The sequence below is a fragment of the Macaca fascicularis genome, chromosome 5 (assembly GCF_037993035.2).
Source record: "Macaca fascicularis isolate 582-1 chromosome 5, T2T-MFA8v1.1".
NCBI lineage: Eukaryota > Metazoa > Chordata > Mammalia > Primates > Cercopithecidae > Macaca > Macaca fascicularis.
The window spans coordinates 149,851,089-150,097,066 of record NC_088379.1 but is presented as its reverse complement, the minus strand read 5'-3'; the positions used below and the strand labels follow the sequence as shown (position 1 = coordinate 150,097,066).

Sequence of the window (245,978 nt, the reverse complement as noted above, 5' to 3'; positions counted from 1 at the left end):
CCACCTGCTCCACCCTACCTCGTTCGGATTACTTGCTACCTGCTCTGCCCTGACTCCCGCCAAAGCACTCACCCTGTCATTCTCTTTAAATTAGCCAGTCGGAATTAGTTTAGCCTGTGCCGTCTAACCCTAGCCAACAGCAGCCACCACCACGTTGGTCAGTGATACGAACCCCTTCCCCTCCCTTGTCCAACTGTGCGCTCACCATTGTTCCATCTGTAAGGGCACACCATTCTATATAGAAGTAACTTGCCTTGCTGAGAATTAAAAAGAAAATTTTATATTCCAGTGCTATTTCCTTTGCAGCACCGAAACTTTATATATAATAGTCCCCTGCACTTCTTGTGCACCAGGCTCCTACTTTCTATGACATTTTTTCCTAGGTTTATGTCCCAAGCACCAGTTCCTATCATCTCACTTCACATGCTTTCTGCTTTTTTTTTTTTTTATACGTAGTAACACACAAATCAAATACCTATTCTTAATTTCTTTCACAATAGATTTTTGTTTTGTTTTGTTTTGTTTTTTGAGACTGACTCTTGCTCTGTCGCCCAGGCTGGAGTGCAGTGGTGTGATCTCAGCTCACTGCAACTTCTACCTCCTGGGTTCAAGCAATTCTCTTGCCTCAGCCTCCCAAGTAGCTGGTATTACAGGCGTGCGCCACCACTCCTGGCTAATTTTTGTGGTTTTAGTAGAGACAGGGTTTCACCATGTTGCCCAGGCTAGTCTTGAACTCCTGGGCTCAAGCAGTCCACCCACCTAGGCCTCCCAAAGTGATTACAAGCGTGCACCACTGCGCCAGGCCCCTCAATAGATCTTGATGGCTCATTAAAACTCGTGCTTAGAGCAGTAGCTTTATAGGCTAGTGGTCAGTCTTCAAACAGGTGAGGGAAATACCTTCATTCCATTCTCAGGAGTGGCAGTAGACGTGCCTTTCCTGGAATGTGTTTATTGCAAAGAAAGAGAAAGAAAACATTAAAACAAGAAGTTCATGTCCTGCTACATTTTCTCATTTTACTAGTGTTTTATCTTTTCTTGTACTTTATTGTCTACTTCTTCATCTTAGATTATCTATGGATAAGATTTTTATAAATATGGATAATTAGGGGACTGAATGCACTATTTATAAAGTTACAAGTATTTATCCTAGAAGATAATACCAGATAAGCTTATTATATTACCAAATAATGAGTTTAAACATGTTGACTGTTCTTGCTAATTGAGGAAAATGAAACAAACACTTACTGAATTGTTTGGAAACATGGTAGATTTTGGCACAAGAAAATGTTACTCACTTTATACAACTGAGCCTCTACAACTGAGCCTCGTAGTAGACCCAAAAGCAAATACGGGAGTCTCCCTTTATTTGAGGTTTTGCTTTCTGCAGTTTAAGTTCCCCATGGTACAGTACAATAAGATATTTTCAAAGAAAGAAAGGGAAAGACCACATCACATAACTTTTATTACAGTATTTTGTTATAATTATTCTCTTTTATTTGCCGAGTTTATAAATTAAACTTTATCATAAGTATGCATTAATATGTATAGAAAAAAACAATAGAATGTATTGGTTTCAGTACTGTCCACAGTTTCAGTCATCCACTGGGGTCTTGGAATGTATTTCCCCCCAGTAGGGGGAGACTACTATAATAAAATGCATTTTTTTAAATTTTAAGTTTATTTGAAATACTTATACTATTTATTTATATATTTATATATTTATTTATTTATTTATGTTTTTTGAGACAGAGTCTCACTCTGTGCCCCAGGCTGGAGTGCAGTGGTGCGATATCAACTCACTGTAACCTCTGCCTCCCGGGTTCAAGTAATTCTCATGACTTAGCCTCCCCCAAGTAGATGGGATTACAGGCGCCTGCCACCACACCTGGCTAATTTTTGTATTTTTAGTAGAGATGAGGTTTCCCATGTTGACCAGGCTGGTCTTGAACTTCTGATATCAGGTAATCTGCCCGCCTTGGCCTCCCAAAGTGCTAGGATTACAGGTGTGAGCCCCACCACACCTGGCCCATTTTAATTTATTTTTTATGGCAACTCTATTGAGGTATAATTCTTATCTCACAAAATTCGCCTTTTTAAAGTGCACAATTTCACAATTTTAGCATATTCATAGAGATGCACAACTTTTACCCTGATCTAATTTTAAAATACTTTCACCTGTCCTCAAAAATCTTACCTATTAACAGCTACTCCCCATTCCTCCCACTCCTCAACTCCCTGTACTTTCTGTCTGTATGGATTTGCCTTTTCTGGACATTTCATATAAAGGGAATCATACATGTGGCTTTTTGTGCCAGGCTTGTTTCATTTAGCATATTTTCAAGGTTCACCATTTTGTTGTTGTATTTGTACTTTCATTTTAGTTGTATTATACAGATATACCATATTTGTTTATTAATCCATCAGTTGATGGACATTTGGGTTATCTCTACTTTTCAGCTATTATGAATAATGTTGCTATGAACATTAGTATACAAGTTTTTATCTGGACACATGTTTTTAATGATCTTAAATGTATACCTTGAAGTATAATTGTTCGATCATATGATAATTCTATATTTAAGATTTTAGGAAACTGGCAAACTTGTTTTCCAAAGTGACTGTAGCATTTTACAATCCCTCTAGCAAGTGTGAGGGTTCCAATTTCTCCACATCCTCACCAAAACTTGCTATTGTCTGTCTTTTTTATTATAACCAGCCTAGTATGTGTGAAGTGGCATCTCATCATGGTTTTGATTTGTATTTCCATGATAGGTAATAAAAATCTTTTCATGTGCTTATTCGGTATTTTTACATCCTTTTTGGAGAAATGGCTATTCAAATCTACTGCTTATTTTTAATAGGGTTGTCTTTTTATTCAGTTGTAGCAGTTCTTTATATATTCTCAGTAAAATCCCTTACTAGATATATGATTTATAAATATTTTCTCCCAAGAATTATCTATTTTTTTTTTTTTTGGAGAGTCTTGCTCTGTCACCCAGGCTGGACTGCAGTGGCACAATCTCGGCTCACTGGAACCTCCGCCTCCCAGGTTCGAGTGATTCTACTGCCTCAGTCTCCCGAGTAGCTGGGATCACAGGTGCCTGCCACCACGCTCAGCTAATTTTTTGTATTTTATTAGAGACAGGGTTTCACCCTGTTGTCCAGCTGGTCTTGAACTCCTGAGATCAGGCAATCTGCCCACCTCAGCCTCCCAAAGTGCTGGGATTACAGGTGTGAGCCACCATGCCCGGCTACTGTAGCTTTGTAATAATTTTAAGATTGAGAAGCATGATTACTATAATTTTGTTCTTTCTCAAGGTTATTTTGACTATTCTGGGTCTCTTTCATTTCCATATAAATTAGATTTATATGGAATTTCTGCCAAGCTGGGATTTTGGTAGGAATTATGTTGAATTTGTAGGTCAATTTTTGTAGTATTGCCATCTTAACAATATTATGTCTTCTGGCTGGGCGCGGTGGCTCACACCTGTAATCCCAGCACTTTGGGAGGCCGAGGTGGCCGGATCACCAGGTCAGGAGTTCTAGACCAACCTGACCAACATGGTGAAACCACATCTCTATTAAAAATACAAAAATTATCTGAGCATGGTGGTGCATGCCTGTAATCCCAGCTGCTCAGGAGGCTAAGGCAGGAGAATCGCTTGAACCCAGGAGGTAGAGGTTTCAGTGAGCTGAGATCGTGCCACTGCCCTCCAGCCTGGGTGACAGAGCTAAACTCTGTCTTGAAAAAAAAAAAATTAAGTTCTGATCCATGAGCATTAATATCTTTCTATGTGTTTATATCTCCTTTAATTTCTTTCAACAATGCTTTATACTTTTCAGCATACAATTTTCAAACTTCTTTTGTGAATTATTTTCTAAGATTTTATTCTTTTTGATGCTATTGTAAACAGAATTTTTTAAATGTCATTTTTTGATTGTTTATTGCTAGTGTGTAGAAATACAATTGGTTTTGGATTGATCATGTATCTTGCAACCTTACTAAACTCATGTATTGATCCTTACAGTGTTTTGTGGATTCTATTTTATTTTTTCCAGTGTGAAAATGCACCTTTGGTATGTATGTCAAATATGTACTTCTTTCACTTTTAGGGAACTCTTTCTTGGCTGGACGTGGTGCCTCCTGTCTGTAATCCCAGCACTTTGGGAGGCCGAGGCAGGTGGATCATGAGGGCAGGAGTTCCAGACCAGCCTGACCAACATGGTGAAACCCCATCTCGACTAAAAAGACAAAAAATTAGCCAGACATGGTGGAGCACATCTGTAATTCCAGCTACTCGGGAGGCTGAGGAAGAAGAATCGTTTGAACCCAGGAGGCAGAGATTGCAGTGAGCCAAGATCGCGCCACACTCCAGCCTGGGTGACAGAGTGGGACTCCATCTCAAAAAACAAACAAACAAAAAAACTGTTTCTCTCCAGCTGGGTTTGGTGGCTCAATCCTATAACCCCAGCACTTTGGGAAGCCAAGGCAGATTGATCACTTGAGGTCAGGAGTTCAACACAAGCCTGGCCAACGTGGTGAAACTCTGTCTCTACTAAAAATACAAAAATTAGCCAGGTGTGGCAGCATGCGCCTGTAGTCTCAGCTTCTCAGGAGGCTGAGGCATGAGAATCGCTTGAACCTGGATGGCAGAGGTGGCAGTGAGCCAAGATCACGCCACTGCACTCCAGCCTGGGCGACAGAGTGAGACTTCATCTCACGAGAAAAAAAAAAAAGCAGGGAAACTAGACTTATTTTGTGGCCCAAACTGAAAAGTCTGTAAACATAAAAATACTCATTGTATTTGTTTTCAAATTTCTGCTTCTGGCCAAGATGGAGTAATAGAGATCTTATTTACTTTTCCTCCTGAAATGACAAAGAAAAAAGTCAAGAAAACATATGAAAGAATAATTTTCAGGACACTGGACATTAGACAACAAAGGACAGCAATCACAGAGGTGGGAAACAGATGAAGTAAGCCTATAATCACCTCAGCTTATTGCCTTGAGAGAGTTTTCAGACCATGGCACAGGGAGGGGAAATTCAAGTGAAATACAGGGACTCCCTGAGTTGAGTAGATGGCGCTAAGAGTCCCAGAGAGCAAGGCAACTCCAATTCACTGGACACAGTACAATAGAGAAGAGGGCTGCATAGAGAAATAACTGTGATGATTTGTGGAGAATTCTTGTAACCAATGCATGCATGGGAGGAAACCACCCAAGGCCAGGGAAACAACCTCCTGAGACTATTAGAGAAAACAATGCCCAGTATAGAGACAGCGTAAGGAGAGTGATGGTTCCTCCTAGCCACACTGGAAAAATCTCATAATTCATGAGACATTGGTTAGAATACTCAGAAAGGTCTAGCCTCAGTAGTGGATATAAATTAACCCTAAGCTAAATGCTGCTCTGGTCCCACCTAACAAATCCTAAAAGCAAGAGCCCCACCAAACTGAATACTCAACCAAAGAAGAAATACAAATGACATACAAGTACATAAAAGGAGGCTCCACATCATTAGTCATTAAGGAAATACAAAGTAAAACTGCAATGAAATGCCACTGCATACTCATTAGAGTGGTTAATATTTAAAAAGTCTGTCACGCCTGTAATCCCAGCACTTTGGGAGGCTGAGGTGGGTGGATCATGAGGTCAGGAGATCGAGACCATCCTGGCTAACATGGTGAAACTCCATCTCTACTAAAAATATAAAGAAAAAAGAAAAAAAAAATTAGCCGGGCATGACGGCGGGTGCCTGTAGTCCCAGCTACTCTGGAGGCTGAGGCAGGTGAATGGCATAAACCTGGGAGGCGGAGCTTGAGGTGAGCTGAGATCACGCCACTGCACTCCAGCCTGGGCCACAGAGTAAGATTCCATCTCAAAATATATAAATAAATAAATAAATAAATAAATAAATAGGCTGACCATACCAAGTGTTGGAGAAGATGTGAAGGAATTAGAACTCTCATGTACTGTTGCTGTAACCAATGAATATAAAATGGTACAACTCACTTGGAACAGTTGGTAGTTTTTTTGTTGTTGTTGTTAGAAAGTTAAATGTTCACTTACCATGTGACATATGACCTAGTCATTACACTTCTAGGTAATTTGCCTGAGAAAAGTGAAGAGTGCATTGTAGCTTTATTTTTATAGCCCAAACCTGGAAACAAGACAAATATACAACAGCTGAATGGATAAACAATGTGTGGTATGTTCATACAGTGGAATGCTACTCAGCCAAAAAAAAAAAAAGAAAAAGAAAAAAACTACTGATACATGAAATGAACAGATCAGTTCAGAATAATTGTGCTGAGTGAAATAAGTCAGACAAAAAAGAGCCCATATAGTATAATTCAATTTATATAAAAACTCTAGAAAATATAAACTAATCTACAGTAACAAAGAACAGATCAATAGTTATCTGGAAACTTGAGGAGTGTGAGTGTGTGTTTGTGTGTGTGTGTTTGTATGTGTGTGTGCATGTGTGTGTGTGATATACAGGGATTACAAAAAAGGATAAGGAAACTTTGAGGGGTGATGGATATGTTCATTAGTTTGATTGTGGTGATAGTTTCATGGGCATATCATTATATCAAGATATGAAAATTGTACACTTTAAATATATACAGTTTATTGTGTCAATTGTATCTCAAAGTTGTTAAAAATTATTTTACTCAGGTTTTACAGTGCTTTTAAGAGTAATACGTTCAGGGCCAGGAGCAGTGACTCACACACACCTGTAATCCCACCAATTTGGGAGGCAGAGGCCACCAATGCCCAGCTAATTTTTTGTGCCACCATGCCCAGCTAATTTTTTTTTTGAAACGGAGTCTTGCTCTGTTGCCCAGGCTGGAGTGCAGTGGCACAATCTTGGCTCACCACATCCTCTGCCTCCTGGGTTCAAGCGATTCTCCTGCCTCAGCCTCCTGAGTAGCTGGAACTATAGGCACGTGCCACCATGCCTGGCTAGTTTTTGTATTTTTAGTAGAGACGAGGTTTCACTGTGTTGGCCAGGCTGGTCTCGAGCTCCTGACCTTGTAATCCACCTGCCTCAGCCTCCCAAAGTGCTCGGATTACAGGAATGAGCCACTGTGCCCGGGTTTTTTGTTTTTTTGTTTTGAGACAGAGTCTTGCTGTGTTGCCCAGGCTAGAGTACAGTGGTGCGATCTCAGCTCACTGCAACCCCTGCCTTCCAGATTCAAGTGATTATCCTACTTCAGCCTCCCGAGTAGCTGGGATTACAGGCGCCCACCTCCACACTGGGCTCATTTTTGTATTTTTAGTGGAGACAAGGTTTCACCATGTTGGCCAGGGTGGTCTCGAACTCCTGACCTCCAGTGGTCTGCCCGCCTTGGCCTCCCAAAGTGCTGGGATTACAGGTGTGAGCCACTGTGCCCAGCCTTAATTTTTGTACTTTTAGTAGAGACAGGGTTTCGCCACATTGGCCAGGCTGCTCTCAAACTCCTGACCTCAAGTGATCCACCTGACCTCAGGGTCTGAGACCTCATCCAAGGTGATCTACCCACCTTGGCCTCCCAAACTGCTGGGATTACAGGTGTGAACTACCACATCCAGCCTGAAGTAGGATATTAAAAACTCTGTTTTTAAACTTTTTTATTATAGAAAATTCCAAACATGTACAAAGTAAAAGGAATAGTATAATGAACTCACATGTGCTCATTACCTAAGTTGTACAATTATTAATTCATGACAGATCTTTGATTAATTAATCACCATCTTCTACCTTCAATTTCAGTAATCTGTGGTTTTATACAGTTTTCTGGATGATTGTGATATGACACACACACACAGAAACAGACACATTGTATTTAAAGGCTGAATAGTACTGTATTCTAATTGTATTGACACATTAGAATGTGTTTGACCAGGGGTGGCATCGCAACTGTGGGAGCTCCCGGGGCAAAGATCAACCAGCCCCTCACCGAGCTGAAGAAGAAGTTGTTCAAAGGCCGGCGGGTGCTGAATCGGGAGCGGCGTCTGAGGCACCGCGTGGTCGGGGCTGTGATAGACCAAGGGCTGATCACGCGGCACCATCTCAAGAAGCGGGCGTCCAGTGCACATGCCAACATTACTCTGTCAGGGAAGAAGCCAGAAAACTCCTCCAGCAGATCCGGCTTGCCCAGAAAGAGAAGGCGGCCATGGAAGTGGAAGCCCCTTCAAAGCCAGCCAGGACTAGTGAACCACAGCTTAAAAGGCAAAAGAAGACAAAAGCTCCCCAGGATGTAGAAATGAAGGACCTTGAAGATGAGAGCTAAGCCTCTTCCACTAGAAGACTCTCAACTGGAGCCAACCTTCAGACTCAGTGGTTGTTTCAGATGACTTTGACAAAAGCAATGCCCCTTTTCACTCTCTAGATTTCCTCCTACCTAATGGCCTACTGACCTCCCCTAGAGGGATGTCTTTGGGGGGGAAGAAGGTACAGAAGAAAGATTGGAGAAGGGCCTCTCTAGCAGTCAACTCCATTTGTAATAAAGCCCTAGCACTCTAAAAAAAAAATTAATAATAATAATCATAATCATGTGTTTGACCAATTCTCTATTTAGATTATCTTCAATTTGTTTGGTTAGGAAGACAGTATTAAGTATTACTTAACATATAATCTTGGTCCACTGTTCTATATCAAATATTTAGGCCTCAACCTACAGGGTGAGGTTCCATAACCTGTGGTTATTTATGTATTTTCATTTGAAATACTTTATTCTTTGAGCATTTCATTGGGAATACTTGAAATCATTTAATGAATGTTTATTGAATGTTTAATCTGAATATGCAAAAGCAAATATACTATTAGACACTTGAAAAAGAAAAAAAGAATCTTACATTCTACAAGCCTACAGAGAGTTTACAATCCTATTGGGGAGCTAAAGTAAATACCTTGTAATGGGACTTCGTGAGTTTGCTTCTGTCAGGGTGGAATCAAGAGGTAGTGGTAGAAGGAGAGGTAAATGGTTGGAAGTATGTGGAGGTTTTATTTGCAGAGATGATGGACTATGACTTAGCTACTAGCTACTTGTGTAAGAGGCTCAGTCTACTGTGAGGTTTATTAACTCATCCAGCTTGGGCATAGCAATATATGGAAGTCATAGCTCTAATAAGAAACTAAATCATAGTTTCACTTCTTTAGTCATACAAGTTATAGGGTCTCAGGACTGCAGTCCTAGCTCTGGGGTTTGAAACTTATTCAGTCCTAGCTCTGGGGTTTGAAAGTACAGATGGGGGCTCTTTTTTCTTTATTAGGATTGAGTAAGGATCTCATGGCATACACCAACTTCGGTACTACAGAGCAGTCAAGCTACAAAGCGCTGGTACAGTTAAGTAACATGGCCAACACGAGATGCTCCTTCATGCGGAGGCTGAATGGTGGCTAGAAAGGACTCAGATATCTGAGCATTTTCAGCCAAGCCCCTTGCAAGGTCCTTCTCTCGGTTAGCTCACTTGGCTAATAGATGGCACCAGGGTCCTGGCCCCTTTACCCTTCCTTGTACTTCCTTCCTTCTTTCCTTTTTTTTTCTTTTGTAATTTTTTGAATTGATCTTGATGACAATTAAGCCATAGTGGAATTTTAAAAATTACTTTAAAAACTAAGAAAAGTGGTCTTCTTTTCTTTCAAGCCTTGATCTTCAAACATTCTCCTGCAGTAAGAAGTATCTGCTTCCCGTTTTGGGAAACGATGTCTCTCCTCTGCCATTCTTTTGATCCTTTTGCTGTAGCAAGGAAAAGGTAAACTAACTCATGCAACGTTAAAGTATTTTCTGCTATGCAGGAATGTATAGTATTGAAGACTTAGAAGGCTTGTGAAGGACTTTGCTAATGTTGATATTCTAAGTTACCAGAGAAGGTGGGAAATGGGTATAGAATCATAGGTTTTTTAGGTAAAGTCTTTTATTACCACCAGCCAGTTCCTCCTTGTGAATAGCTTGCAAATGAAACGGAAAAGCTATAGCATACGTTTTCTTCTATCATTTCATTCGATTATTAAATTACAGATAAGATTATTTTTCTGAATGATCATTCCTCCAAAATATAAATTGGAAATGTAGTCCCATTACACCAGTTTTTTTCCTGATTTGCCTGAGCATTTAACTAAATTATTTCATTTGCAAAAAGTTGGTTTTTATTACCTTAACTATAACTCCTTATTGTTTCTCATCTATTCCACAGAGCCTGGAAAACGATTAAGCAACAACAAGAGTTAGCTACCAAAATAAATGATATATCATTAAATCATTTAGCAAATATTGTGTTTTTTGAGTATCTACTATTTAAACCTAATGCTTCATGTTAGAGTTGCTTGAGGGGGATGGTTTTAAGAGAAAAATGAGTTTACTTTTAGAAATGTGTTTTAGGTGGAAATACCCTGCATGGACTAGAGATAAGATATTAAAGCTTGGAAAAGAGAACAGGGCTAAAAAAGTTAAAGCTTGAGATCTGGGGCACCCCCACATTTAGGAGATGGGGAGTGGGGGAGAAAAGGAATCAGCAAAGGAGATATAATCAAGACAAGATATTTAAATATCTTGACTACACAAGATATATCATCTTCACAAAAAGTGAAGGAGAGTAACAAAATGAAAAGGTGGTCAACACCATCAAATGTAGCAGCTGAAGGGGAATGTGGGTTGGTGAGGCAGAAAGTCATTAGTTGAAATAACACCATTATTTTGATGTTAAAAATTTCATATTTTGAAGCCCTTTAACATTTGGAATCTTGCAATTAAGTCTTTGGCAATTCCCTAATTTCTCAGAAGAAAGAATTATGGGCCGGGTGTGGTGGCTCACGCCTGTAATCTCAGCACTTTTGGAGGCTGGGGCAGGAGGATTGCTTGGCTCAGGAGTTTGAGACCAGCTGGGGCAACATGGCAAAAACCCATCTCTACTAAAAACACACAAAAAATTAGCTGGGAGTGGTGGTGCACGCCTGTAGTCCCAGCTACTCGGGAGGCTAAGATAGGAAGATCACCTGAGCCCGGGGACGTTGAGGCTACGGTGAGCTGTGATGGCGCCATTGCACTCCCGCCTGGACAACTAACTCTGTCTCAAAAGAAAAAAAAAAAAAAGAATTATATTCTGCTCAACTCAGAAACTCTTATAAGTAAATTTAATTTGTCCCAAATATTATCACTTATTTACTATTGGAGGGGGAAATATGCTAGAATACATAGACTAAGTAGTTATAACAACAGTGGCAATGGTCAGTAAAATAAGTTTATTTCTCATGAACAGTCTGGAGAGGAGTGGTTCAAGGATCACAGGCTATGAAGTATTCAGGAGCTCCAGTCCTCCATCTCATTGCTCTGTTATCTTAGGGTGTTGTCTTTGCATGATCAAAGCTGGCTAACTAGTTTCAACCATGTTTTTTTTTTTTTTTTTCTGAGATGGAGTCTCACTCTGTTGCCCAGGCTGGAGTGCAGTTGCGCGATCTCGACTCATTGCAACCTCCACCTCCTAGGTCCACGATTCTCTTGCCTCAGCCTCCAGAGTAGCTGGGATTATAGGCACCCGCCATCAAGCCTGGCTAATTTTGTATTTTTAGTAGAGATGGGGTTTCACCATGTTAGCCAGGCTGGTCTTGAACTCCTGACCTCAGCTGATCCGCCTGCCTCGGCCTCCCAAAGTGCTGGGATTACAGACGTGAGCCACTCTGCCTTCAACCATGTTTTCAGAGCACCTCATGGGAAGTAGGACAGAGAGTAGAAGGCAGGAGAATCCATCTTTAAGGAGAGGAGCTGGAAGTTAAATAATTCTGCCTACATCCCATTGACCTAAACACAATCACAGGGTCACATTTAGTTCCAAGGTAGTTGGGAGATACAGCCCAAAGTTGGGTGCCCATGGGCCCAGCAAAAACTCAGGGGAAATCAAATGGGAAGTGGAGAATGGCAATTAGTAGCCTCTGGCAGATAAGATCCAGAAGAAACAAGTCTTTTTTCATAAAATACATTTTTTGAGTAGGATTCCATTACTTGAATTTTTGTAGAAAATGAAACAATGCTATGTGGCAATAAAAACATTCTTTGGTTACTCTATTTTTGTCAGAGATTTCATAGATTTAAAAAAATCCTATTACTTACTATTTTGACTCTTTGGTAAAATAACCCACCTTTTCATCTTTAGAATTCAGAGAACTGGTAAAACCACTGATATCAAACCAGTGATTATTTTCATGAATTGTCAAAATGCATTCATTCTCTATGTAGTAAAGACAAATAATGAAGAATTATATCTGTATTATTTATCTATTGCCATGTAACAAATTACGACAAAATTTAGGAGCTTAAAACAAACTCTCTCACCCAGTTTCTGAGGTCAAGAATTTCAGAGCTTATCTGGGTAGTTCTGGCCAGGGTTTCTCCTGAGGTTGTAGTCAAGATTTTGGCCAAGGCTGGAGTTGTCTGAAAGCCTGACTGGGCTGGAGGATTCGCTTCAAAGCTGACTCACATGACTGCTGGAGGAAGGAAGGTTTCAGTTTCTTACCAAGGGAACCTCTCTGTCAGTCTGACACATAAGCAGCCAGGTTCCACCAGCATGAGTGACCCATGAGACAGGGAGTATGAGAGGGCAGTCAAAATGCCAAAAGTGTCTCTTATAACCTAATCTCAGAAGTGACGTACTATTACTTTTGCTCTGTTCTATTGGTCACTCAGACCAATCCTGTTACAAGGTGGAGGTGATTATGAGTGTGAATACCAGGAAGTGGGAATCACAGGGTGGGGGTCCGGGGTGGGGCATCTTAGAGGCTGCCTACTACAACACCTAACCTTAGGTTGGAAGAAACAAAACTCCATAAAATCTATCGATCTATGAAGTTTAAAAACAATTTTAAAAATTCTGTCTAGTACAATTATTAGCCCTAAAGTTTGTCAGAGTAAACAAACTTAAGGCATTGACTTTGCACAAGGAAAAAAAGTTGGTTGACTCCTTTGCGTAAGTTTAATTTTATAATTTCATTAGGTCTCAAAAGCATTGAATCTTTCAGGTATTGTTTGATTAAAATGATGTCTGCTTAGAGTTCTTCACACAGGCAGAAATGGCTTCCTTAGAATAAACATTCTGTCAGCTCTGGTTTGGTTTATTGAAAAGGTTCAGAAGTTAATGTCAACAAGTAAAGATCCTTCTTTGAAAGTAAGTGAGTTTCTCTAAGTTTTGGTCCAGTTTAAAGATGTGGGATCCTCTAATGTTGCTTTAACACTGAGCTATATTTGAGAAGTTGGCATACAGAGGGTCTATCTTGGATTAGGTCTCAAAATACCTAAAGGATTTCCTTAAACAGGCCCAGGGTCAGAGATAACAGGTGCATCACTTCTAATTTTGGAACCAGACGCAGCCAGCTTAGAGTGAGGCTGTTCTACATTCATTCAGCAGGATTTTAGATACTACTTTGAGTTTCTCTTTGAGTTTCAAAGGCAAGCTTTTAAACTCAAAAACAAGGGTGATCCATGTTTTAAGTAGTGGCAATACTCAGAATTTGTTTTTGTTTTTTTTTTTTAAGCAGAATGAGAAGTATATGCAATGTAAATGTATTTTAAAAACAAAAGCAACAGGTTTGGACTTGAAACTATATTTTTCTTTTCCTTTTTTTTTTCTTTTTTTTTTTTTGAGACGGAGTTTTGCTCTTGTTGCCCAGGCTGGAGTGCAATGTTGCCATCTCAGCTCACCGCAACCTCTGCCTCCCAGGTTCAAGCGATTCTCCTGCCTCAGCCTACCGAGTAGCTGGGATTACAGGCATGCGCCACCACGCCCGGCTAATTTTGTATTTTTAGTAGCGACGGGGTTTCTCCATGTTGGTCAGGCTGGTCTCGAACTCTTGACCTCAAGTGATCGGCCCGCCTCCGCCTCTGAAGTGCTGGGATTACAGGCGTGAGCCACCACGCCCGGCTGAAACTATATTTTTCTAAACGTGATTTCAAAGTGTTTCTTTGCTACAACAAGTAAATTTGAGGCAGGGACATTTTTTTCATTTGGGTAACCATGACGTTTGTATTCTCTAAAAGAAGCATCATTTGAGATAGAATAAACATTAAGAAATCAATTACGCTCCTAGGAGAGTGAATATGAGACTGATTGCTTGCACTGAAAATACTGAAAAGTGTCTAAAGTAGTTTTTAAAAAACTTATGTCGTTGGACCCTCACCACCTGGCCTGCCTTGCCCCCATTCCAACGTATTTGACTACATGTCTAAACCTACAGTAAGGCTCCCTTTTCTTCTCCCTCTCCTCCACCATAGCCTAAAGACTGAATTAGTGTTATGATTAACCATGTATTTAAATAAGGACACCGCATGTTGTATTTTAGCAAAAAAAAATTCTGGTGCAACAGAAGCATGCTGGATAAATTCTGGGTTCTAAAGCATAATTTGACTTTGTCAATTCTCTGTCATTCATCATCGGAGGGTGGCAGGTTGAGCTGAAGCCTCGAGCACTGGTGGAAGCCATGGCCAGTCCAGTTAGCATGTTATCAAGCAATTACAAGACGAATTTTTTAAGAAGGAAAAAAAAAAAAAAAACAAAAAAACCCTAACGTCTTCCGACAGTGACATGCCTCTGAGATGGGGTGCTCAGCTACAGCGACAGGGTAAACAAAAATGTCTTTGGCAAAGCCTTCATCTTGCCGTAGTACGTGAGCTGTACTTCTAATTTCTAATAGGAATCAGCAGTCCACGGTTGATTTATGGGCAGAGTGTGTCGTCCCGCACCGTGCCAGTTCCCGGAGCCTCCGCCAATTAGCTCTATTTTCTGCTTAAGCCGTTAAAGCCACCTCCATGGAAACGCCAGGAGGGCAGGCCGGGGGGAAGGGAGCAGATAGGTGCGCCCTCTGGAAAGAAATACACAAAGGGCCGACACTGCGCCGCCGTGTCCCTGGCAACTCCACGCCAGCCCAGCGCGCGCGTTTCCCGCCGCGCAGCGGCAGGGTTGGCGGGCGGCGCGCGCTGCTCGCCCCACGTCGGCTGGCAGAGCCCCTCGGCCTGCTCGCGGACGCGGCGCCAGAGCAGCGCGAAGTCCGCTTGGGGCGGTGGCGGCGGCGCCCGCGCTGTAGGGACTTGTAGTCCGCGCGCCTCCCGGGTGCCTCCCCCGGGTAGGCCGGCCCGCGCGTCCCCGCCTGCCGCAAGCCGACTTCCTGCGGCTGCCAAGACTACACCTCCCGCCGTCCTCTCCGCTGTCGGGCCGAAAGCGAAAACAAATTCTGGGCTGCGAGGTGCTGTTCTCTCCCGGGCGCCCCCACCCGCTCCCCGCCCCTCCGGCGTCCTCCAGCGAGGTGGGGAAACGAAAGGCCGCGTCTTTCTTTTTTGGTTTCCTCGGCTCCCGGCGTGGGGAGTGCGCGGGGGACGCAGGCCTCGCTTCACCTGAGCCGGCCCAGCGTGCGCGCCAGGGGCGGGGGTTTTCTCGCTTCACACCGGTACGGACGAGGAAACTTGTGGGGGCGGCGACCCCCGGCCTGGGTCCTGAGTCAGCCAGCGAGGCCGTCGGGAAGTGACTGCTCACTCTCGGGGTTTTCCTTAATCCCGCTCCTCCCGTTTGTTGTGGGCGCGTGTTCGCTCTGAGGAGGCGGCCGCGTGCGGACAGCCATGCATTAGGCAGGGCTCCCCTATGCGCCCGGAGAGCGCGGAACGCTGCCTCGGGCCGCCGCCGCCTGCCGCCGCTCGCGGAGCCCGAGCCCCAGCCCGAGCCGCCGCCTGCCCCAGGCCGGGGCGTCGAGCTGCCGGCGGCCTGGCCATGTGGGGCTAGCCCTTGCCGCGCCTGGCCTGTAGCAGGACCAGCAACATGGAGGCGGCCGTCGGCGTCCCCGACGGCGGGGACCAGGGTGGCGCGGGGCCCCGCGAGGACGCGACGCCCATGGACGCCTATCTGCGGAAACTGGGCTTGTATCGGAAACTGGTCGCCAAGGACGGGTCGTGCCTGTTCCGGGCAGTGGCGGAGCAGGTAATTGCGGGGGGGGGGGGGTGGTGCGAGGGGAGGCGGGGACGGCCCGGCGGGTCTGGGTGGGGAGGCAGCTGCGGGCTGTCCGGGCCGCCCACGGCCGGGGCTGCGCGTGCCCTCGCTGTCGTCACAGCGCCCCATTGTAACGCCGGAGTGGGACGCTGCTTTGCGTCTGAAAGGTGCAAATTGAAACTTCAAAGCTCGCAAATTAACGGGGTGTCTCTCTCCTGATGAAGAGGTAATGGATTGAGGACAACTTGTGAGGCCTGCTCGGAGCTTGTACAGTTGATTTATTGCTGGGGACCTGGCGACATGATATTTTTCACTTCTGTTCCGCATTCACCTTCCATCCCTTCGTTTAAGAAGCACCACGCTCACCCCACTCCAGTAAAACAAGTGTTTACTAGAAGTGGTGGATCAAACTTTACTTGTGGAATATATTTTGGTTTGCTGCTGGACTTTGAAATGTGGGGTAGGCAAGCTTGCCCATGTCACTTGAATGAAATGGGCAAAATGCCGTTTGAGAAAACCAACCTTTTACAAATACAGAATATTTTGAAGGATTTGTCTTTGAGTAGGTTCCACCCTTTATTATGGTCTGCTGGGCTGTGTAGGTATACTAAACAGAACTGACTTTTTTTTAAAAAAAAAGCCTGTTTTGATGTTGGTAGTAGAAAGGGTACGTGTAACTGGAGCTTTTCAAAACCACTTTCTAACACAGTTGCTCAGGAAGATTTTTCTGATTTTTTTTTTTGAGCGAGCTTATTCCATGTTATGTAACACTGTGTTGTAGGTGTACTGTCACCAAAACCCATCCTGTATTGAAAAATAGCTGCCGAAGTAGCTGGATAAAAGTTTCTGCTCTGGTGTGTCTTTCAGACCTTTCACATGTGCTTTCGTTTGACCTAGGACCTGCTCCCCACACCCCATCGCACACCGCTCCCTACCCCCCTGTGGGGTTTTTATGATGTTTCTGTTTTCTTTTCCCTCACCTCTTTTGAATGCTAAATAACTTTTAAAATTTCTATTTGTGAGTAAATCTTTTACTTAACATCTGGAGGCCAGTCTGTTTTCTTGTTTTTAAACATTAAAAGGCAAGCCATTTATTTGCCATAGGGAGTAAAATCTTTCTTTAAAACAAATTGATTTAACGGACACAAACTGTTGCTTTATGTTGTGGACATTGTCATTGAAACATTCTTCCAGAAGCTCCCCAAACCAGGCTCTGTCCGTTAGACTTTTCTCTATTTCAATGTTGCTGTGAGGTATGTTAACACCCACCCACTCCCTCCAGTCCTTATTAGTAGTAGGTAAATAGTCTGCCCCATTTGTGAATTTTCTGAGTCTGTATCTGTCTTGCTTCCTTGAACTCCTCAGCACCTCCAGAAGCTAGGGAAGAGGTGGAAGTGAATTCAGCCCATATTTATTACGTACTGTTAGACCTAGCAAGAGTTTGGTAAGCGAGGAGGTAGAAGTAAATGGCGGTAAGGGAAGCTTGGAATTTACTTGGATTTGAGTTATCTGAGTCCTAGTTTATATTGAAGCAGAAAGGTGTGCCTGATTTCCGTAGTGCATACCATAGATACTTGGTGGCCTTGATTATACAGAAACCTCTCTGTTATTGTAGTGGGATCTCTGTTTTTAACTGGAAAGGGGGCAAGAGCTAGTTTACACTAAGAACTCTTTGTTACATCAGGTAACACATTTTATTGTATTTTGTAATGGGGCTTAGGTTAGGCATAAGGGACTACCCTTCCCAGTTATGTGACTCCGTTTTAGTCTGATGAGCTTAGCTCAAGACCTTGAACTTTGGGAGAAGTTCAGTAGACTACAGGTATAGCCATCATCGCCAAAGGCAAAGTGTGTGTGTGTGGGAAAGAGGAAGTAATACCAACGTCAGGCTTCCCTTTTAAAATAAGTACCAAGGATTTATATTTTTGCCAACAATTTCTCCTATAAAATCACAAATATTCATCATTTCTAAGAAGGAATCAGAGTAAATAATCTAAGTGGCAGTTTTTAAAGAGGGGAGGAGACTTGAGTTAGGATTTTGGTCTTTCTCTCCGAATTATCTGATTTAGATAGGCCATTTCCTTTTTACACTTGTGGATTTGGGCCTGCCGGAGGCCTGACCTGAATCAGCTCCACAGCCATGGAGCTAAAAATAGGACACTCTTAGAGGACTTGCTAAAACAGTGTCTCAGCCTTTCCCAGTATTTATCACTGTCTTGTCCCAAGTAAAAATGGGAAAGCCTTCTCGTTTGCTTTCATGTATATATTAATTTGCAGAGGTATTTGTCATACTACTTTAATTCTTCCGGAGTGTTCTCAACCTTGCACAGTAATTTACATTTTAAAAAGTTGTCATTTAACCTTGCTTTTCTTGCAGTGCTTGACTTTGTAAATTACCAGCACTCTCACACTTTATAGAAGTTGCTGAGAGTTTTGCTTCTGAGCAAGGGGTTCCGATAGATTGTATGTGCCATAATCTTTATTAAAAGAGGAGAAAAACCAATAGATATGCCTACCATTGTTTTTGATTGAAAATAAGCTTTACTAACTTACATTTGCCACCTGTTGCTAGGTAAATGGCTTTAAGACTACCTCCACTTTGCTAATGGCAGAGGAAAGCCCTATCAGATGACACTGTGGTTTATTTATACTAATAATACCTTGATTCATAATAGTGTCTAACATGGCTTCTGTGAAAGAAGTGTTGCTAAATGTCATTTGTTGAATTGGCAAAAAAAATTCTTTTTTTTTTTTTTTTGAGACAGTCTTGCTCTGTCGCCCAGGCTGGAGTGCAGTGGCACGATCTCGGCTCACTGCAAGCTCTGCCTCCCGGGTTCACGCCATTCTCCTGCCTCAGCCTCCTGAGTAGCTGGGACTACAGGCGCCTGCCACTGTGCCCGGCTAATTTTTTGTGTTTTTTTAGTAGAGATGGGGTTTCACCGTGTTAGCCAGGATGGTCTCGATCTCCTGACCTTGCGATCCACCCGCCTCGGCCTCCCAAAGTGCTGGAATTACAGGCGTGAGCCACCATGCCCGGCTGGCAAAAAAATTCTTATGGTGGTTATTTTTATATATAGATAGTTCTTTTGGTCACGGACTCTTAGAATGTATACGAATACAGTTTAATCGTGTCCGACAACAGCAGTGAAGGTAGAATCGGTTAAACTGAAAACCAGTTATTACAATGAAAACAAACTAATTGCTAACCTCAATAGGTATCTCAGTGTAATAGGACATACTAGGCGTCCAGGCAGTTGTGCCGGTTCTGTGGGTATAAATGAGCCTGGTTGTTACCAGGAGAGCTGTAGAATGCACAGCTGGAGCCTCCCTTTTCCCAAATTCTCTACTCACGCTAAACGTAAAGGGAGAACCACTTAATTGGATCTGTAACTTTTTTGTCTTTTTTTTCTTGAGACAGAGCCTCACTCTGTCACTCAGGCTGGAGTGCCGTGGCGCGATCTCGGCTCACTGCAACCTCTGCCTCCTGGTTTCAAGCGATTCTCCTGCCTCAGCCTCCCAAGTAGCTGGGACTACAGGCATGCACCACTGCGCCTGGCTAATTTTTTTATTTTTTATTTTTTTAGTAGAGGTGAGGTTTCACTATGTTGGCCAGGCTAGTCTCGAACTCCTGACCTCAGGTGATCCACCCTCCTTCACCTCCCAATGTGCTAGGATTACAGGCGTGAGCCACCGTGCCCGGCCAGGATCTGTAACTCTTAAAGCTACTTTCTATTAATATAAATTAAGAGATCTTGATGGTAGTTTGAAATGTGTTATTTTAAGTGTGTGTGTGTGTGTTTTTTTTTTTTTTTTTTTTTTTTTAAATATAACCCTTTAGGGTACAGGAGTATTTTTGAGATACCTAGTAATAGAAAAGAATTTTAATCTCCTTTAAGCATGTTAAAGAATTGGGAGCTAGGCCTGGGCGCGGTGACTCATGCCTTTAATCCCAGCACTTTGAGAGGCTGAGGCGGGTAGATCACCTGAGGTCAGGAGTTTGAGACCACCCTGGCCAACATGGTGAAACCCTGTTTCTACTAAAAATACAAAAATTAGCCGGACATGGCAGCACCTATAATCCAGCTACTCGGGAGGCTGAGGCAGAACAATCGCCTGAACCTGTGAGGCAGAGGTTGAGGTGAGCCGAGATTGCACCACTGTACTCCCGACTCCAGCCCGGGCGGACAGAGAAAGACTCTCTCTGGGGGGAAGAAAAAAATTCGGAGCTGGCTAGAAGGAAGCATTGGATAAGAAATAGTTGTTTCAGGCTGGGTGCGGTGGCTCATGCCTGTGATCCCAGCACATTGAGAGGTTGAGGTGGGCGGATCGCGAGATCAGGAGTTTGAGACCAGCCTGGCCAAGATGGTGAAACGCTGTCTCTACTAAAAATACAAAAATTAGCCAAGTTCCATGGTGGGTGCCTGTAATCCCAGCTACTCAGGAGGCTGAGGTAGGAGAATTGCTTGAACCCAGGAGGCGGAGGTTGCAGTGAGCCAAGATTGTTCCACTGCACTCTAGCCTGGGCAACAGAGCAGGACTCCGTCTCAAAAAAAAAAAAAAAAAATTATTTCAGTTCACAGCTTTAGAATATTGGTAAAAGACCACATGCCAGTAAGTTATCTTTTTGTTGAACTGGTTGTTTAATAGAAGAAAATGAAAACTACAGAGTGAGAGGATCTGGATCATACTTTGTAGGTTGGTACTTTACAATTTGGGCATAAAAACAAATCCCAAACCTCTTGGGATGACATCACACAACATTTTTGCACCCCTTGTGCTGCCTACTTGGATGTTCTTTCTTGTCTTGTAAGCTTGATCACCAGGGAAAGAATGAGTGCCTTAATTTTTCTGAAACTATAGTGGACTTAAATTTTTACATAGAGCCTGTAAGTGGATTCAGAATTAATGGGAAAAATAAATCGGCCTTTTACAGGCTGAAAGCTTCAAAATACATTCCTACTGAAGTTGACAGTTTGTCTTTTTCAATACGTGTAGGATGACGTTGAGCGTGGCATAGCATGGATTTTGTTAGCTCTTCTTTGTGAAGAGTAAAGTTATTGTGGAGGGATGGCCAAGGGAAGAGAGTGTCCTAAATTTGCAAAAATGTCCTAAAGGAGAAAGGCTAATAAATTCTTTTCAAAATTTGGCTTAAGAAGTAGTATTGTTTGTATATGTCATGTTTTTGCTGTGCTTGGTTAGAAGAAGAGGTAAGAATGAATAGATACCGAAATTTTAGAAAGGGAAATGGAGGAAGACTGATAATCTATTGGTTGTCAGATTATTTTGGGTGTAAAAGAAGACATTAGGTTGTAACTTTTAACTGAATGCTTAATAGTGTGTTTGTTGCCTTTTGTTTTTAGGTATTGCACTCTCAGTCTCGCCATGTTGAAGTCAGAATGGCCTGTATTCATTATCTTCGAGAGAACAGAGAGAAATTTGAAGCGGTAACTTGTAATTTCAAACATGTAATGGTGTCTTGACTTGGATTTACATTTTGGCTTTTAGAAGTTTCTAGTAGAAATTTCACAGGCTGGATCTTAATGCAGTTTATGAAAATAACACTTATAAAAAAACTTCTCTATTGAACTTTATCTAGTTATTCAGTTACGTTATTTTCCAGGCTATTACATGTTTTGCATTTATTTGGACGTTTAGAAAGCTACAATGATGGATAAGACGCTGAGCTCTGGGGGATGAAAAGATGACCTGGACAAGGCCTTTGCATACTAAGAGTGGGCTTTGTCTGACATGGTCAGGGAATTGGGGGTGTTGTGATTAATAGTGGTTTCTGTGATTGGCAACTCCCTATAAATTAAAAAAAAAAAAAAAAAAAAATTCAGGCCAGGCATGGTGGCTCACGCCTGTAATCCCAGTACTTTGGGAGGTGAGGAGTTCAAGACCCGCTTGGCCAACATGGCAAAACCCTGTGTCTACTAAAAATACAAAAGAAATTAGCTGGGTGTGGTGGCACATGCCGGTAGTCCCAGCTACTCTTGAGGCTGAGGCACAAGGATTGCTTGAACCCAGGAGGCAGAGGTTGCAGTGAGCCGAGTTGTGCTGCTCCACCACAGCCTGGGTGACAGAGTGAGACTCTCTCAAAAAAAAAAAAAAATAAAAATAAAAAAAAATTCAGACTTGCAGTGTAAAAAATACCCTGCGTATAAGTAATGCTGAGCGCTTAATTTTATCAGAAGGCATTTATAGGTTTTTAATTTTCAGAGTTCAGTGTGAACTCACATATCAGAACTCTATAATTATGTAAGTAGTGATTAATAGTTAATAAAATGTTGTGTAACAGCTTAATACAATTTTCTCGGTAGTATGTGAAATAAGATGCCACAGTGACCTGTTTTCATTTTACATTCAAAGTCTTATAGGATTTATTACTTACTGGTTTGAAGACCTAGAATTATGTAACCTGACAACTTTGGATGTTGTTTCCCCCAGTTGACTGGTAGAGAACATTGATATAATACTTTGCAAATAATAGGCTTGAAACCTTGTTTTATTAAAAAAAACTGGTAATACAGAGGCTAGATAAGAGAGTACAAAGATTACAAAGGTGTGGTAGAGAAGGGAAGTGGGGAGGTGGAGTGGTCTTTAAATTAATTCTTACTAATCATTGGCCCCAGAGGGTAAAACTGTTGATAATAATGGACATTGCTAACATTGGTTGAGGTGCTTACTATGTGCCAGGCATTAACATTAAGTGCTTTGCATATATTTTTTTAGTCCATATAATCTTTTTTTTTTTGAATGGAGTCTCACTCTGTTGCCCAAGCTGGAGTGCAGTGGCGCGATCTCGGCTCACTGCAAGCTCCGCCTCCCAGGTTCATGCCATTCTCCTGCCTCAGCTTCTAGAGTAGCTGGGACTACAGGTGCCCGCCACCACCACGGCAGACTAATTTTTTGTGTTTTTAGTAGAGACGGGCTTTCACCATGTTAGCCAGGATGGTCTCAATCTTCTGACCTCGTGATCCACCCACCCTGGCCTCCCAAAGTGCTGGGATTATGGGCATGAGCCACCGCGCCTGGCCTTAGTCCATATAATCTTATATGAGGTATGATCATAGGTTGAAAGTTCCATGGGGAAAAGTTTCACTTTCCTTATATGAACCTTCAAGCAGTTTCATTTGTCCAGAATTGGAAAGAGATATTGTAGAAAGGATTATGCCTTGTTATGACATTGTTCAGCCACATCATAGATGGACACTTTCTGTTTAGAAAGAAGACTCTCAGATAGGATGCAGGCTTGTGTCAGAATTCTGCAGTCTCTTGTAACTTTAAATGGTTCTGTGTTTTTTTTTTTTCTTAGACCTATAATCATCTAATATAGAACAGTAGCCCTTGATTGGTGGGCTCTTTAATATATATGGCTCTTTTATTATAAATATGTTTTGAAATTTAAGATATTTTTGGCAATTTGACATTATATAATCTGTAAAAGAATCTCAATCTTAAAATCCAAGGGTGCTTAAAAGATTTTTATAGACTAGGGAGTATACTTTAATGTCTTTAAGTATATCACTTTGCTAAATCAACTGGGACTGTAATTTAAATGCAATTGAATTTGGTGGTTCAACGAATGACTTTTAGAGATTTCTCAAATGAGTGTGATTGCTATGAAAGAAACATAAAAAAGGTTGGGTTATTACACAGCTTGAATAAACCCTATTTTTATGTCAAAGTAACAATGAAGCAATGAAGCAAGCTGTATTAGAAAAATCCTGTTGATGCTTCAAAATATTTTTAGCCTTATTAGTTCTCATCGCTCTTTCTAGTGTCACTGAACTGAGAGACAATGAGTACTCTTATCTGTATTGTTAAGCTATACTATTTCTTAGCTAGTAAGTCAGTCTTTGTTTTATTCCCTTCCACACACTGGCCACTACCAAGTTAAAGTACTGCTTTCATTATATAATTCCTCAGTTCAGAATGTCACCTGCAGTGGCCTTGAATGGCCTTTCCCATCTAGCCTGTAAGTCCTTCCTGGGCTCAAGGCCCTCTGTAAATATGCCCCCATTTGGGTTCTTCTCCCCCTCAGTTCCACAACATGTTGTCCTGCTCCAGCTGGCCAGATTGCTTGTCTTCCCAACACAGTGTTCCTCTTCCTCCTCATGCCACATTGGCCCTCTCTGTAGAGTATCAGCTGCCTGTTGCCATCCAGATCCTGTCCAGTATTCATCTTGAGTCACTTTTCTTTCAGGAAACCTTTCCTGACATAATTTCCTTTTTTACATTCTTTTGTATGTTTATGGTCTTTAGTGATTGCTATATGTTTTCGTAATTAGATTATGTACATATTTTTAAATAATACTGAGGTATTTTAGGTTTATGTACAAACAGTAATTCACAGTGAATGTTGTTTACACAGTGAAGCGGTTAACTTTTGACATATATCTTAGATGACATTTCTAATAGATTTATTTTTTGCAGTTTATAGAAGGATCATTTGAAGAATATTTAAAGCGTTTGGAAAATCCACAGGTATGTTACGATCTTCTAGTATGTTTCTATTTTTATATATCCAAATAATGTATTTAAAATTCATTAAAATGGAAGATTACTATTACAGTGTATAGAGGAGTATAAAAGGCTGAAATAATACTGGGGTGATGATTTTCAGAATGCTACGTTGGTGTGTATGTAACCTTGGACAGGGTGAAGTTTGATTTCTCTTTTTTTTTTTTTTTGAGATGGATTCTCGCTCTGTTGCCAGGCTGGAGTGCATGGCACGATCTTGGCCCACTGCAGCGTGGGTTCAAGCGATTCTCCTCCCAAGTATCTGGGGCTGCAGGTGCGCACCACCATGCCCAGCTAATTGTTTTAGTTTTAGTATGGATGGGGTTTCACCCATCTATACTATTGGCCAGGATGGTCTCGATCTCTTGACGTCGTGATCTGCCTGCCTCGGCCTCTCAAAGTGCTGGGATTACAGGTGTGAGCCACCACACCCGGCCTGCAGAGTTTTTCTTTCTAGGCAACTGTGAAGGTAGAGTTCTTTCTTTCTTTTTTTTTTTTTTAATTATACTTTAAGTTCTAGGGTACATGTGCACAACATGCAGATTTGTTACATATGTGTACATGTGCACAACATGCAGATTTGTTACATATGTATGCATGTGCCATGTTGGTGTGCTGCACCCATTAACTCGTTATTTACATTAGGTATATCTCCTAATGCTGTCCTTCCCCCCTTCCCCCACCCCATGACAGGCCCCAGTGTGTGATGTTCCCCTTCCTGTGTCCAAGTGTTCTCATTGTTCAGTTCCCACCTATGAGTGAGAACATGCAGTGTTTGGTTTTTTGTCCTTGCAATAGTTTCCTGAGAATGATGGTTTCTAGCTTCATCCATGTCCTTACAAAGGACGTGAACTCATCCTTTTTTATGGCTGGCTGCATAGTATTCCATGGTGTATATGTGCTACATTTTCTTAATCCAGTCTATCATTGATGGATATTTGGGTTGGTTCCAGGTCTTTGCTATTGTGAATAGTGAGAAGGTAGAATTCTTTCATGCAGGTTCCTATTTCCATGATCATCTCGTGAAGAGGGAAGAGACTGTTGAGACAGAAAAGGATAGTGTTTACCTACCAACTCCTGCTGCTATACTTTTTCAGTCACGATGTTAAAAGAATTTTCTGTTTACAAAACTAACATTCTTACTATAAAAATCCAGATATCTTGGAATGCCATTTAGAATGTTAACGTAAAAATAACATTGGCAAAGAAAAAAGCTAAGAAGAGTTAAGGAGTAAAGGGAATGAAATATAGGAACCAAGGGTGTTTGATCGATGACTGGTGTATCCATTTGGTTGCCAAACACTAATTTGAGTGCTTGTTATGGGCCAAGAATTCCTAGTCACCCTAGGGATGCAGAGGTAATGTAGATGACAAAAAAGTTTCCCTCTCATAGGAAAGAAGGTCAACACAAGCTAGAAAAGTAGATTTGTCACAAGAGTTATATAGCTGTGATGCTGTAGGCATTCAAAGTGTTATTTCTAGCTGGGTAGACAAAGCAACACTTTGAGAGTGAGTTTGTATTTGAAGTCTGAATAGATTCTAAATAGGAAATGCCTGGGCCGAAGGGCATTCCAGGCAGTGAAAACTGTGAGCAAGGCAGATTCAGAAAACAGTTCAGATTGTGTGGAGCATTGAGCATGTGTAGGTAAGAAGCAGTGAGAAAGGAGTTGGAAGGCAGGTTGGGGCCAAACTGTGGGAGAGCCTTCAGTGTTAGGGTCAGTGGTTTGGAGCTTATGCTTTAGACCCGTGTTTCTCAAAGTGTGATCTGTAGTTTATCTGTATCAAAATCACTTGATGTGCATGTGAAAATGCAGATTCCCTGGCCCCTATTCCAGACCTGAATCAGGGCCTCTGGGCCTGGGGCCTAGGCATCAGGCATTGGGAAGCCATATAAGGTTTTGGGGGAAGTCAGAGTAGTGGTTGCCCTATCTAAAATTGTAATTCTCAGCTTCCAACACATTCCCTGTATCCCTCTCTGCTTTATTTTTCTCTGTGGTGCTTATACCATTTAATGTATATTTCGTTTGTCATCTTCCTACTTGAATTAAGCTCCATGAACACAGATATGTTTTGTTCACTGCTATGTTCCTGAACTGAGGGATTTTGTTGACTGAAGGGTTGGATGGCATTTTGATGACTGAATGGATAGATGAAAGAATATTGTGTAAAAATAGTTTGAGGTGGATGGGATCACAGGCAGAAAGACCCATTTTAAAATAGTTTAAAAAGTATTTAATATGGAAAAATGCGCACATTGTATTAAGTGTAAAAAGGAACAAGTATTACTCTGGTTTTGGAGACAAATACCATTGAAGGCTTTTTCTCTAAATCCAGTCCTGAATATATTTTTATGTAATTCTGAAACTGAATTTTGCCCATATACTGTGATCACATATTCATTTTCCTGAGGTTTGCGTTTTTCTTCGTTTATAAGCCTCTTTGAAGGCAGGCATTGTGTGTATGTTTTTATTGCTTTGGAATTCCCATAGTTACCTTTCAGTTTGGGGTACCTAATTCATGATCAGTTTGTGTGTGCAGAATGAGTGTTAAGTCCACGTCACATTATATGTAACAGATAGGGAGAATAAACACCAGAATATTAACAGTTGTTATCTCCAGGTGGCGAGTATTATACGTGATTTTTTAATTTTTTTCTTCCTTTAGAAAAAATATAAAATGACAAAGGCCATTTATTACTTTGTATCAGGAAAACCACACAGTGTTGTTTCACAACAATTTCTGTGCAGCAGGTCAGGCTGTTGGGACTATGAGGATTTGAGCTAGGCGAAGCATAATGGGAATGAAGAGAAGGGGACAGAGGGAGGAAATGAGGCAGTGAACTGAACAGAGACGGATTTGATTTGGGGTCATGGGAAAGGAAGGTGTTAATGTTGGTCTGGTTTAGAACACGTGGGACAGGTTGTACCTCTTCCTCACGGTGGAGACTGGCCAGGTTTCTTTCTGATAAACACAAGACTTCTTATGATCTCCCCAGTCTGATCAAACCTCTTCTTGAGATGTCTTAGGTATCTTCTGAACAGTTGTTTCTTTTTTGTTACTAGCAACAAATATTTGTAAATCTTCATTCTTATTTTTTTGCTCTCCTGGGCTGGGCACAGTGGTTTGTGCCTCTAATCCCAACACTATAGGAGGCAGAGGTGGGCGGATCACTTGAGGTCAGAAGTTCATGATAGAGAAACCCCATCTCTACCAAAAATACAAAAAAATTAGCTGGGTGTGGTGGCGTGCACCTGTGGTCCCAGCTACTTGGGAGGCCAAGGCAGGAGAATTGGCTCGAACCTGGGACGCAGAGGTTGCAGTGAGCTGAGATTGTGCCACTGCATTCCAGCCTGGGCACCAGGGTGAGACTCCATCTCAAAAAATAAATAAATTTTTTTGCTTTCCTGATACATGGCTGTATAAAATGAATACAGAAACCATTTGGCAAATAGTTGATGGATAAACTCAGTTGCTTCATCCAGTTCTCAGAGAAAGCATCTTTATCCTCTTAAAATGATAAAGAACGGTGGAGCATTTTGAAAGGTACCTCAGACTTGTGCGAGAATATGTTTTTGTCCGCTTTGAGGTCAAATTGACATACAATGAAATTCATCACTTTTAAATGTACGATTTGATGAGATTTGACAAGTCTTATGTAACCACTTATGTAACCACCACCACAAACATCATAAAGGACATTTCCATCACTCCAAAAAGCTTCCTTTTGCCTTTTTGCAGTTAGTTCCCTTCCCCCTATCCCCTGGGTCCTGGCAAGCACTGATTTGCTTTCTAAGTTTTGCCATTTCTAGATGCATATAAATGGAATGATAGAGTTTGTAGTCTTATGTATTTGGCTTCTTTAACTTAGCCTGTTGGAAACACTGAAATTCATTCATGCATTTAGCAGTAGTTCCTTTTCATTGAAGAATAATAGTCTGTGTATGTATCCGTCACAAGCTATGTATACATTTACCAGTTGATTGATATTTAAGTTCTTTACAGTTTTGGGTTGTTAAAATTGAAGCTGCTAGGCCAGACGCGGTGGCTCACGCCTGTAATCCCAGCACTTTGGGAGGCCGAGGTGGGTGGATTACGAGGTCAGAAGATGGAGACCATCCTGGCTAACACGGTGAAACCCCGTCTACTAAAAAAATACACACACACACATACACACACAAAATTAGCCGGGCGTGGTGGCAGACGCCTGTGGTCCCCTCTACTCAGGAGGCTGAGGCAGGAGAATGGCATGAACCCAGGAGGCGGAGCTTGCAGTGAGCCGAGATCGCGCCACTACACTCCAGCCTACGTGACAGAACAAGACTCTGTCTCAAAAAAGAAAAATTGAAGCTGCTGTGAACAATTGCTTATAAATCTTTGTGTAGACATGTGTTTTCTTTTTTCTTGGATTAATACCTTAGAGCAAAATTGCTGGGTCATCTGGTAAATATATTTTTAAGAGAAACTGCCAAACTTTTTGAAGTGACTGTACCATTTTGCTTTCTCTTTAGCAATATTATGAGAATTTCAGTTTCTCCACATATTTGCCAGCACTCCTTGTGATTTTGAATTTCTCTAATGATGTTGAGCATCTTTTCATGTGCTTGTCATCCATCTAATTTTGTTGGTGAAATGTCTGTTCATAGGTTTTTGCCCCGTTTTAATTGCTGCTGTTCTTACTGAATTTTACTAGTTCTTTATACTGGATATAAGTCCTGTATTGGATGTATATTTTACAAATACATTCTTCTAGTTTGTATTTTGGCTTTCCATTTTTCTTTTTCTTTTTTTTTAAAATTATTTATTTATTTATTTATTTTTTTTTGAGGCAGAGTTTTGCTCTGTTGCCCAAGCTGGGGTGAAGTGGCACGATCTCAGCTCACTGAAACCTCTGCCTCCGTGAGTTCAAGCAAGTCCCCTGCCTCAGCCTCCTGAATAGTTGGGATTACAAGCTTGGCTTTTCATTTACTTAACAATGTCTTTTGAGGAGCAAGAGCTTAATACTGATGACTATTTAAGAACATATAAGTTATGTAATTTTGATATAGTATGGTTAATTAGTTAAAGCATATTTTGAAGGAATTCCTTTTACAAGAAAGATGTATGTCACACATCAAAAATGCTGATTAAGCAAAATTACAGTTTTAAGGTGGAAGACAGTGGTAGTAGAGTATCGATTTTTTTTTTTTTTTTTTAAATAATACACTGCTTGGGGAAGATTTTAGGATATCCATTGTTTACCTAACCAGACTACAAAATAACTTATTCTGAAGATTACTTACTAAAAAGTACATTATTCTCATGTAGCATTTTGTTGAGACTGATAGAATTTTTCATTTTTTATTTTTATTTTTTTTAGAGATGGAGTTTCGCTCGTAACACCCAGGCTGGAGTGCAGTGGTATGATCTTGGCTCACTGCAACCTCCGCCTCCTGGGTTCAAGCAATTCTCCTGTCTCAGCTGCCTGAGTAGCTGGGATTACAGGCATCTGCCACCACACCCGGCTAATGTTTTTTTTTTTTTAATAGAGATGGGGTTTCACCATGTTGGCCAGGGTGGTCCTGAACTCCTGTCCTCAGGTAATCCACCCTCCTCGGCCTCCCAAAGTGCTGGGATTACAGGCATGAGCCACTGTGCCTGGAAGAATTTTTCATGTTTTTAAGTGATGTAATGCTTCTTGTATAAAAATTAGAAACATAGCTTGGGTGTTTGATCTAAACAGACTCATAGCAGTGAACCGTTTCCTCTATACCAAAGGGTATCACTTCTAGCAGTTTGTGAGAAGCCATGATTGTTAGGCTGAGGCCTATTTTAAGAGATCTATTTTAATATATGGCACCTATTCCATTTTGAAAATCAGAGCTAACTTTTAAGAACTATTGAAAAGTCTCTGGGGGAAAAGATTGTGCTGGTCTAAGATCAAAACATTCTTTAAAATATTTTCCTTATTTGAGTTTTTCTTTTCTTCCAAGGATTAAGTGGCAACATTCATTTACCAAAGCTCATTGTTTTTGGTGACTTAATGTATTAAGTCTTTACTGACTTCTACTAGGAAAATATTGTTATGATAAAAGTTTTAAAATATAGATGTATATAGAATGAAATCTATATACATGAAAAATGAAAATTCTTCATTTTTCCTCATGTTAACTTCCCTGTCTCTATTGTCGGTTTAGGATGTATCCTCCCCATCCGCTTTCTATGCGTGCACAAGTACCAATATACGTGTCATTTTGTTTGTTTTTTACAAATAGGATTATTTTACCATGATTTACTTTTAAAATTAAACTCCGCCCAGGCTGGAGTGCAGTGGCCGGATCTCAGCTCACTGCAAGCTCCGCTTCCCAGGTTCACGCCATTCTTCTGCCTCAGCCTCCCGAGTAGCTGGGACTACAGGCGCCCACCACCTCGCCCAGCTAGTTTTTTGTATTTTTTTAGTAGAGACGGGGTTTCACCGTATTATTAGCCAGGATGGTCTCGATCTCCGGTCAGGCTGGTCTTGAACTCCCGACCTCAAGTGATCCTCCCTCCTTGGCCTCCCAAAGTGCTGCGATCACAGGTGTGAGTCGCTGCACCTGGCCGCCTCTATTCAGTATTTCATTTCCCAAGCTTATACCATGTGCCAGGCTCTGTCCTGGGGGCTAGGCTGGAGGATAACTCTTGCCTTCAGTAAGTTATCAACTTGAGCCAGGTGTGGTGGCTTATGCCTGTAATTCCAGCACTTTGGGAGGCAGAGGTGGGCGGATCACCTGAGGTCGGGAGTCGAGACCAGCCTGACCAACATGGAGAAACCCCATCTCTACTAAAAATACAAAATGAACCAGGCGTGGTGGCACATGCCTGTAATCCCAGCTACTTTGGAGGCTGAGGCAGGAGAATCACTTGAACCCTGGAGGTGGAGGTTGTGATGAGTTGAGATCACGCCACTGCACTCCAGCATGGGCAACGAGTGAAACTCCATCTCAAAAAAAAAAAAAAAGTTCTCAACTTACAGATGCTATGCTGTGGTCTTACCACACCAATAGGAACTGTCATTTCACCCTGTTAGTAAGTTTTTGTGTGTGTGTGTATGTGAGAGACTTGGACTGCATTTTACCATATATTGTCATCTGCTTTATACAAATGTTTTTATAATATTCACAATACTACTACTAATAATGAGCTTTAAGAACTCATTACATATGCTGTATAAAGGTGTGTATAGAAGTATAAAGTGTAATCTAAAAAGTGTGAGACACTTACATGCCACCTTTTTTTCTTCAATACAGGAATGGGTAGGACAAGTGGAAATAAGTGCCCTTTCTCTTATGTACAGGTAAACACTAATAACATAAGTAAAAGAAAATGTAACCAGTGGGAAATTATATTCCATTATATTAAAAATGTTAAAATAGCAAAGCTGTTTTATACTTAGGTTATGAAGCATCTTTTCTAAGTTTTTTTTAATCACATCAATTAGATTTTGACATTTAGATATGTCAGTGTTTAGAAATTTTAAATCTCAAAATACTTTGGAAAAGGGTACAGAAATTTTTCCCGTCTATGTTCTGTAAAATATCACTTATCAACCTTATAGAGAAATGATTTTCTCCTTTCTCAGGGTCAGTGGCGTTGAATGGCCACTAGAGCTGTACTAAAACACCATGTTACAAATTGAGTATTCCTTATCTGAATTGGTCGAGTCCAGAAGTTTTTGGATTTCGATTTTTTTTTGTTTTGTTTTGGAATACTTACATTACACTTACCCAGTTGAGCATCCCTAATTTGAAAATCTGAAATCCAGAATGCTCCATTGAGCATTTCCTTTGAGTGTCATGTTGGTGCTCAAAAACTTTTAGGTTTTGGAACATTTGGGATTTTCGCTTTTTAGATTTGGGATGCTCAGCCTGTATTCAATTTTGCTACTTTTACCCAGTAGAGGAGCAGGTAAATACTTTGTTTTTTCTTTTCAGAATGTAGCTTAAATTTTGTCTTCAAAATTTCTTTGATTTTTGAAGTCTCCCTTAAGAATTATATCTGAAATTTAAAATATATACAAATTATATTCAAAATTTTACATGTTAAAAAAGTTACTTTTGCATAGATATTTTACAACTTAGTTATCTCATTATTGTCTTTTGTATCTCCAGTGGTTGGGACAGTGCCTGGCACATATTAGGCCCTTGAGGAATGAATAAATGAATGATTAAATTCAAATTAATCAAGTATAGTCCATTATAAATAATTTCTAATTGTTGTTTTCAGGAAAGATTTTATAATTTATCGGGAACCAAATGTTTCTCCTTCACAAGTAACTGAAAATAATTTTCCTGAAAAGGTAAGAATTTTTCAAAGTGTTATAAAGTATTTAAGTAAAACCCACTTAGTTGCTACCATGACCTCATAAGCTATAATTTTAAATGATTTTTTGAAATATTTCCATATTAAGGTTATGGTATTCTGATTTCTTAAAAGTTCCTATTGTCACTTAGTCATGTTATTTTGTATTTTTTTGCTCCCACAAATTACTGTATTTAATTTTATAACATTTCAGTAGAAACACTGAAAAGAAATATGAGACATTAATATATATGATGAATTAGAGTGTTATTAGTTTTTTGTCAATGTAAACATTAAGTACTAAAATAACTTGTGAAAATAGGTTCTGCCATTACATCCAGGAATACTTTAGTAATCATATATATTTCCCTATTGTAAATTTTACTCACAAGGGTGTCATTGCATTATCTGTCATAAAGCAGAAGCAACTGAAAAATTTTGTGAAGCCTAGAAAGAAAGATCAACTGACTTATTATAAGAGAATTTTTGTCTTAAGTAGCTATTTTGGAGTCATGAAGGCCAAATTGAAGTGACTTGTGTTCCACCATTCTAGTGGTGTTAAGTTAGAGGGGAATTGAGTAAAATACTACTGTTAGAAGGGTTTTGGGGTTTCTGGGACGTTTTAAGGGATCTGGCTTTTTCAAAACAAATTTTGAAATACATTGTTATATTCTAAACAAAATCAATGCACATTTTTCTTTGTATATCTGATGATTTAGAAAATCACTTATACAAAGAAATTTATCTTTGATTTTACTTGTTAGAAAATTTTGCTTGTTAGAGGTTAGCATTAATAAGGTTTTCAAATATTTTCTTACAGTATCTTAATTTTCTTCTTTAAGTAGTTGAAAGCATGTTTTCATATATTTAGTTTTTTGTGATCCTGTAAACATTTCCAGAAATCATTTTGAGTTTTTTGATTTAATGCTTATATAACATTTCAACATATGGATGTACTGTAGCTTGACAATATTGAAGCTTTAGGTTACTCCTAAAATACTCACTATCTGTTTGGAAATGATCTAGTAATTCAGAGGCATTGGAGACGTACATTGCTATGTAAATGTCATATATATGAGGGGCTGAAATATTTCTTTTATTTTTCCCTTTCAGGTATTACTGTGTTTTTCAAATGGAAATCATTATGATATTGTGTATCCCATAAAGTATAAAGAAAGCTCTGCTATGTGTCAGTGTAAGTATCACCTTGTGTTTATATGGGAAATTATATTCCTAAATGTATAAAGTCTTAATATAAACAAATCAGAACAAATAATTCTATTGTGATATGAAAGTTATGTCCTAGAACCTTAAATTACCAAGAGTATTAATATTGTAATAAAAACGTGTTGCAATAGGAGGAAAGGTAGCTGGGCATGGTGGCCCATGCCTGTTTTCCCAACTACTTGGGAGGCTGAGGTGGGAGGATCACTTGAGCTCAGGAAGGCAAGGCTGCAGTGAGCTATGATTGTGCCACTACACTCCAGCTTGGGCAACAGAGTGAGACCTTGTTTCAAACTCAAACAAAACAAAACAAAACAGAGAGAAATTGGAGGAAAGGGAGCTTGTGGCTAGAGTTTGACTTGTAAATACCGACTTTTTTTTCCTGCGATAATTTCAGTAGTAAAGATTTATATACATTTTAAAAACTGTTAGTGTATAGCTTGAAAATCCAAATGACTGAGCAAATCAAACATTTGATTGTATTTGGCTCCAGGGCAGCATTTTGAACCTTGGCACTATTGATATTTTGGGCCGGATAATCCTCTGTTGTAGGGCTGTCTTGTGAACTTTAGGATGTTAAGTAGCATTCTTGGCTTTTACCTAGTGGATGGCAGTAACACACTCTCTCTCCCTTTGTGACAACTAATAATATCTCCAGATTTTGCCAAATGTTTCTTGGGCATATGAATTCCCCTTGTCCTTCTTCTCTTTGAGAATTCCTGCTATAGAAGAGCAGTGACCCTTCCTATCAGTTTATTTTATATCATCTATATTGGCAAAGCACAGATCAGTCATACAAAGCAGTGGTACTGGGCTTGTGACAGAGTTTTCCTCTGCTATTAAGCTAGTGGTAACCAGTAAAGATATGTGCAATACACTTTAAAAAAATTAATCCATTGTAAGATATGAAAGTGTAGCCTCTGTACCCTGGACTGTGTCTTTTCTCTCTCCTAGCTAGTCACAATCTGGACATTAAACAGCTCTGGGAAAGATAGCTCCTAGAGCTTGTCTTTCCTGTGCTTCTAAGTGCCTGTGGTTTGGGTGATATGAGGGCTGTAACTCCTGTTACTAGAATCTGGAAGAAAGATGGTCTATGAGAGGAAGGCTCTGTGGGAACTCATTTAGAGGTGGACAACTCAGTGTTTTTTTAGTTGTTGTTGCTATTTTTTTTTTTTTTTTTTTGAGATGGAGTCTTGCTCTGTCGCCTAGTGCAGTGGCGCAGTCTCTGCTCACTGCAACTTCCGCCTCCTGGGTTTAAGCTGTTCTCCTGCCTCAGCTTCCCGAGTAGCTTGGATTACAGGTGCACGCCACCGCATCTGGCTAATTTTTGTATTTTTAGTAGAGATGGGGTTTCACCATCTTGACCAGGCTGGTTTTGAACTCCTGACCTCAACTGATGCGCCCGCCTTAGCCTCCCAGAGTGCTGGGATTACAGGCGTGAGCCCTACCACACCTGGCCTTTTGCTGTTTTTTTAAGACAGGGTCTCGCTCTGTCACCCAGACTGGAGTGTAGTGGCATAATCTCAGTTCACTGCAACCATTGGCTTCTGGGTTCAAGCGATTCTCCTGCCTCAGCCTCTTGAGTAGCTGGAATTACAGATGTGCACCACGACACCTGGCTAATTTGTGTATTTTTAGTAGAGACAGGGTTTCACTGTGTTGGCCAGGCTGGTCTCGAACTCCTGACCTCCAGTGATCTGCCCGCCTTGGCCTCCCAAAGTGTTGGGATTACAGGTGTGAGCCTCCGCACCTGGCCCCATTGTTGGTGAATTCTTAGTACATTTGTTTTCTTAAAGCTCATCGTAATAAAACCAAATGAGAGTCCTAAAATCCATGTATTTTTGAATTTTTGTTAAAATATATTTCCCTATATTTGAGACTGGAGTTTTAAAATTTTACTTTATTTAAAGCAATGAAGTTGTCTAAATATGCTTCTTTCTTTCAGTGGCTGCTGAGAATATATTTTGTAACAGCTTTTTTTTTTAGTTGCTTATGTAAAATTAAAATCTGGAGCTAGGTTATGTAGTCAAACATCCTCTTTTTCTATGGAAACCTGAGAAGTGCTTGTTTAAGGGTACAATTAGTGGGAAAGCTTAGACTAGCATCCAAGTCTTCTGAGTTGTCAGCTAGTATGTACTATACTATATTCCTCTTTTTAGCAATCTTAAAGCTTCTTAATGTTTTTCATCCAAGTCTCTTGGCATGTTGTATGACATCCTTAAGTCTCAGTTTCCTTATCTGTACAATCAGAATAATGCTTCACTGTGCTGGGATTAAACGTAAGGATATATAGAGGCACACAGTGTGTGGAATGTAGTAGTAATAATTGCTTAGTATGTGTGTTTTGGCTTTTCCTATTGTCCTACTTGTTTCACAGTTGTACCTGTTTGTGATGGATGGTGTTAGTTTTTAAAATGGCACTGTCTTTTGCGATTATTTTAAACTACTTAACTGCACTTAACAGAAATTTTAGTTGTATCCTAGGTAACTTTCTGATTAAATTATGTTATTGACCATAAGGTTTAGCAGGTATCTAGTCAGGATTTTAAAAGCCTGAGCAATAGAAAGTTACAATGTTACAGTCTGGTCCTGTTTTTAAAAAACTGCCTGTAGTTAATGTTGGAAAATCTGTCTGTCATTAATTGCAGCTCTCCTTTATGAATTGCTGTATGAGAAGGTATTTAAAACTGATGTTAGTAAAATTGTGATGGGACTAGACACGTTGGAAGTAGCTGATGAAGACAACAGTGAAATATCAGATTCAGAGGATGACAGTTGCAAGTAAGAATGAAATCCTAAAATATTTTTCTAGTGCCATACAAGGAAACATTTAAGTAAATGTCTTTACATTTCAGTAAATGTCTTTGCATAAGATATATTGAGGTGTTAATGGTATTCATAAAGTATAGCAGTCTGCTGAAGTTTCTTTATCCCTGCCACTATTTTTACCTAATTTCTATTATGGGACTGTTTGGATGTTTATATTAGGATCTTATATTAGGATGTTTACTCTTTTATAAGAACCAACCCTATTATATTCTTATTGAAACTAAAAGTATATATTGTTGTATGAGAGTATGAAAGGATTGTACTTGGTATGTTACACTCTGTGACACTAGAGATATAAATGGAACTTAAGCCTTAGGCTGTCTAATTCTTTATTATAAAAATAACTTAAAATATATGTATATCTCTTGATTTGTAATTCCAAGTATTTATTGAAGTAAAATTTTCTGATCCTGATTGAAAATTTGGCCACCATTTCTTTCTAACTTGAATCAGTGTCTGCCATTGTAAATTTAATTCTAGAATGGACTGACTTTACATAGATAGAAATTTTGCTCTATGTTTCTCTCTGAGCACCATGTCATTGACCATGGGGGACATTGGAAGAGAGAATGACTAGCTTGTTACAACTTGATACCTGTGATTGGGGTTGGGGGACTTCTAGCACATCCAACACGTGTCCTTTGGTTGCTGCTGGTGGTAATGGTATTAGAAACAACTGGGTCTTGTATGGCAGTTGGCAGGTGAAGTATAGAGTAGGGGCTAGTAAGCTGGAGAAGTTTACCAGACATGGTAGAGTAGGTGTATAAGATGTGTTCACTATTGTGTTTAGTTTTTCTTTTTATACCGCACTCTTGTCCTTGGAATGTGGATTACCTTTACATTGCATTATTAAAAATTTTTTTTTTTTTGAGATGGAGTTTTGCTCTGGTAGCCCAGGCTGGAGTGCAATAGTGTGATCTCAGCTGACTGCAACCTCCACCTCCTGGGTTCAAGCGATTCTCCTGCCTCAGCCTCCTGAGTAGCTGGGATTACAGGCATGCGCCACCAACCTGGCTAATTTTGTATTTTTAGTAGAAATGGGGTTTCCTCTGTGTTAGTCAGGCCGGTCTCGAACTCACAAACTCAGATGATCTGACCGCCTCGGCCTCCAAAAGTGCTGGGATTACAGGCCTGAGGCACTGTGGCCTCTTTTTTATAAAACCATCAGATCTTGTGAGAACTCACGATCATGAGAGCAGCGTAGGGGAAACCACCCACATGTTTCAGTTATCTCCACCTGGTCTTGCCCTTGATACGTGGGGAGTATTACAATTCAGAATGAGATTTTGGCTGGGGGCACAAAGCTAAACTGTATCAGCCTACATCTCAACACTCATTTTTGCCTACTTATTTTTTTTTTCCTTATAGCAGTTATCAGCATGTAACATACTCATTACTTACTAGTTTTTATCTGTTGTCATCAGATTGTACATTTCATGTAGGCAGAGTTTTTATTCTCTTAAATGCTAGACCCCAGCACCTAATAATACAGTCATCCCTTGATGTATACCAGGGGATTCGGGACTCTTGAGTATACCACAGTCTGCACATATTCAAGTCCTGCTACGGGCCCTGTGAATCTGTTTATATGAAAAGCTGGCCCTCTGTGTACTTGGGTGTCACATCCCAAGAATACTGTATTTTCGATCTGCTTTTGGTTGGAAAAAAAGCTGTGTGTAAGTGGACCTGCACAGTTCAAACCTGTATTGTTCAAGAGCCAGCAGTGTACAGTGCATGGCACATAGTAGACACTCAAGTTAGTTATTGAGTATATGTGTAGGTATGTATGCGACAGTGAATTTAAAGGGCTGATGATGGTGCTTTCATTGTGCTGAACATTATTTGATGTAGAGTATTTTTTTTTTTTTTTTTTGAGATGGAGTTTCGCTCTTGTTGCCCAGGCTGGAGTGCAGTGGTGTGAACTTGGCTCACTGCAACCTCCGCCCCCCAGGTTCAAGCGATTCTCCTGCCTCAGTCTCCCGAGTAGCTAGGATTATAGGCATGCGCCACCATGCCCAGCTAATTTTGTATTTTTAGTAGAAACAGGGTTTCTCCATGTTGGTCAGGTTGGTCTTGAACTCTCCAACTCAGGTGATCTGCCCGCTTCTGCCTCCCAAAGTGCTGGGATTGCAGGCGTGAGCCACCGCGCCCGGCTGATGGAGAGTGTTTTTAATAAAAGGGTTGTCGAATCTGCCTATAGATACTTTTGTTGTAAATCGATTTTTTTTTTTTTTTTTAAAAACGGGTATATTGAAAGAAAGAAACTGGTATATTGAATTTACAGAACAATGTAAAAAGTTGCTTTCAATATACACGTGAGTAAATTCAATTATTCTACCCACCCAGATTTCACAGTTTATTTCTGTTCTCTTACTGATTACTGAGCCAGTTAGAATTACTGTTGTCTTTGACTTCTATCTTATATATATATACATTTACATACATATACTCTTTTATATATAGATATATTTATACCAAAACTTGTATGAGCTCACTGGAATATAGCTCTGACTTTTTGGAGCATAATTCTGACTTTGAAGACTTTTAGATGAAGTTAGAAGGTAATTACATGCAAATACCTTTTTTCTGCCCCTAATTATGGTTATCTTTCTTTGTAGGAGTAAAACTGCTGCTGCTGCTGATGTGAATGGATTTAAACCTTTGTCAGACAATGAGGTATTTTTTTTTAAAGTGGTTTTAAAACTAGCTCTTTAATATAAGAAAGCATATACATTAAAATCTTAATTTTTTTTTCTTTTTTCTGGTACATTTCAGTCAAGTCAGGATCATCTAAGAAATTGATTTGGTGGCTTCCTAGTTTTTTGAAGTTTCTTTTCTTCATTTGACTTTAGTTTTACATGTATCTCAAACAAAAATGTTTTAAAAGCACTTGTGTTGATTGGACTTCTTGACTTTGTTTGTTTAGCAGCTGAAGAACAATGGGAACTCTACTAGCCTGCCTTTGTCTAGAAAGGTTCTTAAGTCACTCAATCCTTCAGTCTATAGAAATGTGGAATATGAAATTTGGCTGAAGTCTAAACAAGGTGAGTTAAAAATCTGCATTTTCCATAAATTTGCTTTGTAGCACTTGAAAATAAGTCAACTTTATATTATACTGACCTTTTTTTTTTTTTTAACAGCTCAGCAAAAACGTGATTATTCCATTGCTGCTGGCTTACAATATGAAGTTGGAGACAAATGTCAAGTAAGTGACTCATGTAAAATAAGAGATTTTACTTGAAACCTTGCTTTTTCTAATATGAACCGAGAAAACAACTTTGGGATTTCAGAATATATTTATTATGTATATACATTTTAGTAGTTTACAAGTATTTAGCTTTTTGACTCATTTGAATACATTGTTAAAATTGTATGTATCTGAAACTGGCATTCCATCACATGATCTTTAAAAACAATTCAGCCTTTGGTATTAACTTGGTTCAAAGAAGTAATGATAATAACATATCAGATATTGAGGTTTTTTTGTTAAAATTGACTGAAATTGATTCAAAATTGACTATAGGTCATTTAGTTTTGTTTATGAAAATCATCTTGGATGATGTTGGTACATACATAATGTTTACTGTTGGACTGAGGAAGGAAAGTGAACCACAGAGAAGTTTTTGCCAATTAATTTGAATATGCAGCTGCCCTGGGTTTGAGTAGCTGATGGTTAAAAGGAGAAAGTTGGATTAAAATCAGTGTTTCTTAATCTAGTAGTTAACCCCCTCACTTCCTCCCCTGCCCCCCCTACCCCCACTGAACATTCAGCAGTGTCGAGAAATTTTTTACTGTCACAACTGGGAGGGTGCTACTGACATCTAGTGGGTAGAGGCCAAAGCTGTAGCCAAATAGTCTACAGTGCACAGAACAGCCTCCCTCATCTCCCTCTAACAAAGAATACCTAGTCCAAAGTGTCAGTAATGCTTAGGCAGAAGAAACCCTAGGTAAGATAATTTACAAGGTCTCTTCTTGTTTTTTGTTCCTTGTTTATGGAAAAATATTGCTATTTCAAAAACAAAAACAAAACCACATACACAAAAAATGTTATGTGGAAGTTAATTCTCATCAGAAATTATTTCCATCAAAAAGTGTTGCCTTTTAAAAAACAACTTTAAAACAGCCATTGGCAAACATTTATTTTTGACTTACAGAGGAAACATTTACTTTATGATAAATTGGCTTTTGTGAAGTCATCTGATTAGCCAGGATTTTATCTTAAGAACCTTTAATAGTTCTCATTCTGGGGTATTTAAAGGTGAGGAAAAAGAGAACATGATTCATTCAGGTACTGCCTTATGGGATTGTCATAAATCTGCTCTAATTGTAGAAGGAAATTGTGGAAGCTTTTACTACATTGATTGGGAAAACTTGAAAGAGAACAAACGAGATTAAATCCAGGGTTTAAAGGTCTCTCTCCTCACCCTTCTCAACAGAGAAGAGAAGATGGCTTATGCTGTATCATTAAAGTCATGTTATTTTAAGTCAAGCATATTTCCTTTGAGGTTGAAATTGCTTTTGGTAAAGGAGGTGCTTTTGATAAAGTAAATGGAAAAGCACATGCTTTTTTTTTTTCCTTTTTAAAGTATTTTATTTCCATCTGTACTACTTGACCATTTTATTTGGATAACATGGTCATTGGATAATTTGGATAAAATTTTAAGAAACTGAGATGACTCTAAGGTGACTTTTGTTTACTCGAGTGTGTAAGATGTAGTTTAAACTTTTGATTAGAACTAAGTTCAGAAAATTTTTTTATTGTGAAACTTTTGAAGGAAAAATGTCTTGTCATTGATGAAGAATGAAATATCAGCTTGAGGACTTTGGTTTACTACTAAAAGTGGGAGTTTGCTTAAAGCATTGTCCTGTATGTTGTACTTGGCAGGTACACAATTCAGTGTGGGCAATATAACAATAGGAAGAAAACTTAGGCTTTTTTCCTCTTTTATCAAGGATTTACAGTTGCGTAATATTAATTGCAAGAGAACAGTTAATGGATCTATTTTTAGGGATAAAAATCACAGTTACACGTTTTTAATATAGGAAAAATGGGAAGATAATAATTGTAATAATAGTTGCTCTCACTTGTAGAGTGGTTGCTGTGTGCAAATTATGTGTATCCTCTTACGTGTATCCTGTGCACCCTCATTCCATCTCCATGAGTTCTGTGACGTAGGTACTATTATTAGCTCCATTTTGCATTATGAGGAAACTGAAAGGAGAGAAAAATAACTTGCCCATGGTCATGTTGCTGGCGAGTGGAAAAGCCATACCTGGAAGCCTGGGGTATGTGGGACCATAGCCCTGCCTTCAGAACCAGGGCATGTTGCCTCTTTTGTTTAGAGCCTTAACATATTGTGCTCCTACTTTTTGAACAATTTAGAAAATCAGTTTAGAAAAGAATTTAGAGGGACAAAGAAGAAAAGGTTTTCTTTCTTTTAGGTAGGAGATATGGAGGTCTGGGAGGTTAAGGAGATGGATTTTATTGTAGACCTCTTTGGACTTACTTTGTTTTTTTTTTGTTTTTTTTGAGACGGAGTCTTGCTCTGTCACCCAGGCTGGAGTGCAGTGGCCGGATCTCAGCTCACTGCAAGCTCCGCCTCCCGGGTTTACGCCATTCTCCTGCCTCAGCCTCCCGAGTAGCTGGGACTACAGGCGCCCGCCACCGCGCCCGGCTAGTTTTTTGTATTTTTAGTAGAGACGGGGTTTCACCGTGTTAGCCAGGATGGTCTCGATCTCCTGACCTCGTGATCCGCCCGCCTCGGCCTCCCAAAGTGCTGGGATTACAGGCTTGAGCCACCGCGCCCGGCTACTTTGTTTTTACTGATAAACTTTATTTTCTGTTTAATTAAAGACAAAATTTTAAAATCTGGGTGTGGTGGCTCACGCTTGTAATCTCAGCACTTTGGGAGGCCGAGGCAGGTGGATCACTTGAGGTCAGGAGTTCGAGACCAGGTGGGCCAACACGGTGAAACACTGTCTCTACTAAAAATACAAACAAAACAAAACAAAATAAATGTAGCCGAGTGTGGTGGCACGCACCTGTGATCCCAGCTACTCGGGAGGCTGAGATAGGAGAATCCCAGGCTTGAACCGGGGAGGTGGAGGTTGCAGTGAGCCAAGGTTGCGCCTCTGCACTTCAGCCTGGGTGACAGAGCGAGACCTTGTCTCAAACAAACAAAACAAACGAAAAAACACAAGAAGTCACAAAAAACTGATTAATGCAAAGGAAGCAGGTGACTGATTTTTTTTTTCCTTTTCATTTTTGGAATGTTTAACAGGTGAGGTTGGATCACAATGGAAAATTTTTGAATGCAGATGTTCAAGGAGTTCATTCTGAGAATGGACCAGTTTTGGTTGAAGAACTGGGAAAGAAGTATGTACTACTCTTCAGCTAAGGCGTTTACTGCCTCTTCCATTTAGCCTAATCATGAGCATTTTAAAATGGCTTTCTGTATTTGCAAATTCAATGAAAGATATTGCCCATGTATAGAAAGTGTATTTGGGCCAGGGGCGGTGGCTCATGCCTGTAATCCCAGCACTTTGGGAGGCCAAGATGGGCGGATCACAAGATCAGGAGATCGAGACCATCCTGGCCAACATGGTGAGACCCCGTGTCTACTAAAAATATAAAAATTAGCTGGGTGTGGCAGCGTATGCCTGTAAATCCCAGCTACTTGAGAGGCTGAGGGAGGAGAATCGCTTGAACCAGGGAGGTTGCAGTGAGCTGAGATCGTGCCACTGCTCCTCAGCCTGGTAACAGAGCTAGACTTCATCTTAAAAAAAAAAAAAAAAGAAAGTACATTTGTTCTGACCTCTAGAAAAGCACTAAATGTGCAAATTTAGTATTTTGCACATTGTCAAACTTTGAATGAAGATTGTTTTGTTGCTTACTATTTAAAATGTACCATTGTGTGCACAAAGGCAGTTCAAGAAATTGACTAGATCGTAATATGGGAGCTTTGGAGGGATTCATTTTAAATTCATTCAGTACTGCATTGTGTGTAGTTAGTGTCCAGTCAGTTTGTCAGATGGAGTAGCAAAATATTATTGGCTTACCTTATACAGTGTTATTTTAGAGCACCTTTGTTTCAGTTGCTGCTGGGCTTTATTAGAGAAAAAGGTAGTAAGTCACACCTTAAACTTTACTGTGGAAAAATTTGAACATATACAAATTAAGAATAGATCCCCAATATAACCAACAGCACAGTTTTTGAATCCCAGTATAACTCAACACCCATTTTTAGCAACTCACAGCATTTTAACCAATTTTTTAATTTTTTTTGAGACATAGTCTTGCCTGTCACCCAGGCTGGAGTGCAGTGGCGCAATTTAGGCTCACTGCAACCTCCGCTTCCCGGGTTCAAGTGATTCTCGTGCGTCAGCCTCCCAAGTAGCTGAGATTACAGGCATGTGCCACTATGTCCGGCTAATCTTTTGTATCTTTAGTAGAGACAGGGTTTGACCATGTTGGCCAGGCTGGTCTTGAACCCCTGACCTTGTGATCCGCCCACCTCAGCCTCCCAAAGTGCTGGGATTACAGGCATGAGCTGCCTCACCCGGCCTAGGCAATATTTTCTAATCTATTTTCCCTAATATGTTTTTAAAAAATGAAAATGAAATTGGCATATTTTGAAGGCAATCCAAGCATCACACCATTTCTCCAGTGATGTTTATATGTTTCTCTAACAGAATAAAGACTTCCTTCCCTGCCTTAACTGCAGTACCATTATCCTATCTAAAAGAATAAGTCATTCTGTATTTAACTTTTGCTGAGATTGTGATTTAGCCCTCTTTTTTTTAAATTAGAAAATATGCTTTTGATTAATATCATTTTATTTGATTAGAATTACATCTGGATTGGTAAATGCTGTTTGTACCTTAATTCTAATTTATTTTAATGTAAGAAATAAAACTAGAAATTCTTATATAAGCTGAAAATAAATACGCAGAATATTTAAGTATTCTTACTAGGGTATTTTAAGCTATCACAAGTCTTTTCCCCTTTGAAGGCACACATCAAAGAACCTCAAGGCACCTCCCCCAGAAAGCTGGAACACAGTGTCAGGGAAGAAGATGAAAAAACCTTCCACTTCTGGACAAAATTTCCATTCTGGTAGGAGCACATCAGGCTGTCATTCCTTTGGGTTTGGGATGATGGTACTTGGGATTGTTTATAATATGAATATTATGATGTACTTTTGGGTTCTTATCACAGATATGGATTACAGAGGGCCAAAGAATCCAAGCAAGCCAATAAAAGCCCCATCAGCACTACCTCCTCGACTGCAGCATCCTTCAGGAGTAAGACAACATGCGTTCTCTAGTCATTCTTCAGGGTCACAGTCTCAGAAATTCTCCAGTGAGCACAAAAATCTTAGCCGGACACCTTCACAGATCATAAGGTAACCTTCTTGAATGCAAGAGAAGTATAGAAATCAAGTAAGAGGCATTTGTTGCATTTGCCGCATTATGTGCATTTAAATAATTATAACTTTGTGTTCATATAATTGTCCCTAGATTAGTATTAAGAGCATTTTGGATAAAACATCATGTGAGGGTCTCAATTCTTTATAATTTTCTTCAAACAAGGCAAGGAAGTATATATAGAGAGACCTTTATTTTTTAGTATTTTTTCAAATGGTTTGGGAGATCTTATTCTAGCCCAATCCTATTCTGGCACTTAATTTTCTGGTGGCTTGTAATATGGTAAAGACTGGATTCCAGATTGCATTTCTATTTCCTTGGGAGGTGAGGAACTTAAAGCAGCCCAAAATTGTTGGTTTACTTTGATAAGTTTTGATTGTGGTAATGTCTCTTAATACTGAATGGGGCTACAATTTTAGGTCTGTGAAATTGTAAATATCAACATTCTAAGTATCCAGAGACAGATGAACTTTGAGGATCACAATTTTCCTATGCTATGTGGATTTTAATTTTTCCCTAGTCTACACTTTCTGTTGAGTAACTTTATAACCCTTTGCAAGAGCTTTATTTGAGAAGCTGTGTCTTATGTTGAAGCTGTCTTTATCATGCAAATATGACTGTGTTTCCTGTGGAGTCTTCATAGGTGACTATGACAAGTACTTTTCCCATCAAAGCACCTTCTCAATTACCCGAAGAGCTGTAGCATCAGCTTATGTGTTTGCTAACCCTCTGGTCTTTAGTTCCTTTATATCTGGCATTTGGATGTTACGTTCTTTGTGAATGCACTTAACATTTTGTCACTGAAGATATATAGGCTGGTGTGAAGGTCATGAGTTATCTCAGTTGATTGTTCACAGTCAGTTACAGGTCAAACTCCGTGTTCTACTCTTTCACCCTTTGTCGCTACCGTAGTTGACTTGTCTTAAAAAGAAAGGAAATAAATATGTTTTATGTAGCATCTTCAAGACAGAATTGTAGGTTCTTAAGCTGACATTTATCAATACTATAAGCTGACATTTATCAATACTATTTTAGTTTCTTGGTGCTGTTGTAGCAAAATACCATAAACTGGTCATCTTGAAACAACAGAAATTTATTTTTTCACACTTCTGGTTGCTAAAAGTCTGAAATCAAGTTGTTGCCAGGGCCATGGTCTCTCCGAAGGCTCTAGGGGAGAATCTGTTCCATGCTTGCCTCCTACTTCTGGAGTTGACTGCAGTCCTTGAGGTTCCTTGGCTTGTAAGTGCATCACTCCATTCTCTGCTTCCATCATCGCATGGTGTTCTCCCCATGTGTCTCTGTCTATCTTTTCTCATAAGGACATTAGTCATACTGGGTTTAGGTCCTACCCTATTCAGTATGATCTCATCTTTACTTGATTACATCTGAGAAGACCCTATTTCTAAAAAGGTCATGTGCATAGGTACTAGAGATTAGGAACATGAACATACCTTTCTGAGAAGCACAGTTCAATCCATAACAAATACTAATGATTCTAATCTGTTACATTACCTCTCCCAAACAGACAGAATTTATGCCACTAATCAACTAGTTTATGGCTGAATTTTGTTGTTTGGACATTGACCAAACTCCAGTAGCCCCTGGTGGTAGCTTACTCAATGCACAAAGAGTATCTAAGATATTAACTTACTTTGAATGTTAACTTTGGAAACCTAGAAATAGAAAGTAACTATAGAAAGATTATAGGCAGAAATTAATTGTTTAATAACATTCTCATTTTTTGATAGAAAAAGCAGTGTTCTTTTTCCTTGAACACAAGGGTACTCTTTAGTGATTTAAAGATTAAAAAAGGAAATACACATAGACTACAAAATGGCTAATTTAAATAAACTTGTTTATTATGAACTGAATTTATAATCTGGTGTGTTTCTGGTGTTGACTCTGATCGCCTGTGAATTGGTACAGTGCTCAGACAGATGTCTTGTACCAATAATACTTTTAATCAAGTTTTTTTTTTTTTTTTTTTTGAGACAGAGTTTTGCTCTTACTGCCCAGGCTTGAGTGCAATGGCGCAATCTTGGCTCACTGCATCCTCCATCTCCCGGGTTCAAGCGATTCCCATGCCTTAGCCTCCCGAGTAGCTGGGATTACAGGCGTGCACCACCACGCCTGGCTGCTTTTGTATTTTTATTAGAGACGGGGTTTCACCATGTTGGTCAGGCTGGTCTTGAACTCCTGACCTTAGGTGATCAGCCCGCCTCTGCCTCGCAAAGTCCTGGGATTACAGGCATGAGCCATGGCACCCAGCCTCTAATCAACAGTATTTTTAATACTATGAAATAGAGAAGCATATCTTACTAGGATCCCTTTATATGTGTTAGCTATATGTGTTACTTGGTATATAAAAATACTTGATGGTATGTGACAAGGCAGTGATAATTAATACCATAGACATGAAACTTTAGAGATTTTTTGACATTGTGACTAATTACATTAGAACCTAGTGGTATTTGCAGTTTGTTGTTAGGTTAGTATGCCTTCTCCATTGTGTGTGAGAACGAATTTTACTAACGTATTAAAACAAGTTTAAAAACTTTATTGAATATTTAAAGTAAGAACATTAAAAAACTTAGTCAGATTTTAGAATTTTATAGCTAACAATCCAATAGATTTAAGCCCAGTACAGTTCATCTTCACTGTATTTCTAATTTGTAACACATCACTTTTGAATTTCTTCTAGTTATAGAGCAAAAGAGAACTGTAGTGCTGGATATGAGACCTTCATGGCCTCTTACTTTTTCCAGTTTTTCCTCATTGATAATTGTCTCTTCCTGTGGAGAAAACACAAAATATAACCAAAAACCAAGCAAGATTGCCATATATGCTTTCATTAATGTGGCTATCCAGGAAATACTGTGGCTGAATATCTGTCTTCAAGCTAGATGAAAATAGACTGTGGTAGCTTCTCTCTGAGGATGAGATGAAGATCATACAGTAGTGGTCATTTTTTTGGGGTGATAGGAGATGGTGACAAGGTAGTGCTAATTTGGCAGAGACTCCTGACAGTTGCTGAGTCCTCTTCAAAATTTTTTACCACTGGGATTTGGGAAGGATTAGTCTAAAATAGAGTCCAGATTTTCTATCCCTCCCTTTTTTCATCAGTACCATTGGGGTTGACATCTGTCCTGTTGTAATTGGAGTGTGATTGTAAGTGGGACTGTGTAAGGACGTGAAATGGCTATTTCAGCGGTAAAAAAAAAAATCAGATGACATCATAGTGCTCTACTCTGTTGAGGAGGATAATATTTCTTTGTACTGTGACAAAGTATTTTTCTTACAGGTTTTAGATTTTCATGTTCCGTTTTTGAAGAACTGTTAGACATGTTAGAAATAGTATTCATACTGTCTTTAATAGTTATAAGCCATATAATACATTAGGGTTGGATTATAGGGTACTAAACTCTATTCATGAATTTCTTGTCATCCTTTTTTGACCAAAATTATGTTGAAATGACAGCAGTCTTACCTGTGCAATTGGTATCCAGCCTGACATGTTTTAGTTTTTCTTTTTCAGCTCTCTGTCTCCCTTGGTGGTGTCATAAACAAGTGGGAAGATGGTCCTGCTGTCTTATTGGACCTTTGGACCATTCCCCTTTATTTAGAACAGAAAGTGAGAATGCTTTTGAGACCTAAACTAATAATTTTCCCTTTGAGAATTAATTCTTAATGAAAATATTGGAATATGGTATAACAAGTATATACAGTTCTCACATTTCTTCCTTGATGAAAAGAAAAAAACCTCACTCATTTTTGTATCATTTGGAAATAAGTTTTTTTTTCTTTTCCCCTCTACCTCCCATTGTTAAGTTTGTCTTCTTGACTCTCTGTAAGGGCATGCTACAGAAGCTTCCATTTGCTAAACATTTATTAACTAGGCTGCCAAATGTTCTAAAATGTCAGTGTAGCTAAATTAGTAAAATGTTTATATTGCAAAATAGATCATTTTATTTTAGGTACTCAGTATAGTTTGTCTTTTTTTTTTTTTTCTGACAAGAATGTTTTATTTGACAGAAAACCTGATCGTGAAAGAGTTGAGGATTTTGATCACACAAGTCGAGAATGTAACTATTTCGGCCTTTCCCCAGAAGAGCGCAGAGAGAAGCAAGCTATAGAAGAATCCCGTTTACTCTATGAGATTCAGAACAGAGATGAACAGGCTTTCCCAGCCCTTTCGGTATGTATGAAAAGACAGTTTAAAAGTTATTGTATAGAAGTTTCTCTTAATACAGTTTTTAGATTAAGCCATAGTTCCCAAGGGTAAACTAATAATTTTTAAACTTTAAATACTTTAAAGATCACATTTTTTTCACATTTTTCCTATTTTTCCTTTTCACATGTTTAGTAATATCTCTAGACCTAGAGATATTACTATAAGGTTGATAGAGTTGAGGCAAGTAAACTGGTTTGTTCACTTGTAGTGTTTAGCGTTTTCTTTTGAACTAAAACGTGTTTAATTTGTTAGCAAAAGTACTATGTAGTAGAGGTTCATGATTTAGTTAATCCATTACAAGATATATGTGTAAAATCAGGAAGCCTTTTTGAGAGCTGTCTTTCAGGGTGTTTGCTGTTGGAGGTGGTAACACATGTCATCCTGAGGCTTTGTCCTTTCTCCATGTGTCAGGCTGTGATGGATGCTTCTCTGATAAAAGAAGTGTTCTCTACCTTCAGGTTTCTTAATTCTTTTTGGGAAGTCAGAAGGGAAAACTGTTCTCATGTAGAATGAAGTATGTGCTCTCTGAGGTGGGTTTGTTGGCAGCAAAGAGGAGGGGTACCTAATTCATTCTCATATCTGGGAGCCTGTGCCTGTGGTCTTTTACATCTTGGTAAGTAGTACCCAAATGACCTATGATCCAGAATGGTGGTTGGACACATTTTCTTTTTAGAGTAGATTAAATAAATAGTGGACTGTTACGGGAGGTTACCCAGTATACCAGTATAAAACATTAAAGCATCACACACTGAGGTCTGTCTTCTGGTCTCTGTGGACTTCCTTAGGAGACTTGAGGAGGAACTCAATTGAAAACAGGTGATCTGGAATAGCAGTTTAATCTGGCACAGGCATTGGAGTTTAGGAATTATTGGAAGAAGTGCCCGAATCCATTTAGGAATAATTGAAGTGCCCAAATCCGTACATAAATAAGCATCGTTTATGTGCTGCGTACATTTATCTCTCATGTCATATGTGTTATTATATAAATAACAACTACAAATTGTTTAAGCTTGCATTCATACCTTTTAGTGAATTGTAAAAGTACAACTACTGTAATGTGGGTACAGATTGTGAAATTTCTTTCTTGTTAAGAATGAGGTCTTTCGTACTCATCATTTTTAGACTAAGGAGTTTAATACTGATTGCTTTTGATAGTGGCTCAAATTTGTTTTCTAGAAAACTGTTAGAGAAGACTGAGATCCTCCTCTTAGCTGTGTGGAACATTTATTTAGAATGCTAAAACAGGAACCTAGAACCTTCAATGATAATTTAGCTTAAAAACCTGACTTATTTCAGTCCCTGATCTCATGCAGAGTTTAAGTGTTTTGCTGACCGTCAGTAAACACTTCATTGATAAGAATCCTTGTGCACTGTATTTGCTAATTTGCACTTAGGTTCTCCCCAACTCCCCACCGAAAAATATGGCACTACAATGACTTTTTTGGAAGGTTGGCACAGAAGATGTTGTTTTTGTAAAGAAAAGTTGTAGGGTAAAGGTTTGGTCAGGGTGGCTTCCTGAAATAGGGATATGAAGATTAAGTCTACTAATCTAGGCTGAAATCTGATTGCTTAATCCTTTCGACTTTGTGATAAGACTATTAATCTAGGGTGTATAATTAATTATGGACCCTAGATTCTATCTTCTTTAGTTTCAGTTCAAAAATACAAGGCTGTGAATTTTGAGATTTTTAGAAGTATGAAGAATAAGATTAAATACAGAATTTGTTCATATATTTGTGGGTAAATCTTTAACACAGAATGCTGGGTTTTGTTCATTTTAAAGAGCTCATCAGTCAGTCAATCAGCTTCTCAGAGTAGCAACCCATGTGTCCAGAGAAAATCATCACATGTAAGTGATAGAAAAGGAAGCAGGCGGAGAATGGATACAGAAGAACGAAAAGACAAAGGTAAGTTATCTCTTCATTCGAAAGCAGATGCTAGAGATCTCTTTAGATGACTGGCTTAGTGCCATATATTTGGGAAGGAACACTTTTTAAGTTGTTAAGTAGTTTATCTAATGTCACATATTTTGAATGTTGTAGAGAAGCATTGACTCAAGCTAAAGCATGTTAAATGCTATTCTAAAAACCACGTTTTCACTGGCTAAACATGGTTCAAATAATACTTTTGGCTTCTTCTATCTTCGTATTTTGTTGTTCTGTGTTCAGACATGACTGGTGGCTTATGCTGTCTTTTTTAATCTTGATCTGCTGCAGACTCTATTCATGGACATAGTCAGTTGGATAAAAAGCCTGAACCAAGCACATTGGAGGTAAAAGTTTTAAACACTACTTGCATCTTTTCTTTTTCCTTAATACTATGATAGTACAGCAGGAAGAAGTGGAAGAAGGTGAAAATCAAAATTTTATAGCTGTGTATTAGGAAAGTAGAAAAGCAGGAAAAAGATAATGGGGATTGAGAAGTCACTCACAAATTATGTCTTCAAGGTACATTAGGGTGCCCTGCCTGAATTGTTAGAAAGTAGCTTTTATTCGCTGTCCCTCTAGAGTGATATTTTTAAAGGAGAAGAGTATACTGTTTGAAGCCTTGCCCCCAATGAAAACTGCCCAGTAGTTTGATATAATAAAGATGTTCAGGCAAAGTTAGCCTACTTGTTGAAGATAAGATATAATTGGAAAAAATACTCAGTGGTGAGAGGGTTCTATCAGATACAGGTAGGGTGAATTATAAAAGGAAACCATCAATTATTCCAGAATGTGGGTCTCTGAAATACAAAACTTTTTTTTTTTCTTCCAAAGAATATTACCAATGATAAATATGCAACAGTTTCGTCACCATCAAAGTCAAAGAAGTTAGAGTGCCCTTCTCCTGCAGAACAAGTAAGTATATTGTTGCATTTAATATTGAATGCTCTACTCTCTGGGTTTCTTTACTCTGTATATAGGATCATTTAACAACAGAAAACATCAATATGGGAAATGGAGAATTTTTTTAGCATCACGGTTTGGCCGTGGTTATGATTTTTAAATGTATTCTGATGTTAGTCTAGAATGTTCTCTATGGAATGTTATAGAAATAACCACCATTTTCTGGACATTGAGACCATTCTTTTGAATTGATTTTGAGTATATTTATATTTGTTACCGTTATATTTGATACTTTGTATTTACTTTGGTAGATTTGCTTGAAAATTAGATTTTTGAAGGGAAACTATGAATTTCTGCTTTATTTCAAAATTTAAAAGATTTGTCTGCATCAGTTATTTCACAGATGGGAGGGAATGTACTGATTGAAAAGATTTGAAAAATATGCATTAAAAAAATACCAATTTACAAATTTCATGATGAACCTGTGTTCTAGCAGACATTTTAGTTCTTGATCCTAATACAAGAGTAGAGAAAGTTAAATGTTAAATGCCAGGAAGCATATAGTTGTATGAGGAGTTTTTCTAAATAATCATGAATTTCAAGATTTCAATGATTTTGCTCACTTGCCTTAAAAGTATTGTGTTGTATTTAACTCTGCTAGTGGATAGGTGCAGTGGCTCACGCCTGAAATTCCATCACTTTGGAATGCCGAGGCGGGTAGAGCCCAACTCTTGAGCCCAAGAGTTTTGAGACTAGCCTGGGCAACATGGTGAAACCCTGTCTGTATTAAAAAATGCAGTCCTTGTTGGTAGGCAACCCTTGGTTAGGATCAAATTTGTTTGCATATTATCTTTAGCTGCTGTGTGTTTCTCTTACATTTCTAAGACTATAAAGGGCTGTTTGTACTTCATTTGTATAAAAGGCAGGCAACTCAATATGTATCTGGTGGTTAAAATTAATGTTAAAGTAAAATGACCTCTTGTCTTTTTCTGTCTTCCCCTACTCACTCCCTTCTTGAAGAAGCCAGCAGAGCATGTGTCTTTGTCAAATCCAGCTCCCCTTCTAGTTTCTCCAGAGGTACATCTAACTCCTGCGGTGCCTTCTTTACCAGCCACTGTGCCAGCCTGGCCAAGTGAACCTACAACTTTTGGACCAACAGGTTAGAGAAGGGTTTAGAAAATCTAGCTACCCAAAACACCTTTCTAGTCAGAGACTTCAAACTCTTGAGTGAAAGTTTGACCTCCGAGCAGGGTTAGGTATGTGGAGCCTCACAGAGCTTTCTGTGATACTCTGCTTTGCTCTGCTTCCAATGTGGAAAGACCATGTTCATTTGGTGTTGTATTCATCTGACATATGCCCTCATAATCTCAGGAGCATGATGTTTGAGCTGGTTGCTTTGGTTGCTCAGCACTAATTAGCACCACAGTTTGATGCTTCCTTCGTGGGCCAGCTCTTTATGGCCCCGTAATGAACCCCTTGACCAGCCCCATGTCTTACACATGCCTGCAAGAGCTACTGTTAGAAGACATTGACTCAAAGCTTGTGTCCTGGGCATATTTCCTTCTTTGTGTCCAGGAGGGCCCTTGGTTGATATTAAAAGGTACTACTTTAGATTGGCTATATCAGTTATATAGCATTCTTTATAGGTTAATGTAAGCATATTTGTAAAGATTTTCATATTTTGTCATTTTTGATTCCTTTTCTTCTTGTTTGTAGGTGTCCCTGCTCCAATTCCCGTTTTGTCAGTGACACAGACTTTGACCACTGGACCTGATTCTGCTGTATCCCAAGCTCATTTAACACCCTCTCCAGTTCCTGTGTCAATACAGGCAGTTAACCAGCCCTTGATGCCTTTGCCTCAGACATTGAGCCTTTATCAAGACCCACTCTATCCTGGGTTTCCTTGTAATGAAAAGGGAGATCGAGCCATTGTACCACCTTATTCACTGTGTCAGACTGGGGAGGACCTGCCTAAAGGTGAGCTCCTTCTCCAAGTTCAAATTGACTTTATCAAGTCCAAACAAGCTTAGTAAGAAATGAAGAGAGGTAAGTAGAGGTCAGAGGTCTGGTTTCTTAGTAAGCTCAAGGATGGGAAGGAAGGCAGCAGAGGTTTAGGTATTAGTCATTCATTCTTGTTTCAGCTTGATTTATTAGAAAAATGTATTAGAATTTTTTTTTTTGTTTTGAGACGGAGTCTCTCTCTGTCGCCCAAGCTAGAGTGCAGTGATGCGATCTCAGCTCATTGCAACCTCTGCCCCCTGGATTCAAGCGATGCTCCCATTTCAGCCTCCTGAGTAGCTGGGACTACAGGCACCCGCCACCATGCCTGGCTAATTTTTTTGTATTTTTTAGTAGAGACAGGGTTTCACTATGTTAGCCAGGATGGTCTCGATCTCCTGACCTTGTGATCCACCCACCTCGGCCTCTCAAAGTGCTGGGATTACAGGCGTGAGCCACCGCACCTGGCCCAGAAAAAATTTTTTTTAATGTTTCTGGCATACTTGTTAATGCTAGTGTGCTTAGTAATGATACCTCCTTCTGTGTTTTTTACATAAATGGACTTGAAACCATTCTGAATTAAGATCATAATAATTTCACTAATTAGATACCTAAACATGGGTCTGCATTTCAGAACTAACACTTGCATCCATGAAAAAGTTACAGAGGAAAGCAAATATAGTATGTAGTGGCTGTTAAAGTACTATATTTAATGTGTCTTATTTTTGTTTAAAAATTCTTTTAAAATTTACTTTCCCCCTTTATTTTTAAGGAATTTGCCCCTCCCTCATTTTTGGTTTGCAAAATTTTATATCTGTAAATCTGAATAATGCAATGTCTACTATATGCTGTTTACCTGGATTTATGTGAATGTTTTTGTTTTATTAGTTAGTAGTTTGATGTTTGTGTCTATGGGTAACTGGCTCATGGTAAATGAATACTTGGAATACTATTATCCTACTAATGATGCTACTAATAAGTTAGGTTTTATGTTGATTTTACCATTCTCGACATTTTCATTTCCTAATTTTTAAACCCCCAGAAAAGTTGAGAAAAAAAGCACCTGAATGTCCTTTACCCAGATTCAGTTTTAATAAGATAAAAATTTCAGTCAAAGCCATTTTGGGATTTACATGCTAACAGACAAAGCTAACAGACAATTGAATCTGGAATTAACCTTTGGTAACAGCCTGTTTTTATGTTATGTTATATTACGGTTTTTATCTATGTTTTGTTTCACAGGCTAGAGAAAACAACTAGAGTAGGTAAAATTGTCTTTAGAACTATATGTTTAATGAGGATGATAAATAAAAGCTCTGCAGATACATACTTTTAACAAATGATTACTTTATTTTTAGATAAGAATATTCTTCGATTTTTCTTCAATCTTGGTGTGAAGGTATTTACATTTTATCATCTTAAAGTCAGTTTATTCATTAATACTGTTTTAAATTATTACTAGTGTTAACTCTTATCCTGTCAGTAACCTAAAATTTGCTAAATCTCATTATTTTAAAAACCAGCATTTTCTGTACTATATTGTTTGTTTTTAGTGCTAGTAGAGGCTCCAGTTTTACTTTTTGTCTTGACTGGGATGGCTTAACCTGTGAGTATATTCAAGACATAGCTGCATCTTTTGGCAGCCTAATGGAAATGCCCTCGCTTGGGAATTAATTAGATGCAAATCTGGGCTTGAAGTTCTGCTCCATCACTCTTTAGCTGAATTTCCATGGGCAAGCCATGTAGCGTATCTGGGCCTAACTTTTTCATTTATAGAATGGGGGTAATATTCTTCACCTGCCTCCATTATTGAAAAGATCAAAGGAAGTAACGTGTACATCCTCCTATATAAGATAGTGTGGTTGTTGACTAGAAGAGCAGAGGTATCCTTTGGGAAATGGTCAGTCTAGAAATAGCTTTTCTTAGGTTGGAGAACTCTGTCCCTGTTAACGTTAGGTTTTCTCCTGTCCTACATTAGTTTCTGTGGGTTTTAGACAGTCAAACTATGAAATGAAGTGCCCTACCTTAGCCTGCTGACCACTTTCATAAAAAGAAACTTGATTATTTTACCATCTGCTGCATTAATTGGTTAATTTTATATTTAATGTTGATTTTAATTGGTTAGCCAATTAGCTAACCAGTTATACTTTCTTCATATTTTGGTTTTTAGCTGAAATCTTGCAGAGGAAGGATTTGGAATATTTAATTTTCAACATTATCCCTCCCTGATTAGAGGTCTAACTTAATCCTTACATTTGGAGTACTCTTGGGGGCTCCTAGAATTGTGGAGTCCTAACATTGGAGATCATCTACTCTCATACTGGCATTTTCCCAGTAAAACAAATTCAGATGTTAACTGGCCTGCATGGGGTGGCACAATGAGTTAGTGGTAGAGCCAGAATGTGAATGCAGGTCTAGCTAAACAGTCAGTGATAGAAATACTATCTCCTATCAACTTAGGAGGACTTCAGATTGGTTTTAGGACAGGAGCAAGCAATGGAGTCTTAAAGCAGTGAATTTTGTAATTCATTTTCATGTTGGTTATTACAGTGATTTAGTATTTGGACTATAGATTATATGGTCTTTGTAGGCATGAGAAACTTACCTTGAGCCTAGTACTTGTAGATTGATATGCACCCAAACCTCTCTTTTTTCGCCTCTTTTGTTTAACTGTTTTGTGTCTTTTTAGGCATACAGTTGTCCTATGTGGGCCCCACATTCTTACCTGTACCCGCTGCACCAGGCCTACCTGGCAGCCTGCAGGATGTACCCAAAGGTCCCTGTCCCTGTTTATCCTCATAATCCCTGGTTCCAAGAGGCTCCTGCTGCTCAAAATGAAAGTGACTGTACCTGTACTGATGCCCACTTTCCTATGCAGACTGAGGCCAGTGTTAATGGTCAAATGCCACAGCCAGAGATTGGACCGCCGACATTTTCTTCACCTCTGGTTATCCCTCCATCTCAGGTGTCCGAAAGTCATGGACAATTGTCTTACCAGGCTGATCTTGAATCTGAGACCCCTGGGCAGCTTCTGCATGCTGATTATGAAGAGTCACTAAGTGGCAAGAATATGTTCCCCCAACCATCTTTTGGACCCAATCCATTCTTAGGCCCAGTTCCTATTGCACCTCCTTTCTTTCCTCATGTTTGGTATGGGTACCCTTTTCAGGGATTCATAGAAAATCCAGTAATGAGGCAGAATATTGTCCTGCCCTCTGATGAGAAAGGAGAATTGGATCTGTCTCTGGAAAATCTGGATCTGTCTAAAGATTGTGGTTCAGTTTCAACAGTAGATGAGTTTCCAGAAGCCAGGGGTGAACATGTACATTCTCTCCCTGAAGCAAGTGTGAGCAGTAAGCCGGAAGAAGGCCGGACAGAGCAATCATCCCAGACACGAAAGGCAGATATGGCATTGGCTTCCGTCCCTCCTGTAGCAGAGGGAAAGGCTCATTCTCCCACTCAGATTCTAAACAGAGAGAGAGAAACTGTGCCTGTTGAACTTGAACCTAAAAGGACCATTCAAAGTCTGAAAGAAAAAACAGAAAAAGTAAAAGATCCTAAGACTGCTGCTGATGTGGTCAGCCCTGGGGCCAACTCTGTGGATAGCAGAGTGCAAAGACCAAAAGAAGAGAGTTCAGAAGATGAAAACGAAGTGTCTAATATTTTGAGAAGTGGTAGATCTAAGCAGTTCTATAATCAAACTTATGGAAGCAGGAAGTACAAAAGTGATTGGGGCTATTCTGGTAGGGGCGGATATCAACATGTGAGAGGTGAGGAGTCCTGGAAAGGACAGCCAAGCAGAAGTCGGGATGAAGGTTATCAGTACCATCGAAATGTCAGAGGACGACCATTTAGGGGAGATAGGAGGAGATCAGGGATGGGAGATGGCCATAGGGGACAGCACACTTGATGGTTGTTGCTGAAATATTTTCTAACAGAAACTCTTAGGTGGAATGTTTCTGAAGGCTTTAAAAAAATACAATAAAGTAAAAACCCCAATTGGAACTCTTTCCCCTCCCCAGCCCCCTTACCTTCACTCCCATACTGGACAAGACATTTTGGACATGACTTCAAGGGGACAGGTTAATTCCTGGCATTGCCAGTTATCTTCATTCAGAATCTGTTTTATTTATCAAGCGACTGTCCCCGTAAAAAGTAGAAGATAAGTTTGTTAAAGTATTTTTTATAAACAGCTTAATATAAAACATTATAGATTTAGTGTTTGGCTTTTTCCTTATAAGTTTATAAGTTTGATTTCAAATGTTGGAAATGTGTGCTTTATAGTGTTTACTAAAGTGACAAGAAAATATACCATTTGACACACTATAGATTCCAAACATAACGTTGCACCAAATAGAAATGTATATTTTATTATGCAATGCCTTAGTCATAAACTGGGCTCAAACAATTCTCAGCCTAAAACACTGTTGTCTTTTAAAATGCTTCCAACCCAAAGGCCTTTCATCTCAATATCTGTCAAACTTGAATAATGTCTTCTCTTTAATATTCACATAAGGCAGCCTATTAACTGTGTCTTAGCAATGTTGTATATAGTTCTTTTAATATTCATAAGGTATATTTTTGAATTTTGGTATTTGTTGAGATTGCATAGAAGAATAGTAGGAAATCCAATGAAATGGCTGTTTCCACCAAGAATTCTTAGCACTGGTGTAAATATCATGGTGCCTACTCGAAAGAAATGTAGATGCTATGCATTTTGAAAATAATCTGCATCAGTTAGAACTGCAGAAGTTTTTTTAATGCCACTTTAACACTAATGCACTGACAGATTCTAAATATTTTGTGAGAAGAAATGTTAAAAATTTTTAGCTTGACAGGTTTCTAGAGTTACTGTGTATTTTTGTTTTTTGTTTTTGTTTTTTCCCCCTTGAACCATTGGTTGTGTATCACTTTCACTTTACACTTGCATGTTCTACTTGTCAGGGCTGGAACTATTGTATAGAAGATAATATGATTGTGACTTTCTAGTTCTTTTCTAGAGGATGCTGCTAGAAAATGGTTTTGCTTTGCATTTTATAGCTTGTTACCCTTAGGTAGGTAACAAATTCCATCCTGCTTTCTTCCAGTCTTTGCAGTATTCACTAGAGGTTCCCTTTGCATGTTGCACTCTTCTCATTTGGAGATTGGACTCTCTGAATTAACACAGTATTCATTCATCTGTGTTATTTGTAAAAATAACTGTAGCTTGTATTTCTTATTTGTACATACCAATGTGAAAATCCACTTTTATTATGTTGAGATTATCTTCTGATCAGGAAGTTTGAGTGCTATGCAAATAACACAGTAGTAATTTCTCTTTGCATGCCATGTGTAATATACCTAGCCAAAACCAGATGCGGTGACTTTCTTTTTTTGTAAAGCAAATTACTTAAGAAAATACACTTCACTTGAATTTGACGAACTGAAACAGATGAGTTTTCTGGGTTCTCTGATAACCTATGGGAATGTTTGGATGCCAGCTGGGCTCAGTGAATCGCCACTGTACTGTAATAATGGTTATTTACCTCTGTGCTGTTTTAATTACCTAACGTCTGTGTAACTGCTGATTTGAGTAGTGATTAGCATTTAGATAATGTAACAGGATTTTAGAGAGCACTTTGAAAGATAACATTTTATTATGATGGTGCTAGGTAAAAAATTGTAAAGACTGGGATGGTTGTGTGGAAAAAATTTTTTGAGAGAACCTATTGAAAGGAATTTGTTGTCACCTTCTAAACTAGAATAGTTGTTGAAGGTACCGCTTAAGCCATTTTTTTTTTCTTAACATCAGTGGCTCAGTTAAGGAATGAGAAGATAGAGGGTCCTCTACTTTCAGCTCATGCTTTTTTATGTAGGACTAGCTTACCTGATTTTAATGAAAATCACATATTGATATAAACACCAGATTTGAAAGTTCAATGTGTTTGATCTCAGGAGTCCAAAATAAGTTGTTGCTTCTGGTGTCCTGCATTTTATTGACTGGGGTTTGATCTCAGCTTCTGAAAATGTTTAAAAATTGGAAATACTATTCATGTCTTCATTGTCACTTTGTCTTACCTCAATTGAGTAACAGAAGATAGTTCCTGAAGGAAACACTGATTTGCTTTCTGTTTCTCATATCTCACCTCTTGGATATGATGGAAAAAGTGCTTGAAAGAGAATTTTAGCAGATGGTACTTTTCTCAGTGACCTCTGGAATAAAAGAACTGACTTTTGATAGTTTTAAAATTAATCTTTGCATGAAGGTTGGTTTTCTTTTTTTCCTTTAAGTTTGTTTTTAAATGTGTTAATTAGTCCAGGGGATTTTGCCTTATGCTGAGGTCAAACTAAGGCTAAGCAAGCTTTTGTCCTTCATTTTAACTGTTTATGTCATACTGTATGTTGACATATTTCTTTATAAGAGAATAGAGGCAAAAGTATAGAACTGAGGATCATTTGTATTTTTGAGTTGGAAAATTATGAAACTTCACCATATTATGGTCATACATATTTTGAAGAACAGACTGACCAAAGCTCACCTGTTTTTTGTGTTAGGTGCTTTGGCTGAACTTGATTCCAGCCCCCTTTTCCTTTTGGTATTGTGTATGTCTCTTCAAGTTCATTTGCTCTCAAATAAATCTTCAACTCTTGCCCCATGTCCTCCTTGGCAGCAGGATGCTGGCATCTGTGTAGTCCTCATACTGTTTACTGATAACCCACAAATTCATTTTCATGGCAGGGCTAAGCTCAGACCCTGCCTTGACCTGGCAAGAGGAGGTTTTCCCAGACCACAATGCCGATATCTTATTTAATGCAGACTGTATTCTTGCAGTGTGTTGTTTTTTTTGTGACTCAAGGTTGAATTAAAATGCCTGTGAACTGCAAACTTGCTTATGATTGACTTGGTGCAATAAAGTTCCTTTCTAACCATTTCTGGTTTAGAAAACATTCAGCCATCCTAGAAACTAGCAATATTTATTTTTGCCTCTTTTGTTTTACCTTCCTTTTTAGATGAGGTAATGTTTTGTCTTTTACTTAAGGGTACTCAGCAAGGTCCACTCTAGTGTAGCTGAAGAGAATGCATATTTGGCTACACTGTTTCTGTTTACTGTATTTTGCTCCCTACTTTATGTCTAAATGCTATTGTTTTTGTTTAAAATCCTAATAATGTCTCATTTTCCAATATGTTATTTTCAAATAACTAAGGTTTTGCTACTAGTGTCAGCCATTTACTCTCCCACTAATTGGGATTATTTTTTAAAAGACATCTTTCTCCCTGAAATAGAAGTTTTAGAAAATCTTAGAAGAGGGGTGGGTGCATGTCTTAATGCTGGGAAGCGGCAACTTTGGGGTTGAACTTACTTGAATGGATTAAAAATTGCATTGTGTTACAGAGCTAGAAAATTTTATGTATGAAAAACGATAATAGCCTTACACTGAGTACAAATAATACTTTAAGAGCATGTGAAGATGTGATCATTTGTGATGTTACTTGTAAAAAAAAGTATATATACATATCTTTTGAAGTGTTAAAAGGAAACTAGTACTTTATATTCTTTATCATATTACTTTTTGTAAGTGTTGAATATATTCCTGTTTATTTTTCTATGTTCTGTTTTGTAGCCTTAAGAAGTGTTTCAAACATATCTGAATGTATAAAATAAGAGTAAATGCCCTACATGGTGTGATGCTGCATTATATATAAAACTGTGTGCATATATTAAATTTTGTCTCTTGATTCTGCTTGTTATTCTTTGGTTCCAGGGTTAACCAGGTGTAATATAGCATGTAAATCTTAAGAATTTCTGTAAACTCCTTAAAATAAATGATTTCCGTGACATTTTTCCAGCTAGAAGACAATTCTCCTACATGCAACTAAAAGCCATGTAGAATTTATAATCTATGGGTACTGTAATTTTCCCTACTTTATATAATGAAACTGAGGCCAAGTTATTTGCTTAGGGTTATGCAACTAGTAAGTGGTAGGACTTGTATTTGAGTCTAGTTTTAAGTGATTTTATAGCTAGTGCTACCATTTTTTTCTGCAATGACTAAATGGGAATGTGCAGAATATCTAAGAATATGGATTAAATTGTTTTTTAATGGTTTTTACATTTAGCATTCAGTGATATTTATGTTGGCTAAAGGTGAAGCAAATTGAATGTTTTGAAAACAGTGTACTTACTTTGTATAAAGTATACTTTATACTCTGAAAACTCAATTTCTTAAAGCCTTTTTTTCTTTATAAAAGTTACCAAAGAATATTATCAAGTCAATACTTGTTTACATACAACATGAACTTTCTGTTAATCTGGCTTCCTGAGGAGGCCGAACCTGAAACAAGAGCCTCTTTCAGTTTAAGTATTTGACAGAAAAGTGAGTGATCTAGGAACAGGGTCAGCAAGCTGGGAAGGAGGATGAGCCATTTTAAAGATGATGAGAGTCGGCATGTGGAACTTTTATTTGAGACTGCTTTAGGAGCTGAGTAAAATAGAGAACCTTGTGGGAAAGGGAGGAAGGAGAAAAAGGGGAAACATTTTCTTGGCAGTATGCCGTGGGTTTATCCATGGAGTCAATAGAGAAGCCAGTGTGAGAGCTGGTTAGTAAGAGGTGTGTTTGTGGCTGGATTGGGGGGCTCTTGCAGAACTGGTCACACCAGAAGTGAATGGGAGTGACCCAAATTAAGTCAGTGGTCTCCAAAGTGTCTGATACAAAGGGCCAGCTTTTCACTTTGAATAATTAAACTTTCACTTATCTTTCAAAGACTTATGTCTGGGACTAGGGCATAGTATGAGAATGTAAAGAACTATGAAAAAGGAAGTTTAAACACAGCTTCCCTTCATAAACTTTTGCACCCTAACTTAATCTGTGAGTTCTTCATGAAACGTAGACCCCCAGAATACTTTAATAGGGTTGAGTTTTCTAAGAAAAGCTACATACAGACATTGGTATAAACATTAGTTTTTGAAACTGATTTTTCTGTAATGAATTCATTAGAGAAACTGGGGCTTTAGAATACATAATATTCCTGTAATTATATTTTATTTTTCACATTTAGTAAAAAACATTATAAAGATGTTAATGGTAGGCCAGGTGCTGTGGCCCACATCTGTAATCCCAGCACTTTGGGAGGCCGAGGCGGGTGGATCACGAAGTCAGGAGCTCAAGACCAGCCTGACCAACATGGTGAAACTCCGTCTCTACTAAAAATACGAAAATTAGCTGGGCGTGGTGGCACGTGCCTGTAATCCCAGCTGAGGCAGGAGAATCACTTGAACCTGGGAGGCGGAAGTTGCAGTGAGCCGAAATCATGCCACTGCACTCCAGCCTAGGCGATAGTGAGGCGCCGTCTCAAAAAAAAAAAAAAAAGATGTAAATATAGATGAGTGTGGTTCTTAAGGCCTCCTACCCCTATGAATATTCTTAACTGGCAGGTTAACTGATTGATAACAAAATTCTATGTAGTAAGCCAATTTCTTTTTTAAAAAATGAGAACCTTGGCTTTGGACTAACAACCTTCAGATGAAATAAACTGCAATTTACCTATCTAGGGATATACTTGTTACTTGTTGCATCCCTCCAAACTAGTAGTAAAAGCATTTAAGTATTTTATAGTTTTATAAGATACTTTTATAAATGGAGACAAGAAACCAGAAGCACAGACGTAAAGTGACCATTGACGTGGGAGACCTATACACATGCAAGGTTGGGAGCTGGAACAAACATTTTCATTAAAGCCAGTCATCCCAGCGAAAAGGAGTGAAATTAAAAATTCCCAGACAAAACTATCTTGGCCTGGGATCCAGTTTCTTAAAGGCAAAAAACAAAACCACCACTGAAAGAAAATGTTACCACATTCATTTAGGTTTGAGGTCCTGAAAGTCACAAACTAGGAAAACTGAAAATTGGTTCCAGGGTGTTAACACACTTGGCTCCGCTGGCAGAAGGCGAATGGAGAGCCTCTGAAGGGAAAGACCTCAGCCAGGGAGGTTTCTTGATGGCAAACAGGAAACCAGTGACTTAACCAGGTTTAAACAAATAGGGATTTCTCAAGAAATGTGGAGAAGTGGCTGCTGGCAGTTGTGCAGTGTTTTGATGTCAGGAGTAACATTTTTGTAGCTTGTTTTGCATTTCCCTTATATGTATCACCTTATGGGCATAAAATGCTTGCTCCATATACTACACCCTCAAGAAGCAGTACCAGATAATCATTTCCCTTTATTAGGAAAACAAGAGGTTTTCTTCAGATACTGTCTAGAAAACCCTCAAGAGGTTTCAATTTACTGGTTAGAACTCTTGCAGTTAGGTCATACGGCTTAACTGCAAGAGACTAGGAAAGTATGGAAGAAGATTTTCTATGTCTTAGACCAATTATGACCAACCACGTGGGACTGGGCATACTGTCTCCCTAACAAATTGGCAGAAGTGGTAGTGGTGGTGGTGAGTACAGGGCTGAGGAGAAACGGTATTTGCTACACAAAATCTCAGAATTTTCAGATACAGCCTCACTGAACATCTCACAAACTGAAACACTACAAAGGAAACCATCTTCCGAGAGCAACAGCACAGTATGCACCCAACTTTAGACCTGCAAGTATTAATTGGACAGAGTAGAAAGGTTTTAAAAAATTAAGATAAAGGGGTGAACAATTAAAGTAGAAGCTCTGGAACAACTACTGTCTTGATATTTCTGCTTCTCTAACTGGCCTTGCTTTATCTCTTCAATTCCTACTTTCAGCATGTAAAAAACTAACTTCAATCTGGAAGGCACAGAAAGCTCATCACAATCAGCCTGTATCCATCATTTCCTTCCATTAATCTCTTAAATGCCCATGTTCCTTTCTGCCTCTCACCAGACATGTATTTTGCTTTTCGTGGATTATCTCACTTCTCCTTTTAACTCAGTAAGATGGGTGCTATTACTGTTTCCTGGGACCTAATAACTTTCTGTAGTCCTTTCTGACATTCCAACCCAGAATGATTACTTTCTCTCTGAACCACTCACTGAGTGCTCACAACAGACTAGGCACTGGGGTTAAGGACTTGACATACCTGTATCCAAATATATTGATGAACATGAAGGAAATTATAGAACACAGCAGTTTTGTAGTCTTTCTACTTTCTCTGAGACATGCAGGTTCATTCCTTCAATACAGTAGACCACTACATGCCAGACACCATGCTATATATACTGAGTGTTAAGACAGATACAAGACTGGACTTAAAAATGCTTGTAGTCTAAAATTATTAGGTTAACCTAAATTACAAAAATTAGTTGTAGCATCAATACACTGCCTTTAAGACTACACGAAGTGAACACAGAAAATATGGATTATCCAGTGACGATTTAAAAACTTCAATGGCCGGGCGCAGCGGCTCATGCCTGTAACCCCAGCACGTTGGGAGGCCAAGGTGGGTGGATTACCTGAGGTTCAGTTCGAGACCAGCATGGCCAACATGGTGAAACTCCGTCTCTACTAAAAATACAAAAATAGCTGGGCGTGGTGGCGGGTGCCTGTAATCCCAGCTACTGGGGAGGCTGAGGCAGGAGAACTGCTTGAACCTGGGAGGCGGAGGTTGCAATGAGTGCAGGTCGCATCATTGCACTCCAGCCTGGGTGACAGAGCGAGACTCCACCTCAAAAAAAAAAAGCCCAAAAGACAAAAAAAAATTTCAATGATTTTTAATCCATGCAAAATGTAAAATTCAAAGGGTATTATATATGTGTATATATAAATGTCTTTTTCTATTTGATCAAATTGTCCTTGTCAAAAGCAATCTGAGTATTCCTTTGTATATTTCAATATTCTGTATATTTTCACAAAAATGGTAGTATATAAACTGTTCCAATTTTTTGTTTTTTAGGTATTTGAGACTTTTTCCAATTAGGACATATCAAGTCGTCTCATTCTTTTTGCTAACGTCTGCATTGATGCTCTATGTAATACTGATTTTATAAATATTTTTCTTGTGTTAGCAATTGTAGGCCTTTCTATTGCTATGTAAAATTTTAAGATCCATATTTTAAATTTCATTTACATGAAAATACTTTTAATATATATTCTGTCATTAGCAGTAAGTAGAATTGTGCTCTTCTTATATCACAAGTACTTTCTTTAAGACAATCCAGGATCAGTAAATAACAATAGCTTTTGCTTATTTTATTCAATATATTTGAAATAATAATTCACAAATTTAACCTATCCTTAAAAATAGGCATTACTTATTTTAGTATAATCCCATTTGTGTACAAAACAAACCCTTTACATATACACACTTAGGTAAGTGCACAGAAAAAAGCATGAAAGAATATACATTATTAAATTCAAACGCTGGTTAACCTTTGTGAGGGTAATAAAGGGAGATCATTTTTTTATTCCATTCTGTATATCTGAATTTTTTACAACATGTATTTATGGGTTACTGAAATTATTTTTTAAAAGGCATAATGGGGTCCAGTTAAACCATACTTTCTAGCCATTATTTGCATTTTAATCAAGACTTCCATTATTTCAAGTAGCTCTTAAAGTCTGTCAAATACTTTCTAATTTCCCCTCAATTTTGCTTGCCCCAGTCATTTATTTAGTAAACACTCTTCCTCACTCGTAATTCCAGTTTAGTCAGAAGTACAACTTAAAGTGGCTCCAGGCTCCAGGCTATCTTGTTCAAAATTCAGAAACTCAAGAAATTTAGATGGGCTTTTGGAACTAAAAAATAGTTTAGATAATGTGCTCTATATCCAAACTCAGAAATGAATATATGTGGTACCAAGGGATACTTTGTATTGCTATCTGGGGACTTTTGCATTAATGTTGCCTTTTGGGACATGGTTCATAATCCTTGGCTACCCACCAGAAAAATCTGTGGAACTTAAAAAAAATACACAGATGCTTAGGCACCATCTTTAAAGATTTCGAGTCTGTAGTTGTAAGGGAAGCAAATATTCTTTAGAAATGCTTTTTCCTAAATCTCGATCAGTGGTTATATAAATATGTGTGTACAAAAATGACATTACCTAGAGAATGACTGAATACAGAACCTTATGGAATGCAAAAACAAAAATTCAGAGTAAAGTTAGGGGTTTTTGGGGGGGAAGGGAACTGAACTGGTTTTTGCTAAACGTGTTTAAAAGCACCAAAAAAGATTAAAAACAATTAAAAAATATCTATTTTTCCAACAGTGGTGTTTTGTAGTAATCTTCCTTGGAAACCACATACTGATAGTGCAAAGACTGAAAACAAATAATAAACATAATCCTGATGTTTATTTATCAAATGTCAATCAGTGGAATCTTTGACCAGCTTTTAAAACAAGGGCAGTTTCTTCACACTGGCATACTTGGCAAACCAGGTAAGTACAGAAACCCTTTTCAAGATTTAAAAAATGGAGCAACACTGGTCAGCATTTGGTACATGAATATAATACACCTACTGAAAATCTTCCCATACATCATGAAAACTTGGAGGTAATTTGTAGTCTGAAATGTCTTCATTTTAGAATATTATGCACAAAAGGGCCTCATCAGGAACAGAAAAGTTAGAACCCAACTGGCTTTTTATGTTATATTAAGTAAATTATACTTCAAGTTCCAGAGTATTTGGGGCATAAAATCCTGATTCAAGTTTTACATGACAAAATTTCTAGCAAATATTCCTTTTAATAAGTGGCTTATCAATATCCTCAGAGTCAGTCTAATCATCCAGGAAAAAGTAGTTTCCACTCTTCTTTTGTTCTACATCCTAAAAAAGAAAACAGAAGCAACAAAAATCAGCAACACCATTCTACTATAGGTAAAGGTACACTTTCACTGATAGTATTACTTAGCAGTGTTTACAACATAAGGGCCTGTACAACCTGTTCTGCACACACCATCTGTTTCTGGATATTCCTGGGTCCACTGCTCAATGGAAAGATAACTACTTCTGCCCCATCCCTAATGCTAGAATGACTCACTTGCACCAACTCAAGCGAAGTCCCTTTATGTAAGATGCCTTACATATATAAAATTTTGCTATGTATTATTTCTGGGAAAACTAACTCCGTTTTCATCAATGCAACTCTAATGTCCAGATCCAAAATGTAGCATACTGTCAGTCTGAGATCTGCGTATTACATAAAATATATATATATATAATTTTTTCCAATACTGGCCAGTAACAATCTCACCCACCTACTTGTTGAGCTGTTCTCTTATTAGGATTAAGGTATGACTATCTTAAAGTGAGTAGGCATACAGAAATGATTAACTCATGGTGACTGAACCACAAGTCTATCTAAGAAAATGACAATACAAAGTGTCCTTAATGCTTCAGAAGAAATTCTTCTTTTCTACCCAATATGCTTTTCAAAACTGAGACAACTCTTCAATTTTATGTGAGAACTTACCATTTCTCTATCCTGGCCAAGAAGTAATATCAATCATTTAAAAACAAAATATATAATAAAGGGTAAGGGCATCCAGACATACTGTTAGGTGCTTAAGAATACAATGACGTGCAAGATAACTTTGCCTCTGGCATTCCAAGAGCTCACGGTTTAGCAGCAAAGCTAGGACTTACAAATATGAAAATAAATGCCACAGCAGAACTATATATAACATACTTCTAAAGCTTTTAAGCATTAAGGATGGATATAGAGTGATAAAATGTAAACACTTTGAGGCACTGCAGATATTAAACACAGAAATGATGGCCAGCATGGTGGCTCACGCCTGTAATCCCAGCACTTTGGGAGGCCAAGGCAGGTGGATCACGAGGTCAGAAGTTCAAGACCAGCATGGCCAAGATGGTGAAACTCTGTCTCTATTAAAAAAATACAAAAAATTAGTCAGGTGTGGTGGCGGGCACCTGTAATCCTAGCTACTCAGGAGGCTGAGGCAGAGAATTGCTTGAACTCAGGAGGCAGAGGTTGTAGTGAGCCGAGATCACTGCACTCCAGCCTGGGTGACAGTGAGACTGTGTCTCAAAAAACCAAACAAAAAATAAACAAAAAACCCAAACTAAAACCAAAACCAAAAAAACAACCCAGAAATGCTTTCAGAATTCATTTACTTTCTGTTTCTGAGTGATGAAGATTTTTGCCTTTTAATAAACAAATACTGTATTTCACAGAGGAAATCAACTGTATGGTGCACAACTGTGTACTACAAAGACAAAAAACATTGTCAATTAAGTCGACACAATGTTTTCCTCATCACAGGAGCTTGTTTAGACTTTTAAAATATACTTTCTTTTTTTTGGGGGGTATTGGGGGGACAGGGACAGAGACTCACTCTGTTGTCCAGGCTGGAGTACAGTGGCACTATCTTGGCTCACTGCAACCTCTACCTCCTGGGTTCAAGTGATTCTCCTGCCTCAGCCTCTTGAGTAGCCGGGATTACAGGCACGTGCCACCATGCCTAGCTAATTTTTTGTATTTTTAGTAGAGACGGGTTTTCACCGTTAAGTTAGCCAGGATGGTCTTGATCTCCTGACCTCGTGATCCGCCCACCTTGGCCTCCCAAAGTTCTGGGATTACAGGCATGAGCCACTGCACTCGGCCTAAAATATACCTTTTAATCATGCATTGAAAAATATAACAGAAATTGGTTAAGGTATTCTTACAAAATTCTTTGTTACAATGGTGAATTAGTGTAATCTTCCCCAAGACATCTTAAATGGTAACAATATAGGTAGTACAACTGTGATACAACTTAGAGACAACGGGAACAGCTCTGGCTTCACGCAGCAATGACAGCTACATTACAACTGCTGCCTACTGCAGACTAAAGTATGCCATCGGGTCTTAAAATGTAAAAAACATAGGAATTTTAAAATAAAATATGGTGTTTTTCTGTTTTTGTTTTTAATTTTTATTTTTTTAGATAGAGTCTCACTCTTTTGCCCAGGCTGGAGTACAGTGGGACGATGTCAGCTCACTATAACCTCCACCTCCCAGGTTCAAGCAATTCTCCTGCCTCAGCCTCCCAAGTAGCTGGGATTACAGACGCCTGCCACCAGACTCGGCTAATTTTTGCATTTTTAGTAGAGATGTGGTTGCACCATGTTGGCCAGGTTGGTCTCAAACTCCTGACCTCAAATGAGCTGCCTGCCTTGGCCTCCCAAAGTGCTCGAATACAGGCATGAGTCACAGTGCCCAGCCATATGTTACTGATTTTTAAATAGCCTTTCAGTCGTTTATACTGAGATCAAAGTGATCCATGATTTAAGATAATTTTTCTACATACCTTAATTGAATTAAGTTTGTTTATTCGTGGCCTATAGTTGTTTGGATCTCTTCTGAAAGTAATTTCAAGCTGAGACAAAAATTTATTCATGCCAGCCAAAAGGGTTTGAGGACTAGAAGGAAAAAAAAAAAATCAATATTGATTAAATTTTACTTTAGAAATATAACCACCTTTTGGGATGAAGGGTATTAATAATTACTATTCCCTCAAATTCCCCAATCATAAATCATCTGGATAACAGTGTAACACCATACTACAAATCCTATGTTCAGAAATAGCTTTGCTTGGACTATATAGTTTTCTTGGCTATAATATTTTTGTGCAAAACAACAAAAAAATTAACCTGGATTTCTAATCTGGTGAAAGAAACATTTAAGACAAAAGTACTACTTTAGAAAAACAGAAGATCATTAATAAGTAGATTACAGAATCTCAAATTGCACATTTTTAGGGGAGATGAGAATCTTAAAAAGTTATATTTATATGAAAAATTTGTTACTGGAGGGAATACATCCTCCTAATAGTAGTTTTCAGTGATAACTCCTTTCTAAATTTCTATGCTTCATTGTTTTTACCCAAGCTAGTTCTTAAATCATGCCAAATCACTACATGTGAAACATTTTAAAATTTTGTAAATAGGTGAGATATCATTAGATGAACAAATAAACATCATATATACTAAGAAATTTCCTTAGCTTTTCAAGAAATATGTAATTCTCAATTTATCTATATATAAAAAAAGGAATTCAGGGAAGAAGCCCAGCAAAATACTTTTATTTCTTAGATGAATTATTAAAATGGCAACTTCATTCCTTGTTCTCCAATACCAGAAAACATGCTGAAACCACATGAAACTGCTGGTTTTGTAGGTGAAAACTGAACACCAGTAATTTCATTTAGTTCAATCTAATAATATAGGCTTTAGCACCAAAGGTAAAATGAATTCCTCATAACCTGATCTGAATGTTAGGCTTCTCTATATTGCAAGTGCTCCTAATCAGGTTAACAAGGAAAAATGAGAAAAGGAAAAAGGTAAAACCATTTATTTTAACTCTGCTATAGATCAACACTAGATATTTGGGATCCACTGTGAGCTCAATCACTATCAGTATAAGTTGGACAAATCATGTATCCTCTTTGAATCTTGTTTTCTTTTTCTATCATGTATGAAAGCAATAGTTTTCAATCTTTTTTGGGAAATTCAAATAATAAAGCAAACAAAAGTTAAGCTGAAAGAAAAGGTGAGGGACCCACAGCTTTTTATCTTCCTGGTGAAGGATTCCACACTGCAGCCTAAAAACTAGTCTTTCACATGGTCCCATCCAGTCCCCAATACCAATGATCTCAGGAGTCATAGAATCAAGTCTAAAATTTCTAGCTTTCATTTTTTAAAAATTAAAGTGAGTGACTTTACTATTTACTGGAAAATTTAAAATGAATTACTTTGAACATATTAAAAAGTAATTTTACCTGTTTGCAACTGTGTTCTTAGATGGAACACCATCAAAAACGATGACACGGTCCGCTAGATAGGTGGCCATGATGAAGTCATGTTCCACAACAAAGGCTGTTTTTTTTGCATGGAGTATGAAACTAAAACACAATGATTTTGAAATCTTACAGCTTTATATCATAAAACATTCCACTGTTCTATTAAGCACACTTGTAGGACAGTACACATAATCAAAATACTTCTATGAGCAAGATATTTACCGTTTGACAACTCGAGCTGCCATCAGTCTTTGCTCAGAGTCCAAATATGCAGATGGTTCATCAATTAAATAGACATCAGCAGGTTTGCCCAAACAAAGGGCTAAAGCTACTCGCTGTAGTTCACCACCAGATAATGTCTGCACCTAGTTGGAGGAGTTTAAGCAAACCACGTAAAGGCATCCAAAATTCAAAATAATAATAAAATTTTAAAAATTATGTTAAAGTACCTCTTGATCGATGATGTTTTCAATTTGCAGAGGCTTCATCACATCTGTCACAAATTGTGGATGAGTATAAGCATCTCTTATCTTTTCATGTAGTAACTGGCGAACACTTCCCTGTTTTTAATAGAAAAAAGTATTTAAATGATAAAATTTCACTATAGAACTCTATGAATCTTGACAAAGTTAAGCTTCAGAATAAAAATGTATCAATATTTTACTAACAGATATCAATGTGTATCCACCATCTATGACATGTTTTGAGATTTTCTATTCAAAACCCATCATGTACAACAAGTAAAAAGGGAGTTTGTTTTTCTTTTGAGACAGGGTCTTGCTCCATTGCCCAGGTGTGCAATGGCATGATCAGGGCTCATTGCAGCCTCAACCTCCCAGGCTCAAGTGATCCTCCCACTTCAGCCTCTAGAGGAGTTGGAACTACAGGCATGTGCCACCATGCTGAAGCAATTTTTTAAGTTTTTGTGGAGGCGGGATCTATGTTGGCCAGGCTGGTCTTAAACTCTTGGGCTCAAGTGACTCTCCTGCCTCAGCCTCCCCAAGTGCTGGGATTACATGCGTGAGCTACCATGCCCAGCCTGCAACAATATTTTTTTTTTTTTCCCCACTCCACAGCCCCTGCAATAATAATCTTAAAATTAGAAAGTAATAAGCAAATAATGAATGTTTCAGGGGAAAAAACATTCGAGTAGAAATTCCAAAGGTCAAAATGGGTATCAAGCAACCTTAGGCAGTCAGCAAGAGAGAACACAAAATGTATGATAATGTGTTAGGAATGAAGGGATGAATCCTAAGATGGCTTTTCCTTGCTGTTTCAGGATAAGGCTGAATTTTAGAATTTAAAGCTAAGTTTATAGAGTATCAATGATAAAACTTTTATGATAAGCTAAGCCAAGTAGACAAAACATAAATTGAATGGTGAGGTACTGAGGAGTTCATTACAACACCTGCAGAAATCAAAGGAGGTTAACTTTAACATAATGGTTTCAAGGTTTATCCATACTGTGGCATTTGTTAATATTTCATTTCTTTTTATGGCTGAATAACTTAAAGACATTTGCTCATTTTTAATTGTAAGATTTCTTTATGTATGCTGTATACAAGTCCTTTATTGGATATATGATGTGCAAATGTTTCTCCCATCTTGTGGGTAGCCTTTTCATGTTCTTGCTGGTGTCACTTTGAAGCACAAAATACATTAGGTTTTTAATGATTTATTTAGCAAAATGATGACATCTTTTTATGTTTTTATTTTTTTGAGACAGAGTCTCGCTCTGTCGCCCAGGCTGGAGCGCAGTGGCGCAATCTCCGCTCACTGCAAGCTCCACCTCCCGGGTTCACGCCATTCTCCTGCCTCAGCCTTCTGAGTAGCTGGGACTACAGGCGCCTGCCACCACGCTCGGCTAATTTTTTGTATTTTTAGTAGAGACCGGGTTTCACCATGTTAGCCAGGATGGTCTCCATTTCCTGACCTTGTGATCCGCTGGCCTAGGCCTCCCAAAGTGTTGAGATTACAGGCGTGAGTCACTGCGCCTGGCCAAATGTGACAAACATCTTTAAAACACTTTCTTAGCAGTGGATATGAATCAAGGATTGGACTCTTAGTACCTTTGTTAGAAACTACCAATAAAACTGTATAGAATCTAATTTGGAGAAAAATTTTAATACAGTAAAAGATGAAAGCTATAGGCATTATATACAAATTTTCTTTAGTAACCATATAAAAAATAATAACTCACAGTTGATTTGGGACTAATTTTCTGTGGCTTATAACTGACATTTAGAACTGGTACTTCTCCTGTAAAATAATGAAATACATAAGACACTAAAAACTGCCCAGATCTTTAAAGTTTACTGTGTAGAACAGTGTAAAAAGACTCAACAATTACAACTGTACCTCCTTCATCAGGTTTAAGTCTTCCAGCAAGCATTCTGATAAATGTCGTTTTACCCGTTCCTGGCAACACAACATATGACAATTTGATATGAAAGATGCTTGACATTTAAAGTAAAACACTATGTCCTATTTAGTTTTAACTGAGAAATTTCTTTTAAAGATATACACTGACATTATTGAATTCTGAAGTTTATATAGAAAAATACTTAGTCTTTCATGGTTCACCTCTGAAGTGTCATTCTAAGCTAATTAAGAGGAATAAAGACTAGTCAAAGCTTATAATGACAATTTTAATAAATGGTATATCTATAAAGTTTAAATCCTGTAATAGTTTGAAAAGATTTACTTAGCTAAATTATCAGGGCACACACTTTATTAAGATAGTATAGACTATTTTATGAAAGATAACTGTAATCTTAAAGTTTACTTATATAAAATATTTAAATTAATTGCAACCCAATTCAAAATTCCCATTATCTAAAGACTGATACATTGTAACAATCTTATATAAAATTTATCTTCTATAGTTTTCTAAGCTGTAAGATTACAATTCAAATAGTTCTTAAATCATGAAGACAGTATCACATATTTAGTAGTCAAATTCATCTTATACCTATACTTATGACAATTTATTATGAAATATTTGCTGGTAATACAATTATTTACAAAGGTAGATTGCTCTGAATTTAAAATAAAGTTCCACACTGAAGTGTATGAGGAAAAAATTTTTAAAGCTGGGTTGTTTCTGAATTACCATTTATCCTTTCCTTCTTAGTCAATTTGTAAGAATAATAACTGCCTTATTAATTTACATGTAAAAAACCAGCTGACAAAGAACACCTTATTTTCACTGGAGGTTATAAAACAAAATAAGAAATATTAACCTGATTGAATTACAGTGCAATTGAATTACACAATGCCAAAAAAATGTGAAAGTACACTAAGAAAATTATGGGTTTAAATAAAACTCTATATTCTAGCCCTATAACATACGATTCAAATTTTTCCACAAAATAGTTAAAACTAATTTACTAAACAGGAAGATTTTTACTTATCACAAAATGAAAACTTACCATTTTCCCCCAGCATCACCATAATTTCAGAATCTGTAAACTCTCCAGCTACAATTGCTAGCTCAAACTCTCCCATTTTTTTCTTCATTCCTGGATATTTATACATACACATCTTTTTAACTTCTTCTTCATTTGCTGTCTCAGCCACTTTAAAAACAAGCGATGCATCTCTGAATCTCAAGTTTTCTGTTGGAACATAGCCATCCAAAAAAATGTTTATGCCTGTTGGGAAGAAAATTGTCAACAGGGAGAAATCATTAGAGTCAAAATCCTAAGCTCTCTTGGGAGCAATCTATAAATTATATACTCTAAATTTCTGTGGATTTTTGCTAACATGTTGGTCTGCATATAAAGAATTAACTTTTTTAAAAAACCATATTTAATGTAAGTTGAAATAATTCATGAATATATAGGCATGTCCCCCCCAACCACATGAAATACATCTTCTCATTATCCTGTAATTATTTTTTCCACCAGGTTTTATGCAAAAGAGAGCACATGATGTCCTTTTTGCATTATCTTTAAAGTGAAAATAACAAATATGTAAAAGTATTTTCAGATTGATATAATATTGATATAAAAGTTTGGGGGATAAATTTTTGAATATACAATTTGTTATCAGTATTCAATTTCACATGAGAGATAAGCACATATTTTGAGGTTATAATTTATTGCATTAAAAAAATATAATCCTGCAGGTTCATATGAAATTGAATATGAGCTAACTTCAGTTAACATTTTTTTAATGGTTTCACTGTACAAAGATAACCACCATTCTCTAAACAGATTTTAATAACTTAATCCAACATTGTATACAAGAACCCTCTGTAATAAAATTTTAAGATCTACAATGGCAGACAAACTGAAATGAAAAGTATATTTGAGAAACAATGAATAATCCATATTTCAGTGTTTCCCATATTTAAGTGAAGAGAAAGCTGAAGCTTTTTGGAAGGTCTTGATGTTATTCATTTTATTTGGAACTGAGAGACACATCATGCAGCCTGTATCCTCATCCTAGAACACAGGTGTTCAACACATCTTTGCTGACAGACCAAATGAACAGATTACATTTATTTTGCCAAAATCTGCACGTTTTTTGATCTTAAACTATCTAAAACATATAAATGTGAAGTTAAAAAATTAAATTAAAAAATTACATAAAAACATAAACTCAATGGAACCTTAGCAGCCACTTAGTCCACATACTTAACTTATTTTGGAAAATAAAGGCTCAAAGAACTAAGTGACTACGTTTAAAAAACACACAGCAAGCCAGTCTTTATAGTCCTACTTCAATGTTTGTCTTGTCAATTTAAAAATGAGTTCAAACTATAATCACCTTTACAGTTTATAGAAAGCTTTTAAGTAATGATGCACTGATTTCAATCTATTAAAGGAACACAGAAAAACCAAAGTTTCTTAAGTTGTTTTAACAGATCAAGCACATTAAAAACCTTACTGGGTATCATTTACTGAATGGCATAGCCTGTAGACATGACATTTATAACTGGAGTTGTGAAGAATGACTGCCAAGTACCCATATCATTATCAACTTGATTCAAAGACTACCATATGGTATAGAGTAAGGTACTCAATACGTATTTGTCAATTGACAAGAATAAAACATTAATAAATTGGTTCTGATGTCATCCCTTAGGACTACTGGCAAAAAAACTAGGTAACTTTGCAAATTTTTCTTTAAAGCATGCAACTATCTCAAATGTATAAGTAGGTAAGTTACAACAATTTCTTCCCCACATCTTAATATCTATGTACTTTTTATAAATTATAAAAACTCCCATCATCTTTTTATGAAAAGGATTATAATGCAATATAAATTTACTTTTCCAAAAGAGCTTTTAGGTGTAAAAAAGATTATTCCAAGATTGAAAAAAAAAAAAAAAAAAACAACCAAAAAACCTGCCACCACTTAGGGAACTACAGGCTACATGGATTTTTCTACTTCTAGGAGATGGTATTTTTTTCCTGCGTAAACAGCCCTTTTGTGTTCTGAATTGTCAGTTTAAGACAGGTGGAGAGAAAAACAAAAAACAGACAAAAACAAAAAAACACAAGGAAGCAGCAAAAGGAAAATGGGGAAGAAAAAAAGGAAAAGGTATGGAAGGCAGAGAGTACATTGGTACTTGTTTCAGGAGCCACTTAGTGGTAGGCTAGTTTCTATTTTTAATTAAATTGCAGAGGTAAGGAGGAGACATGGAAGGGAGAGGCCAGGGAATCTGATTTTCTTGGAAGTACAAAGACTAAATAAAAATTTAAATATACTTACTAAACTATCTTATTAGGCTTTTGGATAGCCTTAGTTCCAAAAACATAGTATACATATTACAGATAAATTTAAAACATGAAAACAAGATGAATACTGAAAGCATTTTAAGAGTTTCATTACTGGTATTGGCCTGTCAAAGTTAATTTGAAAATGACAAATACTACAGTAATACCGCAGAAGCCAAAATGCAGAAGACTTTTACTGTAGCCTCCCAACCCCCCACAAATGTAACATTGCATTTCTACCCATTCCCAGGAGAAAATTCTCCAAAATGAAAAGAATATATTTTGTATAACAATTGATATATATAACCTTAAACACTCTGCTCAGTGATTAAATTCCAAGGAACTAGAGTTTTGGATGATTATCAGAGGAATGTAAAACTACTTAATATCAATAATGTAGTTTATAAGCATTAGAGTAGAAGAGAATATAGCATATGTGAAAAAAGTTTTTCAAGTTACCTTCTCTTACACTAAAAGGCATAGTGACAACTCCATAGGCGCTTGGTACACCATATAAACAGCAGATGAAGTCGGACAGATAGTCCAATACACTTAGATCATGTTCCACCACAATGATATATCTGAAAATCAAACCAGATTTTTATTTTTACATTTAACATAACATATATAATTAAACTCTTATGTAACTATTTTTAATAGTTGTAAATTTCAGAAAAATAGATGCATCTAATAAAATTTAAGCATAAAGACATATGAGGCAAAAGCCATAAAATATTTTCTTTAGTATCATAATCAATGCTCATATTTAAAAATGTTTTCCTGAACTAAAAGGAAAAAACCAGCCAATTTAAAAGTTTATTGATATATGAATTAAACGCATTCTGCTAATAAGAAACACATTTAGAAATAAGTGTTACAAAGTAGAAACAATTATAATAGATTTAATTCAGGTGTAGCCTAAACTGTTTGAGTATTATGCTACTCAATTTATGTAAAGCCCTGTACCTGTCCTGTCCCATGCTAGTTGTAGAAGGTGATGGATGCATACACAAAGGCAGGACAGAATCCTTAACCTAAGACGTTTCGATTAAGCTGGGGAAGACAAGGAATAGGTATGAAATGGTAACAAAAAAGATTACATGGCAAAATATGCTCCACAGATAATAAAATCAGTGAGCATCAGAAAGAAAATAGGTTAGTGGGTACTGGAGCACTTTATGAATGAGAATAGGATATGTGAAGTTTAAGTGGCTATATTTGAATGAAGTGATACAGTATTGGCTGGAAAAGAAGCTATTAGGCAAGTAATAGTCATGAAGGTTTTATGTAGCACTTTATTCCCATTTCCATGTTGAATATAGTTCAACATGTCAAAAAAAAAATGTCCTGCAGACATCTCAAACGTCAAATTAATGTATCAGCTTCCTACACAAAAATTCTCCATATTTGTATTAATGTAATTATCATCCCCTAAAAAATGACATTTTATTCCCACTGATATTTTGTTTAAACTGTTAAAGTCTGTGAATTCCTTCTCAACAATGTCTTGTGTTTCAATTTCATCCTTTTTCTTCTTTGCCTAAATTCTAGTTCAGGTCCTCATATTTCTTTCATATCTCATTTTCTTTAGGTCCCCTGATGTGGGTCTCGATTCCAAATGAAATTAATCACTTTCATTAATTAGACGTTTTCAACATTTTCTAAAACTTTAGCTACTATTACTTAGCTTATACACAGGAAACACTGAAGAATGCATCTTTTTTCTCAAATAAACCACTTCTCTGGTGTCTAAGAAAGTATTCCTTTTCTAAGCAGTCTCCTGCCTAGATCTTTACCTGCTGAAATCCCGCTTAACCCTTTAAGGTCCATCTCAAATCCAACTTGCTATGGAAATACTTTTCTTAATATGCAAACGAGCTTTCCCCCTCACTCTTGCTGGTAACAAGTATTTGGACTGATACTTGGACTTCTATTATTTTTTAATTACCCCTATAACTTGCTCATAAACATCTTAAAGGAGACTCTTAATACTTTTAGCACCTCTGTGATCTTTAGTCTTACACAATGTACTAGCAGACACCTAAAAAAGTTGTTGATTGACAAAATGAAGAATATGAGCTAAATTAATTGGAAATGAGGAAGATGGTAGTAGGTTCTGAAATAGGACTGTGCAGAACTTTCTACAATTATGAAAATGTTCTATCTCTATGTTGTCCCATATAGTGGCTACTAGCCATAAGTTTAATGTTGCTAGTTTGGTGAAATAAAATTTTAATTTCAATTAAAATTTAAATAAGGATGTTTGTCTAGAGGCTACAGCACAATTCTAGACTAAGGGAACGAAATGAGAAAACATTTCAGGAATAATCTGGCAAGGAAAAAAAGTAAGAATGGAAAATAAGAGCAGGTCTAAGATGAAAAGGGAAAATTAAGAGGAAATGTTTTCTACCACAATGGTGGTAGTTATCAATAAAAATGGCAAATCAGGCGAGCTGGTGATACTCATCTTGCATCAGTGTCTTTGTTGGCACTAATCCATTACATGGAATACTTCTCTACTCTTAAAATCCTGTTTCCTTAAAGAGCCAGTGTGAGGGAGCACTGTATTATGTAGTGGCTTTTACTTTGCTTTGAAAAGAAGAAAAAAATAGGTCAAACTTCCTGTCCCCAGCCCCAACCTTCAAATGGAGGTTATGGAGACAGAAGTCCAAAATACAAAAATGATTTAGGTCAGCCATTCTGTTTTCTGAGAAGTTGGGAAGAAACACAAATTTGTAGCATAGTAAGGAATCTAGGCTGTAAAAGATGTATACCCTACAGTTAATTTGGGGCCACCTTAGTCTTCAATGTTACTGATAATGTTCTGAGGTCAAACTCTATAAAACTTCTTAATCTCTATCCTTTTGTCCAATGCATCCTCTATTTTTCATTGTTTATCCAAGGATATGTTCTCCAAAATCTTTTTAGTATTAAAGACTCAATGTATGCCTTGACACAGTGAATTTCAGAATGGAGATATACTTCCCATGACTCTTTATCATCAATCTATCACTACATAGAGATCTTAACCTTATACCTGTAAATAAAACCAGCCCATTTGTGAAATGTCTTAAAATTTTCTCTACGTTGTCATGCCAATCTGTCTTAACATGTTATCCCTATTACAATTAAGGTTACTGTCCTCTCATAATATAGGAAAGTCTTGGGTAGTACTACTTTTCCTTACTACTTTTTTTTTTTTTCCCCTGAGGTCCATCTACACTATTTATTTCACTTTCCTATTGCAACTATACAAAACAGTTACTGATATTTTAATTTTAAATTTATTCATTATAAGTGGATATAAGTACCTGATGCCTTGTTTTCTAGTGATGTGTCTAACCAGTTACTCCTTGAAACACTGGCTGTAAACCAGTATTTTCTTTCAATTTTCCTCTTATTGTTAGGACGTTATTTGATATCTTTAAAGTTTTATGTGAAGGTAGATATTATCTATGACTTTCATTTTAGTATAAAAAGGGGCTATAAAAATACTTTTTATAAAAAGTGACTTGAGAACTAGTGACCTGACTTTGTGTATTCCTTTCAAGACTATGGTACATGTGTATGCTTCTCTTTACCACAGTGTGTATTTTTCTTTGTGAAGTCCTTGAATACTGGGACTGTATTTTTACACTTGCATTCCCCAAAGAGCCCATCATAATGCCCAGGCTCTTAATGCCTGTGTATGAAGTAAAGATCATGGCTTCTACTTGGCTCACATAAGATTGTCTCTTTATCACTGATATTCTAAGTTTCACTTCAAAGTATGTACATGGATTATTTAGTATCTGTAGAACTTGTGCTCCTTGAATCTAAGGAGCTGAATTTTTCATCAATTCTGAACAGTTCTCAGCCATAATCCTTTCATGACTTTATTTTTCAGACTTTTAAGATATATGTAAATAGTTTCCTCATTACATTCTCCAGGTTTCTGAACCTTCCTTCCATGTTTTAATTTTATTCTCTCTCTGCTATATTCTGGTAACTTCCTCAGATCAGGTTTCTAATGCACTTTTCTGCTGTCCCTAACCTGTCTAATATGTTCAGTGAATCTGTAATGTCACCATGCTTTTAATTTTTAAATTTGTTTGGGTTTCTGAACATCTACTTATTGCTTTTTTGGTAGCATTATATCCTTAGGGTTTTGAATTCTTTTATTTAAAGATTTTATTTTGAACATTATTTAATAGCCTCCCTTAAAATTTCACCTAGAGTTCTTGAATCCTGCTGCCATATAATATCTGCTGGCTAATTTGCAGACTGTTTCCTCCTCTAATTTATAAATTTTATAATTTGCAATTTGAGTTCGTCCTCGTGAGGCATTACCTATAGGAATCCTGTGCAACCAGGGTTGAAAGCATATTGGTTTGTTGCTTCTGCTATGTACCATAAAAAAGTTCCAGACCCCTTAAAAATACTACTTTCTCACTTTGAAGGGTTCACAGATTCCACTGGTTATATAAATTCCAATTCCACAGCCAGGCGAGCTGCTGGCCCATGAAGAGAGATTTGAAAGACAGCGATCCCTTCACTTCCAGGGAGTTCAGTGAATGACAGATATTTGCTTTCTTGACGCTTCCGTGCAATGATAAAAAAGTTGTTTCCAATTTGCCCTTTTAGGGAGAAAGCAGTCCTTTGAGAGTCCTGGCACTTTATGTGTGAAAATCCAATACTAGACCTTGCTTCTTGCCCATGAGTGGATGTTAAAACCCAAGACCTATTACAGAAACCATCAACATCTGGTCCTATCACTCCTCTATAGTTCTAATGCTTCAGTTTTTGACCATTTGGGATTTCTCTCACTTTCTTGCAAGATGAGCCATGTATTTAAAAGGATGTTTATTAAATTGTTGAGTCAGAAGAGGCAGTATAACATAGAAAATGCTATACAGAAAAAACCCCTGGGGTCTGGTCACAGCTTTGTCATACAGTGAATTTGTAACCTAGAACAAACAACTAGATTTTTGACGTTATTCTTCATTTGCAAAATAGGAATACCATCTGAAGATTCCTATGAGATAACCATGAGGATCAAATGATGTAATGAATTTGAAAACTCTACAAACCACAAAAGCACCCTATAAACACAGGGTATTTTGAATACTAACAGAAATTATGACAAATTTTCTTTTCTTTTGCCCAGTAAGATTCCGAACAACCAGAATTACTCTAGTGATTCTTACAAATTCTAAGCCTGTGTGTGTGTGTGTATGTGTGAAAATGAGAGAGAGAGAGAGAGAGAGAGAGAAAGATAGCTGGGAAAAGCTAAGGGTCTGCTTCCCATAAAGCTACGGAATTTGCAAATAATTTCAGAATATTCCTAGGCTCCCTGGAAGCAGGGGTGTTAATAAATGAATCTTGCACTGAGAACCTCTGTTCTAGATAAAGGTTAATTTAGGTGGTAGCTATAAACAAAGAAGATTAAAAAATATGTACATGACATTGACAGACCCAGTGTTTAATCTTCACAAATCTGTAAAAATCTCTAAACAAAACAACACAGTAATATGCCAGATCTCTACTTACCTATCTGGATTTATTAGAGATCGTATAGTAATAGCAGCCTTTAAACGCTGCTTGACATCTAGGTAACTAGAAGGCTCATCAAACATGAAGCTATGAAAAATAAAAATAAAAGCAAATATAATAAGTCTGAAAGACAAGACATTCTACCTTGCATATTATTTTAAAGCACTGTAGTATCAAGAGCTTCTGATTTAACCACAACAAAAATCTCCAATAGTAATTAAGAGTCTACTTGTAATGGTAAAAATTCCTGTATTCTGTTCAGAAGTAGAAAGAAAAAATTACAGAAAGCATGATTATACACCAAGTTTGGAGAGGGTCTACCAGTTTAGGCTAATTTACAAATTGGTAACTTCTCATAAAAAGTATTCTGATATAGTCTCAAGTAGTTTGGAGAGCTTTTCTCTTAAGTCAGCTGCATGTAAGCACAGTTTTTTGGAGGGTATTGCAAGAATTTATAGAATACTTCGTGGAGAAGTTAGCCTTCACCAGACAACAGGGCAGAAATGTGGAAAAAGGAGCAATAAATATCTGGGAGGAAAGACATTAAACGTAGGAAGGAAATGTTCCTCTCTTCTCTCGCACATGGCATGCCACAGTGATCTACGCTGATTTAAAAAACCTCGTGTTTTGCTTCCGATATTAAAAAGCTTGCTAGCCTGGCTGGAGGGCTTAAGTCTTAAAATCTTTTCACATAAAAAGAGGACTTAGGCCGGGCGCAGTGGCTCACACCTGTAATATAAGTACTTTGGGAGGCCGAGGCAGGCGGATCATGAGGTCAGGAGATTGAGACCATCCTGGCTAACATGGTGAAACCCCATCTCTACTAAAAATAAAAAAAAAAAAAAAAAAAAAAAAATTAGCCAGGCATGGTGGTGGGCGCCTGTGGTCACAGCTACTCAGAAGGCTGAGGCAGGAGAATGGCGTGAACCCGGGAGGTGGAGCTTGCAGTGAGCCAACATCGCACCACCGCACTCCAGCCTGGGCAACAGAGTGAGACTCCGTCTCAAAAAAAGAGGGCTTAGATGATGAATAACTGACTTTATATAAAAATTTCTGGCACCTATCAGTTATAAACTATCTAAATAAATAAAGATTTTCCCCTGTGAATATAACAGGGAAAATGGGTAGTGGATACACAATTGCTTCAACATCCTACCTTGAAATTAGGGCCTTAGATACTATTTCTATTAATTTCTCTCAAAACCATTCCTCTATTAGCAGCATTACAACTGAAAACTCTACAATATGGATGAAGATAAACAAAAATTGTAAAGTAACCTACATATCAGCTTTCTGTATGCAAACGACAGCACAAGCAAATCTCTGCAACTCTCCTCCTGAAAGATCTTCAACATTTCGTTCTTTTAGGTGGGTTAAATCTACAAAGAACATAGAGGCATTGTGCTCAATGTATTTCACCTCTTCCAGGTAAAACGTATACTGCATGTCATCGTTTGAAGTTTGAATGCTATTTCAGTTGAAAATTGTTTAAAGTAAATATAACAATTACTGGAGATTTTCCCACTTATTTCAGGAATCCACATAAAGATGTCTACTTTCATCACTTAAGTTTGGGGCCTACTGAAATATATACACAAAATGGCTGGGCGCAGTGGCTCACGCCTGTAATCCTAGCACTTTGGGAGGCTGAGGCGGGTGGATCACCTGAGGTTGGGAGTTCAAGACCAGCCTGACCAACATGGAGAAACCCTGTCTCTACTAAAAATACAAAAAATTAGCTGGGCGTGGTGGCGTGTGCCTGTAATCCCAGCTACTTGGGAGGCTGAGGCAGGAGAATCGCTTGAACTTGGGAGGTGGAGGTTGTGGTGAGCCAAGATTGTACCACTGCACGCCAGCCTGGGTAACGAGAGTGAAACCCCATCTCAAAAACAAACAAACAAACAAACTAACAAAAAACATATATATATATGTGTGTGTGTGTGTATATATATATATATATATACACACACACTCACACACAAAATAAACACTTACCAAGCTGCTGACATACAACTGCCTGTGTCTTTGTTTCATCTTTTCGGTCCAAAATAGATCCCACTGTCCCCTGCCACAATATACCAAAAATAGTTACTATTTTCTTTCAATATTAAAAAAGAATCACAAAGTAAAACACATTTATTTTGATATGTCTTTTATACTTCTATCAATATCCATTAAATTCCCTCTATCAAAAACCGACCTTTGCAGCCTTAGGAATCTGGTCTACATATTGAGGTTTGATGATGGCTTTTAGGTCATCTTCTAGAATCTTGGTAAAGTAATTCTGTAACTCAGATCCACGGAAATAAGTCAAAATCTCTTGCCAGTCAGGAGGATCCTAAAAAAAAAAAAATACAGAATACGTGAATTTAATAATACAAAGACAAAGAGGATGAAAGATACAGGAAATAGAACATATTTGCAAATAGAATACTTGTGGCTTTTAACTTAAGATTGGAGGCAAACATAATTAATACAAGTCTCCTTTCCCTATAAGAGCAAAGAAAGAAAACAGAACAGATACTATGTCATTCAAAACCAGATTGCCAACACCCAGGACATAGAAAGGCATCTAATAAGAGGTTAAGCTGGAAGGAATGTTTCCTGCTCATATTTTCAAAACAAGTGAAAATGTTTTCAAGTATCCAAGAAATCTTTCTGGATACTTAACCAAGGATTCAGAAACGAAATGTAAAATACACTTATGATTTATTCGAACAATTAATAGGGTGGCATCCACACTCTGGTGAAGCTCCATTTTATAATATCTACAAATAAAAATATCTAACTTAAGAACATTACACAGTGGCTCCTAAATTTCTTTATGTACTAAAGTTGGAAATTTACCATTCATAAGTCAAAAGCCTAATCAAACTATTCACTGCAACAAAAACTAATTGAGCTATTTTTACATTATTGGGACAAATTAAATAGAAACGTGTAATATAGCAGAATCAAGCAGAATTCTGCGTCAGATCAAGGCTTAACAACTCAGAATTTTCAGTTAAGTAACATTAACAGATTTTTAGTTAAAAAGTACAAAAGAGCTTTATTTATAAATTTCGCAGCATTAATTCCACAAATAATCCTGAAAATAAGAATATTTAAAAAATACACATATCACTTCCCCCACAAAATCTCATAAAACTGACTCATGATATTAATTTTTACAAGGTGATAATACGTACATCGTACTTTCCAAGGTTTGGCTTTTGTTTTCCTGCTAAAATTTTTAAAGCAGTTGACTTTCCAATACCATTAGTACCAACTAATCCCAAAACTTCACCTGGACGAGGGATAGGCAACCTGTTACAAGTATACAAAAATAATAAAACAACTCAGACTTACATAGAAAAAGCCACATAACATCAGAATGATATATTTTAATGCACTTGCACTTCACATACATCCATTAATAAGTTAAGAAACATATACCAGATATTATTGGCTATTAGAAAAAAAACAGCCAAGATTAACTTACGCTGTTAATTGTTAGAAATGCATCCATAAACAACATTATTTCAAGTTTTATTTATTCAGTTTTCAAAGTTCATCCTAAAGTAAATTTCTTCTTTACATGTAAGGCTCAGTTTTAATGTTTAACAAAATGCTTTGGTAAAAATTACATAGCAGGTGCACCCTCACAATGTCTTTCTTTTCTGGCCTGCCATTTACTTACTAAGGAGAGAAGTGCCACATCAACCAGAAATATTCCACTTCATTCTCCCTGCTGCAGTACGCTCCTTAAAGCTGGCAGGTTGAGAAACACTTTTTTATTAGTAAAATCTAGACTCCTAGATTCAAAGTATTAGTGTTCAGCAGATAAAAATCCCAAACTAAGGATTTGTGACTTGTATTATTATTTTGTCCAAATTCAAAGTGATATTCTCTGTAGCTCATCAAATTAATGGATAAACAAAATCAAAGGCAAGTTCCTTTAAAAGTTATTCTGGGTATAAGGGTACTAGGAACAACAGTGACTCTCAGTCCCAGTTGTATATGAGAGTCACCTGGGACTTTTTCAATAAACTAAGGTCCAGACCTGACAATGTAATTAAACTGGGCTGAAAGCTGGACATTAGTAGCTTTAGAAAGTCCCATGGATAATTGCAATGTTAGCCAGAATGAACCATAGACATATACAGTATGATTCTGCATGATGTTATAATATTGTATTTTCCTTTAGTGACTAGTTAATAGCATTTCTCCCAACTTCTGCATTTCTCTTAAAATCCCAAATGTATTTTATGCTTAACTCGACAGAAGAGGAATCTTGATGTGAAAATATACCTGTGAAGTTTGAAGGCATTGGCACAATATCGATGTGTGGTTTCTTTTTCCAGGTTGCTTGGTAGATTGACAATTGATAAGGCGCCAAAGGGGCATTTCTGTTATTTAAAGAATTAATTTTTGTATTAATTTGTAGACATATACACATAACTAAAATGGATTAAGAATATTTTTATAAGCAATCTTCTAAACATGAGGACTTTCATAAATATGTGAAATATTGTTACATTTCCTTTTACTATTTACTTAAAAATAAAAGGTTCCTTGAACATTAGAATCGTATAAATTGTCTCTCAGTATATGTGGGGAAAATTGTTCCAGGACTGCCGAGTACACCAAAATTGGCACATACTCAAGTCCTGCAGTCAGCCCTGCAGAACCTGAGTAAAAGAAAAAGTCAGCCCTTTCTAAAATGGTTTTGCATCCTGCAAATACTCTATTTCCAATTGGCATTTGGTTGGGGGGAAAAAATCCATATGTATGTAGATCTGTATAGTTTGAACCTGTGATTTCACGGGTCAATTGTAACTTGATATTCCCTTTAGTGATGGGCATAATCCTATACATTTATTTTATTTTATTTTATTTTTTTGAGACGGAGTCTCGCTCTGTCGCCCAGGCTGGAGTGCAGTGGCCGGATCTCAGCTCACTGCAAGCTCCGCCTCCCGGGTTCGGGCCATTCTCCTGTCTCAGCCTCCTGAGTAGCTGGGACTACAGGCGCCCGCCACCTCGCCCGGCTAGTTTTTTGTATTTTTTAGTAGAGACGGGGTTTCACCGTGTTAGCCAGGATGGTCTCGATCTCCTGACCTAGTGATCCGCCCGTCTCGGCCTCCCAAAGTGCTGGGATTACAGGCTTGAGCCACCGCGCCCGGCCAATCCTATACATTTAAAGAGTGCTTAATACTTATTGAAAAACCTTGTAGAACTTGAGGCTTTTCGTTTGGTTTTGTTAAAACATATTAGATAAGGGGAGGCTAAGAGGCAAGTCAACAAAAAAGTCACTGAATATATGACTTCATATTCTTTCCAAAACAGATGTTCTCCCTCTGTTTCCTTCAATTATTACTGCCCTTGTATGCTTCCTATTATACCTTGTAAAGTCGTTTGAGGTCACGGATCTTATCCTTTTTTGGGCTATTTCCATCCCACCAATAGCTAGCACATTTGTACAGACCAGGGATTAATGTCTTTCCATTATGATTTTTATCTATCCTATATGAAAAACATACTTGAATTCTTGAAGTCAATTCACATTAAAAAACAAAACACAACACGACAAAACAAAACACATAGGCTTATTCAAATAACATTTGACTGTAAGGTGACTGTCCAAGGAACAAGAATGACAAAAACAGGAAAGTCATTTAAAAATGGTAACGTGGGTAGAAAAATTTCTCATAAGTACAGGCAACTACAGGGGTACATGCAAAGATTATAACCTCGTATTATTAAAGATCTGCTCAGCAGACATGTTCAATGAGCTCAGGGGACCAATTCAACGTTTCTGTGTTTAGAGATTCCAGGGAATTTCCATTTTATATGTTACAAAAACAGAGAATTACTCTTGTTTTCTAATAAAGAAATAAATAAAGAAAAAATAATAAAGAAATAAAGAGGCCCTCTAACCAAAACTATTAAGTTTTTACAAATTATATTTTTCTACCAGTGGAGTTACCTCTATTATCCTCTTCTCGTAAATATACATAGAATGCTTATATGCTGCAAGTGATTTAAACTTATTTAATTCTACAAGGAAAAAAATATCCACTGTTTATATATGAGGTGCATTATAATATCTTAGTGTTCAGGAATTATACATTACTTCCCCACTCTCAGAGAATCATCTCATTAGTATGTTTTGAGCCACTCAAGAGTACATCCAAATTTTAAATTTTAAATTAATCTAATTTTCTTACAGCAGCGAAGAAAGAGAATAGATACTCTAGTGCTCAAAACCAGATTCCCAGCACCCAGGGTACAGGCAGGTATCCAAGAAGAGATTAGTAAATATTTGCTGGAAGGAATGCTTCCTGTTTATATTTTCAAAGCAAGTGAAAATGTTACAGGTATCCACAAAATCTTTCTGGATACTTAAACAAGGATTCAGAAACCAATGTGAAATATACACGATTTACTTGAACAACAGCATGGTATCTGAACTCTGGTGAAGCTCCTTTTCATAATATCTACAAACAGAAAGATCTAAATTAAGTATGTTACACATTAGCTCCCAAATTTCTTTTATGAACTAAAGTTGGAAATTTACCATTCAAGAGTCAAAAGCCCAATCAAACTATTCAAGGCAACAAAAACTATTAATAATTGAGCTATTTTAAGTATTACACTATTGGGAAAATTCAATAGAAGCATGTGTAATACAATAGAAGAAACACTTAAGAATTAGGCTAAATTTTAAAGTTTTTGGCTGTATGCATTTCTGTTTCAAAGGTGTGAATTTAAAATTCAATACGGACTTAGAAGAAACATGTAATGTGATGGTAATGTCCTTATAAAGAGGTGAAAAAGAGAGAAATTTTGGCTGGAAATGGCTTTATAGAGTACAGCAAGAGTAACTTTTAAAAGGGGTGCTTTAATTAATTTAAAAAAGCTACAATGTCACTGATATAAGAATAACACTTTCCTAAACTTATATTCTCTATTCATTTGCTTTATACTTTGCCTCACTTAAAGGAGTTATAGCATAGTACCCAGAATTTTCAGATTTCAGTTTTAGGTTACACATTTGATCCAGTAAATAAAATATTACTTACCTTAATACAGATACCACAACCAATACAAAGAGTTTCAGAAATCCATGCTATTTTGCTCTGGGGTGTAACCTCTATGCATAATTTTCCTGGTAAAGGAAAAGATATAATTAAGCCATTTTCCTTTATCTTCTAATTTTCCAAATACTGTTATTTAGGCAATGCTGGTTCTAAATTTCCATACAGAAGCAGATTTTCAAAAACAAAGGCCACGCAAAGAAATACATTTGAGATAATGCCTTAAATCAGTGCTTTGTGGGGACAGATTTGTAATCACTTATATGAATATCCTTGTTTGATAACAGGGAGATGACTTTAAAATATATTTATTTTACTTAATTTACTACTGGGGAAGAAAATATGCTAGTAAAAATATGAATATCCTGAAATATTTTTAAGCTGATTAACCTAAATTTTAAATTCAAAAAACAAAATATGCCTTGAAAATGGTAAGGCAGACCATGAAAAGAATGAACTACTGTAGCCAGATCAGTAAAACTCCAAAAAGGTATGCAGTCATCCAATATACAGCTAAAATTAAACATGATATTAGGGATAATGGAATTTCTGAATAGCAAAGGAGACAATAACAGATGACAACTAAAGTTTCTAAGTTTCAGTAATTTTAAGATTCAGTAATTCTAGGCCTCATTCGTACATTTACAATTACTTAAGATAGCCCTTAAGGATGACCAATAATTTTTCAACTGAATTGCTGGAAATTTATCTAACCTTCAAAGTATAGCTAAACCTTATGAATAGTCATTCTTATTAAGCTCTTTGTTCATTTTTTAAATATGAAAATACTGTCAAAGTTTATTGTAACCCATCTTCCATTAAATTACAATTACTATATATAATATTAAAGTAATTACAAGATTTTGTAGATTTCAAGATCAGTAAGCTGAACTCTGCTTTGAGTTCACATCCAATACACTTTTAAATACTGATGTATTATTCTACAATTTGGTCTTTCTTTTAAAAATAGGATCCTTTAGTCACAAAGCAATAAAAGAAATTTAGAACAAACTAGTTTTCTTGTCTTCACAGTTTATGAAACTAATGGTGAACACAAAGTATATGCTAATGCCCGTAAAGAACTATCAAACCAGTTGATTTCTTTCACGGTTTTCTTTTATACTTAAATGATCCACAGAACAGCTTACCCATTCGAACTACAGGACAACTCTTTTTGCATTCCTGTCGGCATTTCTTAGGTTTACATTTGTCATGGTTGACAATAGCAATTCTCGTTAATTTGTCTGCCATAACTGTGCAAAAGAATATCCAGCTCTTCTATGAAAGAAAAAATAACAAATTCGATGCAATTAGTTAAGGGAACTAATTTGCATACATGAAAGACAGGAAAACATAAATGATCATTATATGGAGATGAAATGATTATCTGCAAAAAAATATAAATTTTGACAGTAAAAATTATAAAATAATCTATAATCTAGTAAGGTTGGGAAAATCAAATTTTACATATATACTTTAATCAGATTTACATAAGAAAAAATGCCATTTACAATAGCGACAAAAAGAAAATCTCTAAGAATATACTCAACAAGATATATACACAAGAAAACTTTAAAACAACACTGAATGACATACATGACCTGAACAAATAACATGCTATCTCAGTTTTTATAATAAAGAATAGTTAATATCACAGATTTACACCCTTCCTGAATTTATATATTTAATTCAATCTCATGTGAAAAAACAAACAAAAGAACCCCATACATGTGGTGGTGTGTGCCTGTGGTCCCAGCTATTCTGGAGGTTGAGGTGGGAGGATTACCTGAGCCTAGGAGGTGGAGGTTACAGTGAGCTGAGATCATGCCACTGTACTCCCGCCTGGATGAGACAGTGAGATCCTGTCTCAAAAAAACCAAAAAAAAAAAAAACCAAAAAAAAAACAAAAACCCAACCCAGACAAAGCAAATCTAAAGCTCTAATGGAAAAAGAAGTATTAATAGCCAGGAAAACTGAAAAAGGGGAAGCAGGATGGGGGAAATCCCACAAGCTCTTCTCCCAAACTAAGCATTACTTCACGTTGTATATATCTGACTATAATGACACTGACAGAAATGGCAAATAATTATAATAGCAATGAAATTAAAAGGAGACCAAGTAACTATATGTATATACTATGCTCACTTTTACAGCTTTTAGAAGTCTTGATTTTCCAATTTAATCAATTACATAGCATTAACATCAAAGTGAACTTAAAAATCTTTTACAATGTTGGGCTTAGTGGTGCAGAAATTAATTTCCTTAGAATGGTGATTAAAGTAAAAAATTACAAAAAGTCCCTTAATACTGAAGTTTATTCCAATATGTAATGAACGAATCTGAAACCAAGACTATCCATTTAGAAAGACATCATGTCTTTTTCTTACTGTGATAATCAATCTTGATTTTTTTTCTTTTTTTGATAGACTGCTTCCCTTTGTAGACATCTCAAGTCTTTTCACACCCATCAATATCATTAGGCTTGGACGGGGATAAGAGATCTTGCTCCTCAATGCTGTCCTAGACTATTATCTCTCCCTCCTCCCTAAAAAGTTTTATGTCTCAATTATCTAATTGCTTTAGTTAGTAGTGACCACCAGATCACTCCCTTTCATTCTTTGAAGATTTCAGCCCCTCTGTCAACTTTCACACACTCTTTTACAACACTTGACATAGTTCTTGGTGATTTCAATATGCTCACAGATGACCCTCCTGTCCTCTCATTTATTAACCCCTCTCCTCAAATAGCTTGTCTTCTACCCTGCCACGGCCATTCATTTTTTTCTGGTTACATCGTAGACCTTATTATTACCGGTAATTGCAATCCTTCTATAACCTCAACTTCAAAAACTCCATTCTCCAACCGCCACTCTTTATTTTTCAGTTCACCCTCTACTACACAACAATCCATCAACCCTGATTCCTCCATTCTCCAAACCTTTCATTATCTCTTGATTCTATCATATTTCCACTGTCCCTCAGCTCTTGGTGTTTTTATTTTCCTTCTTACCCAGCTAAAATACCCTTAATCACAATCTTGGTTAAATTAGACTCTTCACCTGCACACACAGAGCTGAAAATGGGTAGGGAAAAAAAACACAAAGCCTGCTGACTAGTCTCCCTTTAAATTCATCATCTCAAATGGACCCTTATGCCAACCAGCAATCACACCATATGTATTTCCCTAGCTAAGACCATTTGTACACTAGAAGACAGTCCATAAGAATGTCCCAACAATTCTCCCTTCTGTCTTTAACTTCAGCAATTATTCTCTCCACTGGCTAATTCTTATCAGCATTCAAGCATTCTATTATCTGACCCCATGGTCTCCCATTGTTTTATCTCTCCTTCTTCAAGACTATTTCAAAGAGTTGCTTATACTCAATGTCTCAAATTTCTTGCTACATGCTCTCTGGAATCCATTCTAGGCTCTAGAGCCCATCATTTCATCAAAACAACTTGTTGAGCCATCATTGTTCTTCACATGGCTAAAACAAATGTTTGCCAGACCTTAATTCACCTGACCAATCAATTGCATTTGACACAAATAAACACTTTTCCTACTAGATAAAAACCCTTTAACTTGGTTTTAGGATACAACACTAATCCGGTTTTCCTACTACTTTCCTGGTCACTCATCTTCATCTCCCAGGCTTCTAAATGCTGAGAGAGCTCTAAGACTTGGTCATTTTTTTCCACATACACTCATTCCCCAAGGTGTTCTATTCTGGTCTCACAGGTTTAAATTCCATTTATATATTGCAAATTTCCAAATTTCTATCTTTAGTCAGGATACCTCTCTTGAACCCTTCCTGCCCGCTTAACATCTCTGGAAGGCTTAAGAGGAATCTCCCAAATAAGCTCCTGAAATCCTCACCAAAATTTCAGCAGTCTTGCCCATTTTGTTAGATGGCAACTCCTGTCTTCCATTTGCTCAGGCCCAAATCCTTGAAGTCATATTTCTTTTCCACCTAATAATAGCAAATCCCGTTGAAGCTATAAAACATTCAGAATCTGATCTCTTCTCCCGAGTTTGGTGTAAGCTATCATTATCATCTCTTACCAGCATTACTCAAATAGCTTCCTAACAGATCTCTTTGCTTTTACCCTCATCTCTTTCTACTCTAATCCTCAACAGTTCATTCTCAACACAGGAACCAGAGTAAGCCTTTTAAAGAGTAAGCTAGATTATGTCACTCCTCTAATTAAAATCCTGCAATGGCTTCATTCTCAATCTGAGTAAATGCCAAAGTCCTGAAAATAATCAATGAAGCACTGATCAGCCTCTGTTAACTTTCTGATCTCATCTCCAACTACTCTAGCTCTTGTAGTATGGCTCCAGCTACCTTGGCTCTTTGTTGCTCCTAGCACATGACAGGCATGTTCTTACTTCAGGATCTTGGCACTTTCTGCCTGTAATGCTATTACCCCTAGAGAGTTACATGGCTTACTCCTTCCAATCTTTACTATTTCTCAGTAAGTCTTCTCTAACACTACCAAAAAATACACTCAACTGCTTCTTCATCCTTCTTTCTTGCTTTTTCTCCCCAGCTCAACTATATGACACACTATATATTCCATATATATCTGGTGTATATGCACACATCTATTGTGCATGTGTGCATGTATATTCTGTCCCTCTACAAACACACACATTTTTCCCCTCCCCAAGTAGAATGTACTCCATCCATCATGAGGGTAGGACTTTTTGTTCATTCCAGTGGCTGAACCTGTGCCTAGCACACAGGAGATCAAACATTTCTGCTAAATGAATGAGAATATGAATTTAAATATAGTAAATAATTTTCCTATAGGTTATAACTTTAGAAATCTTGCAAGTTACCAATATTTTATAGTGACAGTTGTCCACTAAACTACATACTGGAAAAAAAAAAAACCAAACCATTCAAAAGGAGACTAAACGTTCATGTAATAAACACAGGGTTATTCCAATAAACAGGTTGACTCTATTCCTCCAAAAACTGGTCCAGGTCTTGTAAAGATTAGAAGAGGAAGAAATTAGATGACTTGAATTGTCACAAAAAAGCTCTTATTGGGGAAATGACAACTTCCTAGGAAATGAAGATTCTTTAGTAATCTATTAAAACTGGACACCATGCATTCTAATTTAAATACTGAATGCCTTTCTACAAATTACTCAGTGAAAGAGCATAATGAATTTGCCTCCAGGGGATAAATCTTTCATCACGAAATTGCTTAAACTTTATTTCGTTAAACTACTAAAATATTTTTCAAACTATTTTAAAAAACGAAAGACTGTAAAAGACAATTTAAAAAAAAAACATGGGGATCTTGCTATGGTGTCCAGGCTGAATGGACTGATCACAGGACACTACAGACTGGGACTCCTTGGCTCAAGGGATCGTCCTGCTTTAGCCTCCTGAATAGCTGGGACTACAGGTGCATGCCACCACCCTGGCTTGATTTTTACAGAAGAATAAAAACATACCAGAAGTGGTTAATAAACTGATTTATTAAAAAATAGTGATAAATTGTAATGCATTTAAGAAAAATGAACATGGATTCTTTGTAGAACTGTTAATTAACTGTGTAAACACTTTTAATTCAATTTCTGTATCAGTTTCAATAACTGGGGCAAGGGGATTCTCTACTTCTTTTTCAATAGAAAAGTAAGGCACAGTAAAGCTTGGAGAAGAAGATTACAGTTAACAGGCTCCTGTAAACAAAGAAGTATTTGAGGATATTTCAGATTCGAAGATAAAAGTGTTCAAAATTGACACTAGAACAATGACCCTCAGTGTCATTCTTCTAGCTGAGAGGAAAAAAGGAAGTGAGGCATACTTGGAAACATTTACAGTCTAAAGCCAAAGTAATTTTAATACTGTGTAAAAGCATTTCAAAGATTGCTGTTAACTAATGATGTTTAGTATCACATGAAATAGTCTAACCCATGCTTATGGTAGTTTATTAGTCTTATAAAACACGTGTAAGTTAGGAGAGGTACACGGCTCTGATTTCAAAGAGTTTTAAGTTTAAGACATTTAGAAGGAACTCTAACTTAATATTGTTTTCTCCCCCTCCCTCCCAATTGTTAAATGCTTTTCCAAACAAACAAACACAAAAACTCCCTTTTTTAAAATAGGGGAGAACTAAGGTTTTACAAAGCTCACAAACTCCAAACAGCTTTTGGTTCAAATACAGCTTTTGGTTCAAATACAGGTTCTGAGCCTTTGGTTACACTAACAAAGCATTATTGTCAGGTGGCTGGTATACAATGAATATTCTCAGAATATGGGACAAACTACTGCAACATAAATGCCACTATCATAAATGACTAGTTAGCAGTCCTGTTGGGAAAGAGTAAAAAAAGATAAAACATGTTATTTGGACAGTTCTTCCTCTTAGAGAATTGTACCATCAAAAAAGGGAAAATAAGCTGATGTAGTTAATGGGAGGTGGGAATTCGGCTTTGGCTGTCATTCATTCACATTACGTATTAAACGTCTACAATGTAAGAACCCCTGAAGAGATAATAAAGGTATTCTGAGTAAAGACATCAACCTTGATCTCAATGAGTATTAGATACAATAAAGGGAAAAATGGATAAGGGGAGAAAGTGCCGAGTAGTATAAAAGCGTACCAAAAAAACTATAGGATTTCTACTGGGAAACTACTTGGGACAACCCCAGTCATAGCTGCGTACACGCTGTTCTGAGAAAAGCAGAGCGACATGTGGGCATCATTTCTATAAAGCCTGGGAGTGGAGAGGGAGTATTCGACTTCATGGCGGCAAGATGCCATGACTCATTCCACTCACCAAAACGTGGAAGCCACGACTTCCCACAACCAAATATGCACATGTGACAATATATCCATTTTAGGGTGCTGGAGGAGTGTGGGGGTAATAGAGGGTGCTGTGGGTACAGAGGGTGCTCTAAGTTCTAAAGGTGACTTCCTCTCCAGCAGGGTTAGCTCCACGGCGGGAGTGGGGTAAAGGGGGAGTGGAGACTACGGCATCTAGGTCCATTCTCTAAGTCCCTGGCGGGCGTGGCAGGCAACAGCGGCGACAGCCGGGTCGGCTGGACGGGAAGACTGAGGCACCCCCAAGGTCTCGGCGTCGCCCGCGCTCCGGCACTTCCAGCTGTCCCGCAGGAACCGCTGCCACGCGCTGCTGCTGTCTCCGCCACCTAAGGCCTAACCAAAGGCTCTCGGAGAACGTCCCTACAGTCTTTGTAACCTGACAGATGGTAGCTAACAGTCAAACCTCTCTGGGCTATTCACTTACCTGGAGACAACGATCCCCTTCCGGAGGGGAGCACAGAGGCCAAATCTGCTCTTGCCTTCACTTCTCAGCCACACAGCGTGTTCTCACGGCCACCGGCCAAAATGGCGGTGCCCAGCCGCCGCTCGCGCAAGCCATAGGACGTAGTGCGCGCGCGCGACATAGAACGTGAGGCGGAACCCTGGAGGTAGGTAGGGAGAGATGACGTCATTGTGCTGCGACCTTGTTCAACGCCGCTGGCAAAGCCAGGCTGTCCGAGGAGGCCGAGTGGGAGTGTCACAGAGCGGCTGGGGGTCCTGAGAACCTAGTTTCGGCAAGGACCCGGGTCTGGAAACTGTGAGTGTGTGAGCTTTTCTCCGACGTCAAGCGTGGTCCTAGCGTACACAGATGCATTCGCCTCCCCGGTTTCAATCTTTTTTTATGTTCACGCTTTCCTCAAGGCCCGTGGGTCAGGAGTGGAGCCTTAGTTATTCTAGCACGCTAGAGGTGTCAATAGGACCAACAGAGTATGGTCCCGACACGGCTTGCTATTGCGCGCTCTCCTAGGCCTCAACTCCCTCTCATCTGTGTGGTCAGTTCAAGGCCAGGAATCCAATCTTTTCCGAGCTCCGTATTTTATCCACTTGGTGGCGTCCAGTCCCAAGTCGGGCAGTTGAAATCTGCCCTAAAGATGGGCTTTCTTTCTTTCTTTTTTTAGATGAGAGGATATTCAGTTAGTAATGATCATTGCAGGTTAGATAGTCTCGCCCTAGATCTCACCTAACTTGCAGGCAAGTGACAAATAACTAGTTCATGACTGAACCTATTCATCTATTTATTCATTCAGTAAATTACTTATTGAGCATTTAAGCCTCAGGCCTTGCCAACGTTTACAGTCCGTTGTCTCTGCCGTTATTTAGTATCAAATGCTTGTTTGCCGATTAGAGAACAACTTCGGATACGATGGGAGGTGTCAGAACTATTGCACCTATTTTGAATAGCGTATATAACAATGTTCAGTAGCAGTGACTGCGCTACCAAAGCAGTTTTACATATTGTTCACGATCCAATATTGAAGTGTTTTTTCACGTATGAGTAGACTTACTAAAATTAACAAAAGATGTGAAAGATGAGGTCATCCTTTTTAGAATGGGCCACTTATTCACTTCAAAATCTTGAAGCCATTTTCTTGACCTTATCTTCTGTGGTAAGAGCATATGTAAGTGAACTTTTAACATTTTTTCTTTTTCTTTTTCTTTTTTTTGGGGGGGGGGGGACAGAGTCTTGCTCTGTTACCCAGGCTGGAGTGCAGTGGCACGATCTCGGCTCACTGCAACCTCCGCCTCCCGGCTCAGGTGATCCTCCTGCCTCAGCCCCTCTGGGACTACAGGTGTGTGCCGCCACACCAGGCTGATATTTTGGAATTTTTTTAGAGACAAGGTTTCACCATGTTGCCCAGGCTGGTCTCGAACTCCTGGGCTCAAGCAATCCACCTGCCTTGGCCTCCAACCTGCTGGGATTACAGGTGTTAGCCACCGGGCTGGGCGTTAAATAAAACTTTGACAGTTAGAGGGCAGGTATGACTGTTCTCTGCATCACTCAATGAATATTTAAAATGAGGATCTTAGGGGGGCGGTGGGATCACATCTGTAGTCCCAGCTACTTGGGAGGCTGAGATGGGAGGATCGCTTGAAGCAAGGTGTTCAAGACCAGCCTGGGTAGCATAGCTAGATCCTGTCTCTAAAAAAAAGAAATTAAGTAAATAAAATGAGGATCAATATTTATATATTCCTAGAATAAGAGTATTTCAGTCTGACTTTTCTAGGGCTAAAAGTCATTTGAATTTTCAGTCATAGAAGTATAGAACTGCATAGCATTGTAGAGTTAAAAATCATCAAGTGAACCTCTTTGATAGGAGAGGAAATAAAACCCAGACCTACTCAAAGTCTAGGCTAATTAAAGGAGATACTGAAGCCAAAACTTTGATTCTGTGCTCTTTTGACTACTATAACTCACTGCTTTGCATATCTGGTCATATGAAACAAAACCTGAATTCCTAAGATTTTTATTTATTTAAAAATAGAGGTGGGATCTTGCCATGTTGCCCAGGCTGGTCTTTAACTCCTGGGCTCACATGATCCTCCTGTCTCAGCCTCCCAAAGTGTTGGAATTACAGGTGTGAGCCACCATGCCCAGCCCCTGAGATTTAAATTACAGTAATTTAATTATATTAACTGCATTCTTCAGAATAAATGATTAATATCAGGGTATATGAGTTCCATTAAGTTTTTATTGATAAAAACCTTTATGTAGAAAGATGCTCAATTCCTGATATAATATGTGCATTCTTTTTTTCTGCATAGAATATTTTAAAAATGACCACACCAAACAAGACACCTCCTGGTGCTGACCCTAAGCAGTTGGAAAGGACTGGAACAGTACGGGAAATTGGGTCACAAGCTGTTTGGTCACTCTCATCTTGCAAACCAGGTAAAAACAAACAAAAAAGCTGTTGGAAATAGTCACTTGCAGTTTCCTTGTACAATCATCTCCCCTTATCCCAGGGGATACATTCCAGGACTCCTAGTGGATGCCTAAAACCATGGATAGTACTGAACCCTTTCTATATTAATACTGTGTTTTTTCCTATACATAAATATCTGTGATAAAGAGTAATTTTTAAATTAGGCACAGTAAGAGATTAACAGTAATAACTAATAACAAAATAGAACAGTTATAACAATAGAAGTAATAAAGTAATAAAAGTTTTGTGAAAGTGGTCTCTTGCTCTCAAAATATTGTATTGTATTGTACCCTTCCTCCTGTGATGAGGTGAGAAGTAAAATGTCTATGTGATGGGAGCGAGCAAGGTGAATAATATAGGTGTTGTGATGTAGCGTTAGGCTACTATTAACCTTCTGACAATACTTCAGAAGGAGGAGCATTTGCTTCTGATGATTCTGGATCATCAAGCCATGATGATATTGATGATTGGATGTCAGGAGCAGATGATGTTGATGACTAATGGTCAAGTAGTATATACAGTGTGGATATGCTGGACAAAGTGGTAGATATGCTGGACAAAGGGGTGGATATGCTGGACAAAGTCATGATTTATGTCTTAGGTGGGATGGAGCAGGATGGTGAGAAATTGCTTCACACTACTTAGTGCACAGTTTAAAACTTACCAATTATTTATTTCTGGAATTTTCCTTTTAATGTTTTGAACCATGATTGACCAAGGGTAACTGAAACTGCGGAAAGTGAAACTGCAGATAAAGATACTACAGTACACTAGTCTGATTTTAATATTCCTTTTGTTTAGATGCTTTATTTTAATTCTGATGCACTGGATTTTGTTTTTTTTTCTTTACTAATCCCTTGTTAGATTTAACTACATATGTCATAAGGTCTCCTCTTTTCCTCCTCTCTCTCTGCTATGATTCAGTTGTTATTTAGTGTTTTTTTTTTTTTTTGGCATTTCTCTCAATTGGATAAGTGAGTGATAACATATGTCAGAATACTTTCCTTTTAGTCTTCATTGGGATAGAATTCTTGGGTGGCTGTCCTTTTCTCTCAAAAACTTATGAATGCTATTTCACTATCTTCTTTTGGCATGTTGTGGGTAGAAAGGCCTATGCCTACCTCTGTTTTTTTTTTCCTAAGTAACTTGTTTTTTTCTGGAAGCATCTAAGGTTTTTCTCTTTATTGTTGAGTTCATGGCATTTGCCAGAATATCTTTTCTCACCGTTGTAACCCATAATTTGATAGGCAGTTTTCATCTGCAGACTCAAGCTTGGAGAAATTTCTTTAGCTTGAGGAACTTTATAATGTTATTAGTTTAGTAGTCATCTTTCTTTCAGAAACTTTTTTTACACATTATGACTGCTGTATCCATCCTCTCAACCAAGCCTCTTCTGTTTCCCCTCAAGATTCCCTTTTCTCGCTTTTTATGAGTACTTTATTGAGGTATAATTTACATACTCTAAAACTTGTCCTTTTTAGGTGTACAGTTCTATGAATTTTACAGACATGTACAGTCATATAAGCAGCATTATAATCAAATATATAACATTGCCATCATCCCACAAAATTCCCTCATGTCTTTTTATGGTCAGTCTTCTGGGCCTTTCCAAGCCCCTGACACCTCTAATCTGTTTTGGGTCCCTTTGGTTTCACCTTTCCCAGAATGCCAGTATAAATGTAATCATATTGTATGTAGCTTATTGGTTTAGCATCTTTCATTTAATATAATTCACTTGTGAGTTTTGCTGTTGCACATATCTGTAGTTTGTTCCTTTTTATTGTTGATTACTGTTCCACCATATGGGTGTACCCGTTTGTTCATCCATTCACCAGATTTGTAGTAGCTAGCTTTCAGAATGGTCCCCAGTTATTCTTGCCTTCTGTTATTCATGCCCTTCTGTGGGCCTCTTCCAGATTGTATCAGGATTGGTCTCTGGGACCAGTAGAATAAGGCAAAACTGATGGTATATGACTTTTGAGACTAGGTTGTAGAAGACATTGTGTCTATTATTTCTTCAATTATTTCTTTTGTCCTATTCCTTCTCTATTAGAATCTGGGAATCTAATTATACGTATGCTAGACCATTTGGTATTATCCCACAGCTTTTGGGTACTCCATTGGCCTGTTTTCAAATCTGCTGCATTTGTCTTTGGCTTTGTTGAATATACTGATAATTCTGCCTAAGAAATTTTTCATCTGTGATATTATATTTTTTATTTGTAGCTCTTCCATTTGACTCTTAGAGTTTTCATCTCTGTTGAAATTCCTGTCTGTTAACACAGTTCATCTACCTTTCTAGGTTTTTTTTTTTAAACATCTTAGTTATAGTTATCATTATTTAAGATTCTTGTCTGATAGTTCCAACAACTGGGTCATCTCTGGGTCTGTTTCTATTTATGATAATTCTGTTTTTCTTTTTGTTTGTCTTTTTTTTATGTGCAGATTAGTAGATACTGAGATAAATAGTATTTACACCTTGAAATGGATGCCTTTTTTCTATCATTTGTCCTTTATTGTGGTATTTGCATTAGTTAGGAATTGAGCTGAGTTTGAGTTTTGTTTTGCTATGGTTACCTTCAGTGTCTCACAGGCTTCAAATTCCTCTAAAGATGCCCTGTGCTTATTGTGGGACCATTGTGCCAGAGACATTTTCTTATTTTTCTGTGTAATAGTTCCACTCCAGTTTTCCTGTGCTCTGGCGCACACTTGTGCTACAGAGGGTGCCTCTCGCCATGCTCTTGCCCTACGTACAGCTGTAGAATACTGTGTTTTGTTACTCAGTTCAGGGTATGAGAGGCAGGGTAGTTCTCTGTTTTCCTAGTGCAGCAGCAGTCTTAGGTAGGCCGTATGTGCCTGGCCTCAGCAATTTGGCCCCTCCTATTCATGACAGCCTTGTATCTGTGGTTGGTCTTTTGTGGAAGAGAGTTTTCTGCCTCACTTTGAGAAAGAACTGTTGTTTGCCCCTCTCTCAGGTGTAGAGGGTTTTTTCTTTTACTTATCTTTCAGCAAGGATGGATGTTTATTTGTGTCCTGGAGCCAACAGGTTTGATTCTCCTCCTACAGCAGCTTAAGTCCTTTGTTCTGTGGGAGAGAAGGGTTTGGAAGGAGGATAGAACTTTTTGCTTTCCTTCAGTGGTGGTCAGTCGCCTCCTCTGTACCTGCACCACTGACTTAGGCTCTTTAGTCTCTTGCCCTCTCCCAATCTTTATGTGTAAAGTGAGCACCCTTGCAAAAGAGTCTGAGAGTCAGTGTGAATTTGCCTTGTGTTTGGGGCTATCAGTGTTGCTGTATTGTTATGCTGGCCTGCATTTGGTCTTTGTCAAATGATGAAAGTTATACCTGATTTCTTCTTATGTGTTTATTTGGTCTCTGTTCCTTCCTCCTATGCTCTACCACAGTTGGGACAATCTGTAATCTTTTTTCTCCTGGGAATGGGGGCTGCCCCATTCTTGGATTTCAGGCTGTCTTATAGGAGTTTGTAGTTTATCCAGCTTTTTCTTGTTGTTTGGAGGGAACTGATTTTTTTAAATTTAAATTTTAAGCTTAAGTTCTGGGGTACACGTATAGGATGTACGGATTTGTGACATAGGTAAATGTGTGCCATGGTGATTTGCTGCATCTATCAACTTATCACCTAGGTATTAAGCCCAGCATGCATTAGCTATTTTTCCTAATGCTCTCCCTCCCCCAACTCCATCCCGACAGGCTGTAGTGTGTGATGTTCCCCTCCCTGTGTCCATGTGTTCTCATTGTTTAGCTCCCACTTATAAGGGAGAACATGTGATGTTTGGTTTTCTATTCCTGTGTTAGTTTGCTGAGGATAATGGCTTCCAGCTCCATCCATGTCCCTGCAAAGGACATTATCTCATTCCTTTTTGTGGCTGGATAGTACTCCACGTGTTTACACTGTTGGTGGGAATGTAAATTGGTTCAGCCATTGTGGAAGACAGTGTGGCGAGTCCTCAAAGATGTAGAACCAGAAATACCATTAGACTCAGCAATCCCATTACTGGGTATATACCCAAAAGAATATAAATTATTCTATTACAAAGGTACATGCACATGTATGTTCATTGCAGTACTATTCACAATAGCAAAGATGTGGAATCAACCCAAATGCCCAAAAGACTGAATAAAGAAAATGTGGTACATATACACTATGGAATACTGTAGGGTGATTTTCCCCTCCCCGCATTTTTTAAAAGCTTTTCCAGCTTCCTTTTAGGTTGCTTTGGAATTCCTTAATATCCATTATCATATCAAATATTCCTATAAATATGCTTAAATTGAACATCTTTCACTGTTTGATCTAATAGTATAACTAGACTGGGGCCATATTGTGTCAGTAATGAGATACGAATCAGTGCTAGTTGAACTCCTTTGGTAAAGTTTACCTTCTTTGGTAAACTAGCACTGATTCATACCTCATTACTAACACAATATGGCACCAGTCACTGGTTTGAAGAGAGCAATACATGTCACCAGTTCCCTGAAGATGCCCCACTGCTTTGACATCTTGGAGGTGCAGAAGAGATAGTTACTGCTACTACAGGAGTGGCAGGATCACTTAAAAATGTGTTGAGTATGAAATTCATGAAGTTTATTAGTACAATGTCATATGTCTTACTTCACGTGACTTTGAGCTTTGAGTCCATCAGTGAAATATCATTATATGATTAGCACTTCACATATTAAGAATGACTACTCTTTATAAACAGGAAGCTGCATGAGAAAGTGGTTACTCGATCTTTGCTTCTCTAGGGTCAGATATTTTTCAGTTTAAGTCAGCAGATGGTGCTGAGATTTGTAACTCAAATTTGTTAGAGATTGAAAGACAAAAAAGACACAATCCCTTACTGTCAAGGACTTCACAATTTAGTGGAGGAAGTATAGCTTTAAACTATTACTATACAATGTAATAATTAATAACTTTGATTTAGTGCTTACTAAGTGATAGGTTCTGTTCTAAGAACTTTACATGCATAAAATAACCAATTATCTCAGTAAAGTTTTCAAAAGTTATATGAAGTTGTACTATTTCTTTTTTTTTTTTTTTTTGAGATGGAGTCTCGCTCTGTCACCCAGGCTGGAGTACAGTGGCATGATGTCGGTTCACTGCAAGCTCCGCCTCCCGGGTTCATGCCATTCTCCTGCCTCAGCATCCCAAGTAGCTGGGACTACAGGTGCCCGCCACCCTGCTGTCGCTAATTTTTTGTATTTTTAATAGAGACGGGGTTTCACTGTGTTAGCCAGGATGATCTCCTGACCTTGTGATCCACCCACCTCGGCCTCCCAAAGTGCTGGGATTATAGGCATGAGCCACCGCACCCAGTGAAGTTGTACTATTTATTTACCATTTTCCAAATGAGGAAACTCGAGTACAGAAAGATTAAGTAGTTTGACAAAGATCACATGATAAGCAGGAAATTCTGGAATTCAAGACAGACTCCACTACACAATACTGCTTTTCACTAAGTATGGGCTCAGTGTAGAAGTAGCCCAAATAAGAAAGTGATTTACTTTGCTTGAAAGGATCATGGAAGTCTTCATGGAGATGATGCTTATTCTGTATGATGAAGCAAGAATAGGATTTTACTAAGGAGATAAAAGCAAGGGAAATGGGACAGTTAGCCTTCCATATCTGTAGGTTCTAATTTCATGGATTCAACTAACTGAAGATTGAAAATAGTTGGAAAAAACCCACAAAAAATAACAATACAACAACAAAAATAACACAAATAGAAAAACAACACAGTACAACTTTTTACATATTTACATTATATTAGGTATTATAAGTAATCTAGAGATGATTTAAAGTATACAAGAGGAGCCATTTTAAATGAGGGACTTGTGCATCAATGGATTTTGTTAACCACAGAAGTCCTGGTACCAATCCTTGTTGGATGCCAAGAAATGATAATATGTGCAGAGGTATACAGCTTAAACAAAACATGGCTTATTCAATGAATTTCTTTTATTAAATGAGACTAGAACATAGGGGAATGGCATATGTGAAGCTATATAGTTAGGTAGATGCCTGATTATAGAGGGCTTTATTAAACAGTTCATACTTTACTGTATAGATAATATGAGCAGTTGAAAAGGTAAGTAATGGAGTAAAACAATCAGTGTTCGTTCATATTTGAGAAGTGTGGAGGATAGATTGAAGTGAGGCAAGATTAGAGGTATAAAGGAAATCAGGAGACATGCAGTAAAAGCAGATAGGAAGTGATATAAAGGAGAATTTTAAGAAATTTTCAAAATGTTAATATCAGCCTTTGGGAGGTACAAATTTACTTGCCTGCTACAGGATGGTAGGTGGCACATGGCTTTGCAGAAATCTTTTTGTATCTTTGGAAATAATGGTTCAATATTTCATTCTGATTAAAGTTGGAATGTGTTTAGTAGATTCAGCTTAGTTGAACACACACCACAAAACAATCTTACAATTCAGCACAGTTGTTAAGTCTCTGCCTAAGAGACTGGAAAACCAAAAGAACAAATTTGTGTTATGACTGCTACCACATAATAGGGTCTTTTAAAATAATTTAATCATTTCATAAGCACCAAATTCATCCAATGTTGAAAAACAAATTTAGGGGAAAAATAGGTACATCTGCTATGCTTAACTATATTTGATACAAATAAGGGATTCAGTATGGCTGTATTTTATGAACATCTTACAGGACTTATATGCTATTTGTTCCCTGGTTTTTATGAAGAGAGTGAGTTAATTTTGAGAAGGATAATGGGATATTGTAAGTTCCGTTTTTCTTAAAAACTCACTAAATTTTTACTGAAGTTCATGCTATAACTGACAATTATGGGCCTTCAAGTTAAAGGATTTCTGAGTTGAATAGTGATATTTGGTTTGCGGAAAATAAGACAACAGTATAATAGAAAATAACTTAAGTGGGAGGCTACATTAGATTGTGGGATTATGGGAGGCCTCTTTTATAAGTGAAATTTGCACAGAGACATGAATGTTAAGAAGAATTTATTGTGCAAAGATTTCAGAGAAGAACTTTCTTGACACCAGGAAGTTAGTTCAAAGGCTCTAAGTTAGTTGATTTGGCATTTTAGAGGTTCAGAAAGAAGGCTATAGGGGTTGGAGAGTAGTGAGTAAGGAGGAGAAATGGTAGATTAGATTGGAAATGTAATTAGATATGGGCCAGATTATATGAACTCTTGTAGGCCCTGAAAAAGAGTATTGATATTAAGTACAAAGGGAAACCACTAGAGGTGTTAAGCAGAAGAGGAAGATGATCTGATACAGAATTTTTAAAAAGTCAGTGTGTCCACTATGGATAATGTTGGTAGTGGCATAATGGTGGAGACCAATGGAGGAAATGATATTACAGTAATTTATGTTACAGATGATGTTTATTTGGACTAGACTTAAATGGAAAGAAATGATGGCTTTGGGATATATTTTTAGAGGTGGAATAGTTATGATTCATTGGAGGAAACCTTCAGAGTGACCTTTCTGGCAGAACAACTCATACTGTTTCCTGAGTTGAAAAAGAAGGAGGGAGAGGAGAGAGTAAATAGATATTGGGTCAAAAAATAAATAATTTGATTTATATATGTTAATTTTGAGATGCCTAATTATTTTTCTAGTTGAAGTGTTTAGTAAGCAATTGACTGTAGAAGCTGGGAACTCTGCTTGAAGTTCTGGGTTGGAGATATAAATTTGAAGGTCATCAGTGTGCCGTATTCTGAGGGAACTGGACTAACTCACCGAGGGAGAGAATTTAGAGGAAAGAATAAAGCTTTGGGACACTTCAAGATAAAGAGATCTGGCAGAATAGTGGAAGAGGTGTCAACAAGGGATACTAAGAAGTGGCTAGCGAACTAGGAGGAAAACCAGGAGAGTGGGAAATCATGGATAGAAGTCAAGAGGAAACAAGTGTTTCAGGAAGTTAGTTAATTCTTCATCTCTCTTTTATTTTTGTTCTTTGAGATGGAGTCTCCCTCTGTCGCCCATGCTGGAGTGCAGTGGTGCGATCTCTGCTCACTGCAACCTCCACCTCCAAGGTTCAAGTGATTTTCCTGCCTTAGCCTCCCAGGTAGCTAAAATTACAGGTGTGTACCACCACACCCAGCTAATTTTTTATATTTTTGGTGGAGACAGGGTTTCACCATGTTGGCCAGGCTGGTCTCAAACTCTTGACCTCAAGTGATCTGCCCGCCTCAGCCTCCCAAAATGCTGGGATTATAGGCATGAACCATTGCACCTGGCCTCATCTCTTTATTGTGGCTCTAATACTTCATATTATAATTTATCTGCCTAAATCTATCAGTGCTGTCCATTAGAACTTAGTGCACCATGCAATGAGGTAACCATTAGCTACATGAAACTATTGAACACGTCAAATGTTACTACTGTTACTGAGGAACCAAATTTTTAATTTTACTTAGTTTAAATGTATATAGCCACAGTGTAGGTCTAGTGCAGGATATAGATGAACTTCTCTACAGAGACCATTTGTTATCTATCTTTAGGTCTTCAAAGTTAAGACATTTGTCTCAGTTAAAATAGCCCCCTAGCAGAGGAGGTTGAGGCTGCAGTGAGCTGTGATCGTACTACTGTACTCCAGCCAGGGCAACAGAGCGAGACCCTGTCTCAGAAAAAAAAAAAAAGAAAAAGAAAAAAAAGCCCCTTAGCGAATGTGAAAGTAGTTGTGTCAATAGATATGCTTGAAAGGAAAGTGACTGTTTGATTCATAAAGGCAGTCTAAGCTGGGCTGCTCAAATATATCTCTAGTGGTGTTGTATTAGTGCTCTCACTGCACTAATGCTGCTTAACAAACAACCCTAGTCTCTCAGTGGCATGATCAACCGAATTTACTTTGTGCTTTGGTGATGGCTTGGCTTTAGGCTGTCAGTCAGGTTCAGATCTGCTCCATTTGTCCAGGCATATTCTCTTAGTGGAGTGCAGAGCATTCAGAAGACCAGGCCAGACTTTGCAAGCACATTTACAACCTCTGCTTGTGTCACAGTGTATTGACTGAAGTAAGTCATAATTTAGCCCCAATATTGACTGGAGTGCAGAATCATATCCCTCCCATGAAGAGTGGGGAGAGAAGCATTAATATTTACCAAACAATAACGGTAACCATAGATGAATACTGATTTTCTTTTCTTTAGGGCAATTGTTCTCACCAGGGGATGCTTTTACCCTCCAGGGTACAAAGTCTGGAGATATTTTTGATTGTTGTGATAACTGGGGACATAAGGGTGGGGGGAGTTGGGGAGTTGGGGGAGTGTTTCTATTGACATCTAGTGGGTAGAGCCCAGGGATACAGCTAAATACCTTTCAATGCACAGGACACCCCCTGTACCAAACAAAGAATTATTTAGTCCAAAATATCAGTAGTGCCATGATTGAGAAACCTTGCCTTTGAAGAGTAATTCTAACATTTTAGCAGGCATCAGAATCACCTAGAGGATTTATTAAGACATAAACTCTCAAAAGGGCTGAGCTCTCAAAGTTTCTGATGTATATCTAGAATTCCTTACAAGTTCCCAGGTGATAATGATGCTGTTGGTCTAGGAACGACACTGTACGAACCACTGCATTAGAGAACCAGTACATCATATAACAGTTTTTTTTTCTGTGTAATATTGTTATTTGTGTGGATTTTCCTGATACCTGTTAAAGTAGTTATCATTGATATGTCTTTGTTTTAGTTCTTTTGTTTAAATTAAAACAATTCAGGGCCAGACACAATGACTCATGCCTGTAATCCCAACACTTTGGGAGACTGAGGCGGGTGGATCACTTGAGGTCAGGAGTTTGAGACCAGCCTGGCCAACATGGTGAAACCCCATCTGCACTAAAAATACAAAAATTAGCAGGGTGTGTTGGCCGGTGCCTGTAATCCCAGCTACTCTGGGGGAGGCTGAGCAAGTCTTCACTCTTGCGACCTTCATATTTTAGACTTTTATTTTTTGAAGCTCTGCCCCCTTGCAAAGGTGAGCTTCAGCTACCTGCAACAGTCACTTCTGGGAATTGCTTGAACCCAGGAGGTGGAGGTTGCAGTGAGCCGAGATCATGCCACTGCACTGCAGTCTGGGTGACAGAGCTAGACTCCATCTTAAAAAAAAAAAAGGAAAAAAAAAAAAAGAATTCAGATGCAATACTGAGTGGGAAGCTTTGGAAAAGAGGTTGAGACATGGCATTGGCACATAAGCAGATGTTTGTAAGAGGTTCTGTTTGTAAGGCATATCGAGGAAGCAAAAGTTGGTGATCACACTTAGTATTTTAGGCATAAAGATTTAGACTAATCAGTACTTGAAGATATTAGACCTGCTTAGTTGTACTATGATACTTTCTAAGCAGTAACTTAGAGACAAATTTTAAATGATCAGTTTTGAATTATAGGACATCGCTTATCCTGAATAAATTATTCAGATTTTTGTTTAATGTTTTTAGCATTTAAAGAACAAATATTGTTTTATGAACCTCTTTGAGCACATGCATAATAAAGTTGTGAAATGAAGGAGAAAAAAAACCTGGCTGAGGTAGCTAAAATAAAATCAGTGGAAAAAAAAACCAATTTTAATCAATAGAACATTAAACTGTGGAGCTTTTAAGGAAGAATTGTGATTTAGTTGTCCTTTATTAGGGAACTAATAAACCAGTACTAAAAAGAAAAAGAGAGTTAAGATCTGTAACTCTTTATATTGGAGGTAAAAGTTTTTTTTTTTTTTTTTGGTCGGGTTCTTGCACTGTTGCCCAGGCTAGAGTGCAGTTGTACAGTCATGGCTCACTACAGCCTTGAACTCCAGGACTCAAGTGATCCCCCTGCCTCAGTCACATGAGTGTCATCACACCTGACTAAGTTTTTTATTTTTTGTATAGACAGTGTCTCACTATGTTGCACAGGCTGGCAAAACAGCTTTTTATCTTGTAACTTGCATGACTCAGTATTCTGGATTAGCTTTAGCAATATTGTATAAAGAACAAAGCATGATTTGAAGCATCACTGTCCAATAGAACATGTAATGTGAAATATATATACAAGTTTCATGTGGAATTTTATAGTAGCTACGTTTAAAAGGGCTAAAAAATAGGTGAAATTAATTGTAATAATATTTTTTAATCTAGTATAACTGAAATATTATTACTAATGACATATTTTACATTTTGTCCTAATCTTCAAATCAGCGTGTTATTTTACGCTTATAGCACATCTCAATTTGGATTTGTTATATTTCAAATAGCCACATGTGGCTAGTGGCTACCATATTGGACAGTGCATATTTAAGAGTTATGGAACAAGTAATAGCCCAATTTTTACATTTTATCGATGTACATGGCCCAGGACGGCTTTGAATGTGGACCAAATTAGTAAACTCTCTTAAAATATTATGAATTCTTTTTTTTTTTTTTTAGCTCATCTGCTATTGTTAGTGTTAGTGTATTTTATGTGTGGCCCAAGAGAGTTCTTCTTCCAGTGTGGCCCAGGGAAGCCAAAAGATTAAACACCCCTGGTCTGTGTGATCTGGCTCCTTTCATATGTCTGGCTCATTTCCTGCTTCACACCAGTATATAGCCTTAGCTCTCAAAGGACCCGCTGTTTTCCATATATGCTATTTTTCTTGATTCGTGACATTACATGCTTATCTCTTTGCTGAATGCCCTTGAATCTTACCATTCTACCTCTTTATCTAGCTAACTAGTACTTTGAAATTCAATGCAAAACTCATTTTCTCTGGATAAACTTCTTTTATCCACTAGTATGCGCAATAAAGGCAGCAGATGCAAAGTTAAGATACGCATCCATTCATGTTTGGATTATGTGGAACAGACATAGTGTTAATATCCGTAATAGTGACTGAGTGTGGTGGCACATGCCTGTGGTCCCAGCTACCCGGATGACTGAGGTGGGAGGATTGCGTAAACCCAGCAGGTCATGGCTGCAGTGAGTTTTGGTGGTGCTACTGCATTCCAGCCTGTGTGTCAGAGCAAGACCCTGTCTCAAAAAGAAAAAAGAAAAGATCTGTAATAGTAAAAAGTGTTGTGAATAATTAAAAGACCAAAGTTTATTGAAGATATGAATAAGCATGAAAATACAAATATTAATAAATGTGAAATACAATTTTTTTATCTATCAGGTGAGTAAATATTTAAAAGATTAACTGCATTTTTGCATGGTTGCAGAGCAGTGCTTTCCAACAGAAATGTAACACAAACCACGTATGTAATTTAAAATTATCTAGCAACCACATTAAAAAAATTTTATAAAAGTGCAGTTATTCTATTTTTCTCAATATGTTCAAAATATCACTTCAACATATAATCAATGTAAAAACATTAAATATATATTTAAAGTTTTTATCATACAAAGTCATCAAAATCTAGTGTATTAATTTCAGAACATACCAACTTTTACTAGCCATTCAGAGGGAATTCTTTTACATTTTTGGTGAGGAAATATTTTGGAGGACAATTTGGCAATATTTATCAAATTAAATATTCAAATGACCCAGGATTCTATTCCTAGAAATCTGTTCTCTAGAAATAACATATATTTAAAGAATATAGACAGATAGGTATTTTTTACAGTATTATTTGTAATAGCAAAACATTGGAAACAGCTTAAATGTTCTGCAGAGGTGTGGTGAGATAATTATGATATTTCCAGACAGTGGTGGACTATACAACCTTAAAAAATATGGAAGCTGTTTATGTCGAGTTATGTGAGCTAATAAATATTAGATTATTTAACATATATAAAATGTTTAGAATGTGCATGGCACATAGTTAATGTGATGTCAGTGTTTGTTATTATTATGAATTTATTGATATGAAATAAATATTCATATGGAAAAAAATCTCCAGATATGTTAAGTAAAATTAAAAAACACCAACATACAGAGCTATTTATTATATGCTATCATTTGTGTAAATAAAGGGGAATAAAAAGAATACATATATGATTGCTTGTATATGCATATAGTATCTGTGGAAGGGCATGCAATAAACTGAGAACATTAATTATATTTGGAGAGGAGAATGAGGTGGTAGATAGTGACTTTTCACTGTGTCCTGTTCCTTTTGTATTTGTTCCATAATGAATATATTACTTAGTGTAAAATTGAAATGTAAATTAAACTTATTTCTCTTATTGAAGAGTATGCATTTTACCATTAAATCAGGTTCATTTCTAGAATTAGTATGAATTATTGTGGTTTTAATCAGGAAAAATCACAGGATTGTACAACTTCATTTATCTAGAATGGCTGGAGAATATGGGATTCTGGGTAAATTTAATTTTGAGTAATCAGAATTTTAATCAGAAGCATTTGGTTTCAAAATATATATGCCTTTTGAAAATATTTCTAAGTCATCCTTTTTCTTGTCTCAGTAAGTATGGCATATTGAACTTAACAGAATGTGTTGATTTTTTGAGGATTTTGTGCTTAGTCATTCTTACTATCAGCTTGCAAAAGCATAAGAAACTGAGTTTGAATACATATATTCTTTAAAATATATCCAACTGTACGTGGTGACTGACGCCTGTAATCCCAGCACTTTGGGAAGCTAAGGCGGGCGGATCACCTGAAGTTGGGGCTTCGAGACCAACCTGACCAACATGGAGAAGCACCTTCTCTACTAAAAATATGAAATTAGTTGGCCATGGTGGCACATGCCTGTAATCCCAGCTACTTGGCAGCCTGAGGCAGGAGAATCACTTGAACCTGGGAGGTGGAGGTTGTGATGAGCCGAGATTGTGCCATTGCATTCCAGCCTGGGCAACAAGAGTGAAACTCCATCTCAGAAAAAAAAAAATAATATCTCCTAGAAAATGTTTTGTAAAAAGGTGACAACAAAATAACTCGATCCTAATATAGGCTTTGTATGTGCAAGTGATATTTCTCTCAGAGTTGAGCTCTGAATAAAAGGGTAGAAGAATTGTGGTTAATTTAAATTTCACAGCTGGGTGCTATGGCTTATGCCTGTAATCCCTGCACTTTGGGAGGCCAAGGCAGGAGGATCACTTGAGGCTGGGGGTTCAAGGCCAACCTGGGCAACACAGCAAGACCCTGTCTACAAAAGAAATAAAATAAAAAATAAATTTAATATTTCTGACCGTTCTGTTTATCAAAATTTCTGGACAAATACATATGTTAATTTTATATTTTTCATGTATAGTTCTTGCTTTTTCACGGGCATTTATTGACACTTTTGATGTTTTTAGGATTTGGAGTGGATCAGTTACGAGACGACAATCTAGAAACTTACTGGCAATCAGATGGTTCCCAGCCTCATTTAGTGAACATCCAGTTCAGGTAATACATTTTCAAATTTTTCATCTAGTGTAGGTTATAGACAAAGAAATCTATTTTATTTACATAAAAACTAAAGATAGAAATTACAATGAAATACACTTTTTAAACTCTGAAGTCTTAGAGATTATTTTTCTGTTCGGTTAGATCATTAGCATTTCAAATTTACTCTGTCTTATTTTTTATGAATTTTCTTATGGTATGTTGCATAGTTCCTTTTATGTAGATGTTTCTCAAATATACTTTTCAATATAATTTATTTTTTGAAGGTACTTCCAGTAAAATATGTTTTGCTTGTGGCCCAATACAGTGCCTTGATGTATCATATTAAGTAAACCCTGAGTGGTGATTGTAAGTTTTTTAACTGTGGAATATTCATACAACTTCTCAAATTTTTACTTTTATTTGGAAAAAAAAAATTTAACTTAGAACCTTTCAGGACATTTTCCTTTTTGAAAATGCTTTTTGAGGGGAAAGGAAAACAGCCACATGTTTGTCAATGCTTTGAATGTATTTATTATCAAATGTTTAAAATTTTATTTTATTTTATTTTATTTTATTTTTTATTTATTTATTTATTTTTTTTGAGACGGAGTCTGGCTCTGTCACCCAGGCTGGAGTGCAGTGGCGCGATCTCGGCTCACTGCAAGCTCTGCCTCGCGGGTTTACGCCATTCTCCTGCCTCAGCCTCCCGAGTAGCTGGGACTACAGGCGCCCGCCACCTCGCCCGGCTAGTTTTTTGTATTTTTTAGTAGAGACGGGGTTTCACCGTGTTATCCAGGATGGTCTCAATCTCCTGACCTCGTGATCCGCCCGTCTCGGCCTCCCAAAGTGCTGGGATTACAGGCTTGAGCCACCGCGCCCGGCCTAAAATTTTAAATAGAGACAGTTGACCACTATGTTGGCCAGGCTGGTCTCAAACTCCTGGCCTCAAGCATTTCTCCCACCTCAGCCTCCCAAAATGCTGGTGTTCCAGGCCTGAACCACTGGGCCTGGCTGAATTTATTGACATAGTTGGAAACCAGTTAACTCGGCTATCTTGTTCCATTTATACCATCTTTTTTGTTTTGTTTTTTTTTTTGAGATGGAGTTTGGAGTTTTGCTTTTGTTGCCCGGGCTGGAGTGCAATGCAGTGATCTCAGCTCAACGCAACCTCCGCCTCCCAGGTTCAAGTGATTCTCCTGCCTCAGCCTTCCAAGTAGCTGGGATTACAGGCATGTGCCACCATGCCCAGCTAATTTTGTATTTTTAGTAGAGACGGGGTTTCTCCATGTGGGTCAGGCTGGTCTCGAACTCCTGACCTTGTGATCCACCCGCCTTGGCTTCCCAAAGTTCTGGGATTACAGGCATGAGCCACTGCACCCGCCTTATACCATGTATTTTAACGTTCTATAGCATTGTATTTTTAGTTGTTTGTTTTTATTGTCCTAGAGTACAAATCAGCAAATTTCCAGCAAGCCAGATAGTGAATATTTTAGGCTTTGTGGGCCATCTCATCTGTTTTGCAGCTACAGTGCTCAGTTCCAGTATTATAGCACAAAGGCGGCCCTACACAGTGCATAAATGACATAATTTAGCTGTTCTCATTAAATTTTATCTTACAAAAGCAGACGTTAGGCAGGATTTATTCATTTTCCTTCTGACTTCTGTTTTAGGTTAAGGGAGTACATGTGCAGGTTTGTTACATGGGTAAATTGCCTTTTGCTGGGGTTTGGTGTACAAATTATCTCGTCATGCGGGTATTAAGCATAGTACCTGATCGTTTTTCAGTCCTCTTCTTCCTTTCCTTTACCTCAAGTAGGCACCCATGTCTATTGTTCCCTATTTTGTCTCTATATGTATTCAATGTGTTTTTTTTTTTTTTTTTTCTTGAGACGGAGTCTCACTCTGGTTCCCAGGTGGAGTGCAGTGGCACGATCTCTGCTCACTGCAACCTCCACCTCCCAGGTTCAAGCGATTCTCCTGCCTCAGCTTCCCAAGTAGCTGGGATTACAGGTGCCCGCCATCACGCCCGGCTAATTTTTGTATTTTTAGTAGAGACAAGGTTTCACCATGTTGGCCAGGCTGGTCTCAAACTCCTGACCTCAGGTGATCCACCTGCCTCGGCCTCCCAAAGTGCTGGGATTATAGGTGTGAGCCACCGCACCCAGCCATGTATTCAATGTTTAGTTCCCACTTATAAGTGAGGACATGCACTATTTGGTTTTCTGTTTCTGTGTTGTCTTAGGATGCCAGCCTCCAGCTGCATCTATGCTGCTGCAAAGGACATGATTTCATTCTTCTTTATGATTGTGTGATGTTCCATGGTGTATATGTACCATATTTTCTTTATCTAGTCCACTGTTGATGGGCATCTAGATTGAATTCTATGTCTTTGCTATTGTGAATAGTGCTGCAGTGAACATGTGTGTGTATTTGTCTTATGGTGAAATGATTTAAATCCCTTTGGGTATATAACCAGTAATAGGATTGCTTGGTTGAATAGTAGTTAATGTTTTAAATTCTTTGAGAAATCTTCAAGCTGCTTTCCACAATGGCTGAACTAATTTACATTCCCACTAGCAGTGTATAAGCATTGCCTTTTTTTCACAACTTCACCAGCATCTGTTATTTTTTTGACTTTTTAATAATAAACATTCCGACTGGTGTGTGAAATGGTATCTCATTGTCGTTTTGATTTGTATTTCTCTAGTGATTAGTGAGGATGACCATCTTTTCATATGCTTGTTGGCTGTATGTCTACTTTTGAGGAATGTCTGTTCATGTCCTTTGCCCATTTTTTAATAGAGTTGCTTTTTTCTTGTAAATTTAAGTTCCTTATAGATTCTGGATATTAGACTTTTGTCAGATGCATAATTTGCAAATATTTTTTCCCATCCTATAGGTTATCTGTTTACTCTGTTAATAGTTTCTTTTGCTGTGCTGAAGCTCTTTAGTTTAATTAGGTCCCACTTGTCAATTTCCATTTTTGTTTTAATTGCTTTTGGAGTTTTTGTCATGAAATCTTTATTAGGTCCTATGTTCTAGGTATTTCTAGGTATTTCCTAGGTTTTCTACCTGGGACTTTATAGTTTTTGGTTTTACATTTAGGTCTTTTATAAATCTTGATTATTGTATATGGTGAAAGGGAGGGGTCTAATTTCAATCTTCTGCATATGGCTAGCCAGTTATCCCTGTGCAGTTTATTGAATAGGGAGTTCCTTCCCCATTGCTTGTTATTGCCAACTTTGTTGAAGATCAGATGTAGATATGCAGCTTTATTTCTGGGTTCTCTAATCTGTTCCATTGGTCTCTGTGTCTGTTTTTGTACCAGTACCATGATGCTCTTTTGGCTACTGTTATTTTGAAGTATAGTTTGAAGTTGGGTAATGTGATGTCTCCAGCTTTGTTCTTTTTGCTTGGTATTGCTTTGGCTATTGAGGCTCTTTTTTGGTTCTATATGAATATTAGAATAGTTCTCTAATTCTGTGAAAACTGTCAGTAGTTTGATTGGAATAGCATTGAATCTGTAAATTGCTTTGGGCAGTTATGACCATTTGTTTTTTAAACAATATTGATTCTTCCTATCCATGAGCATGGGATGTTTTTCCATTAGTTTGTGTCATATCTGATTTCCTTCAGCAGTGTTTTGTAATTCTTGTAGAGATCTTTTGCTTCCTTAGTTAGCTGTATTCTCAGGTATTTTATTCTTGTTTGTGGCTGTTTTGAGTGGAATTGTGTTCTTGATTTGGCACTTAGCTTGGGTGTTACTGGTGTATAGAAATGCTATTGATTTTTGTATATTGATTTTGTATCCTGAAACTTTGCTGAAGTTGTTCATCAGATCTAGGAGTCTTTGGGCAGAGACTATGGGGTTTTCTAGGTAGAGAATTACGTTGTCTGCAAACAGAGATGGTTTGACTTCCTCTCTTCCTATTTGAATGCCTTTTAATTTTTCTCTTGCCTGATTGCTGTGGCTAGGACCTCTAGAAATATGTTGAATAGAAGTGGTGAGAGTGGGCATCCTTGTCTTGTTCTGGTTCTTAAGGGGAATGCTTCTTCCTGTTTTTGCTCAGTATGATGTTGGCTGTGGGTTTGTCATAGATGGCGCTTATTATTTTGAATTATGATCCTTCAATGCCTAGTTTATTGAGGATTTTTAACATGAAGCGATGTTGAATTTTATTGAAAGCCTTTTCTGCATCTCTTGAGATGATGATGTGGTTTTTGTTTTTCGTTCTGTTTATGTGATGAACGACATTTGTTGATTTGCATATGTGGAGCCTGTCTTACATCCCAGGAATAAAGCCTCCTTGATTGTGGTGGATTAGCATTTTTTTGATGCACTGCTGGATTGAGTTTGTTAGTATGTTATTGAGGATTTTTGTGTCGATGTTCATCGAGAATATTGGCCTGAGGTTTCTTCTTTTACTGGGTCTTTGCCAGGTTTTGGTATCAGAGTGATGCTGGCCTTAGAATGAGTTAGGGAGGAGTCCTACCTTCTCAGTTTTTTGCAATCATTTCAGTAGGATTAATACCAACTTTTTCTGTACTCTGGGGTTCTCTGAATTTCCTGAATTTGAATGTTAACCTCTTTAGTGAGGTTGGGGAAATTTTCATGGACAATAACCTCAAATATATTTTCCAATTTGCTTGTTGTTTCTCTCTCTCTTTCGGGGACCCTATTGAGTTGTAGGTTTGGTCTCTTTACATAATCTCCTATTTCTCCGAGGTTTTGCTCATTTTTAAAAAAATTCTTTTTAATTTTTGTCTAACTGAATTGGTTTGAAGAACCCGTCTTTGTGCTCTAAGGTTCTTTCCTCAGCTTGGTCCATTCTGCTGTTAACACTTATGAATGTATTATGAAATCTTTGTAGTGAGTTTTTCAGCTCTATCAGATTAGTTTGATTCTTTCTTAAAATAGCTATTTTGTGTTTCAGCTCTTGATTCATTTTACTGGATTCCTTAGATTCCTTGGATTGGGTTTCAACTTCCATCTGCATCTTGATGTTCTTCATTGCCATCTAGATTCTGAATTCTGAATTCCAAATGTCTGTCATTTCTGTCATTTCAATCTGGGAACCATTGCTGGGCTACTAGTGTGCTCATTTAGAGGTGAGAAGACACTCTGTCTTTTAGACTTGCCACAATTCTTGCTCTGTTTTTTTCTCATCTGTATGGGAAAATGTTCCTTTAATCTTTGAAGTTGCGGTCTGTTAGATGAGCTTCTTTGCTTTTATCTTCTTTGATGTCATGGAGGATTTGACTGTGGTGCAAGTTGGGTTTAGTTGACTGGCTTCATTTCTGGATGATTTCAGGATACCAAGGCTCAGCTCAGCACTTGTGGGTTGAATGCTGTAATCCAGAGGGCCTTTGACTAGACCCAAAACCTTGTTCTCTGGCCCTTCAATTTAAGCAACTGCTGCACTGGAGGGGCCACGGTGTTCCCAGTCTGCTGGCAACAACACTACAATGAGGGGTGCAGTCAAAGCAGTCAGGGGAAGTCTGTGGGCAGATGTATGCTGGCAGCAGCCCATCTGCAAAAGCTTTCTGATGGTTAGGTGGGGTCTGTTGGTGAAAAAACTGTGTCAGTGGCCGCCGGGAAGCACCCCAGTAGGTCTTCTGAGGCTGTGCTGCAATCAGACATGGCCAAGCAGGGACCCTGGGAGAGACTGGCAGACAAGGTGTTGCTCAGATCAGACTGGCCCCATTCCATGGGTAAGATAGCCCTATCTTGTCCAGGTCCAACAGTCAACAAAGGCCAAAGCCACCTAGAGGTACATGGCAATCCTTAGGGGACAGGCATCCCTGGCTGTGCTCCACTGCAGCCATTCCCATGCCCAACCCTCTGGGCTCCACACAGGCTGGGGTCCTGTGCCTGCTAACTCTCCCAAGCAGCACTCCCTGCTAGTTCAGATGCCCGTGAGGGTTATGCGGCCTCCTGCAGCTAGAATTCTGGGGATACGTGGTGAGAGTGGACTACTCCATGCCTATTTAATTAATTCCTTCCCCAGGAGCTGCTCAGGGCCAGAAATGAGTCCTGGTGCTCAGCAACCCCATTCAGGGTTCCTAGCTTACTGCCCTTTCAGCCCAGGGTCTGCTTGGTCCTCCCTGTGTCCACTCTCAGTGCCTTCCTTCTGACAGTCTGCTCAGAGTATGCCTGTCTTCTTGATGGTCTGGTCTCTTGGTGAATGAAACTCTTCCTGGCCGCGTCTAGTTGCCCACCTTGGCTCTGATCAACCCTGAGGTTCTTTTTAAATAAAAGTTTTATTTCTTAAGATGGTTGCTAAAATTAAAATGACAGTTAAGTACTAGTCTCTTTATAGTAAATAATAAATGTATTATAAAGTTATAGTTCTATATTTAATCCACTTCTCCTCCTTCCTTTTGAAGAGTGTAAACTCAAGATGGGAAAGGAGGACAAAGCCAGAAGTGTGAAAGATATTTAAGTAGTTTTAGTTGACAATGAGTTTAGTTTCAGTTAACAGCGTGATGTGATTGCTAAAAAAGCTAGTATGATTTTGGGATGCAATAAAGTAACCATAGAATGTATGAAGACCTCCTGGTGTATTGTATTCCGTGTCAGCTTCCCCTGCTAACACTGATAAAGAAGGTCTAGGATGTGCTCAGAAGAGAGTAGACAGAATAGGGGATTGAAGCCAAACCATAATAAAAAAAAAATTTGGAACATATGGTCTGCCGAAAACTTTAGGGGACATGGTAGCTTTCTTTCCATAGTTTGAAGGATTTATATTTTGTGGAGGAATTAGATTTTTTTGTATGTGTCACCTCATAAGAAAAAACTTCATCCAAAAGGTGAGAGCTGCACGAAGACCAGTTATGGCTTAGTATAAAGAAAACTTTTAAAAATTGGAACTGATCAAAGATAATTTGCTTGATAGTAATAGTTGTTACCTGTCAGAAAAGTTTTGAACCTGGGTATTTATTGGAATAAGTGATGGTTAGATACGTGATCCTCTAAGCTCATGTTTAGTCCTAATGGTTCTGATTAGGTCTAATTAAAATACATTATGCTTCACTTACTGAATGTGTTTAGCATACTTTTTTTGTGAAATAGCTTTAAATGTTAGAATATGAACATAATTTAAAGTTTGAAGTATTTCCAAATTCAAGAATAGACACACTAGCAATTAAGTATCACAGGGCCTATACATGGAAAATCTAATTTGGAACATTTTCATAGTTCTTGATTTTTCTTTGGAGGAATCTCCTGTTCTGTCAGCCGTGCAGAAATTGCAAAGAAATAATCTTCATAAAAATGTGAATAGAATATATTAAAAACTGTTACCTATTACATAAATAAATGAAGGGAAAAAGGCCTCTGCCCTCCTCAAAAAGAGAGGTAATTTTTCTTGGCAGTTAGGAGAAAAAAGTCTTAAGGGGGAAGGAAAAAATATAATAAGAAAATGAAATGTTCTTTGAGTGTGTAATTTTGTGCTTAAATGGAAAATAGAGAAGCTTTTTGCTCTTATGAAAGATAAAGTGAATTATTTTCTATTTGTAAAGAGCTAATTCTCTTGGGAAGAATTTCAAAATTTGTTAATAATTTTTTAAGGAAAATTGGGGAGTAATTTAGTTTAATGTGGATTATATGGATTAATGTACTTGTTTGCTGATTTAAAATACTGTTTGCTGATAAATACTGAAATATTAAGCTGAGTAAGAACAAAGCAAAATTTGTGCTTTTGTTTGATCTGCCTTCATCAAAATTCCTACAAATTTTATTAAATGTAATCTTGATATTTTTGTCATGGTAATAACAATTATACATTTTTAAATTACATTAAAATGATTTCTGTGTCACAAAGAAATTTATTGAAATAGAAAAGGATAGAAGAATGCTGAGAAAAATATTGAAAAGTTATGCTGGTTTGCTTCATTTTCAAGAGAAATTTTGATAGTTTACTAATGAAAGATAAATTATAAATTTTTTAAAAACCTGTATTTCCTAAAACCTGGGTTGAAATGAAAACATTGATAGCAATAAACTCCATTATCATTTAAAGCACTTTGAACAGAAAGTACTTTATAAATTTAATAAAATCCTATATATACTTAAATACCAATGTATGTATGGGTGTAAATTGCTTAAGCCAAATCATACAAATTAGTTTATTTACCCCCCTCCCCAAATTACACTGTTGATAAATTTTAAACTTTATAATTTTGTGAAATTTATACTTTTGCTTGATCATCTCTTTGGATTAATTTTAGGTTTTTAAAAAGTATCAGGTAACAGGTGAACAACAGGACCTATTGCCTGGTAGCACTAGAGTTTCAGCAGCTTAGGTATCTTTGTAAAAAAGCATTTGTGCAATTATAGAATACTTTATTGCATTTTCCCCTTATTTTTAAAAGTAGAACAAATGAAAAAATTAAAGTGCTGATGTCATTTAAAAAATAATAGGTTGGGTGCAGTGGCTCACGCCTGTAATCCCAACACTTTGGGAGGCTGAGGTAGGAGGATTGTTTAAAGCCAGAAGTTCAAAACTAGCCTAGGAGATAAAGCAAGATTCTGTTTCTACAAAAAATTTAAAAAATTACCTGGGTGTGGTGGTACATACCTGTAGTTTCAGCTACTCAGGAAGCTGTCATGGATTGCTTGAGCCAGGAGTTTGAAGCTGCAGTGAGCTTTTGTCATACCACTGTACTCCAGTCTGGGTGACAGAGCGAGACCCTGTCTCCTAAAAAAAAAAAAAAAAAAAAAACATAATAGATGCTAGGCTTAATCACAGTATATTAATACTTGTGAATACATTATAAATCATTAGACTCAACTAGATATTCATTGGACTTTCCTAGTCACCTACATATTGAATTATGAACACCAAAAGGAAATGTTAAATATTTATTGTCAAAGATTGTGACTGAACCATCTGGTGTAATTTAGGATTGTGATTTAGGATTGGGTAGATTTTTTTAGCGCTTGAGAACTAACTTTTTTACCTTTATTATATAAATTCAGTATTCAGCTTTCTTCCATTTGATCTTCATCCATGTTTTCATGAACTTTATTGAAAAAAATTGTATTACAAACAAGTTTGAAAGAGGTTCAATTTGGAGTTTATATTTTGTTAAACAAACTATTTGGTTCCTTAGATGTTTTTTTCTTCACATAGAAAATAAGCAACTCTTGATTTATGTAGCAGTTTCTCAGGTAGTTGAGCATGTAGGTTTTAGAAATAATTTATATGTATTACTGATCTGTTAAGGTGAACATATATTGTAACATATATAAAGTAACATTATTTTATATCTCATTGTCTTTTTAAATTAGAACAAGCTCTTTCTCTGCTCTGGATGAGGACTTGGTGGGGAGCATATAGCACATTTTTTGGTAACATACCCAGTTTTCTGTTTATTTCAAATGGCAAAATATATTTTAGAAATAGACGTGTTCAGTTCTAGTGAATACTGAAAGCCTCAGTCTTGCTTTAAAGTTTCTTTTAAGGTTTATTCCTCTCCCTAAACTTGGGCCTGTTGCAAGTTGGGTGTAGTTTGCTTCACTTACCCTGCCTAGTTTTTTTTTTTGGTTTTTTTTGGTCCTTTCACATTTCTGAATTTGTTAGATCTGCTAGTATGGGAACGAAGAAGAGGTCAGAAAAGAAGGAAAGTCTGTAATTGCCAGTTCTGTCTTGGTGATATAGCATTGGTGTTCTCTGTACCTGGCTATATATTTAAAGCTATTATCTTATGGATGCTTTTGCGGGTTCAGAGAATCAGCCACCACATTCACTTAATGCTATGGATGATTCATCTGCAGTTCTCTTATTGAGGGTATATTAATCATCTTCTTTTTCACATAGTAGTACCTCCAGCTTCCTGATGAGGATTATTCATCCTTTCTAGAAAGAAACTAAGGTAACCTTTCAGGTTATCAGGTTATGAAGTTCCCTTTTCCCAGTTTCCTGAGACATTTTTGGATTTTCTCAAATGCCTTTTCTGTATCTATTCATACGGATCATATGGTTTTTCTTTATTCCGTTGAGATGGTAAATAATCAAATTCAATATTTAATTATTTATTTAGTATTTATTCTGTTGAGATGGTAAGTAATAATAAAGATTTTTTTATTTGTAGTAAAATATTTAATATAAATTTACCGTTATAGCCTTTTTATTTTATTTTTTGAGACAGAGTTTTGCTCTTGTTGCCCAGTCTGGAGTGCAATGGCATGATCTTGGCTCACTGCAACCTCCGCCTCCTGGGTTCAAGCGATTCTCCTGCCTTAGCCTCCCAAGTAGCTGGGATTATAGGCATGCGCCACCACGTCCGGCTAATTTTGTATTTTTAGTACAGACGGGGTTTCTCCCTGTTGATCAGCTGGTCTCGAAATCCTGACCTCAGGTGCTCTACCCTCTTCAGCCTCCCAAAGTGTTGGGATTATAGGCGTGAGCCACTGTGCCTGGCCAGCCATTTTTAAATGTACAGTTCAGTGTCCTTAAGTACATTTCAGTGTTGTGCAACCAATACCACCTCCATCTTCAGAACTTTTCATCATCCTGTGTGGAACCCATTAAATCATAACCATCCAATTTCCTCTTCTCTCCAGCCCATGATAATCAGTGTTTTATTTTTTGCCTCTATGTATTTCACTGTTCTAGGGACCTGATATAAATGGAATTATACAATATTTGTCCTTTGGTGTCTAACTTATCTCACTTAGCCTAATGTTTTCAAGGTTCATTCATGTTGCAGCATGTGTCAGAATTTTATTCCTTTTTAAGAATGAATAATATTCCATTGTATGACTGTGCCACATTTTGTTTATCCATTCATTTGTCAGAAGACATTGGGTTGTTTCTACCTTTTGGCTGTTGTAAATAATACTGTTATGAACATTGGTGTGCAAATATCTGTTCAAGTACCAGATTTCATTTCTTTTAGATATATATCCGGAAGTGGAATTGCTGGATCATATGGTAATTCTGTGTTTAAGTTTTTGAGGCACCTCTATACTGTTTTTCACAGCAGCTGTACCATTTTACCTTCCTGCTGGTAATGCACAAAAGTTCCAGTTTCTCCACATCCATGCCAACATTTGATGATAGTCATCCTAATGAGTCTATCTCATTATAGTTTTGATTTTCATTTCCCTCATGATTTGTGATATCAAGCATTTTTTCATGTGCTTCCTGGTTATTTGTGTATCTTCTTTAGAGAAATGACTACTTAAGTCGCTTCCCTCTTTTTACATTGGGTTGTCTTTTTGTTGTTAAGCTGTAAGACTTCTTTATATGTCCTGCTGCAGTTGCTCAGCTTTGCCATTGTAGTGTTAGCTCCCATAGACAATGTGTATATGACGGAATATCACTTGGTTTCAATAAAATTTTGTTTATAAAAATAGGTGGTGGTCCACATTTGGCCTGCAAGCTGTAGCTTACCAAGCCCTGCTTTAGAGCAGCAGTTCTCAAACTTTTTAGTCTCAGTACTGCTTTAAACTCTTACTGAGTGCTCCAGAAATCTTTATATATATATCTCATTATTTACTATTTTAGAAATTATAGATTAGAAACTTTAAATTGTTTAGTTATTCACTAAAAATAAACAATAATTAACCTATTATGTGTTAACAACATAAATAACAATTTTATGAAAAATAACTGTCTCTTCCCAAATAAACAACAGCAACAAAAAATAGAAGAGTGTCATTGTTTACATTTTTTCGTGAACGTTTTTGGTTCACAAAAAAACAGTTGGAGTCTCATTTCTGCTTGTTCATTAAATCTGTTACAACATCCCATGTCAGATAGCCTCTGGAAAACTCTACTACATATTGATAAGAGAATGATTCTGAAAAAGGCAAATTGCATCTTAATAATATTAAGAAAATAGTTCTGACCTTGCTGATCCTCTGAAAGAGTCTTGAGGTCCTCCGCAGGTCCCTAGACTACTCTTTAAGATCATTTCTCTTGGGCAAGATTAGCCTCATTACTAAGACTTGACTCGTGTGGGATTGCAAACGAATGTCTTAGGTATTTAAAGAAGACTTTCCACTTTGGTTATTGGGAGCTTTAATGATTCACAGTCCTCTGTGCCCACTGGAAATTGTTTAGCTTACTGCTTTCCAGTAATTGTTCTTTCCCCAGTGCTTGTTCTTTGCCTATCCTTGTGAAGTTTTGCTGTATGCATGTTCATATTGTGTTCAGGCATAAAATGAAGGGGACCCCATGTATATTTCTGGAGTTTTCCTTTGTGTAGCTCCTTCGTCATCAATTCAGTAGACTGCCAGATTCTCTTTGGCTTCTCCCTCTTCACATTGCAGTCCCGAAATTGCCTGCAGCCAAAAACCTACTTGTTTGTAGGTCTCACCTCTTGTGTTTCCTTTCTCTCAGGACCTAGAGGCCTGTGTTGCCTGTTGCTCAGCATCTGTGGATGCTTCAGATATGTTCTCCAGTATTCTAATTGTCTGTGGTGGGAAGGCAAATCATGTAGCAGTTAACCTTCATGAGCAGACATCTCAGACTTTCTTGTTTTATTTTATTTTACTTTTTCTTAAGACCGTATCTGCTGAAAATTGTGCATTTGGTCTCATATATCCTTTCAAAACATGGTCTTTGTTTTGTAGTCTTCAGTGAAAACTTTCATTTTAGCATCCTGTTAACATTGATACAGAGGACATTTTTCACTTCTTTTTTTGAGGTGGAGTCTTGCTTTGTCACCAGGCTGGAGTGCAGTAGCGCAATCTTGACTCACTGCAACCTCCACCTGCTGGGTTCAAGCGATTCTCTTGCCTCAGCCTCCCCAGTAGCTGGTACTACAGGCACACACCACCGTGCCCAGCTAAGTTTTGTATTTTTAGTGGAGACAGGATTTCACCATGTTGGCCAGGATGGTCTCAATCTCTTGGCCTCATGATCTACCTGCCTCTGCCTCCCAAAGTGGTGGGATTACAGGCGTGCGCCACTGCGCCTGGCCTGCATTTGTAACTTTTATACCAGGAACATATATGGAAGAATATAGTTATTTATAAATATTTGCTTCTGATTTAAACAACTATGTGGACTCTGTTTATTTTGTCTCAACCTCCTGGTAATGTATCTAGCATGTTAAGAAGAATGATTTTAAAAACATGTTTTGTAACTATTTTGTTTTTTTACATTTAACTTTAAATGTAAAGCTATCATCTATCAAATACATTTAGCTTTAAGTTTTGTACCTTAGGGTTTATTAGTTACTCTTATATAATGTTGTCACATAGACCTGGATTAAGTTCTGGCTCTGTGTTTTACTAGATGTGTAAACAAGGACCGCTTGCTTAACCTGATGTGAACCTCAGTTTCTTCATTACAGACACAGTAATGCTGTATTAATTAGAAATCAGAACTTTTAGTAACAGAGCTTTTGATAATGGTGTTTTCTACAAGGTGGAAATTTATTTCTTCTACCTCTTTGTGTAAGAGGAGCCTGGCAGTCCAGAAGTGGTATGGCAGCCTCACAGTGTGTTTGTGGACCCAGTTCCCTTCTCTTTTTACATTCCTTCATTCTTAGCTTGTAGATTTTATCCTCAAGGTTGTCTTATGGTTCAAGATGCCTACTGGAATTCCACCTATCATGTCCATATCCCAGGCAGCAGGAAGGAGTAGATGCGAAAGGTAAAAGGGGCATGTTTTTCTTTTAAAGAAACCTTCTTTAGTACACACCATCATTTTGTTTAAATCTTATTGGCCATAACTTAGTCATATGGCTATACCTAACTTTAAGGGAAGTTGGATCTTTTAGCCAGATACTATGAAGAAAGAGGGGATAAAGGGATTTTAGGTTAGGCATCTAGGAATATCTGTCACTAATGTCTTCCATCGGAATTTCATGGGTTCCAAACCCGATGAGAAATTATTCAGTAGGTGCTCGTATCTGTGGTAGCAGGAGGAGGCCAAAATACCAACTTTATAAAATGGACAGAACTGATGTTTGAGAAATATAACTGCATTATATCTTCAGTCAAGTGTGTTTCCTATTATTGAACCCTAGAATTAAACAGTCTTACCTATCCAGTTTTACCACTGGACTAGGTAGCATGTGCCTTTATTAAATTGGTGGCCTGAAAGAACAAAGCAAATGTTTGGTTCCTGCTAGAAGCTCTTTCTCAGGAGAAAGGGTGTAGTGAATGAGGGGATAGAGAGCGTCCAGGAGTGTTACTTATGTCATCAGAAATAGGGAAGTATTGCCCTCTTCCTTCTCCGCTCTTGTAATATCTTATGCTACAAATATAGCATGATGCCTGGCATATAGTGAACATTCACTATGGAGTGATTATTATTATACTGATGGTTTTGAGCAGTTTGAGCTACTGCCACTATGTGTAATAGTCTGTACGTTTAATGGTATCACATACATTGCTATTTGAAAAATAGCATGGTTTTCCATGAAATACTATTTTTAAAATTCATCATGAGATAAAATTGATCAATGGTTTTAAAATTTTTTACTCTACCTTTTAATTGTTTTAAACTTTTGGTGAGGTCACAGTTTCCTATGCAAATTTAGTGAAACTATTTATATAGCAAATCATACATACGATTTCTGTGGGTATGTGAACCTTACGATAATAACTCATGGCTTAGATAAAATTTAAAGAACTACAGATACCTACCTATTCCTGTAAACTTGTATCAATGACTATTGAATGAACCAAGCACAATTAATTAAAAGGAAGTTTTGGTTAAAATCATGTGAGGTAGACAGATACATTTTTTAATTTCAACTGTGCCCTCCTACTAGCTTTTTGACCTTAAGCCAGTTACTAACCTGAGTGTTATGGGTTTTTTTTTTTTTTTTTTTTTTAATCAGAAAAACAGAGATAATAATAGTTCCTATTTGACAACATTGAGAAATAAATGAGACAGTATGTATAGAGCATTACTTCTGGGTCAGACACAAAATATTCACTTGCTCTTTGCTGTTACTGTTTTTCTTATCACTAGTATTTTTAGTATTCTTTGCTTTTCGAACCTTGCCCTGATCATCTTGAAGGCAGTGAATAAGTGTACCTGAATTTCACAATTTAGAAATGTAATTATTCTGAGCAAAAAACTTGATCCTTTAGATCTGCCTTTCTTTTCTTCCTTAAAAAAAAAGTTCTTAAGAGCCATCTTCGTGATCTTTGATCTCTTCATAAGAAGAGAGATCATTTACTTCCTGCTTATGGCTCATCAAGGAAAAAGGTCTTCAAAAATTTCCTTTCTTTCTTTGCTTCCTCTCCTGTCTCCTTCCGGGCTCAGCAGAGAGAAAGATGTCAGTTTGATACCTTTGGCCTCTTTTAAAAACCTAGTAATGGTATTTATCCTGTCAGCAGTTCCTGGGTATTTAGTGTTTTACCTCTTGATCTGAGGAAAAGTCTTTAACTTTCCGTATTGCTTTCTAAAGAATAGCTTAGGCTGCAGAAGTTTGGTCTCCTCACTAAGAGCTACAGAGCCCCTGCTGTTTTTATAGGCTGACTTTTGACACAGACTACTTCTGTTCAAGGAGCTCATTGTTACTAAGTTAGTGCCAGTTTATACTAGAACTTAACTTTTAAAGCACATGTAAATAGATTTCTTAATGGGTTTTTGGGTAGGTTTTTAAGATCACCTAGATATATATATATATTTTTTTCCTGGTGGCCAAATAGCACATGCTCATTTTGAAAAATTGTTCAGAAAATATAAAAATCATAAAGAAGAAAATAAAGATCTCCTATGGTCCCATCCCACGAAAGCAGTCAATTTTACTATTTTTGGGTAATTCCACCGAGGTCTTTTTCTATACACAAATATAGATTTACATGCCTTTAAAAAATTGTTGTTTTCCCCCAAATGTGATTCTTTTGCATATGTTGTTTTATAATCTTCTTTTTTCTAGTGTAACTATATATGTACATGATTTTTTTAAATAGTTGTATAGCAGTTCATTGAGTGGATATAATGTAATTTATTTAACCAAAACCTTATTGCCATGGATATTTAGGCTGTTTTTAATTTGTTAGTGATTTAATCACAGGACAAGATTTTTCTGCATCCATTTTTTCTCCAAGGCCAGCCTTCATTAGACATCAGTTTTTGAGTGTTTGTGTTACTGTATTTTAATGCATTCTCAGAAGTTTGAATTAGTGGGTCAAAGGTTGTGTTTCTACTAACTGGCGATGAAAGCACCCTTTTCTAATCAAATTTGAGTGTTATCAGTCATTTAAATATTTTCCAATATGATGATAAAACTTATATCTCTGTGTGTTTTAATTTCTCTTTCTTTGATTATTAGATGTTGAACACATTTTCATGGTTTTTTTGGCCACTTGCATTTTTTCTGAGGTTCATTTTCTATTATATATTTTTTCTTTCCCTAGGATATGTATGTTTTAAAATCAATAGCAAAAGAAAGAAAGAAAAAAATCAACAGCAAAATTATGTTTCTTGCATTAAAACTAGGTTGTTCTATTTTTTTAAAAAGTAGTTTTCTCTTTGCTGGACTCAGTTCCTCACTTAGCTAGTTATTTTCAAGTATTAATATAGGAAATGAAGTACATACCTAGCAAAGGAAACCAAACTTATGAGAATAATTTCTTTGTCTAAAATACAAATGAAGTGGATGGAAATCCTTAATGCTTGTTTGCATGATAAAGTACCTAATTTGGCTTAACTGATCCTTCTTTGCTTGCATCTGGCTCTTGACCATGTTCTACATAGGAGATGTCTGTATAATAAACATATTATCTGGACCTATATTTAACATATTATCTGGACCTATATTTTTACATTTTTCATTTTTATTGTTGAAATTAAAGGATATGAAAATGTTGATTCAAATACTCCTTTTAGCAAACTATGATTTTTGAAGTCAGAAGATAAGATGCATTGGAAATCTTTTCATATGATGAAGTGCATGTTATTTTTACTTTATTGCTTTTAGAAGAAAAACAACAGTGAAGACATTATGTATTTATGCAGACTACAAATCTGATGAAAGCTATACTCCAAGCAAGATCTCAGTCAGAGTAGGAAATAATTTTCACAACCTTCAAGAAATTCGGGTATGTCTTTCAAATTTTTAAAAATATGTCATCCTTTAACTTTTACTTATTAGAAGATAGTCACAGTTGACATTACATTAGATATGTTAAAATGTTAATATATAAAAGGAAAATATTGGAGAAAACATGTTTGAGTGTAAAATTTATTTTCTTCTGAATTCTGATTGTTCTCTTTATTTTTTCCACGATATTTTATTATTGAAATTATCAGACCTACGGAAAATCTCAAAGAATTGTGCAGTGAACCCCAATATAGTCATCTCCTAATTTCTTCAGTTGTTAATATTTTGCTATATTTGCTTTATTACAATATGTCCATCTAATTTTTTTGTGCGTTTAAAAATAATTTGTGTGTATTTGCCCATTTCACCCCAATTACCAGTGTGATATATTGGTAGATTTATCAACATTTGCTTAATTTTCTTTTTTTAAGATAAAATTTATGCACAATTTTGCATAATCTTAAGTATATTGTTTGGTGAGTTTTGACAAACACATACATTTATGTAATCCCAACTCCTGTTAAAATATAGAACATTTCCACCATTCCAGATAATTCCCTCATATCTGTTCCCAGTCAGTCTTCATCTCTATCTTACCCTCAGAAAGAACTATTATACTGATTTTATAGATTGATTGATTTTTTTATCATAGATCCATGTTGCCTGTTTTACAATGTCATATGAACAGAGTCATACAGGATATAACTTTTATGTAAGGCTTCTTTCACTCAGCCTAGGGTTTTTGAGATTCGTCCATGTAGTTGCAAGTGTCACTACTTCATTCTTTTTTACTTCTGAGTTGTATTTCACTGTTTGAGTATACCACAATATATTTATCCTACGTGAAGTTATTAGGACAGTGCTTTAGTCCTGAAGTATTTCAGAAGTATTTTCAATAACTTTGAACTACGTAATTATCAAGCTCTGGCTGTTGACATTTTTGGGTCAGAAAATCATTAAGCCTAAATAATCATTAAAATCTGGTGGTTCTGAGAGATTTGGGAAGCACTTGTGATCTTTGAAAGGTCTCCAGTTAAGTTAATTTGTGGTCTTGGTTCTTATTTGACTTAATGTTTATATTAAGACTGTGTCTCTAAATTTATGTTTCTTATCGGAGTTAGTAATAAAATACTTAATACAAATGACATGTACTGCATATGTATTGACAGATAAGAACAGGTGAGGATATTGTCCAAGATATTTTTGTTGTTGTTTTGTCCTTTGAGATATTCATTGTTTTTTTAAAAAAATTATTAAATAAAAATTGTATGTATCATGTACAGTATGATGGTTTGAAATATGTATACTTTGTAGAATGGCTAAATAAAGCTAGTTAACATATGCATTACTTTCACATACCACTTTTTTGTGGTGAGAACTCTCAAAATCTACTCTCAGCAATCTTCAAGAATATAACACTTTGTTTATTAGTGTAGTCACTATGTTATATACTGGATCTCTTGATTTTATTCTTCCTATCTAACTGAAATTTTGTACCCTTTGACCAACATCTTCCCAATCCCTCTTTCCATTATAGCCCCTAGAAACTATCATTCTCCTGCTTCTGAGTTCAACTTTTTAATATTCCATATATAAATAAGGTCATGTGGTATCTATCTTTCTGTTCCTGGCTTGTTTCATTTAACAGTAGTGTTCTCCAGTTCCATCCATGCTGCTGCAAATGACAGGATTTCCTTCTCTTTAGGGCTGTACAATATTCCATTGGGTATATATACCCCACAGTTTATTTACCCATTCATTCATTCATTGATGAATGCTTAGGTTGATTCTGTATCCTAGCTATTGTGAATAAAGCTCCAGTGAACATGGGAGTGCCATCTTGCTGACATCTGAACTCAAGTTGTTTGTTACTTTGAGCTAACTTTTTGGTCTTGTTATGGACAATTATCTTAACTTACTTTTTTTTTTTTTTTTTTTTTTTTTGAGACAGAGTCTCACTCTGTTGTCCAGGCTGGAGTGCAGTGGTGTGATCTCGGCTCACTGCAACCTCTGCCTCCCAGGTTCAAACAATCCCCATGCCTCAGCCTCTTGAGTAGCTGGGATTACAGGAATGTGCCACCATGCCCAGCTAATTTTTTCTATTTTTAGTAGAGACGGAGTTTCGCTGTGTTGGCCAGGCTGGTCTAGAACTCTGGCCTCAAGTGATTTGCCTCTCTCGGCCTCCCAAAGTGCTAGGATTACAGGCATGAGCCACATGCCCAGCCCTTACTTTTAAGAAACCTTTCTTGAAAACTAATTTCAGCTTTTGAAAATTTGAAAAATTGTTGTAAATTAGATAGTTTTCTTTTAATTTAAAAGCATTTCTTCTTTTGTCTTCTTTTGTCTGACAGGCCATGCTGGTTGATCTGTACTTCCTGTGCTTGAATAGATTAACAAATAAATCAGCTTGTAGTTTTCTTAAGTTCTTCTGTTCACCCAGTGCTTTTTAAATTCAGAATATTTAAAATTTTTTAAAAATCATAATCAATTTTTTTTTCCTTTTTTTGACAGAGTCTTACTCTGTCACCCAGGCTGGAGTGCAATGGCCTGATCTCAGCTCACTGCAGCCTCTGCCTCCCGGGTTCAAGTGATTCTCCTACCTCAGCCTCCTTTGTATTTTTAGTAGAGACGGGGTTTTGCCATCTTGGCTGGGCTGGTCTCGAACTCCTGACTTCAAGTGATCCACTCACCTCAGCCTTCCAAAGTGCTGAAACTACAGGTTTGAGCCACCGCACCTGGCCTCTTATTTTTGGACCAACTGACAGCCCTTCTTTTAGTCACATATCTGATACATTTAGTGTTTGGTTCTCTGATGACTTGACATATTAAATTGTACTTTATTAAAAATTTCACATTATCAAATGATTGGATCACTCATATTGATAAACCTTTTGTAAGTAGAGTTGGCTTCTTTTGATTTATAACTAAAGATTTATCATATAGCTCCTCAGGCAGTTGTGATAAGTGAAACACTAGCAATAAAATGTTTTGATTTGATATACATGGTATATATTTGAAACATCCACTAGATGTCACTGTTGTCCTTTATTCTCTAGTTTCATAGCCTATTTGTAGTAAGTTCAAGACCTCAAGTAATCTTAGTTGTACTAGTTTTTCCTAGAGAATATATATGCAAGAACTCTTTGATGCATTTTTGGGAAGTGTACATATTCATGTGAAATTTCTAGGTATTTGTATTAAAGATGTTTTGTATTCTATTGTAAATTTTACTAACATTAAATAAGGATTTTGAGAAGTTAACAGGAGAAACTTTAAGTGATATTTGGACCTTGTAAAATACTTTTAATCTAGTCTTTGCTTCTATTATGTCATCTAAGTGCTGAAACATTAGCCATATAGAAAAAGAGCTCTTATAGGTAGTCTCTTAATTTTTTCTGAGTGTTTATATTTCTGTTTAGTGACCACATAGCCTCATGAGACCAGTAATACAAAATATTACCAGGTGATAATGTGAGTTGTTTTCCTGGAAAACTTATTGAACATACTACTTTTCTGCAATAGTTCTCACTAAGGAACCATAATTTTTGGATGTTTCTTTAAATTATTAGTGCCTAGCTTTTGCAGCTCATGATATGAATACTTTTATCTTTTAATTATACATCTTTGTATGAGATTTATACTGTTTACCTTTTTTTCTTTCTAAGTTAAATAAGAGCCTGATGGCACTTTGCTTTTTAAGGAAAGATGAAGCAGATCATGGTTTTATTTTTTCTGTTATTCTAGCACAATATCTAAATATATATAAAAAATCTTTGCTGCTTCTAACTCAGATACTAAAACAAGTAATTAAAATAGTGTGAATTTTTTATGAGGTTTTTAGAGTCATCATTTAATTAGTTATAGTACTGATTTAACTGAGTGGAAAATCCACCTAAATCTTTTTATATTTTTCCATGGATGCTTGCCCACTGGAGGGTGTAGTGTAGTGTGTATTGAAATGTTTTAATAGATTTTCCTTTTTTTTTTTTACTAGAAATTATGAATTTGTTTACTTGAAATGCTTATTTCTTTGTAATTGTTGATTTGAAGTAGTAACTGAAAAAATAGTCTAAGATGAGAAAAGCTGATAGCTACTTTATTTAGCAATAAATTCTTTTCTATCCTATTTTCCTTCATTTTAGTTATGAAGCATGTATTGTATCTAGATCTTTGTTACTTCTATTGATAACTCTCTACAAAGGCATCAGACCCTTCCTTTAATACCCTAGAATGTGTATTTTAACCACTATACCAGAGGACTTAAAATGAACTTTCTGCTAAGTAGTCACAAGATACTAAAACTGAATTTGGCCAAACAGAATATGTTTAATGACAAAATTGAAATTATTTATGCTTCTCATTGTACTTTCTTGTATTCAAAATATCCCATTCCACATAAATTGAAAACCAACAATTTAAGAACATTTTATAAGATGTTTGCAATTTATTGCTTCTACACAAGAGACTGTTTTTGTATAGAAGTGATAATTTAGCATTTCTGAGTCTACATTGTCTTTCTTTGCAGAATGCCTCATCTCAGTTGGGTTACTTTTGTGTATGAATTCATGTTATTCAAGAGAAATTTTCAGATCAAGATGGTAGTTTTTAAATTCTTAAATCTTTTGCATTTTAGCATTATGTTTTGATATAATGTTGTTCTTTTCTTTTGCTCTCAGAAGGGAAAATAATGTGTGAGATAATTTTTTTTTTAATCATTTAGAGCAACAGACCAAAGAACATTATATTTTAAATGTGACCATTATAGCATTTTAGAAAATATCTCTAGCTGAAATTCAAGGATACTTAAAGTCCTTTTCAATTTGCTAACTAGTTATTGTTGTTTTTAAAAATTATTGTAGAATATTTTGTACTTAAATATGAAACTAAAGTGTTTTTTTAGACTTACTGTGACAGTTCTCAAATTATTTCTATATTGTTATATGAGAAACAACTTGTTAAGGTTAAGTAGATACTTTCAGCATATGTGAAAGTTGTCCTTTGGTTTATTGCTTCTAAAATTTGTGGCCATGAAAGGATAAAATATTGATAGAGCACAAGATCGAGTACTTAAGTGAATTTTAAGCCCTGTTTTTGTCTTCACATAATAAAGCTGTTACCAAGTGATTTTTTTTTTAAAGAGGCTTGAAATAAGTCTTCAGTGTTAAAGAGAGCTGTAATGTTTTCCCATGGTTTCATGTGGCCTTTCGCTCTCTACTTGTGTCCTTATTTCAGTAGCACAACCATGTGAGTCCATATATGGTACTTTGACAGAAGTGGTTCATATGTCAGTTCTTCTGATAAAATAATATTTCCTATTATAATTTGAATTCCACTAATGTATGTGATAGAGTAAGAAGATGCAACAAAAGCTCTGGCTCTATTCGTTGATCCCAAAATCTACTTATATTTACTTTCTTATGAGGGGCCTATTTTAAACAATTTAACATAAAGCGGAATGACTTAGGCAGTATCTATAAATATCAATTGGTTTGATAAGACAGAAAGTGTAATTTATCAAGTCTTTGGAAAAATAGTTTTTGTTGAATTTAGATAGTTTAAAAGATTTTTTTAAAAAAAATTAGTTTCATAACTAACTTTAGTTCATCTTTGAAGTCATTGTAGAATGTTTTGGTGTGATACACATAATTTTTAGGCCAAAAAATGTTATCTTCTAACGTTCTCTGGAAACAATGTATAGAATTTTTGAAAATGTTTATTTGTTGTATGCATGACTTATTTCTAAAGTGGAGCTGAGGTAACTATGCATTTGGGGCATATTTCCTTTTGGAACTAAAATATGTTATACAGAAAAGTATCATCTGTATTTTTAAGAAGAAGTATCATCTATATTTTTAAGAAACTTTATTGTATCTTGTTTTTGTTTGACCACAAACTTATACTATAGATTATTTAAGAGATGTAGTCTGGCATTTCATACAAAACAGATTCATGCTTTATTCTGTGAATAATGCTGTGGGGCCTGCCAGATGCCAGGTAATATGTTAGATACTGGGGATACAATAAAGTCAGAGTTTCTGCCTTTGAGCACTTCATAGTCTCATGGAAGAGATACGCAAAAAATTCTCAGTTGCCATATAGTATAGTAAGTACCTGGAGGTGGCTATGGGAACACAATGGAATATTGTGTTTAAAAACACAATATTGTTTTGTGGTTTTAAGAGCCCAATGTTTTAAAAAGCTGAAGAGGTTGATGGTTCAACTGACTGTTTCGGATAAATACAAAGCCTATTCAGGTGCAAAATCAAGTGGAGGCATTCTAGCAGGGTCATGATGTACATAAAGGTATGGAAGCACAGTAGCATGGTATAGTGACAGAAGTGCAAGTAATTCAGTCTGCCTGGAAGCTGGATAGGTCTGAGGGAGTGATAAGAAAGACTGAAGAAGTATTTATTCATTCAACACATTTATTGTGATGTAACATGGCTCCCATACATAAGTTTACATTCTTGTAGGGAAATAAATATAGTATATAATTGTTTCAGTGAAAATGTATAGTCGTATTGTACATAATGTCAGACATTAAATGAGGAAACTTTGACACAGCTTAATCATGGGAATGCTGGAGCTGGAGCACCTAAAGACCAGGTAGGTATAATATTAGCCAGGTAAAAAGTATGAGGATTTAATTAAGGCTACAGCAGTTGGGTTCCAGAGGAAGGGATATATTTGAAATAAATTAAAAGGACTTGTGACTGATTGCTACCTGGGATGTATTCAGAATATTGGGTAGAATTCGAGTAAGTAGAAAGGGGCATCTAGAATTCTTAGCTTAGGCAACTGGTTGAAAGTTGGCATTTACTAGAAATGGCTTACAGAGAGGGAACATTCTGAGGGGGAGGGGCAGAGAGAAAGGGGCTTCGATAATAAGATTAATTTTGGTCACTGATTTCTGGTATCTCTTCAAATGGAGGGATTTTCAGTAGGTAGTCCATGGATAGTAGGGTATGGTATATGGATCTGAACCTAAGGAAAGAAGTCTGGGTTAGAGGTATAGATTTGGGAATCATCAGTGTGTAAATCGAAGTTTAGATATAAAATAAAAGTTCTAGGACTGGGACCATGAAGATGCCAATATTCAATAATTGAATAGGAAAAGATTATCCAGTGACGAAAGCTGAGAGGAACTCCCAGAAAGATGAGAAGAAAATTAAGAGAATATGTTGTCACAGAAGCGGAAAGAAGTCAGGAGTATCTAGGCAGATAGGGACTGAAACATTTCCTGTATTTCATGTTTTAATAGGCAGTTTGCTTAATGTAATTTACTTAATGCAATTCTGAACTAAGGTAGTTCTTGAAACTTGTTTAAGCACTCTTTGGAGTAATTGTTTCTAAATTTATCGATTGGGAACCAATGAAATGATTTAATAGCAGGAATTCCATCTTTTCTAATTATAATATTTGTGCCAAATAAGATGATTCTGAGGAGGATTCTTGTTTTATTTCATAATGTGTTGATTTGGAAGGTTTTGTGCTGCTAATGCATACTTAAAGTAAACTTAGAAGTTGATGAATTTTCTTTCAAGAACATTGTCCTGTAAAGGTCACTTTTTTCAAGTGATCTTTTACAGCAGTTATAGAAGACCTACACTGTTTCTTTTAGGCAAAATGGCAATGGTAATAGCTTAGGGCAAAGAAGACAAAAAACCTACAAAATCTAAATTCCCTGTATTTAACCATATGACAGAATATAATTCAATAGAAATATGCATTTTACTTATGAAAATGAAAATGACATGGTTTTAGAAATGTAGATTATCAACCCCTCTTATAAGGAAAACATACTGGGAATATAGCCTGCTGATCAGAGCAGGGTGGGCACCTGGCTGAGAACCTAGCATAGTGTCTGAAACAGTAGGTATTTCATTAAAGTGTTGTTAAATAACCATACTGTTACAGGGCCCCGCCACTTACCCAAACTTGTTAACTTTTAGGTCGGGGGTTTCCGCACTATAGTCTCTCCAGTGGTCACCAGAAGGATGTTACAAGAAAAGGGGTCCCAATCCAGACCCCAAGAAGGAGTTCTTATATCTTGTGCAAGAAGGAATTCAGGGCACATCCATAAAGTGAAAGCAAGTTTATTAAAAAAGTAGAGGAATGAAAGAATGGCTACTACATAGAGCAGCCCCGAGGGCTGCTGGTTGCCCATCTTTATGGTTATTTCTTGATGGTATGCTGAACAAGGGGTGGATTATTCATGCCTCCCCTTTTTAGACCATATAGGGTAACTTCCTGACTTTGCCCTGGCATTTGTAAACTGTCATGGTGATGATGGGAGTGTAGCAGTGAGGACGACCAGAGGTCACTCTTGTGACCATCTTGGTTTTGGTGGGTTTAGGCCAGCTTCTTTACTGCAGCCTGTTTTATTAGCAGGGTCTTTATGACCTGTATCTTATGCTGACCTTGTATCTCATCTGGTGACTTAGCATGCCTTAACCGTCTGGGAATGCAGCCCAGTAAGTCTCAGCTTCATTATACCCAGCTCCTCTTCAAGATGGAGTTGCTCTGGTTTCACACGCCTCTGACATTACCAGCAGTTCATAGGCTTGCTGTTGACCCATGCTTGTGTAGTTTGCTTCAAAAAGATTATCTGGGCAAATCAGATTCCCTGTCTTAGACATTTTAAAAACTTTTTTAATTGCAAAACCATACCATAAAATTTACCACCTAAACCATTTTTTATGCACAGTTAGTTCGGTAGTGTTACATATATGGTATTCACGTGGTTGTGAATACACATTTCCAGAACTTTTTTGTCTTTCAAAACCAAAAATCATTGTCATTAAGTAACAACTCCCAGTTTCCCCCTTCTCCAGGCCCTAGTGAGCACTATTCTAGTTTTTGTTTCTATGAATTTGACTGCTTTAGATACCTCATATAAGTGAAATCATACAATATTTGTCCTTTTTTGACTAGCTTACTTCACTTAGCATAATGTACTCAAGCTTCATGTTGTATCATGTGACAGGATTTCCTTTATTTATTTTTAAATTTAATTTATTTTTTATTTTTTGAGACAGAGTCTAGCTCTGTCACCCAGGCTGGAGTGCAGTGACATGGTCTCGACTCACTACAGCCTCTGCCTCCTAAGTTCAAGTGATTCTCATGCCTCAGCCTCCTGAGTAGCTGGGACTACAGGCACATACCACCATGCCTGGCTAACTTTTGTATTTTTAGTGTAGACAGGGTTTCACCATTTGGGGCAGGCTCGTCTCGAACTCCTGACCTCAGGTGATCCACCCACCTCGGCCTCTCAGAGTGCTGGGATTACAGGCGTGAGCCACCTCAGCAGCCTCCTTTTTTTTTAAAGACCAAAAAATATTCAGCAGGTACAAAATGTGTGTACTTCATTTTGCTTATCTATTCATCTCTCAGCGGTCACTTGGGTTGTTCCCACCTCTTGCCTAGTGTGAATAGTAGTGCTGTGAACAGTGGGTGTTCACGTATCTTAAGATCCTTTATTCATCTCTTTTGGGTATATATGCAGATGTTGGATTTCTAGATCACAAGGTAGTTCTATTTTTAATTTTTTTGCCTTAGAAATTTAACTCAGAAGAAACAGAGGCAAAGTTAGCATTGGCAAGATCTGATACTGAGAGACAGTGATATGGAAAAGGGTGGGTAAGGTGAAGGGCCATGAGCAAACTGAAGTTATAAAGTAAAAGAGTACACCTATAAGATATGAGAAGACACAGAATGGTGTAGAATGAATAAAATAGATGCAAGAGTAGAGACATAATAAGGAGAAAGAACAATAAACTTGAGCAAGTGTCTGGTGTCTCTGATAGTCTTCATTTACTGACCTCTTTCATACTTGACCACTTTTCCTTGAGTTCCATGTACAAACATGTGCACACACAGACATGCGCGTGTGCGCGCGCGCGCGCACACACACACACACACACACACACACACACACACACACAATTCAGTATGTCCCCTCATCCTGTGGTAAGTTTTTTTTTTTTTTTGAGACAGAGTCTCGCTCCGTTGCTCAGGCTGGAGTGCAGTGGCGCAATCTCGCTCACTGCAAGCTCCGCCTTCCAGGTTCACACCATTCTCCTGCCTTAGCCTCCGGAGTAGCTGGGACTATAGGCACCCGCCCCCATGCCTGGCTAATTTTTTGTGTATATTTTTTAGTAGAGATGGGGTTTCACCGTGTTGGCCAGGATGGTCTCGATCTCCTGACCTTGTGATCCGCCTGCCTCGGCCTCCCAAATGCTGGGATTACAGGTGTGAGCCACCACGCCGGGTGTGGTAAGTTTTGAGTAAATATTTCTGGCAACTAACATGTTGCTGATTAAAACAGTAGTAATCGGGCTGGGCATGGTGACTCAGGCCTGTAATACCAGCACTTTGGGAGGCCGAGGCAGGCGGATCACAAAGTCAAGAGATTGAGACCATCCTGGCCAACATGGTGAAATCCCGTCTCTACTAAAATTAGAAAAATTAGCTGGAAGTGTTGGCAAGTGCCTGTAATCCCAGCTACCCAGGAGACTGAGGTAGGAGAATTGCTTGAACCTGGGAGGCAGAGGTTGCAGTGAGCCGAGATTGTGCCACTGCAGTCCAGCCTGGTGACAGAGTGAGACTTCACCTCCAAAAAAAAGGGAAAAAAAAAAAAGAAAACACACGGTAGTAATCAGTTGAAAGAGCTGCAGTAAATCTTGCTGAAACTACCTGCTAAAGTATTTTATCATAATTTAAAAGTATATCTTAATAGAGGTGAGCTACTCAGGAACCTCATTTTTTTTTTCCAGCCTCATGTTTTACGTGTGGTAAATGAAGAATCAGTGAATCTCAAGACTCAGGATAAAGGAATGAGAATATTGAAGCAGAAACTGCAAATAAAAGAGAATGGATACTTTTTTGTGTCCATTTCTCCTTCATAAAGGAATGAAGAGAATTCTTCATACAAGGATTTGTAGATATTTGGGAATCTTTCCTTTTGTATTTGAAATTACAGTTGATGGTACCAAACAGAAACCGTAGCTTAGCAATCTCACCACTTTTTTAGAATCAGTTGCCTACTTTGTAATTAGATAATTAATTAAGAATGATAATTGGCTAATTGGATGGCCTACAACTAGTCTTGATTTCTGATAATTAAGTAGGACAGAGGCAGTATGTAGAGGAAGCTTTCAAAGAACTTACAATGAGAAAAGATCTAGATTTAGACTAAGTGATACCATAAGTATGAGGCAATAGTAGGGAATTGTTCAGATGATACGTTAGCTATCTATTTTAATCTTTATTGAGCATAAAGTGTTTAGATTTAATCTTGTTCCAAGTTAACATGTTTCCTGAGTAGCTATGTGAATTTTCTGTTACTTAATTTTGATAATGAAAAGATTAAATTTTTGTTCTGGTTCTTATGTATCTCCTAAGTTCCCATTCTTTGCCACCAGATAAACAAAACATAATGGCAGGTCCCTCATATTGAAAATATATAATCTTCTCTACATCTTCTTCCTCATCAGTCAGGATAAGGTTTCTTAGGGTTTGCCTGGCACACTTAGCTAAAATAATAATAGTATTTATAGTACACTGGCAACTGCTGTTTTTCCTACTTCTTCCCTGAGACTGTATATATGCTGCTAAAGAAATGAGATTTTTATAATAAATGAGTGTCCCAATTTTTTTTTTTTTTCCCGAAATGGAGTCTCGCTCTGTCACCCGGGCTGGAGTGCAGTGGTGCGGTCTTGGCTCACTTGTACCTTTGCCTCCCAGGTTCAAGCGATTCTCCTGTCTCAGCCTCCCGAGTAGCTGGGATTACAGGCATGCACCACCACGCCCAGCTAATATTTTGTATTTTTAGTAGAGATGGGTTTTCACCGTGTTAGCCAGGATGATCTTGATCTCCTGACCTTGTGATCCGCCCATCTCGGCCTCCCAAAGTGCTGGGATTACAGGCATGAGCCACTGCGCCTAGCCCCCAGTATTTTTTCTTAATAGGAAAACCTCTCTAATTTTATAATAGAAATCAATATAGTTGTTTATAAATGAAACTTAGAGCCAGTAACAACTAAAATACTATTTTATTGTATTAGTATATCTATTTTATCTGTGAGAACAACTGAAATTAGAAAATATGTGGATTCTACCTCTGTAAACTGGTTAGGCTAGTGTTATTTTAGTAATTTTTAAATTTAGCTTTTTAAAATTGACAGAAAATTATGTATATTTATGGTGCTTATAATGATGTCTTGATATTTGTATATGTTGTGGACTGACTAAATCAAGCTAATTAACATAGGTAATACCTCACATATATGTCATTTTTTTGTGGTGTGAACGCTTAAATCTGTCTTAGCAATTTTCAAGTATACAATATATTGTTATTAATTGTACTCAGTGATGCACAGTAGATGACTTGAACTTATTTCTTATGCCTCACTGAAATTTTATGTCCTTTGACCAACATCTTCCAACTGTCCCCATTACTCATAGCCCCGGGTAACCATCATCCTACTCTCTACTTCTGTGAGTTCACCTTTAGATTCCGTGTATAAGTGAGAACGTGCAGTTCTTTTTCACTCCAATTTTTTTTAAAAACATTACTTAAAATCTTGTTTTCTATAACATACAGTTTTTCAATTTTGTTGGAGTTAACTAAGTAATCAGACTATGTGAAATCCTCTGAGGTTGACTAAAAGGTACTCTGTGATTATTTAATAGTGTCCTTAGACTAAATTAAATTTTTCAGGAAAATTATAATATCCTTCAAAGTCCTGTTGGCTCCTTCTCTCATTTCACTTAATTATGCTGAATCTGGCCAATCCATATATATAATTTACATAGAATGTCTCTTTACAATAACCGTATGCAATAATAACTATGTGGCTGTTGGCCTGTTCCTCTAACTGCATGAATTTTTCATGAATTCTTTGAGATTCATGAAAAAAATGAATAGTTCTTTAAAAATTACTGCATCCATTTTCATTGCTAAGAACTACACAGGCCTACCTCATTTTGTTGCTTTTCACCTTATTGTACTTTACAGATACTGCATTTTATTACAGATTGAAGCTTTGTGGCAATCCTATGTCAAGGAAGTCTGTTGGCACCATTTTTTCAGTAGTGTGTGCTCAATTCCTGTTTCTATCACATTTTGGTAATTCTCACAATATTTCAAACCTTTTCATTATTATTATAACTTTTGTGGTGATCTGTGATCAGTGATTCTTAATGATACTATTGTAATTGTTTTGGGACCCCATGAACCATGCTCATATAATATAGCAAACTTAATTGATAAATATTGTGTTCTGACTACTCCACCAACTGGCTGCTTCCTTATCTCTTTCTGTCTAATTGTGCTTTCCTATTCCCTGAGACACAGCAATATCGAAATTAGGCCAATTAATAACCTAATTAATTGGCATAATTCAATTAGGCCTCTAACTAATGATGATGGTCTCTAACTATTTAAGTGAGTTTCACATCTCTCACTGTAACTCAACAGCCAGAAAGAATTAAGCTTAATGAAGAAAACATTTTGAAAGTCAAGATAATATGCTAAAAACTAGGCCTCTTACTCCAAACAGTGAAGTTGTGAATACAAGAGAAAAGTTCTGAAGGAAATTAAACATGCTACTCTAGTGAACACATGAATCATAAGAAAGCATTACAGCCTTATTACTGATATGGAGAAAGTTTGAGTAGCCTAGATAGAAGATTAAACCAGCCACAACATTCCCTTAAGCCAAAGCCTAATTCACAGTAAGGCCCAAATTCTCTTCAATGTTAGGAAGGCTGAGAGAGGTGAAGAAGCTACAGAAGAAAAGTATGAAACTAGCCGAGGTTGGTTCATGAGGTTTCAGGAAAGAAGCTGTCTCCGTAACATAAAAGAGCCAGGTGAAGCAGCAAGTGCTGATGGAGGAGCTGTAGCAAGTTACCCGGCAGACCTGTTTAAAATAGTTGATGAGGGTAGATACACAGAGCAACACATTTTCAATGTAGACAAAAAGCCTTCTACTGCAAGGTACCAACTAAGACTTTCATAGCTGGAGAGGAGAAGTCAATGCCTGGATTGAAAGCTTCACAGTACAGGCTGGCTCTTTTGTTAGGGGCTGATGCAGCTAGTGAGTTTAAGTTGAAGGCAGCCCTCACTATTCTAAAAATCCTAGGGCTCTTAAGAATTACGCTAAATTTATTCTGCCCGTGTGCTCTAAATGGAAGAACAAAGCCTGAATGACAGCGCATCTGTTTAGAGCATGGTTTCCTGAATATTTTAATCCCATTGTAAAGACCTACTGCTCAGAGAAAAAGATTTATTTCAAAATACTACACTCGCTGACAATGCATATAGTCACCCAAGAGCTTTGATGGAGATGTACAAGGAGGTAATACAACATGTATTATGCAGCCCATGGAGCAAGGAATAATTTTGACTTCCAAGTCTTATTATGTAAGAAATACATTTCTTAAGGCATTAGCTGCCATAAATAGTGGCAAATGATCTGATGGATCTAGGCAAAGCAAATTGAAAATCTTCTGGAAACAACTTACCATTCTAGATGTTACTGAGAATATTTGTGATTTACGTGAAAAGGTCAAAATATGAACATTAACAGGAGTTTGGAAGAAGTTGATTCCAGTCCTCATGGATAACTTCGAGGGTCTAAAGGCTTCATTGGAGGGAGTAACTGCAGATGTAGTGGAAACAGCAAGAGAACTACAATTAGAAAGGGAGCCTGAAGGTCAGGTGTGGTGGCTCACGCCTGTACTCCTAGCATTTTGGGAGGCTGGGGTGGGAGAATCTCTTGATCCCAGGAGCTCAAGACCAGCCTGGGCAATATAACAAGACCCCCATCTCTACAAAAGAAATTCAAAAAAATTAATTGAGTGTGGTGGTGCACATCTGTAGTGCCAGCTACCTGGGAGGCTGAGGTGGGAGGATTGCTTAAGCCCGGGTGACGGCGGTTCCAGTGAGCCATAATCATGCCATTGCACTTCAGCATGGGCTACAGAGAGAGACCCTATCTCAAAAAAACAAAAATGGAGCCTGAAGATGTGACCAAATTGCAGCAATCTCATTATAAAACTTGAACAGGTGAAGAGCTGCTTCTGATGAATGAGCTAAGAAAGAAGTTTTTAGTGTGTGAAGGTGCTGTGAGCATTCTTGAAATGACAACAAAGAATTTAGAATATTGCATCATCTTAGTTGATAAAGCAGTAGTAGCACAGTTTGAGAAGACTGACTCCAATTTTTAAAGAAATTCTGTCAGCGAAATGCTGTTAAATGGCATTGCATGCTATAGAGAATATTTTTCATGAAAGGAATATTGAATAAATGAGGTAAACTTCAGTGTTGTCTTATTTTAAGAAATTGCTTCAGCCACCTCAGACTTTAGTAACTACCACTTTAATCTGTCAGTAGCCATCACCATTAAGTGAGATCCTCTACCTCCAAAAAAATTATAACTTGCTGAAGAATCAAGGGATTGTTAGCAATTTTTAGCAGTAAAATTTTTTTTGTGAGGATATGTACATTATTCTTTAGACATAATGTTAATGCACACTTAATAGACTACAGTAGAGTATAAGCATAATATATGCACTGAGAAACCAAAACATTGTATGACTGACTCACTTTATTGTGATACTCACTTTATTGCTGTGGTCTGGAACCAAACCCACAATATATCTGGGATATGCCTGTACTTATTTTAGACATAATTGCTAAAACTTCAAAACTTTATCTCAAAGTTTTATTTTCCTATTAATAAATTAGAGCAAAGAGGTATTACACACAAAACTTGCATAAGAAATAACTGAGAGGCTGATAGTTTCAATTATTCCTATATCTTTGGACTATTCCTCCAGTGGTTGAATTTCCTTTTTTTTTTTTTTTTTTTTTAAATTGGAGCTGCTTGAAAAACATGTTCTTTAGCAATTTTGAATATTATTCTTTGGCAGCATTGTTTTATAAAATTGTTTTCATAGAATTTCTTCTTAGTATCCATGACCTATATTGAGGGAGGTTGGGGAGAAATATGTCAGCTCTGTCAACTACCAATAGATGGTATTAGTAGTTGCTTCTATAGTTAGAAATTGACACATGAGATTAAGTAGACTTAATGATGACCCTTTGGAAATGAATCTGTAAGTAGAAGAATCTCTATACTGTGTCAGAACCAGTAATGATACCCACTTCGTGTTGACTGTCAGGAAGCTTAGAACCAAATTTGTGACCCATGTGGTAACAATTGTGTATATTTCTATACACTAATCTTGGCCTTAGTCATTTATTTTGTCATTTTATGGCATATTTCTTTTCAGGGCCCACAAATGTTTGATGGCTTTCATTAGCACAAGGACATTATCTGTCTTGATCACCTGTGTGGCTGAGTACCTACCACATAGGTGCTCAGTTAATATTTGTGCAATTTATTTCTGCAGTGGCCTTTGATATTTATTTTAAAGATAGTGGAGGGGCATCTCTGTTAGCTTTACTGAGGAAAAGAGTCCAAGGCAGATTACTTCTAAAATTGATTCTGCTCTAGCAGCCTACTTTCTGATATCAGCATGTGATCTTAGAGAAGATAATAATGACCAAAGGGAATGTAATATAGCTTTGGGGAATGTAGGGCAATCCTAATTTGCCTGTTATCATAGCCCAAAGGTATGAGCTCTGGCTAAGTATGATAAGGAAGGTACTTTAGGGAATAAAGAGAGACTGAGGAATGAGAAGAAATCTCTTTCTGCCTTCACTGTTCTACCTTAGTATTTAGGTAGCCACTACACATTTAAGGTAATATAAGGGTAAAAGTTGAGTCAGAGTTGTCAGCCAGTTTGTAAAATCTAGTTGAACAATAGCTTTATCAATTTAAAAATTTTATCATTTCTCTGAGGAAATTTAATGAAAGGCATTGAGAAGTGTTCCTGACTTTAAGAAACTTATTTTGAATGAAGAGTTGCCTTGTGTTGAGAGGGAATTGTCTAAAGCAGATATGGAATTCAAATTTGAAACTTTTCTGTTAATCAGGTTCAGGATTATCAGTAGCATGGAATTATCATGACTCACTGAACTCCATTTAACCTGAAGTTATAGTCATTTGAAACTTGGTGATAGTCCCCCAGAGTCATCTTGTACTTGCCATTGAACACAGAGTTCTCTAACCTTGGCTTACAGACGGAAAAACCCAGTCTGTTTCATAACCTGCAATCTGGGTTTTAAATATTGTTTTTAGAGTAGGACAGAAGGGTGAGACATAAGCCAAATGAAGGAACATGTTTCTAGATTGTCTTTGCCACATGCTGCTTTAATCATGGGGTTTGGAGCCTGTCAGATCAGAGTTGGAATCTTGGTATTATCATTTCTTTCAGAGAGAGTACAGTTTCTCTGTTTTTTCTGAGTCTCTGTTTATTTACTTTAAAAAATGAAAATTACAATGCCTGTCTTGTTTGGGTGGTTGTGAAAATTAGATAAGCTGTGTAAAAACATCTACCATGAACCTAATATATATAGATTTGTAGTCAATATAAGTCTATGCCCTTCCGTAGTACTTTTCTCCGTTAGCTTTGTAATGGCTGCTTGCTTTATCCTTACTCGTACATGACTGTACACGGTTGGAAAGTGCTAGATAAATGTGTCTTATGTATATTAAGACATGCTCAAGTTATAGAGGATGGATAGGTAGTCTTGGATTCAATTCCTTACTATCAGATCTAAGCATGAAGTGTTTTTTTAATGTTGATATTTGGCATTTCAGTGTTAGCGTTTTCTCTGTTGCAACTGGACAGAGAGAACAACCTATGTAGGTTATTTAGGTTTTTTTAAAAAATTATTTTGATGAAATTTCCCTTGGCATTGGAGTAGATATACAGATTTAATCCTTTGAAACTACAGCATCAGTGGCATTATTTTTTGTGGCATATGTAAAGCAAGAGTTTAGCAATTTTAAGCTTCCTAGTATTTAGCTAATAACTTCACATACTGGAGCACATCTTTATCCATTTTGTCTAAATATTAGATATTTTCTAAGGTAATAATTTTACTAACATGGATACTTCCTTTGATTTTGTTCTCCGTTCTTGAAATTTTTTGTGCTTATGGAATTTATTTTGATATATTTTAAAAAGTAAACAAAGCTGACTTTATAATATGGATAACTTTGAATTTTACTTCTTAGCCCTTATACTTTCTCTGCAGGATGTATTTTTAAAAAGAAATACAATATTTACAGGAACAAATTTATAAAGTAGGGGGTATAAATGGGCATTTTAAAAGTTATTTATGTACGTCTTAACTGCCATGACTTTTAGCCAAGCCAATATTTTCAAGAAAGCGCTGTCTATCTTAATTACACAAATATTTTTGCAAACTTTTCCATTAAGCAGTGAATGAAGCCCTGAAAGTCACTGTAGCTAATGTGAAGGCAGAGGATTTGAGAGTATTAATGGATATTTAGGAGTGCTCAGGGTGTGCTCCTGTAACAGGCATTTGCTTTTAGGGCAATTTGGCCCAACAATTGAACAAATTAGTTATGTTTGAAAATTTATAAAGCAAAAGCATAGATAATCATAATATAATTTTTGCTAGAACATATGTTAAGTTGGCTCATTAGGTCAGATAGTTTTTTTTTTTTAATTACAATATGAAAAAGTTATTCAACTTATGTTAAAATTCTTCTTTGCAAATAAATTGATACCTTGATAGCCATGGCATTAAGATAGCTTTTTACTTCTTTGTGGGCTGGCATAATGGACAGACAGTACTTTAGCCTTGGAAATCAGGAGTATTGATGCATGACAGTTTAGATGAGTATGTGTGTATGTGAGCAGGTACTTGTGGGTGCAAGCATGTGTGTAGAAGATCATATATGCATTCATATATGTGAGAGTGCATTTGGGTTAGAAGTGATATGAAAAAAACTGGAGTATTGTATCTTTGTAATCTTTTACTTTCTTAGTAATCTTTTACTCCTTCATTAATCTCCTTCAAGTTGTTGAATTAACAACTACAAAAGAATTAACACTTGGATATTCTTTTGTAGAATGGCTTTGGAACTTGTCAGTATTCTGTGATCCAGTTTTATAAGATGACATGGGGAGATGACCAAGGAATTTTCTCATATTTTTTTTAGGCCAAGTAATGTTGAAGGACCACAGTTTGGCTAAGTAGACAGATCTGGTTTCAGATCTTAGTTTTGCCACTTACTAGCTGTGTGAATCTTGGAGACATATTTGGCTCTTTTGAAGCCTCAGTTTCATAAAATAGGTAAACATACATAGAATAGGTGAACAATGTCTGTCTTATTGGATTCCTGAAAGAATTAAGTAGGATAAAGTTTGCAAAGTACTTATTCACATTACCTGGTTACATAGTAAACACTGAGTTAATGCAAATTCTCTTTTTGGGTGTGTTTTTTAAAAGATAAATAATATTTTACAACTTTAAGCCTTTTTTGAATATTTGAAGTAAAATGCAAATTTATTTTTACATTGGCGTTTGGAGAGTATTAGTGCTTTCTGCATCTTGGGAGAAATCTTATACTTTTATTTAGTTATATAAACATATAAGCATATAAATAATCAGCATAATAACTGATTATTGTTTTTATAAAAACTCCAAAATGTTTATGGTGAACTTCTATAAAATGAAAATTACTCTGTGTAACTTATGTAGCATAATTTACAAATCAGTTCAATTTGGGGAAAATGTAATTTATATTAAATAATATACCACCAATTTTGGGGAAATTATATTACTATAGTGTAATATAATTATAGTGTGTTATTAAGATAAAGTAAAAAGCCCATTAGATAGCCAGTATTGTCATGTTTCTGAGGTTAATTGACTGCGTTCAGTTATAGGTTATGAACAGTACCCACTTGAATGATCCACCAAACTATCAGGCAGAAAGACTGATAGTTCACAAGACTAATTGACCCTGTCAGTATAATAGAACACTTACAAATAAAATTCTCTTTGCAAACAACATTGCGAATGAAAACCCCAGAAGAAACTGTTATGTCCTGTAACTGTCCTGGAATGCTATGATTCAGTTAGCAGACTGTGGGTGGAGGTGGGTCATGGTGGGTGGGAGTTGGGTTGAAGAAAATGCAAAAGATAGGAAGGAGAATTTTGGAGGGAAATTAATCAGGCAGAATGTTAGAGAGAAACACACATGTTTTGAAATGATTTTAACCTCCTTGAATCTCTAAAAAGTACTGTCTTTAAATTTTTCATTTTTTTACACTTTTTGTTCTGTATCGCAAGCCCTTTTGTTAGATTTGATAGTCATTGTTGCAGTGAGCTCTTTTCTGAACGGTAAGAATGTATTTTTTGTCAAACACATTGCTATAATGAGTATGATGTGTACCTGCCATTCTGCAGTCTTTCTTCATTTACGTGTATTATCAATATAAGGCAAATACTGTCAAGGGCAACTTTATATCCTTGAATCTTTTTTTTTTTTTTTTAATATAGGTTTGTATTTGTGCTGATGCAGGAGGAAAGGGGAAAATGTTGGGAAGAAACATAGAGAGAAAGAATATTTATTTTCTAACAAATTTTGACAATTTGTTTTTCTCTTTTTTTTTTGGTAATGATCAAAATTATGTATTAAAGAACTTCCCAAAGCAATATGTCAACTTTTATTAAAGAAGGCAAATATTTTCAAATGCTTTAAGAAACTTGGTGAACTCTAGTATAAGGGTTTGGTTTTCAAAGGAAAAAAAAAGAATTTTATCTGGAAACTCATTTTAGGTAATATGGATTCTCCAGTTAATCTATGGGAAATTGTGCAGCAGATATCAGCCTTCATTTGTAATACTGTAGGAGGGTGATAACTTTCCTGTTGCATTTTCTTTTTGTAAAAAGCATCTTTTACTTTGTCAGAAAACAACAATCAAATTGTAAAAGGGCTTCAAAAATAGTAATAAAAAAAGATTTATAATGGAAAGAATTGATGGTATATTTCACCTAAAGTAAGAAAGACAATGTGTAATAAGGGATTTTGCGGTTTTACAGCTCAGTGCATGTGTTTGAAAGCTGTTCTCTCAGCAACGTGGGTGGCAGGTTATGCTACCATATAATGTATTGTAGTTGGCTCTCCACACTTGTCAGGGTTAGTGTTCAACCATTCGGAAAATTTTCCCATTGTTCTATCATGTGAACCAAGACTAGTGTTGAATTCCCAATAACTTACAAAAAAAGGATTAATTAGAAAGTTTGAAATTTGATTACTTATTGTTTTAATACAGTACTATGTATTTTAATATTTTGTCTATAATTAGAATTGTTTTTTAGTCAAAATAATGTATCAAAATCAAAACTTCATCTTATTTTTTAATAGATTTTACAGAAATTTGTATACTGAATCCTGCCTCTTTTTTTTGTATTAACACTGTTTCCATCTTAAGCATTTTGCTTTAGATGGACCATAGCTCTTGGCAGCTAGTGCATTTTTAGCAAATAATACTGTTTCTAGTAAGAGTTGCAGAGAAAAAAAAACTTTGTGTGAGGTCCTTGTAAACTGAACCTTTGGAACGTTACTTTATTTCTTTTTTTCCCCTCTTTTGTGCTGCTTCTCTATTTGTGTAATGGTTATAAATTACATCGTTTGAAAAGAAGAATTAAAAACACTTTGTTTTTTTTTTTTAAGTTAATTTTTTCTTTACCTGTTATTTTAAAGATATACAGAGAAATAAGCAGTTATGGTATTGAAATTCCATTGTGCCAGCACCTCCAGAGCATAATCCAAAAAAAACAGAAAACCGCCTGCTGGGTTGTCTGCAGTATGCTTGTGTGAACATCAGTGTCTGCTGTTCACACATCATTTTTTTACTGAAAGTTCCTCTTGGAATAAAGACTCTGTGTTTTCTGAGTGTAGTGAAACATTTGTTGGTTCTTACATTTTTCAATTTGTGAGGGATTCTGTTTATAGGATAAGTTGTCATGGCTGTATGTTGCACTAATGTTATTGGCACATCAAAAAGTAGAGAAAAGTCTTGTGTATTTATATACAATAAAAAAATGAAAAAATGAAATTAGAAAGTATTGAAGGTGAGAAATTTTGTCAAAGATATATGTGAAGAAGGATTGATTTAAATATTGATGTTTGCCCTTTAAAATCTATTTTATTTATAAAGTAAAGTATATCTTGGCTAGATTATACATCTGAAAATATCATAAATGTCCTGTATTTCACTTGGAATTCAGAATCTTAAGTACGTTGGCTTCTTGATAATATTGTTTTGAGTTAGTCAAGTTTTTCAACTGACCCTACGTAATCAAGGAATGTTCAGGAAGTGTATTTATGGACGCTTAGAATAATTTTTGATCCTGTTTCACTTCATTTACTTTTATGCTGCTGAGTATCACGTTAGATACAGGCAGCAAACTTGTGAAATGTAGTCTAGTGTGTTGGCAGTCTCAGCCTTCATTGAGATTCATACAACATCAAAACAAAAAATTATTTACCAGGTAATAGGGAACTTCAAGTTTAAATTTGGTAAAATGGATGTTGTGGTCCACAGTGTCCTCTAAGGTTTATTGGAATTATTCGACTCTTTTTTTTGTTTGTTTGTTTTTAACTTTCTATGTAGAAGTTAATAAAGGAATAAATATACATATCTGAAACTGGGTTTTTACCATTTTGACTATCTTTTCTAAAGATATAATTTCAGGTTTGTTCTCTGAATTTCACTCTGAGTTTCTTGATCAAAATTCAAATGCACTTTTACGTTTCATAATTGTTGTACAAATCTTTTAATTATTGTTTCTTCTGGTTATTTAGGATTATATTGCTATATATCTGGGACCATTTATTAAATTTTAGTCACTAGATCCAGTAGACAATGATGCTTGCTCCTCAATTTGCTTCTTATTAGTTGTCTTATTCTCTCATTGAATTCAGAATATGGAAAAGATTGTCATCTAAGCAAGACATATCTTGCATATGCCTTCTAGAAGCGGAAGTGAAAGCACCAAGTCCTTAACATGTTAGTTTTCTAGGGGCCTAAGATGTCTGAATTTCTTGATTGCCACGAAGCCTAATTCTTCACAGGGCAACCTGGCATACTGCCATTTCCACACTGGGCTGTTTGTTGGTACTTGTGAATAGAACAAAAAACGTCTTTGCTTTTTCTCCTCAGTTATCAATGATTATAGTTTTTGGAAACAAGTTAACATTTTTCTCAAAATGATGGTAATTCACATCAAGATGAAGTCAAACTTCATGATATCTAAGCCGTAAGTAATAGAGTTAGTTCAGTATTTAAAAAATTCATGTAAAATAATTGTTACTTCTGACTCCAAAATATTCATTTTGTAAAATTTCACCTTAACCCCTGTTAGATAGGTATTCTAGATTTAGCTAAACACTTCTGAAAGTAAATTATGAGGTGAGTTTTTGGCTAATTTTTATACTTCTATAAGTAAAATCTGTTATATGTGAGTTACAGGACCAATGGAAGTTATAGATCTTACAAGCAAAGTGTTTGTGGGTCATTGGGTTGGGGAGCTACTTCAGCTGTTTGTTTAATCTAACTGGAGGTGTATATTGAATTTTTACCTCTACCTAGATCTGTAGTAAGAACTGTATTTGTTCCCATTGTCATGCATTATTTCTACGCATATTAACTAATAATAAAACAGTAAGTATTATGAGACTTTCACCCAGTTGAATTAGTTTCTTCCTTCTCAATCCCCTTCAAAGTTCCACATCTCTTTATAGCATATATAGAATTATGGCTTTTTGAGTTGTCGATACTTATTGACTTGTACTCATCTTAGAATATATTCTTTTATTTTTATTCTAGGCATATATACTTTAAGGTTATTGCTTTGGTGATGTTCAGGATTTTGCAGGATAATTACTTTCAAATCCTGGCTGGCTAGGTCCCTAGCTAGGTGACCCATGGGCAGATTGTATAACCTCTCTATGAACTTAAGTTACTTATAAATTAGCTATAAATTAGAGATATGATGTTGGGATGATTGCAACAAATGTTTTAAGTGCCTGAAACATAGTAGCAGCTCAGTGAATGGTAGCTGAAAGGAGCAAAGCCATTAAAATTTGTTATGTTTTTATAGGTCTTAAAAGCATATAATAGACTAGGCACGGTGGCCCATGCCTGTAATCCTAGAACTTTGGGAGGCCAAGGTGGGTGGATCACCTGAGGTCAGGAGTTCAAGACCAGCCTGACCAACATGGAGAAACCCCATCTCTATTAACAATACAAAATTAGCCAGGTGTGGTGGCACAGGCCTGTAATACTAGCTACTCGGGAGACTGAGGCAGAAGAATCACTTGAACCCGGAAGGCAGAGGTTGTGGTGAGCCAAGATTGTACCATTGCACTCCAGCCTGGGCATGAAGAGCAAAACTGTGTCTCAAAAAAAAACTCCCCCCGCCCCACCAAAACAAAAGCATACAAAAGTTTGCTTTCCTATATAATCTCATGAAATTAAGAGTTTTCACTACCTCTAACTATTTATTTCTTTGGGTTGTTAAAGCTCCAAGAACATGGGCTTTGGAGTCATCTGCTGGGGTTTGAATTCTTGCTCTGCCATGTAACCATGAACCTTGGAATGTTAGCCTCAGATATCTAGTATCTAAAATGAAGATAAAAAGAATGTACCTTGGCCGGGTGCAGTGGCTCATGCCTGTACTTTGGGAGGTTGTGGCAGGTGGATCCTGAGGTCAAGAGGTTGAGACCATCCTGGCCAACATGGTGAAACCCCATCTCTACTAAAAAATACAAAAATTAGTTGGATGTGGTGGTGTGTGCCTGTAGTCCCAGCTACTCGGCTATTCGGGAGGCTAAGGCAGGAGAATTGCTTGAATCCGGGAGGCGGAGGTTGCAGTGAGCCAAGATCAAGCCACAGAACTCCAGCTTGGCGACAGAGCGAGACTCTGTTTCAAACAAACAAACAAAAAAAGTGTACCTCATAGGGCTATTGCAAGGCTGGAAAAAAAATCAATACATCTGTAGTTCTTACAACTGTGCCTGCCAAAGAATAAGTACTTCCAAAATGTTAATTGTTATTTATTATTATCTCATAGAAAAGGCAAAATCATAAAGCAAGAAAACTTGAATGAAGTCAACCTTAATGATGTCCCTTTAATCCACTCCTATATAATTTTTCTATTATTTTTTCTTCCCAATCTCTTTCAGAATTCCACATTTCCACAAAGCATATTTAGATTATATTGAAGTCAGAATTCTGCATCTGATTCATTACCTACATAGGATTGTGACAACCTTGCAGTAAGAATCACTTAGCTGTGGAATTCTAGTTTGAAAATAATTTTCCTTAGAATTTTAAACACATTTTCCATTGCCTCGTTATTTTCATCATAAATGTTGAGAAATACAATGCCACTTTTGATTTCTGATGCTTTGCATGTTTTCTCTCTAGAAAGTGATGTCTCTTGATCAAAAGTATCTGTTGAATTTGTTGCCTGCTTCTTATAGGTTTTGCCTTAGTTAGGTTTTTTTTGTTGTTGTTTTTTGTTTTTGAGACAGAGTCTTACTCTGTCACCCAGGATGGAGTGCAGTGGTGCGATCTCTGCTCACTGCAACCTCGGCCTCCCAGGTTAAAGCAATTCTCCTGCCTCAGCCTCTTGAGTAGCTGAGATTACAGGTATTAACCACCACACCCAGCTAATTTTTACTATGTTTAGTAGAGACAGGGTTTCATCGTGTTAGGCTGGTCTCGAACTCCTGACCTCAAATGATCGTCCTGCTTCAGCCTCCCAAAGTGCTGGATTACAGGCATGAGCCATCGCGCCTGGCTGCCTTAACTTTTTTTTCTTTTTTTTTCTTTGAGATGGAGTCTCACTCTGTCATCCAGGCTGGAGTGCAGTGGCACAATCTCAGCTCTCTGCAACCTCCGTCTCCTGGGTTCAAGCGATTCTGCTGCCTCAGTCTCCCGAGTAGCTGGGATTACAGGTGTGCACCACCATGCCTGGCTAATTTTTGTATCTTTGGTAGAGACAGGGTTTTGCCATGTTGCCCAGGCTGGTGTCGAACTCCTGACCTCAGGCGATCCACTCACCTTGGCCTCCCAAAGTGCAAGAATTATAGGCATGAACCACCGTGCCCTAGCTTAGTTAGCTTTTTAGTAGTCCTTTTGAAAGCAGCTTGATTCTGAAATGACCTTTTATTTATTTACTTTTATTTTTGTTTTGTAGAGATAGGGTCTCACTATGTTGCTCAGGCTAGTCTGGAACTCCTGGCCTCAAGCTATCCTCCCCCTTCCACCTTCCAAAATGTTGAGATTACTGGCGTGAACCACCAGGCCCAGTTGTAAAATGGCCTTTTAAAGGCTTCATTGTTATCAGTTGTTTAAAGGTAACTTGGTCTCCATGTATCTTTCTGCTTCAACTGGAATTTTTTTTTTGAGACAGGGTCTTGCTCTATTGCCCATGCTTGAGTACAGTAGCGCAATCATGGTTCACTAGGACCTAGACCTTCTAGGTTCAATCGATCCTCCCGCCGCAGCCTCCTGAGTAGCTGAGACTACTGGCATGCTACCATGCCCTAATTTTTGTGGTTTTTGTAGAGACAGGGTTTTGCCGTATTGGCCAGGCTGTTCTGAAACTCCTGGACTCTAGGATCCGCCTGCCTTGGTCTCCCAAAGACATGGGATTATAGGTGTGAGCCATTGTGTCTCGCCTTTATCTGGATTTTTAAATAAGCAATTGTTTACTTAATAGTTAAATGACTTATATAAAAAGTGTTTTATAGTGACTGTTTGGCATTTTAAATTTATGATTCCCCCACCTGTTTCTCAGTGGGTTATAATCCAGTGGCATGATATGAAATAGCCTGTTTTCTTAGATATATTTCTGACATGTTTACTTAAAGGCTAGTTTTAACCTTTCTTTGTTTTCAATATTTATTTACTGTTAAAATTTATGGTGATAGGGCTGGGTGCAGTGACTCATGCCCGTAATCTCAGCATAATAAAACATTTTAAAAATTATGGTAGTAGAATGATAGTGTACTTTTTAATTTGCTGTACCTTAAAAATTACTCATACATGTGAACAGTCTAAATTTCTATATATTTGATAAGATTTTCTCATACCTGCCATACATACAATTCTGTTTCATTTTTGTTCTAAGATAAAAGATACATTTCAATATGTTTATTTATTTTAGAGCTCGCATAGCAGCAAATCGTGGTGTTACCTGGAGTATGAAGGACTTGGTAAAAACTAAATCTCATGGATAGCATGAGGAACTCGGCAACTGTGTTCTGGAGTTTCTGTTGTGTCCTTAGTGTTTCCCTGTTCTCCAAAGTCCATAAAACACACGTGCATGCATGCACACATGTACACACACACACACACACACACACACACACACATATCTGTTTGGTATAAGAAATAGAACATTATGAGTATCTCAGTTCCTGTCACAAACCTTCCCCTACCCTTTAGGGAAAACTATGATCCTACCTTTTTATGATAACTTTCTTAATTGTCCTTATAGTTTTACCACCTGTGAATATGTACCTCAGCATTGAGTGCTTGTTTTTGAACTCTAAGTAGTTTAGACTTGATATTGTTAAGTTTCTGCCTTTCTTTTTTGTTTTGCTAACTCACTAACTCATAGTTTTTTTATTTTCAATTATACTAACTTTGAATTTTCATAATTTAATGTTTCTTTTTACTACAGTAAAACATGTATGTTGGTTAAAAGTGTGAAAGAGCTGGGTATGATGGCATGTGCTTATAGTACCAGCTACTTGGGAGGTGAGGCAGAAGGATTGTTTGAGCCTTGGAGTTCAAGGCCAGATGGGACAACCTAGCAAGACCCCATCTCTTAAAAAAAAATAGCATGAAATACTTGCGGTAGCACTTGCAACAATCATACTTCTCACCCTGCCCCACACTCTTGCCTCACTCCTTGGGAGCAATCCTGTTAGCTCTGTTAGCCATTTTTTGTTAAAAAATTGTAGAAATATTTACTTTCATATTTCTAAATGCATGTACATAGATACCTGTATTAGATGTGTACAATTCTAAATAAAGTGTACATATCTATATTTAAAGCTGTGATCTAATCATATTTGCTATAACACATCAGGATTTAGCTCTCTAATCCCATTCCTTCTCTCATCTACTTTGCTTATCTTCATCTTACTAGTGTAGGTTTTTGTGGTATTTGTTGAAATCATTATGCATGTTTTCATTATTATGATCACATAAGTGTTTTTATGCCTGAATCATACCATGTCCTAATGCTTACATTTTTTTAGGCATTATTTTGTTTTCCTGGAATTAATACTTACCTCCTTTGTTTCTTAACTTTTAAAATGTTGGTTACCAACATGTCTGTAAATTTTCTGACAGATCTATAAACTCTTTCTTGAAACAGCAACCCATAACTTCCAGTTCCACATTTTTTCCTGGTAACATCCCTCCTGGACTTCCAGCTCATCTGCTGTCAGTGGAAGGTTCCTCAGAAAAGCAGAGAGCATTGAGGGAGACCAGGGTTGTATAGTAAGGGATTTACTACAGGGATTCTACCTTTCCCAAGTAGAAGTTGGTTAAATAAATTCTGTAAGACTGTAGTTTTCACATCTGATGTAAACAGATGAGCTTGAAGTCCATAGGGCAGGAAGTTGAAAGTGAAGATTTATGTAAAGTGGTGGAGAGCAAGAACGATCTGGAACCTATGAGCACAGGCTGGAACCCATGAAGATGAACTGGAATCATCCATGCTCACTGCCTCCAATCTTGTGACGAGTATCCTGCAGAAGAAGTTGATACCTTTTTTCTTAGAGCTAAACATTCACCTAACCTAGGAGTTAGAGAGCCTGCAGGAAGATCTAAGGGAATGAGAGTCAGTTGTAGTCCTGGTTCTTGCCCCATGACAGTGGTGTGAAGCAGTAGATAGTGACATTGTATGTGATCTATAAAAGCGCCTGCTTGTCTTCAGTGTAAAAATAAAATGGCTGCTGCCTCTCTTCTGCTCTCCAAAATCTTGAGAGCTTGTTTGGGGATTCTGTGAGGGAAGCATAGCTACTCGTATATTCTTGACCAAAGAGTGGTCCTCCTTTATCAGGGAGGGTTGTCCTCTTTGACCAAGCACACAGCTTTGGGAGGGATGCACACAGAGCAGTGAGGGAGGAAGGTGACACCAATCTAGCCAACTAGATCTGCTGAATCAACCCTGGTGATTAGTGGGGTGACAGATAGCCTTCACATCCTGCTCTCCAAATCTTGCATGAAAAGAACTCTTGTGTCTCATCTCACTAGAATTGTGGGTAAGGGAATCTTGAGAAACGTACTTTACACTAGCTTGAGTTGACACATTACGAAGTCGCCACAGGTGACCATGAGAATGCTCCTCTCAGATCTCTGCCCACAAACAGTAACTGACTGATGGCTCCAGCTGCTGCTCTCTGAAATCCATCACCATGTTTGTTCCAAGGCTATGCTTCTCAGATTCTGACCCAGTCAGTGACTGAGCACAACAGGGACACTAAAGCAGGCTCATTCCTGGGAGACGTTGAGTCATCTGACGGACAGTTTCATCAGATTTTCCTTAGACTGGCACTGCAGCCTAACACATAGCCACCCAGCCTGCCTTCCTTCCCTGTCTCCTTCCCCTGGGTCGAACCTGCATCACCATCTGTATTAGTCAGGGTTCTCTTAGAGGGACAGAACTAATAGGATTTTTTTTATATGTATATATAATTTTTATCCTATATATAGGATGAACGTATATCGTATATGTAGGATATTATATATATAATATATATCCTATGTTATTTTATACATCTATATAGGACATGTATGTGGGATATATATATATAGGGGAGTTTGTTAAGTGTTAACTTACATAATCACAAGGTCCCACAATAGGCTGTCTGCAAGCTGAGGAGCAAGGAGAGCCAGAATGAGTCCCAAAACTAAAGAACTTGGAGTCTGATTTTCAAGGGCAGGAGGCATCCAGCTTAGGAGAAAGATGTAGGCTGGGACCCTAGGCCCATTTCTTCTTTTTACATTTTTTCTGCCTGCTTTATATTCACTGGAAGCTGATTAGATTGTGCCCACCAGATTAAGGGTGGATCTGCCTTCCTGAGCCCAGTGACTCAAATGTTAATCTCTTTTGGCACCACCCACAAAGTCATATCCAGGATTAATACTTTGTATCCCTCAATCCAATCAAGTTGACTTTCATTATTAACTATCGCCAGTCTACCCCTTGTCAACTTGAACCTATACACATCTCCTGAGATCCTACATCATCTTCATATAATGACAATAATGGGTCATAGTTACACCTAACATGATACAACTATCCTTCATACAGCCAGAAATGCATCAATTCCCAACTCAAATACTAGTACATAAAGTTAACAATACTTAAATGCTGATGTGAAGTCTGTAAATCTTATGTCACATGATAAAGGAAAAGGAAATAAAATGAAGATATTTTCTTAGTACAAGTCTATACATGCACAAACATGTTTTTAACAAAAGCAGAAGGAAATACTCATGGCAGTTACAGTCCTCATTTCTGCAGCTGGTCACATGATCGTAGCTGGTATTGATGACTACCTTCTTCTGCTACCTATTCTGTATTCCCTTTGCCTTCAGCAAGTGCCTCAGTAGGTCATGGATTTTTTTCCTGGTGGAGTGACCCAAAGTTTGTTCCTGAAGAGTCTGGGTCATTTGTAGTCCTGCCTGGGTTGAGCTGTTGTAGTTTCCCGTTGACCTTAATCACAGGGCATGGTAATACTAATAGATGTCCTAATGGATCTCCTGTATTCCATGCATACTCTTCCTTACCTCCATTGTGGAGTAGTAGACTGATTTCATCTTGATAGTCCAGGTCAGTCATCCCAGCCAACACTGTAACTCCCTTCTTAGCTTATTGACTTAAAGATAGGAGGAGCCCAAAGTGTCCAGGTGGCAATCTTAACTTCCAGTTTAATGGAATCGTTGTTGTGTCTCCAGGTCGCAGCATTCCTCCCTCTGAAACTAAGACCTCTAGGCCAGCAGAACGTAATGTTGTGGGAACAGGAAGCAAAACTGTTGCCAGTGGATCACTAGGGGTGATGGTGGTACCATTTTCACTTCCACCTCTTGATTCCTGGACCTGTGAATCCTGGCTATGGGAGAAACAGTACCATATATTGGACCCTGATTCATAACATACACAGCCTTCTGGAGAACTTTGCCCCAGTCCTGCAAAGTGTTGTCATCTAGTTGGCATTGTGATTGTGACTTCAAAAGGCGATTCCACTGTTCTGTCTATCCAGCTGCTTCAGAATGATGGGGAACATGGTAAGAACAGTGAATTCCATGAGCATGTGCCCACTGCCACCCTTCTTTAGCCATAAAGTCAGAGATAATGCTGTGTGGAATACCATGACAGTGGATAAGGCATTCTGTGAGTCCACAGATGGTAGTCTTGGCAGAAGCATTGCATGCAGGATAGGCATATCCAGTAAGTGCCTATTCCAGTGATGACAAACCTCTGCCTTTTCTATGATGGAAGAGGTCCAATATAATCAACCTGCCACCAGGTAGCTGACTGATGGTGCCACATCAAGGGCTCAGTGTTGGTCTCTGCTGCTGGCAAATTGGGCACTCGGCAGTGCCCTTAGCCAGGTCAGCCTTGGTGAGTGGAAGTCCATGTCGCTGAGCCCATGTGGAACCTCCATTCCTGCTACCATGGCTGCTTTGTTCATGGGCCCATTGGGTGATGACAGTGGTGCTTGGGGAAAGAGGCTGTGTGGTGTCCACAGAACGGGTCATCCTATCTACTTGATTATTAAACTGCTGCTTTGCCAAGGTCACTCATTGGTGAGCACTCATATGGGATACAAATATATTTAGCTTTTGACCACTCAAGAGAGGCCCATCCACATACCTCTTCCCTAAATTTCTTGGTCACCAATTTTCCAATCATGGTTCTTTCAAGTCCCTGACCATCCAGCCAGTCCATTGGCTACAGCCCATGAATCAGTGTAAAATCACACATCTGGCCATTTCTCCTTCCATGCAAAGTGCACGACCAGGTGCACTGCTCAAAGTTCTGCCCACTGGGAAGATTTCCTTTCACTGCTGTCCTTCAGGGATGTCCTAGAAAAGGGCTGTAGTGCTGCAGCTGTCCACTTTTGGGTGGTGCCTGCATATCATGCAGAACCATCTGTGAACCAGGCCCTAGTCTTCTCTTCCTCTGCCAGTTGATCATAGGGAACTCCCATGAGGCCATTGGTGCAGGCTGCGGGAGAGAAGTCGGGGTGGCAGGAGTGGAGACCATGGGCATTTGAGCCACTTCCTCATGTAACTTGTGCCTTCTGGACCTGCTCAAGCCTGATCATGTATATACCACTTCCATTTGTTAATGGAATGCTGCTGTGCACAACCCACTTTATAGTTAGATGGGTCAGAAAGCACCCAGTTCATGGTAGTCAGTTCAGGTTGCATGGTGACTTGATGACCCATAGTCAAACGTTCAGTTTCCACCAAAGCCCAGTCAAGAGCTGTCTCTCAAAAGGAGAGTAGTTATCTGAAGAAGATGGCAGGGCCTTGCTCCAAAATCCTAGAGGCCTCCACTGTGATTCACTGTGGAGGCCTGCCAAAGGCTCCAAACAGCATCCCTATCTGCCACTGGCACCTCAAGCACCATTGCATCTGCTGGGTCATGTGGCCCAAGTGGCAGAACAGCTTGCACAGCAGCCTGGACCTGTTGCAGAGCCTTCACTTGTTCTGGACCCCACTCAAAACTGGCAGCCTTTCAGTCACTCGATAAATGGGCTGGAGTAACATACTCAAATGAGGAATGTGTTGCCTCCAGAATCCAAATAGACTCACTAGGTGTTGTGCCTCTTTCTTGGTTGTAGGAGGGGCCAAATGCAGTAACTTATCCTTCACCTTAGAAGGAATATCTCAATAACACCCACACGACTGGACCCCTAGAAATTTTACTGAGGTAGAGGTCCCGGAATTTTAGTCAGATTTATTTCCCATCCCCTGGCATGCAAATGTCTCACCAGTAAGTCCAGTGTATTTGCTACTTCTTGCTCATTGGATCCAGTCAGCACAATGTCATCAATGTAATGGACCAGTGTGATATCTTCCGGAAGGGAAAAGTGATCAAGGTCTCTCCGAATAAGATTATGACACAAAGCCAGAGAGTTGATATACCCCTGAGGTAGGACAGTAAAAGTATATTGCTGGCCTTGCTAGCTGAAGGCAAATTGCTTCTGATGGGCCACAGGAATGGAGAAAAAGCCATTTGCCAAGTCAATGGCTGCATACCAGTTACCGGGAGATATATTAATATGCTCAAGCAATGAAACCACATCTGGTACAGCAGCTGCAATTGGAGTCATCACTTGGTTAAGCTTACGATAATCCACTCTCTTTCTCCAAGATCTGTCTGTCTTCTGCACAGGCCAGATGGGAGAGTTGAATGGGGATGTGGTGGGAATTACCACCCCTGCATCCTTCAAGTCCTTGATGGTGGCACTAATCTCCACAATCCCTCCAGGGGTGTGATACTGTTTTTGATTTACTATTTTTCTAGGTAGAGGTAGCTCTGTTGGCTTCCATTTGGCCTTTCCCAGCATGATAGTTCTTACCCTACCAGTCAGGGAGCCAATGGGGGTGTTCTGCCAGCTACTAATTATGTCTATGCTAATTATGCATTCCGGTACTGGGGAAATGACCACAGGATGAGTCTGGGGACCCACTGGATCCAGTGTAAGTCAGACCTGAGCTAAAACTCCATTAATTACCTGACGGCTGTAAGCCCCTACTTTAACTGGAGGACCAAGATGACGCTTTGCGTCCCCTGGAATCAATGTAGGCTCAGAGCCAGTGTCCAGTAGTCCCCAAAATGTCTGATCATTAGCCTTTCCCCAATGCAGAGTTACCTTGATAAAAGGCCAGGGGTCTTCTTGGGGAAGGATGGGAGAAAGATTCACTGCATAAATTGTCGGTAATGTAGTGGGGTCCTTCCTCAGGGGGACCTGGCCTCCCCTTCATTCAAGGAGTTCCGGTCTGTAAACTGGCTCAAGTCTGGAAATTGAGAGGCCGTGATTCTCTGTTTTTATAATTCAGATTAGTACTTTGTCCATTCGACCTAGAAGTTTTCTCTTTGTAAAAGTTAAGTAGGAATGCAGTTGGCTTCCTATCAATTTCACTTCTAGGAACACCATGATTAATTAGCCAATGCCAGAGCTCTACACAAGCAGACTATTCTGATTGCTGCTTTGTCTCTGCTGTCCATTATGGTAGCTATGCCCACCTTGCCTTGATGACTGAGTGCTGCCACTTGGCCCCTGCCACCTTGGGATTCAATTATTCCCATTTTATTTAAATTTTGTAGTTGAGTGACTGTGGTTCCCATCATTAGATCTGACATACAGAGAAGAGCAGTTACAGGACTCTTCAAAAATGCAGTTGCTGCCCTCACAAATCTGTTTTGCAAGTCTTTGGTCAAGGGTATATCTTCTGGACTCTCCCAGCTGAAATGAGTAGGTCTAAAGTGACTAATCCACTACCCCATCCCAATCTCCCTAAGCCTTTGGAACCCTTCCTCTACATTAAACCAAGGGAAATCAGGTATTTCTAGCTCTTTCACAGTGGGCCATTTTTGAATCCATATTTCAGCTAACTAAGCAAATAAACTATTAGAACCTTTTTTAACTCCTTGAGCTGCAACATTAAAAGCAGAGTCCCTACTTACTGGACCCAAATCAATAAATTCAGCCTGATACAACTCTGTGTTCCTTCCACCATTATCCATACCCTTAATATCCATTCCCATGCTTGTTCTCCAGATTTCTGTTTATATACATTTTAGAGAACTTAAACAGTTCTTTTCAATTGTAGCACACCTCCTCATGGGTCACACTCTCCACTTCACCTCCAGGAGCCTGCCAGGACTTTAGTCTAGCTATAGGTCTAGAAGCAAACAGGGGTGTTGGGGGTGGCTTCTGAGGAGAATCAACATTTTCTTGCCTAGCAACTACCTCAGAGGAGGTCATCACTGTTGCCTCAGGCAGCACAGGGTTTATCTCCTCAGACAAAGGTGGAAAGGCTGATGGCAGTGTGGGTCGGGGAGGGGATGTTGCCACTACTGGGGATGGGGAAGCTGTTTCTTTTGGCAAAAGAGCCTCATCAGAGTTTACAAACTCAGTGTCCCCAGCTTCATCAGGGTCCTCCCACTCTTCCTTATTCCAAGTTTCAGGGTCCCATTCTTTTCCAATCAATGCCCTCACTTAACAGTAGACACCTGGCAAGGCTGTACATGCATCTTTCGTTGCAGGTCAACTACTCACATGATAAGAGCTTGTGTCTGTTTTTCCACAATTTCAGCTTTTTCTTTAACAGGGATTAAAACTCCCACTCAGGGCAATCTTAGCAGATTTGAGGCTCACTACCTGCTTCTGAAGCCAGGAGTTAGAATCCCTGAGTTCATCATTTTCTTAATCACTTTGTCCACTGAACTTAGGAGCAACCAATCAGCTTCATTATGTTCCTTGGTTGTCCACATATGGTCAAAGGTATTATGTGTAGAGTCACTAAACTTGCTGCTCACGAGTGGCGAGTCAAGTGTTGAATGCATTTATTTTGCATAACTCTCTAAACAGTTTACACCAAGGACTATCAGTGTTTTCCATACTGTTAGAAGTAGAGTCCTTAGCATTTTTGGGTCTAATCATATTACGCAGCCAACTCCAGAAACCTCAAAACCAACAAAACAACCCATTCCTCTAGAACCACTCCTGGTACCAAAAGCTGTATTAGTCATGGTTCTCTTAGAGGGAAAGAACTAATAGGAGATATATATATGTATGTATGTATGTATATGAGTTTCTTAAGCATTAAGTTACACACAAGGTCCCACAATAGGCTGTCTGCGAGCTGAGGAGCAAGGAGAGCCAGTCCAAGTCTCAAAACTGAAGAACTTGGAGTCCTATGTTCGAGAGCAGGAAGCATCCAGCACGGGAGAAAGATGTAGGCTGGGAGGCTAAGCTCATCTCTCCTTTCACAATCTTCTGCCTGCTTTATATTCACTGGAAGCTGATTAGATTGTGCCCACCGGAGTAAGGCTGGATCTGCCTTCCCCAGACCACTGACTCAAATGTTAATCTCTTTTGGCAACATTCGCACAGGAACACCCAGGATTAATACTTTGTATCCCCCAATCCAATCAAGTTGAAACTCAGTATTAACCATCACACCATATAACAGCTTTTTCAGCCTCCCCTGGCTCCCTCCCCATTTTCTCTTACAGACATTTCCCCTACTAAATTTCTCGTATTTCTAGCCCTGTCTTGGTGTCTGCTTCTCAGACACAGCTGTATTCTTAAGACATCCCTTTAAGATCATCCTGGGAATTTCCTTCACTTTTTCTTTTGGGAGACCTCTTATTTCTGGATCCCAGGTCTTCCTCATTCTTGGTTTACTTCCTTTATTGGTGGAATACATCCTCCACATGGGAGGTAAATTGTTGAAACCTTGCATGACTGAAAACTTTATTTTAATCTCACCCTCGAGGGATGATTTGGCTACATATGGAATTCTAGTTTGGAAATAATTTTCTCTCAGAATTTTAAACACATCCTCCATTGCCTCATAGTTTCAGCGTAAATGTTGAGAAATACAATGCCACTTTTAATTTCTGATGCTTTGCATGTGACCTATTTTTCTCTCAAGTAGCTTTTATAATCTCCTTTTTCTTGATGTTGTGAAATTTCATGATACTGTGCCTTATTGTGTGTGTGTTTCCTTTATTGTGCAGGGTGCTCAGTGGTTTCTATCAGTTTGGAGATACCTGTCCTTGAGTCCTGGAGACACTCATGTGTTCTTTGATAGTTTTTAATTGTTTTCTCTGTGTTGTCTATGTGAATTCACATTTATTAGCTATGATAACTTCTTGCATTGGACCCTAATTTTCTCATTTTCTATTTCTTTTGTTTTCTTGTCTTCCAATTCATTTAACTTCTATTAAATTAAGAAGTTTTTGGCCAGGTGTGGTGGCTCATGCCTGTAATCTCAGCACTCTGAGAGGCCGACGTGGGCAGATCACCTGAGGTGAAGAGTTCAAGACTAGCCTGGCCAACATGGCAAAACCCCATCTCTACTAAAAATACAAAAATTAGCAGAGTGTGGTGGCACTTGCCTGTAGTCTCAGCTACTCAGGAGGCTGAGGCATGAGAATTGCTTGAACCCAGGTGGCAGAGGTTGCAGTGAGCCGAGAACGTGCCATTGCACTCCAGCCTGCAAAACAAACAAAAAGAAGAAGTTTTTGCCTGTGTGTGTGTGTGTGTGTGTGTGTGTGTGTGTGTGTGCGTATGTAGGCAAAAACGTCATATATATATGTGTGTATATATATATAAATTTCTAAGACCTCTTTTTGTTCTTTGACTATTTTAAAAAATTAACATTCTGTTCTTGTTTCATGGAGGCAATATGTTATATCACTGAGGATGTTAATGATACTTTGTTTTGTTTTTTTAAATTCTAGTGCTTCCTTTACTGCCTTTCTTTGGAGTTCCTTTTTTTTGTCTTTGTTTGCTTGCTGCTTTCAATTTCTGTCCTGTTTTGTTTTGTTTCTTACATACCAGGAGATCCTTGACTATTTTCTCTTATTTAAGAGTGAGGCACAAATAGTAAGTTTGGAACAGTTTGTGTTGATAGAATTTGTTCTTAGTGGGCCTTCTATAGTGTAGTCAGGCTGGAAGCCTCACCTCCTTCACGTCTTTGCACACATCACCTTCTCATTGAGGCCTATTCTAATCACCTTATTTAAAGCTGTACACACCTGCCCCTAATACTTCAGCTGCCTTTTCCTGCTCTGTTTTTCTCCCATGCACTTTTTCTTACCTGATATGCTATGTAATCACTTATTGATTACATTTATTACTAGAACATCGCTTACAAGAGAACAGGGATTTTGTTGTTCTTGGTTTCATTGATATATTCCAACCAACAAGAATAGTGCCTGCACAAAATAGACATTCAGTCAATCAATAAATGTTTGTTAAATTGAGGACACTCACACATCATTATGTATAGGTCTTTTCTTATGTATTTTCATTTTGCCCAGAAAATAATAATACATTCTCTGGCCTGGGGCACATGGCAAGGGATGGGAGGTGAGATATGTAGGAAACTACAAAGTGTTCTGCCTAGGAGTCAGTGTTCTTGTAACTGAGCAAGAGGAAGGGAGGTGAGATTTTACTGTGAAATGTGCAGATGTACAGTTCTTTTTATATTCAGGTGCTGCCATCTAGTCTTGTTTTACCTGAATCTAGACCCTCTTTAATCTAACTGGTAAGACCTTATTTTTCTGTAAGAGTGGGAAAGGAAACCATCAACTGCTTGCTCACGCTGGTGGCAGGTAAGAATCTAGGGCTTTATTCCTTATACTACAGACATATCTCATTTTATTGCACTTCACTTTGATAAATATTGTGTTTTTACAAATTGAACATTTGTGGCAACCCTGCATTGAGCAAGTCTGTTGGTGCCATTTTTCCAACAGCGTGTGCTCATTTTGTGTCACTGTCATGTTTTGGTAATTCTCGTAATATTTCAGACTTTTTCATCATTATTATACCTGTTACGATCATCTGTGATCAGCAGTCTTTGATGCTACTTTTATCATTGTTATGGGTCTCCACAAACTAAGCCCATGTAAGATGGCAAACCCAATCGATAACTGTGTGTGTTCTGACTACTCCAGCATCTAACCAGCTGTTTCCCATCTCCCTCCCTCTCCTTGGGCCTCCTTATTGGTTGAGACACAACAATATTAAAATTAGGCCAATTAGTAACCTGACAATGGTCTCTAAATGTCCAAGTCAAAGGAAGCGTCTCACGTCTCTCACTTTAACTCAAAAACTAGAAAGGATTAAACTTAATAAGGAGGGCATGTTGAAAGCCAAAATAGGCCAAAAACAAACCTCTTGTTCTATTGGGAAAGTTCCTGAAGGAAATTAAAAGTGCTACTCTAGTGAACACATGAATAATAAGAAAGCAAAACAGCCTTATTGCTAATATGGAAAAAGATAGAAAATCAAACCAGCCACAACATTCCTTTAAGTCAAAGCCTAATCCACAGTAAGACTCTTAACTCTTGAATTCTATAAAGGCTGAGAGGTGAGGAAGCTGCAGAAGAAGTTTGAAGCTAGCAGAGGTTGATTCATGAGATTTAAGGAAAGAATCCTTCTTCATAACATAAAAGAGCCCAGTGAAGCGTAAGTGCTGATGGAGGAGCTGTAGCAAGTTACCCAGATCTGGCTAAAATAGTTGATGAGGGTAGATACACCAAGCAATACATTTTCAATGTAGGCAAAACAGCCTTCTGCTAGAAGAAGATGCCAACTAAGACTTTCATAGCTAGAGAGAAGTCAATACCTGGCTTGAAAACTTCACAAGACAGGCTGACTCTTTTGTTACGGGCTGACGCAGCTGGTAACTTTAAGTTGAAAGCAGCACTCACTATTCTAAAAATCCTAGGGCCCTTAAGAATTATGCTAAATCTATTCTGCGCATGTGCTATAAATGGAAGAACAAAGCCTGTATGATAGCACATCTGTTGAAAGCATGGTTTCCTGAATATTTTAATTCCACTGTTGAGACCTACTACTCAGAGAAAAAGATTTATTTCAAAATATTACTGCTCATTGACAATGTACCTAGTCACTGAAGAGCTTTGATGGAGATGTACAAGGAAATTAATGTTGTTTTCACGTTTGCTAATACAACTTCTGTTCTGCAGCTCATAGATAAAGCAGTTATTTTAACTTTCAAGTCTTACTATTTAAGATGTACATTTCATAAGGCATTAGCTGTCATAGTGATTCCTCTGATGGATCTGGGCAAAGTAAATTGAAAGTCTTCTGGAAAAGATTCATCCCAGATGTCATTAAGAAATTTATGATTCATGTGAGAAGGTCAAAATATAAAAATTAACAAGAGTTTGGAAGAAGTTGATTCCAGTCTGCACTGACGACTTTGAGAGGTTAAGACTTCAGTTGAGAAAGTAACTGCAGGTGCATTGGAAATAACAAGAGAACTAGAATTAGAATTGGAGCCTAAAAGATGTGACTGAATTACTGCAATCTCATGATAAAACTTGAACTGATGAGGAGTTGTATCTTATGGATGAGCAAAGAAAGTAGTTTCTTGAGGTTGAATCTGCTCCTGGTGAAGATGCTGTGAACACATTGTCAAAATGACAACAAAGGATTTAGATTATTACATCAACTTATTTGAAAAAGTAATGGCAGGGTCTGAGAGGACCGACTCAAATTTTGAAAGAAATTTTACCTTAAGTAAAATACTATTAAACAGCATTGCATGCTACAGATGAATTTTCCATGAAAGGAAGAGTCAATCATCGTGGCAACCATCATTGTTGTCTTATTTTAAGAAACTTCCACAGCTGCCCAAACCTTCAGTGACACCACCCTGATCAGTCAGTAGCCATCAACATTGAGGCAAGACCTTACACCAGCAAAAAGGTTATGATTCATTAAAGGCCCAGATGATTGTTAGCACTTTTTAGCAGTAAAATATTCTTAAATTAAGGTATGTGCATTATTTTCTTGGATATAATGCTATTGCATACTTAATAGATTCTAGTATAGTGTAACACAGCTTTTATTTGCACTGGGAAACCAAAAAATTTGTGTGACTTGCTTTATTGCAATATTTCATTTGTTGTGATAGTTTCAAACTGAACCCTCAAAATCTCTCGGGTATGCCCCTATAGACTTTCAACCAGTTTTCTTGTTCGCTTGTTTTTTTGTATTTTTATCCTAACTTGGCACCCCTGCTTTCAGAACTACCTGGTACTTCAAATTTCGGAGATATTAGGGTACTGTGTACCTTGCTTCTTGTTGACCTCCTCCTCGCTGCCCTCTTCCCCACCATCCCTATTTCTACACATCTCAGGGACTAAACAAAGTGGAGAAAGATAATATGTAAGTTTTATTTTTTATCACTAATCTCTTTTTTTTTTTTCCCACCTCATCAGTTTTTATCTTCTATTCCCATTGCTTTTGTGGATTTGTATATTTTTCAAATGCCTCAGCTGTCATATTAGTTGAGTTTTGAAAGCAAGAAGGAAAGGATACTTACTCAGTTCAGTTTCCTAAAGTACTTTTCCAAAACGCTTGCAAATTAATCAATGGTGTTTCAGTTATAGCTCGTTGCACGCTCAAAGGTCTGGGCTTAAGTGATCCTTCTGCCTCAACTTCCTGAGTAGCTGGGACTGCAGGCACACATCACGATGCCTGGTTAATTTTTTAATTTTTTGTAGAGATGGGGGTCTTACTATGTTGCCTAGATTTATCTCAAACTCTTGGCCTCAAGCAATCCTCTGGCCTCAGCCTCCCAAAGTGTTGGGATTATAGGCGTGAGGCCCTGTACCTGGCTGAACTTGAGACTTTAAAGGAAAAGTTGGGGACTGGGGTCTCATATGACAGATCAAAAGTCCCTATAATTATTCTTATATTTACATGCATAAAAATAATTTTCTAGAGAGTATCCAAGATGTAATCCATTTTAACTGATGTACAATTAATACTTTTTGGCCATTTGTTGATCTTTGGGATACTTTCAAAATCTGCCTTCTTCATGGTATAAAATTATTTTTGCATTATTACAGACTATATAGGTAAAATATAGTTAGGCAAAGGACAGTTCAAGATAAAGCTGAGGAGGTAAGCAGAGACCAAAATCGTGCAGGACCTTGTCAGCTATTTTAAGGATGTGGATTTATTCTTATGGTAATGAGAAGCTTATGAAAGATTTTCCGAATTTACATTTTTATCAAATGACTGTGGCTACTAAGCAGAGTTTACATTTGGAGGAAGACAAAAGCGGCTATGGCAAAACTAGTTAAGAGACTGTTAATAATAATTTGAAGGCCAGGCGTGGTGGCTCATGCCTGTAATCCCAGCACTTTGGGAGTCCAAGGCAGGAGGATTACTTGAGCCCAGGAGTTTGAGACCAGCCTGGGCAACATGGTGAGACCACATTTCTATAAAAAATACAAAAATTAGCCTGGCATGGTGGTGGTCACCTATAGTTCCAGCTACTTGGGAGGCTGAGGTGGGAGGATTGCTTGTGTCCAGGAGGCCGAGGCTGCAGTGAGCTATGAGCACGCCACTGCACTCCAGCTTGGGCAATAGAGCGAGACCCTGTCTCAAAAAAAATAGTAATCTGAGGTGACAAAAATTTGTGGTTACCTATGCAGTGTTCCTCTGTGTTTCTTCTTTGCCAACAGAGACTACTTTTCATCATAAAAAGAAAATGTCAGACATTCCATTAGCAAATTTCCTTTCAGTTACTGCACAGGATGTGATCCAGGCATGACCAATGGGAAATCTGATAGCTTCTGGAAAATATTTTCCTTTGTTGCTAAAAAAGGAAAATGCCTTTTTGGACATTGTTATATGAGAGTATGCTTATAGCTGCTGCAGGCATCACATTTAGAGTAGATCTTTTCTTAAAAAAAACTTTACATAGATACAGAAAAGTTCACATAAGTTAACACCTTACTGAATTTTCACAAATTGAGCACACTTATGTAACCAGCAGCCAGATAATAAACCTAGAAATGCTGTTTATGTCTCCTTATACTTCCTGAAGGCTAACCATTATTCTGACTCTATAGGATAGATTACTTTCACCAAGGTTTTGTCTGTTTTTATTTGTTGTTGTTGTTGTTGTTGTTGTTTTACTTTACATAGATGGAATCATATTGTGCATACTCTTTCGTGTCTGACTTTTATTCAACCTTATGTTTGTGACAGTCGTTGGTGTAATTGGGTAGTTAACAAATTGTTCATCCTCACTGCTATATAGTATTGCATGTTGTAAATGTACTCCAATTTATCCACTTGACTATTGGTGTATATTTTGATAATCTGGCTGTTACAACTAGTGCTCCTATGAACACTTTAGTACATACTGCATTTCTGTTGGATTTATAACTTTTTTGATTTGTAGTAGTTCTTTCTGTATTCAAAATAGGTGTCCTATGGTGGATATATGCATAATACTTCCCAGTCTGATGTTCGTTTTTTTCACTTCCTTAATGGTATCTTTTTTGATGAACAAAAATTCTTAACTGTAAGATAGCTAATTAATGTTAGTTGATTGGTGCTTTTGTGATCTATTTAAGAAAATGTTACTGGCTCCAAGGTCACAAAGATGTTTTATTTTCTTCTCAAAACTTTGTAGTTTTATCTTTCATATTTAGATCTAAATTCATCTGGAGCTGATTTTTGTTTATGGTGAGAAGTGTAGGGGTCAAAAATCTTTCCCCCCACCAAATGGAAATTAAAATCATCTAGCATCATTACTTGAAGAGACCATTTCCTATTGTGATGAAATGTCATCTTTGACAACAATCAAATGACTCTAAATGTGCGGATCTGTTTTTGAACGCTAATTAGTTTCATTAGTCTATTACTCTATTTTTGCACTAATTCCACACTGTTTTAGCTTTATAGCTTTATGTTGACTTTGTATCCAGTGACCTTGTGACATTATTTTATTAATTTTAATAGTTGGGAGATTTTTTTTTTGGATGTTCTAGATGTGCAATCATACAATTTTCAAATAGTAATTTTTTTTCTTCCCTTTCAATCCTTGTCCATCCCCTCCTCTCCCACTTGTAGTTCTTTTCCCATTGTTGCTCTCCTTTTTCCTTGCCTTGTTGCATTGCCTAAGACTTCAGTACAATGTTAAATAGAAGTGGTGATAGCGGATAATCTTGTCTTGTTTATGATCTCATTGGGAAAGTTTTCAGTGTTTCACTACCGTATATAATGTAGCTGTAGGTTGTTCAAAAGATGCTGTTTTTAATTTTTTTTTTTTTTTTTGGTTTGACAGTTTTTTATAAAGTTAAACTTGCCTGTGACAGAACAATTCCAGTATTAGGTATTTATCCAAGAGAAATGAATATACATGCTCACAGAAAGTTCTATACATGAATGCCTATATATGCTTTTAAAATTTTTTTAATTTAAACAAAAAATTTCCATAGATTATTGGAGTACAGGTGGTGTTTAGTTACGTGTGTAAGTTCTTTAGTGGTGATTTGTGAGATTTTGGTGCACCCATCACCCGAGCAGTATACACTGCACCCTGTTTGTAGTCTTTTATTCCTCAACCCCCATTTTCCTCCAAGTCCCCAAAGTCCATTGTATCATTCTTACGCCTTTGCATCCTCATAACTTAGCTCCCACATATCAGTGAGAATATATGATGTTTGGTTTTCTATTCCTGAGTTACTTCACTTAGAATAATAGTCTCTGATCTCATCCAGGTCACTGTGAATACTGTTAATTCATTCCTTTTTATGGCTGAGTAGTATCCCACAGTTTACATACATACATACACAGTTTACAAGTATACATACCACAGTTTCTTTATCTGCTTGTTGACTGATGGGCATTTGAGTTGGTTCCATGATTTTGCAATTGTGAATTGTGCTGCTATAAACATGCATGTGCAAGTATCTTTTTCATATAATGACTTCATTTACTCTGGATAGATACACAGTATTGGGATTGCTGGATCAAATGGTAGTTCTCCTTTTAGCTCTTTAAGAAATCTCCATACTGTTTTCCATAGTGGCTGTACTAGTTTACATTACCACCAGCAGTGTAGAAGTGTTCCCTGATCACTGCATCCCCAGCAACGTCTACTGATTTTTTGATTATGGCCATTCCTGCAGGAGTAAGGTGGTGTCACATTGTGATTTTGATTCGCATTTCCCTGATCATTAGTGATGCTGAGCATTTTTTCGTGTGTTTGTTGGCCATTTGTATATCTTCTTTTGATAATTGTCTATTCATGTCCTTAGCCCACTTTTTGGTGGGATTAATTTTTTTTTTTTTGGCTGATTTGTTTGAGTTCATTGTAGATTCTGGATATTAGTCCATTGTCAGATGTATAGATTGTGAAGATTTTCTCCCACTCTGGGCTGTCTGTTTACTCTGCTGACTGTTCCTTTTGCCATGCAAAAGCTCGTTGGTTTAATTAAGTCCCAGCAATTTATCTTTGTTTTTATTACATTTGCTTTTGGGTTCTTGGTCCTGAAATCCTTGCCTAAACCAGTGTCTAGAAGGGTTTTTCCAATGTTAATATTCTAGAATTTTTATAGTTTCAGATCTTAGATGTAAGTTCTTAAGCCATCTTGAGTTGATTTTTGTAAAAGATGAGAGATGAGGATCCAGTTTCATTGTCCTATATGTGTCTAGCCAGTTATCCCAGCACCATTTGTTGAATAGGGTGTCCTTTCCTCTACTTTATGATTTTGTGTAGTTGTTGAAGATCACTTGGCTGTTGGTATTTGGGTTTATTTCTGGGTTCTCTATTCTGTTCCATTGGTCTGTGTGCCTATTTTTATGCCAGTACCATGCTGTTTTGGTGACTGTGTACTTATAATATAGTTTGAAATCAGGTAGCATGATGCCTCCAGATTTGTTCTTTTTGCTTAGTCTTGTATTGGCTATGTAGGCTCTCTTTTTGGTTCTATGTGAATGTTAGAACTGTTTTTTCTAATGCTGTGAAGAATGATGGTGGAATTTTGATGGGAATTTCATTGAATTTGTAGGTTGCTTTTGGCTGTATAGTCATTTTCACAATTTTGATTCTACCATTCTATGAACATGGAATGTGTTTCCATTTGTTTGTGTTGTCTATGATTTCTTTCAGTGGTGTTTTGTAGTTTTCTTTGTAGAGGTCTTTTGCCTCCTTCGTTAGGTATATTCCTAAGTTTTTTTCTTTTTCTTTTCTTTTTTCTTTTTGCAGCTATTGTAAAAGGGATTGAGTTCTTGATTCAATTTTCTGCTTGGTTGCTATTGGTGTATGGGAGAGCTACTGATTTGTGTACATTATTCTTGTATCTGGAAACTTCACTGAATTCTTTTGTCAGTTCTAGGAGCTTTCTGGAGGAGTCTTTAGGATTTTTGAAGTAAACGATTATATCGTCAGTAAACAGTGACAGTTTGACTTCCTCTTGACTGATTTAGATGTCCTTTATTTCTTTCTCTTGTCTGATTACTCTGGCTAGAACTTCCAGTACTATGTTGAAGATGAGTGGTGAGAGTGGGCATCCTTGTTTGGTTCCAGTTCTCAGAGGGGATGCTTTCAACATTCAGTATCATGTTTGCTGTGGGTGTGTCATAGATGGCTTTTATTACATTGAGGTATGTTCCTTGTATGCCGATTTTGCCGAGTTTTAATCATAAAGGATGCTGGATTTTGTCAGATGCTTTTTCTGCATCTGTTGAGATGATCATGTGATTTTTGTTTTAATTCTGTTTATGTGGTGTATCACATTTATTGACGTGTGGATGTTAAACCATCCTTGCATCCCTGGTATGAAACCCACTTGATCATGATAGATTATTTTTTTGATATGTTGTTGGATTCAGTTAGCTAGTATTTTGTTAAGGATTTTAGCATTTATGTTCATCAGGGATATGGGTCTGTGGTTTTCTTTTTGGTTATGTCCTTTCCTGGTTTTGGTATTAGGGTGACACTGACTTCATAGAATGAATTAGGGAGTGTTCCCTCTTTCTGTATCTTGTGGAATAGTGTCAGTGGGATCGGTACCAATTCTTCTTTGAATGTCTGGTAGAATTGTGCTGTGAATCTGTCTGGTCCTGGCCTTTTTTTTGTTGGTAATTTTTAAATTACCATTTCAATCTTGTTGGTGGTTATGGTCTGTTTAAGGTATCTAATTCTTCCTGATTTAAACTGGGAAGGTTGTATGTTTCCAGGAATTTATCTGTCTCTTCTAGGTTTTCAAGTTTATGTCCATAAAGGTATTCATAGTAGCCTTGAATGATCTTTTATATTTCTGTGGTGTCAGTTGTAATGTCTCCTATTTCATTTCTTATTGAGGTTTTATTTGGATTTCCTCTCTTCTTTTCTAGGTTAATCTTGCTAATGGTCTATCAGTTTATCTTTTCAAACAACCAGCTTTTTGTTTCATTTATCTTTGTAATTTTGTTTGTTTGTTTTAGTGTCATTTAGTTCTGCTCTGATGTTGGTCATTTCCTTTCTTCTGCTGGGTTTGGGTTTGATTTGTTCTTTTTTCTCTAGTTCCTTGAGGTGTGACCTTAGAGTGTCAGTTTGTGCTTTTTTAGTCTTTTTGATGTAGGCATTTAGGGCCATGAACTTTCCTCTTGGCACCACCTTTGCTGTATCCGAGACGTTTTTATAGGTTGTCACTATTGTCATTCAGTCTGAACGTTTTATAATTTCCATCTGGATTTTGTTTTTGGTCCAGTGATCATTCAGAGCGGGTTATTTAATTTCCATGCATTTGCATGGTTTTGAAGGTTCCTTTCGGAATTGATTTCCAGTTTTATTCCACTGTGGTCTGAGAGAGTCCTTTATATAATTTCAGTTTTCTTAAATTTATTGAGGCTCGTTTTGTGGCCTATCATGTGGTCCATCTTGGAGAAAGTCCCATGCGCTATTGAATAGATTGTGTATTCTGTGGTTCTTGGATGGAATGTTCTGTATATAGCTCTTAAGTTCATTTGTTCCAAGGTCTAGTTTAAATCCATTGTTTATTTGTTGACTTTCTGTCTTGATGACCTGTCTAGTGATTTCAGTGGAGTATTCAAGTCCCCCACTGTTATTGTATTGCTATCTCATTTCTTAGGTCTATTAGTAATTGTTTTATAAATTTGGGAACTCCAGTGTTATGTCCATATATGTTTAGGATTGTGGTATTTTCCTGTTGGACAAGGCTTTTTACCATTATTTAATGTCTCTCTTTGTCTTTTTTAACTGCCATTGCTTTAAAGTTTGTTTTGTCTGACATAAGAGTAGCTATCCCTGCTCACTTTTGGTGTCCATTTGCATGAAATGCCTTTTTCCACCTCTTTAAGTTTATATGATTCCTTATGTGTTATATGAGTCTCTTGAAGGCAGCAGACAGTTGGTTGGTGAAATTTTTTTTTTTTAAAGATTTTGAGATTTTGAGATGGAGTCTCTCACTGTCACCCAGGCTAGAGTGCAATGGTGCGATCTCGGCTCACTGCAAACTCTGCCTCTCAGGTTAAAGCAATTCTGCCTCAGCCTCCCAAGTAGCTGGGATTACAGGTGCCTGCCACCATGCCTGGCTTATTTTTTTGTATTTTTAGTAGAGATGGGGTTTCACCATATTGGTTAGGCTGGTTTCAAACCGCTGACTTCAAGTGATCTGCCACCTGAGCCTCCCAAAGCATTGGGATTACAGGCGTGAGCCGCTAACACCCAGCCGTTTGGGGATGTAGTACATCTTTTAAGTGAAGCATTTAGGCCATTTACATTCAGTGTCAGTATTGAGATGTGAGGTACCATTCCATTCATCATGCTATTTGTTGCCTGTATACCTTGATTTTTTGGTTTTTGTTTTTGCTTTTCAAATTGTATTTTGTATTACAGGTCCTGTGAGATTTGTGCTTTAAAGAGGTTCTGTTTTGATGTGTTTCCAGGATTTGTTTCAAGGTTTCAAACTCCTTTCAGCTGTTCTTATAATGGTGGCTTGGCAGTGGTGAATTCGCTCAGTGGTTGTTTGTCTGGAAAACACTGTATCTTTCCTTCATATATGATGCTTAGTTTCACTGGATACAAAATTCTTGGCTGATAATTCTGTTTGAGGAAGCTGAATGCTTAGTTTCACTGGATGCAAAATTCTTGGCTGATAATTTTGTTTGAGGAAGCTGAAGATAGGGCCCCAATATCTTCTAGCTTATAGAGTTTCTGCTGAGAAATCTGCTGCTAATCTAATAGGTTTTCCTTTATAGGTTACCTGGTACTTTTGTCTCACAGCTCTTAATATTCTTTCCTTCATCTTAACTTCACATAACCTGATGACAGTGTGCCTAGGTGATTATCTTTTTGTGATGAATTTCCCAGGTGTTCTTTGTGCTTCTTGTATTTGGATGTCTAGTTCTCTAGCAAGGCCAGGAAGTTTTCCTTGATTATTCCCCCAAATGGGTTTTTTCAGCTTTTAGATTTCTCTTCTTCCTCAGGAACACCGATTATTCTTAGGATTGGTTGTTTCACATAATCCCGGACTACTTCTTGGAGGCTTTGTTCATATTTTCTTTTTTTTTTTCTTTGTCTTTGTTGGGATGGGTTAATTCGAAGACCTTGTCTTCAAGCTCTGAATTTCTTTCTTCTACTTGTTCATTTCTATTGCTGAGACTTTCCAGAGCATTTTGCATTTCTATAAGTGTATCCAATGTTTCCTGAAGTTTGATTGTTTTTTCTTCATGCTATCTATTTCCTTGAATATTTCTCCTTTCACTTCTTGTATCATTTTTTTTTTTTTTATTTCCTTGCATTGGACTTCACTTTTCTCTGGTGCCTCCCAGATTAGCTTAATAACTAACCTCCCAAATTCTTTTTTGGGTAAATCAGGGATTTCTTTTTGGGTTGGATCCACTGCTGGTGAGCCAGTATGATTTTCTGGGGGGTGTTAAGGAGCTTTGTGTTGTCATATTACCAGGGTTGGTTTTTTGGTTCCTTCTCATTTGTGTAGCTTCTGTCAGAGGGAAGGTCTAGAGCTGAGGGCTGTTGTTCAGATTCTTTTGTCCCATGGGCTGTTCCCTTGATGTAGCACTCTCGCCCTTTTCCTATGGATGTGGCTTCCTGAGAGCCGAACTATAGAGATTGTTGTCTCTCTTCTGGGTCTGGCCACACAGCAAGTCTGCCAGCCTCCGGGCTTGTACTGGGCATTGTCTGCACAGAGTCCTGTGATGTGAACCATCTGTGGGTCTCTCAGTCATGGATACCAGCACCTATTCCAGTGGAGGTGGCAATGGGTGAGATGGACTCTGTGAGGGTTCTTAGTTTTGATGGTTTAATGCTCTATTTTTGTGCTGGTTGGCCTCCTGCCAGGAGGTGGTGCTTTCCAGAGAGCATCAACTGTGGTAGTATAGGGAGGATCAGGTGGTGGGCGGGGGCCTAGAACTCCCAAGAGAATATGCTCTTTGTCTTCAACTACCAGGGTGGACAGGGAAGGACCATCAGGTAGCGGCAGGGTTTGGTGTGTCTGAGCTCAGACTTCCCTTGGATGGGCCTTGATGCAGCTGCTGTAGGGGATCGGGGTGACGTTCCCAGGTCAATGGAGTTGTGTACCTAGGAGAATTATGGCTGCCTCTGCTGAGTCATGCAGGTTGTCAGGGAAGTGGGGGAAAGCCAGCAGTCACAGGCCTTATCCAGCTCCCACATAATCCGAAGGGCCAGTCTTACTCCCACTGTGCCCCCCACTAACAGCACTGAGTTTGTTTCCAGGCAGTGGGCGAGCACAGCTGAGAACTTGCCCCATGGTACCCAACCTCCCAGCTGTGAAAGAAAAGGGTTTTAGTTCTTCCTCTGCCTGGGGAGTCTGCATGCTGGATGCTAGATTCAAGCCCTCCCCTGAGTTCTGGCCAGGAGGCTTCTTGACTGGTTCAAATTGTTACAAAATTCAGCCGGAGACTTCCTTCTCCCTGTGGCATTTTCTCCGCACCGCTGGCCACCCTCCTGAAGGATCCCTGTGATGCCAGGCAAGAATGGCCTGCTTGGGGACCCAGCAAGCTCCCAGGGCCTTTTCCACTGCTTCCTCTACCCCTGTATTTCACTCTGCTCTGTAAATTGATTCAGGCCCAGGTAAGGTCAGAATCTTCTCCCTCAAAGGAGACCTTCCAGTTTCCCCAGTAGGGGTGTGTGCTTGGGGGCGGAGGATCTCCCTTTCCCACTTCCACAGTTTGGGTACTCATAGTATTTGGGGTGTCTCCTGGGTCCTGCAGGAGCAGTCTGCTTTTTTCAGAGGGTCTGTGGGTCCTCTTGGAATTCCTGATATATTCCTGCAGTCGCTCTGGAGCTAAAATTCACCATGCAAGTTTCCACATGCTGCTCTGTTCATCCGAGTCAGAGCTGCAATCTCTAGTCCTGCCTCCCATCCACCATGATGATGTCTTTGATTATATATCAAAAGATGCTATTTTTTATTGAGGAAATTGCATTCTGTTTCCAATTTGCTAAGAGTTTTAAAATCATAAATGAGTATTGAATTTTGCCACTTTTTTTTTTCATATAATGAGATGATAGTATAAGTTTTCTCTTTTCTACTATTAATAAAGTCATAACATTGGTTGATTTTAAAATGATAATCCAAACGTGCATACCTAGATTGATGTATTATCCTTTTTATATATTGCTGGATTAGATTTGCTAATGTTTGTTTTAGATTTTTTTCATTTGTGCTCATGAGAAAGATCAGTTTGTAAATGTTCTTTCTTATACTATATTTATCATATTTTGGAACAAAAATTATGCAAGCTGCTGTTTTGTTCTCAGATTGCTATAAAGAAATTCTTGAGGCTGGATAATTTGTAAAGAAAAGATGCTTAACTGGCTTACAGTTCCACAGGCTGTACAGGAAGCATGTCTGGGGAAGCCTCAGGAAACGCTGAATCATGGCAGAAGACAAAAGGGAAGCAGGCACGTTTTACGTGGCTGGAATTGGAGGAAGAGAGGGAAGGGGGAGGTGTCACACAATTTTAAACAACCATATCTTGTGATAACTCACTTACTATCATGAGAACAGCACCAAAGGGGCAATCCACTACCATGATCTAGTCACTTCCCACCAGGCCCCTTCCATCACTGGGGATTACAATTTGACATGAGATTTGGGCAGGGACACAGACCCAAACTATATCAAGGCCTTATAAAAATAGTTAAAAAGTATTTCTCCCTTTTCGATTCTCTGTATTTGTGCAAAATTTAGGTCATTTTAAAAATATTTAGAAGAACCCAGTCCAACTGATAAAGCCATCCAAGTTTGGAGTTTTGTTGTAGATTTTAAATTATGAGTCAGTTTCCTTTTTATTATTATTATTATACTTTAAGTTCTAGGGTACATGTGCACAACGTGCAGGTTTGTTACATATGTATACATGTGCCATGTTGGTGTGCTGCACCCATTAACTCATCATTTATATTAGGTATATCTCTTAATGCTATCTCTCACCCTCCCCCTCCCCACAATAGGCCCCGGTGTGTGATGTTCTCCTTCCTGTGTCCAAGTGATCTCATTGTTCAATTCCCACCTATGAGTGAGAATGTGCGGTGTTTGGTTTTCTGTTCCCGCGATAGTTTGCTGAGAATGATGGTTTCCAGCTGCATCCATGTCCCTACAAAGGACACAGACTCATCCTTTTTTATGGCTGCATAGTATTCCATGGTATATATCTGCCACATTTTCTTAATCCAGTCTGTCGCTGATGGACATTTGGGTTGATTCCAAGTCTTTGCTATTGTGAATAGTGCTGCAATAAACATACGTGTGCATGTGTCTTTATAGCAGCATAATTTATAATCCTTTGGGTATACATCCAGTAATGGGATGGCTGTGTCAAATGGTATTTCTAGTTCTAGATCCTTGAGGAATCACCACACTGTCTTCCACAATGGTTGAACTACAGTCCCACCAACAGTGTAAAAGTGTTCCTGTTTCTCCATATCCTCTCCAGCATCTGTTGTTTCCTGACTTTTTAATGATTGCCATTCTAACTGGTGTGAGATGGTATCTCATTGTGGTTTTGATTTGCATTTCTCTGATGGCCAGTGATGATGAGCATTTTTTCATGTGTCTGTTGACTGCATAAATGTCTTCTTTTGAGAAATGTCTGTTCATATCCTTTGCCTACTTTTTGATGAGGTTGTTTGACTTTTTCTTGTAAATTTCTTTGAGTTCTTTGTAGATTCTGGATATTAGCCCTTTGTCAGATGGGTAGATTGCAAAAATTTTCTCCCATTCTGTAGGTTGCCTGTTCACTCTGACGATAGTTTCTTTTGCCATGCAAAAGCTCTTTAGTCTAATTAGATCCCATTTGTCTCTTTTGACTTTTGTTGCCATTGCTTTTGGTGTTTTAGTCATGAAGTCCTTGCCCATGCCTATGTCCTGAATGGTATTGCCTAGGTTTTCTTCTAGGGTTTTTGTGATTTTAGGTCTAACATTTAAGTCTTTAATCCATCTTGAATTAATTTTTGTATAAGGTGTAAGTGAGGGATCCAGTTTCAGCTTTCTTTATATGGCTAGCCAGTTTTCCCAGCACCATTTATTAAATAGGGAATCCTTTCCCCATTTCTTGTTTTCGTCAGGATTGTCAAAGATCAGATGGTTGTAGATGTATGGTATTATTTCTGAGGCCTCTGTTCTGTTCCATTGGTCTATATCTCTGTTTTGGTACCAGCAACATGCTGTTTTGATTACTGTAGTCTTGTAGTATAGCTTGAAGTCAGGTAGGGTGATGCCTCCAGCTTTGTTCTTTTTGCTTAGGATTCGCTTGGCAATGTGGCCTCTTTTTTGGTTCCATATGAACTTTAAAGTAGTTTTTTCCAATTCTGTGAAGAAAGTCATTGGTAGCTTGATGGGGATGGCATTGAATCTATAAATTACGTTGGGCACTATGGCCATTTTCACGATATTGATTCTTCCTATCCATGAGGATGGAATATCTTCCATTTGTATGTGTCCTCTTTTGTTTCGTTGAACAGTGGTTTGTAGTTCTCCTTGAAGAGGTCCTTCACATCCCTTGTAAGTTGGATTCCTAGGTATATTATGCTCTTTGAAGCAATTGTGAATGTGAGTTCACTCATGATTTGGCTCTCTGCTTGTCTGTTATTGTTGTATAGGAATGCTTGTGAGTTTTGCACATTGATTTTGTATCCTGAGACTTTGCTGAAGTTGCTTATCAGCTTAAGGAGATTTTGGGCTGAGATGATGGGGTTTTCTAAGTATACAATCATGTCATCTGCGAACAGGTACAATTTGACTTCTTTTCCTAACTGAATGCCCTTTATTTCTTTCTCCTGCCTGATTGCCCTGGCCAGAACTTCCAACACTATATTGAATAGGAGTGGGGAGAGAGGGCATACCTGTGTTGTGCTAGTTTTTTTTCTTTTTTTCTTTTTCTTTTTTTTTTGAGTCGGAGTCTTGCTGTGTCCCCCAGACTGGAGTGCAGTGGCACAATCTCAGCTCACTGCAAGCTCCGCCTCCCGGGTTCATGCCATTCTCCTGCCACAGCCTCCCGAGTAGCTGGGACTGCAGGGGCCCACCACCACGCCCGGCTAATTTTTTTTCTTGTGCCAGTTTTGAAAGGGAAGCCTTCCAGTTTTCGCTCAATCAGTATGATATTGGCTGTGGGTTTGTCATAAATAGCTATTAGTATTTTGAGATACGTCCCATCGATACCTAGTTTTTTGAGAGTTTTTACCATGAGGGGCTGTTGAATTTTGTCGAAGGCCTTTTCTGCATCTATTGAGATAATCATGTGGTTTTTATCTTTGGTTCTGTTTATATGATGGATTACGTTTATTGATCTGCATATGTTGAACCAGCCTTGCATCGCAGGCATGACACCACTTGATTGTGGTGGATAAGCTTGTTAATGTGCTGGTGGAATTGGTTTGCCAGTATTTTATTGAGGATTTTCACACCAATGTTCATCAGGGATATTGGTCTAAAATTCTCTTTTCTTGTTGTGTCTCTGCCAGGCTTTGGTATCAGGATGATGTTGGCCTCATCAAATGAGTTAGAGAGGATTCCCTCTTTTTCTATTGACTGGAATAGTTTCAGGAGGAATGGTCCCAGCTCCTCTTTGTACCTCTGGTAGAATTCGACTGTGAATCCGTCTGGTCCTGAACTTCTTTTGGTTGGTAGGCCATTAATTATTGCCTCAATTTCAGAGCCTGTTATTGGTCTATTCAGGGATTCAACTTCTTCCTGGTTTAGCCTTGGGAGGGTGTATGTGTCCAGGAAGTTATCCATTTCTTCTAGATTTTCTAGTTTATTTGCATAGAGGTGTTCATAGTATTCCCTGATGATAGTTTGTATTTCTGTGGGATCGGTGGTGATATCCCCTTTATCATTTTTTATTACATCTATTTTATTCTTGTCTCTTTTCTCCTTTATTAGTCTTTCTAGCGGTCTATCAATTTTGTGGTTCTTTTCAAAAAACTAGCTTCTGGATTCGTTGACTTTTGACTTTTTGTTTTGTTTTGTTTTGTTTTTGTTTTTGTTTTTGTCTCTGTGTCCTTCAGTTCTACTCTGATCTTAGTTATTTCTTGCCTTCTGCTGGCTTTTGCATGTGTTTGCTCTTGCTTCTCTAGTTCCTTTAATTGTGTTGTTAGGGTGTCGATTTTAGATCTTTTCTGCTTTGTCTTGTGCTGCTTTAAATGTGTCCCAGAGATTCTGGTATGTTGTGTCTTTGTTCTCATTGGTTTCAAAGAACATCTTTATTTCTGCCTTCATTTCGTTATATACCCAGTAATCATTCAAGAGCAGGTTCTTCAGTTTTCTGCTCTGTAGTTGAGTGGTTTTGAGTGAGTTTCTTAATCATGAGTTCTAATTTGATTGCACTGTGGTCTGAGAGACAGTTTGTTGTGATTTCTGTTCTTTTACGTTTGCTGAGGGGTGCTTTACTTCCAACTGTGTTGTCAATTTTGGAATAAGTTTGTGTGGTGCTGAGAAGAATGTATATTCTGTTGATTTGGGGTGGAGAGTTCTGTGGATGTCTATTACATCTGCTTGGTGCAGATCTGAGTTCAAGTCCTGTATATCCTTGTTAATCTTCTGTCTCGTTGATCGCTCTAATATTGACAGTGGGTATTGAAATCTCCCATTATTATTGTGTGGGAGTCTAAGTCTCTTTGTAGATCTCTAAGGACTTGCTTTATGAATCTTGGTGCTCCTGTATTGGGTGCGTATATGTTTAAGATAGTTAGCTCTTCTTGTTGAATTGATCCCTTTACCATTATGTAATGCCCTTCTTTGTCTGTTTTGATCTTTGTTGGTTTAAAGTCTGTTTTATCAGAGACTAGGATTGCAACCCCTGCTTTTTTTTGTTTTCCATTTGCTTGGCAGATCTTCCTCCATCCCTATATTTTGAGCCTATGTGTGTCTTTGCACATGAGATGGGTCTCCTGAATACAGTACACAGATGAGTCTTGACTCTTTATTCAATTTGCCAGTCTGTGTCTTTTAATTGGATCATTTAGCCCATTTGCATTTAAGGTTAATATTGTTATGTGTGAATTTGATCCTGTCATTATGATGTTAGCTGGTTATTTTTCCTATTAGTTGATGCAGTTTCTTCCTAGCATTGATGGTGTTTACAATTTGGCATGTTTTTGCAGTGACTGGTACGGGTTGTTCCTTGCCGTGTTTAGTGCTTCCTCAGGAGCTCTCGTAAGACAGGCCTGGTGGTGAGAAAATCTCTCAGCATTTGCTTGTCAATAAAGGATTTTATTTCTCCTTCACTTATGCAGGTTAGTTTGGCTGGATATGAAATTCTGGGTTGAAAATTCTTTCCTTTAAGAATGTTGAATATTGGCCCCCACTCTTTTCTGGTTTGTAGAGTTTCTGCCAATAGATCCACTGTTAGTATAATGGGCTTCCCTTTGTGGGTAACCCGACCTTTCTCTCTGGCTGCCCTTAACATTTTTTCCTGCATTTCAACCTTGGTGAATCTGACAATTATGTGTCTTGGAGTTGCTCTTCTCAAGGAGTGTCTTTGTGGTATTCTCTGTGTTTCCTGAATTTGAATGTTGGCCTGCCTTACTAGGTTGGGGAAGTTGTCCTGGATAATATCCTGAAGAGTTTTTTCCATCTTGGTTGCATTATCCCTGTCACTTTCAGGTACACTAATCAGACGCTGATTTGGTCTTTTCAGAATCCCATATTTCTTGGAGGCTTTGTTCATTACTTTTTAGTCTTTTTTTCTCTAAAGTTGTCTTCCAGCTTTATTTCATTCATTTGATCTTCAATCACTGATACCCTTTCTTCCATTTGATCAAATTGGCTACTGAGGCTTGTGCATACATTGCATAGTTTTCTTGCCATGGTTTTCAGCTCCCTGAGGTCATTTAAGGTCTTCTCTACGCTGTTTATTTTAATGAACCATTTGTCTAACCTTTTTTCAAGGTTTTTAGCTTCTTTGCAATGGGTTTGAACATCCTCATTTAGCTCTGAGAAGTTTGTTATTACTGATCATCTGAAGCCTACTTCTGTCAACTCATCAAAGTCATTCTCTGTCCAGCTTTGTTCCATTGCCAGCGAGTAGCTGCGTTCCTTTGGAGCAGAAGAGGCATTCTGATTTTTAGAATTTTCATCTTTTCTGCTCTGATTTCTTCCCATCTTTATGGTTTTATGTGTGTTTGGTCTTTGAGGATGGTGACATACAGATGGAGTTTTGGTGTGGATGTCCTTTCTGTTAGTTTTGCTTCTAACAGTCAGCACCCTCAGCTGCAGGTCTGTTGGAGTTTCCTGGAGGTCCACTCCAGACCCTGTTTGCTTGGGTATCACCAGTGGAGTCTGCAGAATGGCAAATATTGCAGAATGGCAAATGTTGTTGCCTGATCCTTCCTCTGGAAGCTTCTTCTCAGAGCGGCACCTGGCTGTATGAGGTGTCATTCGGCTCCTACTGGGAGACGTCTCCCAGTTAAGCTACTCAGGGGTCAGGGACGCACTTGAGGAGGCAGTCTGTTCGTTTTCACATCTCAAGCTCTGTGCTTGGAGAACCACTACTCTCTTCAGAGCTGTCAGACAGGGACATTTAAGTCTACAGAAGTTTCTGCTGCCTTTTGTTCAGCTATGCCCTGCCCCCAGAGTTGGAGTCTACAGAGGCAGGCAGGCCTCCTTGAGCTGCAGTGTGTTCCACCCAGTTCCAGCTTCCCAGCCACTTTGTTTACCTACTCAAGCCTCAGCGGTGGCGGACGCCTCTCCCTCAGCCTCGCTGCTGCCTTGCAGTTCAATCTCAGAGTGTTGTACTAGCAGAGAGCGAGGCTCCATGGACGTGGGACCCTCCCAGCCAGGCGCGGGATATAATCTCCTGGTGTGCTGTTTGCTAAGACCATTGGAAAAGCACAGTATTATGGTGGGAGTGTCCTGATTTTCCAGGTACTGTCTGTCACGGCTTCCCTGTGCTAGGAAAGGGAATTCCCTGACCCCTTGTACTTCCGTGGTTAGGCGATGCCCCACCCTGCTTTGGCTCACACTCTGTGGGCTGCACTCACTGTCCAGCAAGCCCCAGTGAGATGAAACCAGTACCTCAGTTGGAAATGCAGAAATCACCCATCTTCTGCGTCTCTCACTCTGGAGCTGTAGGCTGGAGCTGTTCCTATTCGGCCATCTTGGAACTGGCACCACCCAGGAGATGTATATTTTTGAATCATCAGCATATAGCCACTTGAGGTACCAGAAGTGATGAACCTGGACAGTTATATGATTAATCCCTGTATCATGGGACTAGTTTTAGGACAGAACTATGAGGAATGCAACGTTTAAGGAACATAGAGAGGAGTCTCTGGAGAGACAAGGGAGAAATGAGAGAGGTGGGAGGAGTACCTGAAGAAGGTGAAATCACAGAGGTAACGAGACAAGGACATTTCAGTAGAGAGGTTGCACCAAATACTGACAGAAAAAAGTCTAAGAAGGTTCAAACTGAAAAGGATCCCATGGACTTAGCAATAATGAAATTTATGTTATCTTACTGTCTTACATTTCTGAGGAAAATACAACAATTATACAGAAATAAAATTATCCTCATTTTATTTTTGACCTACAAAAATGACAGTTTGATATGATTCATCCTAACAGATAGAGAAATAAAGGTTGGCTAGCAGAGGTAATTTGCTTTATTTCCTGATGAGAAGTGAAATTCAAATCTAGGTCTTTTTCTGTCATCTGGTCTGATGTTCTTTGTACTGCACTATGTTCTTATTCATTGCTATCATTCCTTGATTATTCATCATTTGAAGACATGAATTCAGGAGACCCATATCTCATGCAGTGACACCCATAGGCTCAAAGTAAAGGGAGCTGCCAAGCAAATCCCTTTATGTTTGCCAAACAAATTCCTTTTATATTTTCCACTTGATTGGCAGATTTTTCAGATAAAAAGGGAGGGTTGCTATAATTTCAGACAAAGCAGCCTTTAAAACAATAAAGATCACAAAAGACAAAAAAGGGCATTACATAATGGTAAAGAGCTCAATTCAACAAGAGGACCTAACTGCCCTAATTATATACGCATTCTACACAGGAGCACCCAAATTCATAAAGCAAGTTCTTAGAGACCTATGAAGAGACTTAGAAAACCACACAATAATAGTGGGGAGACTTTCACACCACACTGTTAGTATTAGATCATTGAGGCAGAAAGCTAACAAAGATATTCAGGACCTGAACTCAACACTTAACTAAATGGACCTCATAGATACCTACAGAACTCTCCACCCCAAAACAACAGAATATACATGCTTCTCATCTGCACATGGCACATACTATAAAATTAACCACACAATCAGGCATAAAACAATCCTAAGAAATTCAAACCTGAAATTATGCCAACCATGCTCTAAGACTACAACACAATAAAAATAGAAATCAATACTAAGAAAATCACTCAAAGCCATGCAATTACATGGAAATGAAACAACCTGCTCCTGAATGACTTCTGGGTACATATGAACTTAAGGCAGAAATCATGAAATTCTTTGAAACTAATGAAAACAAAGATAAAATATACCAGAATCTCTGGGACACAGCCAAAGCAGTATTAAGAGGGAAGGAAGTTTATAGCACTAAATGCCCACATCAAAAAGTTAAGAAAGACCTCAATTTAACAACCTAACATCATAACTAAAAGAACTAGGGAACCGAGAGCAAACCAACCCCAAGGCTAGCAGAAGACAAGAAATAACCAAAATCAGAGCTGAACTGAAGGAAACTGAGACGTGAAAAACCATACAAAGGGTCAGTGAATTTAGGAACTGGTTATTTGAAAGAATAATATAGACTGCTAGCTAGACTAATAAAAAAAGGAGAAAAGATCCAAAGTACAGTCAGAAATGACAAAAGGGATGTAACCACTGACCCCACAGAAATCCAAAGTCCGTGAAAGACTATTATGAACACCTCTTTGCACATAAGCTAGAAAACCAAGAAGCAGTTCTTTTTAGCCAGGTGTGGTAGTTCACGCCTGTAATCCCAGCTACACGGGAGGCTGAGGTAGGAGGATGGCTACAGCCTGGGAGGCAGAGGTTGCAGTGAGCCAAAAATGGTGCCACCACACTCAAGCCTGGGCAGTAGAGCCAGACCTTGTTTCAAAAAAAGAAGAGGAGAAAGAAATGGATACATTCTTGGAAATATAATCTCTGAAGATTGAACAAAGAAGAGATTGAATCCCTAAACAGATCAATAATGATTTCTGAAACTGAATCAGTAATAAAAAGCCTACCAACCAGGAAAAGCCCATAACCACACATATCCATAGTCAAATTCTACCAGTTGTGTAAGGAAGAACTGGTACTAATCCTACTGAAACTTTGAGGAGGAGGGACTCTTCCCTAATTCATTCTGTGTGGCCAGCAGCATCCTGACACCAAACCCTGGCAGAGACACAACAACAAAAAAGAAAACTTCCGGCCAAAATCCTTCATGAACATAGATGCAAACATCTTCAACAAAATACTAGCAAACTGAATCTAGTAACACATCAAAAAGCTAATTCACCATCATCAAGTAGGCTTCATCCCTGGAATACAAAGTTGGTTCAACACATGCAAATCAATGAGTGTAATCTGAAAACAAAAATGATGTGATCATTTCAACAGATGCAGAAAAGGCTTTTAATAAAATTCAACATCCTCTCGTGATAAAAACCCTCAACAAATCAAGCATTGAAGGAACATACTTCAAAATAATAGGAGGCATCTTTGACAGACCCACAGCCAACATCACACTGAATGGGCAAAAGCTGGAAGCATTCCTCTTAAAAACTGGAACAAAACAAGGATGCCCTCACTCACCACTCCTATTCAGCATAGTCCTGGAAGTTCTAGCCAGAGCAGTCAGGCAAGAGAAATAAATAAAGGCATCCAAATAGGAAGATCAGAACTCAAACTATCACCGTTTGCAAATGATATGATGCTAGACCTACAAAATGGCATAGTTACTCTGCCCCATAGTTCCTTGATCTGATAAATGACTTCAGCAAAATTTCAGGATACAAAATCAGTGTACAAAAATCAGTAGCATACCTATAATCTAACAACATCCAAGCTGAGAGCCACATCAAGAATGCAGTTCTATTTACAGTAGCCACAGAAAGAAAAAACTACCTAAGAATACAGGTAACCAAGGAGAAGAAATGGGAATTACAAGACACTACTCAAAAAAAAAAAAAAAAAATTCAGAGATGATACAAACACATAAGAAAAACCTTCCAAGCTCATGGATAGGAAGACTCAATATTGTTAAAAGGCCATACTGCCCAAAGCTATTTACAGATTCAGTGCTATTCCTATCAAATTACCAATGACATTGTTCACAGAATTAGAAAAAAACTGTTTTGAAATTCATATGGAACCAAAAAAGAGCTTAAATAGCCAAGGTGATCGTAAGCAAAAAGAACAAAGCTAGAAGCATCACACCTGACTTGAAACTAGTATAAGGCTACATTAACAAAACATCATGATAGTAATACAGTAACAGGCACACCAATGGAACAGAATAGAGAGCTCAGAAATGATGCTGTACTCCTACAACCATCTGATCTTCAACAAAGTCGACAAAAACAAGCAATGGGGAAAGGACTCCTTATTCAATAAATGGTGCTGGGATAACTGGCTAACCAAAGGCAGAAGATTGAAACTGGATCCCTTCCTTACACCATATACAAAAATCAGTAACACTGCTGTTGGGAATGTAAATTAGTTCAGCCATTGTGGAAAGCAGTTTGGCAATTTCTCAAAGAGATTAAAAATAGAATTACCATTTCACTATATTATTCAGTATATAATTCCATTATTCAGTATATACCCAAGGTAATATAAATCGTTCTACCATAAAGACATATGGACATGTATGTTCATTGCAGCTAATAGCAAAGACATGGAATCAACCTAAAAGCCATTCAGTGGTAGAGTGGATTTTTAAAATGTACATATATCACATTTTGGAATTCCAAATTTCACATAATGGAATACTGTGCAGTCATAAAAGAGAATGAGATCATGCCCTTTACCGCAACATGGATGGAGCTGGATGCCAGTGTCCTAAGCAAACTAACACAAGAACAGAAAACCACATACTGCATGATCTCACTTTTAAGTGGGAGCTAAACATTGAATACACATGGACACAAAGAAGGGAACAATAGTCGCTGGGACTTACTTGAGGGTGGAAGATGGGAGGAGGGTGGGGATGGAAATCTACCTATCAGGTATTATGCTTACCACCTGGGTGACTAAATAATCTTTACACCAAATCCCCATGATATGCAATTTCCCTGTATAATAAACCTGCACATGTGCCTCTGAACCTAAAATAAAAGTTAGAAAAAGATATTTAGCTTTTTACAACAAAAGTAAAGGATATTTTATTATGTATATAATTTTGTAAGTTTTAAAAATTTTTATAAATTTTTATTATGTACATATGTATGTAACTTTTTAATGATAGTTAAATATGATTAATCTGGAAATAGTTTTCCTTTTTCAGTCCAAAGATTTTCTGTAATTTCTTCTTAAAATGTGTTTACTATCTTGGGCTTTTGATAAAAGTATTCTTTTTAATGGACATTGACTTCAAATTTATTCAGAATTGTTCATGCAGATTAGTAGAACACTATCTAGTTGTTCTTTTGTTATGCCTTTTTTTAAAAAAACACTTTAAGACTGGTTAAGCTATATAATCTTAACTCTCTAGGAACAACTTCTGGAGTAGTTTCTCTGTATAGAAACTTTTCTGATTTTCTGGTCCAAAATGAATGATTTGAACATGTGTAGTAGGGTGACTGATTTTGACTTTCAAAGGCATCTTCTTAGGTGGTCGCCTTCTTCACTAGGGGTGAAGAGCTTGCTTTCCATAGTGAGCCTTTTGAGTTGGCATCTGTCTTTCTTCTTAAGCTGCTTTTGTGGTAGCTGCTTCCTTTTAACACATTTGGAACTTCTGAAGTTTCTTTTGGATCATATTAGACCTTTTTCCTCCAGAACTAGGTCATCATTAATGTTAACTTGTTCAGTTTCTTTCTAAGTGAAAGGATGGTTAAAATTCTAGAATCTGCTGCTTCATATGTTGACAATTCTCGTAGTAAGATTCTGTAGAATTTCATTAAGTCACAGCTATGGTTAGTAAAGGAGAAGTACTGAGAGTAGGGAGAAAAGAGCAACTCCTGAAGCAACTATCAAGTAGTTTGTCCTTCCTTCGTTTATTTTCCATGGATATGTGATTCGCAGTAGGAAAAGACATGTAAACAATTTTATACTTAATATTTGACATGATTTTTATTGATGAATTACTTCCTTTTTATAATGTAAGCTTTGTTTATGCTGCAGTTAATACTGTAAATCAGTGCATGCCTAGCAGGTTACATCTGCTCTTAAGTAAGTCACAACCAGAGTAGATAGTGACTTCAAGGTTGCTAATAGGAAGCAGAAGATCCAGAAGCCAGACCGAGAGATGTCGATGTCTTCATAGAGAAACTCTAATGGATCCTATTTACACCATTGTAGGTTTACACCATTGTTATGATATCACCATAGCAGCTGATATCAGGGAAAGAGTATTGAGTGATGGGAAACGTGGTGGGTGGTCCCTATTCAGAAGTGACCTGGTAGTCTTTGGGTTGGCAGTAGTGCTGATTTTGTGACCCATTACGTAACTTCTTCTAGTGTTAGTACAATAGTATTTAATCTTACAGCGTTTAAGAACTATACATCTTGAAAGTTCTTCATTTTGTAAAACTTTAACTCTCTACGTTTTTAACAATAATTCTCAATTTCTTTTTCCCCTTAGCAACCACTATTCTACTTTCTGATTTTTGACTACTCTTAAGTACGTCATCTAAGCAAAATCATGCAGTATTTGTCGTTTTGTGTCTGTTGTATTTCACTTAGAATAATGTCCTCAAGGTTCATCTACATTGAAGCACATGTCAGAATTTCTTTTTCTTTCTTTCTCTTTCTTTCTTTTCTTTCTTTCTTTCTTTCTTTCTTTCTTTCTTTCTTTCTTTCTTTCTTTCTTTCTTTCTTTTTTTCTTCTTTCTTTCTTCTTTCTTCACTAATTCATTCATTGTACTTTAAGTTCTAGGGTACATGTGCACAATGTGCAGGTTTGTTACATAGGTATACATGTGCCATGTTGGTTGGCTGCACCCATTAACTCATCATTTGCATTAGGTTTTTCTCCTAATGCTATCCCTCTCCCTGCCTCCCATCCCACAACAGGCCCTGGTGTGTGATGTTCCCCGCCCTGTGTCCCAGTGTTCTCATTGTTCATTTCCCATTTATGAGTGAGAACAGGTGGTGTTTGGTTTTCTGTCCTTGGGATAGTTTGCTCAGAATGATGGTTTCTAGCTGCATCCATGTCCCTGCAAAGGACATGAACTCATCCTTTTTATGGCTGCATAGTACTCCATGGTGTATATGTGCTACATTTTCTTTATCCACTCTATCATTGATGGACATTTGGGTTGGTTCCAAGTATTTGCTATTGTGAATAGTGCTGCAGTAAACATGTGCATGTGTCTTTATAGCAGCATGATTTATAATCCTTTGGGTATATACCCAGTAATGGGAATGCTGGGTCAAATGGTATTTCTAGTTCTAGATCCCTGAGGAATTGCCACACTGTCTTCCACAATAGTTGAACTAGTTTACACTCCCACCAACAAAATAAAAGCATTCCTCTTTCTCTACATCCTCTCCAGCATCTGTTGTTTCCTGACTTTTTAATGATCTCCATTTTAACCGATGTGAGATGATATCTCACTGTAGTTTTGATTTGCATTTCTCTGATGACCAGTGATGATGAGCATGTTTTAATGTGTCTTTTGGCTGCATAAATGTCTTCTTTTGAGAAGTGTCTGTTGATATCCTTTGCCCACTTTTTGATGGGGTTGTTTTTTTCTTGTAAATTTTGTTTAAGTTCTTTGTAGATTCTGGATATTAGCCCTTTGTCAGATGGGTAGATTGCAAAAATTTTCCTCCCATTCTGTAGGTTGCCTTTTCACTCCAATGGTAGTTTCTTTAGTTGTGCAGAGGCTCTTTAGTTTACTTAGATCCCATTTGTCAATTTTGGCTTTCGTTGCCATTGCTTTTGGTGTTTTAGACATAAAGTCCCTGCCCATGCCTCGGTCCTGAATGGTATTGCCTAGGTTTTCTTCTAGGATTTTTATGGTTTTAGGTCTAACATTTAAGTCTTTAATCCGTCTTGAATTAATTTTTGTATAAGGTGTAAGGGAGGGATCCAGTTTCAGCTTTCTACATATGGCTAGCCAGTTTTCCCAGCACCATTTATTAAATAGAGAATCCTTTCCCCATTTCTTGTTTTCGTCAGGTTTCTCAAAGATCAGATAGTTGTAGATATGTGGTGTTTTTTCTGAGGCCTCTGTTCTGTTCCATTGGTCGATATAATCTGTTTTGGTACCAGTACCATGCTGTTTTGGTTACTGTAGACTTGTAGGATAATTTGAAGTCAGGTAGCATGATGCCTCCCTCCAGCTTTGTTCTTTTTGCTTAGGATTCTCTTGGCAATGCAGGCTCTTTTTTGGTTCCATATGAACTTTAAAGTAGTTTTTTCCAGTTCTGTGAAGAAAGTCATTGGTAGCTCGATGGGGATGGCATTGAATCTATAAATTACCTTGGGCAGTATGGCCATTTTAATGGTATTGATTCTTCCTATCCATGAGGATGGAATGTTCTTCCATTTGTTTGTGTCCTCTTTTATTTCGTTTAGCAGTGGTTTGTAGTTCTCTTTGAAGAGGTCCTTCACATCTCTTGTAAATTGGATTCTTAGGTGTTTTATTCTCTTTGTATCAATTGTGAATGGGAGTTCACACATGATTTGGCTGTTTTTCTGTTATTGGTGTATAGGAATACTTGTGATTTTTGCACATTGATTTTGTATCCTGAAACTTTGCTGAAGTTGCATATCAGCTTAAAGAGATTTTGGGCTGAGATGATAGCATTTTCTAAATATACAATCATGTCATCTGCAAACAGGTATAATTTGACTTCCTCTTTTCCTAATTGAATACCCTTTATTTCTTTCTCTTGTCTGATTGTCCTGTCCAGAAGTTCCAATACTATGTTGCATAGGAGTGGTGAGAGAGGGGATCACTGTCTTGTGCCAGTTTTCAAAGGGAATGCTTCCAGTTTTTGCCCATTCAGTATGATATTCGCTGTGGGTTTGTCATAAATAGCTCTTATTATTTTGAGATACGTTCCATCAATACCTAGTTTATTGAGAGTTTTTAGCATGCAGGGCTGTTGAATTTTGTCAAAAGCCTTTTCTGCATCTATTGAGATAATCATGCGGTTTTTGTCTTTGGTTCTGTGTATGTGATGGATTATGTTTATTGATTTGTGTATGTTGAACCAGCCTTGCATCCCAGGGATGAAGCTGACTTGATCATGGTGGATAAGCTTTTTGATGTGCTGCTGGATTCAGTTTGCCAGTATTTTATTGAGGATTTTCACATCAATGTTCATCAGCTATATTGGTCTAAAATTCTCTTTTTTTGTTGTTGTATCTCTGTCAGGCTTTGGTATCAGGATGATGCTGGCCTCATCAAATGAGTTAGGGAGGATTCCCTCTTTTCTATTGATTGGAATAGTTTCAGAAGGAATGGTACCAGCTCCTCTTTGTACCTCTGGTAGAATTCGGCTGTGAATCCATCTGGTCCTAGACTTCTTTTGGTTGGTAGGCCATTAATTATTGCCTCAATTTCAGAGCCTCTTACTGGTTTATTCAGAGATTCAACTTCTTCCTGGTTTAGTCTTGGAAGGGTGTGTGTGTCCATGAATTTATCCATTTCTTCTAGATTTTCTACTTTATTTGCATAGAGGTGTTTATAGTATTGTCTTTTTGTAGTTTGTATTTCTGTGGGATCAGTGGTGATATCTCCTTTATCAGTTTTTATTGCATCTATTTCATTTTTCTCTCATTTCTTCTTTATTAGTTTTGCTAGCAGCCTGTCAGTTTTGTTGATCATTTCTAAAAATCAGCTTCTGGATTCATTGATTTTTTTGAAGGGTTATTTTTTGTCTCTGTGTCCTTCAGTTCTATTCTGATCTTAGTTATTTCTTGCCTTCTGCTAGCTTTTGAATGTGTTTGCTCTTGCTCCTCTAGTTCTTTTAATTGTGTTGTTAGAGTGTCAATTTTAGGTCTTTCCTGCTTTCTCTTGTGGGCATTTAGTGCTATAAATTTCCCTCTACACGCTGCTTTAAATGTGTCCCGGAGATTCTGGTATGTTGTGTCTTTGTTCTCACTGGTTTCAAAGAACATCTTTATTTCTGCCTTCATTTCTTATATACTCAGTAGTCATTCAGGAGCAGGTTGTTCAGTTTCCATGTAGTGCGGTTTTGAGTGAGTTTCTTAATCCTGAGTTCTAATTTGATTGCACTGTTGTTTGAGAGACAGTTTATTGTGATTTCTGTTCTTTTACATTTGCTGAGGAGTGATTTACTTCCAACAATTGGGTCTATTTTGGAATAAGTGCAATGTGGTGCTGAGAAGAATGTATATTCTGTTGATTTGGGGTGGAGAGTTCTGTAGATGTCTATTACATCTGCTTGGGGCAGTGCTGAGTTCAAGTCCTGGATATTCTTGTTAACCTTCTGTCTCGTTGATCTGTCAAATATTGACAGTAGGGTGTTAAAATCTCCCATTATTATTGTATGAGAGTCTAAGTCTCTTTGTAGGTCTCTAAGGATTTGCTTTATGAAAATATGTGCTTCTGTATTGGGCGCATATATATTTAGGATAGTTAGCTCTTCTTGCCTCATTGATCCCTTTACCATTATGTAATGCCCTTCTTTGTCTGTTTTGATCTTTGTTGGTTTAAAGTCTGTTTTATCAGAGACTAAGATTGGAACCATTGTTTTTTTGTTTTTTGCTTTCCATTTGCTTGGTAAATATTCCTCTATCCCTTTATTTTGAGCCTATGTGTGTCTTTGCACAAGAAATGGATCTACTGAATACAGCACACAGATGAGTCTTGAATCTATCCAATTTGGCAGTCTGTGTTTTTTAATTGGGACATTTAGCCCATTTACATTTAAGGTTAATATTGTTATATGTGAATTTGATCATGTCGTTATGATGTTAGTTGGTTATTTTGCCCATTAGTTGATGCAGTTTATTCCTAGCATCTATGGTGTTTACAATTTGGCATGTTTTGGTGTTTACAATTTGCCATGCAGTGGCTGGTACCGGTTGTTTCTTTCCATGTTCAATGCTTCCTTCAGGAGCTCTCGTAAGGAGGCCTGGTGGTGAGAAAATCTCTCAGCATTTGCTTGTCAGTAAAGAATTTTATTTCTCCTTCACTTATGAAACTTAGTTTGGCTGGATATGAAATCCTGGGTTGAAAATTCTTTTCTTTAAGAATGTTGAATTTGGGCCCCCACTCTCTTCGGACTTGTGGAGTTTCTGCTGAGATATCTGCTGTTAGTCTGATGGGCTTCCCTTTGTGGATAACCCGACCTTTCTCTCTGAGTGCCCTTAACATATTTTCCTTCATTTCAACCTTGGTGAATGTGATAATTATGTGTCTTGGGGTTGCTCTTCTCGAGGAGTATCTATATTGTGGTCTCTATATTTCCTGAAATTGAACGTGGGCCTGCCTTCCTAGGTTGGGGAAGTTCCCCTGGATAATATCCTGAAGAGTATTTTCCATCTTGGTTCCATTCTCACCGTCACTTTCAGGTACACCAATCAAACATAGATTTGGTCTTTTCACTTAGTCCCATATTTCTTGGAGGCTTTGTTCATTTCTTTTTACTCTTTTTTCTCTAAAGTTGTCTTCCTGCTTTGTTTCATTCATTTGATCTTCAATCACTGATACTCTTTCTTTCACTTGATTGAATCAGCTATTGAAGCTTGTGCATGCGTCACGTAGTTCTCCTGCCATGGTTTTCGACTCCATCAGGTCATTTAAGGTCTTCTCTACACTGTTTATTCTAGTTAGCCATTCCTCTTCTTTTTTCAAGGTTTTTAGCTTCCTTGTGATGGGTTCGAACATCCTTGTTTAGCTCTGAGAAGTTTGTTGTTACCGACCTTCTGAAGCCTACTTCTGTCAGCTCATCAAAGTCATTCTCTGTCCAGCTTTGTTCCGTTGCTGGTGAGGAGCTGCGTTCCTTTGAAGGAGAAGAGGCGCTCCAGTTTTTAGAATTTTCATCTTTTCTGCTCTGATTTCTTCCCATCTTTGTGGTTTTATCTGCCTTTGGTCTTGGTTGGTGACGTACAGATGGGGTTTTGGTGTGGATGTCCTTTTTATTGATGTTGATGCTATTCCTTTCTGTTTGTTAGTTTTCCTCCTAAGAGTCAGGTCCCTCAGCTGCAGGTCTGTTGGAGTTTCCTGGAGGTCCACTCCAGACCATTTGCCTGGGTATCACCAGCGGAGGCTGCAGAACAGCAAATATTACACAACAGCAAATATTGCTGCCTGATCCTTCCTCTGGAAGCTTCCTCCCAGAGGCACACCCAGCTCTGTGAGGTGTCAGTCTGCCCCTAATAGGAAGTGTCTCTCAGGTAGGCTACTTGGGGATCAGGGACCCACTTGAGGAGGCAGTCTGTCTGTTCTCTAAGCTCAAATACTGTGCTGGGAGAACCACTGCTCTCTTCAGAGCTATCAGACAGGACGTTTAAGTCTGCAGAAGTTTCTGCTGCTTTTTGTTCAGCTATGGCCTGCCCCCAGAGGTGGAGCCTACAGATGCAGCAGGCCTTGCTGAACTGCCATTGGTTCCACCCCATTCGTGCTTCCACAGCCGCTTTATTTACCTGCTCAAGCCTCAGCAATGGCGGACGTACCTCCCCGTGCCAGGCTGCTGTCTCACAGGTCGATCTCAGACTGCTGCGTTAGCAGTTGGCAAGGCTCCGTGGGTGTTGGACCTGCTGATCTGGGTGCAGGGTACAATCTGTTGGTGTATCGTTTGCTAAGACCGTTGGAAAAGCGCAGTATTTGGGCAGGAGTGTCCTGTTTTTCCAGGTACCATCTGTCATGGCTTCCCTTGGCTAGGAAAGGGAAATCCCCCAACCCCTTGTTCTTCCCGGGTGAGGTGTTGCCCCGCTCGCCTTCCGTGGACTGCACCCACTGTCCAACCAGTGCCAATGAGATGATCCAGGTACGTCAGTTGGAAATACGGAAATCACCTGTCTTCTGCATTGATCACGCTGAGAGGTGCAGGCCAGAGCTGTTCCTATTCGGCCATCTTGGAATGGACCCAATTACCTTAGAATTTCTTTCTTTTTAAGGCTAATACTTGGTTATATGTTTATACCACAATTCGCTTATCCATTCAACTGTCAGTGGATGCTTGGTTTGCTTCCATGTTCTAGCTATTATGAACAATGCTGCTATGAATGTGGTCTGCAGATATCTCTTTGAGACCCTGTTTTCAGTTCTTTATATGGCCAGAAGTCACATTTCTAGAAATATGACAATTCCTTTTTTTTTTTTTTTTGAGACAGAGTTTCTCTGTTGCCTGCCCTGGAGTGCAGTGACCGGATCTTGGCTCACTGCAACCTCCACCTTTTGAGTTCAAGCAATTCTCCTACCTCAGCCTCCCAAGTAGCTGGGATTATAGGTGCCCACCACCATGCCTGGATAATTTTTATTATCCAGGATAATTTTTATATTTTATATTTCATGGGGTTCCACCATGTTGCGCAGGCTGGCTTCGAGCTCCCAACCTCCGACAATCCACCCACCTCGGCCCCCCAAAGTTCTGGGATTACAGGCATGAGCCACTGTGTCTGGCCGATATATGACAATTCTATTTCTATTTTATTATTTGTAAATTGAAAGTTTCCTCACAATTTTAATGTCTTTATTGCACATGTGTGTTTAAAATATTGTTTATGTCTCCTTAGAACTTTTTCTTCCTCAGCCTTATTGAGATATAATTGACATTTAAGATCGTATTCATTTAAGGTATACAATATGATGCTTTGATATACACAGATATTGTGAAATGATTACCACAGGCAAGTTAGTTATCATATCTATTTCTATCGCCTCACATAGTTACCTTAAATGGGAACATTTAAGGTCTACTCTCTTAGCAAGTTTCAAGTATCTGATATAGTATTAACTATAGTCACTATGCTATATATTAAATCTCCAGAATTTATTCATCTTATAACTGAAAATTTGTACACTTTTACCAGTATCTCCTTATTCACCTCCCTCTCCAGCTCCTGGCAGCTACAATTCTACTCTGTTTCTATGAGTTTCACTTTTTGAGATTCCACGTTTGTCCAACGTATTACACTTAGTGTAATGCCCTCAAGGTTCATCGGCATGAGGAACCATCATACTGTTTTCCATAGTGGCTGTACTATTTTATATTCCTACCAACAACGCATGAGGGTTTCAGTATCTCCACATCCTTCCCAAATCTTGTATTTTTTCTTTCCTTTTCTTTTTTTGATAGCCATCCTAATTTGTGTGAGATGATATCTCATTGTAGTTTTCTTTTGCATTTCCCTAACGATTAGTGATATTGAGCATCATTTCATGTGCTTATTGGCCATTTGTCTAACTTCTATGGAAAAATTTCTGTTCAAGTCCTTTGCCCATTTTTGATTCAGATTTTTTGTTTTGTTGTTGAGTTGTAGGAGTTCTCTTACATTTTGGATATCAATTCCTTATTAGAGATATGATTTGCAAATTTTTTTTTCATTTTGTGGGTTGCCTTTTTACTCTGTTGAGAGTGTCTTTCGATGCACAAATTTTTAGTTTTTAAAAGTCCGCTTGGTCTATGTTTAATTTCATTGCTTGTGCTTTTGGTATCGTATCCAAAAAATCATTGTTAAATTGAATGCCATGAAGCTTCTGCTTGTGTTTTCTTTTAAGAGTTTTATAGTTTTAGGTCTTAATTTTAGGTCTTTGATCCATTTTGGGTTAATTTTTGTATATGGTGTCAGATAAGGGTCCAACTTAATTCTTTTGCACATGGATATCTTGTTTTTCCAGCACAATTTGTTGGATAAACTGTCCTTTTCCATTGAATGGCTTTGGAACCCTTGTCAGAAATCATTTGGCTGTATATGTGAGAGTTATTTCTGGTCTTTCTATTCTGTTCTCTGGGTTTATGTCTGTCTTTATGCTAGTACCACACTGTTTTGATTACTTTAGCATTATAGAAAGTTTCAAAATAATAAACTATGAGTCTTCCAGCTTTGTTCATCTTTATCAAGATTGTTTTTGCTATTTGGGGTCCCTTAATCTATGAATTTTAGAATAGGTTTTTCTATTTCTGCAAAAAAAGTCATTGAAATTTTGATAGAGATTGCATGGAATCTATCGATTGTTTGGGATACAAGGTGGATGTATTTTTAAGCGTAGAATTTCAGGTATCTTATCTAGCTTAGCATTAACAAGGCTTAACTTGATTAGCCTTTAAATTTATTTATCTTTACTGAGTTACCAGTTATATTCTCTATCATTTGCAATCTTCTACTCTCTTTAGTAAACCATGTCACATATTCGTGTACAAAACTATATATTAAAATATTATGTAAGAATTTTAAAGCCTTAAAATTTAAAATATGAATAGGCTTATTCAAGCACATCTTAAATAAAATACGTATTACAATAATTACCTTCTTTATATCAAATAGTTCTTAGAGGGAATTTATTTGGCAAGTTTTGGGTTACTGGTGACTTTGACAAGATTGATTTCAGTGGTGGTGACAAAATTCAGATTGGAAGAGCAGGTGAAAAATGAAGATACTGACTACAGTTTTTCAACTGGGTGTAGTGGCTCACATTTGTAACCCTAGCACTCTGGGAGGGCAAGATGGGAGAATTGCTTGAGCCCAAGAGTTTTATGCTGCAGTGAGCTGTGATCATGCCACTGCACTCCAGCCTGAATGGCAGAGTGAGACCCTGTCTCTAAAAATAAAAAATAAAATTGACTACAACTTTTCAAGGAGTTTTGCTGTGAAGTGGAACAGAGAATTAGGGCAATAGTGGAACAGGATATAGGACTGAGAAAAGGCTTTAGTTTTCATTTTTAAGATGACAAATATTGCAGCATGTTTATATGTTGATGACAGTGATCCAGTGGAGAAGAGAAAATTACTTAGAGAATGCCTATTGTGGGAATAGAGTCTTTGGCTGGGAAGGAAAGGATGGAACTTATTGAGTTAATGGTAGGACTGACGTCAAAAAGGTAGAGGGACAGCTTAACTACTTTATAACAGCATATGAGATGACGATATTCTTTTTCTTGTTGATCATGTTTTCTTGGTGAAATAAAATGCCGTCAGCTTAGAGAGAGATTAGAATTAGGATTTGAGGAGAAACTCAAAAATAGCTATCCCAGAGACAGTGGGAAAGCAAATTTTCTAAGGGAATATAGTAGGAATTTTGTACAGGGCTAAATATGCACTTGAAATTAGTTGTCTTGGATCTAAAGTGAGACCAGTCAGTATGGTTATATTTCTTTTAGTGTAAGTTCCCTTTGTCTATTTTTGTTTTTATTGTGTTTCCTTTTGAGGACTTAGTCATACATTCTTGGCCTAGGCCAATATCCAGAAGAGTTTTTCCTATATTTTCTTATAGAATTTTTGTAGTTTTTATTTATTTATTTTTTTATACTTTAAGTTCTAGGGTACATGTGCACAACGTGCAGGTTTATTACATATGTATACATGTGCCATGTTGGTGTGCTGCACCCATTAACTCGTCATTTACATTAGGTATATCTCCTAATGCTATTCCTCCTCCCTACCCCCTCCCCACAATAGGACCCGGTGTGTGATGCTCCCCTTCCTGTGTCCAAGTGATCTCATTGTTCAGTTCCCACCTATGAATGAGAATGTGCGGTATTTGGTTTTCTGTTCTTGCGATAGTTTGCTGAGAATGATGGTTTCCAGCTGCATCCATGTCCCTACAAAGGACACAGACTCATCCTTTTTTATGGCTGCATGGTATTCCATGGTGTATATGTGCCACATTTTCTTAATCAGTCTGTCACTGATGGACATTTGGGTTGATTCCAAGTCTTTGCTATTGTGAATAGTGCTGCAATAAACATATGTGTACATGTGTCTTTATAGCAGCATGACATACAATCCTTTGGGTATATACCCAGTAATGGGATGGCTGTGTCAAATGGTATTTCTAGTTCTAGATCCTTGAGGAATCGCCATACTGTTTTCCACAATGGTTGAACTAGTTTACAGTCCAACCAACAGTGTAAAAGTGTTCCTGTTTCTCCACATCCTCTCCAGCACCTGTTGTTTCCTGATTTTTTAATGATTGCCATTCTGACTGGTGTGAGATGGTATCTCATTGTGGTTTTGATTTGCATTTCTCTGATGGCGAGTGATGATGAGCATTTTTTCATGTGTCTGTTGTCTGTATGAATGTCTTCTTTTGAGAAGTGTCTGTTCATATCCTTTGCCCACTTTTTGATGGGATTGTTTGTTTTTTTCTTGTAAATTTGATTGAGTTCTTTATAGGTTCTGGATATTAACCCTTTGTCAGATGAGTAGATTGCAAAAATTTTCTCCCATTCTCTAGGTTGCCTGTTCACTCTGATGGTAGTTTCTTTTACTGTGCAGAAGCTCTTTAGTTTAATTAGATCCCATTTGTCAATTTTGGCTTTTGTTGCCATTGCTTTTGGTGTTTTAGACATGAAGTCCTTGCCCATGCCTATGTCCTGAATGGTATTATCTAGGTTTTCTTCTAGGGTTTTTATGGATTTAGGTCTAACATTTAAGCCTCTAATCCATCTTGAATTAATTTTCGTATAAGGAGTAAGGAAAGGATCCAGTTTCAGCTTACTACTTATGGCTAGCCAATTTTCCCAGCACCATTTATTAAATAGGGAATCCTTTCCCCATTTCTTGTTTTTGTCAGGTTTGTCAAAGATCAGATGGCTGTAGATGTGTGGTATTATTTCTGAGGGCTCTATTCTGTTCCATTGGTCTATATCTCTGTTTTGGTACCAGTACCATGCTGTTTTAGTTACTGTAGCCTTGTAGTAGAGTTTGAAGTCAGGTAGCATGATGCCTCCAGCTTCGTTCTTTTGACTTAGGATTGTCTTGGCAATGCGGGGTCTTTTTTGGTTCCATATGAACTTTAAAGTAGTTTTTTCCAGTTCTGTGAAGAAAGTCATTGGTAGCTTGATGGGGATGGCATTGAATCTATAAATTACTTTAGGCAGTATGGCTATTTTCTCAATATTGATTCTTCCTATCCATGAGCATGGAATGTTCTTCCATTTGTGTCCTCTTTTATTTCACTGAGCAGTGGTTTGTAGTTCTCCTTGAAGAGGTCCTTTATATCCCTTGTAAGTTGGATTCCTAGGTATTTTATTCTCTTTGAAGCAATTGTGAATGGGAGTTCATTCCTGATTTGGCTCTCTATTTGCCTGTTACCGTTGTATAAGAATGCTTGTGATTTTTGCACATTGATTTTGTATCCTGAGACTTTGCTGAAGTTGCTTATCAGCTTAAGGAGATTTTGGGGCTGAGACAATGGAGTTTTCTAAAAATACAATCATGTCATCTGCAAACAGGGACAATTTGACTTCATCTTTTCCTTACTGAATACCTTTATTTGTTTCTCTTGCTTGATTGCCCTGGCCAGAACTTCCAACACTGTGTTGAACATTTTGGTTTGTTTTTTCTTTTCTTTTTTTTTTCTCAGTCAGCTGTGCTTTATTGACTCAGTCTTTGACCGCGTGCTACCACAGCGGGTACAGCCGCTCCTTCTGCTGCTGCTTCTTGGTCTTCAGGTTCTCCTCGTGCTTGTTGAGCCGGTGGCTCATGGCGCCTGTCTTCTTAGGCCGCAGGTCCAGGGGCTTGTACTTCTTGCCGGTTGTTGAATTTCCTGAGGTTTTCCTTCTGAGTCTGGTTAATAACTGTGAGAACACGTGCAATGGATTTGCGGACGACTCGGACCTTAGAGAGCTTGGAGGCCGCACTGCCTGTCACTTTGGCGACGCGCAGCTGGGACAGCTCCACCTTCAGGTCGTCCAGCTGTTTCAGCAGCTCCTCCTTCTTCCCGCGAAGATCTCCAGACTTGATCTTGGCCATTGCTGCACAGGCCGCCGCCGCCACAGCCGCCTGCTGGGAGGGAAAGAGCTGTCTGTTTTTTTCTTTTGAGACACAGTCTCACTCTGTCACCCAGGCTGGAATGCAGTGATGCTATCTTGGCTCACTGCAACCTCTGCCTCCCAGGTTCAAGTGGTTCTCCTGCCTCAGCCTTCCAAGTAGTTGAGACTACAGGTATGTACCACCACACCCAGATATATGTACTACTACACACATATATATGGGTGTGTATATGTGTGTGTGTGTGTATATATATATATATTTTTAGTATAGTAGAGTTTCACCATGTTGCCAGACTGGTCTTGAACTCCTGTCCTCAGGTGATCTGCCTTCCTCAGCCTCCCAAAGTGCTAGGATTACAGGCATGAGCCACTGCACCCAGCCTTGGCTGTGGGTTTGTCATGTATGACCTTTATTATGTTGAGGTACGTTCCTTCTACACCTAGTTTGTTTCAGATTTTTGTACTGAAGTGATACTGAATTTTATCAAATGCTTGTTATGTGTCTATTGAAATGATCATATGGTTTTTGTCTTTATTTTTATTTATGTGATGTATCATGTTTATTGATTTGCTTATGTAGAACCATCCTTGCATCCTTGGGATAAGTCCCATCTGATCCTGTTCTGTTATCCTTTCGATGTGCTATGAGATTTGATTTGCTAGTATTTTGTTGAGGAGTTTTGCGTCTCTTTTCATCATAGATATCGGTCTGTAGTATTTGTTGTTGTGTTCTTGTCTGGTTTTGGTATCAGGGAGATACTGGCTTCATAGAATGAGTTAGAGAGAATTCTCTCCTCCTTGATGTTTTGGAATAGTTTCAGGAGGACTGGTGTTAGTTTTTCTTTGTATGTTTGGTAGAATTCAACTGTGAATTCATCTGGTCTTGAGTTATTTTTTGTTGGGAGATTTTTTGTTACTGTTTCTATCTTACTACTTATTATTGGTCTGTTCAGTCTGTTTACTTGCTGGTTCAATATTGGGAGGTAGTATGTTTCCAAGAATTTATCAGTTTACTCTAGGTCTTCTAGTTTGTGAGCATATAGTTTTTTATAATAATCTTTGATCTTTTGTATTTCTCTGATATCAGGTTTTTCTTAATCCATTCTTCCTCCTTTTTCATTTATGATTGTACGTATTTGGATTTTCTGTCTTCTTGGTTAGTATAGCTAGTGGTTTATCAATTTTGTTTATCTTTTCAAAAAACCAACTTTTCATTTTATTGATTCTTCGTATTTTTTTCTGGTCTTTTAATTTTTTTCTTTGTATCTTTTTCCCTTAAGATGTGATGTTAGATTGTTAATTTGGGATCTTTTTACTTTTTTGATATAGGCATTTAATGCTATAAACTCCCCATTGGCACTGCTTTTGCTGTATGTGTTGTCCTTTCATTTTTTATTTCAAAAAAACTTTTACCTTCCATCTTAATTTCTTCATTGACCCAACGATTGTTCAGAAGCATGCTGTTTAATTTTCATGTATTTGTATAGTTTCTGAAGTTCTTGGTGTTGATTTCTAGCTTTATTCCACTGTGATTTGAGAAGATACTATATATGATTTTGATATTTAAAAATTTGTTAAGGCTTGTTTTGTGGTCTAAGTTGTAGTCTGTATCTGTTAAGTCCATTTGATCTAAAGTCCAATGTAAGTCCAATGTTTCTTTGTTAATTTTCTATCTCGATGACCTGTCTAGGGCTGTGACTGGGATGTTAAAGTCACCCACTATTATGATATTGCTATCTCTCTCTTTCTTTAGGTATAGTAATATTTGTTTGGTGAATTTGAGTGCTCTGATATTTAGTGTGTGTGTGTGTGTATATATATATATGTATATATTTAGAATTGTTATATTCATTGGCCAAATTGACTCCCTTTCTCATTATATAATGATCTCCTTTGTCTTTTTAAAACTTTTTTTTATTTGAAGTATGTTTTATCTGATGTATGTAAGTATAACTACTCCTGCTCACTTTTGGTTTTCATTTGCATGGAATATCTTTTTCACCCCATTATTTTCAGACTATGTGTCTTTATGAGTATGGTGAGTTTCTTGTAGGCAGCATGTAGTTGGATTATGTGTGTGTTTTTTTAATCCATTTCACCAATCTTTTAAGTGGAACGTTTGATCCATTTACATTCGAGGTTAATATTGACATGTGAGGCTTTGTTTCTGTCATATTGTTAATTGTTTTCAGTTTGTTTTACAAATATCTTTATTGCTTTTTCTCTTTTTATTTCTGTGACTTGATGAAATTCTGTTGTGTTTCCATTTGATTCCTTTCTTTTCCTCCTTAGTATGATTGTTTTATAAGAACAGTGAGTTTTACATTTCTGTATGTTTTTGTGATGGTGAATTCCAACCTTTTGTTTCCGTGTTTAAGACCCTTTTGAGCATTTCCTGTATGACCCATCTAATTGGTGACAGATCCCCTCAGCATTTGCTTCTCTGGGAAAGACTTTATTTTTCCTTCATTTATAAAACTATTCTGACGGGATATAAAAATCTTGGCTGACAGGTTTTCCGTTTTTTTGTTTTTTTTTTTTTAACTTTCGGCACTTTGAAATTGCCATCCTGCTCTCTTCTAGTCTGTAACGTTTGTGTTGAAAACTTTGCTGTTAGTGTGATGGGGTTTTCTTTACTGGTGACTAGATATTTTTCTCTTGTTAATTTTAAAATTCTTTATTTTGCTTTGATTTTAGATATTCTGAATATAATATGCCATGGTGAAGTCCTTTTTGCAATATATTTTCCTAGGAGTCACTGGGCCTCCTTTATCTTAATAGACTTGGGAAGTTTGCTTGATTATTTCCTTAAGCAGGCTTTCTAAACTTTTTGATCTCTCTTCTGCCTTGGGAATACCAATAATTTGTAAGTTCAGTAGCTTTATGTAGTCCCAGACATTTTGAAGGCTTTGTTCATTCTTTTAATTTTTTTTCCCTTATTTTTGTCTGACTGGATTCTTTCAAAAGATATGTCATCAAGTTCTGAGATTCTTTCTTCTGTTTGCTCTACTCTATTATTAAAGCTTTCAAATGTATTTTTTATTTTCTTCAATGAATTTTTTGTTTCCAGAATTTCTGCTGTTTTTTTTTTAAAAGAGATATTGGTCTCCTTGATAAATTTCTCATTCATATCCTGAATTGATTTACTGATTTATTTGTATTGGTTTTCAGATTTCTCCTTCATCTTACTGAGTTTTAATCAATATTTTAAATTATTTATCTGGTATTTTGTGGATTTTTCTTTTTAATTTAAAATTCTTTCTTTCTTTCTTTCTTTCTTTTTTTTTTTAACCTAGTCCTAAGTTTTGAATTGAGAAATTCTTTTTGACTGTAGTATGTCGCTGAACAATTGTGGTCCTTTGGAGATGTGATTATTTTCCCTGCTTTTTCATGTTTCCTGTGTCCTTCCATTGATGTTGCCACATCTGATTTAGCAGTCACTTATTTCAACTATTTGAAGTTGCTTTTGTAGGGGAAAATATTTTTCTGAAGATGTATGGGTGTTACTGATTAAAATACTTTGACTTGTATTTTGGGTGCCTGGGGTAGTGTGATCTTTGTATGAATTCTGCGTCAGTGCACAAGGTCAGTGATATCTGTGATTTCCTTGGTGGCTTAGGATTCAGTTATTAGTTGATATTGTAGTGAAGTTTAGCTGAAGACTTGGATGCCACCTGAGCCAGTCTTTGGGCCGTAGTGGTGGCCACATTATGGTATGTGTGCCTATGTTTAGGCCCCAAAGCAACTTACCTTTGTTCTACTGTTAGTGAGTCCCAGAGGGCTGATTCTAGGGCCTCCAGGTGGCTTGCTTAGAAGCTACTAGTGGGGAGGGTTGGCCAGGTGTTTGGGTCCTCAGGCTCATGTTCAGCTGGTATGGTGTAGGTGATGGCAGTAAGAATGGTAGAACAACCCTGCTGCCCATGTTGGTGTTGCTGGAAGCTGCAATGGGTTGGCCAGGCTAGTCCTCAGTCCCACAGCCACCTATGGCAGGGCAGAGGGTCTTGTGCTAAGTTTTCTTAGGAGAGCTTGGTCTCTTCTGTCTGTCCCCTGACTGAGTGGCAGCTGTAGCCACCATGCCTATTACTCAGCCTGAGACTGGGGCACAGCTCTGCACCTTAGGACTGCAGCCAGGGAGGGCGGGGCCCCTCCCAGGCGGGCAGCATGGGCACGAAGCAATATGGAGTATAGTCCACTCAGCTCAGTTTCACAGCAGCCCATTGCAGGGTGTGAGTATTGTTCTAGATATGCGTAGGAGGGCCTGGTTTCCCTGTTTCTCCTTGACTGGTTAGCAGCTGCAGCTGGTTCAGCCCGATCTTAACCCGAGGTCAGGGTACAGCCCAGTGTTAACCTCTCAAGATGGCACCTTGGGCTGGGAACCAGAGAGGATGGGTTCCTCCCAGGCAAGCAGCATGGGCAAGAAGCTGTGGGGAGTGTGATCTTCTCATGTCTGTCTCAACAACAGCCTGCAGCAGGTCAGTTGGGACCTTCCCAGGGGTACATGGGAGCTCCCAGTCTTCCTTCTCCCTCCTTAGAGCAGCACAGCAGCAGCAGCCATGTCTCTAGATCTCCAGTATTTAGATTCTCCAAGTGGCACCCAGCTGAGGTTGCTCCAGGATCTGTGGGATGCCTTTTGGATTCTGAGGTTCCTTTCTGGAGTAACGTCTCTTTACAGTCTGTAGACAGCTAATTATGTCAGGCCCAAGGCCCTAGTTGGTAGAGGGTTTCTCTCATCACTAAGACCCTATAAGCCTGTTTCAAAGTGTAGAGCCCTGGGGGTATCTCCATATCTCTCATATTGTTTCCCCACATCCAGGAGCCCCTCCTGGCTCTCAGTGAGTTCCCTGGCTGGGCAAGCTACCTCGAACCCTCTCCTTACTTACTTCTGGTACTTCCCATCTCTTCTCTGATGAATCCTAGCCTTCTTTCCTAGATTATCAGTTCAAAATATGAGTATCTACTTACTATTCTGGTTTCTCTTCATGGAGGAGGCATATACTACCTGTGTGTAATAAGCCATCTGTGTTTCACGTATTTTTAAAAGTTGTGAGACTTGTGCTTTCTAGTGTGTTTGCTTTTTTCTGGCAGAGAGTACAAGTTGTATAAGTTGTACAAGTTCTGTAAACACAAAGCACATCTATTTTTATTTTGTCTACTAAGATGGTACATGTAAAGTGCTTAGCAATTACAAGTAGACCATGGTAAAAGTGACCAATAACTGGTAGTGATTATTGTCATATTATCATTCTTTCATTGAGCAAAATGTTAATTATAAGTTAATTTTATTACAGAATGCATTCATTATTATAAATTATATTCATTGAATAAAAGCATAATCTGATATTTTTTTCCCTTGGCAGCAACTTGAATTGGTAGAACCAAGTGGCTGGATTCATGTTCCCTTAACTGACAATCATAAGAAGCCAACTCGTACATTCATGATACAGATTGCTGTTCTAGCCAATCACCAAAATGGAAGAGACACCCATATGAGACAAATTAAAATATACACACCGGTGGAAGAGAGCTCCATTGGTAAATTTCCTAGATGTACAACTATAGATTTCATGATGTATCGTTCAATAAGATGACTTTAAAATGAGATGAAAATCATTAAACATATCATTGTTTTATCCTGTATTTAAATAGTATATCGGGTACCTTTATTGAGAAAAGCACCGGTTATTTGTAATTTTGTATATGTTTAAAAATATTTTATTGTAACTTTGAAAAATAAATTTGGGGTCATATTATCTTTATTTTCTTTAACATGTAATAAAGCTCACATATTTTACATTACTAAAAATGGATTTGAAGCCAATCATTTTATTTTCCCTTATACCAAAAGAGTTGAACTGAAAATTTCAATATATACACAATTATAATAGGTGATTATTTCATTAGTGTTCATACATTAGAGTAATGGTTTATTGCATATTTGGGAACAAGACTGCGTTTTATCAATATATATCATCTTTAATAGGTCAGAATTACTATTTTTTCTACCCAGAGGAAGTTTATTCTTTTAATACTGGATCTTTTTAAAAACAGTGTCAAAATAAGCTTGGTATTAGGTGTCTGATGAGAACCAATCTAATATGGGGAATATAATTAATCATCTCATATTTACCTTCATGGGATACTTACAGCCCTAGGGTTGTCTATATCCTAATGATATTATGTAAAGATTGCCTGTATAATCTCCTGTACATCTCAGTTCTGGCAGTACTTATGGAAGAGTTATTTTTAAATTTGTGTCTGACACTGTAGCATTCCCTGGGCAGTCATATATCCCATAAAATCATAAAAGTATGTGAAATTTTTTAGATATATTAAAAGGTTTTAAAGAGATATATGGAAATGTGTTTTTTCCCATGGTTTAAAATGAGTAGATCTGATTTTGTATGCTGTTTTCTGCAAATGTATTACTTTTTCGGGGGGGATGGTTATTTAGCCACAGAATTTACCTAGATTCACTCTTGTTTGGAAGAGATTGCTCTCTGTGGTTCATTCATTGCTGGGTACACTAAAGTATTAAATAGTAAATATTATTTAAAAAATAATGTGTTTGCTTTATTCTGGCAGAGAATACTAATTTAGTTGGATACTATAGAAAAAGGTTTCACTTTTTCACTCATTAAAGACTCTGATCTTCTTCCTGTAAGTTCTGGGAAGAATTGTATTATGACTTTCATTTTGTTGTCTTTGAAGTAAAAAACATGATAGGCGATCTATAGGATCACCAAAAATTCTGTAGCCAAAACTTACTTGGATTCACCAAATTAAGCACATTATACACGTCAGACGCTGGGGAGGGTAGAAGAAAGGATTGAAGACGACGATGAATAGGGACTAAAGGAAATGGAGAGAATGAAGGAAATAAGAATAGAATTATATACTAGGCACTGATGTTTTCCTTTAGTCTGATAAGGAAAACAGTCATGTAAACAACAGAGTCTTAGTCTAAGAGATAAAAGAAATCTAATTTTTTTAAAAGTACAGGAAGTTTTATTAATAATGTTATTTCTTACTGCTTATTTATTAAGTTTGCTTAACAGGAAAAAGGAGGAAGAATAATTATCACATATACTATCTAGTCTCTTATCTCCTACTATTAGTAGTTTGCTAGGAGACTCCTAAAATCAGGAGGTATTAGAAAGATGTTGAGAAAATCAACACGTTTTCTACTTTTATTCTCCTTACCTATTTTTCATATGCCAGCTGGCTATCTTATTAGGCATGGGAAAACTTGGTAGCTGAGGATTATGGAGATAATGCTTCCCCTTATTAATAAGGAAAATTTAAAATACAGATAGATTATGTATTATATTAACAAAGCATAGTTATCTAAAATAGTTTTACTTCCTTTTTTTTTTTTTTTTCTTTGAGACGGAGTCTTGCTCTGTCGCCGGGGCTGGAGTGCAGTGGCCGGATCTTGGCTCACTGCAAGCTCCGCCTCCCGGGTTCACGCCATTCTCCTGCCTCAGCCTCCCGAGTAGCTGGGACCACAGGCGCCCGCCACCTCGCCCGGCTAGTTTTTTTTTTGTATTTTTTAGTAGAGACGGGGTTTCACCGTGTTAGCCAGGATGGTCTCGATCTCCTGACCTCGTGATCCGCCCGTCTCGGCCTCCCAAAGTGCTGGGATTACAGGCTTGAGCCACCGCGCCCGGCCTTAGTTTTACTTCCTAAAATGCAAATTATGTATTTGACCAAGATTTATATCTAGAATATATAAAAATTCCTTAAAACTCAGCAGTAAGAAGAAAAATCCAATTTAAAAATGAGCAAAATATTTGAACATTCACTTTACCAAGGAAGTTATATGATTGGCAAGTAATTGTACAAAAAGATGCTCAACTTCATTAGACACTAGTGAAGAGCAAATTAAAACCACAATGAGATACTACTATGCAGCCACTAGAATGACTACAATGAAAATGATTATTCCAAGTGTTGACAACAATGTGGAGAAAATGCACTTCACACTGCTGGTACAGGCATATCCCCAGAGATGCTGCAGGTTCAATTCCAGACCACCACACAATAAAGTGAATACCACAGTAAAGTGACTATCACAATAAAGTGGGTCACAGAAACCTTTTGGCTTCCCAGTGCTTGTAAAATTGTTTACACTATATTGTAGTCTAAAAAAACAATATATGCATACCTTTACTTTAAAATACTATTGCTAAGTGCTAACAATAATCGGAGGCTTTAGCCAAGTTATAACCTCCATGCAGGTGGAGAGTCTCATCTAAGTGTTGATGGCTGCTGACTTATCAGGATGGTGGTTGCTGAATGCTGACAGGGCTGTGGCAGTTTCTTAAAATAGGACAACAATGAACTTTGCCTCATTGATAGACTTTTCTTTTCACAAAAGATTTCTCTGTAGCATGTGATGCAGTTTGGTAGCATTTTACTCACAGTAGAACTTCTTTCAAAATTGGAGTCAATCCTCTCAAGTCCTGCTATTGCTTCATCAACTAAGTTGATATACTCTTCTAAGTCCTTTGTTGTCATTTCAACAATATGCACAGTATCTTCACCAGGAATAGATTCCATTTCAAAAAAACCAATTTTATTCCTCATCCACAAGAAGCAGCTCTTCAACCATCCAAGTTTTATCATGAGATTGCAGCCATTCAGACACATCTTTAGGCTCCACTTCTAACTGTTGTTCTCTTGCTATTTCTACTACATGTGCCATTACTTCTTCCACTGAAGTCGTAAACCCCTCAATGTCATCCATGAAGGTTGAAATCAATTCCTTCCAAACTCCTGTTAAAGTTGCTATTTTGACCTTCTCCCTTAAATCATGAATGTTCTTATAGCATCTAGAATGGTAAATCCTTTCCAGAAAGTTCTCAGTTTGTTTTGCTGAGATCCATCAGAAGAATCACTTAGCTGCTAATGCCTTATGAAATGTATTTCTGAAGCAATAAGGGTTGAAGGTCAGAATGACTGCTTGGTTCATGGGCTGCAGAATGGATGTTGTGTTAGCAGGCATGAAAAACAACATAACTCCCCGTCAGAGCTCTTGGGTGACCAGGTGTATTGGCAATGGGAAGTAATATTTTGAAAGAATCTTTTTTTCTGAGCAGTGGATCTCAACAGAGGGCTTAAATCATGCAGTAAATTATGCTCTAAACAGAGGTACTGTCATCCAGGCTTTGTTGTTCCACAGGCAGAGCACAGGCAGAGTAGGTTTAGCATAATTCTTTAGGGTCCTAGGATTTTCAGAATGGTAAATAAGCATTGGCTTCAACTTAAAGTCACCAGCTGCATTAGCTGCTAATAGAGTTATTCTGTTCCTTGAAACTTTGAAGCCCAGCATTGAGTTTTCTCTAGCTATGAAAGTCCAAGGTGGCATCATCTTCCAATAGAAGGCTGTTAATCTACATGGAAAAATCTATTGTTTAGTGTAGCCACCTTCATCCCTTATGTTCTAGATGGAGGTATTCAGTATTCAGTCTTTTGGCTTTCCTGGGTCACATTGGAAGAACAATAATTGTCTTGGACCTCACATAGAATATACTACACTAACAATAGCTGATGAGCTTAAAAAAAAAAAAAATGCGGGCCGGGCACGGTGGCTCAGGCCTGTAATCCCAACACTTTGGGAGGCCGAGGCGGGCAGATCACGAGGTCAGGAGATCAAGACCATCCTGACTAACATGGTGAAACCTCGTCTCTACTAAAAATATAAAAAATTGGCCATACATGGTGGCCGGCACCTGTAGTCCCAGCTGCTCGGGAGGCTGAGGCAGGAGAATGGTGTGAACCCAGGAGGCAGAGCTTGCAGTGAGCCGAGATTGCGCTACTGCACTCCAGTCTGGGCGACAGAGCGAGACTCATCTTTAAAAAAAAAAAAAAAAATTGCAAAAAACTCTCTTCATGTTTTCAGACAGTTTACAAATTTTTATTGCATCTCATTCAAAGCCATCCTGGGCCACATGCAGCCTGTGGCCCACGAGTTGGACAAGCTTGTTCTAGATCTTATGGATAACTTGCAGCAGCTTCTCCACCAGCACTTCCTACTTCACCTTGTTCTTAGCAAATCTTTACCATTAGGTCGATGACTCCTTTTTGTCTCTATGTGGTTCCTTAAGCCCAGGTTCTCCTCTGCTCTAGTAAATTATTAGAGTGCTGCCTGTTTTGAATGGGGGACTTCCCAAGAGGATTATTCTGGCAGTATGGGAAGGCTGGTAGTGGTTTGTGCCCAAAGGACCTGTGGAACATACCTCCTACAGCATGCTGCTGCTGCTGAACAGCCACTCTGATGTGGCGTCTCCTTTGGCTGAGTTACAGAGCAGAGTTTCCATTGCTGGGGATGGTAGTCCTACCTCCCTAGTTTGTCTCTGCTTGTCCTCAGGGATAGTTATACCTTCAGGCAGTCATGATGCTTCCTGTGTGTTAAGGCAGGTACAGGTCTCTTGCGAGGGAATCCAAGATGATGGGAAAGCTGACTGCTACTGATATGGTTTGGATGTTTTTTCCCCTCCAAATTTCATGTGGAAACATAATCCCCAGTGTTGGAGGTGGAGCCTGGTGGGAGGTGTTTGGATCATGGGGCTGGATTCCTCAGGAATGGCTTGGTGTCATCCCCTTGGTGATAAGTGAGTTCTCACTCTGAGTTCACAGGAGATCTGATTGTTTTAAGAGTGTGGCACCAACTCCCTTTCTTGCTCCTGTTCTCACCATGTGATGCTGGTTCTCCTTGACCTTCCACCATGATTATAAGCTTTCTGAAGCCCTCACCAGAAGCAGATGCTGGCACCGGCTTCCTGTACAGTCTGCAGAACCATGAGCCAATTAAATCTCTTTTATTTATAAATTACCCAGTCTCAAGTATTTATTTATAGAGAGGCAAAAACAGACTAACCCTTCCACCTCCATCTCATTTTTTTCCAGTGTAGAAATTGTGAGCTGGGGGGAGGCTTTTTGCAAGCTTGTTGCAGGGCAGAATTGTCAGGAAGGGTGTTGTGGATGTGGAAGTCTGATTCTCCTATCATCTGCTTGAAGTTTTTTCACTTCTCTGTGGTCCTGGGATCTGTCTCATCCTCGTATGTGAGTTCTGGATTGTTACTGGTAAAAATCTTGGCACTGTGTATTTGTTTTTGGTTTTCTGTTGAGGGAGTGAGGCCAACTTGCTCCTATGCTACTAGTTTATTTATTTTTTTTTCAATTTTTTTCTTCAAAGGTAGGCATGACAGAGATATACTGCCATTTTAAAATCCCTTCACCTCACACTTTTATAGAGATGACTTCTGTCCTTAACCCTTCTGAAGCAATCTCTGCTAGCTTCAGACTTTTCTTCTGTAGCTTCCTTACCTCTCTCAGCCTTCCTAACATTAAAGAGAGTTAGGGCCTTATTTTGAATTAGGCTTGGCTTAAAGGAATGTTATGGCTGCTTTGATCTTCTATTCAGACCACTCAAACTTTCTCCCTATCAGTAATAAAGCTGTTTTGCTTTCTTATCATTCATGGGTTCACTAGTGTAGTACTTTTAATTTCCTTCAAGAACTTTTCCCTTGTATTCACAACTTTGCTAACTGTTTGGAGAAACAGGCCTAGCTTTCAGCCTATCTGTTTTCAACATGTCTTCCTCATTGAACTTAATCCTTTCTAGCTTTTGTGTTAAAGTGAGAAACTGGTGACTCTTCCTTTCACTTGAACACTTAGAGGCCATTGTAAGGTTATTAATTGGCCTAATTTCAATATTGTTGAGTCTTAGAGAATAGGGAGGCCTGAGAACAGGGAGACAGACAGGAACAGCTGGTCGATGGAGCAGACAAAGACATATGACATTTATGTAGTAAGTTTGCCACTGTACATATGTGGGTGCAGTTTGTGGAGCCCCAAAACAATTATAATAGTATGGAACATCAGAAATCACTGATCACAGATCACCATAAGAGATATAAGAATAATAATAAAGTTTGAAATAGAGAATCACCAAAATGACACAGACACAAAGTGAGCACATGCTGTTGGAAAAATAGCGTTGATAGACTTGCTTAATGCAGGGTTGCCACAGCCTTCAATTTGTAAGGAATGAAGTTATCTGTGAAGTGCAATAAAATTAGGTATGCCTGCAATTAATATATAACTACTTTGGAAAACTGGTAATTTTTTAAAAAGTTAAATATCCACCTACTATGTGTACCAGTCATTCCACTTCTATGTATTTACTCCCCAAAATATAAAACATATATCCATACAAAGACTTCTATGTGAATCTTCATAGCATCTCTATTTGTAATACATCAAAACTGTACAATCTAAATGTTGATCAACAGGAGAAAGACTAAACAAATTTTGGTATATGCATATAATAAAATGCTACTCAGCAATAGAAATGAACTATTGATATGTGCAACAGTACAGTTAAATGTCCAAAATAATTATTTTAAGAGAAGCTGTACAAAAAAGAGTACATATATGTGGTTTAATTTTTTATAAAATTCTAGAAAGTATAAACTAAGTGACAGAAAGATCAATTACATAGGATGAGGAGTGGGGAGAAGTAAGACGGTATGAACTATTTGAGGGGATGGCAGAAATATTCATTGTCCTGATCATAGCCATGGTTTTATGGGTCTGTACATATGCCAAATCTCATCAAATTATACACTTTAAGTAGGCACAATTTATTGTATATGAATTATGCCTCAGCAGAACTGATTTTTAAAATAACTTCTTATACTTGTTTTACATAAGAATCACCTAAAATATGCTAGATTTGAAGTAACAATATTTCTTACTGTATAGAACCTGTGAATAAAAAAACCAAGATTGGAAAAGCCATTTTAACAGTTCAGAAAACAGTGACAGCAACTTCACTGATTCATTTGCAGTCAGTCAGTGCTTTTGAGTATTGGACAAACTGTACAGTTATGAAAAATTTTCATTTCACATATAATCTGGGTATAAGACACTTTCAAAATCAGTTTATGAGCTGATTACTAGAAAATTTATGTAGAAATTGTGAGGGCCGGGTGCAATGGCTCACATCTGTAATCCTAGCACTTTGGTTGGGAGGCCAAGGTGGGAGGATTGAGCTTGAGCCCAGGAGTTTGAGACCAGCCCGGGCAACATAGCAAGACCTTGTCTCTTCAAAAATTTAGAAAAACAATTAGCCAGGCATGGTGGCGTGCACCTGTAGTCCCAGCTACTCAGCAGGCTGACAGCAGGAAGATCGTTTGAGCTCAGGAGGTTGAGGCTGCAGTGAGCTATGATTGCACCACTGCACTCTAGTCTGGGTGACAGAGACCCCGTTTCAAAAACAACAACCACAAAAACAAACAAAAACTGTTGAATTTAAAAATACACAGTCACAGAACACTAATAAATACACAACTTTAAAAGGACTTGTTCATTCAACTGTGTTTTGGTGTGTGCATATCTATGGGGTTTAGTTAAGATAAATGTAGTAAGGAAACCAAGATAAAAAGGTAAACCTTGCCTTCCAGTTGCTTACAGTCTACTGAGGAAACAATAGGTCTCTAACCAACCAAGCCAGAAATTAGAAAGTCGTGAGCTCTCTAATCAGTGAATGGGAGTGTAGGGGAGACGAGAGTTTACTTCCTACTGAAGAAGATAGAGGTGAAGCTAACGAAGACATTGTCGAGGAGCCAGAATGTTGGAAAGACTATTTGTAATATCAGCTAGTTATTTGCTTCTCAAGCCTAGTCTTGAATCCAGACTATCATTGTTTTTATATGAGTAACAATAATTTATTTGAAACAGATGATTTTTGTATTCAGAAACCAAGTGATGTTTTGTACATTTATTCTCATTTGAAAGTGTTCAATGACTAAAACAGTGACAAATCTTGAAAAGTAATTTTAGCAACCATGCTATCTGCTCCTTTAGCCATTATGACTAGTAATTTAGGACAGATTAATATATTACACTATAAATTTTTATCAATGAAATATATGAAATACTTGGTAACTTATCTAGTGTTTTAGAAAATTGTTACTACTATAAAATTCTTACTTAGTAAAATTATTACATTTTATTTTTAAGTGAATTCTAGGTTATTTTAATTCATCAATTAGCTTTTTAAAGTGATAAAATTTGCAAAATATGTTACATAAAACATTAGGGAATATAATTAATGTAGTTATGGTTATATGTGAATATTTTTGCTTTGCAGATCTCTTAAAAACACGATTATCTTCTTTTGCCCTTATTATTTTGGCCTTCCAGTCTTCTACTATGACTCCCTGGAGTACGGTATTTGGAAGTTTTTGCAATACAAGGCTGTTTACCAGTCTTCTACAAGGAAGCTGCCTGTGTTTCATGGCCTGCCATTTAGTTGGGCTTGTTTTTGCGCAGTTTTATCCAGAAAGCCTTGGAGAGAGGGAGATGATGAGAGAGAAAACCTCATGGGTCAGCTTATTAATTGTTCATGATCATGGTTTATCCTACCAACAGGAAAAATCTTAAGTCTAATAATTAGAAAACTCCCCACTATAAAATCTAAGAGAATGTCTATAATCCATGGCAATTTTATGTGAAAAGTTAAGGTTATTTTTTACTACTATTAACCAATCTATTTTTTAATATTATGTATTCCATTACTATCTCCACCACCATTAAGTGTCCCTCTTTTCTGCTAAGTAGAACTAGCTTGCTATTTTGTAAACAGAAGCAAAATTATAATCAGACCAATTTAAAATTGTTCTATGTTCTTGTGAAACATTTTGAGTGAATTTTTATTTCAGGAAATGGTATTTCACATTATTATGTTAGAAGCACTAGCATTTACCATCTCAGTTATTTTAATTACTGAGCTTGTAGCCATGAGCTTTCCACTGATGCAGTTCAGTGATCACTATAAGATGTTCTTCCACTATGTATTCACTTTTTCAATGTTGAGGGCAAATTACGCTTCTCTCCCTGTGGTCCTAGAAATAATGACCCAAACTGTTTTTCATAGACTTTCTTCTTAGACTAGTTCTCCTCTTTATGCTGGCATTCATCTGTGGCTAGAGATCCAGATTTTAACAGATCATTTCCTGTTATTACTACAACAATATCAAAATACCGATCACTTACCAAGAAGCAAAGTATCCAGAAGACTGAAGCAGAGAGTTCAGCCAGCTATTTGTTTTTCAACTGCTGAAATTTATAAGAATCACATGTTAAATGGATATGGAGACAAAATAAAATAGAAAGTAGCCTTGGCAAAAGGAGGATAACAAGCCATCAGCTACTAAGTTATAACACATTCAGGTGTTTACCAAAGACAGGGGAAAGAGATTTTACTGTTTATTAAAAAATAATGCCTATCTTTTTAGAGTAGTATTCAGCAACTAATAGAATACGCAAATAACCTATTCAGGAATTTTCTCTTTTTTTTTTTTAAGTCATCTGGGCAGTTTAGAACAAAATTTATTTCTGTCTTGAAATTTTTAATTGTTAGATTGGTAACTGGGTGTAATTTTGACTCCCCTCCTTCTGTTTATACTCAGTAACCCTGAGTCCTGCAGCTATTTTCTCCATATTACCACTTTTAGTTTTACCCCTTTCACATCATTCTAGGTCAATTGAAGGAAGCTCCTAGCTGGACCACTGGCCTTTATTTTATGCTAAAATAAAGTTATCCAAATGATATTCCATCCCATGGCATTCTGTAATTATTGGTATCTGTACTAATTTCATATTACCTATATAAATTAACCTATGTAAGTAAATACAAAGTCCTCTGGCATCCCTTCAAGCCCATACACATTTCCTGACTTTTCAAAAACTGTTTTTCATTATTCTCAGCCTTTTGGCTGCAGCCAAGCAAATACAGTTGTCTATTTTAACCACGTAACTCCCTCATTCTTTTACTTTTTAATGTGTAACATCTGATGGCCTGTAATCTTGTCACTTTTCTACCAGTTTATGTCACTCAAAACTCACTCCCTGGGAACCTTTACTTACCTGACTTTAATCCTGTATATTTTTATTTATTTTTATTCTAAATCCCTTCAGCATTTGTGTAATCTGCCAGTACTATGCAGGTTGAGTATCCCTTATCCAAAAATCTAAAATCTGAAATGCTCCAATGAACATTACGTTTGAGCATCATGTTGGCGCTCAAAAAGTTTCAGATTTTGAAGCATTTTGGATTTCAGATTTTCCACTTTGGGATGTTCGACCTGCTTTAATTTATGAATATTTTACTGTGTATATTGCTAACTCTTGAAGGCAAGGTATTAGTCTTATTTATCTTCTATATTTGTTTTATTACAATTCGCAGCATCTAGTAGGCATGCAGTAAATAATTATTTTTATTTGTTTATATTTTATTTATTTGTTTTGAGACAGATTCTCACTCTGTTGCCCAGGCTGGAGTGCAGTGGCACGATCTCAGCTCACTGCAGCCTCCACCTCCCAGGTTCAAGCAATTCTCTTGCCTCAGCCTCCCAAGTAGCGGGGACTACAGGTGTGTGCCACCACACCCGGCTAAGTTTTCATATTTTTAGTAGAGATGGGGTTTCACCATGTTAGCCAGGATGGTCTCGAACTCCTGACCTCGTGGTCTGCCTGCCTTGGCCTCCCAAAGTGCTGGGATTACAGGCATGAGCCACCATGTCTGACCCAATACTTATATTTAAATAAAACCTTTCACTAACAAATACTTTCTCATATCTCATTTTCACAAAATCACTGTTGGGATTGCATTTAGCTATGAATAACAGAAACCCCTACTGCATGGACTTAAGTAAGTTTCTATATTTCTCATATATTAAAAAGTCTGGAGGTCTGTGGTTACTTCATTGGTCCAGCAGTCTACTAGAGGCTTTCTGATAATTTTTAGATCATTATCTCATGGTCCAAAGATTGTTGATATAACTATCACGTTGGCACTTGAGAGAGTAAGGAAGGAGAAGAGTGAGACTGGCCACATCGTCCTCTTGATAGAAAGGAAAACGTTTCCGGAACCTGGAAATATTCAGCATACTTCTTATGTCTCATTGGTAAGAACTGGCTCACACAACCACCTCCATCTAGAAGGAAGCAAATGTGTCTTGAAAATCAGGGAACAGGATTGTTATTGTTGACTTAGGCAAATCACTGTTTTCTAGGACTAAACACATAGCCTACCTGAAAACAAACAAACAGTATTTTTTACGCAAGGAAGAAGGCAGCCTGGGTATTTGGCAGACAGTGAACAATGTCTGCCATGCATAGCCTCTCTAAGCCTTGGCATCCTCATTTGCAAACTGGAAATAGTAGCAATATACCTCAGAGGACTGAGTGAGATAACAACTGTAAGCACTTAGCACAGTGCCTGGCAAATAGTAAGTATTCAGTAAAAAGTAGCTGCTGGTCGGGCGCAGTGGCTCATGCCTGTAATCCCAGCACTTTGGGAGGCCGAGGCAGGCAGATCACGAGGTCAGAGGTTCGAGACCAGCCTGGCAACATGGTGAAACCCCATCTCTACTAAAAATACACACACACACACACACACGCAAACACACACACACAAATTAGCTGCATGTGGTGGCACACGCCTGTAATCCCAGCTACTTGGAAGGCTGAGGCAGGAGAATTGCTTGAACCTGGAAGACAGAGGTTGCAGTGAGCCGAGATCACGCCACTGTACTCCAGCATGGGTGACAGAGCAAGACTCCATCTCAAAACAAAAAACAAAAATGAAATAAAATAACTGCTATTCCATTTATGACAAACCCACAGCCAATATCATACTGGATAAGTAAAAGCTGAAAACATTCCCCTTGAAAACAGGCATAAACAAGGATGCCCTCTCTCACCAGTTCTATTCACCATAGTATTGGAAGTTTTGGCCAGGGCAATCAGGTGACAGAAAGAAATAAAGGATATTCAAATAGGAAGGGAGGAGGTCAAATTGTCTTTGTTTGCAGATAACATGATTCTGTGTCTAGAAAAACCTCATTGTCTCAGCCCAAAAGATTCTTAAGCTGATAAGCAACTTCAGCAAAGTCTCAGGATACAAAATAAATGTGCAAAAGTCACAAGCATTCCAATACACCAACAACAGGCAAGCAGAGAGCCAAATCATTAATTAACTTCCCATTCACAATTGCTACAAAGAGAATAAAATACCTAGGAGTACAGCTAACAAGGGAATTGAAGGACCCCCTTCAAGGAGAACTACAAATCACTGCTCAAGGAAATCAGAGAGGACACGAACAGAAAAACATTCTATACTCATGGATAAGAAGAACCAATATTGTGAAAACGATCATACTGCCCAAAGTAATTTATAGATTCAATGCTATTCTCATTAAATTACCATTGACATTCTTCAAAGAATTAGAAGAAACTATTTAACAATTCATATAGAATCAAAAAAGAGCTCATATAGCCAAGACTATTCTAAGCAAAAAGAACAAAGCTGGAGACATCATACTATTGGACTTCAAACTATACTACAATGCTACTGTAACCAAAACATCATGATACTGCTACAAAAACAGACACATAGACCAATGGAACCGAATATAGAACCCAGAAATCACACTGCACACCTACAGCCATCTGATCTTTGATAAACCTGGCCAAAACCAGCAATGGGGAAAGAGTTCCTATTTAATAAATGATGCTAGGAAAACTGGCTTGCATATGCCAAAACTTGAAACTGGACTTTTTCCTTTCACCTTATACACAAATTAATTCAAGATGGATTAAAGCCTTAAATGTAAAACCCAAAACTATAAAAACCCTAGAAGAAAATCTAGGTAATACCATTCAGGATATAGGTATGGGCAAAGATTTCATGACAAAAATCCCAAAAGCAACCATGACAAAAGCAAAAATTGACAAATGGGATCTGATTAAACTAAAGAGCTTCTGCACAGCAAAAGAAACAATCATCAGAGTGAACAGACAACCTATAGAATGGGAGAAAAATTTTGCTATCTATCTATCTATCTATCTATCTATCTATCTATCTATCTATCTATCTATCAAAGGTTTAATATCCAGAATCAACAAGGAACTTAAATTTACAAGAAAAAACAAACAACCCCATTAAAAAGTGGGCAAAAAACATGAACGGACACTTTTCAAAAGAAGACATACATGCAGCCAACAAACGTGAAAAAAATCTCAACATCACTGATCCTTAGAGAAATGCAAATCAAAACCACAATGAGATACCATCTCATGCCAATCAGAATGGCTACTACTAAAAGTCAAAAAGCAACAGATGCTGCCGAGGTTGTGGAGAAAAAGGAACACTTTTACACTGTTGGTGGGAGTATGAATTAGTTCAACCATGTGGAAGACAATGTTAGGAATAACACTCAAAATCCTAAAAAATTGAACACTCAAAGGATTCTTAGCAAAGCAATTTTACTTCTGTGCAGAGGGGTGCTACCTTGGCCAGTCACCATGAGAGCACATCTGAACAAAGGGCATGATAGCCTTAATTCTTGATGCAAGTCATGCCCCTGTACCCTTTCCCCATTGGCCAGGGTTGGGTCATACAATCTAAACTAATCCCGGTTGGCTAAACATTTGAATTTTTTTAGATAAGGTGGGCATGTAAAAGAAAGTGGAGAGGAAGGGGAAGGGGTGTCTGTAATGAGCTAGAAAGTCAGTCCTCTTTCCAAATAAGAAAAGGAATGGAATGTGAGCTGGTACTTATAACGCCTGGTACTGTGGCATGCCTGGGCATCTAACAAAGGCAAAAAGGAAAAAAGGAGAAAAAGGAAAAAGGGAAGGGGATACTATGAATTAAAGAATAAAAGATTGATCAGATTATTAGAAGAGAATCCTTATCATATCCCACAACAATGTGGCTATTTCTCAAAGACCTAGAGGCATAAATACCATTTGACTCAGCAATCTCATTACTGGTTATATATCCAAAGGAATATAAATAATTCTATTATAAAGATACATGCACGCATATGTTAATTGCAGCACTATTTACAATAGCAAAGACATTGAATCAATCTAGATGCCCATCAATAATAGACTGGATAAGGAAAATAAGGTACATATACACCATGGAATATCATGCACTTATAAAAAGGAACGAGATCATGTCCTTTGCAGGGACATTGATGGAGTTGGAAGCCATTATCCTCAGCAAACTAATGCAGGAACAGTAAACCAAACACCACATATTCTCACTTACAAGTGGGAGTTGATCAATGAGAACACGGACACATGGTTGGGGGAACAACACACACTGGGCACCTGTAGGGGGGCAGGGGGAGAACATCAGAAGAATAGCTAATGTACGCTTGGCTTACTACCTGTGTAATGGGATTATCTGTGCCATAAACCACTATGGCACACATTTACCTATGTAACAAACCTCCACATCCTGCACAGGTACCCTGGAACTGAAAATAATAGTTGAAGGAAAAAAAAGTTTATATTTTAATCTTAAAAGAAAAACCCCAAACCCTTTATTTCTTGAGTTTTCAATCCTACTTTTTAGTAAGATCAAGGAATACCTGATAAAACTTTCTAATGTTGCAGTCTGGAATAGATCATGAGCAACCCTGTAAATTATTTAAGACACATGCTCATTCCCAGAAATAGGCACTGAGCAACATGCTAAAAGGACACTCTAGCAATTCTTACTGTATCTAACTTTAGTTCTAAGCCACTCTGCTAGAGCCATTTTTTATTCTTTTTTTCTCTCTTTTTTTTAAGAGAGAGAGTCTCACTTTGTCACCTAGGCTGGAATGCCGTGGGATGATCCTAGCTCACCACAGACTCAAACTACTGGCTAAAGGGATCCTCCCAAGTGGCTGGGACTACAGGTGCAAACCACCATCACCACATAATTTTTAAATTTTTTTAAGAGATGGAGTCTCAGTATGTTGCCCAGGCTGGTCTTAAACTCCTGGGCTCAAGCGATTCTCCCACCTCGGCCTCCTAAGTAGTTGAGATTACAGGCATGAGCTACCATGCCCAGCTGCAATACAGTTTATAAATACTTACTTAAAAGGGGAATGATCAAAATTGTCCATTTTTAATTATTGAAAATAATTTAAAATTATTACTCATCCCTATCCAATAAACAAAATGTTTATAACCCTGTGATCAATTGCATTACATATAGTTCCAGGAGGAAAACATTGCAGCTTTTTTCAAACAATCAATGCATATTATTGAATTTCTTAAATCCTGTGTAGAACATACATAAGTAGAAGACATATTCCCTATTCAGAAAGAACTTAGAGTCTAGCTAATGAGATGACTAGGAACACACAGAGACATTTACACATACTCAATGTAAGATGTTAGTGAGTGAAACAGATAATAAGTATTATTTTATTTTAATAAGGACAGATATTACCAGTGCGCAATGTAGTCAGTAAGCTTCTTATGGGAAAGATAGAAATTCATATATGTAGAAGTATACGAATAGATCCCCTTCCTAGGTTCTGTACAAGTTGAGAAATGAAACAAATAGTGAAGATGGAGGCAAAATATTACCTTCCTTCCTAATGCTGGTTGCACTGACTAGGCAGGAAACTTTTTAGAAGGAGGGTAGTGCTGAGCCATGTATTCTCTGTTATTCTTTCCATACTTTCATATCAGATAATTTTACTCCCCAGGGATGGGGTGAAGGGGTGAGAGAGGCTCAGGGCAAAGAAATTGAGATTCCTTCCAGTTGGGAATCATCAGGAGTGGGGAAGAAGTGTTCTTAAATTTACACTCTGCTTCCAGAACAATGTGCAGATTTAAGTATAGATAAATAACACGAGAGGGTATTTTAGGCATGGAAAACAAGTGTGGAGTGTGAAGGTTGTATTCAGACTGCACTACAGCACGGTGTTAACACGAGTAATAGAATTAATGATATGGGTAGAAGAGAAGGGTAGAATGAGGTGAAATTTATCTTACCCTGTTATATACAGAGGAGCTGTCATTTTATAACCAGACCCTTACAAAATTTGTATATATTATATATGCTATACTAAAGCATTGGAGGAGAAAAGGGGCAGTAAGGGTGGCCTATCACCCGCCATCCATTATTATATGTTGTGAAAGAGACTCTGAAATAACAAATACATTTTTTGAGGCAATAATTTGTGTAAATCAAACTAGTTAGTTAATATTTGTCGTATATAAATTATCTGTGGTTAGAGCATGTCTACATGCTCCATGCAGGAGCGTATCTGCATATGTCTGCACAGACATACCTGTGGTTGAAGCATATCTCCATGCTCCATGCAGATATCCCAGGCGATCAGAAGTTTGCCTGGGATAAAAAGGTGAGTGGAAATTGATGCTCTTCTAAAGGACGTTCTCTAGAGGATGATACTTGTGAAATCATAGAAGTGTCCACCCAGTTTTGATCCATTGTTCCAGGTTTCCTTTCCCCATTCCAGAGATTTAGATAATAAATGATATTCTTAGAAAAATCCACTTGTAAGCAAGACCATCAGAAATTGTACACAGCTCCAAATAAGTCTCTCAAGTGGTCATCACAAAAATATTTGAGTTTTTGAAATATGGCATGTTGTGTGTTGAAACAAAATCATTAGTAGGAACACAATTTGATTCCTTTGGGTCCAATTCATGCTCTCTCAAGTCAAATTACTTTTTTTTTTTGGATTCAAAATAAGAAAGTTTTCTTTTAAAACTGAAGAAGTCTTTGAAACAATATTATTTATACTATAATCCTTTTTCATGGTTTGTCTACTGAAGCATGAAATACACTAGTGATATGGAAGAATCAAGAATATAGTGTAAGCACAGTTTCCTGTTTTAAATAATACTAATCATTTTCCATATGCTCTTTGTATAGTTAGCAATTATAATAAGAGGAAATATTATTTTAATGGAAAGATTCTGTATATGAATAATTTTCTCTTTATTACTTGCAAACTAAAATGAAGTAACTTGGTAGTAGAGGAATTATGTGAGTCCCGTCTACTGTAATCCTTGGACGATTTTGTCAATCTGTTTTCCTTTTAAGTGTGTGTGTGTGTGTGTGTGTGTGTGTATGTGTGTAGCATAATATATATACAGAGCACCAAACACCAGCTCAGTGAATTTAGTCGTTGCACCTCCCGAAGACTAGAGCACATCAGTACCCTGGAAGCCCTCTTTGTGTCCCCTCTCAACCACTATTTCCTTTATCCTCTCCAAGATTAACCCATATCCTGAATTAAATGCTGTTGTTTAGTTTCACCAGTGTTTAACATAATATACATTATGTACATATGTACAAAATATGTTTTTTTGTGTTGGCTTTCTTTTACTCAGAATGATTTTTATAATATATATTCAAGTTACTTCCTGTAAATATAGTTTGTTCATTTACTATTGCATATGTTTACCCTTCTCCTGTGGTTTGTAATTGGAGCTGTTATTACAAATAATGCTGATATAAAATTCTAGTACCTGTCTTTTGACTCATATTGCATGTGCATTTCTGTAAGATACACACATAGATAGACCGATAGATAGACAGATAGATAGATATGCTCATGTTTTCTGGATATTGCTAACTCATTTTCCAAAGTGGATGTACCCTTTCACATTTCAACAGCCGGGTATAAAAGTTGCTGTTTCTCCATATTCTTGTCCATCTTTAGTATTGTTGTTCTTTTAAATTTTATCCATTTTTGTGAGTATAATATTAACTTTTTGTAGTTTTAATTTTCTTTTCCCTGATAACTAATGAAGTCAAGCCACTTTTCACATGTTTGTTGGCAATTTAGATAGACTCTTTCGTGAAATATCATTGTCTTTCACTCATATTTTACAAGTCTTTATTTTATTGAGTTATAAAAGTGTTTCATATATATTGAATATAAACTCTTGTCAGTTTTAAGTGTTGTCAGTATCCTTTTCCACTCTTATGGGTTGAATTTTCATTGTTTTAAAGATGAGATCTTTTAGTATTCTCACCACACACACACAGTATTTGAGGTGATGGATGTATTAAGTATCCTGATTGTGGTAATCATTTCACAACATATATATATATATCAAAATATCACATTGTTTACCTTGAATATATACAATTTTTATTTTGTCATTATATCTCAATAAAGTGAAAAAGAAAGATCTTTAGCTGAACAGAAATTCTTACTTTTAATGTAAACCAATTTATTGGTCTTTTTGTAATGTTTTGTGGGTTTTTTGTGTGTGTGTGCTAAAAATTGTTTTCAACCTGAACATCATGAAGATATTCTCCTATATTATATTCTGGAAGGTTTGTTGAACAGGTTATATTTGCAATTCACCTTAGATGATATGGGTTACATTTCATGTTTTTCCCCATCTATGGATAGTCAATCGACCCAGTACCATTTGCTGAAGACCTATCTCCCATTGTTCTGTAATGCCTTATTTATTTGAAATCAGGTATCCATGTATGTGTGATATGTATTCGAGCTTCCTACTCAGTTCGATTTGTTTGAACCTCTTTGTCAATTTGTTTGAACTGAGTAGGAAGCTCCAATCATCAAGACTACACTATCTTAATTAGTGTTGAATCGTAATACATTCTAACGACTGGTAGATCAAGTTCTCTCAGCTTGTTCTTTCTTAATAGTGTCTCAGCTATTCTTGGCCTTTAAATCAGCATATCATGTTGCACACACATGTACACACACAACCTGACAGAATTTTTGGGGCGATTGTTTGACTCTATACTATAGATCAATCTGAGGAAAACTGATACTTTTACAATATTGAGTCTTTTAATTCATAGAATATGTATTTGAATCTTTAATCTTTCAATAATTCAATTATTATTCAATTATTGTTTTCGGGGGAGATATTTCATATATCTTTTGTGGATTTATTCCTAGGAATTTGATATTTTGATGCTGTTATAAATAATGCTTTTACAAATTTGTTTTGGTAAGTGGAAATAAAATTTACTTTGTGTCTTGACTTTTTTTTTTTTTTTTGAGATGGAGTTTCGGTCTGTCCCCCAGGCTGGAGTGCGGTGGCGCGATCTCGGCTCACTGCAAGTTCCGCCTCCCGGGTTTACGCCATTCTCCTGCCTCAGCCTCCCAAGTAGCTGGGACTATAGGTGCTCACCACCACGCCCGGCTAATTTTTGTATTTTTAGTAGAGACCGGGTTTCACCGTGTTAGCCAAGATGGTCTCGATCTCCTGACCTCGTGATCCACCCGCCTCGGCTGTGTCTTGACTTTGTATTGGCAATCTTTAACTTATTGTTTAATTAGAATAATTTAATTTTTTACATTTGTAAATAAAGGCTATGTTGTTCCTTCTTTTTCTTTTCTCGTGTCTTTTATTTATTTTATTTTCTTATTGTACTAGCTAGGTCCTGCAGTAAGGTATTAAATAGAAATCTGAGATGTCATATTATGCAGCCATTCTTCTTTCTGATCACAATGGGAAAATTTTCAAGATTCCATGATTTTGTATGATGTTTGCTTAGGTATTTTGGAGATATCCTTAATCAAATTAATGCATTTCCTAGTTTACCAAGTGTCTGTTAATCATGAACGAATATCGAGTATACAAAACTTTCCTTGCATCTATTGAAATTACCATGTTTCTCTTTATTATTATGTTGAATTAGATTGGTTGATTTTTGAATGTTAAATCAACTATCGATCCTGGAATAAATCCAGCTTTGTTATGGGCAGTATCCTTTTATAGGAATCACTTAATTTTGTTTGCTAATAATTTGCTAAGGAATTTTTTATCTATGTGTATCATAGGATTTTTGCATTATGAGTGAGATTGACCTGTGATATTCCTTTTTTTTTGTATTTTTCTTATCACATTTTTGTATTGAGATCAGTTTGGCCTCAAAAAATAAAAAAAATTTAAAATATTTTTCTGTTTTCTGGAAAAATTTGTGTGAGATTAGAATGATTTCTTAAATTATTTGTAAAATTCCCTGATGAAGACATAGATTGAATTGATAAATCTATGTAGAAAACTATTTAGATTTTTGTACATCTTCTTGTGTAAGTTTTGGAATTTATATTTTTCTGAGAGTTTATCTATTTCCTATACATTTTCAAATTTATTGGCATAAAGTTATTTATATTATCATTTTATGGTCTTTATAACATCTGTGCGATATGTAGTGTTAGACTTCTTATCGTTCCTGATATTGGTTATTTGTGACTTCTCTTTTTTCCTCTTTATCAATCTCATCAAAAACTTATCCGTTCTTTTGGTCTTTTCTAAGAACAAACTTGTGGGTTTATTTATCCCTTCTGTTGCATATATTTATTTTATTAATTTCTGCTTATTATAATTATTAGTTTATATTCAGGAGGTACATGTGCAGGTTTGTTAAATAGGTATATTGCATGATGCTGAGATTGGGGCTCCTAGTGATTCTGTCACCCAGGACATAACCATAATACTCAATAGGTGGTTCTTCAACTCTTGCATTCCTCCCTCCTTCCCCGCTTTTGGAATCCAGTGTTTATTGTTCCTATCTTCGTGTCCATGTGAATCCAATGTTTAGCTCTCACTTCTAAGTGAGAACATGCAGTATTTGGTTTTCTATCTCTGCCTTAATTTGCTTAGGATAATGGCTTCCAGCTGCATCCATGTTGCTGAAAAGTACATGATTTGGTTATTTTTTATGGCTGCATGCTCTTCATTATTTTCTTCTATTTTCTTTGGGCTTAACTTGCCTTGTTTTTCTAACATTTTGAAATGGATACTTAGATTAATGATTTTTAGCATTCTTCTTTTCTCAAATATATACTTAAAGGCTGTAATGTTTCCTCTTAGTGCAGCTCTAGTTGATCTTATATGTTTTGACAATTATTCATAATTATTCAGTTACAATATTTTCTAATTTCTATTAGAATGGCTTTTCTTGACCCACAGGTTATTTAGAAGCATGGATTTTCTTCTTAAATATATAGGGATTTTCAAGGTATCATTTTATCATTGATTTACAGAATAATTGCTGTGTGGTCAGGGAACCGTTTTTTGAGATTTGTTGAAACTTGCTTTAATATCCTAGCATATGCTCAATTTTTATTAATGTTTCATAAAAATAGTATTATCCTTCGGTTTTGGGGTGCAGTGTTCTATGTATGTCAAGTAATTCAGGATTTTTAGTGTATCATCCAATATTTTAATATTACTGATTTTTGTGTCTGCTTGGTCTATCGGTTAATAAGAAATTTGTATGAAAATCTTCCATATGATTGTGGGTTTGTCTGCTTTTCCTTATAATTCTGTCAATTGTCTCTTTATATGCTTTGAGGCCATATTTGTAAGTACGTACATATTTAGAATTATTGTATCTTTCTGGCAGATCAAACCAGGAATTATGAGGTATTTATGAATTATACTTATGAAGTGTACTTATTTTCAAGTGTACTTTTTTTATCTCTAGTCGTGTATTCTGCCATAAAATCTACTTTGTCTGATTTAATAAAGCTATACTAGTTTCTTTTGATTAATGTTTGAATGCTATTTTTTTTCCATTCTTTTATTTGCTACCCTTTTGCATTCCTATATTTATTATATGTTTTCTATAAACAAAATATAATTAGGTTTTGTTTTTTACTCAGTCTGACTCTGGTGAGGCAAAAATTAATATGGCTTATTTGGAAGACACTGCCTCCCAAACCAGTACAAGTAAACATCTAGATGAGAGAAAACTTTAGATAGTTTGAGGCCAGATTTTGGAGAGTCTTTTAGTATCAAAGTAAAAATTTCTGTTTGTATATTCTAAGTTCCAGGGAACCATTGAAGGATTTTTGTTTTATTATTATTAGTAGTAGTATTTTCATTAAAGAGTTTTTAAACAGGTGAGTGATATGTCTTTTAAGAAGGTTAAGTCAGCAAGATTCAACTGGAGCAGGAAGCACTAGAGACAATAAAGATAAGGACTGAAATTCTTTTAATAAGGTAGCACTTAGGACAATAGTACCTGACACATAGTAAGCTTGCAATAAAATATTTGATAACGAAAGGAAAAACCCAGGTGTGATATGATGACCAGCCAAGACAAACAGGGGTGTGGCAGTGGAAGTGGCAAGAAATGACTGGATATATATAGTACAATAGACAGAACTCATCAACTGCTTACGGGTAAGTGAGCAGAAATTTCAAGTTTATGTTAAAGTTAATCAACAAACAGATATGAATATCATGCTAAGATGTTTATATTGGTGTCTATTACATGGAGCCTCAGAAGAATAAGTAATGAAACAGTGGTGAATATATTGATCATTAATCTATAAGGTATTACAAATAGTTATATATAGGAAAACATGTAAAGATGAATATATCCTATTTCTTTACCACAGCCACCCCTAACTTTAAAACTATCATGTGAGCTTTGGTGTGTAGGCAACATCCTCCAGCTGCTATATAAGGTAGTAGCTTGCTCCACGTCTGTGTTCTTGTAGGCCCTTCTGATGAAAGAGCATCAGTTTACACATTTCTGAGAGGAGGCATTTTCCTGTAGTAGTTATAATGTGCATTTACAACTTTATATTTATTATCACATGGTGCCAATGCAAGCCAGTGGCAAATAATTCAATGTTTTCTATTTCTGATTTTGTCTTGATCATCCCCGAAAATGCAGTTATTAATCCTTGTCTTAACAGCTGCTCACCATTTTTTATTTTTATGTATATTAAGGAATTCAGAATTTGTAGTAGTTATCAAATTTTTAGGAAATTTCAGGCTCATTAGTGAAAATATGTGATAATTCTTTAATCTCTGTCAGACACTTTCATTATGTGAATTTCTTGGGTATTTCTATGAGTTTTTCCACCCAGCGTGGATTGTTTCCTCTTTTGTTTTAAACCTTGCATTGTGAGCTTATCTTCAGCAGGGCTTTGTCTGTAAAACTCCTGTGCAGCCTGGGTTAAGAATTGTCTTTCAGAATAGTTTTGGGTTTACTTCTGCATGTACTCTATAGAGATTCCTGGCTTGGGACCTATTTCTTTGTAATTTCTTGACTTGTGGCTTTCTAGACCACACTTGAGATAAATTCAATCCTGTATGAGTTCAGGCTCATGTTATGGATTCTCAAGAGATTTGTTTTCCCCACCTAGAGCCCAAGCATAAATGAACCAGTTTCATTATTGTCTATTGTCTTCTTTTGCTGGTGGCCAGAGAGTTTAGCTCTTCAAGTTTTATGCAGAGGTCTTAGTTTCAGTATGCCACATTGCAAGAGCTAAGTTCTCATCTCCTATTTTTTTTTTTCCATTCCCTGAAAAATCAAACTCCTAGATGACAACACCTACTCACCACCCACCATCGAGGCAAACACAGCATAGACTACTCATGTGCCAGTCCGATTTTCAGTTGCTTCATTATTCCTGGCATCTGGATATTTTTATTTTATATGAACTCAGCTAAGCATTATCAGTTCATATATTTTTCCCAGCATTTCCAGTTTATCCAGCAGGAGGGTTTCTATGTATAGTTTTCCATATTACTGAAACTCGAATCTTGAATTCTTTCCACGTCTATAAAGTCTTTTTTCACATGTTTCTAAATATCCTTGACTTGATTTTTTTTAAAGGACATTATATTTCACAGTTGTTGTGGCCTTAAAATGGTATTTCCCAACTTTTGGATTTAGTTTAAGAAGTAGGACCTAATTCTACTATCATTAAACCTTGCCACTTCATAAATTCTACTCAGAGGCACAAAGGGAATAATTAACTCTGAAGACTGATAGAAGACTGGCCATTTTAACTTGGCCTGAGGAAGTAACCCTGAAGAATGCACCCCATGTGAATAAATAACAACAAATTCAGTGTGGTGATTACCTTGAGGTCTAGGAAACGGGGGAATTAAGAAATGAGAACATAGCGGGGTTTCAATTACATTTGTAATGTTTCATTTCTTAAGCCGGTAGTATATACCCAGGGGTTCATTATATGCTTTGCCGTTTTTAAAAATTTGAAGTATTTGATAATAAAAATAATTGTTAAAGAAATTATCACCACAATGCAACCAGTACCACATCTTTAATTTCATGTCACTTAAGATATACAAGGCATTTGGCATTTGTCATGTGTGCTTGTCAAGTGAATAGATAATTTTTCATCCTAAAGAGGTCAGAGAGTAAGCTGCTCTTTTAGCAACTGTTAAGATTTAGTTATTCCCATGTTAGACTCTGTTTTCTCCCATGCCTGTTGAAAATCTCACACGGCTGACAACAAGCTCCAGTCTATCCAGTGAGTATGCTGTTTGCAACTTGGGAAGTAATTCCAGCATTATCTGGAATAGTAATAGGTCGAATTTGAATCATCTTCTTTGCTAAAAAGGTCCTTTTAAGTATTTTTGCAATAAAGTTATCTGCTGGTTTTATTATTTTGTTCATGTGAATTACAAGTGTTGTTATTTGGTGATCTTGTTCACTTACATTTTTTAGTAATAAAATATGACAAAGGAAGAAAAGATTGCCATTTAGAGGGACCCAGTTCCCTTTGAATGTCTACTTAGGCCTGGCTGCCTGCTTGATTTCTTGCATAGACTGTTTCTCATCCTCACATTAAAAATAGTTAACATTTATTGAGCACTTTCTGTGTGCCAGTCACATGATAAAGTATTCTTTATGTAATATTTAATTCCTACAACATTCCTACAAAATAGGTCTTATTATCTCTCTTTCAGATTGGAGAAAACAGGTTAGATGAATTTGACTAAGTCCTAGAACTACTAAATAGAATATAAACCTTTGAGTAACTCTGAAATAACTCCACCTATATACGTATGCATGTATGTACGTGTGTGTTAGATTATCTTTCTATCATCTCTTCTACATCATATGGTCCATTATCAAATACCTCATAGCAGTAATTTGACATCACTTGGGCATCAGAAAGATTCATGTCACTCTTATGATATGTAGGATGTAGCTGCTTCTTATTTACAAACAGTAGGTAGACAAAAATACAAGGAATGGATGAGCAGTCGAAAGAAAGCTGGGTGATTAGGACAGAGAAGTGGTTGGAGGGCAAAGTGCTATAAGAATCAGCTGCCTGAGGCTAGGTGGTAGAATACCACCTTGATGTTGATGGTATGTGTGGATAAGGTAGGTATGTAGCCTCTGGTTTTATGTTTTCTGCCATACCAAAGACAAAAGGACAATGTTGTCCTGGGATCCTCACCTTTGACCTAATCAAATAAAACCTTCTCTCCTCACTTCACTACTATTAGGGAAGAGGGGTGATGCAGAAAGGAGACAAAAAATAAAAAAATGAAAAGATGGCCAGGCTATATTATTTCCTATTTATTTACAGATAAGCTCATTGCTTTTCAGAAAAAAAGAGGAAGGATGGAGGGAGAGATAAAAGGATGGAGAGGTGGGAAGGAGGACATTGATTTAATACAGAGAAAAGTATTAAATTGTATTTCTATCTGTGACTTCTTAGTGAATATTAAGACTATTTTGTGACTTTACAACTTTGTTTAGAAAAGATTAATGTGATTTAATCTAAACTGAGCCGTGTAAAGCACGATGTGTCTCTTTTTCCCAGTCCTAATTCTTAGAGAAATTCATGCATCTCCAAACTTCATCTTGAAGTTGCATTTACTTCATACTGAGGCTTGTGTTTAATTATTTTGGCCTTGTGTAAGTGATTTTGGCCCTGAGGCACTTAGACAATTAGGGGTCCTTCATTAGGTTAGCAAAAATTACAAATGAATTAGTATAATCTCAATTAAAATAATATTTCACCGACCCAATTTACCATTGCTGTTTACATGTGGTCTAATCTAAGTCCTACTCTGATAACACCCTTAATAATAAAATTGGCTCATAAGACTCAGAGGCATGAGTGTGAGCAGATGTTTTATTTTGCCTTCAGAATTTCACAGGTGTCCAAAAACACTGTAAAGATACACAAAGGGGCCAATCTAAGGACAAACGCCCTGGGGTGGCCAATAAATAACTCTGCTTGTATGAGTATTTTGCTGATTTGTAGTGTAAAAATCAGTAATTAAATTTAAATTGGTTCTTGTGGAAAATTGTGAATCCCTCTTATACAGACTTTCTTAGAAAGATTTAAGTATTTCTGGTCTTCTCCCTGATGCCAGATTTTGAGCTTTCTGTTGTCTTATTCCTTGGGTAGCTGCTGTCTTGCTACCCCTACCCCTTATGTTTATGATAAGAACTAGAAAATTTTATGAGGAATCTTTTAGAAGTCCTTTTGAAAGTTTTTAATAAACATTTCTTTTAAAAATATATTTCATGTTTATACACATAACAGGAAATTAAATTATTCAAATATTTTGTAAAGTATTTTATTGTTTACGAAGAATGTCCATGCCCATTTCTTCGCAAATTCTTAAAGCAACCCTGTCAGGTAAGTAAAACAGGTGTCACCCCCACAGGACAGATGAAACTGAAACCACAAGTAGTTAATGACTCAGGTCTTCTGACTTCTGAACTAGAGTTATTTTTATGTTTCATCTTGTTCCTTGACCAAATGGCAATGAAAGGGTCCAATTTTTAGATGGATTCTTGGGTTTTTGTATCTGATATTGCCTTTTTGAAACTTTATGGAATCATTAGGACCATAACTGCTAATTGGGAGGGCAGTTAATGGTTGATAAATTCTATCTTTGTTAACTAACTTTGTTTCTTCTCGCCCTGCGTTCTGTATCTCAGAAGTGAAGAATCAAGTGAGAATGGAGGAGGTGAAGCTCTTATCACTAAAAAAATGTTTAACTTACTGCTGCAGATGGTAAGCATGGAATAAATGGCAGCTTCAAGGACTATTTCAACATGGTATGGGAGTAGATTCTTATTTCAGGGTTATAAGATTTAATTAAACACCCTCTTCATTAATGGGAGCTTTGTGGGGCTGCACACACAAGTCACTTCTTCCTAGGACTTTAGTGCACTATACATGCTGTGTCATTCATTCCTCAAGAGCAGTGTTAGCTCCAAGTAGGCAACTGTGATGCCTAAATGTTGAAAACTCTAACACCACTGTATTTATTTATATGAGAATTAGGTCAAAATTAGCCTAAGCAGAGACACCAAATAACTTAGGATCACGAGCAAAATGGGAAATAAAAGGTGTTTTATACTGAATCTTTACAGATGGATTTGGCAAAGAACAGTTAATTAACCATGAGCCCAACTGGGGATACATTTTTAATGGTTTGCAGGTAGTCTAGAGTAAAAGCTAAATAAAAATTTCCAGCTCAAACTGCTCTTCTAAAATGGGATAAGAACTATAGTAGTGAATTAAAATAACCTATGAATGTTTCTAACCAATATAAAAATACCAGTTATGAAATATTTCTTTTACTCTTTGCCAATTCTTTAATAGTCCATTAGGTATTTCTAAAGGGTGGAGTATTTGAAATGAGAATTTGGGCTCAGAAGCCTGAAGGGTCAGAATCTTGAATAAACTGACTGAGGCTAGAGAGAACAGAATGTGAAAGGGGACTTTTTTAGTGGTGGATTTGCCTTGAAACTGGGCATATGTTGCATTTGGATAAGTGCTTGAAAATTCCAGGAATCACAGAAAAAATAACTTAAAGAAAATTAGAAAATTACTGGATTAATTCTTTGCTACTGCATTAGAGCTGTCTGCCTTTAAAAAAAATTTTTTTTTTTTCACTTTAAGTTCAGGAATACATGTGCAGAACATGCAGGTTGGTTACATAGGTATACATGTGCCATGGTGGTTTGCTGCACCTATCAACCTGTCATCTATGTTTTAAGCCCTGCATGCATTCGATATTTGTGCTAATGCTCTCCCTCCACTTGCCCTCCACACCCTAACAGGCTCCAGTGTGTGATATTCCCCTCCCTGTGTCCATGTATTCTCATTGTTCAACTCCCACTTATGAGTGAGAACATGTGGTGTTTGGTTTTCTGTTCTTGTGTTAGTTTGCTGAGAATGATAATTTCCAGCTTCATAAAGGACATGAACTCATCCTTTTATATGGCTGCATAGTATTCCATGGTGTATATGTGCCATATTTTCTTTATCCAGTCTATCATTGATGGGCATTTGGGTTGGTTCCAAGTCTTTGCTATTATAAATAGTGCTGCAATAAACATACGTGTGCACGTGTCTTTATGGTAGAATGATTTATAATCCTTTGGGTATATACCCAGTAATGGGATTGCTGGGTCAAATGGTATTTCTGGTTCTAGATCCTTGAGGAATCACCACACTGTCTTCCACAATGGTTGAACTAATTTACTCTCCCACCAACAGTATAAAAGCGTTCCTATTTCTCCACACCCTTGCCAGCATCTGTTGTTTCCTGACTTTTTAATGATCACCGTTCTAACTGGTATGAGATGATATCTCATTGTGGTTTTGATTTGCATTTCTCTAATGACCAGTGCTGATGAGCTTTCTTTAATATGTTTGTTGGATGCATAAATGTCTTCTTTTGAGAGGTGTCTATTCATATCCTTCTCCCACTTCTTGATTTTTTTTTTCTTATAAATTTGTTTAAGTTCCTTGTAGATTCTGGATATTAGACCTTTGTCAGATGGATGGATTGCAAAACTTTTCTCCCATTCTGTAGATTGCCTGTTCACTCAGATGATAGTTTTTTTGTTTTTTTGTGTTTTTTTTTTGCTGTGCAGAAGCTCTTTAGTTTAATGAGATCCCATTTGTCAGTTTTGGCTTTTGTTGCAATTGCTCTTGGTGTTTTAGTCGTGAAGTCTTTACCCATGCCTATGTCCTTAATAATATTGGCTAGATTTTCTTCTAGGGATTTTATGGTTTTAGGTTTTACATAAGTCTTTAGTCCATCTTGAGTTAATTTTTGTATAAGTTGTAAGAAAGGGATCCAGTTTCAGCTTTCTGCATATGGCTAGCCAGTTTTCCCAGCACCATTTATTAAATAGGAAATCGTTTCCCCATTGCTTGTTTTTGTCAGGGTTGTTGAAGATCAGATGGTTGTAGATATGTGGTATTATTTCTGAGGTCTCTGTTCTGTTCCATTGGTCTATATATCTGTTTTGGTATTAGTATTATGCTGTTTTTGTTTCTGTAGTCTTGTAGTATAGTTTGAATTCAAGTAGTGTGAAGTCTCCAGCTTTGTTCTTTTTGCTTAGGAGATTCTTGGATTTATGAGTAGAGCTGTCTACTTTATGAAGAAGGTTTTTAATTGCTTCTGTATGACTTAGCTAAGCTCTTCTGTCTTTTTATCCTCATTGCACCATTGTTATAAAACTGATTTTATTTTATACTACTTCTCCTTTGCCTGACCCAGAAATTACTGGTTGAATGTGTTGTTCTTTATACCACTGATTATAGGAAAAGCCAGAAAGAAAATCTGACCTTTACATTGTCTTTCATTTTACCCTAATATGCCAATGTTTAATGAATTTAATCTTTCTGTTTGTTGCACTAGAAATGCTGGTAATTACATGTTCAGTACTTAAATGGTGTGTCCAACAACGAGGCTGAATATAATTTTATTCTTTTAGTAGCTTTATTAAGGTTTAACAATATTATATATATTTATGATGTATAATGTGATGTTTTGATGTGTATACATTGTAAAAGAATTAAATCAAATTAATTAGCATATTCATCAGCAAACATACATTTTTTGTGTGGTGATAACATTAAAGATCTAGTCTCCTTTCAGTTCTCGAGTATACAATATTATTATTAACTGTACTCACCATGCTGTATAACAAATGTCCAGAACACATTCCTCCTGTCTTACTAAAACTTTGTATCTTTTGACCAGCATCTTCTCATTCCCCAACCCACCCGCAGCTTCTGATAACCACCAGTCTGCTCTGCTTCTGAGTTCAACTTATGAAAATTTTATGTATATGTGAGTTCAGTAGTATTTGTCTTTCTGTGCCTGGCTTATTTCACTTACATAATGTCTTCCAAGTTCATCTATGTTATTACAAATGACAAGATTTCTTGCTTTTTAACAGCTGAGCAGTATTCCATTGTGTATGTGTAAATATATGTGTGCTTGTGTGCGTGTGTATGCACACATTTTAAAAATTCATTCATCCATCAGTGGACACTTAGGTTGATTCTATAGTGTGACTATTATGAATGACGCTTCAGTGAATATGGGAGTGCAGATCTCTCTTTAATGTACTGATTTTTTTGTCCTTTGGATATATACCCAGATGTAAGATCGCTGAATCATATAGTACTTCTATTTTTAAGTTTTTGAGGAACGTCTACACCATTTTTCATAATGGCTATACTAGTTTACATTCCCACCAACAGTGTGCAAGGGTTTCTATTTTCTCATCCTCACCAATACTTATCTTTTGTCTTTTTGATGAAAGTCATCCTAACAGGTGTGAAATGATATCTCATTGTGGCTTTAATTTGCATTTCCTTAATGATTAGTGATGTTGAGCATTTTCTTTTCCCATGTACCTGTTGACTATTTGTATGTCTGCTTTTGAGGAGTGTCTACTCAGGTCCCTTGCCCATTTATAAAATTGGATTATTTGTTTTCTTGCTATTCATTCTCTACACTTTTACTCCTCCTTCATTTTATGTGTTTGATGTTATAATTTACTAGTTTCTTTTTAAGACAGTGTTTTGCTCTGTCACCCAGGCTGGAGAACAGTGGTGCAATCTTGGCTTACTGCAGCCTTGACCAACTTCCCAGGCTCAAAGCCTTCTTCCTCCTCAGCCTCCCAAGAAGCTGGGACTATAGGCATGAACCACCATGCCTGGCTTTTTTTTGTTTTTTGTTTTTGTTTTTGTTTTTGTTTGTTTTTTTTGTAGAGACAAGGTCTCACTATATTGCCCAGGCTTATAACTTATATTTTTTATGTTGTGTGTCCTTTAAGAAATTAATATAACTGGCCGGGCGCGGTGGCTCAAGCCTGTAATCCCAGCACTTGGGGAGGCCGAGACGGGCGGATCACTAGGTCAGGAGATCGAGACCATCCTGGCTAACACGGTGAAACCCCGTCTCTACTAAAAAATACAAAAAACTAGCCGGGCGAGGTGGCGGGCGCCTGTAGTCCCAGCTACTCAGGAGGCTGAGACAGGAGAATGGCCCGAACCTGGGAGGCGGAGCTTGCAGTGAGCTGAGATCCGGCCACTGCACTCCAGCCTGGGCGACAGAGCGAGACTCCGTCTCAAAAAAAAAAAAAAGAAAAAAAAAAAAAAGAAATTAATATAACTATGGTTATTTTTTTAGTAGTTTTGTCTCTTAGTCTTTACACTAGAAATATTTGATTTACACACCATTATAGTATTAATGTAGAACTCTGTTCCTTAGTTCAGCTAAAACCAGGTTCTTGTCATACGAACAGGAAGGATTAGGAACGGGGAGACCTTGGAGGGTGAGGGGAATGAAATTTATTGGGTAAAAAGGAAAATGAAAAAAGAAAAAAACTCTCAACAAAGCAAGAGGGAATCCTTCTGACAGGCTCTCCACCTCACAGATTGATTCCAGGCCACACACACAGGAACTGAAGAGGCCAGGCTCCTCCCTCCTGGACACAGTGTGAACTTCTCATGGCAACCCTCCTGCACACTTCATTCTCACAGTGCACAGGTGGGTTGGAGATTCTCCAGGAACCCTCACCCTTATCTGTCTCCCACATCTGCCTCCCTCTAAAGAAGTACATTTAGGCCGGGCGCGGTGGCTCAAGCCTGTAATCCCAGCACTTTGGGAGGCCGAGGCGGGCGGATCACGAGGTCAGGAGATCGAGACCATCCTGGCTGACACGGTGAAACCCCGTCTCTACTAAAAAATACAAAAAACTAGCCGGGCGAGGTGGCGGGCGCCTGTAGTCCCAGCTACTGGGGAGGCTGAGGCAGGAGAATTGCGTGAACCCGGGAGGTGGAGCCTGCAGTGAGCTGAGATCTGGCCACTGCACTCCAGCCTGGGCGGCAGAGCGAGACTCCGTCTCAAAAAAAAAAAAAAAGAAGTACATTTAACTGCCATTAAAATAAGGACAAGGATAAGGATGAAGACTGATTTTAACTGCTTCCTGCTGACAGGGGGCACTGTTTTGGGGAAAACTGCAGTCAGATCTCCCTCAGAGGCCTATCTGAGGGTCCCTGGCAAAAGGGGCCATTGTCCGAGGCTCTGGTTGCATGACGTTTGGAGTTTGATGGCCTGAAGGTGAAAAGAGACAAACTGGGTTATAAGAAAACGTGTATCAAAATGAAACAAGGTGGAGGTGACAGCTCAAAAATCCCAAGACCTTTTACCAGTTTGCACAGGGAAAGGGAGGCCAAAAGCCTAACTGATAAAAAAAAAACTGTTACCCTTTTGCTGGCATATTGGGCTTCTGGGTTCCCTTCCCCTGAGCCCAATCCTAAGGCAACCAGTTTAAGGTTTGGGAAATTAACTTTTCCCAGTTTGGAGGATGTATCCGAGGGGAGTATCCCATAGTACAGAGACACAGTTACCTATCAGTGAAGGGAGGACACAGGAGGAAAAAGGAAAAAAGAAAGCGTTTTTCAAAGGCATGCCGGGAGTTCAGGATGCATTCAAAAGGGGCACAGACTGAAGATGAATGGCTACTTATCTAGAAAGAGGAGAGCGA

General features: G+C 37.6%; 3 protein-coding genes and 2 pseudogenes across 11 annotated transcripts; 3 read left to right on the top strand and 2 right to left on the bottom strand.

Moving 5' to 3' along the window:
- Positions 1 to 7,875: 7,875 nt before the first annotated feature.
- On the top strand, positions 7,876 to 8,517 carry LOC102136092 (uncharacterized protein C11orf98-like; annotated as a pseudogene).
- A 6,645-nt stretch (positions 8,518 to 15,162) lies between these two features.
- Positions 15,163 to 62,041, top strand: OTUD4 (OTU deubiquitinase 4). 2 transcript variants are annotated; one of them, XM_065545545.1, is made up of 21 exons: positions 15,163 to 15,939; positions 21,309 to 21,392; positions 24,385 to 24,435; positions 31,737 to 31,783; positions 32,713 to 32,785; positions 33,901 to 33,982; positions 36,660 to 36,792; positions 39,459 to 39,516; positions 39,770 to 39,884; positions 39,981 to 40,045; positions 43,122 to 43,216; positions 44,853 to 44,956; positions 45,059 to 45,245; positions 49,300 to 49,462; positions 51,282 to 51,405; positions 51,715 to 51,770; positions 52,258 to 52,338; positions 53,347 to 53,485; positions 54,043 to 54,303; positions 55,683 to 55,723; positions 57,014 to 62,041. In XM_065545545.1, the coding sequence occupies exons 1-21, from the start codon at positions 15,781 to 15,783 to the stop codon at positions 58,232 to 58,234; spliced, it is 3,339 nt and encodes a 1,112-aa protein (XP_065401617.1). In that variant the 5' UTR covers positions 15,163 to 15,780; the 3' UTR covers positions 58,235 to 62,041. The 2 variants fall into 2 exon arrangements, with proteins under 2 accessions (XP_065401617.1, XP_005556063.3); XM_005556006.4 differs by having other exon boundaries at positions 39,767 to 39,884.
- A 4,402-nt stretch (positions 62,042 to 66,443) lies between these two features.
- On the bottom strand, positions 66,444 to 97,737 carry ABCE1 (ATP binding cassette subfamily E member 1). 2 transcript variants are annotated; one of them, XM_005556009.5, is made up of 18 exons: positions 97,621 to 97,737; positions 91,502 to 91,631; positions 90,339 to 90,424; positions 87,568 to 87,665; positions 86,466 to 86,583; positions 85,478 to 85,615; positions 85,273 to 85,342; positions 84,560 to 84,656; positions 83,275 to 83,364; positions 78,205 to 78,326; positions 75,451 to 75,672; positions 74,378 to 74,437; positions 74,220 to 74,278; positions 72,469 to 72,579; positions 72,242 to 72,384; positions 71,999 to 72,121; positions 70,529 to 70,640; positions 66,444 to 68,042 (listed from the first exon to the last, which is right to left on the bottom strand). In XM_005556009.5, exons 2-18 carry the CDS (start codon positions 91,602 to 91,604, stop codon positions 67,995 to 67,997), a joined length of 1,800 nt encoding a protein of 599 aa, XP_005556066.1. In that variant the 5' UTR covers positions 91,605 to 91,631; positions 97,621 to 97,737; the 3' UTR covers positions 66,444 to 67,994. The 2 variants fall into 2 exon arrangements, with proteins under 2 accessions (XP_005556066.1, XP_005556067.1); XM_005556010.5 differs by having other exon boundaries at positions 91,502 to 91,628.
- Positions 97,738 to 97,823: 86 nt separating this feature from the next.
- Positions 97,824 to 213,347, top strand: ANAPC10 (anaphase promoting complex subunit 10). 7 transcript variants are annotated; one of them, XM_065545548.2, is made up of 6 exons: positions 97,824 to 97,953; positions 99,960 to 100,086; positions 114,334 to 114,424; positions 131,306 to 131,426; positions 172,234 to 172,374; positions 212,902 to 213,347. In XM_065545548.2, exons 2-5 carry the CDS (start codon positions 99,972 to 99,974, stop codon positions 172,369 to 172,371), a joined length of 465 nt encoding a protein of 154 aa, XP_065401620.1. In that variant the 5' UTR covers positions 97,824 to 97,953; positions 99,960 to 99,971; the 3' UTR covers positions 172,372 to 172,374; positions 212,902 to 213,347. The 7 variants fall into 7 exon arrangements, with proteins under 7 accessions (XP_065401620.1, XP_065401619.1, XP_005556060.1 ...); XM_065545547.2 differs by lacking the exon at positions 172,234 to 172,374 and adding an exon at positions 133,940 to 134,147; XM_005556003.4 differs by lacking the exon at positions 172,234 to 172,374.
- LOC102133682 (large ribosomal subunit protein uL29 pseudogene) lies at positions 207,155 to 207,524 on the bottom strand (annotated as a pseudogene).
- Positions 213,348 to 245,978: the final 32,631 nt, after the last annotated feature.

Excerpts from the sequence above, each read along its gene's own strand:
- OTUD4 (XM_005556006.4), top strand. The coding sequence starts at position 15,781 with ATGGAGGCGGCCGTCGGCGTCCCCGACGGCGGGGACCAGGGTGGCGCG. Across the intron at positions 39,885-39,980 it reads TTGGCTGAAGTCTAAACAAG|CTCAGCAAAAACGTGATTAT; the intron begins GTGAGTTAAAAA and ends TTTTTTTAACAG. Across the intron at positions 40,046-43,121 it reads AAGTTGGAGACAAATGTCAA|GTGAGGTTGGATCACAATGG; the intron begins GTAAGTGACTCA and ends AATGTTTAACAG.
- ABCE1 (XM_005556009.5), bottom strand. The coding sequence starts at position 91,604 with ATGGCAGACAAATTAACGAGAATTGCTATTGTCAACCATGACAAATGT. Across the intron at positions 84,657-85,272 it reads AGTTGTATGTCAGCAGCTTG|ATTTAACCCACCTAAAAGAA; the intron begins GTAAGTGTTTAT and ends TGTTCTTTGTAG. Across the intron at positions 72,122-72,241 it reads GCAGCTCGAGTTGTCAAACG|TTTCATACTCCATGCAAAAA; the intron begins GTAAATATCTTG and ends ATTGTGTTTTAG.
- ANAPC10 (XM_074040525.1), top strand. The coding sequence starts at position 98,726 with ATGAGGTCATCCTTTTTAGAATGGGCCACTTATTCACTTCAAAATCTT. Across the intron at positions 98,816-99,959 it reads CTTCTGTGGTAAGAGCATAT|AATATTTTAAAAATGACCAC; the intron begins GTAAGTGAACTT and ends TTTTCTGCATAG. Across the intron at positions 114,425-131,305 it reads TTAGTGAACATCCAGTTCAG|AAGAAAAACAACAGTGAAGA; the intron begins GTAATACATTTT and ends TATTGCTTTTAG.